Here is a 273,855-nt window from a genome sequence, read left to right as displayed (position 1 = left end):
CGAGCGACGGCGGCGGTGCGATCTGCGGGCACAGGCAGGGGTGAGAGCACGACCTGCACAGCCCGGGGGCTGCCTGCCCCCTGAAATGGGTGCTGGCCACAGAGGGAGCAGGGATATCCCTTGAGTGACTATGGAGAAGCCCTGCCAAGGACAAGGTTCTGCCAGTGCTCAGAGTCAGCGAGGGTGAGGACTTGGCAAGAACAGCCAGAGCCTGACCCACCCTTGTGCTGCAGGGCAGGGTGTGTGGCAAGGAATGGAGCCTGGACACAGTGACCTTTCTCCTTCAGCCTGGATCCCAGATTTACCACCTGCAGCACCAAGTTTATCGATGCACTTGTATTAGTGAGGCTGCTCCTGCAGCACAGCAGTGAAATGCAGATCCCAGCACCAAATCAAAGAGAGGAGCTTGTGAAAATGGTGGCAGGAGTCAAGGGTTATCTTTTTCCCATGTTCCAGGTTCATTATCCTGTTACTAAACTGCAAGAGCAGTTTCACCTCCTCAAATCCAGTGGATTCTTACAAACTTTGCTCTAAAGCCTGACCAAACCTAAGCACAGCCTGAAGTCTCCTCTGTAAAAAGGCAGCAACTCAGGGGTTGCATTTACCACACAGCCAGGCACTTACCCAGGCTCAGGTTTGGTGTCATATTCTAAAGGCAGGTTGGGGCATATTACAAGATGGTCACAAGACATGGGGATGTGTCTGCAACAGTGAGGTGGGGACAGTTCCCAAGGCTAAAGAGAGAAGGTGACTCACCACTGGAATATGGAGCTTGCTTAGGGGTTTGCCATCCAACAGGTATGAGCCCGTGTAGGTGACATACTCAGCGTAGCACTGCGGAGCTTGGGGAGTAATGTAGCACAGGATTTTCCGCTTCTCTTCAATCTTCTTCCTGATCTGGAGGTACTCAAAGTAGGGGTTGGACCTGTCGCTGTGGTAGGGTTCGATGTCGTCCAGTTTGATGGCATCGACGATAGCTGCCAGTGTCTGCTGGATCATCTCCCTCGTCTGCTGGGTGGACGTGTTGATCTGCTGCTGCAGCTGCTGGTTGGAGCGCTGGAAGCGGCGCTTCCGTGGGTGCTGGGCCTGGGAATCGTCCTCCTCCGTGATGCGGCCTTTGGCACGCGTGACGGGCGCAGAGACGGGAGGAAATTCCTTCTCGGATGCGGCGGCGTTCTGCTTGTTTTGGTTGGCGAGCATCTGAGCCCGGTTCCTGGTAATCCGCTGAGGAATCTCTTCTATTTTGGGTGGCTTGGGAGCTTCTGCTACCGGTTTTTGTACTGGTTCAACAATTTCTGCTTGAGCGTTGCCAGGAGGCGCGTCCGCCTGGGATGGCGGGGCCTGGCTCCCGGCACGGGCTGCAGCACTGTCCTGTGGAACGCTGGCCTCGGAGCTGGCCACGGGCACAGGACAGGGCTGGGAGCTGCCCTCTGCCACCCCACCAGCCGACGACAGCTCCTCGTGCACAGCCTCCACCTCTTTGCTCTCTGCCTGCGTGGGCTCGGACGGGGTCTGCTGGAAAACCTGCGTTTCTGAGTCCTCCACTGCCTTCTCCTCAGCTGTGTTCAGCGCTTCCGAGGCAGCTTCTTGTGCGGCCACTTCTGGTTTCTGCTCCTCTGCTGGTGGCTCCGTGTCCGTGGGCAGGGTGGCTGCTGCCTGGCTGGCTGGTGGCTCCTCTGGCTCACCGGGCGCTGTCGCGGACGCGCCAGCTTTGGTGATCCCAGCGCTCGGTTCTACAGCTGCTGCTGGGCTTTCCTCCGCCGCTTCCGCCTCGGTCATCTCCGTCTCTGCAACGTCCTTAGGCTGGAGTGGCAGCTCTGGGAGCGAGAAGGGGCCGAGGTCCAGTTCATCCTCGGTGTTGGTGAAGGGGTCGGGCCACGTCACCGCCTCCTCCGCGTTCGCAGGTGCTGCGTTGTTGTCTTCCAAATAGTTGTTTTCTGGTGCAGGGACAACTTCGGCCTGAGGTTCTGCTGGCACACATGGGGGCTCTGGAGGGATCTCTGGTGCTTCTTCTGGAAGAGGCTTGCAGTTGTTGAAGAAGGTGTCTAACCTAGTAGGGGACATGTACGGAGCTTGCTCTTCAGCATTTGCAATTTCTCCTGGAACTGCTTCCTCAGCATCTTCCTTGACTTCCTCCAGCCTCGGTTCAGACACTGACAGAGGGTATGAGATGGGAGAAACGGGGTAGGAAGTCTCTGCGGGAATGAAGGCTACGGGTGCAGGATGAATCGGCTCTAGGGAACAGAGCGGAGGTTTAGGGGACTCGGAAAACCTCTGGGGAGATTTCATCAGAAGCTCTGAGCCCATGGACCAGGTGACAGGGTGCTCTGCAGGGTTGCCCATCAGGCTGGGAGGAATGGTGGTGTCCGGGTTCCGGGAAGGAGGGTTATCCCAGTCTATGTTGTTTTGTTCGGGCATTGCCGAACCGAAATGGTTCTCTTCGATGGGTGGTAGGTAGGTGGATTCTGGTGGCATGATGGAGGCAGTGGCTTGCTGCTCCTCTGTGGTATCCAAGGGCATGCCGATGTCGGGGGGAAGAGCACTTTCCACTGAAGGAGCCAGCAGCTCGTCCCTGTGCGAAGGGGAGGATTTTGCTTGTAAACCAGAAAAGACACTTTCGGGAGACTGGGCGACCCCACTGACAGCTCCCGGCGTGCAGTGCAAAGCTTCCACTTTGGGTGAGGAAACTCCATAATCAGGTGAGTAATAGCCAGGAGACAAACACTGGAACTTCTCAGCAGGAACAGAGGGAAGGGGAACTTTCTCCTCCATTAAATGCTGCACTGGAGAGTCATAATTAGATGTTGCTGGGACACTTTGCTGCCTGAAAAACTTATCCCCAACACTGAATTCCTCTTCGGGCGCCCTCCTGATATCCACTGAGATGGAACGGTAGAGGTTTGAGGAGGGTATGGTGCGAGTTGGGGTCTGACTGGGGTTCTCGGGGAGCCCACTGGAAACATTGGTGTATCTGTCGAAGAAGGAAGGAGAGCAGGCGTTCATGGACATGGTGGAGATGGGCAGCGAGTGCTGGGAGTCTGCGCACTCGAACATCAGATCCGTGTAGTCCTCGTTGCTGCACGATGGAGTCCTGGGCGTCTGCATCACCTCCTCGTAGCTCGGGCAGGACACGACGGATGCCGGGGTCGGGACGCCCGTGGGCCGGTTCTGATCTGGCCTGGGAGACGCTGGGAGGATCTCCTTCAGCTGGGGACCCGTGATCCAGTCCTTGGAGTCTGTCCCCACAGCAGGCTGTGCCTTGTTTTCTGGTGACAGAATAGGAGTCAGGGGACCCAACTCTTTGAGTTTCTTGTCCTTGAGCTGTGTGTCCAGTGCTAGCGGCTTCTTGTTTGGCAGATCCAGGCTCCTCTTGCGCACATCCTCCGAGCTTTTAAGTTTGTCCTTTAACTTGGGGTCTCCCGACCTGTGCCGCATTTTCTCCATTTGCTTCATTCTCTCCTTGTGCCTTTTGTGGCGTTCCTCGATCTCCAGGTCTTTCTGGCTCAGCATCCTCTCAAAGCTGGTCATCATCAAATCACCATCTCCCAGAAGTTTCTCCCTGGGCCTGGCATCTTTCTTGCCGCTGTCTTTGGAAAGGGTTATTTTTTCATTCCCATTGCTTATTTTTATGGACTCTGATTTGTCTTTGTCTTGATTCTCCTTAAGTTTCTCCTTCAGTTTGGTTTCACCAAATTTGAGGTTGTCTTCCTTGGATTTATCTTTAAAGGTGGTAACTTGAGGCCCATCCTTATCTTTGAGTGTTGACTTTGGCTCATCTTTGTGATGTTTAAAGAAACCATCTGTGTGTTTGTCCCTATGCTTTTCCTTTTCCTCCTTCCATTTTTCCTTGTGTTTATCCCGCTTCTTTTTCTCTTTAGCTGTGCTGATGGTGCTGGAACTGTAAGTCTTTTCTTTCTCCGCCTTCTTTGACAGCTCTCTTTCAGAATCATTTTTATCCTTCTTTTCAGAAAATAAGTAATCAATGCTCTTCTCCGGTTCCTCATCAGCATCTGCCTTCATGTTGTAGGAAGAGCCAAAAGCTTCCCCATCCACAGAGAAATCCTTTTCATAATGAGTGGAATCCTTTCTGCTGCTGGAGTCCTTGAATTCTTCTGATTTTTCCTTTTTCTCTGTTTTCTCTTTCTTTGCTTTTTCCTTCTCGTGACTTTTCTTTGAGGAAGATGAGGAATGTCGGTGCCTCTCCTTCTCCTTAAGCTTGTCCTGAAGGCAGGGTAAAGGGAGAGAGTCCTTAAACTTTTCTTCAGCAGCATCAGTCAGAGAGAGGTTAGAAGACTCGAAGAGGCTGGTGAGTCCTGGCTCTTGCCCTCTGTCCGTGAAGCTGTCAGAGGAGATCTCGCTGATTTTGTCATTGGAGTCATCCCTGTAGTCATTCAGAGCCTCCTCCTCCAGTTTCTCCAGCAGGCTCTTCTCTGACTCCCCTCCTTTTGAAGACTTCTTCTCTTTGGAATGCTCCTTGTCCAGCTTCTCCTTATGTTTGCTTTTCACCTTGTCATCACTGGTGTGCTTCTTCTCAACCTTTTCTGGGAGCTTTTGTTTGTTTTTCTTCTCCTGAGTGGAATCTATGGATGTTCTTTCCTTTCTGTCCTTATACTTCTCACTGGAGTCCTTATCTTTCTTCTCTTTGTGTTTCTCAAAGGAACTCTTCTCCTTCTTCTCCTTTCCCCCTTCCGATGTTCCTTTGTCTTTTTTCTTCTCCTTGGACTCCTTATCCTTCTGCTTCTCCGAGTGCTGCCGGTCGGACGAGTACTTGCGGTGCTTATCAGGGTACAACTCCTTCTCGGCCGTGGCGCCGTCGTCCTTGTCCTGCAGACTGTCCAGGCGATGCATCTCACTGCCAGCCGAATCACCAACCTTGAACCCGCTCAGGCTGTAATCGTCCCTCTCGTCCTCGCTCTCGTCCGTGAAGATGTCAGCGATGCTGTACCAGCTCTTCTCCTTGCCTTTCTTCTCATCCTTCTTCTCGGAGAAATCGTCTCTGTCTGTGGAAAAGTTTTTCTCTTTCTTTTCCTTCACCTGGTCAAAAGAACTCTTCCTCTCCTTGTCCTTGCTGTGAAGATCCTTGTACTTCTCCTTAGTTTCTTTCTTCTCTTTGAAACTCTTCTCTAGTTCTTTGTCCTTCAGGATTTTCTCTGGAGCAGCTTTTTCATTTTTCTCCTTGTCGCCTTCTTTGGATTTTTCCTTGTATTTTTCTGGCTTCACCTTTTCTTTTTTTTCTTTATCAGGAGCATCTTTCTTCTCCTTTTCCTTCCCAGAATGATGCCTCTCCCAGCTCTCCAGGGTTTTCCCACTGAACTCAGGGTCAGACTTATCCTTGAAGAATGTTTCACAGCCATACTCCTTGAAGTCATCTCGATAGGGCTCCTCCTGCTTCGTCTTGGGATCTTTTCGCTCTTTAGAGCTGTCAGAGGAATCTTTTCTGTCTTTGTTGGTCTCACCTGTGTCTTTTTCTTTCCTCTCCTTGCCAGTCTCCACAGAATCCTTCCTTTTCTTATCCTTTTCAGGCAAATAACTGGGAGTAACTTTGTGTCTGTCTGTTTGGTCCTTTTTCTTCTCGGAGCTTTTCTCCACGTAATCCCTCTCCTTCTTCTTTAAGAAAGTGTCCTTTTCATTCCGCTTCTCGTTGTATTCCTTCTTCTCTTTAATTTTATTTTCCTTTTTCTTGTCTTTAATTTCCTCCTTCATGGGTTCTATGATTAGTTTAGCCACGGTGTCATTTTTAATCTCCCTGAAATCTGTTATTGGAGAATCCCAGCTGTCCTCACCCTTGAAATCAAAGGATGAATCAGAGGACAAATCTGAAAACCACCTCTCCTGCTGATCGTCCGAAAGGCTGAACTTCGTGTCCTCGCTTTCGGCAAACTGAGTTTTGTTATTAAACTCATCAAACCCAGACTCGTCCCTGTAAAGTTTCTCTTTTTTGCATTTTTCCTTCTCTTCCTTGAAGGATTTTTCTTTCTCTAGTTTAGAAGCCTTCTCCTCCTTCAGCTCATTCTTCTTCTCAGATTTGGACTGCTTGTCCTTTGACTTCTTCTTTCTCTCCTCCTTATGTATTCTTGGCTTCTCCTCCTTGGGAGATTTCTCCTTGACAGGTTTCTCTTTTTCTGATTTACTCAATCCTTCTCTGAAGGATTTGCTCAGGTCTTTACTGCCATCTTTAATTTTTCTTAACGATTTCTCCTCTTTTGAGGATTTTCCAGTCTCATCTTTAAACAACCACTCCTTCTCCTCTGCTTTACCTTTGGGGAGTTTTTCCTCCTTCTTACCATGTTCCCGATCGTGCTTTAACACTTTCAACTTGTTTTCGACTGGATTTTCTGTCTCTACTATCAAGCCTTTCTCAGGCTTTTGTTTAGAGTCCTCAAACTCAAAAGAAAATGTTTTGATTATTTTAATGTCTTGGCTGATGGGACACTGTCCCTTCTCCTTGTTTTTATGTTTGTGTTTTGTTTTATGCTTTTTAACAACCTTCCCCTCCTTGTCCAGCTTTGGAATTGCTCCATCCACATTGCTATGGAATGAATTCTTTTTCTCAGAAACAGTGTTGTGGGGGGCATTTTTCTTTTTGTGCTCTGGTTTCTTCCTGACTGGCTTTAGTGACTCTAAGCTCGAGTCCTCAGACGAGTAGTCTGACTCGCTCGTCAGCCTCGTCCTGGTGGAGTCCGATAGGGAACTGACGTCTGACCAAGCTGGAGAAGATATGGTTTTCCAATTGTCCGTCCTCCAGTGCTTGGAGTGCTGTTCTGTAAGACTGGGATTATGTTTCTGGGATGCTAAACTCCCATGTGAAGAGGTCGATGAGGCAGACAGAGAGTTAAACAAGGAGGATTCCTTTAGCACTAGCCTTGAGTCCTTTACACAGCTAGAGCTCTGTAGAGAGTCTCTATCATCCTCCTCACTCTCCACATTTTCACTCTCTGATTCAGAGGAACAAAACTTGTCATTTTTTTTGCCAAACCGAACCTCTTTGCTTTTTGTCTCCTTCTTCCGCTTCTTTTTCACTTTGCTTTTCTCCTTGGGGGCCTTGGTGCTGGCGGGCTCCCGAATTTTGCTGCTGGGCAATATGGAGTGGGTGGAGAGGCGCAGCTTCTCCCCCGTGCCCACGGCCACGCTGGTCTCCTCCTCGTCCGAGCTGTCCGACAGGATGCGGTGGGCAGCTTTCTTTGGTGTAATTGTGTTATTTTTAGTATAAGTTTTCACTTCCATTTTGGGTATGGAAATGAAACTGTTTGCTTTAGTCTCTTTCCTGTAATCCTTTTTCAACAAATGTTTGTCATCGACCGGTGGGACCCGGTCCTGCTCATCATCCTCATCGAATTCATACTCATCCTTCACTGGGGTGATGGTTTTGGGGGGCTCCTGGGCCTTGGGCTTGTGCTTCAAACCCTTCTCAAACTCTGAGTCTGTGTTATTGCCATCAACAGAGCTGGAGGGAGCGAAGGAAGGGGCGTCCTCCTCTTCTGAGGTCTCTGCAGAGAGAGGAGAACAGCATGTTAAAGACTGCCAAGGGTGCTGGGGAGGGAACATCACTAGTCTCCTGCACACACCAACCCCTGCAAACAGCCCTGATGCCCTCTGACCTCACCCAACCGTTGCAAGTTGGCAGCCAACAGCTCGGAACGCCAGGCTGGGTGATCTTTTCAGAAGGAAGCTCCTCCAGCTCCAGCCTGCGTGGGGTGTTCCTCAAATGACATCCTGGGTGGAGCATGAGAACTCTGGAACAGGCTTATGACTGCACACAGTGGAGCTCAAGGCTCCCCAAAAGACTGAAAATTGTTAATTTGCACTAGTTAAAACCTGCAGAGTGTCCCACAATGGTGGCACTGGTGGAAGAGGCTGTAGCAGGGACAGCCTGGAAGCAGAACCTGGAACACCAGTGCTGGGATAGCTGAAGGACAGGAACACAGGGCAGACACTCCTTTCCACTGGAATTACCACCTTCCGAAGGTAGAATGTCCATTTACCTGCAACTGGCTTCCAATCCTGCATCCCAACTGCACCAGGGAAGCAATCTCAATGCTGGCTTCCAGGACAAACAGCCCCCCAAGCTAAGGCTGGTGGTTATGTTGTCTGAATTTGGGTCATACTGTCTGAATTTGGGTTACAAGGTGGGATCCTGACCACAGCAGCATCTGATAAGAGTCTAACTTCACTGTCCTCTTAAGGTCTCTGTGATAGCTGCAGGCCACAGCTGTCCCAGCCCTGGCCACAGAAAGGCCAATCTCACCTGTGGAGCTCTCTTCACTGGAGGGGTACGTGGTCTTCCCCAGGAGCAGGTTCACCATGGTGGGAGAATTTGCTACTTTCAAAGGTGTCTCGCCCTTCCTGTTGCTTTGATGAGGATTCCCTCCATAATGCAACAACAATTTCACCACCTGAAAAAAGAAACTGAGGCTTGAAGATGCTCACAATGTTTTGATTCCAGGGGTTTCTTCACATGATTTTCATACACATTTGAAAGAGTGGTGTCTTCAAGACATGCCTTGTGGTACTAACGTAAGAGAGAAGCCCCAGCAATATTTCCAGGGAAGTGGTGGAATCCCCATCCCTGAAAGTGTTCAAGAAACATTTAGGGACAAGGTTGAGTGGTGCACTGGCAGCATCACGTTAACGGTTGGGCTCAATAATCGTGGAGGTCATTTCCAACCTTAATGATCCTGTGATTCTAAGAACCAACCTGGGCAGGAAAGAAGGGGGAAGAACAAGGCACAAAATTATGCTCCTGTCCCAGTTCCAGAAGAATGAACTACCCCCTGTGCAGATGAGCACCAATTAAAACACTCAACAGCTCTGAGACAGGGAAATTCACACAATCAGGGAACAATTTAGGCTGGAAGGGACCTTCAAGCCCATCCTATGCCATCCCCTGCCACGGGCAGGAACACCTTCCACTAACCCAAACTGCTCCAAGCCCTGTCCAGCCTGGCCTTGAATACAAACTCCTGCCCACTCCATGGGAAATGAGACAAAAATACCCAGAATCTGTGTTTGTCCCAGTGGGCTGCTCGAAGTACAAGTTTCCAGAAGAGCCATTTAAAGCAGAGCAGTGAATCCCAGCACCCCGACCTTGAAGTGGCCGTTGTTGGCCGCGTCGTGCAGGGGGGTGTCATCGTCCAGCCCCTTGGTGTTGACCTCAGCTCCTGCTGCCAGCAGCTGCTTGGCCACGTCGTAGTAGCCCCGGTTGCAGGCCTCGTGCAGCGCCGTCCAGCCTGCAAGGACAGGGACACTCAGGACATGGCACCACCTCCAAAGAGACACTGGTAAATCCTGCAGGGTCAGCATGGTCAGGGCTGTGTTGGTCTGATGGCCAAAGTTGTGCCTGGATGCACATGGCACGCAGCAGGAAGGAACCTGCAGCTCTGCCCTGCTACTCCTGCCAGGCAGTCATAGAATCAATTCCACTTTTCCCTCTGGTAATACCATGTGCTACATCAGAGCATCTGCCAGACCTGACACAGCCCCTGGAAATGGACAGTTTTATATGGGAAATAAGGAGAAATGCTGATGTCATGTGAAAGGCAGGTCTTAGATCCCTTCCCTTTTATACCATCTTTAAATGGTTTGGGTTGGAACAGATCTTAAAGCTCATCCAGTCCAACCCCCAGTCATGGGCTGGGACTCCTTTCACTATCCCAGGCTGCTCCAAGTCCCCTCCAACCTGGCCTTCAATGCTTCCAGCAATGGGGCAGACACAGCTTCTCTGAGCAACCTGTGCCAGGGCCTCACCACCCTCCCAGGGAAGAATTTCTTCCCAATATCCCATCTAACCCTGCCCTATGTCAGCTTAAGGCCATTCCCTCTTGCTCTGCCACTCCAAGGTCCTGTGAAACCTCTCCAGCCTTCTCTTAAGCTCTGTTAGGTTTGGCTTTAGGCTCCAATCCCTCTGTAAGGGAAACCCTGGTGCCCAGACCAGGCTGAGCTCAGAACTGCAGATAGAGTTCAAGACAGCCTCCACACAGATTTTCTGTGAGCTCTCCAAACACACAAACACTGGCCTGGGCACGGGGAGAAACCAAACAGCAGTGTCTCCACAGTAATGGCATCTCCAGCTCTCAAACAAATCTCTGAAGAGCACAGAACAAAACATTTTATCGTGTTCAAACAGCCTATTTTTAAGCAGAGCTTGTTTTGAAGTTTCCCAGCACGGCTGCTGCGGTGTTTTGCTGATAGCGCCGTGGGAGCACGTTCTGTTACCTTCACTTGGAGCCTTTGGAGGGGGCACCTGTGCCCAGAATTAATCACAACTGATACTTCAGTCTGGCACTGGGATTAATCATAGGGGTGGAGGAACAGCCATATCTATTTATAGCCCCAAAATCATGCGAAGAGAACAGCAAAGTCAAACTCTGGGGCGTGCTGGAGAAAGGCTGATCCAGCCCTACCAAATGGCACCTTCATCAGCCCTTCACCAGCATCCCATGGCTGCCTTCTCCCTGCAGGATTCAGGGTTGTTCCCATCTCATCCCACCACTCTAAGTAGGAGCTTGGCAGCACTGCTGAGGAGGAGGAGGAGGAGGAGGAGGAGGAAGAGGTGGAGGTGGTACTACTCCTGAGCTGAGGATCAAGATGGTCAACAACCCCTCCAACTTGGGTGCCTGGTGGGAGCCTAACCTTGCCCTTCACATTCCCTCCCCATGAGCAGCACCCCCACATTCAGTCCTCAAAAACAACTCCCAAAAATTCACAGGCATCAGGCCCCCAACTCCAGAGCGATGACTTCACAAACCCACTCTCAGTGGTATTTCTATGCCCACAATTCCTTCTATTTAATGTAAAAATAGAGCTCAACCAGCCCACCTTCCTTTGCAAATCCCCCTCCAGACTTCCAACACGGCATCCCCCTTGGAAGGGCAGAAGGAAATGGTCTGGAGTGGCCTGGCCAGTTTTGGTGACACCAGCTCCAGGGATTCTCTGGATCCTGCCCAGCCCTCAAGCAGACAGCACAGCCTGGGAATTCTGTTCCCAAACTCCAACAAGAAAACTGATGCTCTGGGGGATTTTTTTTTTAATGTGGCTTTCTGTTGTTGTCTGAGTTTTTTTTTGTTTTTTTTTTTAAAGAGCAAAACCCCACAATTTTTGGCAAATCCCCTCTTTCCAAGGCGCAACCCCCATGGTAGAAACAAACTCCTTTTTCTGCTGGGAGTCATTCTTGGAGGTGGAACATACAACCAGGTGGGAAAAAAGCTGGGATTCCTGAGCTGTTACCTGCAAAGTCCTTCACATTGACATCTGCACCCTCGATGATGAGCTCCTTGATGCGCCGGGCGTCGCCGCGGATGGCAGCGCGATGCAGCCGAGTCTCTCCTCGCTCGTTTCTCTTGTTTACTTTATCTTTGGTTTTGGAGGCAGAATTGGGAGTTCCCTTCTGACAAACTGTAGACTGAGAGGGATGCTTTGGTGTTGTGTCAACTGCAGGGAGGAGAAAACCAGCGTCAGGGACTGCCATTCCACAGAATTCCTATGCCCTTAGAGGGAGCTCGTGCATCACGTTTCGGCTCTTCCCAAAATATTCACCAAAAGGCAGCAAGAGGCAACTCAGGCTCTGGAGTGGATGTGAACAGAGCAGGCTGTTGTGTCCCACGGAGATGGGAATCACGGGCTGCCAGACCCACTGGAGAGCTGCAGTCCTGGCAAACACTGGGGGCAATCCCGTGATCTGGGAGCAGACAATGCAGCTCCTTAGCCTCAAACCTCAGTTCCCCAGGGAAGTGGCCTTTTACCAAGTACATGTGAGGTCTGACGGCCTTGGGAGGAGACTACATTTCCTGGGAGAACACTGGAACGCTCTGCAGCTTTTTCCCTTTTACCTTTCCCAAATAACAGCAACATAAGCAGGTTGGTGTTGTTTTGGCTAAAAGCTGCAGTGTTGTGTGTAGGATGAGGATGTGAGGACATGGATAGTAGAGTCTCCAAACACTGGCGGGGCGGGGGGGCACGTTTGCAACAGAACACAAAATCTGTGGTAAACACATTCCAGCTGCTGTACACCTCAAGTTACAGCTGTGGTGGTTACACATCTTATACCCTTGCAAGAAAAGAAACATAAAAAACCTACAGAGGATATTTTGTCTTTATTCACAATCCTCCTTTACTGACACAGCCTGAGAGGCCAGTGGGAAACACAGAGCTTAGGTGGAGGAGGCTCCCATGGAACCAAAGCTCCAGCTGAGCAGCCAGGGCAGGCTGGGTGGTGGCCTGGACTGGGGGACACTGGGAAAAGGAGGGACAGCCAGAGCCACGTGCAGATCCCAGTGACACCACACCTGGAGTCACCTGCAGAGCCACGTGGGAGCAGTGAGACCCCACAGAGCAGCAAACCATCCCCCCTACACCATGCCAAGGGCGGCAGCTCAACCCTGCTGCTGTACCTGAACCTCTGGTGAAGCCAGGAGCTGGGAATTCCAGAGGTCTGAGAACCTCTGGCTGCAGCTCCCACCCTGCAGAACAAACTCCCTCCCCAGTCTCACCTGGGCTGTTTGCAGACTCTTCTGCTGTCATCTGCATGAGGAGAGCGACCTGCTGGCGCTCGGAGAGCGGGTACCCTGCCCGGATCCCCGAGAGGCCCATCCCGAAGAGCAGGCCAGGCTTCCTGGTGGCGGGCTCTTTTTTAATCCTCTTCCGCTCAGGACCCTGCTTCTCTGTGGGACAAGGACACAGGGACACGAGCCATGAATGTCACTGGAGCTGAAAGCCATGTTCCTGTCTGGGTATGGGACTGAGAGTTCCAAAAAGCTTGTGCTGGGTGATGGATCCCTGTGCTGGGTGATGGATCCCTGTGTTGAGTGATGGATCCCTGGGTGATGGATCCCCGTGGTGAGTGATGGATCCCTGTGGTGAGTGATGGACCCCTGCACTGGGTGATGGATCCCTATGCTGGGTAATGGATCCCTGCACTGGGTGATGGATCCCTATGCTGGGTAATGGATCCCTGCACTGGGTGATGGATCCCTGCACTGGCTGATGGATCCCTGCAGTGGGAGCACTGGCACCTGGAGCAGCCACCCAGGCTCACAGTGCTAAGGGTGCAGCCAGGACATGCCCCACTCCTGCTCCTCCAACAGCCTCCCATTCTCCTCCACCACCAAAAAGCAGCTTAAGAAAGAGGGAACGAACCCTTTGAGGGGCCACAGCCAGTGCTGCACCTCCCATGCTGCTTTAGGAGCCTCCATCCCATGCCAGAGTGCCTGGAGGAGCCTACTCAGACTGACACCATCACAGCACAGACCCAGCTGGAAGCACTGAACAGCACCAACAAGGAGAGCTGAAAGATACAGGCTGACAGCTCAGAAATGTGGCCATCACACCCATCATCATCATCATCATCATCATCATCATCATCACCATCAAAGCAAGGAGGCTGCAGCCAAACAGGTGTGGGGAGCACCAGGCTGGTTCTCTCCTCCCAAAGTGGCTGCTCCCACCTGGCCCAGAGCACTCACGTGCCCTCAGGTCTTCTGCAACCATCTAAAAAAATCCTGAACAAACATGAGGGGAAGAGAGGAAGAAACCCCAGAAGTGTCTGTCTTGTCACCCCAAATCCCAGCCTCACACTTATCTCCTAAATCATCCAGCTGCAAAGGCAGGTCCTTCTGAGAGACCCCAAATCACAGTCACACAACCATGAAATGGGTGGGAAAGAACCTGGAGATCATCCAGTCCCACCCCACCATGTGCAGGGACACTTTCCACTAGCCCAGGTTGCTCCAAGCCCCAGTGTCCAACCTGGCCTTGGACACTTCCAGGAATGGGGCAGCCACAGTTGCTCTGGGCGACCTGAAGGTGCCTCAGTACATTCACCACAATAAAAAGAAACAATCCTGCAGCCTCCCCCCAGCTCTGCTCAGCCCTCCCTGCCACGCTCGATGTGTGGGACGGAGCCTGCGCTGCCTCCGCACAAAGTCCAGTGGGTCAGGTGGAACTGCCAAAGGACAGGGTCACACACGGCCACCAGACTGTGCACCACAGCACAGGTTTCTTCCTTCACCCACCAAACTGCAGCCCAGGAAAGGTCTCTGGCAGACGAGGGCAGCAGCATGTGGGGATGTTGCGTTCCTGCTGCTCGCAGCTCCGTGGCTGAGGCACAGCCAGCTCCACAAACCTCTGCTGGGCACAGTGCACAGAGCTGCCAACCTCTGCTGCTCAGGGCCCATCTGAAGCAGGTGATTTCCATGCACCCCTGCTCCTGAGAGGCTGCACGTTTAAGAAATAACTGTTCCAGGGAACCTCTCAACCAGAGAGCATGGCCACCCCTCTTCAAAGCCCTCTGCTCATTACCCAGAGCAGCTGTGGCTGGCCCTGGATCCCTGGAAGTGTCCAAGGTCAGGCTGGATGGGGTTTGGAGCAACCTGGGATAGTGAAGGTGTCTCTGCCCATGGCAGGGGTGGGATGAGATGAGCCTTAAGGTCCTTCCCAACTCAAACCACTCCATAATTCTAAGAAATGCAAGCCCTGGAAACATGTCTGCACTGAAGGTGAATCCCAGTGTACCCTGAAACCACATTTTGGTCATCCTGGCAGCTGTAACAGAGCTGGAAGATGAAATCAGATCCTAGCACAGTTTTTTAATGGCTTAAAATAAAATTAAGTCCAGTGCGCTTACGGGAAGACAACTTTGCCAGGATGACTCTAGGAGCCACGCTGCTGAGCTGTGTGTCCTGCCAGGGGACAAAGGGACACCTGCTCCACCTGTGCAGCACCTCCCTGCTCCTCCTGACACTCTCCAAGCTGCTTAAACCCTGCTCAGCCAGGCCTGGCTTCCCCAGCCTTGGTCACATCCAGCCATGCCCCAAAGCCAGGCATGAAGATGCTTGAGGGGTCACATCTTGGCTGGTGCCACCAAGCAGAGTCCCTGAAGTACACGATGCCCACGGCTGCTCCGCACATACAGAGCCACAATTAGAATGGGAACATTTTCATTAATATCCCTCGGCTGCTGCAGGTTGTCAGCACGAGCCTGGGATTTGCAAAAATTGATTATCAAGTTCAACCGAAACCCCCTAAACTCCTATTCATTGTGCAGTTGCAGAAATTTCCTCCTCCACAGAACATTTAACATTACAAAGCATGTGATCAACAAGATAAAAATAAATTGGAAAGCGGCTGCCGCGTTTTTTGCTTGCTATGGGGAGGCAGCCGAGGACTCGGGCTGGAGCTTCCTGCTGGGAAGGGTTCAAGCTGGATGGAACCTGGAGCAACCTGGTGTGACAAGCTACCCTAAAGGCCCAGTGGAAGGTGCACCTGCCCACGGCAGGGGGTGGAGATGAGCTTTAAGCTCCCTTCCAACCCAAACCATTCCATGATTCCGTGATTCTATAGCTCCACTGCTGGCACCCCCTGGCTCCCTGCATGGCATAATCCTCAGGCAGTGTGGAGGGACCACATAAGCAAGATCCTTAATCGGGTCTGAAACATAAACAGAGCTGCTCCCATCATCCACTCCCCATCCTGACAGCCCTGCCTGGCACTGGGCAGGCTCTCCCAGCCCTGGCCGGTCCCAGGCTCACAGAGCTGCACGTGGGTTATTTCAGCCCAGAGGGTTTTACTCAGAATCAGATTTGCAGCAGATTTAAAGGTGTTCCTGCACAGAGATCTCAACTCGCCTGCTCCTGTGCCTCCAATTAACTGCGCCTCTTAGAGCAACATGGAGTGACTGGAGAGAAACTCCCAGTGTTACCCACCTTGGCTGACAGAAAAAAAAGCTTATTTGACACTAAAACCCCTCTGGCAAGCACAAACCCCAGAGCCACGGGGGGTGTGCAGGCAGGGAGCCCTCAGTGGACTGTGCACACAGATCCCAGTGAGAGGAAGACCATGGAGCCCACGGATGCTCCATGAGCCCGGGATGAGCCACACCTCCATGCAGCTATTTTTAAAGCAGCTTGTTTGCTGCTTGCTTCAGCCCTTCTGCAAACCTCCCGAGCATCAGCCCTGGTTTAATTCGGGGATCCTGCTCGGCTCTTCCCTCACGCTGACGCCAGCAGAAACCGCGTGCGCAGGCTTAAAGGGGAAAGCAGGAGCTGAGCTGGGAACTGCTCCTGCCTTTCATCACACAGAGCCCAGGAGGCTGCAAAGGCTGAGCAGGAGCAGATTCCCAGGACAAAGGGGTTTGAGCATCAGACTGAGAGTGGTTCTCATGCCCACACAAGACTCTGGGCAGTGCTGCAATGGGGAGCACAAATCCAGGGCGGCTGGAAGCACCTTGACAGCTCCACAGGGATACCAGGGCAGATTGAGAGGGGCTCAGTACTGCTGGGTGTGCAGACACAGGTTAAACCCAGCCCCAGCTGAAACGGAGAGGAGCAAGAGGAGAGCAGGGCAGCGATGGAAAACCTCTCAGAGGTTTCTCCAAGGCACGCTGAGACGCTGGCAGGTCGTGGGGACACCGGAGCCGCATGGCTCCTCGCTCCCCACGCACACAGCACACCCTGTAATGCAGAAAGCATCTGCTCCCACTGCTCGGCATGACAACACATGCACGGAAGGTGGAACCCTGAAGAAAAAACAGCCTTTCCAAAGCAGCAGCAGCAGCAGCAGCAGCAGCAGCAGCAGCAGCAGCTCGTGCCGAACGTCTCGGCGCCACACGGCCGCACCGAGAGCCGGCTCAGCGGCGAGAGGGGCTCAGCGAGCACTGCTGTGTGAGCCAGCCCGACCAGGAGATCAATAGGAATAAATTAGAGCAGCACAGACAGCAACAGAGACTGCACTGCACCCCCGGGAGAGCACAAGGGCTGTGCTCCCCCCAGCCCAGCCTGCGTAAGAGTGACTCATTCCTGCTGCAGAACTTGGAGGGCATAAAACGTTTTGGAGCATGTCAGCTCAAAGCATAGAGCAGGTCCAGCCTGGCACCATAGCCTGAGGATGCACCCCCAGGCTCACAGGGCACCTGCCATGTTGGCCCATGACCCAAGAGGTGAAAGGCTGACAGCAGCACGGTCCCACCACATACCAAGGCTCTGGGGCACTCCAGAACTGAAGGACAAGCAGGCTGAGGGCAAGGCTGGAGGTGGCAGAAGCAGCATGGAATGGGAAGCAGCAGCATGGTACAGGTGGACAAACAAGAGAGGGCAGCAGGACAGGCCAGAGCACTCGGTGGTGAAGAGCTCAGTGAGGAAGGTGAGCAGGAAACCCCTGGAATGCAGAGGAACACAGCTCAGGCTGGGGGGACACTGGCACCAGGAGGTCATGGGCACACTGCAGAGCCAATGGACCAGCACAGCCAGGAGGGGATTTGGTTTATCACTGCAGTGCCAAAAAGGAAAACAAGAGGAAAAGCAAGGTTTGCCTTGACAGAAGGCACCCTGAGCTGCTCCCATATAGTGGGGAGCTCGTTCCCACCTGAAGGATGGAGGACCTGAGGCAGAGTGTCATCCCACACTGCTGAAAAGGATGGTGGAGACCTTGGCTGTGAACCAGGAGTGAAGACAAGGCACCAGCAGGAGGAACAAGCCCCTTTATAACCATGTCAGCCTACAGCTGAGCCCACCATCCCCAGTGCTCAGCTGGGGTCCCTGGGGATAAGGATCTGCAGGGCCAGACCCCACTGGCTGCAGTATTTTATTGTATGGTTTGTGTGACAGCCTGTGGTCCAAATCCAGGTGTTCTCCCTGCACTTGTAGGCCAGACCCCACAGCTGCGCCCTCAAGTGTAAAAGCAGCTCCTTTACAGAGTGGCCACTGGCTCCCAGCATGCTGGGAGAGGAACCCAGAGGCTTCAGCACAAACAATCTCCGTGTTAAAAGTGAATTATTCAGAGCAAGACCAATTTTCAAGTCCAGACTGTTCATTTCCCACGAAATAGAAAGGGCTGGAGGAGGGAGGATGGGGGAGGAAGGCTCTGGCCAGCCCTCCCCTCCTGGAGCTGGGGCCAGGACACTCTGCAGACAGCACTGATAAAAGCTCTTGTATTAAGGAAAAAGCCATCATTGATAGATTTTTGGTTCACAAGAGACACAGCACACTGCAACCTCTCCCTCTGCATGTTAAGGAGGTGATGAGGGGGGAGGAGGGAGATTTATGGCAGCTCCCATCATAAAACGACCTGGTTTTCTGCACAGCCCTTCCCAGATGGCTGCTGCACACGGGGAGTTTCTCAGGGTGATCTGAAGGCTGGTGTGTGCCAGGCTCTCCACACTGTACCAGCATTATGGAGCCCAGCTAGGAAGGGAGAAGCTCTGACATTCACTCTCTCCCTGGTTGCTAGGTGAGAACAGTTTCTTACTATTTTAGTAAAAGGATTGAAATGACACAAGCAAAGAAAGCCCCGCAGAAGCGCAGCCCCTCCGAGCCCCCAGCTGCACACACCGGAGCACAGCCAGGCACAGGCAATGGCACAAACACCACTGTGGCATGCAGATGCCTTTTCTAATAAGCCAGCAATTTGCTTCTCACGGATTCCCTCGCCAGCCTTGCTGGTTTGGGACTAACGAGCTCGTTCCCATGCCGTGTCACTCCAAATACTCCAGCATTAGGCAAGCAGCAGCCGGCTCAGGGAGAGGATGGTTTGGGTCAGCTGATTCATCAAGCATTTTCTAACCTACTAATTAGCATCACGTAACAACCTCGGGGGATTACAGAGAACGAGTCTGAAGCTCCAAGGCCAGCTCCTGCCAACCATATTCACGCTGGCCCTCATCTACCACAACACCTCCCTGGCTGGCCACAAGCCCCCGGAATCAGCCCTGGGCACCAGAAGGGCCCTCGGAGCCCGGAAGGGTTGATGTGCAGAGCAGCTTGGAGAGCTGGTGGGGGTTTCTCTCTCCCTTATTCCTCCAAGAGCACTCAGGGAAGGAGATGGACACACAGGGAGAGAACTGGACAAAGAAGGAGGGACTGGAACACCCAGGGAGGGAGCAGAACCCCAAGGAGAGCAGAGCCCCCAGAACTGCTGAGGACCACCAGCTTTGACCCAGCCTCACTCAGCCTTCCCAGCTCCCAGGGAGAGCTGTCAGAGGCCAAAATTATCTCAGCGTGCTCCGAGATTTGCATTGAACCCCAACTTTCCCTGCTGATGACTAAAGGCCTGAAAACCACAGCTGCCCTTCAAGCTAAGGGACTCGAGTGACAGTGTGACATCCAGCTAAGGAAAGGACCCGCGGGAGGAGCGGGCACATGGAATTCTGTGCTGCGTGCACCTCCCAGCTGCTCTCCAGCAGCGTTACCTGTCCCGGTGTGCCGAGAGGAACCTGCTGGTGCGGATCCATCCCGTCAGAGCCCGAGGCAGGTGGGGAGTGCCCGGCCCCACGCCAGTCTGGTGCCGTTGAGTCAGCCGTGACTCAGCCGTGGCTCAGCGCCGCAGCCGCGGCACCGCTGTGCCAGCCGCCCGTGCCCACCTCTCCTGCCAGGTGCCTTCCCAGCAGGACTGCTCCCTTCTCCCTGCTGCTCGCTCTCTGTGTGTTTGTTAACACCACAATTATCCAATATTGCTGGGTTTGAAGCCCCCTCCAGGCGCGGCACACGGCCGAGGAGCCTCACACGCGGCTGGAATTGCTGGGAGCAAAGCTGGCTGTGCTCGTTTGGAGGCTGCCAGGCAGCACGTAGGCTCTGGGCAGAGCCTGTGGATGTGGGGAGATGCCACATGAGGGAAGGAGAAGGAAGGAGGAGAAGTCCGAGGCGCAGAGATGCTGCTCCCACAGTGCTGGAGCTGTAACATGCACAGTCTGGAGGCTCACGGCTCGATGGCATTTTTTTTTTTCCTAAAGACAGTTTATTTAGTTAACTCTGAGGAACCCAAGAGCCAGAATTGTTGCTCTAGAAACCATTTTGAGAAAGATACTTTAAAAGATTTAGCTCTGAACCAACCGTACCCAAACCATGTGCTCAACACAGTGCCGGCCAGTAGCGCCTCTGGGAGCACACACCACAAAATCCTGGAACGGTTTAGAAGGGAAGGGACCTTAAACCTCATCTTGTCCCATCCCCTGCCATGGGGGGGACACCTTCCACTATCTCAGGGTGCTCCAGACCTTGTCCAACCTGGCCGTGGACACTTCCAGGGATCCAGGGGCAGCCACAGCTTCTCTGGGCACCCTGTGCCAGGGCCTCAGCACCCTCAGAGGAAGGAACTCCTTCCCAATATCCCATCTACACCCCCCAGCCATCCTGCACTACCAATGGCTGTTCCACACCTGGACAGGGCAGGTTGTACTGCCCTTCCACGGGAGACAAACCCACCTCTGATGTTTCTCACCCCACATATGGAGCACCTACGTCAAGGCTGAGCCAGAGCCATCCCGGAAAAAAGCAACACACACCGTGCTAAGGAAAATGAGTCATTGCAACACATCAGGATGAGGATCCACGCTATTGTTTAAACACTTGAAGAGGAGAAACACACCCCACTAGAGGCAAAGAGAGAGCTCTGCTAGCTCCCAGCTCCCACGTCCTTACAGCTGAATTCCACATGGCTGTGGAACATCCTGGCACACCCCCTCAAGCACACACAGCAGCCCATGGACGCAGCCTGGGAAGCAGGACCACGTTACATAAACCAGCCAGGGTCAGCCAGCAGCAATGGTGCAATCCCTCTGCTCTGAGGGCTGGAAGCAAAGCTGAGGAGCAGAACAAGCAGCAGCAGCCAACCCCTCCTGCAGGAGCCTGGGGTGGGCAGATGGCAGCCTTTGTTCCAGACAAAAGCCTGTCCTGCATGTCACACCTGTGTCCTCAGCCAGGTGCCACTGATGGCATTGCACAGAGTTGGGGGGACCCCTCCAGTCCCAGAATGTGCAGCTTCTGAGCACCACAAACACGTCTGTACCTGCCTCTACCTTGAGCCAGGCCAAGGACCAGACAGGCTTGAAACAGTCACAATGGGGTGGTGCAAGAGCAGAACAAGGTGCCAGGAAGTCCTTTCCCATCTCCAGCATCTGATTTCTGGAGTGAACCATGTCAGGGAAGAGAAGCAGGCTCCTGCTAAGCACCAGTGACTGTGCACGTTGATCCTGCTGGGATCTCCAAGCCAGAGTCACTTCCTCCCCAGTCCCCACCAAACAGGTTGTTGAGACTCGCCTGCACCTCCCATACACCTTCCCAGAGTTTATGAGAGCCCAGTTTGTCTTTAAATGGGTCTGTGAGTGCCATGACCCCCCCTGGGTCTCCTCTGAGAGCTGAGCTGCTGCTACCTCTCAGCTCACCCACTTCCCCAGGAAGGATGGGCTCTGCAGAGGAAGAGCTGTGCAGAGGAAGGAGAAGACGTGTCCAGAGATAAGAAAGCACAGGGGTGACGGGGGAGCCCCTGAGCAGGGGGGTCTCATGGGCTGCTGCTCCCACCCAGCAGCCACAGCCTCTCTGAGCAGCTCTCTCTGCTCTCCTCTGCATTTGGTTTCCCTCTCACTGCTGCCAGTGCAAACATTTCCAACATCTCTGCAGCCAGAGAGAGACTGGAGCCCTGGGAAAAGCAGATCCCTGTCGTGACATTCCAGCTGTCACCAGGGTCACACAGTGAGTTTGGGCTCCAACTCTCAACCCAGTATTGAATGTGGCACAAGCACCTTTTACAAAGAGCAGCTCCAGCTCTGGTTCATCAGCTTTGCCTGGCCCCAGCCACCCCTGCAAAGGTGACAGCCCAAGGGAGACACCACAGCAACCCAAAATCTTGCAAACAACCAACACGTTTAAGAGAATTAATGAATGTTTGGAAATTTTCTCTCCAGACAGGGAGTTCAGGAACACAAACACATGGAAACACACTGGGCCACCCTTAGGACATGTCATCCCCACTTGTCCTGCCCATGGAACAGCCCTCACTGCTGCAGTGGCACTCCTGGCCCTTCCAGATCTGCTCTCCCGACTCCTGAACCAGAAGACAAATCCCACATCAGGTCACCTCCCAGGTTCACCACAGAGCACCACCACACACAGCCCTTGTACCATGTTCAAGCATATTCCAAACTTCTATCCTGTTTTATCTCTTTACACAATCACTGAGCTTTACCTGGCCACAACTATTTCAAAATGCAGATTTCCTAGGAATGTGCAAGGACCAACACAAATCCCTGTCCAGAAATCCACAACTCAGCCTCTTACAACCAAACAATACCATTTTCTCCATGCCAAAGCATTGTGACAGCTCTTCCCAATTGCTAAGAAATCCAACAGCCCATCCAGGAGCCTCATGCAGCAGCCACTCTTCTGCTACAAGACTGACCTGCTTGACCAGATTCTACTTGCTGACTTTCTTTTAAAGACTACTCAGCTTTATTCCCTTCTTTTCCAAGTTCTCACAAGCAGACCCTGATTATTCTAGCCACAGTTCCTGAACTGGGATAGTTAGAAACAAGGAGAGCAGACAAGAGCTGAAGAAGGGGTTCTCCTCACACAGCCATGGCCCAATCAACCTAAACACATCACTGAGAACAGATGTGCACACGTGAAGCAGAGCAGTTATCCAGCCCCTTGTCCACATGCCTCTTCCTTCAATTTAAAAATACAGGGAATTTGACAGAACACTTCCATATGGACTGGCTGGCTGCACACTGGATCCCGTGTGCTCCCCAGCAGCCCCAACATCCAGGGTCTGAGGGTGCAATGTGGCATTTCTGTACCTGTATCCGAGTCTTTTTGATCTCCATTTGTTCCGACAGTGAAAGGCAATTTGCGTTTGGTCGCTCGCTCTTTCACCTCTTTGCCGCCATCGCTCCGATCCAACTTTGGAGTCTTGGTTAGAGAAACTTTATCTTTATCCTGGAAAGAAAGGAGACCAAGGTCAACAAAAGCCTTCTCCAGACTGTTTTCAGCTGATTCCCCAAATCCTGCACTGGCCTCATATAACATCCCTTCCCTTTCTGCTGTGAATTTCCAGCATCGGGGTTCACCAACGCAGCCTCCACCAAGATAAAAAGCTCTGCCACCAACCAGAGAAGAGCCAGGCCAATCGAGGCCTGCTGTGTGGTGCCAAATTCCAACCAATTCAAGTGAAAAATAAAACAAACACTTTATGTGAGGCTGAGGATGCACCTGGCTGTAGGCAGGGGGGAAGTAGGGATGGGAGAATCTGAGGATTTCCAAATGCAACCACACCACAAGAACGATCCATTCCTGTTTTGTATCAGTCCTGCTTGGCTGGTTTGGATTTTAATGTGAAGCAGAAATGCTGCAAACTGCTCAAAAGCAGGGAGAGATTTTGAATGAACATCCAAAGCAAAGGTTACAGATACTGCGACAGGTGAGATTTTTCACATGACCAGGGAGAGCTGGTTCCCAGCTCAAACTCCAGGAGTCCAGTGTGCTGGGAATGCACAGCGCTGTGTTTTTTGTATGTCAGGAACAGGATTATTTTAAGTGAGCAGTTCTGGGCTGACCACTGTACCCCTGCCTGAACAACAAGGGCAGCACAAGCAGCTTTGTCACAGATCTGATTTCAACAACCCAGCAAAACCCAAACTCTGTGCTTTAGAGGCAGAGTGAGATTAAACACAAGAACCTCATTACATAAAATCATGCCAGAGCGTGGCTGGAAGCTCCGACGAGCCAGCCTAGGAGCATTCCCTTGTTTAGAGAGGCACAGTCCTGCTGCCTGGCCCTGGCAGCTCCCTGGCAGGTGGCCCCAGTGGCAGCAGTCACAGGACTGCAGTGTCACTGTCACCGTGTGCGTGGCTCCTTCCTCTTTCCGTGTCTGTCTGAAGCCCACACTTCACCCACAGAAGGAAGAGGAGCCCCTGACTCGCCCCAGGGGGATGTGTTTGCACCACGGGCAGCGTGACAGCCCCGGGGCCGTGCTCTGGAGAGGATGAAGGAAATGGGTTGGGGAATCCCTTTTTTGGTAAAGCAAGAGAAACAAACCTGCCTGACAGGGCTCAGTGGTGGGAGGCAGCCAAGGCACGCTCAGAGCCCCAGCAAGGGCAGCCCAGCTCGAGAGCAGCCGCCAAGCACCGGCCCTGGAGCGACGGGACAGAGCCCCCACAGCCAAAATAAACACTCCAGCACTTCCTTTAAACCCTCCAGATTGAAAAGCTTTTAACTTATGCTTTCTGAGGTGAACAAAAATAGTTTGGACTAACGAACTACGCCACTTCTACTGCTCTGAGGTGGCAATGAGGCCAGGGCGCTTCCATCACCCGTGTTGTGAGCGGGTATCTGGTCTGTCCTGCTTCTATGATTCTATGAAATATTTTATCAAAGGAATAAAATAAAATGTGTAAGTTTCCTGATAAAAAGCCACCAAATAAATAATGCACCTTTTTCCACAGCGGTCATTCACATTCTGAACTTTTCCTTGTATCTACCTGAACAAAAGGCATCTCTGAACACTTCAGACAGGAGTCTGTGAGGCTCCTGCAGGGTGAAGCAGTCAGGGCACCAAGGCTGTCAGAGTTCAAGAAGCACCTGAGTGATGCTCTTAGACATACAGGTAGGTTTTCTGCTGGATTAATGCTGCCTGGGATCTCTGTGAACTCAGGAGTGAGGAGAAAGGGCAGGACAGGTAAAAATGCAGCTCATTCTAGAAGTTTGAATCATGGAATTGTTTGGGTTGGAAGGGACCTCAAAGCTCATTTTGTTCCAAGACCTGCCATGGGCAGGCACACCTTCCACTAGCCCAGGTTGTTCCAAGCCTTGTCCAGCCTGGCCTTGGACACTGCCAGGGATCCAGGGGCAACCACAGCTTCTCTGGGCACCCTGTGCCAGGGCTTCAGCACCATCACAGAGAAGGACTGCTTCCCAGTATCCCACCTAAACCTCCCCTCTGTCACTTTAAAGCCACAGTTATTGCCACGTCACTAAAATCTCCATGTCAGAGGAGAGACAGAGTAGAGGAATGATGAGAAAATCCTTCTGAGAGCAGAGGGTGAGCTCTGGCAGTGCCCATGTGAATCCTGGTGCTCGGCACGCTCGGGCAGAGCTTTCTTTGCATCCACCCCAACTCTGGGAGCTGCTGATCCACTCAGCTCAGCACAATTAAACACCAGGCAGCGAAGGAAGCGGTGGCAGCGCCGGCACCGCTTTGAAGATTAATTCCTCCAGCAGCACAACGATAACCTTTCCTACTAATTGGAGCAAGGAAGATCCAGACTTTGCTTCCCCCTGGAAAGCAGTGACCTGCTGGGGATGCCTGCAGCAGAGGGTGGAACCTCAAGGAAGTTGTAGAGACCAATTCCTGCAAGTTTTCGTTTTTTTATTTTAAGCTTTACTCCCCTAATTATTTCCAATTCTGTAATGAAGAATGTCGTCCTTTACTTGAATAAAAACTGGTTTCATTTTTAGGTCTTCTCATGTTTAAAGTAAGCTCAGGCTCACTGGAATCAGGTTTCACGAATGGAACAAATCCAAATTAGAATCACGAAATCCTGGAATGGTTTGGGTTGGAAGAGACCTCAAAGCTCATCTCATCCCAACCCTTTTTGCTATGGGCAGGAACACCTTCCACTAGATCAGGCTAGAGTCCCATCCAGCCTGGCCCTGACATTGCAGAGAGACTTGTATGAAAAGCCCTGTGTAAGAGCTGAGCTCTCCAAGGCCACGACAGGAGTTTGAGGATGGGGAGGAGTCGAGAGCTCAGCAGCAGCAACAAGTTCCCCTTTGCAGGTGTGAAAAAAAGCTGCTTTGGCAAAGGGGAGTCAGCAGCCGTAAGTGCAGAAAAAAAATCCCCTCCTGCCACATTACACTCGCAGCAGAGTTACTGCACGAATAACAACCCACCTTGTGCCACTCTTGCAAAAGTGAAAAGATGCATCACAGGTTGCTCTCAGCTGCTGTGGTTGGAGCACAAACCCACCAGGAACTGGCCCCAGCAGCTACCCACAGTGAGATGCTGCAGGGTGGGGATGGAAGGGCTTCTCTCATCACCACCACAGACCCTGATATCAATCTGATCAGAGCACTTGTGACACACGAACTGGCTAAAGGCCAATCCTCAGAGCAAAAAAAACCCTGTGGGGATTTTTGATGCAGATTTCTGCAAGACAGAGCCACTTAGATGGGGCTCTGAGTAACCTGACCTAGTGGAAGGGATGAGACGAGCTTTAAGGTCCTTTCCAACCCAAACCATGATTCTGTGATTTACAAAGCCATGCAAAGAAATCTGTATTTCCAGCCCCGTCACCTCACTCAGACAGAGCCTGACTCGCAGCCCAGTGCTTATGCAGAGACTTGCGCTGCCAGCCATGGAAATCCCCAAAGCCCTTTGTTCTCTAAAAATGAGCTCCAAGCATTTCAGGTTGTGATGTCAGTAAAAATTAGGCAGTACTGAACAAAACCAGCATGGGCAGGCTGGGAGGAGAAGCCCAGGAGGGCTCCAAGGCTGGTGCCCCACATCAGATTCCTGCTGTGGGCAAACAACCCACGCTGCAAAAAGCAAATGCTGCCACAGAGGGGCTTTCCCTGCACCAGTGGGTCTCTTCTGGCTCTGCCAGCAGGAAGGGAGAGGGGGCAGAAGGTTCTCACCCTGCATTACAAAAAGGAATGGATGCAGTTTAACTCAGAAAGCAACTGGATGTGGTGAAAACCAAACAATTCCCTAAATCTGGGCCCCTCGTAGCCTTCCCAAAGCCAGAGTACAACACATACACACACACAAAGTTCCAGAAAGTTTGACTTTGTGTTGTTATCAATGTTGCAATAAAACATGTGGAGCATGGAGGTGACTGGAGCTGAAGCCCTGTTCCTCTGAGCCTCAGGCACCAAAGTTTGTAAGAAATGCGACCCAGTGATGAGTACAGGCTGATTAACTTTACTGAAATGTCATCTCTTCAGTCACCCAGATACCCCTGCAGCTTTCACACCCTGGTGAGTGACTGTGCTGGACACAGAGCTCAGCACTCAGTCATCCATGGAAAGCCCTGACAACACAACAGATTTAATGAAGAACTGAAAAATGAGGACCACGTTCCCTTTTCTGAAAAGGGGAGAAGGGGAAGGAGAAAAATCTCAAGTTTTTTTAACCTCTGCCAGCTCCTACAAGCAAAAACCAGGGTAAGTGCTGTTCTGCTTGGTGCTCACTGCAGCAAAAATGCACTTTTGACTTTGCAAGAGGGAGCATTTCCCCATAAAGAGGCAAAGGCTGCGCCAAGCACACGGTGTAACCACACAGCCAGGCCAGTCCCATTAGGAAATGCTTCTGACAACTGATATAACCCTTGCCGTGGTGCTTTGCTCAGCCTAAGTCATGAGTAATCTCCTCCTGCTACAGGGATGTGTGCATCTAGACCAGAAAGGAGAATTATTCATATATGGCATACAGATTTTTACAAAAGCCTTCAGGCTGTAAAGAGCAGGAGGAGCCTGGGGGCTGCCAGTGCCCGCCCCGGGCAGGCTTGTGCAGCCTTATAAGGGCTCCAGTAACCCCAGGAGAAACAGCTCCTGATCCAACACCACGGAGCATCCAACACCCTCAGACACCACTTTAAACAATTTCACTCTCAGGGCTGCATCCCACTAACTCCCGAGTCCCTCCCGAGGAGGGGCAGGGAGCAGAGAGCAGGAGTTCCCTCCTAATAATGAGCTCTGCTCCTGCCAGGCAGCAGCTCACAGCCTCATCCTCCAAGCAGGAGCCCTCTGGAGCAGAGCAGCTCCCCTGAGAGCCTGCTACGTGACTGAGCATGGAGCTCAGGTGCGTAAGTTAGTGATCACAGAATCCTGGAATGGTCTGGGTGGGAAGGGACCTCAAAACTCATCTGGTTCCATCCCCTGTCATAGGACACTTTCCACTAGCCCAGGTTGCTCCAAGCCCCATCCAACCTGGCCCTGGACACTGCCAGAGATCCAAGGGCAGCCGCAGCCACAGCTGCTCTGGGCACCCTGTGCCAGGGCCTGCCTGCCCTCCCAGGGAAGAATTTCTTGCCAATATCCCATCTAAACCTCTCCTCCTTCAGCTCAAGGCCAGCCCCCTTGTCCCCTGTGGTACTCAGGCCACTGCAGCACCAGGACCCCCCTTCCATCCACCCGAGCTGCAGAGCCCAGCCATGGAGAGACTGTTTAACACTAAATCAACTGTTTGATATTAAGGTTCCATTAAGAGGAAAACACTTGGCTGGCACCACTTTGCCACATTCTCCCTGTGCCCATGGTGGGTCCCTGTGCACGACCTGGGCTCTGCCCTCCTTCTCCAGCCTCACAGGGAAGCTCTGCCAAGTTCCAGCTCGGGCCTTTGAACGTGTTGACAAAGGCAAGATAAATGCAAGGCAGGGGTTGCTGACAGGCAGGTACAACAGCGTCTGCAGGGAGGAGGTCGAAGTGCTTTTCCCCTGAGTCACTGCTCCAGCTCAGCTTCAGAATTAACCAGAAACAGGGCAAAAGCCACTCAGGCTGGAGCTCAGCTCAGCCCCTGCAAGACAAGAGCCTGTGAGCGTCTCCTGTGCTGAAAAAGCCAGAATTAAAGGAGCAGAGACTCTGCCCCGTCCCTTCTCAGGGTCACTCTGGGCAGGCCTGAACGGGAGGCAGGAATTGTGTCCTAGTTATTTAGCCAGCAGGAGATAACTCTGCTTCCCGGCGTGCCCCGCGCCGCTCGCCAAACCTGCTCTGTAAATAACACGCAGCCTTTAAGCTGCCGGGAGTGGATGGAATAAAATGGGAGCTGATTCATATTCCAACTGATCCTCTCCCTCCCCAAGCACCTGTGCCAGCATTAAGCTTCTTACCCAGCACAGACCCAGCCTGTATTTACATATCCTGCACTGCTGGGCACAGCCTCCTTTGCCAGGGTAAATGCTGGCATCTTCCTGGTGCTAGGGTAGCTGTTCTGCTTCCAACATCCCTAATCCGAGATTTTGCCCCCTCCTAGAAGTCCCATGCCATGCCCACAGCACTCCTGCACCGACCACAGTAAGGGGAATGTGGCAGATTCCACCAAGGTGCTCCATAACCAAATCCCGGCTGGGATTTTCCTGTTGGTTATTTTCTATTTTTCTCATTTTGCTAATAATATGAGCTCAGTCATACAAGGAGTTGCTGCCATCACTGGGGTGGGATTGCAGGGGAAGTGACGGAGCTGAGGCTCACCATGCTCAGCCTCAGCTCCCGGGGCCTGGCAGAAACCCCCAGGGGAAAGCTGAGAAACTGGAGCAAGGAGATGAAAGGGAAGTGGATGAGATTTGCTCCTTAGCAGAATTCAGCAGATGTAGGTTTTCATGTTTATTTAAAGGTAACATTTGCACAGTTTTCTGCACAGCTATTGACTGGAAATGACTGATAGTGAGAAAGGGGGGGAAAGCTGAATGAGTGCAAACTGGGCTCGTGCCTGGAGCTAAATGGGATGAAGAGGAGAAGTGTGGAGGTATTTATCCTTAAACTCAAGATTTCATCTCAGTAGTTTCACCTAAGCCACGCCAAAAACCAGACAACACCCCAAATCAACTCTCAGAAGCAGCAATTTCAGCAGAGCAGCTCCTGGGCTGAGCCTGGTCCAGCTGTGCTGCTGGGGAAAACCAGACCAGCCGTGCTGACAAGGACCTGGATCTCCATCCAGAGGAGAAGCTCCTCCCTCACCCAGCACACACTTGCACCATCACCACATCACTTAGGTCTTCCACAACGTAGTGAAGAAACCCCTAAAAGCACACAGAACTTGCCAAAGAGAATCCTCCAAAGCAGTCCCTGTCGCTGCTGAGCTGAGTCCAAGTGGGCACAGCACATCCTGGGAAGGATTGCAGCCACAGGGAAATAAACCCAACCCCACCAAGTGGCAGAGCACCAACACACCAATGTAAATCCCCCAATAATAGCCCAGGCTCCCACCATGTCAAACATTGCTTCAAGTCTCCAGGCTCAAAGAGCAGCATCCCCAAAAGAAGGCAGGCGGCCCAAACACATTACCTTTTTCCCCGTTTGTTTCTCCACCATGTCGTTGCTGAGAGAGAAATCTTCTGACTGTGGTGTTTTAGAACACCCACCCTTGGGCATCGTTCTGCCTTCCTTACTTGATCTTCATTTATGCTGCCATCGCCTCATCATCAACCGTCTGTTGGGAGAGAGGAAAAGGGAGGTCAGACATCCCACAAGGATATCTCTGTTGTGGGGGGGAAAGACAAGGCACTTCCCGTGGGGATAAACTCCTCCCAACCCCTGGATGGCAACACCAGGATGGCAGAGCACCCTCAAATGTGGAAAAAGCTGCAGCAGGTTCCTGCCACCTTCCCAGAGAGTAAGAGGTGCTGCAAGGAGTCACACATGGAATCACACAGAATCACTGAGCTTGGAAAAAGACCTCCCAGAACATCGAGTCCGACCTGTGCCAATCCCAACCTTGTCACCAGCCCAAAGTACTCAGTGCCACATCCAGGCCTGCCTTAGATACTTCCAGGGATGAGAACTCTGCCATCTCCCTGGGCAGACCCTTCCAGCTCCTGACAACCCTTTCCATGAAGAAATTCCTCCTGATTTCCAACCTGCAACTCCTCTGGCACAGCGTGAGGCTGTTTCCTCTTATCCCATCACTTGTTTCCTGGGACAAGAGGCCAACTCCAAACTGGATCCTGAAGCTGCAGCTTGTTTCATATTCAAGGAATAGCCTAGAAGGGATAAAGTCCCATCAAAGAGCAACAGCCCTCCTGCTCTTCATCCACAGCATCATCTCAAGCCCATATAAAACTTCCTGCAGCTGCAGCTCTGTTCTGAGCACAGGGACACGGGGACAGACCTGCACCCCAGTTTGCCCCACTGAATTCCCAGAAACACTTGCAGAAACAAACAAAGTACAAAACTTCCATTAAAAATGCACTTTTGGAACATGCTGTCATCGTGAGACAGGAGCAGGAGGGCTCAGTGCTCCTGGAGTGGTTTGTCACAGCTCTGCACCTTGGCCTGGGAAAACCAACCTGGAGAGGACAAAGCACTCCTGCTCCTCGTGGGTTGCCTGGTTACAGGGCTGGAAGGACAACAGCCATGTGAAATACAGCTGGAGCAGGGCTCAGGGACACCAGCTGCAGCCAAGGCCCTTTTAGGTGAACAAGAATGCCTCCTCTCCTGAGACCAGAGGCTGGAAAGCATCAGTGGAATGAGGTACCTGTGAGGAGTGAGCCCCAGCAACCCCAGCAGCAACTGGGGCTCCTCGGCCTGAGGCTGAAATGGTACAGACAGGAACTTTTCCCCATGCAATTGTCACCTGCCAGCTCTAAATTGCATCCATTTACATTTTACAGCAGCAGCTCTGCAAAGCTACGACTGCAGGAAATTATCCAGGAGGTGGGAATTCTCAGAGAGGAGAGAGAGAAGTCTTGCATATAGAAGTTCCCTGGAAATCCCTTCAAAATTTCTGTTCCATTTATGCCTCAGAGACCTTGGGACTCTTTCGGGTTTTTCTTTTTTTTTTAGGTGATTCAGAGGCCCCAGCCCAGCCCTGAAGCAGCACAAATTCCCAGACAGTGCTGGTGTTTCCAGAAGGAGACTGTGCTTCCCAAGGCACCTAATTCTCCAGACCAGCTCCTCTTCCTGGGCTGAGGGAAGCTTGCTATCTGTATTTAAGAAGAAAACTTTAGGAACTGAGAAAACACCTCCTTGTGCCCCCCCCCTTGTTTGACATGGGGACAGCTGAGCTTTGGGACAGCCCACCAGAGCCCACAGTGTCCCCTCCATGCTGCACATCCACTGGGTCCCTGCAGGAGCAGCTCCAGCCATTCCCAGCCCCAGGAATCTCTCTTTGCCAGGCATCATTAGCCAGCTGGGAAAATGTAAGAATTATTTCCCCATGGTTTCTCTTACAGGGGCTCATTAAGGTGCAGGTACAGGAGAAAGGAGTGCGTGCCTGGGAGGAGGCAGGAACAGAGGACAACATTCCCTTTAATATTCACTGCAAATCTAAGAGGTGGAAATTCAGATGAAGCGCTGGGCATGGGAAATTTATTTACACCTTGCAAGAGATATTGTATTAAACCCATGCAGCTTCACCTCTGCTGACAGTGGGACCGGGTCACTCTGCTCCCACCAGCAGCCAAAACTCAACCCTACATCACAGCCAGTGCCTCGCTCAAAGCATCCCATGACCCACACACTGCCAATACATTTCCCAAAAAAATCCTGCCCACTCCCAGGTCTTTGTGGCTGCTTGTACCAGGGTAGGCACCTATTCACGTGGAGCTTCCAAAACCTGTTTAACTGAGAAAAGGCCAGACGGATGCCAGATTAATTCTGCGCCCCTTCTGTTCTCGGAGCTGACTCATTACACTTGGAAAGCCGGCTGCCTCTCCGGGTAAACACAGCCCTGGCCTGTTCCACAGCTTGCAGGGAGTATCACATTTGCACAACAATTACCGACAACCACGCAGCCTTCCTTTCATTTTTAAGCACGTCTAATAAGTTCATTTCATTTTTAAGCACATTTAATAAGAGTCAGAGGGGAGGCACAGATTCCTGGCTGGAAGAGCCTTCTCCAGCTCGCGACAGAGCATTTGCAGAGTGACAAATCTAGGGCTGCAGAACGGTAATCTGGCTTCCATCCCTCCTAATTCAGGAACTGGACGAGTCACCCCCTTTCCACAATGCCCTCTCAAGCTCACCTCCCTACAGGAGACAACCAGCACCTTTCCTATTTCACAAACAATTAACTCAGCTCCTCGGAGGAGCTGACTACATGCGGCTGCACAATACCAAGTGGGAGACCGAGTGAGCTCAACAGAATTGTAATCCCTCGTACTTCTCCAGGAAAACAAAGGAGCTGTTTACCCCTGGCCAGGGGCCAGTCCTGGCTGTGCCCGGTGCACACCAGCCCCCAGCCTGGCCACAGCAGACCTGGCTGCTGGAGAGGCTGGATCCCACACAATCCCTTGGGAAAGTGGTGAACAGATACTGGGAGCCTGCCCTGGGATGGACTGGCCTGGGTATGGCAGCTTCTGCTGTTTCAGGATGGCTGAATCCAGCTGGGAATGCTCTGGTGGTCTCAGCCCATGGAGTATTGCCAGCTGAGAGAAAGCTGGAAGGGCAGAGATGACACCCAGCCCAGTCACTCTGCTCTGGACTGGTGACCCTCCTGATCCACCCTGCCCTGGACAGGGCTCAGAGCCCCCACAGCATCCCCGAGCACCCTCCCACAGGATGGAGGAACAGGACTCTCTGCAACACCATCAGGAGCAGGGCTGGAGCCTGTGGAATGAGTCTGGCTGGGAATGGCAGAGCCAGCCCCAGGCACACCCACCCATGGCTGCTCCCTGTCCCCTCCATGGGCCAAGGAAACAGCTGAAAATGGTTTTTATTTTGCCCAGGGCATAGCAAGTCCAAGCCACACACTGAGACCAAACACGTCTGTGAAGGACCTCAAAAGGCCACGGTCCCGAAAGGGATGGAAGGGAAGGGCCATTGGAGGGAGGAGGAAGAGGAGGATGAAAACACTGCTGGCTTCAACCCCAGGACATCTGGGCAGCAGGCAGGCAGCATGGGAGCTGTGGCACCCATTAGCCAGGACAGGCTTCCAGTGAAGGTGATGGGCAAACTGGGACAGGCACAGAAAACAAGGACAAAGCCCAGGGACAGACTCCAGCTCCTGCCAGACAACATCAACACTGAGCTAGACAGGAGAGCAGTTCCTCATTAACCAACCCTATAGATCCCCATGTACATTTAAATTTCCCATCCCTACCCCTCCTGCTTCATGGAACCAGTGAGCAGCATCCCAACACCCATATCTATGCCACGGGCAGGGACACCTTCCACTGGACCAAGTTGCTCCAAGCCCCATCCAACCTGGCCTTGGACATTTCCAGGGATGGGACAGCTTCTCTGGGGCAGCTTCTTCCCTCCCCACACTCAAAAGAAAGAATAAAGAATATTTCCAGATGTTTCTCCAAGGGGAATGACAGCCTTTCCTGATCCCAGCCCTCCTTCCCTGCCCTCCTGCAGAGCAGCCAAACTTCTGCCACTCAATCTGAAGCCACAACAAACGAGCTCATGCCCACGATCTGTGCACTGGAGCCTGCCCATACCCTGCCAGCTTGGAGTAAAAAAGATTGCAGAGCCTTCTTTAAATGCCAGAATCAGGAGGGAGTTGGCTGGAGGCTCCTGTCCGTGCAAACCCCCCGATGCAACAATTAGAGCCCCAGACATTATTTGCACAGATCCAACACGTTTGTTTGGTCTGAAAAGGTTGGAATAGGAACAAGCCTGTGAAAAATGAAAATTTTAATACTTCAGTCTCCTTTTAAGGATGCTGTCTTAAATCTCTCAAAATTGCCTTAGATTAATAACTCACACCCACAATCTGACACTTGTCCCTCAGCTCTGGAAAGCAAAAGGAAAAAACCAAGAGCTGTGTCTTTCAACACAGAGAACCACTGAATCCCAGAATGGTTTGGGTTGGAAGTGATCTCAAAGCTCATCCCATTCCACCCCCTGCCACAGGCAGGGACACCTTCCACTCGAGCAGGCTGCTCCAAGCCCTACACAACACTTCCAGGGATGAGGCAGCCGCAGCTTCTCAAAAACACCGCTGCCCCAGCCTCAACCCAGCCCTGCTGTGTGTTCAGGCTGCTCCACCAATGTGTCCCCAGCACCTGCCCTGCACCAGGTTATCCTCCACCTGTCTGGCCAACACAAGCCACAATTAGTCTCTAAAACTGCCTGTGAGCACCAGAAGGACGCGCAGTTTGGGGAACAAGGAGCAATTGTTCTTTGTGCTCCAGCTTGGCTCCGGAAGAGCAAAGTCCATGGTTTTCCACAGTGAGTACACAGGGCCGGGAGCAGCAGGAGCCCTGCAAACCTGCACAGCAAACACAGGTGGTTTCCTCAGCACCTGACAATGGGTAATCACAAAGATTAGCTATTACTGAGACAGAGCAGTGTAAGGTGCTAATTCTTACAGCCAGAAATCAAAGCAAGGAGAATGGAGAGCCTTTCCTGGAGTGCAGGTGGTGGGGAAGCACTGTCACCCAGTGTCACAGCTCCATCCCGTCCTCACCTTCAACTCCACATCCTTCCTTACCCTGGGGAACTGTTACCTGTTTCTTCCTGGCTTTTGAAAGGGATGGTGCTCCTCATCAGGAGTTCTTAGAGATGACACATCTTTCTTCACCTCTTTGCTTGGCTTCTCCTTTCCTGGAGTCAGTCATTGCCTGGACCCAAGCAACTGTCCTTTCTTCCACCCTTCCAAAATATTTATTCTGCCTTACCCCACATATCCTGACCTCCTGATACCCTGCAATGACTGACTTGGGCAAAGCTTGCTGCTCTCTCACACACCAGCCAAGTAAACTTACTAAGCTGGAATCATGGAATGCCAGACTGGGACAGAAGGGACCAGCTCTGCTCCAAAAGGGACCAGGGTGCTCCAAACCCTGCCCAACCTGGCCTTGGACACTTCCAGGGATCCATGGGCAGCCACAGCTGCTCTGGGCACCCTGTGCCAGGGCCTCCTCACCCTCACCGTAACAAAATATAATGATTCTGCAGCCTAAGTTACTTAAATTAAACTGAATTAAATAATATTACTAAATTACAACTACTGTTAGCATTTCAATCTTTTGCGGGACAGATGCCCCTTTCCAGAGCTCCTCAGAACCTGCAGAAAACAACACAGTGGAGCAGCTGAGGCTGCCCTTGGATGTGCACCCAGGACTCCAAGGGTCACCACGAAGATGATGCTCATGACCTTGCTGGGCACCATGAACATCCAGCTCCTCCATGGTTCTCCAGCATGGCTCCACCACACGAATCCATCTTGGCTAAGGGGTTCAATTCAAACTACAACCCCACACCTGTGACCTGCCAGTGTCTCCCTCTGCCCCAGCAAGAGGCCAGTGGTCTCCAATTCTGACAACTCCACATATTTCTATTGCACCAAGTGTTGCTATTTAACAGGATTATATTTGGAAATTTCTGCCCAACCACACTGTGATTCAGAATCTTCCAGCTGGGACCATTCTCAGGAGACACAAAATCCAAACTAAAAGAGCCCTGACAGTGCCCTGCACCCACAGGCAGCCACTCTGCCTGTGTGGTTTCTCCGGGAGCAATTTTTCCCACAAACCCTTCCCTCGATTATCCATACACAGCTGCCTCTGGTATTGCTCCATTTCAGGATGCTGCCAGTGATCTGGTTGCTGGCCAAGTTACAAAACTGTACTTTGAGTCAGTGCTCTGGGCTGTGGTCTGGGAGCAGGATTAGCTGTGATGTGGAAACCTCTGGAGGAGCACATGGCCCTGCTGCACCACTGTTGGCCAGGGTGGGAAGGGAAAGCTGATTATGGCACTGTTGTCCTCTCCAGGATGGCTCTGGATCACCAACCCAGATCAAAACCTGCTCTGTGCTTCTCCCATCTCCCCTCTGCTTCTGCTGGACACCCCTCAGGCTTCAGCCAGGGAAGAGCTGGAATCACATCTGCCAACACGCTCACTACCAGAATTTCTGCACGTCAGCCTCCTTAAAACAGGGATCAACTCCACATTACTATTCCCAGTGCTGCTGCACATGGGAGGAAAAATGCAGCCCAAACTACCCAGCATAAAGAGAATAAGAGAAACGTGATGCTGGTGAGCTGGGAAGTCAAAGGAGCACGAAGCCTTCACCTGCAGCTCACCAGGATCTGAGTGGGATCTTGAAGGTCCCACCAGCTGGGAAAGACAGGGATCCCCCAGGGCAGCTTTATCCTGGCAAAATTTGAACACCACAGATCTGCAGAACCAGCTCCATTCCCAGGACACTTTGGGGAGCTGGGCTTCCCCCCTGTGCCCAGCACGGAGCCATGCCTGCAGCTTCCAAGCACACCTCGAGGGGTTCAGGAGCATCAGCCAAGCCTCAGAAATGAGCCAAACTCAATTTTCAAGACAGAGAAACAAGTGAGCACAGACTATTCCTGACCATCATCGACCAAAGGGTGACAGATGAAGCAGCAGCAGCAGTTATTGGTGCCCTGGCAGAAACCTGCATCACCCACCCCGCGGGGACACCGGGGACACGGGGCTGGCAGGGGCTGCTGGCTCACCCTGCTCCCTCCTCAGCCAGGCTGAGGCTCCTCTGTGCTCCCACCTGTGCATGGTCCATCCTCCCACTGCTGGCAGCAGGGCCCTGTCCCAAGGGGAGGCTGCAGGACCAGCACTGTTCCTATGGAAAGCTCGGGGTGGCTCCATAGAGTCCCATCTGCTGCTCAGCTGCACAACAGGAAGGCTCGGGAAGGGAGCAGGATCAGGGATGCTTTGGGCTCATTTTTGGCTTTTCAAACAAGCACAGGCATCACCATTCTGTGGCCTCACCACCGACAACTCTGCGCCTGTTTGCCCCAGGCACTCAGAACTGGCTCTAACACAGCTGAACAGAGAACTGGTCCTGAAGAGTCCAGGCTGCCTGAATTCCATAAATACTCCATATTCCCAGTTTCTATGTCTGTACATACATGTGCACATGGACACACATGCATGGACACACACACATTTAATGGACACACAGCCCCCCGTTAAACCCAAGTGAGACTCACTCCAGTCCTGCCCTATTTTTGGTATCACTGTGTCCACATCTAGGACAAGAAACAGCCTTAACTACAAATAAACCACAAAACTTTAAGTGCTTAAACCTGAGAGGAGACCACAACCAAGAATGTTCATTACCTGAGAAAGAAACCAAAAATATTTTTTTGCAAAAGGTGCCATGACCATCACAGAGTCCTTCAAGTCGAGGTGACCCTCAACTGAGGGCTCTGCAACACCAGCTAGCCCCCAGTGAAATCCCTGCTTGAGCCTTGGGGGATTTGGACAAAAGCTTTTGGATGTCTGTGTTTATATCTGGTTTCAGTCCATGATGTTGCAATAGCAAAGTAACATCTTCTCCCAGCTGTGAGCAGGAAAATCCATGGTAATGGCAGCAAAACATTCCTCCTTCTCCCATTCTTGCACAATTCTTCCCAAGGACCCCTCTTTCCATCTCAGCATCCTCATGCTTCCTCCCAGTGTAGGAACCTCAGAAATATTTTGGTGGATTCAGGAGCAAGATCCAGACAGAACAAATCTCACACATGGGCCCTGAAGGCATCAGACTTCAGGGAAAATCCAGCACAGAACTTCGGTGATTTCCTCTTATCTGGAGTCTGCAAACTCTGGAATTTTGTTTTTCTCTTTCTTCTTTCTCACTGAGGCCAGTGGCTTCCACATTCCAGACTCACATTTGATCCACATACAGAACATTTTGCAGCAGCACTGGGATTTCTTTGCCATGTTACTGTCAGCTTTTAAATGACAGGGCAATAAGTGAACAGACATGGACAGAAGGGCAGGTTGAAATGGGCTTGGAGCAACCTCGTCTAGAGGAAGGTGTCCCTGACCATGGCAGGGGATGGAATGAGAGGAGCTTTAAGGTCCCTTCCCACTCAAACCATTCCATGATTATATGATGATTCATAGCTCACATTAAACTGGAATTCTGTAAGCATGGAAAGCACCTGGGGAGATGAGGAAAAGTCTGGGCTATGAGAAATTCCAGCCTTGTGCCAGGGCAGCACTCGGCAGGGAAGCCCTTGTCCCGAGCACACCACGCACCACGGAGCAGCTCGGCACAGTGCCAGGCACAGCACAGGGCAGGCACCGGCTCCAGCCACATCCACAGCTCCACATAGGCAGGAGGGAAGGGCAGGCAAGCAGAGTGGGGCCATGGAAGGGCTTCTGTGCACATTTCTGGGCTCCCTCAGAGCTGGCTCTCCTTGTCCTCAGCTGCTCGTGCTCCCTCCCAACAGCAGAACTGTAACCACACTTTTTATACCACTCCAAAAGCCACGGTGGCTCCATGACACACTGATACCAACAGTGGATTTCCTTCCTGACTGTTTCAGCTCGAGCTGGAAGCTGAGCTCAGGCTGGAGCCGTGCTGCTGACGACAGCCCATCACGACTGAACAAGCTGTGTGACAGGAAAGCTCCTGCTGTGCTTCCGTGGGGCTCTGCGTGCCACAGCCAGCACGGGAAACACAAATCCTGAACTCCTCCAAGCAAACCACACAAAAACCACCCTCTGCTGCCAGGTGTACAGGGAGAAGCACCTTGCCCACCCAGTTACTTGTGCTCATCTTGTTCCAGAAGCCAAAGCTCCCGTCCTGTTTTCCCGTTGCTGGTCCAGCCTGCGGTGACTCGGCTGTGGTGGTGCCAGGAGGCTCAGGCCTGGCTCAGCTCGGTGCCAGGAGGCTCAGGCCTGGCTCAGCTCGGTGCCAGGACCCCGGCTGGCCGCACGTCACAGCCGAAGGGAAGGGGCCATCCTGGGCCAGGGGCCGGCAGGGGAGGTTTGGGCACGGCACGAGCCTGCTGCTCCTTTGCAAACAGTCAAAGCCAGGTGAATGCTCCACAAACCTGCAGCCTTCCTTCTCCCAAATGAGCTTTTGAAGGAGCTCTATTGTATATAAAGATATAGGAATGCATTTACCAAAAAGGGAATGTTCTTGTATGGGGGAAACTCCATTTTCTCTACAGACCTCTTGCTGAAGGTGCCATTGGGAGCTGTAAGAACAAATCTGCTTTAATAGATTTTTCTCTAAGGACATGAGTCCCCAAAAACAAAAACCTGAGAGCCCCTCCTGATTTTGAGCCCAGTGAAGTGACACAAGGCCTCTGATAAAACAATTTGTTATAAAGCTATTGCTTCAATACTGGTGAAAAACTGAAAATCCCCAGAGAGGCTGTGGATCCTCCATCTCTGGAACTGTTCAAGGCCAGGCTGGACTGGGCTTGGATCAACCTGCTTTAGTGGAAGGTGTCCCTGCCCATGGCATGGGGTGGGACAAGATGAGCTTTAAAGTCCCTTCCAAACCAAACTATTCCATGATTCTGTAATTCTAGGAATACCTGGAGCAGCTGACCAGACATGTGCAGTGGTGGGACGTGTGTGGCCCTGCAGATGTCCCCAGCACAGCCCCACCACAGCTCACCCAGGAGCTCCAGCACCTTCCAAAAGGCAAAGCTCAGACAACACATATGTGTGGCAAATTGGGGAAAAAAACCCAACAGATTCTCTGCCACCTCCTTGTCTTCCTTAAAAAGCAAGGTCTGTCTCCCAGCTGCCTGCTGGATCCTCCTGCCTCCTCCAGGCTGAGGAGCTCGGGGTGAACACGTGGCATTTGGTAGCAGAATTCAGAGAAGGGAGGGATCAAAGCCAGACTTTGTGACCCTGGTGGGGGGGAGGAAATCAGCTGGCAGTGACAGGTAACCTCTACCCCAACAGCAGGCTGCAGCCACACCAAAATAACTCATCAAGGGATGCATGGAGCCAAGCCTTGGAGCAGGATCATGAGGATCCAGGTAGGAATGGTACAAGAGGAGAAGTACTATTTTCTCCTGGTCCCCCAGGTCTGTGCCAGGCTGACGTGGCACACCTGGCACACGTGGCACGTGCTCCCTGCAGGATCACAGCAAGCAAAGGGGAACCATAGCCTTGAGAGCTGAGCACAGCCAGCTTGGCTCTGTGACCTGAGGACTGAACCTTCTCACAAACCAGAGTGGAACCCTGGCAGAACCTAGCTTAGGAACACACAGCCACACTGAGCTCCCCCTGCACCAGAGGGCAGATGCTGCTGGGTGCCCATGGAGGGCTCAGCCCCAGGGGCCTCGGGAGCAGGACAGGAGTGTCAGCCTTTGGCAGAGTTTTGTGCTCTTGGCTCAATCCTTTACCTGTATGGTGAATTAGGGCACAGAAAACAACCCAACCACATCTTGTGCCAAACTGATTTTGCCCCCCGGCCAAGCATGTGCTGAGGGAGATGGGAATGTCCGAGCTGTGGTTCTCAATCACTGCACAGTGAAGCTCATCCACCTCTCCAGAGCATCCCACAGACTGGGCAGCTTCACCAGACACCTCCTGACTGAAACCTGCCCAGCAGAGCCTGGCCAGCTCCAAGGAGCATAGCCCTGTGCTCCTGGAAAACACTGAGGTTCACATACCACACACCTGGGCTGGGGGATTCAGGACGCAAAGCGACAACAAAAAATCTGAATTCACTAATGGGCTCCAGGTGATCCCACCATGAGCTCCACAACCCCCAGGAGCAACACCGCAATTTCTTCCTTGGGCTGCTGACCTAGTAAACTGGTTGGAATCAGCAGCGTCAAACAATCCATGTCGGAAAGGGGTTTAACAGGCTGGAAAGGGGTTTTACAGCCTGGAAGGGATTTTAGTGCCCACACGCTCGGTGCTGGCTCTGCAGGGAGCTTTTCTCCTGGCTGGGTACCCCCAGCTCCCTCGGAGCTCTGTTTGCCCACGCCAGCAGCCGACTGCCCCGGCTGTGCAAACACCGGCCCCGGGAGCCGCCGGCACCGCCGCAGTATCGTGGCAACGTGGCTGAAGCCGGCTTTGCAAACTCACCAAGTGTGCAAATTAATTTCATTATCCGCTCTTGCACATCATGAGGAGGGAAAACAAATAACCTGCCCGAAAGTACATTCTAGTAATTATTAACATGGAGTCAGAGGAGCCTGGGGGAGCGGGAGGAGGACGGGCCAGGAAGGGAGCCTGGCACTGCCTGGCTGCCGGAGCACTCGGCACGTCAGGACTTCGTAAATATAAAATCCAGCCTCGTGCTGCCTTTGTTCCCTGTTTAGCTCAAGGATTCTCCATGCACTTGGCTGCACCTACACGTTCTCCCAACAGTAAAACTGACCATCCTAATGTCTCACCAGCAAAGCTCTTGGCTTCCATTTGCTTTTGCTTTCATGGAATCACTGAGATTAGAAAAGAACTCCCAAGACCAGCAAGTCCAACCAGTGACTATTCCCCACCCTGCCACCAGCCCAGTGCACTGAGTGCCACATCCAGGCATCCCTTGAACACCTCCAGGGATGGGGACTCCACCAGCTCCCTGGGCGGCCCCTGCCAATGACTGACAACCTTTTCAATGAAGAAATTCTTCCCAATGTCCAACCTGAGCCTCCCTTGCACAACATCCCTCTTTCCCCCACAAACACTCTGGAACACCCTGAGCCTGTGTCAGGACTGTACACAAACCTTCTCTGGTGATGACTAAAGCCCAGGTGTGCACTGAGTGTTCCGATTCCTATTTTATTTTACAATAAAAGCCTCCTTCAGCTTGGCAGCGATGCTGCTCTGTCCCAGAAATCCCCCTCCCCTCCAAAACTGAGAGTAAACACCGAGATTTAATACCCTGTAGCACATGATAATTTAATCCAGTGCTGCATGCCAGGATTACATGACCCCTTCCCCATCCTGACAGGAACAAACCCAGGCTATGGCAAAATACATTTATGGAGCTGCAATTTTTGCTTTAGGATTCATACAATAACCTGAACTCTTAGAAATCCAAGACACTCCCATGTCCCCCATGATGATGTGGCTGTAGATGACAGTGAACCCCAGAGGCTTGACCCCACCACAAAGCACTCCTGAACGCTGCACCTCTGCCAGGAATTGAGGAGATCCCTCCCTGCCTGGCTCTGGCTGCCTCTTGGAGGGCACTTGGAAAACACCTTCTGAGGCTCACAGTTTGGGGGGGGTTTAGTTTAATCACAGAAAACTGAGAGGGTCTCAGTTTGGAGGAGAGCAGAGGGGAGCACTCTGAACCTGCCAGGCTGGACAAAGTTTGGAGGGTGTCCCTGCCCATGGCAGAGGGTGGAACAGGATGAGCTGCAAGATCCCTTCCCACCCAAACCATCCCATGATTCTGTGATCCTACAGCAGGGCTGTGGCAGAGCTCCAGCGCATCTCCAGGCATTATTAGCAAGCCATTAAGAGACACTGTCAAGACAGATAGGCTTTGAGATTGCTTTCCAAGGCAGTTGTCAGCGACTTGGGGATGCACCAGGTGCTGCAGCAGCAGCTCAATTTTCCCTGTAAGCAGCCTGTCATCTGAGCACTGCTTTGAAAGGGACCTCACAGCAAGAACCCAAGATTTTTCCAAGGTGAAGCCACATCCTAAACCCAGCCTGGCACTGCACCATGGCGATGGGACTTAGTCAGAGCCCGGTTTGGATGAGATTCCTGTACAAACCTGCTCCCACGGGAGCACTCAGCTCCCTGCAGGCACAGCCTGGGGACGGAGCACCCTGACCCAGGGGTGCTGAGTCACCAGACGGGCTCCTCCACCCCCTGTCCCAATGCCAGAGGGACACCAGAGCCCGTGGATCTGTCTGCACCCTCCTCCCTCCCTGTGCCTTGTTTTCAGCAGGGAAGATCCAGCTGCATATCCACAACACTTGAAATGGACTCCCCAGTGGTTCCTGGAGCTTTTTATCCCCCACGTTCTCAAGAACATCAATATAAACACATCTGCACAGAAATTCTTTCATCTTCTACCAGCCAAGGGCTCCTTGTGCTGCTCTGCAAGGTTGGAGAATGTGGTGACCTTCAAGGGCTTCCCCAGCCTTCCTCCTCCTCCTCCTTTTCCTCCCACTCCACCAACCAAGCTGTGGCTCCTCTTGCAACCTGCGTGCTCCACGCACATAGAATCCCAGAGTCACTGAGTTTGGAAAAGACCTCCAAGACCCCACCTTACTGCAACCTCCATGCGACCTTTGTGCTCCATTCCAGCCCACTCCCCTCCCTCACTGCCTGTCTTTGAAGGTACAGGTCCCCACTGGCCAAATCCAAAGGTATTTTCACATTCCTCTCTATTTCCAAGCAGTTTCTCTATGACTCTGTCACAACCTATTTTCCCTCAGTAAATTCAAAGTGCAGGGATTTGAAGTCAAGCATTCATTCATGTTGTAGTTTTTCCTCTTACCCTCTCTCCTCAAGACCTCCTCAGGCAGATTTTCCAAAACTGTTCTGTATATCCCTGTTCTACTGGACCTGGCCACATGGTTTTACAGGAACAGTGTTAACCAACACATTTAAACTAGCTTGATTTTTGGTTTTATGGGTTTTTCTCCTTTTACAAATCAGCAGTACAGCTTTCCATAGTTTAAGTGGAATCAAAGGTCATCCACACCACCATTTCCATTCTCTTCCATTTAAAGACACACTCAACATTTATCAGAGAGCAGAGGCCAGACCTTCACACCATGAGAGGGGTGATTTTCTGCCTTTCTTATGTTAAAAAGCACCTGTTTCTAGTTCTGGGCCATAACACACTGTCCATAAGTGCATCTGTGAACAGGGAACACTGTAGGTCCAGAGCTGGAAGTAGCTCTCCAATTCCTCATTACTCTGGATGGATGGAAACTGCTAGTTCAGGACACTTCCACCTGCTGGTTTTCTCTCCCATCCTTATTTTTTTTCATCTTTACATCCTTTTGCATCTTGAACACGTGACCAGCCTTAAGGAGCTAAGTTCTGTCCTCATTTTAGTGAGAGCTCACCACGCTGCTGCTGCTGCCATCAGCCCAAGGGTGTGAGTCACAACCCAGCCTGCACATGAAGAGATTTATTTAAAATTCCAGGGAAAATGTTAACGCCTCGGTGCCGTACGGGGAAGGTCTATCCCACCCCATGGCACCCAGCCCATCCCAGCCACCAGCCCCATCACCTGGGGTGGGTGTGCTGAGCCACCAGAGAGCAAGGCCTGAGCTGGAAACATCTCCAGCAGCTTCACTGTTCCCATTCAATCCCACTTTCTATGCAAAAGGGAACAGCTGCATCAAGTCCAAGGAAAACTCCACATATAATTATTCCCAATGTGCTCTGAGATAGCTCCTCCCCAGGCAGTCATGGAAGGCTCATGACACCTGAATGTAGCCCCCATGTAGGAATTATACCTGCCAACGATCTATAAATAATTGCATTACTTATTCATTTCAGCAAATCCTAAAATAGCCTTTCAATACTTAAAGGGGCGCATATGAAACATGGGGACACATCTTCCAGGAGGGCCTGGTGCAAAAGGACAAAGGGTGATGGTTTTAAACCAAAAGAGGAGGAAGTCAAATCAGATATAAGGAAGAAATTCTTCCCTGTGAGGGTGGAGAGGCCCTGGCACAGGGTGCCCAAGACCAGGCTGGATGAGGTTTGGGGCAACCTGGGCTAGTGGAAGGTGTCCTTGCCCAGGGCAGGGGGTGGAACAAGATGGACTTCAAGGTCCTCCCAACCCAAACCATTCCACGATCCTGTGACGATTCCATACTGATGCTCCCAAGAGTGGCAGCTCAGCATGGCGGGACTTAAGGACCAGGTCCCCAGCCCCCACTTCCAGACTAATCCATCACTTGTCAGAGGTCAAACAGCCCTTCCCACAACAGCACAAGTGACAAACTCCTTAAGGCCACACATCAGCCATGAGTGGTTAAATGCCACCAGCCAACAGGGTCGTGCTGCATTCCAGACCATTCCCAAGGCCGACCCGGGCAGCAGAGCAACCCCCTGCAGTTCCTGGCACGTGGGATCACACGGTTTGGCTACTGCAGGTCTGCATCCCTGGCAGCCACCTCCCGGTGCCGATGGTCACGATTCACGGAGGTCTCTCTAAGCCCTTTCACCTCAGAGCCTCGTGACTGGGATTGAGCCAAGAGATTAAAACCAGCTTGTGAAACACAAAGTGTGATTGTTTCCTTCGGGTATGACCAGCAGGGTATGGACACACTGGGATATGGACAAACCATGTGGTCCCGATCCAGGGAGTTTCCTGTGAAATGCAGGATGTTACAGGTGTGACACTGTGCCAGGACACAGCAGAGCTGTGCAGGTGTGACATGTGCCAGGACACAGCAGAGCTGTGCAGGACAGGCAGTGCTTCCCTGCTACACTGAGCCTGTGCACACAACACATCCTACAACACTGGGATATACAGGAAATTTTGGCATTGGAGTTATAGCAAAACATGGCTTGTTTAGTCCTCTGCTAAGGATGTACAACAGCAAATTAAACAACAGAATCCTGCAATACTCTGTGTTGAAGGGACATTAATCTCATTCCACCCCCTGCATGGGCAGGGACACCTTCCACTAGCCCAGGGTGCTTCAAGCCCTGTCCAGTCTGGCCTTGGACACTTCCAGGGATCCAGGGGCAGCCAAAGCTTTTCTCGACAACTTGTGGCAGCCCCTCACCACCCTCCCAACACCCTTATTCCATGGGAGCACCTCTTGCTGTCCCACTACAGCCAGTCCCTCCACACCACAGATGAAGGATGTGAGAATCAAGCACTATTTGTAGCAGGTTTTACTTCCAAAAAGGCCTGTCCAAACCAGCTGTGGGCACTCTCTCCCACCACCACTCTTGCAGATGCTCTGCTCTTGCTGAGATGTGAACTGGGAAATTTTTCTTCCTTGCTTTCTAAAAGGTGCCTGAGGAACACGTTTAGTTTAGTGCAGCAGAGAAGGACCAGTTCAGCACTTTGGACACCCAGCAAAGGCATCGATTAGGACCGGCTTGGCACACTAATTGCCATCAGAACTGCCCCTCCCCTTCTCTTCGCCTCCCTCGAGTCAGGCCCTGAATGGGAGCATTGTCTCAGGACAGAGCAGTTCTCCAGCCCCAGACCCTGCACATGGGACCCTGGTGCTTCGCAGGAACAACAAAATCCCAGCAGAAGTCCATTAGTATCCAAAGGGAAGAGCCTGAATGGATCACAAGGATTCTTTGGAAAATAAGAGTGAAACGAATGCAGTAAAATGAATGCTGTAAAATGCCACTTTCAAGTGATGCTCATTGTCCAAATTAAACCATCAGCAGCAAAGATCTTGACTCTCCTTAAGCCTTCAGGACATGCTGCAGAGCCTGGGATAGAGGCTGTTAGGAATCTGAAGCCCTGGACTTGTCCCAAGTATGGATTACTCCATTTCTTTGTGAGCACTTGATCACACAGAGCTATATTTGGATTCCCAGAACGAAAGCTCAAATCTCCAGGAGGGCGTATGTGGCTGTACCTCCTGCCACAGGCAGGTCCCCATGTCACCCACCCATGGGACAGGCTCTGTGGGAGCTGTGAAATGTCCCAACAAGCCAGGAGCAGGTTTGAGGGGGTGGCAGGAGAGCCCAGCACTCTCCCTCTAGCAGTGGGAAGCCCTTGTCCAAAATCCCTCTCCCTCTCCTCTTTTACAATCCCCCTTAGAGGCTCCCATCCCACTGATGAGGTTCAGGGTCTGCCTGCTTCCAGAGAGATCCCTGATGCCAAAGCATCTTCCCAGCCCTGCTCCTTACAAATCCTGGGCTGCTGCTCACCCCCAGCTGTTGGCTGTGTGTGGCTATTTTTGCACAGCCTACAGAACAAAAATATAGGGAGCTATGTTAGGTGAAGGCTTGCACTGTTCACGGTGTGATGACAGCCAAACTAGGTCAAGCCTTAGCCAGATTCCTTTAAAAAAGGAAAGGAAAAAATAATCAGTGGGAGAGCAGCAAAGTCCCAGGGAAAAAAAGAAATGCTTGTGAACATCTACAAATCATACTGTGCACTAGATGACTGGGGCAAAAATACATCTATATCTACATCTTTCTGTAGTGTAAATGATAGATTTTGAATTTTTGTTTTTTTTTAAAGGACATTAATATGCCTTGAACTGCAAAGAAGATATTCCATGTGCATTTAATATACTGACTTCAAGCAAAACAGAGTTTTCACCTACAAAATGTAACCTGGTAGATCATTTTTGGTGTAGGCTGTGGGCAATCTCATTGTATTCCATGGCTTCTCCATCATGCATAAGGGTATTCTCCTGCTGCTCTGGGAGCAGCAGCTGGGCAGGTAAGAGGATCCCAGTCCTGGTGAGAAAAGCCACTTGAAATCATTGTCTACACGGGGAGAGAAAGGTAAATGACTTTAATTTCTATTCCAGAGGACAGACTCCTCATAGAGATTGGGTCCTGCTGAGCCTGAGAGAGCTGAGGGTGTTCAGCCTGGAGAAAAGAAGAATATGGGGAGACCTTAGAGCCCCTTCCAGTGCCTAAAGGGGTTCCAAGAGAGCTGGAGAGGGACTTTGGACAATGGCCTGGAGGGACAGGACACAGGGAATGGCTTCCACTGCCAGAGGGCAGGGATAGATGGGATATTGGGAAGGAATTGTTCCCTGTGAGGGTGGTGACAGACAGGGCTTGGAGCAACCTGGGATAGTGGACGGTGTCCCTGCCCATGGGACAGACGTGTAGACATCCGGCCTAGGCCTGGATTGTCACCTCCTAGCAGAGGAAACCCTGAATGCACAACCCTGCACAGGCTCATGGAAATGAGGAATTGGATGATTTTAAAACATCTTCCCAGTGAAAAACGTTCCCAGGCTTAGTTAAACGTGCCAGATAAAGCCTCTGCTCCTGTAGAACCTGATGCACGATTATCAGTCAAGGCCAACGTATTCACCCTAAAATTGGGTAATATTGTTTTATGGCTCTTAATAGTTGAAGCCGACAAAGCTCTGAACAGACTCTGCCGAGCAGTTTCTCAGCCTTTCATCAGCGCTGCGTAGGCGTTGAATTCTGGAGCTAATCACCTTAGCAACGGCTCTAAACATATGTGCAGTGACATCAGCTGATTTCTGAAAGCTGTAAATAGAGGATAATAGCACGAAAAAATTCTGGATCCAAGCCAAGACCTAAAAAACATACTATTAAAACACCGCCTATAATTCAATGTATGCAAACTTGTTTGCATCCCAGCTCCCCAAAACCTGGGTAATTACACACCTACCAGCACAACTGGTGATTGTCCCACTGCAGGCTGCTCTCGGTTTCAGGAATTTCCCAGAAAACGAGGATTTGATAGAAATCCTTCTTTAAATTTAATTTTACAGAGCCTGGAGAAGAAGCTGCAATATGAGGCTGAAGGAACCAGCTCCAGCCTCCAAGCCCTGCGTTTCAAAGTCAATGAGTAACAGCTTCAACTTAGAGAATTATTTGTAAATAAGAAAATCAACAATGTGCTCATGGGGCTTCACCAGTGAGTCACGCAGGAATGGGAACCATGGCAAACTCTGCTCCAAGGACGTGCTGCCAGGCCTGTGCCTTTGGAAAAGAGGAGCAGGAGCGACGAACCCACTCCTGGCCGGCCGTGTGTCGAGCAGGCGGCCTGAAAAGGGGCACATTCTGAATTACCTCATGTTTGGTAGCTCATTAAGAACCTAAACTGTCCGTTCAGGGAGTCCCTCAATCAGCCGTCAGCGTAAGACACGAGGACAATATGGTTTTTGTTCCCCTCGTCTCGTTGTGACCCATATTCCCCAGGCCTGTTGTGCAGGACGTGACCCGACCGCCTAAAGAAACCTTTGCAGAGCCTCCATGGTGAGCTGGCAGCGGGGAGGGAGAGAGGGGAGATGGGAGAAACAGTCTTAATAGGATTTTCAAATGTCAAAAAATATCTTTAGCAGGCCTGTTTAGGCAGAGCCTCGGCACTTGCAGAAGTTGAAAGTGGAATTTGCTGGGAAGAGAACAGCGCTCGCATGCTAAGTGAGGGCTGGGAACTTCCTGGAAGGCTTCCTTCCCCTCTTCTCTGGAAAACCACGGCAAGGAGGAGGACACGGAGCCTTCTGCTGCTGCTGAGGCTCGGTGTGAACTCCCACCACACACAGGCACGAGGAACCTGCAGGGACACACGGGCACAGCTTTGGGGCAGCTCCTGGATCCTGGCTCCGGTCCACTGGCAAAGGGATGGCAAATCCAGCTCCTCTGATTTTGCTGCAGAGTGTCCAGAGGAAGGGCTGGAGCACCAAGAGAGGCTGAGGGAACCTGGGGGGCTTGGCCTGGAGAAAAGGAGGCTCAGGTGGGACCTTCTGGTTCTGCACACCTCCCTGACAGGATGGGACAGACAGGGGGGTAAGGCTCTGCTCCCAGGGGACAAGGAGAAATGGCCTCAGGCTGTCTCAGGGAAGGTTCAGGTTGGACATCAGGAGGAATTCTGTCATGGAAGGGATTGTCAGGCACTGGCAGGAGCTGCCCAGGGAGGTGGTGGAGTCACCATCCCTGGAGGAATGACTGGGCATGGCACTCAGTGCTCTGGTCTGGTGACAAACGGGGGGGGGATCAGTCACACTCGATAATCTTGGGGGTCTTTTGCAACCTCAATGATTTTTGTGATTCTGTGAAGTGCCATGCACTAAAAATAAAAGTAATAAGGCAGGGAAAGGGGAAATGCAAACTTGACAACTGCACCAGGAGAAGGATCCTGCTCAGAGCCAGAAGCAAGAATCCCCCTTCCTTTTCCCAGGTAGGGTCAGGGCTTTTTCTCTGTCAATTAGAGCCACAAGGAAATCCAGTGCATTGAGATCAGCAGTGTTAATCGTTATTGCATCTGAATTTAATTAGCATTATTTTTTAACTGCTGGTAATTTACAGTGCCTCACCTAAACATAGAAATCAAGCAGTGCATTCTGCTCACTAGAAAACCACCACCAAGGATAATCCTGCTATTTACTTTATGCCTTCTAATGTCTGTAATCCACAGCTCCCCATTCCAGGAGACTGCCATGGTTACTCCTGCTCCCTCCATCAAAGGTTCTTGCCTGCATCTTCTGCCAAGCTGCTAAGAATAGCACAGGCCCTTTCCCAAGCTCAGGAAGGTGAGCTGCAGGGAAGAATGGAGTTCCTGGCAGGCATAGGGGAGGAAGGGGATGGGACTAGCAGGACTGACCAGCATGGGAACCAGCTGATGGATGTGCCAGGCATGGAGGGGCAGCAGCATCTCTTGCTCTCTGCTGTGCTCCTGGCAGGAGCAGGGGCTGAGGCTACCAGCATGTCCTCAGCTCCCTGGGATGAGAGGGCAGGGTTAGATGGGACACTGGGAAGAAACTCCTCCCTGTCACAGGGGGGTGAGCCCCTGGCACAAGGCTGATCAGAGAAGCTGTGGCTGTTCCACCCCTGGAAGTGTCCCAGGCCAGGCTGGATGGGGCTTGGAACAACCTGGGATAGTGGAAGGTGTCCCTGCACATGGCAGAGGGTGGAACGGGATGAGCTTTAAGGTTCCTTCCCACCCAAACCAGTCTGGAATTCCAAGATCAATCTTTGGCATCTTTATCACCTACTCCCTAACTCTGGAAGCCCTCCTCCTCAGCTTGCATCATGGTTTGTGCACTCCAACCTTTCAGAGTCAAATCTTCACACAGACCCTCAAATTCCAGATGGGTATTTCGGTTTGAGGAACACCATTCCTCAGGGACAGCCAGTACAAGTCACCTGTCCCCATCACCTTGGAAAGAACCAATTACAACAGTCACACTGTTTACAGCACCGTGCACAGGCTGTGCTGGTTTCCTGGAAAATAATCACTTCTCCCATCAACCAGTTCTCCAAGGCTGGCCAACATCTTGCGGTGTTTTGAATGTGTTTGCTAAGCTGTACACCTGGGAGAGATGGAGGGGATGCTGATGAAACAGGGAGGATATGGCAGAGTTCCTGGGATGGGAAAAAGCAAGCTCTGCAGTGTTAGTGCTGGCATTTGTGTCCTCCCAGCACCGAAGGCTGGCAGGGACTGGCTGGAGGCACAGGCAGGTGGATAACCCAGAGCTCAACTATCAGCAAGGAGCAACTTCAGTATTTCACACATTATGCCCAATAAAAGCTTTTCTGTGTCCAGAGTATTTACAGACCGACGTCAGCAACACCCCAGAGCTGTGCAGGCTGTTCCCACTGTGCAGCTGGAGTGAACAAGCAGCACCACAGCAGCGGAAGATGCTGCTGCAGCCCTTGGAAAACACCTTCCCCTCCTACAGCCCGACCTGCCTCCTGTGAGGTCCCACCACAGGGCAGCTCGTGGATGGCAGCAGTAGGACAAGGCATGGGCTCAAGAAGAGCACACAGATGCTGGTGCCACCACCCTCATGGGACATGGCCTTGGACCAGGAGCCCAGGACCTCTTGGAAAACACAAACCAGCCCTGCAGCGTAACTCCAATTCCGTGACACACATCTGAGCTCCCCTGCTCACTGCAGGGCAAACCTGATGTTCAAGGGTAGCAAAGAAACTCCAGAAAACTGAACGGAAAACCTATTCTATTTTCCAGACCTACTCCTTTAAAAGCAGATGCTCCACCACCTATGGAAACTGGAGCACATGTGCCCGGAGATAAACAACATCACGGGACAGGTAAGCTGGTTACTCATGATTTATCACACCATCTCCCTCTCTAATTGCAGAGCTAAGCAGGCACTCATCTAATCCACCGTAAGCAGCTTACGCTTCCTTAGGCAGCTCTGCGCCATCGCTCACTTCCTGGTTTGGAAATCATCATTCCCTAAGTCCCTTTCTCTGGAAGGTGAGAAACCACCCTTTTCAGTCACCCTGCACAAGTTTTGAGACTTGCAAGATGCACTCACGGGACAGATAATTTGTGAAAGTCGCAAATATATTTCCAGGGCAGTGGTGGAGTCACCATCCCTGGAGGGATTTAAGAGCTGTGTGTGGATGTGGCACTTCAGGGACATAGGTTCGTGGTGGCCTTGGCAGTGCTGGGGGAATAGGTGTTCTCAATGATCTAAAGGTCTTTCCCAACCTAAAGGATTCTGTGACTCTACTTCATCCTCAGTGCTGAGCAAAGCATCTTTCACCTTTATGTCCTGCTGCTCTGGTCATGCACTGCAGGTCCTTGCTCTCAGTTTTCCCAGAATTTCACTCATTTTTTCCATACTAACAGCTGACTCCTCTCTGGTTTGATTCTCTATTTATGCTCCACTAATTTATTAGGAACATGGTACCACAAACCTGCCCAATTCCTACTGCTTGTGGATTCTAGCCTAGTACTCATAGGGCTTATTTCTTTAAATTATATTTTCAAAATCCCTGTAGTCCCATAAAAATGAGCTTAAAAAGCTTCAAAGGTCCACCAAAAAAGGGTCCCCCTGTGGTCAGAGTCACTGTTCCCAGAGTCTGGAAAGGCCAGGTTGGATGGGGCTTGGAGCAATTTGCTCTAGGGGAAGATGTCCCTGCCCATGGCAGGGGGTGGGACTGGGTGAGCTTTAAGGTCCCTTCCAATCCAAACGACTCCCCGATTCTGTGATCGGCTAAAGCACATCTTAGCTTTTCTCCACATATCTGTGGGTAAGCAGGAGGTTACAGACAGACTCAAGGGAAAGACCTCAGGCTTTGGGTTACATCAAGCAATTTTCAGTGCTGGGAAGCTCCAGCCCTAGGAAGCGGAAGCCGAGCCGGCGCGCGCCACTCGCTTAAGGACACGGCCCCGGCCAAGGGGGATTTCCTGATTTGCAACACCTGAGAACTTTACCCCCAAAATTAACCATGAACTTAGTCCAGCGACCCCAAGTCAAGCTCCAAAGTCATTCCAGGTAACGAGCCAGATCCAACACCAGCAAGAGCTGCCTTTGAACCCCATAACCCATCGCCCATCAGGGGCGAGCCCTCGCTGCTGAACTCCTCCCGTAAAGAATTATCTTCAGCCTGATACAAAATTTATTTTACCATCTGTAAAATTCATTTGTGTAGTTGCACACCCTGGTAGGCTTGAATGGGGCGAAGGAGTGTTTCAACTCCCAGTGCAATTTATTATTTAAAAGCAGAGAAATGACATTGCCGGTCGGAGAGCCCGGGTGATGTAATGGGGAGCGCAGTTCCGCTCGCCGCCGGAGCCGCGCAGTACATTAGCGTGCTGGCCAGGGTGGCTGCTCCTATCAATTATTTATAGTCTCCTGGCGTGCAGCCTGGAGAGGGTCACAGCACTGAAAGCCAACTTTATCTGCATTGTTCCCAGCTCCTGCCCAGCTGTCACTCTGCTCCCTAATTTAATACACCCAGCGCAGCGTAAAAGGATGCAGAGCTGCTGCCTGGAATAGGAATAGGAATGGGGAGGTGGGGTCTACAGTGAGCTGGTGGGGCCTCAGTCATCTTTGTTAAGGTGCTGACTTGGCTGGTTTAAACCTGCCTTTGAGATTCCCCCGTCACTGGACTGAGACAGGGAGAGATCCAGGGCAGGTGTGTTTGGGGGTGAGAGGTGGGACAGCAGCAGAGCCATGGGATCTCTGTCTCCACTTCCACGCCACATCAAGGGCAGGCTGCACTGCATGTCTTCCTACACATTCCAGCAAGAGCTACTCAATAACAGATGCAAATAAAGGGGGGGGGGGGGGAGGGGCACTTCAGCTCTCCAGAAAAAAAAAATATATATACAGATATATGTTGATAAGGGAAAATCTCTCATATGTTGTTACAGCTACAATTTAAAGTGCACAGACAAGGTTTGTAACGAGGTGAGCTTTAAGGTTCCTTCCAACCCAAACCATTCTGTGACCCACCTGTGTTTCACCACCAATGAAGGGAGAATTTGAAGTCCCTTTCTACTGGGCCACCATGCAGGAAAACAGCTCTCCAAGGCTTTGTCCCTACAACTTAGCAATGCACCTCCTCCACTGTTTGCCCAAAATTAAACCTACCATACCAACTCTTTAGACTCTGGAAATACATCACTCATTTGACCTGATATCAACATCAAAGCAATTAAATTTCAATGGTAGCTGCTTAAGCTAGGTTGGACAGGGCTTGGAGCATCCTGGAATAATAGAAGGTGTCACTGTCCATGGCAGGGGTTGGAACAGATGAGCTTTAAGGTCTCTTCCAACCCAAACCCAATCCCAAATTGGGCTTCTGTGACTAAGGGTCTCCATCAGTGCAGGAGATGTTTCTCCTGGATATCACTCCAACAGAAATCTGGTACAAGAAGATGAGCTGCTATTTTTGCAACTCCTGTGCTTGGTCCTGCCCCACAGATCAACAGGATCCACACAGCCCAAATATCTCATGCCATAAACTAAAGTCAATTCCAGCTTAAATAATAAGGCATTTTCTCAAGTCTTGTGAAGCCAGGAAAATAATCTGAATTTTCCTGCAATTAGGATTGGCTGCCTTACTGCAAGACAGAAGTGCCCAGGTTTGGTTTAAGTCACACAAAATGCATTCTGACAACGGTGCCTGGAAACCACACACATAGATTTCACTGAAAAACACAACATCTGCACAACAAGGAAGTTCTGGAGAAAGAAAACTCAGGCCCAGAGGAAGCAGGTTTCTTCTGCTGTGGCACCAACAGGGGCCCAGGGAGGCTCCTGCTGAGGCCCCATCCAGCACAGCCCCCAGTGCTTCAGGACTGGAGCAAGGGAAATCTCCCCAAATTTGGGAGATTTGAGAGGCCCAGGTGAGGGAAAAGCAATACCCAAACCTTTTTCTTATTAGCGTGACTCAGGCAAAGACAAGACAGAAAAACAATCAGCCTTAAAAAGCAACAGTCAGCCTTTTCTTCAACTTTTCTGTGCTATGAAAATCAGGAAGATTCTGCCCAAAACACCAAAAGGGGGAACTGGGAGGGCCATGGGAGGAACAAGCTGGTTCCCATCCCAGAGCCAGTCACAACACTGGGTTGTGTCATTGAGCCAAGCCCAGAACGTGCAGACCACACGCGGCTGCCACCACGCCGGCATCTTCAGGGCCTTCACATCCTCCTTGAATCCAGGATTATTTCCATGGCAACTATCTGGAGAACTTATTAAGTATAAAAAAAAACCCAAAAAAAACCCCAAGAACAGTTTGAACACACAGACTCTACGTTCGTAACGCACCAACTGACTAAATTAGCAGTGCTAAGATTTTTAGTAATCAAAATAGATCATGTTCCAGCAACTCAGGCTTCTCTGTGCCACAGCTAAAGAGAAAAATCTGATAGCAGTAACCATTGGGGGGAGGAATTACAGATTTTCCAAGACCACAGCCCTACATCAAGCCAAGTCTTACCCCCATTCAAGACATTATTTCAGTACCTGGCAGTTCAAATGCTGCTAAATAAGGCTGAGTTTCCATCAGATGATAAACTTAGTTGCAAGGCTCCTACTAGAGAATCAAAAAGATTACTATCGTGACACAAAGTACTACAAAAATTCATTGACTAGCCTCAAATTTGTACCAAAAAAAGCACCTTTTATAACTATTTCTCACATTTAACTTGGAAGGGCCACAAGCTTGGAGTACTTGCTTGCTCTGAGAAAGGACAAGTCGCTTATTAAAGCTGATTAGAAATAAATTACAAATCAGCAAGACTCATTAGTGCAACACTGAGAAAGAGCTGTCTTTCTCCAGACCAGCACCACTCCCAAACTTGTAGGGATTTTGTGGCTCCCTTGGAGCCAGTACAGGCTCAGCCCTGCAGTGACTCCAGTTCCCAGGCACAGGGCTGAGGGAATTACTAAGGTTTTGGCAGCACTCAGAACCAAATGTTGCCCGAGAATTTCATAACAGCAATTCAGAGTGAGAAATCAGAATCAACACAAATGATTTGGAAAGTGCTTTAAAAAAATAAAATATGGTTAAATGAACTGTTGGCTCGGTCACTCAGTTCAGCCAGGGAGATTACAGGCATTATTGATTTACCTTAGAACAACCTGGGAACTCATTTCCAATGGCTTTTAATGGAACTTGGATTTTCTGTCCTAAGCTGCCTTGTGAGGAGGTTGAGCCTCCTGCAAGGAAATGCAACTCCAGAGCATTAAACTGGCAGCTGTCAGAGGTACAACAGCCCTGTTCATCACCAGAGTGTGTGACAGGATGGGGCTTTTTCAGGCAACTCCAAAAATCACAGGATCATTTAGGCTGGAAAAGAAAATAACTCCTTGATTGAGCCCAACCTGTGACCAATCCCCACCTTGTCACCCAGCTTAGAGCACTGAGTGCCACGTTCAGGTCAGCCCTTGAACACCTCCAGGGATGGGGACTGCACCACCTCCCTGGGCAGCCCCTGCCAATGCCTGACAACCCTTTCCATGAAGAAACGGATGGAAGCTGAGAGAAGGGAATCCTCACTCCCAAGAGCCAGGGGAAAGGATTTACCAGGACAACACACCATCAATCCGTTTTACTGCTTCAGCAGCAAAAGCTTCTCCACTCGGGGGAATGTTTTCCCTCACCAGAACACACCACGGCAGGCTTGGCCTCTTGAAACCTTGGGCTGGTTTTAGCAGGTGAACAGAATATTATTCCTTTACATACCTAAAGCAAAAAGGAAAAGATTTTTCTCAACTCTTCTGGAAAAAGACTCCTGTAATACAAAACCAAGTAGGGAATGTTGTAGCCTGAAAGGCCTCCAGAAAGGTGTGAGCAGAGAAAACAGCAGCTCATAGCAGGAAGGAAATTGTAACATTAACCACGGCCTTTGAAGGCAGAGGCAGCTCCGCATCACCGAGCACCAACAGTGAGCAAAACCAAAGAACAAAACGCATCTGATCCCTGGCTACTTCCAAAATCCATCTGCAAACACATCCTGCCCCAAGACAAATGCAGACCAAGGCGTGATGGAGAGATGGCAATTAACTGTCCCCGTTGTTGTTGTTGTTGTTGTTGTTATTATTATTATCTGCAGTGCCTCTCTGCAAACAAGCTGCCCTTAGCCCGGAGCCAGCCCTTGGCCACTCGCAAAAATCACTGAGCATTAGATCCTGCCCCTTCTCCTGCTTAATGTCTTACCCTGGAGGTTCAGGAGCTCCCAGCTCTGTCCTTCCCCCTTCCCTTCCCCTCCTCCTCCAGCTCCTTCCCTTCCAGCCAGCATTCCCCCTCCCTCCCCTGCTGGCTGTGGTGCCAGATGTCAGCCTGACCCCGGAGCCGCCGTTTCGGGTCACTTACGGGGGTTATGGTTCCCCCCTCCCCGGGCTGAGCTGGGACAGCCCCACCGCGCCAGGGTTTTTTCCCTGCTAACAAACCAACTGCAGAAGTTTGGGAGCCTGTTCAGGTGCACTGCAACAGCAGCCTCGGGCTCCAAGTGCTGGGTAAGGTGACCCCACACTGTGCTCAGCATCAGTCATGGGTAGAAGCGTCACTTACTGCACGAGGAGAACGGATGACCTGAATGACTCCTGCAAGAATAATTGCACGCTGAAGGCAAGGGCTGAAGTTTCTGGAGGAGGGATGCTGGGAACGCTGTGGCACTCCAAGGAGGACCATTCACAAGACACTGGGCTAACAAAGAGAGCCATGGGGGAATTCAAGATGTATTTAAAATGAACCCAGGCCTGTATTCTTGACCACACTCCTTGAAGGATGTGCCCCTGATGAAGGAGTGGCTCCAAGGCAACGGAATGCAGTTTGCTGGAAGGGAAGGGGAGAGCTTCCAGCCTGACATAAGCCAGGGCTCGGATTCCTCCATCGCAGAGGCTGCGCCACAGATAAGGCTGCGTCAACTTTTCCACTGGAGCTCTCTCCCCTCTAAGGTTCACAGTCAGAGCAAAATGTTTCGGCCAGGTGGAAAGTGAACTGGGAAGCTGGGAGCTGCCGTGTGTATAAAACATCACCGTGTCACCTGCCCAGGCTTGGTTTCCCTGCACTGGGAACAGGAAAACTCATCTTCCTCCCCATGAATTCTTCACATTCCTGCACAAACGATAAGCCCAGCCTCTCCAAGGGGCCGCTCAGAGACACACAAAGTGCCCTGAAACACCAAACAACCCCAGGGACTGAAACCCAGGCAGGTTAAAGGTTAACCCGGGAGCTGAGCAGAGGGGACACAACCGTGGTGCCATGATCCTGCTCCAGCCCCACAACTCAGATCCAGCCCCATGCCACCAAGCCATGCCCAGACTTCCCACAAGTAGCAGGCACAGATGGAGGGAGGTTTTGGACAATCAAAGAATCACAGGGTGGTCAGGGTTGGAAAGAACCTTAAAGCTCATCTTGTTCCACCCGCTGCCATGGGCAGGGACACCTTCCACTAAACCAGGCTGCTTCAAGCCCCTTCCAGCTTGGTTTGGGACACTTCCAGGGATGGGACATCCATAAGGGCTTTTCTCTGCTGCACAGTCCATTTGCCTGTGGGAAGAGCAGCAAGGAAAGCGGGTGAAATCTGGTATCTGGTTCCCATCACTGTCCCAAAAGCATGGTGAGCACAGGCAGAACTCTCTTTTTCCCAGCCTCATCCTCCTTTACAGCAGAGCAGGAGCAGCACACCAGGCTCACAGGCTGCCTGCTCACTGTGTGGCACCTTGCTTTAAGTGTGCAGCAGACCAGGGAGATGCTCCATTTCCAAGGAAAGTGCTGGAGGAGCCTGGATCCCCCACAGCCCCCTCAGGCCAGCCCCATCCCCATGTGCTGGGGGAGTTTTGGGATGGGGAGGTTTTCCAGGAAGGTATTCCAGTCCTGGCACAGCGCTCCCCCACAGGCCTCACTGCAGTTATCCCTGAAGATAGAAAAATTTGTGCTTGTTTTTCTGCTGCTGCTGAGCAGCTATGAAATGTCTCCCACCACAGAGAGCCTGAATAAATTCCAGCTCCTAAAGCAGCATCTGATTCAGCTTCTCTCCAACCTCCATCACAATTTCAAACCTTCAATTTACTAAGGTAAAAAGCAATGTCTGTGTCTGATTTCCAGAGGTCAGAGCATTCATGGTTTATCCCTTTTACCCAATATATACCAAATATTCCAATTTATTTCATTTATGGCAATATTCTGGGGAGATTCTTGGACTGGATTCTTGGCCATGACTTATCACAAATTACTGGTCACAGATTTTTCCTCCCTGTCCCCATGGGAGCCCAGGAACTATCCCTGGGTGGCCAGGAGAGCTAACTGTACACACCACGTGTGCTTCCAGAAGCCTTTTCGGAATGCCTGGATTTCTTGAGTTCCGGGTCCAAATGAAAAATAACACAAAAAAGGCAGAAAGGAGGGAAACAGCCTGGTTTTATCCTTCCTCTGTTGAATCTGGAGTGCTGGACCAACACGTGGCAGATTTCATCTAGGGAAGCACCCTTGAAAGCTCCACGGATGGGTTCGAGGCCACGTGGAACCTGGAAAGCTCCCCCCAGCACCTCCAGTGAATTCAAGATTCGCTGCTGTGTGTCAGGGAAGCAACTCTGTTCTTTCTGGAGGGAATGGACAGATTGCAGGAGAAAACTATATCCCAGTTGCTGCCAAATTCCACAGATTTAGTTATTAGTAGGCAATTAGGAATATTATTAACACTTCCTACTACGTTAAGCTCCATTTGCAGGGCATCTCTGCGGCAGCCCGGACGTTTCTGAGGAGCCCCAGCTCCGAGGCACACGTGGCATCACGTACCCAAAACTGTGTCTTCCTGCTCACTGCCTCCCGGCCCCTTCCCCGCAGCCGCATTTAATGCGGTTGTCTTGCAAAATAAAATTGCAAGTTAAAAAAAAAAAATACAGAGATTAAAAATGAGGGTGGGGAGGGGAGGAGGTAAATAAAAGAGCGGCGGCACAAAGGAAAAACAATTTTGCTCTTGTTTTTTAACTCACAATCAACATCTGAGCTATTCAGGAAGCTGGTGCACTGCCCTCCAACCAACTTCAATTAGGGAATTCAAAAGCAGTCAGACAAAAGAATGCCTGGGAGTTACTGCACCGCACCAAGATATTTTTAGCAAGAGCTGGGAGGCTGTTTGTGGGACACTGCTTTGCTTCTCTCGCGCTTCAGCTTTTGTATTTACATTCACAGGACAGCGAGATTTACTGGGTCACAGAGAAAGAGAGGAGAAGCGGCACAACTGACGCGAATCCTTTTGCCTCTGATACTCTTGCAAGGTTTTTCAGCAAAGGCTGATGGAGGCCAGAGTGAAGCAGAACAAGATTTGCCTTCATCTGCTTCAAAAGTCTCCTTTCAGCTGCAGTGTGCAGCCGCTCCTTTGGAAGGGTGATGGAAAGGTGCACGTGGAGCCCCCGGAAAGGCCGGGCAGGGACACAGCTGCTTCACCCACACAAAGCTGGGGCCAAATCCAGCTGCTGACCTCTCCCAGCCCGGGGTCACCAGCTGGATTCACAACCAGGCTGGGGCGAGCCAGCGGCACCCGCCCCACGGACCCCCCCATCCCAAACCCCCCTTTGGAGACGCTCAGCCGAGCTCCAAGGACCCGCCGCTGGTTTTCCAGAAGCCATTTCCTAACACTGCAGCCTCCTTCCCGTCCAGGGCTCGGGAAGTGCCTGTGGAGAGCAGGGAGGTGAAGGCCCAGGCTGGAGGGGCTTGGGGCCGGTCTGGGGGCGCTGGCCCCCACTGCCTGCGCTATCGGCACCGCTCCTCCAGCGCATCCCCCTCTTCCGCTCCCTCCCACCACTGCGGCAGCGCAGATGGCAGCAGTGTGACCTCGCTGTTCCTGCCTCCTTGTTTTGATCCTGCAGTCTTGATTGTTCAGGCTAATCCCACACTCCCAGCCTTGGCTGCCTGCCAGGACTGTTATTAATGGCACAAAAGCTTCTCATTCCAGCTACTTCTACATCCGCTAATGCTGTTGTTCCCTTCTCTCGCTCCCCCTCTCGCCACATTACAAACTGGAGCTGGAATATATTTTACAAGACCGGGGGGGGGGGGGGGAACCCTTCTCTCATCATCCTCACGTGCTGAAGGCTCCACCAGAACCTTACAGAAAGGGCTCCTCAGCTCCAGCAATAAACACCAATGGAAAAGCAGGGAGACCAACCTGCTCACCCTGCTATAAAAAGCACATGGACATGGGGACTTTCCAGCAATCCCTTAGGGAAAGCCAGGAGCCCAGGCAGAGGCAGGCACAGCTGCCTGCGAGGCCTCAGGAGAGGGCTCTGCTGCCCAGGGCAGGACTGACACCACTGCTCACTGACGAGGATGGGCAGTACCTCTGGCACTGCACCTCTAGCACGTCACCTCTAGCATGTCACCTCTGGCAGGGCACCTCTGGCACTGCACCTCTAGCACGTCACCTCTAGCACTGCACCTCTGGCACTGCACCTCTGGCACTGCACCTCTAGCACATCACCTCTAGCATGTCACCTCTGGTACTGCACCTCTGGCACTGCACCTCTGGCATGGCACCCCCGGCTGCTCTTCAGGTGGCCCCTGGGGCCTGAGCTGCCTCTCCAGGGCCCCCCTGCCCTCCTGGCCTTGCTCTACACAGCAAACACCGAATTCCCATGACTGCAGCTCATTAAATCACGCACTGAGAGGCAGCTTCATCTGAGCCTCTCATATATCATTCTTACAGCAGGGCCCAAAATGCCCATGCAAGGGCAAAGCCTTTTTTGGGTACGTGCCGTGTGCCCAGGGAAGGCTGTGCCCTGCCAGCTCCCCACACTGGCTGTACCCCACCTTCCCCTGCTCTAAACCCTCTCCCCAGGGAGGGGCTGTGGGGTGAAGCCCTGGGTAGGGAGGTTGAACCAGTAACACAACACTGGGGTGCAGGTCTCATGTCAGCTCCACCTGCTTGGACATGGGCTGGTGTGGGAGGGGAAGGGATGAGGATATTCACTGGGCCCTCCTGATCTACCAGAGACCAGCCAGCCATTAGGCACAGATCACTTGGCACTGCTGCCATACACCCAAAAAAGTCTGGTGATATCAGTCGAGCAGGCACCAGCACCACACTCACCACACTGAGGGCCACCAACCACAGATTAGTGAGGTTTGGAGATGTTTAAATTGCAAACACAGCCAGAGCACGTGCCCCCGGGACCCTCCCAGGGGAGCAAGCCCACCTTCCCCTGCATGTTGTGCCACACTGGGAGCATCACGTCAGCTCAGTGTGTGAAGAAACCTGCCCAGGTTGCAGCCAAAGCTGTTGCCCTGGTGAGATGATTCACCACCCTGCCCTTGCTGCTTGTGGAAATGCAGCAAAGAGAAAAGCAGCTACAGGCACATTTCTCCTGATTAGGACAGTCAGTACATTTTTAATAAAGGGCTCTTTAAAGATAATCTCATTTCAGTATTTACACATGTTAAACAGGTTACAGAGATCAAGACATAATGAAGTCAAGAAAGAGAGGACAATAAAAGCATGGAGGGATATTGCAGGGAAGGATGTCTCCAGCCTGTTGGTTTGGAGCACGGAGGGGCTGAAACACAGAATCCCAGAAAGATTTGTGTTGGAAGAGACTTTAAAGCTCATCCAGTTTCACTCCACAGGCAGGGACACCTTCCACTAGAACAGATTGCTCCAAACCCCATCCAACCTGGTCTTGGATACTTCCAGGGAAGAGCAATGAAAGAGAAGGGCACAAACCCACAGATCCCAGTATAGGAAGGGGCTCAGACACTGGGAATAACTGGCTGTTGCTCATTCACAACAGATCAGTAGCAGATTTCTGATGCAGCCTGTATCTCTAGTTCCCATTCCCTGAACACAGCAGCTCTCTGCTCCTTCCCAGCTCAGCCAGCAAGAGCAGCCATGTCCCACCCCAACCCCACAACAGGCAGAGCCCTCATGAACAGCACACAGGCCTGGATTCCCTCTCAAATACATTCCCAGTCCATCCCTACCGCAGTCCCAGCCCATCTCCTGCTGGAGCAGCTCTGCCCCAGAGCTCTGCACCTGCTGAGCTTACACCTGACAGCAGCAAAACCTGAAATATCCACTACTAGCTCCAGTGTGAGCCATGGAGCTTCATGAAACTCTGCTCCAAGGTTCTTCACATGCCATGGATTAACCCCGAGGAATTCAAAAATTCTCCTGAAATGCACAATATTCCATTTTCTTTATCACAGTGCAATGGCTTGGGGATGGGGGATACACAAGGTCACCATGGAGGGACAATTCAGTGGTTTGGGATTATCTCCCTGTGGTGAAACAGAAAATGTTGGTGCCTGTTGAGATCTCCCATCTTTCACTGCTGAGGGTGCAGGAGACAAGAGCTTTATTTAAACTACTTGATAGGCACGAGACCAAGCAGAACAAAAGGAAAAATGTATTTGGAGGGAAATATTAGTTCTAGAGCTCAAACAGCACTTCTGGTTCCCATTAAATAACTGAGCTGAGACAGGAAGAAGGGAAGGCTGCACCAAGTGCTGGATCATGGAGTGCCTGATCACGGGGGGTAAAGCAAAGGCACCTGGAACTGCAGGTACTCAGCCCAGCTGCACAGGAACAGGTGACCTGGAGTGTGAAGCAACTGGATTTTAAGGAGGAAATAGTGGATGAGGCAAGAGAGTGGCAGACATAAGGGAGAGAGGTGAGGAACACCAAAAAAAAAAATAGAAGAATTATTCAAATTAATAAACTTTTTCAAAGCCAGAAGGACTTGCTGCAGGATCTCAGCAAACTGGTGGCAGAACTTCCCCAACTAAATTCTTGCATTTCTACAGATTCAGACCAACCACAGCAGGTATTTTCAAACCAAGACATAACTAAAGGAAAGTCTAATTATGTATTTACAGATGCAAGGGCTGCTACAGCCACAACCTGAGCTCTTCTCCCACTAGCAACCCTCCTAAGGAACCTAGCATCTTATTTTTGGTTTTAATTTCTTTAGCTGCCACTTCCAGCAGGGAGAGACATCTGTATTTGTAACCCTCCCAGAACAAGGGGAGCAGGGTGGGTGTCAGGTGAGGTCACCCCAAACCTGAGAGCAGCAGATGCTTCAGAGGCAAACACCCCCCAGACCCTGCAGTCAGCACGGCCAGCCTTCCAACTCACCAGATGCTCCCAACTTTCTCCTTGCTAAGCTCAATAGCCTGTTTCCCATTCCCAACATATGAAACGAGGCTTCTGAGCCCCATTGAAGCCCCCAGCCTCTTCTTTTCTTCTCCCAGTGAATACTCCTTTAATCCCATTAGCTCCACGAGCACAAAGACATGCAGGGAGCCCGTCCCACCCACTCCCCAGAATCCGTAACTCGGAGTGCTCTGATCCCAGGGGACTGTAAACAACAAATATTGCTGGGTTTAGGATACACCCACCCTGTTGGTGCCAAGACATAACACCAGCAGTGCCCCAGGACCCAGAGCATCCCTTCTGCTGTGTCCCAATGCCACCAAGTGCTGCTGCTGGTGGGGCCTGGCACTGCCCGTTCCCAGCCCTTGGCACTGGTAGCTTGTCCTCCTTGGCTCCAGCACACCCACACCTCAGGAATTTTCCTGCACCACACCTACACCTGCCTGCCAACACACAGCACTGGCTCGGGCACCTCCAGCCCCAGACAAACCTCCCCTGCACAGCACTGGTACCACCAGTACCAGCTGATGGCTGCTCCTGCCAAGCTCTCCTTCCCTGTAGGTACTGTAGCATTACAGGGCTGGAACAACAGAATCCTGAGGGTCTCAAGTGTGTTCTGACATCATTTGGAAACCACTGCCTCGATGCTTGCAACCTCACAAGGATTTAGGACATCTCTTGGTGAGCTTCCAAACCAGAAATCCCAATGAAGACCCGTCCTACATTCGGCTACCACTCCCGTCCTGTGACCCAAAACAAGTTCACATGGGAAAACACCGTGTGTAAAATGCAAAGGGTCACATGATGGCAACACACCCACACTGAGTGCTCCAGCCTGCACCTGGGGAAAGAATTTAATCACCAGTTTCTGCTTCCGCAGGGGAGCCAAGGCACCACCTGTGTCCAAAGCACTGGGTCACCTCTTCCCTGGCTTGTCACACGTGGCACTTGAGGCTCTGGAGACGGAGAGGCTGTGGCAGCTGCCCTGGGGAACAGCAGCAGTGCTGACCATGCTAGACCTGGTTTTAACTCCCCCTCACCTTGTCCAGATCACCAACATTAATTGTTATGAGCTTATTTGGTGTTTAGAGCTGACAAAAGGGACTGGGTGAGGACAGGTGAGATTCCTGCTTCCCAATTAAAGGCCACAGACACAACAAGGGAAAAGCTGCCACTGCCCTTCCTGAGGCAGCAGCACAGACCAGACAGGTCTTTAAGTGGCATTAAGAGGGAGACAGCTCTACTACATCCAGCCCTTTCCTCCAGGGCTAGAAACTCACTGTCCTTACAGCCAAGTGTCCACCACAGAGAACCAGCCTTTGGCGTTTTCTCTCTTTGTTCCTCCCTGCCACATCCTCCCTCGTGTTTACCTTCCAGACCTGCAATCTCCATCCGGCTCACAACTCCTCCTTCCTCGGAAAGTCTTTGAGATGCACATTATACAAGACACACAAAAATAAATTGGTTTTAATCCTCCAGATTCCAGCACTCCCAAACAAGGATCTTAAGGAGCTTTACAAACAATGGATTAAGCCTTAAGACTCCTGATGTGGTAAGGAAATGCCTCTGGCTGAGGCAGAGAGAGGTTAGTGAGGCTGAAGGCTGCACAGTCTTCAGAGTGCAGAGCTCACCTGATTCCATGCACACAAATATGAGGGAGTCTAACCCTGATCCATCATCCACCTTGAGGCACCTTTGCCATTTTGCTCCAGAACCTTCATTTTCCCAGTGCCAAATGCTCTTTCCTACCTTTGGGCATCAGTGCTACACAAAACACTCATCCCAAGGAAAATGACCCCATGGATAACAGCCCCACCGGGTCCTGACATTCACTTGAGAGTACTATGAAGATTTCCTGACAGCCAATGCTCGTTAGCAGAGGTACAGGACACTTCCAATGGGCACTCCAAGCAGCCCACTGGATGCCCACAGGCACTTCTTCTTGCTTTGGACAACATGACCACGCCTTGATAGGCACTGATCTCTGCTCTGCTGACCAGGGACAGGACCCAAGGGAGCGGCTGGAGCTCTGTCAGGGGGAGTTTAGGCTGGATATCAGGGAAAGGTGTTTCCCTCAGAGGGTGCGGGGCACTGATCAGGCTTTCCAGGGAATGGTAACGAGGCCAGAAGTCCAGGAGCCTCTGGACAATGCTCTCAGGTTCAGGGTGGGATTGTTGGGGTGTCTGTGCAGGGACAGGAACTGGACGCCACGATTCCTGTGGGCCCCTTCCAGCCCAGGATACTCCACAATTCTCTGACTTTGGGTCACAAGCTCTGCAGGCTTAACCTACATTAACACATCACTCATTCCTAGTGCACCCCAGTCTGCAAAGCCCTCAGACTTCTTCCCAACTAGATTTTGCATACATGTTGTAAACAAGCTTTACATCCTTTTGATCAGCACTACCCGGGGAGGGGGAGGAGACTTCCTGTCCCACTCTGCCACCGCTCGCTGCGCTCGGCTCTCGCCGCCCCGTGAGCGATGATGACATTTGCTATTTTGGTGGCTTTTTCTTCATGCATTTGTAGCGAGCGGCTGCGCTCAGGCCCAGCAAAGCTGTGGATCTCAGTGTGGGTTTTAACTCAGCTTAAAGTGGCAGAGCCATTTGCTGCAGCGCCTCCTCGCCATGCCCAGCCGGACGCTCCCTGTTCCCCAGCCAGACGCTGGCACGCTCCTGGCTCCTCACTTTCCCTGCCAGTCATCCCAGGCAGACTTTTTTTTTTTTTTTTTTTTTTTTTTTTTTTGCGAAAGAACTTGTTTACAGACAAACCAGGCTGCCGTGTTTTCCTGCCGGTGCTTATCTGCTGGAGATAACTCGGGTTTCTGCTTGCCCACGGGCAACCAGCCAAGAGCTCACCACCGACACCTCCCTGTGCCTCGTGGCCGCTTCACGTGGCCAAGCCCTCGCCCTGCTCCGGGAAGCGCGGCCGGGCACGGGAATGTTCCATCCTGGCTGGTTGGAAAGGCAGAAGATTGGGATCTCCCTCCCTTTGGAAAGAGCAAAGGCCCACGGGCTGCAGCGGGCACTGTGGAATGGTTCAAGCGAACGGCTCGTGCTCTCCTGTGACTCCAGCTCAGCGCTTCCACGTCCTCCCCGTGCCAGCTCAGAGGAGCTGATGAAATCCGCAGGCTGTGGGCAGCCCCGCTGCAGCGCAGGAATGTTCTGGAGTCGGTTACTAACACTGTGCTTTGCATATTGTGTTTCAAACACTACGTGCTTCTACATGCTCCGTGTCAACAAGGGGAAAGGGTTGTCAGCCCGAAATGAAGTCCTAATCGGAGCTGTTAGCAATCCAGCAGCTCCCAGGTGCGCTGCGAGGACCCCGCGGGGATATTCCTGCAGTATTCCTGCATTATTCCTGCGTTATTCCTGCATTCAGCTCAGCCCTTCCCTCCTGAGAACCATCCCAGCTCCTTCTCTAATCATCTTTTCCTGGCTGTGCTCCTCAGCTCTGCCCAGCGTGGCTTCCACAGGATCCACAGCCAGGACAGGTATCCTTGGGATGTTTATCCATGAGCCAGGCATGAGAACCCGGCAGATGTGGGACACTGAACAGGGAGGAAAAGCGAACCCAGCACAGACTCTTCTAGATGAACAAACTTTCACATTTATAGAATCCAGGAACGGTTTAGGTTGGAAGGGACCTTAAAACTCATTCCCTTCCTCCCCCTGTCACGGGCAGGGACACCTTCCACTATCCCAGCTTGCTTCAAGCCCTGTCCAACCTGGCCTTGGACACTTCCAGGGATCCAGGGGCAGCCACAGCCACAGCCAGGGTCTCCTCTCCCTCACAGGGAAGAATTTCTTTGCAATATCCCACCTAACCCTGCCCTCTGGCAGCTTAAAGCCATTAAATTCAAGGGAAAGCAATTTTTTTCCCCACAAAGAACACGCTCCATGAAGCTGGGGGTGTGCTGCTCTTACAGATGCTCTATGTGAACCAAAATTTGCTGAAATTATTACAGAAACATTCCACCACCTCCCAAAATAAGCAGCTCTGTGTATCTTTGCCTGGCTAAAGGATGAAAAAAGCCCTGCAGAGTGGAGCACAGTTTCCATTTCCTCGCACACTCCTACCAGGGCTGTGCTCACAACAAACGCTCCGACCTTTCCTCAAAGAAATCTCTGTTTGCTGCTCCTTATAAATTTGCAGAATTTTGGCCCGTTTCCATTTCACCCACTTTTGAATACGACACTCCCCACCCCCACACAACTGTTCCTTTCTCAGGGATGACAGGCTATCCAAAAAAAAAAAAAAACCCCAGGAGCACTTGAGCTCCTTGTTCCCTCCCCAGCTAGCAGACAAAGGAGCACTGGGAATTTTGGATCAACCTGTTGCAGGAAGCACTTCACCTCAGAGTTCAGTGCTCCAGTTTCTCCTGATCCCTGATAATGACATTTTTCTATCACTCCCCTCACCCACGATTTTCTATGCAATCATTTGTGACACATTTAAAATATTTCATTATTTTCCCATCAAAACCTGAACCTCAAACCCCCTTGGAAAGATGCAGAGGCTACCAGCAGGATCACCCCACAACCTCACTCTGTTTTTCCATCGCTGCTGATGTGGTGACAAAGAAGGAGATTTTTCAATTTGTTTTGTCCATGAGCCAAAAATTCCTTTTAATGGCCTGAATATGGTGCCTGTGCTGGTCTCTCCTCACTCCAGCTCAACCCTCACAACAGCCCCTGCCTACAACACAGAGCTGGCCTCCTTTTGCAGGAAAATAAGGCCAAACCAGCTTGAAAGCATGTTTGGAATCTGGAGATTAATTCCATGTAAACTAATGCATTCAAACGTCTTTGTAGGGCTGCAGCAAGAGCAGGCTGAGCCTGGAGAGAAGTAGGGCAGCGTGTAGGGACAGTGGGGAGGGAGGCAGCCCTGCTCCAGTGTGTAACCCTTGAGGAAAGCTCACAACCCCTAGTACAGCTCCGGCCAACCGGCTGCACCATGGACTGTCACGCCCGGGCTCACCCGGGGTGACAAAGAGGTGCTGGAGGTGGCAGGATGGCAGGTCAGGGGTCAGGAGGGCTCCCACGGGAGCCTCTAGCCGGGATGCAGAGCTTTTGTTCAGCAGAAAATGCCGGGAGCAACAAAGCCCAGCAGTGCTCCGGGGTGAGCCCCCATCCCTGCTCACGCTCAGCCCTCCCCTCCCCGCTTCCCTCCACTGTGTCTCTCTGTTCTCTCTCTCTCTGGGAGATAAATTATTCAGGATGAAACCATTTTAAACTCCACTGGGATGCTGAGCAAAGCTAAGATGGGTGGTGCTGCAGAGGAAGCTTCCAGGGCCATGACCAGAATCCCAGACTTCTTCATGCAAAGGTTCCAAGGGCAGCTACGGCCCATCCTGGGACCCTGTGCCAGGAAACACCCCAAAATCTCTGAGCACCCAGATCCTGCAGTACCATCACACCCATCACACCTCATCCACAGGACTGTGAGGCCCACACCTTGTCCATCCATGGCAGGCTCCCCAGAGCCACCCCATGAGCCATGTCTGAGCATTAAATGCCCTCCTTCCTGGATTCTCCTCCTGTGACAAAGTATAAAGTAGCAGGAATGAGGACAACTGGGCCGGGTGTGGTTTGCAGGGTGACCCTCAGGTGCCAGGGCAGCCTGGTGAGGAACAGCAGCCTCAAGGACATCACATTCACAGACACTCCCAACCATCACAGGTCTTTCACGCGGACCCAGGCATGGAAGATAAAAGCAGGGCTGACCCACTCCTGGGTGCCACATTCCTGCTGGGTGACCCAGCACACCTGGGCTCCCCACGCTGCTGCCATGGCTGGGGAGGATGAGATGGTTCTCCTGAGAAGAACGTGGTGCTGAGGCCATGGAGGTGACCCCACAACCCCCTACACCACCAGCAGCACTGGGCCCCCCACCAAAGGAACCAGGCAGGAGGACAGCAGCCAGCCCACTGCTCTCCTGCCATGGGATGGGTTCCTAGGGAGGTCTCCCTACCATCTGCTGGGCTTGAGACCACCACAAGATTGTTCTACAAGGACTAGAGAGTGTTGGAAAGACTATTTACAAGAGTGTGGAGAGACTGGGTAAGGGGAAATGGCTTCCCACTGCCAGAGGGAAGTGAGGGTTAGATGGGATGTTGGGAAGGAATCCTTCCCTCTGGGAGGGTGGGCAGGCCCTGGCACAGAGTGCCCAGAGCAGCTGTGGCTGCCCCTGGATCTCTGGAAGTGTCCAAGGCCAGCTTGGATGGAGCTTAAAGCAACCTGGGACAGTGCAAGGTGTCCCTGCCCATGGCAGGGGGTGGGACTGGATGGCCTTTAATGTCCCTTCCAAACCAAGCTATGCCACGATTCCCTGGATTCCATGACTACACAAGCAGCAGCACACACAGTCCCTGTACACAAACACCAGCACAGTGCTTGACTCAGGGCCCCATGGCTCAGATGAATTCAGGTCAAAGAGGAGAATGTCAACAAGAAGGTAGTTCAGAGAAGAAGGGTTTTGTGTTGTTTTGTTATTAAACGAGGAGACCAAATAATTAAATGGCCTGGAAAGGATTGTACATTAAAAGTCACTCCAGCACTAAAAATCCAGCTCTGACAGCTCTGGGTGAAGCCCTTTAGGAGTTACCATGGCAGTTGATGCAGTGATTCGCCCACTCACTCCTCAATAATGCTGGATTATTTTTTTTAATGCGCTTCCACCACAAACAAGCAAATGTTGCTGAAGGAAAAAGTCCTTTCTCCCACCATAAACCTCCATCCTTTATCCCTGCCACAAGCGCTCTGCTTGGGAGGAGACAGCAGGTAACAGGGAGCCAAGCCAAACACACCACGCTGAACTTCTCTCCCTCCCTCTCCAGGGAAAGAGGAAATTTAAGAAGCAGATTCAGGATTTCAGCATCCATTACACGCTCCCTCCCCCTCCTGAACTCCCGGGCCCCAAGCAGGAGCAGTTCAGATGCTCTGTCAGCTGAACACTGCACTGGCTTCCTCTCCCCGCCACCAGCTCAGCAACTCGCTCCACACAGACGAGGAAGCCAAGGATTTTTTGGAATACATCCTCCCTCCTTTTAATTAAGCTCCCAGGTAGAGCGTTCGCCCTGAGAAGCCGCAGCAAGCGCAGCTCAGGGAGACAAGTCAGAGCAAGAAGGGACCCAAACAAAGGAAAGCAAACACGGGCTGCAAGGGAGGAGCAGGATACAGCAGCACTGACCTGCCCAGCCATTCTTATCACAATCAAACCGAGCTCTAGAAACTCCTCTGGCCAAGGGGAAGGCACCCAACAGCCAGAGCCACCTCCCTGGCATGGCCCTCATCCCAGGATCGGGCCAGGAATGAAAACCTCCCAAAGCCCAGCTCCAAGGTTGAGGAATAGCCTCCCCAGCTGCTGGATAAACCCTGCTCCTTCCCTGGGGATCTCCCAGCTCCGGGGGCACCCCAGGACCACAGGTCAGCCCCCAGAGCTCCTAGTGGAGCGAGGCAGATGGGGAGAGGGAATAAGCGGCTTCCAGCACTAAGCCGGGCAAGGCAGGACTGAGCCTGCGTGCCCACATGCCAGGGGCACGGAATTCCCAGGACAGGGAATTGTGCCGGAGCGCAGCCGGAACGGGACCACACTGATGGCCAGGCTCCTCGCCTCAGCAACACGTACTGCCGGCTCCACAGAAATAATATTCCTCATTCTTCAGCCAGCAGAAATTATTTGTTACAATAAATACTTGCCCCGAAAGCCTGGAGGCTTTACTAACAAAGCTGGGTTTGCTCACAGGCTGCCAGGTTTGGAAGCTGGTTTAATCAGCTGGGGAAGCTCAGGGAGCACGTTGCAGCAGTGTGAGACATTCCCAGGGCAGAGAGCTGCTGGTTCCCTCAGTTCCCCCAACTCCAACTCTCAGCAACCAAAAATTCCTAACTAATAAGGGTGGTGAGTCCCTGGCACAGGCTGACCAGAGAGGTTGTGGGCTCCCAGTCCCTGCAAGTGTCCCAGGCCAGGCTGGATGGAGCTTGGAGCGAGCTGGGATAGGGGAAGGAGTCCCTGCCCATTGTAGGTCCCTCCCAACACAAAACGTTCTGGGATTTAATGATTCTACAACCCAAAATAACTCAAACTGAGACAGGTTTTGCCATAGTATGAACTGGGAAAAGCCATTCATCACTGTGGCACTTCCAAAGGGACCATCCATGGAGAGATCCATGTATCTATCCATCAGGGGACAGCCACCATGCCAGAGCGCATCCCCAGCCCATGCCCCGGCCAGCAGCAAGCCAACAACTTTCAAGATGAATTAAGGGCAAAACATGCAAGGAGTTCTGGTGGAAGGCAGCTTTGTTAAAGTGAAATGAAAGCTAAACCCGGGCTCTGCTCAGCCCATTGTTCCCAGCCTCCTCTAATAGCTGTTGTCTCTCCTCCATCCCTCCCAGGCTCCGCACGCTCAGCTGTGACTCTTTGTGCCTCCCCTTCCCTGCCTTCTGCTTCTGTTTGTCCTTTTGATCTCCAGTTCTCAGCTTGTGTTTTCTGCTTCATCCCCATCCCCCCACTCCTGATTTCCACTTTTATTAGGGTGCGAGGCAGCACGGCTCCGAGGAAGAACAATGCGCCGGGGCTGAAAAGGCTTTGAAGCTGAATTGGGTTGTTTACCCAGAGATTCCCCAATCTCCTCCTGAAATAAAATAGCATTTTACCTCCACCACAGAGCTCGCTGTTTGGTTTCAGTTGGAAGCAATTACAAGCAGCTGATGGCATGGTAAATGTGGTGCAGGAGCACACGAATGTGATCACTTAAAAAATAAATAAAAATGAAAATCAGATAACTGCACCTCCCCAAAGCCCATGGTTTCTAGGAGAAATTATTCTAGAGTCCAGTTGTAAGGATTCTGCTGTTGTAAGGGCAGGTTAAAGCCTCAACCAGCCCCTAAAAGCCCCCAGGAGCCAGTACAGCAGTCTGGGTTTGATATAACTGTGCCTTCCTTCAACACTGAGCAGGAACACCAGCCAGCTGCTTTTCCATGCAAGCTCCTCCAACTCCAAAGCATCACTTCAAATAACACAAGCTCCTTTGAGTTTAAACACTCAAATTCTTCACAGGATCGCTGAGGCTGGAAAAAAACTTCCAGGATCATCGAGCCCCACCTTGTCACCCACACCAGAGCACCGAGTGCCACATCCAGTCCTTCCTGAACACCTCCAGGATGGGGATTTCACCACTTCCTTTAAAGATGGGCCACTTGGAGCAAATGCCAAGGTCCCACCAGGCAGCTTCTGTCACATCCTGGGGTGGGCAGAGCAGGGAAGACCCCAAGCCCCACTCACACCCCAGAAGTCCCTGCCAAGCTGCAGCAGCTCCCAAAGCCAATCCCAGGGTTGGGTAACACCATCCGAAAATGAAGAGGCAGGAGGGCAGATAAAAACCCAAATACCACGAGCTATGGAGATAAGATTTGTTCGTTGGTTCGTTACCACCCAGACACACGCCCTGCCATGGCAGGACAGGCTGGTGAGGGGCCCTGGGGTGCCCAATGCCATGGGCAGGGCTGACAGAAACAGAACACCCCAAAAACGATGTGAATTTCTGAGCTGGGTTAGTCACCAGCAGCCAACTCCATCCCAAGAGTGGCCAGCACTACCTGGGCAGGAAACACGTTAAGGGGAGAGGTTGGGGCAGCCTGGGAGGTTTACACCTCAAACCAGCCACAACCATTGGACCTGAGCAGAAAAAAGCAGAATATTTCTGGGAGAAGGGTCCACAAGCATCCCAGGAAGCCAAGTGAGGATGAACAGGCCAGCAGGAGCTGTCCCCACTCCCAGCACAGACTGCCACAGGCCCAATTCCAAGCTAAAACAAATTAAAGCTCAGCAAAACATCATTAAAAGGGTGAAGTTATGTTTTTTTTTTCATTACAGACAGGTAAATTTTCAAGCTGACTGACCAGACTCTGAAAGCAAAAAAACGGCTGAGGCTGAATTATGCTGCTCCAACAACAAGCTATGAACTCTGTTGTTGAGAATTCAGGATTTGCAGGCTATGGAGCAGGTTTTGGAGCTGCTAATCAATGACTGAAATGAAATATGATGTTTTCCATGATGCACACAGGAAAGAGTAACTCTCTGCACATCAGGTTTAATTCTTTACCATCACTACATTCTAAAAAAATTAAGGTAATACTAAAGAGAATGTAATTTTATGCAAAGTGCTTTTATTTTTGTTTTTACATGGGAAATGAGGTGCCTAGAAGCTCCTGGGCAGCCCAGCCCAGGTTTGGCTACTCTGGCCTCTTTTAGCTGAGGGGCAGAGAAAAATTCAAGCAAAATTCACACTATTTAAGTGCTTTAAAAAAAAAAAAATCTCACAGCCTACCATGAAATAGTTGTGGAGTTTAGATATTTGCCCAATTTTCCCAAAAAAACCCAGTCATAAAACCCTAAAAAACCTGGCAAGACAGGGGTGGTTCTCACCCCAGCTCAGCCCCAGGATTTCAGGGCTGAAGGCCCAGCAATGACCCAACATCACAGCAATGACCTGTTCGGACTTTGCTCACACAACTGCAGTATTTGACCTAAATTCCTTTTAAAAAGGTGGAGAGTGGCCCTGAGGCTCCTCCAACACACACTGGTCTGGTGATGGAGAGGTGTGGAACCCCCCTGTACCAAACAAGTCTCAGACCCCTGGCCTCCAGCAATGTCAGCTCCACCACACGGGACACAGAGCACCAAGTTTTGTGCCTTCACAAGGACAAAAAGATGAAATTCAGAACCTGTGGGTGTCCAGGGCACATTCCTTATTCCTCCCTACTCCTCCCTTAGCCCGGCTGTGGCTCTGACTATTCCTGAGTTACACACTCCCTGGACAGTCTCATTTCTCCTCTGCTTTAAACAGGATTTTATGATAAAAATACAATGATGGCCCCAGAACAGGCAGTCTGGAGAAATAACAAGTGAGTGTTCCCAAATTCTAGCACACAAACACACAGCATGCATGTATGTTAAAAACAGGGAATTTGCCAGCAGAGCAGTAACTCCACAAAGTATGTCAACAATTGCTTTGAATTCCCCAAAAAGAAAACTAGGAGTTTCTCACGAGCTGTTTGAAAACAAAACTGTTGATAACTTGAAAATATTTGTCCAGTTACTACAACAAAAATACTTCTGTGGTTTAGCAGCAGTGAGGGAAGCTCCCAGTGAGGTTCACTGCCAGGATTCCAGGTCTGCTGGTGCCTTGGGGCTCCAGGGGTCAGGGCACAGCACAAGGAAGAGCTGAGCAGATCCTGAAGCTCCACTGAGATGTTTCTTAAGAGAAATATTAGGAATTATGGGCTGCAAACAGAAGCAACATCTGCTGGGCAGCAGCAGCCATCCGGGCTCACCCGTGTCATGGGAAGGGAAATCCTCTGCAGACCTTCCATGGTGAGCAGAGCAAGCCCCACTAAGGAGGTACTGCTGGTCACAGACTGACATCAAAGCAGAAAACACCCACAAGCAGGTTTTTTGGGGAAATTATTCTTCCTGGCACGTGTGTGACGGCAGCTGAAACCCTGATCAGCAGGCAAGGGGGTGAGTCGGGGTTTGGGGCTGGGCACAGAGCTCAGCCCATGTGGCCACACTGAGCCTGAGTATGGAACAGTTTCACAACACCCTTTGGAGCTCAAATAATTTAATTTTTTAAACAAGGATGTGAAACATTCACTGTTCTCTGTGGGTCATGCGGGTGAGCAGTTGCAAGCACACCATCGAATTTTCAAGGCAATGTGTGAGGCTGCTTTGGTCTCTTTCCGGGTCTACAAAGAGAGCATTCCTGCCTGCACTCGGTATCTCCCTGTTTTCCAGAGCTTAAACACTGAAAAAAGCAAGACTATAAAAAGAAATCACGACACTGAACCAGCCGACTTCATAAAACTGTTTCTGAACACCTACTCAGCCAAACCTGCGCAAGAGGGGAGCAAAACACGATCTGCACGCTCAGCCGGGTGTTCACCTTCCCCCTGGACGCCCAAAAGGCTCCCCACAACCCCTGGGGCTGCAGGAGATGATTTTTGGTGTTCCTCAGGGATTGATGAAGGTGAGCCAACCCTCGACTCCAGGGCTGGGTTTGCAGGGAGCCTCCAGCACAGAGGTCCTTGCCAAAGGCCGGCGAGGGCAGAGGAGCGGCGGGCGCAGCCGTCACTGCCGTGTGTCCTCCAGCAGACCCCGTCTGGAGGGAGGGAGGGGGGCTGGAGCAGCTCGATCCCCAGCTCGGGGAAGCCAGATGCGAGGCCTGGCACTGACGCCAGCAGCAGGGCTATTTTTACCGTCCAATGGATGCAGCACCGGAGCAGGAGCTGGAACTGGAGCCGCTGCTCCGCTCCCGGCGCTCAGTCGGTCTTGGAAGGAACCGGGCGGTTCTTGGGGCCCAGCACGGAATTCAGGCGCTATTCATACAACATAAGGTTTTGTGTCCACACCACCTCCAAGAGTGAGCTCCCGATCAGAATCCACAGAAAAATCCATTAAATCGCTTAGCACAGAAAAGCCTGGATGTTCCAGTCTGAATGATCAATCCTTCCTGCCATGGTGACACCCACCTGCACCCCAAGCCCTTCCCAAGGTCAGCTCCCTCCTTTTTGGACAAGTCAACAGCACGCACCAGACCCCATGTGGAAAAAACAGCAAGATAATACAAGTTTAACTCCAGTATATTCCAATTATTCCATGCCTGTCACCAGTTCTGACCAGACTTTGAAAAGCTTCTCTCATTTCTGGAAGCTGAATGCCAGGAATACCTGCTGGAATTATCAGAGCAACACCAGCCTTCCTACTGCTCTCTCCATTTTCTCAGGCTTCCTTCCTGGCTTCCTTCCAGTATTCCCATCTCTTACAGAAGATCCTGTTTTCCTTCATCGTCTGGGTTGTCTCCTCCTCTTCCTTCTCACTGCCACCCACTCGTTTTTTCATCTTTCCCAATATTGTATTTGCTACATCCTCTCTCCCCGTGCTGCCCTGCAAACCACCCTCCAGAGCTGGCTATGAGATGTGCTGCACATCCTCGTGTCTGGGATAACACCCGGGTCAGGAGCTGTTTTCCCTCGCCCACACCCTGACAGAGCACGTGGCTTCTCCCTGGAGCATCTCCAGGTCTGAGAAACTGCCCAGCCCAGCCCCACAACCACCCCACGGATCCACCACTGCCTAGACTTGGGAAATGGAGTTTGCTGAGAGAAGCAACACAAGTTTTTCCCCTTTCTCCTTCCCTTCCTCTAGCCTGGACTGAGAAAACTACACACAGCAGAGAGGTCCTGACAGCCTCCTCCACACCAATCCCACTGCAAGAACTCCAAGATCTCCAAGTCCAAGGTTTGACCAAATCCCACTCTGCCCATTAAACCATATCCAAATGTACCACACCAAGTCCTGTTTACAGAACTCTTTACGAGAGGTACAAGAGCAAACATGAATGAAAAGTCACAGTCTGGTAACTCCCTGAGCCTTCACTGGTCCAGGCTTCCAAGGCCAGATTCAGCAGTGGGATGGAGCAGGACCACAGCGTTGGTTCACCACAGAGCCATGGAATGGTTAAGGATGGAAGGCACCTTAAAATCCCAACCCTCCAACCCCTGCCACAGGCCAGGACACCTTCCATCACAACAAGGTTGCTCCAAGACTAATCCAACCCGGCCTCAAACAATTCCATCTGGAAATTCTCTGTGCAAACTCCTTCCCTACACTCTTGTAATCACCCCTTGTCTCCCCACAATCCCTCCCCTTGCTGCCCATTCCCCTGTCAGCTTCCCTGGGTGTAGCAGCCAGCTGGGACCATGGTGTGCCCTGACTCACCTCCTGCCACCAGCATGGCAGGGCTGCAGGATGGGAATGGGGCATCCTGGCATGAGGCTCCCGTGCCACGTTCCAGGGGTTGCCAGCAGGGAACGTGCCCGGCTGCTGTGCTGATGCTGCACTTGCCACTAATGAAATGTTGTAATGCAGCCCTTCAAGTGACACCGTGCTGAGCACAGTAGGATTCACTCCCATGGCCAGGATTCACTCTAGGGCCAGCAAGGAACAGGGAAATTCTCCTCTCTCCCCTCTTTCCTAACTGAACTCTGCTCCTGTCTTTACTTGAGACAAGTTAGAAATGTCAAGATCTCCCAAGTCATGAAAAGTGTTAAGCTTTACTGAAGTCTCAACTATTGGGAAACAATTTACAAGAATCCTTGTGCCTTCCAAAGGCAGAGATAACTGAGATTCAGAGCCTAGAGTTTACCTTTTCTATCACCTCCACTGAGCTTTAATCACACATTTATTTAAAGTTCTGGGCATTTCTATTTATATATGAGAATAAGAAAATTAGTGCCATACTGTTGTGTCTTCTTTAAGATGTGGGTACTCAATACAGAAAAATCATTGGCTTCTCCTACAGTAAAGCCAAAAGGCCAACATAAAGACCAGCCACACAAGGTTTTGTGATATCCCCAGGCAAAAGAACCCTACAGAGGAAGTTTTACCAGAAAAGAAACATGGAAAAAGAAACAAGTTATTCCTGCAAAAGTCACAAGGAAGTTCCTCAGCTCCACCAGGATCTTGGTGCCCCTTCTGTATGGGATCAGCTCCAGGCCATCCAAACCCACGGCCGATCCCAGGGTGGCAGCTCGCCAACAGAGCCTTCGGAGCCCTCAAAAAGCTCTTTTCTTCCCCTGTGTTCTCTTCACCCCCATGTGCCCCCTTTTATATTTAACCCAGATAAGGAAAATGTGAGTGACAAGCGGGTGCTGCCGCCGCTGGAGCGGGATCCCGCTCCCGCCTGTGTGAAACGCCGCTCTGGAAGCAATTTGTCTTCCCATCTCGTTTCACATGGGAAGCCCATCCGCCAGCAGGGCCATGCCCCTACCCAGCCCCTCCCTCCAGGAGCCCAGCACACAAGGGGACATTGTCCCCCCTGAATGACAAACAGTTTTGTGACGCCGAGGCTGGAAAGTGCATCAGACAGGTGCAGGGAAGCTTGGAAAATCGGTGCGTCCGTGGCGCCGCAGTTTGGGGACAAGTTAATTCCTAGGGAGAATACACACGGAATGCCAACAATGGGATGGGAGGAAGCGAGCTGGGCGGTGCTCCAGGCTCTGCCCCTCTTTCCCAGTTCTCCTACCACATGCACGGGCTCCAGCTCTGTCAGGATGGATCGCTTCTCCCAGCAAACCTGGGTGTGTGGAGCTGTAACCATGGCTTGGCTGAGGAACAAGGACACACAGGCACAGCTTCCAAACTCTAAGCTCATTTAAAAGAGCAACTTCACTACCCAACCAGGATAAAATACAGCAAGTATTTGTAGGGAAGGTGGGGGGGAAACCTTTACCCCAAAGGCAGAGCAGCCCTGCGCTGCTGGTATGATCACAACACAACACTGGCTCTTCTTGGTGGAGCCCAGGGACAGGACGAGGAGCAATGGCCATAAACCAAACCATGAGAAGTTCCCCCTCAACATGAGAAGAGCCTCTGCCCATGGAGGATGGCAGAGCCCTGGCACAGCTGCCCAGGGAAGGTGTGGGGTCTCCCTGTCCAGAGACATTCCAAACCCACCTGGATGTGTTCCTGTGTCACCTGCTCTGGGTGCCCCTGCCTTGGGCTGGATGATCTCCAGAGCTCCCTTCCAACCCTAAAGATTTGGTGATTCCTGTCATGGCATCTCCCAGAACTCCAACTCCATTTATTCAATTTTTCCTATATAAGGGATTTTTAAGAACAGAAGACAAAGGCCAGGTGCTGCCAGGACCCATATCCCTGCAGGAACCATTCCCATCCAGTTACAGAAAAGTGACCTCACCAAGACACACCAAAAATCAGGGCGGCCAGGTGAGCTCCGCTGACACCACACCACCAATTTATTCAATTATCTTAAAAGTTTTTAGTTGTATTTTTAAATATGCACCAAGTGGTTCATACAACAGAAAACACAGAGCCAAGACCTTGAAAACCACAGCTGGTGTATTATAACTGCACCACCTCTAAAGACCACTTTTAAGTCTTCGTCACACCCAAGGTTTCATCCAAAAGCACCACCACATCCAACAATTCCACCCTCTTCAGTGACCTGCCACACTTGCACATCAGAGCAGGGAACTAATTCAGCTGGAAACAAATACAGCCAGACAAAAAAAAAATAGTCTTTTTTTTTTTTAAATAAAATTTTCTGTCTCTAATCCAGTTCCAACAGGCCCACAAGTGGCTGGGCCAGCACAATGGATGGGAAGCATTTAAGCCTGGACTGCAGCAGAAGGAGCTGACATGAAATATCCTTTTTAATAGCTTTACAGAAAACCAAGACTAGTAACAAATTACAACACGCAGAAAAGGTCTTAATTCCCCCCACCCCAATAAATATATTTCTGTAGTCAACATTTAAGCAGGAAGCAGATCAAAACCCAGACTCAAATGAGGTGTTTTTCATGAAAGCCATATGGGAACGCTGCTGTTGGATCCCTGCAGCCACCCCCACCGGCCTCGCTGCTGCCCAGGACCACAACTTGTTGGAGCAGCTGCACTGACTCAGGCAGCAGAGCCTGCTCTGGCCACGCTGCCAGGAGGAGGGAGGGAAGGACTGGGAAGGACTGGGAAGGATCACGATCCACCCAGGCTGTTAGTCAGCCCTCAGCACCGCACGCAACGCTCCAGCGGGCAAAACTGACATTCACATCACTGTAAAGCTGCTCTGCCTTGACAAAAAAATAATTTAAAAACGCATCGCTACTGCCAGATGTGAAAAATTCCTCTGGTCTGGTTTCCTGGAGGGAGCAGGAAGGGAAAGGGAGGCTGTGACCACCTCACCACACGTGTGTCTGGGCGGCTCCTGTTACCACCGGGCAGGGAATGCAGCTCTCCAGCTCTCCCAGACAAGGTGCCCCAAACCCCTGAAGTGAAACAGCATCACATCCACACGGTGAAGGACCTGGCAGGACCCCGGGGTCGGGTTTGTGCCGTGCCGGTACGGCCGACGTGCACCGGCACCGTGCTGAGCTGGCGGCCAGCCCCGCTCATGTGCCTTTCCTGGAGCCTCTTCCAGCTCCTCCTCAGGGGAGCCTTCTGGGACAGCCTTGCAGCCAGGAGAGCTCCCACAGCCACCTCCTCTCCAGCACTGCCCACAGAGCAGCCCCGAGTCTGGGGATCCAGTGACCACCCCGTACCCGGAGGGTTCTGCTGGGACTCAGGTGCTTCAGAGACCACCAGAGCTCCCACCTTACCTGGAACTGAGGACTTCACCCAGATCCCATCCACACGACACTGTCTGAAAGATCCCGCTGCGTCAGACACGCCTGCCCCATCGTGCCTCAGTTCCCTGAAGCTAGAGGTGCCCCACTATGCTCCCCGAGGAATTTTTTCCACTACACAGGACAATATTCCCCAAGCAGCTTTTCTAAAATCCATTTCTGTATTCCCCAAGCAGTTTTTTGATGACACCTCTGCAACGTCTGGTGACCAGTTTGAATTTCTACACGATTTTCACAGCTATAATGATCTGTCATTTACAGATAGCTCCACAGAAAGTTGCCTTTACATGTTGTTTCCTTTGGAGCTGTTGGTTCCTTGTCCCTCCCAGCACTCACAGTGTGAGGAACCAAGTGTTTTGGGGAAGTTTCTTTAATAGAATCCTGGAATGGTTTGGGTCAGAAGGGACCTTAAAACTTATCCTGTCCGACCCCTGTCATGAGCAGGGATACCTCCCATTAGCCCAGGTTGCTCCAAGCCCTGTCCAGCCTGGCCTTGGACACTTCCAGGGATCCAGGGGCAGCCACAGCTTCTCTGGGCACCCTGTGCCAGGGCCTCAGCATCTCACAGGGAAGGATTCCTTCCCAATATTCAGCTTCTAAGTTTGACCCTGTTACTAAGTGAAGATGATGCCCATCAAGCTGAGCTGCTGCGATGTGCTGCACTCAGGGCTGGAAGATGCACCACAACAAGGTGAGGAAACAGAGAAGATAAAAAAATAATAAAGATAGAATTCAAAGCTAATTTTCACAGATTTTCCCTATCCCTCCTCTCAGCAGCTGGAATTTACCCCCTACAGCTGCCAGGAGGCTTCACAAAGGACAGATCTGGAACCCACCACCCAGCTTTTAGGTTTTAGAGTCCTTCACCATCCTCCAAGAAGACAGAAACTGCCTCAGAATAAAAGCACTTTCTAATAAACCACAAGCACATAACACTCCCCATCCATAAGAAAACACACAGCAACTTTTTCCTAGCATTACTCCCAAAGACCAGACAGCTCACAAAGAGCCACCAGCACAAATCACTCTTCTCAAACAAACAGTGAACTATGAGCTCTGCCCAGCTCTGCTGCCCAAGGCATGTGCAGAGTATCTCTGGGCTAAAACACTACTTTCATGTGTAAAAATTAACCACATTTACATCTTAAATACTGTCCTTAGAAGCATCCAGACCAACCAGCTCCTTAGCACTCCCTCCCAGGGAGGTGGGACTCCAGAACTGGTCGGGCTGGTTGCTATATAAATCTCAAGCATGCTGAGTTCTAGTTTTCACTAAAGATTAAGTCAGGTTCTGCCGAGGCTTAGGAAAAATACTGAAGTCACCAGTCCTAATGATTCCTCAGGCTGTCAGTAGGAACTGAGTGTTTTTCCTAGCATGGGACTAATGGACACAGGAATTCCCAGTCTGATAACCCCTATGGGACACAGTAACAACAGCATTTTGCACAGGAACACACTTACAGCTAATTTCCCAAGGATGCTCCAACAGCAAAGATGCTCCTGGGGGCAGGAACTTTGCAAAGTGCCAATGACAGTTCCAAAGGCAGCTCCCCATCCTGCCTGCAATTTCTGGAGAATTTGACAAGGAGGCTGGATGCAAGTCAGCCCGGGGAGTCATCCAAATCTTGGATCAAGCATCCATAAATGCCAGATTTGGAAGGAGCAGGGAAAGGGTGGAGCTCATGGAATCAGGCATGGTTTGGGTGGCAAGGGGATGTTAAAGCTCTTCCAGCCCCACCTGAGACGGGACCTTCCACCATCCCTGACTGACATGGTCTTGAAGTTCTGGGGTTTGGAGCTCGGCTCAGGGCACTCCAGCCTCTGTACAGAGGGGACAACTCTGAACATCCACCTTCCAGAGCTCCTTCCCACCCCTCAGCCACATCCTCTCCCACAGGACTCTGCTCTGAGATGGAACAACTTCCTTGTTTTGCAGCTCCCAGGAGGTTTCCCGGTGACACGCGGCTCCTGGTGAGACTGAGACTGAAGATTATTTTGTGCCGAACCAGCTGACATTTGGAAAAGTTTAAATATCAAAATTTCCTCCTCTGTAAAAACTGAAAATAATGCATACAGAACACATGACATATCGCTGGCATTTCACAGCTTGACTCAATCTCCAGTTTGCAGGCACACTCTTCAAACCCTCTTTAATTTAAAAAGATGCATCCAGACTCAAAAAATATGGGAAGTGCCCGTAGCATCCTCATTGGAGTTGTATTAATACCTTCTGTGCTGAGATCTAAACTCTGTCCTCCTTGGCAAATAATGCTGAGCTTAAATTTGCCTTTAACATCATTTTACAACTATTAAAATATATTAAATATATCATTTGTAGGTATCACTAATGCTACTTTTCCCGCCTGTACAAAAATACAACGGTGTTTAATTCATAAACTCATCTCAGCATCAAATATTGAGGTTCTCTAACCAGATTAAGAGTTGAAGGCCCTAAAATAACACGGCCTCTGCACTGTCCAGTTATTCACAGATCTGAAATCTCACAATCATTTTTTAAATTTGGATTTAGTATATATTGTATCGTAACTACTGAAAAAAAACACCAAAAAATGAAATCAAAACATTTGCCTTTGAAGGGAACATCCCTAATTACAATCACTGGTTTATACAGTGCAAATTTTACTATATTTCATTTATTATTTGTTGCTGTATCACTTTCTTAATATGCATCTGCTAAAAAAGAAACATTCTGCTTCTAATGCTTCTAATTACCAAGATACGTATTTTTTTAAGTATTTTTTTTTAAGTTAAAGATTTAATTTATTTGAAAAGAAATGTTTCTAGAGGTGCCTCAAGTAAAATATTGTTTAACATGTGTTTTACAGTCTTTCCAAACTCTTTTTACGGTCCTGGAACCTGGCCACATTTGTAGAAAAATGCAATGTTTCAGCTTCAATTTGTCTGTAATTTCAGTGGGATGTTGCAAAACGCTTTAGGAGAGAACACAGCCAGAGTTTCAGCCAGTTTTTCAATTAATATTTGAAAAAAAAAAGAAAAAAAAAATCACTTTTTTTAACAGCCAAGGAACTCAACCTCCCTCATGCAGATCTCCTGCCTGAGATCACTTCCCACTGACAAGATTTTCTTTCTGCACCTTTCGCTGATCCCAGTCTGGGTTCAGGTGACGGAACTGCAGATCCACGGCACAGGAGAACCTCCTCCCCCAGCAGGAGCATCCCAAAGGGATAAGGGACAGGGACCAGCAGATGGTGGCACCCTAGGTGCCCCAATTTTAGACTCTGATTCTTGCCTGAATAAGCCAAGCCTCCTGTTGATTTTTTGTTTTGTTTCTTTTTTGTTTGTTTGTGTTTGTTTTTTTTTTTAACACAGCCACGTCAACTCCAAGTAGATCCCACCACCATCCGTGAGGAAAAGTGCATCCATTAAAACAACTCTTCTCCTCGGGCTGGATGCTCTCCCACCACCAAAAAGAACACCAGCATTTGGAGGAAGGATTTGCAGAGGGCTGGTCTGAAGAGAAAGGCTGGGAAAGGGTACACGGACAGACAGCAGGAGGAACATCGGGAATGATCAAGGGCCACATTTAATGTGGGACTCGTGGATGTGAGGAGCTCAAGGACAGGCTGAGCAGAGGCTGCTCAGGACTGATGCTGTGCAGCACCTCCTCGAGCACTGCCCTGGTATTTTTAGCCTGGTTTCCTGAGGAAATGAGGCCCCGGGCTGCAGCGAGCCCCCAGCTCCAGGCAGAGCCCGGGGAGAACTCACCCATGCAGGAAGGTGAGAGCCTGGTCGCTGCCCAACCTCCCCTGCCTGGGGCTGAGCACGTCCTGCCACAGCCAGGAGGGGTTTGGGAACAGGGAAGGAGAAGCATTGCAAGGGGGACTCCATTTTACACAACAAGCTCTGTGCTTGTGCTGGAACCAAGGTACCCAAATTGCTGCGGGATGAAGTGACAGAAGGCTGGACAGGGCTTGGAGCAACCTGGGCTACTGGAAGGTGTCCCTGCTCACAGCAGGGAGTGGAAATGGAGTATCCTTGAAGTCTCTTCCCACCAAAACTTATTTCATGATTCTGCAAAGGCTCAACCAGACACATTCCCCATTGCTGAGACCATTTCTCCTGCTTCTCACTCTTCCCCATTCACAAGTTTCCATGGCCCCACACCCTGGGGACACCAGTACAGGCTCTGGCTGACAAGACGCCTGCCCTGAGGCCATGTTTGCTCAGGTGTGGTGTCACTAGACCCGCAGCAATGGGTGGCCTTGGGTTCTTGTGCCCCACCACCACCACCACTACCGGGGCCACTGCAGCTGCAGATGGTCACAAGTGATTTACTGTCACTTTAAAGCTCCCTGCAATCCCAAGTCAGCAGGCCAGGCCTAAAATGTGCTGTGTCAGTGGTTTCTGTAGAATAACGGCACATCACTTCCTCGGGGAACTGTAAAAACTGACTCGCTCTCTACACGGAACCCTAAAAGCAAGAAATCACCGCACACAGCAAGATCTCAGATAGCCTGTCACTATGGAAGAGTAAATGGGAGAAAGTCAGAAAAATTCAAGGGAAAAAACAGACAAAGAAGTGGATCAGGAGTGTCTCTGAGCCAGAGACCCAAAGGGTCACCTTTGCCAGAGCTCAGATGTGGTATTTGAGACAAAATATTTTGCAATGTGGTTACGCTCTGAAGCACTGAAATGCTATTTAAAAACAATAAAACACTGATGAGGAAGAAAATGTAAGGTGAGACTGAAGATTTTGGAAAAGGACAGCATTCTCTGGAGTCCCTGGTGGGTGAGCAGGAAGGGAGGGACAGGAGCACCCACCACCCAAAGCCCAGGCAGCTCCTCTCCAACCACTGCTGAACAGAACAGCAGCAAAACTTCTCTTGCCATACCTGAAAATGTCCTTCTGAAAACGTTTTCCTACCTGCAGATGCACCCTGTGGTATCTTCATGAATTAAATACACAGATGTGCACTCAGCTCTTAAAAGGAAGGAACTGGGACACACCAGGTGCATGTCATCCCCTTTTGGGGTAACCTCATCTACTGGCTCAGAGGAAAACGCTCTTAGAAGGTGCCCAAACTTTGGTTCTTCACCCTGAAATCTGGTTACAAACAGGTATTTTAATAATCATAGGAATGGTCTCACATTCCCAGTGCTGGCTGGTTGGTCCTGTCAGATAAACTCTGTCTCAAACTGACTGTCAGTGACATTTTTTATCTTCCCCCTTGGCCTTCCTCTCCCACCATCCACCTGAATGCCCAACCAACCCTTTCCCAGGTTTTCAAGCCCTACCACAGATGGTTTATCATCCCAGCTTCTTGCCCAAACTGAGATACAAACAGGACTTCCACTACACCCTGCAGTTCTGCAGCTCATAGAGAACATCAATTAAAACAGTAAAATTTTAAACACCAAATCAGATGCAAAATTAAGTGGACAAAGCCATGAAGAACAAACCAACCATCTAACATAGAAAACCCTGGATCACAGTTTGGAACAATACTGTACTACTTTAAAAAACTTCCAGAGCTTTCCGTGGGAAGGAGGAATCACTAATATCAGCCCAAGGAAGAAATGAGAAACTCGCTGTCCCCAGCTCGGGAGGGGAAGGGGGACAGTATCTGGATGTGACCTCAGCATGCTCCTGGCTGGGAGCTGATAGAGAACTGGCCCTGGCAAGGGGAAATTCCATTACCCAGCACAAGGGAAGGGCTGGGGAGTCCAGCTGGGTATCTGTGCTTGAATAAAACCAGTCGTTACCCCAACACAAAATCACTCAATGAAAGGACAGCACTGCCACTATCACCACACCAACACCAACCCGAGGGGCACAGCCTCAACGCCCTGAAACAGGGCTGGGTTCTCAGCAACCCCCAAAAATACTTGGAAAGTAAATCCAAAATATAAGGCAGGGCACACATCCTGTTTTTCTGGAGCTATACAGTTTCTCAAGTGCTATAAAAACGATTTGCCACTGAACGAGCCAAATGTATTGGAAAGATAGAAGCAGCGCCTGGGGTGGAAAGAAGGTGTTTTTAGCACACTCGGGCCAATTAAGATCTCAAAGGTTTCCAAGCACTCCCCATCCTCTTAAACCAACAGAAGGAAACTGAGTTTAGGAACTTATTTAGGGTTTCGTTTGCTAATTTGCAAAAACAAGGAGAAATCTTCCCCTGCTCTCCAGCATCTTGTTGGGGAAGCTCCTGCCAACACGCGAGCGTCGCTGCCAAAAGCTCAACCCAGCATGACCCGAAGTTCTCCCGGCGGTGCCGGCACACGGGGAGGGAGCAGGGCTGCACAGACAGCCCAGGAGGGTTATCAGAGCCCCGACATCACAGCTGCTGCAAAATGAACCCTGTAAGAAAACACCACGCTCTGAGCCAAGTTTAAACCAATAAGCTGGGTTTAAACCAGTCAAAGCTCAGGTAACGGAACAGTGACCCCGTGGTTCACGCTCGAAAGAAGAGAGCTGCTCTTGTGCTGCAGAGCCACAGCCAATGATGCCTTTGGGAAAGCAAAGTCGTCCTCTTTCCCCTCCTCTTTCCCCTCCACACAACTCAAAATGCTACTTTGAGATGACTGTTCTCGGTTTTACACTGATGAGAGCTAGGTTAGAGCCAGCCTTGGAAAGTTTTACTCAGCAGCAGCTTTAGAAACCATAAATTATCTTTAGACTAAGTTTACACACTCCCCCCCACAGTGTGACTGCCAGCTTCAGTTCTCAAGGCTCCTCTTCAGACACCACAAAAAACTCTCAAAGACCAGCACAACCTTCACCCAGGCACAGTAGGGCTCACAGATAATTCCGAAATTACCCCTGCTAAGACAAGCACCAGACTAAGGCTGAATTAAAGACTAAACTTTAGCACTTTCAACCCCAAGCAGGGCCAAAGCTACAAAACCTGCAGGGGAGCACAAACACCTTGAGTTTACTCACCAGGAGATTCACTTCCATTGGGATGAGGTAAAGAATCAAGCACAAATCAAGTAAAGCTGGCTATTTGTGGGCTAAGCCTTTAAAGTTTAAAACTAAGATGACTCATTTGAAAAATTTTAAACTGTTTTTGAACAAACCTAAAGCCAAAAAGGGTTAAGTGTTTTATTAGCTAAGGGGTTTCTTCCCTCTCCTTAGGTCTGTCTCAGGGACTTCGCAGAAAACTCAGTTCCCAAGAATTTTAGATACAAAACTTGGGAAGAAAAGCAGCAGCTCCATTTCCCTGGAATGACTGTGTTCACATTGGGATGTTTGTGGAACACAGAGCCCTAATCCAGGCCTGCAGCTTCACACCCTCACAGCCACAGAACAGACCAGGATGCTGGTCAAAAAGGAAAGCAACAGGGGAAACTCAACTATTTAAAATTATAAAGTCTGAGGATAAAGGAAGAACCCAAATATTTTCATGGACTGGGACACTACTTTGGATAATCCTCTCCAGCACTCGTTGACAGCAATTTTGTGCCATGGGGGCAAATTTCCCAAACCCCAAACGTTGATGGATCGGGCTGGACAGCGCGGTGTCCACACGGATCAGCTGCACAGGGAGCAGGGATGGCCCTTCCCAACACCATTCCTGTGCTCCAGGCTGCATCAGGAGCCACAGCTGCCTCTGCCCAGCAGCCATGGCAGCTGCTTCTGCTTCCAAGAGCACGGAACACAAGAGGGAACATGGGCACGGATGGCTGCAGAGAGTTTTAGGCAGCCTCTCGAGCACAGCAGCGTTAGGGGACAATTCCAGCAGCAAGGCAGATGCTGACTCAGGAGCTGTCAGTCATGGGCTAAAGTGAGAACATCTGCCACTCTCCTCTCCAAGAGAGCTATTCACAGCAAGAAAATTCTGCACAGAAACCAAAATTCTCATATAATCTCTCCAGGGCCATGGGGGAATAACACTGACACGGTGCTGAGGGCGGAGGTTTTGGGGATGGCTGGAGAAGTGAGTGGCACCTGTAAGGGGTCCAGGAACACAGGTACTTCCACTGCCCTGATATTCAACCCTGAGTCAACAGGACAGCCTGGGGTGTATTTATTTAAGCTGAACACAAACCCTCAAACGATGTCGGGATCACAAATTAATGTAAGGTAAGGGAAAATCTTCCAGACAGGGATTAGCTGAGAAACCCCTGCTGGGAACTGAAGTGAGTGCCAAATTGTGACAGGAAAGATTAATACTTCCAGAGACATTACCACTACAAAACATCTGAGGGAAGAATGTTTTCTAGAATGTTTCCTCCTTCAGAGTGAGGGTCGTTACCTGCCACTGCCTAGAAAAAACTCCTGCCCAGGTATTTTTAATGCACATTCCAGCACAGGGCAAGGGATTTCTCCTATGCTATATATCACTGCCAGGCAAAAATTAAGATATCCTAGACATAAAGTCCAGAATGTTCCAGAAGTTTCTCCAGCTGGTCTCTGCACACTGATGACACCTTTATTGCTCAACTTCCAAACTCCAACAAATCCCCTTCAGGCAGGAGTTTCAGCAAACACCAAGTAGGATCTGTAAACTTTATTATCAAAGGAAAATGTCTGAACAAAAGCCCTCAGAACATTCTTTCTGCCCACTGTCAGAAAATCCAAGCCCTCGGCCACATCCCGTGTTCTCATTTTCTTGCACACTCTTTCATATCTGGTTTTGGCACTGCCCCTACAAGGGCTTTGACTGGGGATCTGTCCACACATTCCAGCAATAAATGACACTAACTGGAATCATTCTTTAAAATATCTGTCAAATATAATTCTTTCAGTGTTTCGATTCTCACTGACTTGCCCCCACAGAGCTGGGATGAAGTCATAAATTATATGTTCTGCCACTCAATTTTCCCTGATTGTTTGGTAGAACCTCTCCACTAATACCCAGTGATCACCAGCCACCTCATGGCTTAAGTGGTTTCCAATCATGAAAGATTTATCCAGTGTGACTTCCAGTCAATCATAGAGACACTGAAATGGCAATCAGGCTCTCTCCCCGAGACCACAGTCGAGCAGACAGACTCCAGAGAGGAGGGAAGGCAGATCAAAGTGCTGACTCCAGACACCTAAATTCACAGAGAAGCTCCAACAGCTGCATATGAAAAATATCTCTGTGAGGAAGGCAAAAGTCCCAGCCCAGAAGAGCCCTGGTTCACAGCACGTGCAGGGAGCCCTCCCAAAGAGCCAGGACTTTCAGGGAAGAGCTGTTTCCTGGGAGGATACAGAATTCACAGAATCACTGAGGTTGAAAAAGACCTCCAGGTCCAATCTGTGACTGATCCCCAGTTTGACACCAGCCCAGAGCACTGAGTGCCACGTCCAGTCATCCCCTGGACACCTCCAGGGATGGCACAGCCACAGCATCCCTGGGCACCCTGTGCCAGGGCTTCACCTCCCTGACAGGGAAGGATTTCTTCCCAATATCCCACCTAAATCAATCTTCCTTCAGCATAAAACCATTCCCCCTCCTCCTGTCAGTCTTTGCACTCTCTCTCCCTTACTCAGATGCATCACCCAGATCAAAATTCCCTAAAACTCAGCAGCTACCACTCCAAGAGATGTCTGGGATGGAACGGACAACTGACAGCAAATCCCATCTGCAATCAGAGCACACAGGAGGTGACAGAGCAGGTGACACAGCAGGTGCCACCAGTGCCAACTGGGCAAGCCAGGATAGTGCCCACACACACAACTCTGCTGCTCAGAGCTGTTGAACTGCAGTGGAACACAGCAGCTTCCCAGAGCCTGTGAGTGTGGATCACGGGAGAGCTACGGGGAATTAATTGCTCCAGAACGAAAACTAAAAGAGTAAGCACAATTTATTTTGCCACATTCTTAAAATGAAATAAGAAAACATTTAAACACTACAGCTTATTTAGATGATACACACTGGAAGACATCTTTTACCACTGGCAGCTTGAAAGAAAAGAACATAATTACAATTCCAAGCATGAAATGAGCTCTCTTCCACACATGCCTGAACCAAGCCTGACTGTTTCAGCAGCTGTAGTGAATCAAAGCCGGCAGAATTCAACAGAAAGGCCTGAGAAGCAGCAGCTCTCTATGCCTTTAACCTGTAATTGAATGGCACCTGGATCCGGCAGGGCTGCTGAGGTTTCAGCAGTTGCAGATGTGCAGCTGATGTGGTGCAGGAGCATTTGATCTCCCTGGAATGTGGGACCCTGAACAATGCATCTGTGTGCTGGCCCACCACACGGCCGGGTGTGGGCCCAAGGGACACATAAAAGCCAACATTATACTGCAAAGGAAAAAGAAAAAAGCCCCAGCGTGAGCTTGACTGCTGTTTAACTAAGAGAAAAACAATAGCAGCTTTGGTGGAAGTGTGTGCCAGAATGACCAGTGGCCACTTCCAGAGACATTCTTTGTTCAAGTGCTTGCACACTCCCTCCTTCATTGGCACCCAAAATCAAAAAGGTACCAAAGGGGCTGCTAAACCCAAACCCTCGGCGACATCTGCACCTCCTGCTCCTCACATGAACTGTTCCAACAGCTCCAAACTGCAGTTCTGGGCATTATATCCACAATGAATCAAGTCTGGAGCCTGCCCATTTGGGAAGCACCAGTGTGACACACTGGCCACTTGTCACAAACCCCATCAATTCCACATCTGCTTCCCTCATAGGCTGCAAATCCTCACCCTGCACCAGGACAAACCGTGCCAGCTACGACCCCTGTCCTGCAAACCCGAGCTGAGCTTCACTCCCAGCCCTGGGAAAACCCCTGGGCTCAGGTGCTGTGTACCCTGGAGGGTCTGAGCTCCAGGAGCAGCCAGAACCTCTGGCTTGGCCACCAGACCACATGTCCACAGTGACACAGGCATCCCTCCATCCAGGGCAGTGACACCAAACAGAGCTGAACAACGGCAGAAAAACAAACAACGTGGGAGTTAACCTTGTTAGACTAACAGAACTCCAAGCTTGAGCCTGAGTTTGAACAGAGCTTTCCACAAGGACTGGAAGCTTCTGAGAGGAGGAGCTGGGAGAGCTGCTGCCAGGGTTTCTACTGGGGAAAGAGAAGCCCATCCTGGGAGGTTTATGAAGTTATCCTGACCTCCAGAATCACCTTTTGCAGGCACAAAACCATGAGCAGTGCTCTGGGAGAAGTATTCCTGGCATGACCTAGTAAAAGACACACTAAACTGTCACTCTCCAGCCAAAAGAATTGGACATTTCCCCCTCCAGTCTGCACAGGTAACTCCACAGGACACAGGCAACATCACAGGGATAGGCACAGCCTTCTGCTGGCTGCTTACAAGGTAAAAGAGAAGCAATTCAAATAAAGAAAGAGATAGGTTTAGGTGACTTTTCTATCACCTCAGCTGAATTAAAATGCAATAATGAAATTGCAGTAATTTCCATGCGCAACTTTAGCTACTCCATTAAGCTTCGTATAAAAAATTTAAAAATAGGAATGGCTACAATAAACTAAAAATCAGCAAATCTGACATAAAACCACTAAAATTACAAACATCTGTATAAAAATCACACAAATGTTAGTGCATGTTATATATATATATATATATATATATATATATATATATATATATACGTGCAAAATTACTTAGCCTGCCTGAAATCATCCCTGCTACAGCCATCTTTCCTTCCCCGTTTTTCAACCCCAAAAGGATTACCATTTCTTTCCAGACAGGAACTTCTGCCAACATTCTGGAGGGCTGAAGTCCAAACCACACATAGTTCAACAACAGCAGAGTTGAACAAAAAAGAAAACTGGAGCTTTTTTTATTTTAATTATACCTTGTGAAAGTATGGCTGAGCAGGGGGAAAAAGTAGTCCAAGTCATTGATTAATTCCAGAGTAATGAAGAAGGTTCATGGCACACTGCAATATATATTTTACTAAGTTCACTGGATTTATCACCAGCTTTTAATGGCTAAACTGGAGGTGGCTCTCCAGGAAAACTCCCACTGCTTGAATTCTCACACTGGAATGGCTGAGAGTCCCCAGATTAATAATTTTACAGGCAAGGGTTTCATAACTGGGTCAAAGCAGGAGGATGACGGTATAAATTCTTCCTCACCCAGCAGAAAAAAAAGCCAGCACCAAGCTCCTTTCCCAGGGATCCCCAAGGTTTTTAACAGGGACAGAAATTCCAACTTTGCCAAATTGCAAAATCCAGCCTCTTTCAACACCTTTTAATTGAAGTCGTGCCAGGAGCATGTCTGGAATTCTGAACCCACTTTCTCCTGAACTGGAGCACAGCTCTGTGCTGGCAGCATCAGGAACTGAAGGTTTTCAGGAACAAAAACATCTCAATCTGCATCGAGGGGTAAAGCCATGAAGAATCCCAGGAGGAAAAAAAGACTGAAAAAGAGCAGTTGGGAACTAGGGCTACTCCAAGGTACCTGATGGATCCTTAATACTGAACATTCCGATGTTAAAGCCATGAACACTTATGGTTTTAACACAAACTGTCTCACTCCTTTGCCCAGGACACTCTGTCCTCCTTGTTTATAACCAAGAGTTGTTCCAAGGAAATTTATTAAGGACTAGAAAAAAAATAGAGTCCAGGTCTTTCTCTATTCCTTGGAGCTACTGTAAATTAAATATTGATATAGAAACTATTTCTGTGAGCAAAGGAAGCTCAGCACAGGGAGATTTTTTTTTTTTAACCTCACAAAAATATTCACTTTAAAGTGACACCTGATGTTAAAGCCACCACATCCTCCAGGGCAGAGGCACCAGTGGCAGCACAGGATTCCTAAATAAGCTGTCCCTGCTCAAAACCATACAATTTGCATGGTAACAGCAGAGAAAATCACAGTATTAGAGGGTAATTTTAATACTTTAATATAATTATTTAATTCAGCATTACTAAGGGGTCAGTCTCAGCCTAGGGCAGTGTCCTGCAGGTATCCAAATTACAGACAGAAGCACCAGAAGACACCACCAAGAGGTGATCAAACCCACAGTTGATCACTTCACTGATGTGAAGCAGCTTTTAGTGTGTAAACCATCAAGGATGAGCTTTTTTGTTCATATCCTTTTGCTCCAGAGCCCAGGGGTGCTTGGGAATGAGACACTGAGAAATAACTGTGGTTGGGCCAAGAACACATCCCTGGAATTCCATGCTGTTGTTATGCCCAGCTCACAGTTATCCTTCCCGAAGATCTAATTAATCCTGTCTCATTCTGGCCTGGGCTCACACAGAACCAGCTCCAAGCCCAGAGCCATTTCACAAGGATTGAAAATAAAAAGAGATGAGGCAGCTCTGAAGGCTGCTGTGGGCAGAGAGATGCTCATCCACATTCCTGTCCTGGAGCCATGGAATGGTTTGGGAGGGAAGGGATCTTAAAGCTCATCCCATCCCACCCTGCCATGGGCAGGGACACATCCCACTAGCCCAGGTGGCTCCAAGCCCTGTCCAGCCTGGCCTTGGACACTTCCAGGGATCCAGGGGCAGCCACAGCTGCTCTGGGCACCCTGTGCCAGGGCCTGCCCACCCTCACAGCCAGGAATTCCTTCCCAATATCCCATCCAGCCCTGCCCTCTGGCAGTGGAAGCCATTCCCTGTGTCCTGTCCCCCTATCCCTTGTCCCCAGTCCCTCTCCAACTCTCCTGGAGCCCCTTCAGGCCCTGCACGGGGCTCTGAGCTCTCTCTGGATCCCTCTCCTCCCCAGGTGAGCACCCCCAGCTCTCCCAGCCCGGCTCCAGCCCTGGAGCAGCTCCTCTGCACTTGCTTCACTAGGGCAGGTCCAAAGCACCCCTTGGATGAAAACCTCCCCTGGGGTCCCACGCTCCTGCAGACCACGGGAATCAGCCCCAAGGACAGTCCTCAGCTCCAGGAAATCCAAACTGCACTTCAACTGGAACTGCAGATGACCTTCAAGTAGGGGACACTTAAAAATACATCTGCATGTGCACATAGAGCTGTGGGTGTTTTAAATGCTTTCCTACCTCAGCAAGCTTGAGGTCAAGGGAATGAGGGAAGTTTCTCTACTTTATATACTCAAGGGTTTGGCTAAATTCACATATTCAGGTTCCCCTTATAGCACTAAGTAACCAAACACTGCAAGGAGAAAGAGGAGAATTTAGAAAAGGAAGGAGAATTCAGCTGAGTGACACCCTGCCAAACGCAAAGCCCAGAGGAGCTGCTACCAGTTGGTTTAGACAGAGATTTCCTTCAGACTGTTGTAAAGCAGCACTAAAAACAAGAGGAAGAAAGGATTCAGGACTGGGCAGCTGCTACATCCAGCTGCAGCCCTGACTGGTGACAGGAAAAGAATACATGATTATTTTTCTTCATTATTTGTTTTCTTGTTTTTATTTTGCCCAATTATTTACTACCTGTTGCTATTTGATTTTGATTCCATATAACTTCCATGTAACATTAAAACTGTGTAATTATGTTAATGAACATAATTTACCAGACAATAACAAGTAGACTCTCTACCAGTCTCTAAGGTTACTCAAAATAATCAGAGAATCAGAGGAATCGTGGAATATCCTGAGTAGGAAGGGACCTACAAAGATCATCCAGTCCAGCTCCTGGCCCTGCTCACCAGAGCTGCCCCTCCAGAGGAATTCACAGAGAGGACTCAGGAGCAGAGTTGGATTATTCCTCTATTATTACCCTAAAACTCTCCTTAAACCTCTCCAAAGCAAAGCTCTCCAATGAATGAGTCTTTCCACTATCTTAAAATAAATTTCCCTGAATATTTATTTCCTACATTATCTTCAACCCAAACGTGCATTTGTCTTACAAAAGTTAATTCCAATTAAGAGAACGCTGAAAGGCTTCCTGCAAAAAACAACTACAGGATATTGGCAAGACTACAAGAATGAGGTAAAAATTACTGAAGACAACAAAATAATTTTCTTCTGACTGTGCAACATAAAAAGAAAGTATATTTCTCATATGACACCAGCAATAAGTTTAGGACCAGTGGAGAATAACCAGAGCTATTCAATGTTGACCTGTGATTCCTTGTACTGTTCAACAGCTGAAAAATTATATAAATGAATCAAAATCAGAGAACTCCTCCCATCATACCCACTCACATCCATCAATTTGACCAGCTCCTATGACTTTTTCCAATTTTTTTAAGTATTTGCTACCTCCAAGATGGAGGTGCCACATGCCTGTGAACACATCCAGCTCCCCAGCTGCCCTCCTATCTTTTACAGAACTGGGTGTCAAGACCTCCAGGAAATTCAGAACAAAGGTTAAATGTTAGGCAAGGAAACCCAGGACATTCACAGGGAATGTGCTTTGAAAACCACCTGGCTCTGCCCCATGGAGTCCAGGTGTCCCTGCAAGACACAAGACAACTTCTGAACTACAACCTTTCTTCAAACCCTCTGAAGCCTGAAAGCATTAACATTTTCTAAGGGTACACAAGGAATTGATGGCTTTATTTTCACATTACTGTATGCTAGGATGAGTCCAGACACACAAACTCCACCAAAATCCAACCTGTTTTTTCAGATTAGACAAAACCCAACTCTGCCATTGGTGTAATGTTGGGAGAATTGGACATTGGCTTGACAGAACCTTCAGGTATTTGCTCTGGAGTTTAGATAACTACCAAAATAAACACATGGAAAACTCAACTCTGCTGACACAGTAAGGAAGAGTGTAAAATCCCCAACAAACACCAGGCCTCAGGCAGGAAAGTTATGGAATTACGGAGTGCTCTGGATTGGGAGGGACCTTTTAAAGCCCATCTCCACCCTCTGCCAGGGACAGGGACACCAACCCAAGGTTTCTCTGGTGCCACCACCTGCAATGAAAACAACACCAGTCCTTGGGAGCTCCTACTAAACACTGACACAGTTATGTGATATCAGCTCATCTTGATTTTAAGATTTTTTTAAGCCTAGGAGTGAAATCTCAGACTGGGCTAATACCTGCAGTGGTCTGTCCTACAACCAGTGCTGGTTTTGGTGTTCCCATGACTGCCCCACGAGAACCATCAGCACACCCTCACCACAATCACCACCAGGGCCAGCCCACTGGGACTGTTAATTCACTGGGGCAAAAATAAATGAAAAATAGGATTCCATGACTAATTTTGCAAAAGCAAACACTGCATACATTTACAGTGGCGATTTCCCAAAATAACCTGTACACGTGGCTAGTGTCCCCACTCCTCTGCGAGAGGCTCATCCAGAAAGGAGAAGTTACACAAGCACATGCCTGGCTGATAAGGGAGCCCCATGCACCCAGCTCCCCAGAAATAGCTGTTGTGCTCCAAAGTAACCTCTAATATCGATAACTACAGGTGATTTAAATTTCAAATAAATTTAGATGAAAGATTAAGTCGGTTCCAGCACCGTGGAGATGCTTGTCTTCCATAATGAAGGAGCCCTTAAAAAATAACAAGGGAGAAGATTTACACCCTATCTCCTCAAAAAAAAAAAAAAATAAAGAAGGGAATGAATTACTGATTTTTGCAGCTACTTAGTGGTAGGAACAGATGGTTCCAGGCAATAGTATTGACAACCTCCCAAGCTCCCACCCCCAAAGGTGAGCTGCTAAGTCTGCTCCAAATTCAAGAGTTAAGAATGTCGCAGCTGAGACGCTGCTCTCGGGGGAAGCACCGAGGCTCAGCCAGAGCCACAGCTCCAGAACCCCACTTTCCTCACTCATCCAAGGGCTGTGCCTGCCCAAAACTCCCTGAGGCAGCTCCTGCAGCCATCTGCCTGCTCTGGGACGAGCCAGGGCTGTGGGAAAGGGAAGGCAGGCGAGGCATGAAACAGCTCTGATGGAAAGCAGAGCTCTCAGTGTTTGTCCAACAACCCAAAGCCACTTCTGAGGCCAAAGCCAGGCGTGTCAGCTTCCCAAAACACCCAGGCACAGGGAGCAGTTCTGGGAATTCCAGCCCCTGGGAGCCTCTGCCATGGTGGGCACAGCCCCTTGCTCCCTTCATATCCACTAGTTCCTGCAAAACACCCAAAACCTCCCCTCTCCCAGCTCCTGCACGTCTCCAGCAACTGGAAACAATCAGCCTGTCCAGTCACAACCCAAGATCAAAACATTCCTTTAAAGCACCAACTTGCTAAACACAATTCAGCTTTGGATTCCTGGAGAAGTCCAGCAAACCACCGTAAAATAGGGAAAACACCCAGCAGCAAAAAAAGACTGCTGGAACACCTGAGTGAGTCCTCAAGCATCTTGTTAAACCAGGAAGGAATCAGGCTGAGCCAGCAAAGCTCAGTCCTTGTTTTCCCGTTGTTCCAAAACCAAAGCTCTGCCAAGAACTTAGCCAAGGAAACAGAAACATTGCTAATGCCTGCTTCCTATCTCCACACTCCACATAGAAGTATGGAATGGTTTGGGTTGGGAGGGACCTTTAGGCTCATCCCATCCCACCCCTGCCACGGGCAGGGACACCTTCCACGAGACCAGGTTGCTCCAGGCTCCATCCAGTCTCGCTTTGAGCACTTCCAGGGATGGGGCAATCCAACATTTTAGACTTATTTTTCCAGAATTATTTCCTTGTTGTGTCTGAAGTCCCCTTCCAAGCAGATCCATCCCTTTTGCCTTTGCTAGCAATAACCATTTCTCACTTTTCCTAGCACAAATAGCAGAACAAGGACCAGGCTGCACCTCCCCTGTCTGTGTCAGACACTGGCTCAGCCAAATCACCCTCTCCATACAAGGTTCCCATAAATTCACACTCTGGGTCTCCTGCTACTGAAACACCTCCAAGCCACAATTCCCACCTCACAGGGTGTCCAGCAGCTGAGCTGTTCCTTGGACAAAGACTGTCCCACCTGCAGCCACTAAAGATGCCACTGCTGCCATCTCCCCCAGCATTCCCATGACAGGCATGAATTCCCTGAACAGAAAACCACTCCCCTCACTTAAAGAACTCAGGATTTGAAGGTCAGAACCTCAGGATCACCATTACCTACACAAAAGGGGAAGTAACAAGAACATCCCAAACTTCATTCCAGAATTACAGCAAGAGAGAAGGTTCTCTCTGTGAGCCTGAAGCCCATGAGCACCAGAGGTGGGAACATCTTGCACATCTCCTGCTGCCAAGAGCATCATCTGCACTTAATCATACCGTGATGGACACCTCTGGAAAACAAGGGATTGCAGCCATGCCATGTATCACACTGCCACTTCACTCCCCAGCCAGTGTCACTTCCTCAGGGTGGAGGCCACAACTTTCAAGAGCACACCTGGGTGCCCTGTGGAACACCCATAAATAAATAAAACCCTCGCTCACCACCCCACAACCTGCCCCCCAGCACTTTTACTTTCCCAAGAGGTCACACCCAGGAACACCAATGTTGCACAACAGTGGAAGCAGGAACTGGTCAAGAAACCTACAGATGCCTTCCCCAAAAACCCAGCCTCCCTGTGTCACCCGGGCTGGGTGGCTCAGGAGTGTTCTGTGGGAAATAACAGGCTGGCAGTTACTGAAATTATGATCCCTTGCACTGTCTGCTTGTTTTAATGAACTCGTTCCTAAATGCAACTGTGATTTTTAAGTGTACATTACACGTCAGTTGATATTAATCTACAAAACTGTAACCCAGAAGTGTGCATTTTTCAGCATACATTACATTAGCTGATATAAATCTACAAAATCCTAACTCAAAAGTGTATTTATCCTAAAAATGAGGATTTTTCTGGTTACAATATATCCCCTCAGAGAATAAAATTATTCAAAACCGAGTAGATTCAGAGAAAAAGCCCAACCAACCATTTTGCTTCTTCTCAAGCAGTTATTGACGTGGTTTTCTCTAGTTCTAAACACTAGAGGAAGGAGAAAAAGGTCTATATATGGTTGTGGGTTGCTCTCACCAAGAACTCCCATGTGTGCCATGGTGAATAAATGGACCAAAATTACACCCAACGAACGAGTCAAGCAAGACATCTTTCAAAGCAGCCTCTGCTCAGCTCAGGTCTGTTCATTAAGGTGCTGCATTGTGCTCCAGCTTGGCTTATTAGCAGTGGAAAGGTCAGGGAAAGTGAATTAATGGAAGTGCTGCGCTCTCCAACGTCTGACATGCAAGAGAGGAGCCTCCCTACCTACACTGCTCCTGAAAGGTACCTTCAAATTGAGGGCATGTAGGTGGCACCTGCCAAAAGTGCCACGTGAATAACGTTGGCAATTTAACAAATTCTACAAAAATATGGAGAACTGTAAAAGCAGCAATTCAACCACTCAAAGCAAATGCTTGTGCTGAGATTACAGTTGAAAAAGCAGCTTTTCCACGGGGACAGGGAAGGATTTAAAGCACTTTCCTGTAGGTCTCAGCAGGGTTTTGTGTCCAAAAACTCAAGGCTTGTTTGACCCACAAAGAACTCCAGGCTCACAGTTAAGCCACCTCTGCTTAACTTCTGCTGGCAGTGAAGATATGGGTTTAAAAGTTAAATTTAGACTGTGTCACTTCAGTGCTGTCCAGGAGACCACACAAACATTTACTGCTCCTGAGACCCACCTGACACACACACAGGGAGGACAGAGCAGGACCTGGGGTGTTCCCCACCAGCCCCACATGGCAGAACAAACCCAAACCAGCTCTGGGGAAAAGCTCTGGGCAAACCCACACCTGGAAAGCCACCCAGCTGCTTTATGGAGCTTCCAAAATCTGTTTTTCCAAGACAAAGGGCTCCAGCAGAAGTCAGCAAACCCACAAGCCACACAGCTCTGCTTCTTTAATGCTGCACTGAATCATGGAATTGTTTGGGTTGGGAGGGACCTCAAAACTCACCTCATTGTCACCCCCTGCCATGGGCAGGGACACCTTCCACTAGCCCACGTTGTTCCAAACCCCATCCAGCCTGGCCTTGGGCACTGCCAGGGATCCAGGGGCAGCCACAGCTGCTCTGGGCACCCTGTGCCAGGGCCTGCCACCCTCACAGGAAACAATTATTGCCTAAAATCCCACCCAGCCCTGCCCTTTGGCAGTGGGAAGCCATTCTCTGTGTCCTGTCCCTCCATCCCTTGTTCCAAGCCCCTCTCCAGCTCTCCTGGAGCCCCTTGAGGCATTGGAAGAAGTTCTAAACGTCCCTCCAGTGCCTTCTCCCACAGGCTGAACAATCCCAGCTTTCTCAGACTATTAATTCCCCCTTGTACACAGCTCCCCCTCCCCAGGCCCTGCTTCATAACACACCAGCTACTCAACCCAAAAGCCAACAAACACTTCTGTACCCCAGGACCTCCTGGAAAGCTCTCCTTGGCTCCACAATCCCAACACCCTAAAAAATCAATGTACACTGCACTGCCACAGGGTTATCTTCCAGCCCCTCTAATTTAGAAGGGGTAAAAATTGAAACACATGGGGGAAAGAAAAAAGGCAGTAAGCTCAGAAGAACACTTCCTGCAGAGAAGTATCTTCCTGGTGGAATACTGAGCTCCATTTCCCCCAGAGCAGTAAGACCTGAGAACCTAATGTGAGCACATTTAAGAGCATTAATAGAAAAACACCGAGCAGTTAAGTGAAGTCACGTTCCACCTAAACAACGCTCCCATTATTGCAGCATCTGACTTTCCGAGGACAATTCAATCCTGGCAGCATGTATTGTAATTGCTTTTCCACTCCAGGCCTCGGCTTTACAATCGTGCCCTTCTGGGGAGGTCAGGCTGCAGCTTGGAAAGCAATTCTGTTCCTCATTCATCCCTTTAATCCCACACCTGCATATTCATTAGGAGCTCCCTGAAACACCACTGCCACAGCCACCAGCAAAGCTACTGCTTGGAGGAAGCCTTGACCCCTCTGCTTCCCTGGGAAGGCGTTGGGGACACAGGGATGGCACCAGCTGGTGCTGTGGGGTGCAGGGGAGCCACCAAAGGCCAGGACAAGCCCAGAGTGGTGCAGCAACTCCTGCTGCCAGCAGCAAAAAGAGCAGCAAATCCCCCTGCCCACAGAAACTGTGGCTGCCCCACCCCTGGAAGTGTCCAAGTCCAGGCAGGACAGGGCTTGGAGCAACCTGGGATAGGGGAAGGTGTGCCCATGGCAGGAGGTGGAACAAGGTGTGCTTTAAGGTCCTTCCCAACCCAAACCATTCCCTGACTCTGTGATGACCTGGCTGGCTTCAAGCAAACCCTTCTAAACAGGGCTGTGCAAACACATCTGATTTTTGGGTAAGTTTTAGTTACCCTGATTTGAAAAGGACAGCTTGCACTCAAAAAGCCAAACACCACTTACTCCAAAACTCGGAAGGAAAAAACCTTTGTCCCCAGCTATGAAATAAAAGCAGGCAGCAAACAGCAGCCAGCCTGATTTATAATTGATGCTAGGGCTGAGCTGGGTTTTTCAGGGTCCTGCAGAGCTCCCAGGAAGGAGGGCAGAGCTCCTGCACACACCAGGAAAAGGGCTCACACCTGATACACTTTAATTACCTAACAGCACCGATGCCTGCTCTGCTTTGTCTTACTGTGAAATGCTTCTCCTGCTATTAATATTCACCAGGGGAAGCTGAAATAACATCTTGTCTCCATCTGAATACTTCCAAATTATTACGGCCACACTAAACACAACGATTTTTCCTTTTTTTTCCCCTCAAAATCCAGGACAAAAGACACCTATCAGCCTGCAATGGAGCAGGGCTGGACAGCACTGAGCAGCTCTCCAGCACCAGCCTTTATGGTGCTGACAACCTCATCACAAATAATCCCAGAGGTCAGCCAAGGACCCAGGGCCCCAAGGCAGGAGCCACACTCTGTATTATCCACTGGGAGCTTTCCCCATAGGATTTCTGGCTGTGCTGGGGGTGACCCTGAGTCCTGCACGTCCTCCCCAGCAGAGCCCACCCAGCTTCTGCTCAGCTCCCATCACAGCAAAAAAAAAAAAAAAAAAAAAACCCAAAAAAAAAAAAACCACACAGCCAAAACAATCCCCTGTCTCCAGCTCCAGCCACACCATCAGGATTTCCAGGACAGCACCAGCCTCTCCCACCCTCTTGCACAGACCAGAGGCAAAAATCTCTCATTTCCCCCCTAAATTCCACTCTACAACAGCCTGTTATTTCTGCATCTGTTAATGCTCCCAAAAAGTTGAATCCTAACATTGCATCCAACTGTAGTCTCAGCAGATTGGGAGGTTTCTCTGCCCAAAATGAAATGTAGGTGCCATCTGTTTCAATTAGGCTAATCACAAGGAGACGTAACACTGGGAAACTTAGAGACTTTGGGTTTTTTTCAAGACATTTGGAAAGCAAAGAGAAAGAAAGAGGACTGTGATATTATTTAATACTCAGCAGTCAGCAGCACCAACAAGCTGTACAGTCTGCTGGGCAAACTTGTGCTGGAACTGCCCACACAGGAAAGTTCACTTTTATTTCACTGAGGTCAGAGAAAAACTATATTCAAAACTATCTAAAATTAAAAAGGCATCTCAGGACTACAGACAACTCCCAAAATATTCTTGGTTAGTACCTTCTATATATTCCACAGAACTCGCAACTTTTGCTTTCAAATTTCAGAAAATAAAGAAAAACATTTGAAAAAGTCAAAACCAAACAATCCAGCAGAGACACAAGCACTTGTGAGGGAATAAACCAGACATTTTGGACAGAAGCAAAGTCAATATTTACCGATTCCATAGTTGAAAGCTGTTCTTCACAGGACATATATTAAAATCCAACAGAGGTGTGTCCCAAAAACTCTGCGTAATCTGAAAAACACGGGGATTTGTTCATTAGAAAATTAAAACAAGTGCATTTGATTCACCACACGCAAACTGAATTTGAGTACACCAAGGTTACCAAGTACAAACCCTTGCCTAATCCACAAATAAACTTCCTGATAATGACTCTGCATAAACAGAGGAATAAAGGAAAGAGTGGAAGCCGACCAAGCATCCACCCTCTTCCATAACTTTCTGATGTATTTTTTTTTTAAATCACCTGCTTCAAGGACCCTGTAATCATCTGGGTGGGCTTAGAGTTATTCTATTTACAAACGAGGGCATGACACCCCCCAAACTCTGAGCAGCTTATGAACCCAGAGACAGGCAGAGCTAGAACAAGCTCCTGTGCCAGGAATTCACCTTCCCAAACAACCCCTGTGGAATCACTCACGGCACAAGCACTCTTTTCAAGAACACCTTTGCTCTGAATAGCAGTGGATCTTTTACAAAGCTCTAACTTGATTTTTTTTTTAACAGCTCTTGTACTTTCAATGATGTTTTTCCAGCTAGAAATTCCCAAAGTGAAATTTCTGAGCTGGGCAGGAACCAGCAGGAGCTGTCAGCACCCAAGGGCAAGGGGAATTACATTCATTAACTGGCACACATGAAAGGGCTAGCATATTCCAAGGCCAAGACCTGCACTCCTCACCATTCCCAAGATGGAGGAGCTCAGTGGGATGGTGAGGGACCCATAGGTATGGAAATCAGCACCCTGATTTCCAGTGTCCTGGGAGCACTTGGCCTTCCCCAGTCCCAGGGATGTTATTCTGGTCTGCTAAAATAGGTGAAAGGCTGGACTGCCAGCTCCACATCCTGCCCATGCCCAATTCCCCAAAACCCCAAATATTCCATCCAATCTCTAAGCACTGCAAACCACACTGAGGGACACAGTGACTGACCCCTGCTCCAGTTACAGTGAAAAAAATCTGAATTTCTTGCCTTACAGAGCTCGTGACAATTTTATGTTTTACCACCACTAGTCACCTTACGAACAACTCTGATGTAGCTGGATTTGGACAGCTGCTTTCCAATGGGATGGTCCCTTCCAAGAACCATCCAGGAGAGACTCTGAAGCCAGCTGGGACTGAGACACAGTGGAGGAGATCAGGAACCCTGGGAGAGACGTGTTTGTTTTGGGAAACTTTCACTCCCCAATGAAAAAGCCAAAGGGAAGATGTCCAGATGAGCAATGCAGCTGCATCCAGGGGAGAGCTGCTTCCAGCTGGGCTGAGGAAAATCTTGGGAGCCTCAGTGAAAAGGAACAGGCCAAAATAAACCCCAAAACCCAGAGGAAGATGTGAAAGCCCAGGGTCCTGACTCAAGGAATCCTGCAGCAGGTAAATTTCTCCAGATGAGCAAAACGGAAGTTTTCTGGCATTTTATTTTGAGACAAGTAAAGGAGATACAGACACATGGCTACGTTGTGGATTTTTCCAAGGCTAAGGAGTCCTGGAGCACCGAGGGATTCCCTGATGAGAACTGCAGCCCTAAGGAGCACAGTGGTAGTACTTGCACAGCACCTTTTCCAGCAGGATTCCCCTGCTTCTTTTATCCGCTCCTCCATAGTAACAGTCACATCACTAATTAGCATTTCAACAGCAGTAAGAGATAAACTGGGGGGGAAACAGCTGAATTTCCAACTACACTGTCTGGAAATGCTTGCTGACAGAAGTGACTGTCAAGGAATGATGGAATGGCTTGAGCTGGAAGGACCCCAAAGTTCATCCCATTCCATACCCTCTCATGGGCAGGGACATCTCCCACCAGCCCAGGCTGCTCCAACCCGGCCTCGGACACTTCCAGGGATGGGGCAGCCACAGCCTCTCTGGGCAACAACTGTGATCAACTGTGAATAAAATTACCAAAAAGTCAACAAAAATCAGTCCCATGACACTGATACACCATTTTCAAGGTTTACTTACAGCTGCTTGCTGGCCTACATACAGCAAATTCATTCATTCCTTGGCTCACATATAAAGATACATAAAGTATCCTAATGCGACCACACGTGAGCCAAGTAATTTTCACAAGGAACATGGCACAATTTTTAAATGAAATTATTATCAAATCACTTAGGAATGCAGCAAACACTCCAGTGGGAGATGCCCAGCACAGCCTCACTGGCTGTACGTGCTCAGGTCACTCACACAACGTTCCTGTTGCGTGGAATCCAACATTTCAATTTAAACCCAACCTCACTTCCAAAAGCCACATTATAATTAATAAGCACATCTATCCATTCCATTTGCTTGGCTCTAGCTGATGAAAATGTATCACTTCACGAAGTATCATCACTGTCCTTGTCCCTCCTGGGAACCTGCAGGTCTGACCATGGGACAACACTGCAAATCTGCCAAGCTCGTGGTCACAGCACAGGAGCCACCGGCAAGTGCACCATGGAACAAACTGGTCCTCCTGTGCCTTGGAATGGTCATAAAAACACCAGAGAATCACATGCTCAAGGTCTGGTTTAAAACAGATTCAGTCTTTCAAGACTTGGGATACTTTATTTTCCATTAACGTGATGCAACTTGGAAACTCTGGGCAAGCACACGGTTCCACCAAAATAAACATATAAATGTTTAAATTGCTAGATTTTCCCACCAATTTCTGATCTTAACATTGACCATAGGGTCCCTCATCACCTCCCCAAGTTAGTGATTCTTGCTGCACCCACACACAAATCAGGACTTCACATTCAGAGCACAGCATGCAACTTCTGCCAGCATTCCATCAAAAAATGGGAATTACATAATTCAAACATCCTTAATAGAAGGGTATCTTGTAACCTCACAGAAATTAGTATTTGAAGATGGAAAATGCTTTACAATCCCAAGCTGTGACCTGAAAAATACTGACATTAGCTACAGACTCCTCATGCCAGAGGAGTTGGGATGTGGCAGCAACACCAACTGGTCCCAGCAGCAAGGTGGGAATTGGCTTCATGAAAGGAATAAACCAGTTCTGTGCAAATGCAGAGTCCCCTACAAGGGTCCCCACAAAAAATGTGTTGGAGATTCAATGATTTCATACACCTCAATGTTTCTAAATTTGATCAATAATGCAGAAAGGTTCTCCTTAAATCTCCATTTCACAGGGGGCAGGAAGGAAGCCACTGCTGCTGTCTCATCCCGAGAAATCCAGAGACAAATGTCCCCACAAATGTGTGCCCACCATTAGTGGTTTTTTGGGGGAGAAGTTCTATTTGGACCCCCAAGTCAGACTCACATCAATTCACATTTTATGGTGATCCAGAACTAAGCAGCATCACAGGATATCAGAGATTTAGATTCTGTTTTAGACCAACTTTTGAATGGAAAAAATCTCAAGGGAGTAAGAGAACCTTTTTTCTACAGCACTCATCTGCTTCCCTCAAAACAATTCCAGGAGTAAATTCTTATTGCAGAATTTCAATAAGGCATCTCTGAGGGCTCCAGTGAAAACATACCCGGGGAACACCTGAGACCCACAGAGCTCCTGCTCTCAAGATAAGCTCCACTACCTCTGATACAGAATCAAGGGGGAACAAGTACAAGGAAATTTGGAGGTGTTTTCCAGTGCACTCCATAGGCACAGCTCAGAGTCAGGCATAGCCTGACAGACAACAGCCAGAGCTTTCACCTGCTGAAATGGGGAAAAATGCTTAAAATCTCACTGTGATTCCAGAACCTGAGAAAATGGAGACTGGGGAGCGGGGGAAGAACCCACAAGCAGCAGCATTACAAACCCCACAGATGTCTTGCATAAATAAATCTCCATGGGTTCCTTCTGCTGGAGTTTGGGGAAGAAAACGTGCCACCTATACATAAACAGTGCAGAAATCCCCTGTGTCTGGAGCTTTGCCTATCCCATCCCAGTGAGAATCAGGACAGCTATGCCCAGCACAGCAGGAAAGCTTTCCTGGCCCCTCAAGGGATGGACAGTGAACACTGATCATCAGATTTATGGCCATTTCCCTCAGGAGCCTGGAAAAGCATCCTCAGACCACTCCATGAAGAGGAGGAAAAGGAGTTGCTCTGTAGTTCTGAAGGGGGGTGAAGAGTTATTTCCAAGAAATCCACGTAAATTAGAGATAAATAACCCCTGCAGCCTACCAGGGGCTCCCAGCACAGCCATCTCCAGGCACACACACAGAGCAAATCTTCACATTCCCATCCTTTTCAGAGAGATTCCCAGCACTGGGGTAAGCTCCAGCACCTGCCTTTCACTACAGTTTAAGATTATTCCTGCAGCAGTCACAAACCAACTATGCTCAAACAGCAGCAAGTGAAAAGCCAAAGCACACAGAGAATTCCACTAGTCCTAAAAATAAAAAAAAACACCTTTCAGCGTGTTTGATTGTGACAAAATTGTAGCATCAAGTAAAATTTAATTAGATGGCTTTCAGAATGAAAGTAGGTGATAAATTCTTGAAGTTCCTTTATTTTGCCCTGCAGATAAGATGTATGCTGATATCTACAGTTTTTAAAGCTTGTGTTGTCTGTGCCACTTGATAAAAAATATAAAATAAGCTGATACTGCCCTCAAAAACACAGACACCTGTGTGGGCTGAAGAGCCCAAGGTTTAATTTGTCCCACTGCAACAAGCACAAAGGGCAGGAAAGATGTGATTCCTGGGAAAACAAATTGTCCTGTGTTTTAATTGAAAGTCCTACGTGGACAATGCAGTCCCTAGCAAGTGGAGCTTGACAGAAGCCTAAATTCAGGAACGATGAAGCTGTTTGGAGATCTCCAGCGAATTGGTGGAGCTGAGAATTTGTGAGGATACATCACAGAATGGTTTGGGTTGGGAGGAATCTCAAATTTCTCCTTGTTCCTGCCTCCATCTCAGGCACAGACACCTTCCACTAGCCCAGGTTCCTCCAAGCCCCATCCAACCTGGCCTTGGACACTTCCAGGAATGGGGATAAAGCTCCAAGATGCTGAACTTCACTGACCCAGTGAAGGCAAGAAGGGTGAATGTTCTCTGGAATTAAAGCCATAATTTAAAGTGAGCTCACAGCTGCTGTCATAGCTCAGGCTCCTCCTCCTTTCCATTCCTCCTAAATAGGAGTGAGATGGGACAAATGCCTCCTTGAGCTCCCCAGACTGAATCCCTCCCTGTGACTTCACCACCAAGTCCCACTCAATTCCCTCAGTACCTCTTCCTAAGGGAAGCAGGAGGGTGAATGATGCCACTAGGCCACAGCGACCTCCACTTCAGTTAAAAATGAATGAAACTGCATTTCTTACTCAATACTCAGTTTTAATACATTGAGAAAATACCATTTTTCAAAAGAAAAGAGTGACAGACAGACACATTTGTCACCTTTGCAGTCCCAGACATTTGCATCCCTGTAATTCTGTGACAAACTGGATACAGGTTACTATTAATACCTGAACTATTTCCTTTCCTTTCCCAATGCTGATTGGTGAGAAGGATGCAAGCATCCCATTTTAAAGCATGCTCATTAGCCAAGGAGGAGTCAAGGAAATCACTGTTCAGCCTTCAAGAACAGACAGTCTCTCTCACAGAGGGAAAAACACAGCAAACATCCATGGAGTGGCTTCTGGTTGGATTCTGAGCAGGCTGAGTATCACCTCCCCAAGCCAAGAAAACTCTCTGTGGTGACAGGAATGTTACAACCAGACACTTCAACAACTCCAACCAGGTTTTTTAGGAATATGCAGGTGGCAGCCACACACCCAGATACGTAGGATCAGACACTGTTACCTGGCTGGACAATCCAGGAGGTCCCCAGAAAGCAACATTAAAAATGCAATTGTAGAATGTGGCTCAAGTCCACAATTCCTGAGTTACGAGTGCCTTACAACCACCTCAAATTACACAGCAAAGAAAGAGCTGAAAGGAAGCACCTCCTTGATTTCTACACAGCATCCCTCCCCTATTGTCTGGGGCCTGGCAAGTTAAGGTCAGAATAAAAAGATTCCTTAAAAATCCCACATACACTGAAAGCATCTACAGCTTCCACTGATCTTTTTTTCCCTTTCCATTCTAAGCCCTGAACAGGTTTAAGTAGCAGTTGTCATCATTAAAGAAGCTGCTCCCCTCCCACTTTCCATTCTCCTGAGAAAGGAGCATCCTGGCAGCAGCAGGCCCAGGTAAGGAAAGAGCAGCTGCCATCTCACTCGGGGTACAGAAATCCAGTCTGGAAAAGGGTGTGAGGAGGGCACAGGCCACCTCAGCAGCACAGGATCAGAGAGCACTGCTGAATAATGAAGTAAGGAAACACAGTAATAACAAATAATGCTAGAATGAGGAAGTCAAACTGCCCGTTGAGGTGCCCCAACCGCTCAGAGGGGCTTGAGGGTTGTAGGTTCTGCCCTCGCTCAGCTGCTGGCACCCAGTTTCTCTCTCAGGCCACTCCAGAGCTTGTCCATGAATCAGCTGAACCTGCCAGGCCAGCAGAAAACTCCTGATGCTCCTCAGCCCATGGCTCTCTGCTCAGAAGGGGCTGGAGGGTGGGGGAGCCTCACCCCCGCAGCATCACAATCCCACACCCCAGGAATGGCCACAACCACCCGGGGAAAGGGCTCAGCCCTCCCTTCCAACACAGAGCAATCCAAACAAACAGCACAGAAGGTGGCAAGGAAAACGCTCAGAGGACAAAAGGACAGAGTCAGGATTAAACCCAGTCCCTTGATCCCTGGCCAAATGGCCAACCCGTAAGCCCACGCAACTTCCAGAGCCAATTTAAAATCCTGAGTGTGGTATACTTTAAGTTATAAAATCATATTTAGACACACATTTTGAAGTGTTCTTTGCTCTGCTGGTGGCTAAAAACAATTCCTTTGTCATCAAATCTTGCTTCAGCAAGCTGACATGACGTTTTTAACTCAGGAAATAAGATAATTAGGGTTCAAGGTAAACAACTACAACTGTGCATCATAAACAGTTTCTAATTTTAAGCCTGAGTCCCTCTAATGCCATCCATATTTTAAAGACAGTTTCCTTACAAATGGTTTAGGCTGCCTGAGCAGCTTGTGTCTGAGCCTGTGCTAATGAGCAGCAGCAGAAGCAGTACATCCAGGGAAAACAGAGCCTGGTGAGCAGGTGAGCTCCTGTGTCAACATCATGGCATGGTTTGGGTGAGAAGGGACCTCAAAGCCCATCCAGTCCCACCCCTGCCATGGCAGGGACACCTTCCACTAGCCCAGGTTGTTCCCAGCCCTGTCCAGACTGGCCTTGGATACTTCCAGGGATCCAGGGTCAGCCACAGCTGCTCTGGGCACCCTGTGCCAGGGCTTCACCAGCCTCACAGCCAAAAATTTACTCCCGATATCTAATCTAAATCTTTCCCTCCTTCAGTTTAAAGCCAATCCTCCTTGTTCTGCCACTCCAGGCCCTTGTCCAAACTCCCTCTCCAGCTCTCTTGGAGCCCCTTTATTACTGGAAGGGGTTCTAAGGTCTGCCCGGAACCTTCTCTTCTCCAGGCTGAACAAGCCCAGCTCCCCCAGCCTGTCAAGGTAAGCCAAACATCAAAGGAGGAAAATACACTCTGAATCTTAAATAGCTGGAGAGGCAAAAGCCAGGGAGGAAACAAAGTGCTGAGAGCAGAGCTCCACACGCTTACACAATGCTCGCTGCAAGTCAGCCTGGATCCCAGACCTCAAACGCCCCACTGGCACAAACAGCAGCAATTCAAGTTGTAACTCGTAGAGAAAATCAGCTACTGAGCTGCTCAACAGCAGGCAGAAAACACAGCTCCAGTCTCTGCCCTGTGTCTAATGCGGCCCTCGTGTTACTGCTGCCCTAAAATATTCCCAAAGCTACCTGGAATAAAGGTTGGCAGGAAAGAGCAGCATCCCAGAAAGGCTGGAGCACATGGCATGAGCATGGCTGGAGCTCCAGGGAGGTGTGGAGGGCAGCAGCTGTGTCTGCCTTGGGGATGAATCACTGTGTTCAGAGGTTGCAATAACTGCAGCAGTGCTCTGAGGTGTTAGCCTGGCAGGCTCTCATTCCTCTTCAATCCCAGGAACACGTGCTGAATTACAGCCAAATGAGCTCAGCTCAATGGGGGAAGGTGGCAGAGCAACCCAGAGCTGTGCTGCAAGAGCCAGGAGTGGTCAGAAGTGTCCCAAAAACCACTGGTGGGAACGCTCCTGCAGGAGCCTGAACAGTACAGAGGAATGACGTGGTGGAGCCAGTGCAGCCTGGGGGAGCTTACTCCTCCAAAACTTTTCCTCACTAAACAATTCCAAAGCACCCCACCCCATCGCTGCTATTTTTGTCAGAAAGGGAATTCCAACCAGAACAATGATTTCCACGACATTTTTCCGTTGGAAGAAGAAAACTGGTAACGCTGCGCAGCAAAAATAAAATTTCCACAGTAGTTCATCCAGTACCACAAGTCTCCTTCCTAAAGGGAACAGATTAACGTGCCTGGAGTCTGCTGTGCAGCATGGATGTATTTTTAGCTCCAAGGATCCAAAGGCAGCAATGTGGTGGAAGCCTCCCAGGCTGGAGTTAGCCATGGGAGGTTCATCTCTCTGCACCCTGGAGAGGGCAGCTCATTAAGAGGCTGCTCAGAGCAGAAGGAAACAATTCACCCATTCCCTGAAGAAATCCCTCTTCCCACGACTGCACACAAGGCAGCTCCTTTAATCTCCACCACCATCCCCCTACACACAGTTCATACCGATTTGCACCATTTTTGGGGAATAGAAATGCATTAAAAGTGCTCTTTCCTCCCAGATCTCTGGCACAATTAACAGAGATAAATTCAAAGCTGTGCTCGTGGCACAACATGGGGTGATGAGTGGCTCAAAGTCAACCCAAATTCCCAAGAGACTGAAAGGAGCAGAACAACAGTTTGGTTTTATAATGTTTTAGCTGCAATTACCACTTTTTCTATGATTACTGGTAAAGCAGCATTAGCTGCTGTCCAAACCCATGTTAGTGAACCTGAAAAATACCTTGGAATTGTTTGGATTGGAAGGGACCTTAAAGCCCATCCAGTGCCATCCCTGACATGGGCTGGGACACCTCCCACTGTCCCAGGCTGCTCCAAGCCCCAGCCTGGCCTTGGACACTGCCAGGGATCCAGGGACAGCCCCAGCTGCTCTGGGCACCCTGTGCCAGGGCTTGCCCAGCCTCCCAGGGAAGGATTTCTCCCTGATATCCCATCTAACCCTTCCCTCTGGCAGCACAGAGCCATTTCCCCTTGTCCTGACACTCCAATTCCTGATGAAGAGTACCCTCAAAGTGGAGCTTCCAAGGGCAGCCTCAAGAAAAAAAAAAAACCAGTAGCCACCAAAGCCTCTCTGCTCTCCTGGCCACCATGAGGCCAATATTTAACCCAATTATCAGGGGCAGGAGTCCATTCCCAGGCCACAAAAGGTGACTTAGTCACATTGCCTTCTGCCTATAACAATGCCGTTCATCACCAACCCTTCAGGGACACACCTTTGGGAAAAACACCTGGCAAGTGTGCAGGGATCACTGCTTCAGATCCAGGAGTCCGAAAAATGGGATAAAATGCAAGAAACACTATGAATTGGAGAGCAATCAACAATTAGGGAGTTTATTATTTCATAAATTGCCAGGTATTCTGACTCAGAGCTCAGAGATGGCACTGCCTGGATGCAGATGGCCTCACCTACCCACCTGCAGAGGTGTATTTGGGAATCCCAAATGCGCCACTGGGGAACACAAATGCTCAATTCTGAGTATTCATGGGACAACAGGCAGAAGAGGAGAGGAAAAATAAAAATAAAGGAAAAATTCAAGAACACAAGACCCAAAAGTCATGAGTAGATCTGAGCCATTTTTCAGACTTTTATTAAAATTAGATTGGCCTTATCACATTCACCCCCTGTGAGCAGCAAAAGAGCACCAACATCACCTGGTGAAAGACACAGAAATGCAGAGGGGACCAGAGGTAACCTCCACAACCAAGGCTCCTCCACATCCACAGCACCCACTGAATTGAGCTTACACACCTCGAAAAACAGCTCATTTGTAACACTCACAGCATCCACCAAAGGCAGAGCTACTAAAATCTGGTATGTAGGTCTAGGAAAATAAAGCTTTGCTTCAGCCCTGCCTCCCCTCCTGAGCCCTTCCTCCTCCAAACGCCTGAAATAGGATGTTACACTACTTGTTTATACGCCATTACAGAAAAACATGCTGGGTTTCTTCATCCTGCATTACAGAACAAAATGTTACCCAATTCCTCCTGTAAAGTACCAAGAAATAACTGTGAGACCATATGCATGGGGAAGCATCCACGTGCTGGAGTAATCTGGCCTTACGTAACCAGCCATGGGTGTCTGACCACAAGCAGCAGCAAAGGAAGGGCCACAACAACTTCCCCGTAAAACCCACCCAAAAATTCATCTGGAGGGGTCTGATTCAGGAGACAAATGAAATTCACATCTCTAAGTTACAATTTTAGGTTACTGACATCAAAGTACCCAGAGCAAAGAGTCCTGGGCGGTTGATTTTCTCTCCTTGAGCTCATCCCCATTAACCAAAAATTAATCGTTTGTTAATTGATGAGTTCAGTTTGAACCCATGCCACCATGATTCTTATCTCAGTAGTTAGAGGGCAGCTCTTTCCAAGGACCCAACAAGCAGAGATCAGCATCCTAAAACATCAGGAATCTGAGCACTGATAATCCTGGAGATCACAGAGTAATTTAGCTTGGAAAAGCCTCTGAGGTCATCAAGCCCAGCAGTGCCAACGCCACCACTAAACCAAGTGTCACATCTACACGTTTTTTAACACCTCCAGAGTGAGAGGGTCTCCTCCCAGCCTCTTCCTCTCTGAGCTGAGCTCCCTCAGCTCCTCCTGGTGCTCCAGACCCTGCCCCACATCCCTTCCCTTCCCTGGACACATCGTGTGGGCTCAGCTCAGAACAGCAGACGTGAGACAGACATGGACAAGGCAGCCAAAAACACAAGGTGCAAAACAGACCCCAAATCCACAGGCAATAAATTTCACAAAACCCATCTGTGCCCCCTTTCTACCTGCTGGCAGCCAAAAGGAAACATAAAAGCACAGACACATTATTATGGAAAACAAGTCAACTTCTTGCACAGGGATAAGGATAACAAATGCTTCACTGCTCTGTTTCAAGCGTTTCAGATCTTAGACTAAACCCAGAAAAGAACATTACCAGTTAAGCTATTACAGCAAATGAAATGAAAATTGAAAATCAAGTCTAACTGACATTAAATTTAAATAAATAAATCTCAATTCCAGAATCATAATGCATAGTTCTCATGACAAAAAACTTCTGGAGAAGGGAAAAACACCCCTGGTAACTCTGAATATTAAGCTGCGATAGCACAGGCACCTCACAGTTTATCTAAATAAAGTGTCTCCTGCAAAGAGCCCTGGTTCCTCCAGTGCAGGCTGCAGTGTGATTAACAGAGGTCCATTAGAGAGGCAATCCATAACCTGGCTCCTGTGAGGAGTCCCTGCCACATCCGTCTGCGTTTCCATGGCAACCAGGCAGGAAAATATAAAGCAAATTACAGTTAAATGAAAATTATTCTCCATGACAATATATGTTAATGCGGGAACATTTGCAAGGCCATTCCAGATAAAATGTTTACATTCACACATGTGTCTACAAAAATAAATAAAAGGCAGCTGGAGCAGCTAATGGATCACCCAAAGACAAGGAGCAGAGTATTTTTTTGCTCCCCCTAAGTTTTAGTCTATTCATCAGAATAAAATTCTTCAAGCTGAAGAATACCCGAAGTATTTGCCCATTTCCAAACAGTAAGATTCTTTAAGGAACAGGTTTTCAGAGGATCTAAAACACACATTTCTGAATGTTGTGAACCTTCCATTTTCCTGGCTGCAAACAAAGACTACATTTATGCCTCCCCATCCCAGCAGAACAAGGTTTAAAGGAGAGGTTAAGTTTATATTTAAAGAGATCTGACTGAAACTGGTGTAGTGACTTATTTTAATCAGCTATGACTTACTGAGAACTGGAAATGTGCTTTATACCTCAGAATTTGAGGTGGGAGAATCTTATACCCCACCAGGGTTTAAAGACAGCACAGGCCACTGAAATACGTTCAGAAAAGGCCACAATTAAGGCTGTAAAAGGTGATCATACTCCCTCACCATCACCACTTTGCCTGAATAGTCCTTTTTTAGGGAATCTATCTTCTGGAGCATGAGGGAAGTTAATTGGAATGAGGCTCCTCAAAACGCAGCCACTTTGTTATTTTTTTAACTCCCTTGCCTGGTACCCCAAAGAAAAGCCCAGAGAAAGGAAGGAGGTTATGAACTGCCTCACAGTCTGTGCCACTGAAACGCCACATTTTCAGCAGGGTCTAAAATACTGCCCTGGAAAACAGCCCCCCCTCAGCCACCCTGCCAAGTTCCTTTCCCATGGAAATGCTCTGCCTGTTCCACGAGTAACACAGGTGCAGGTTTCTTATGAAGGCCCAGAAAAAGCACAAGGCACTTTTTGAAGGCGTTTGGGAGAGCTGGGAACACAGAGCAGGGCATTCAGTGTGCTGGCACATCTGAGCTCGCTCCGTGCACGCTCGCACTGACCTCTGCATCTGCCTCCTGCCTCCGCCTACGGAACAATGCTTGGATCATGAGGATCGTAACTTTTTATGACAGTGGGAAAACTGCAATCTTCTCCACGAGTTCTCTCCACCCTGCACATAAAACTGCTCATAGGTTCAACCATAAAGCAAACTCCCTCCTTTGAAGTTGCAGCCGGAGCCCCGTGCACGTTGTAAAGCCGAGCTGGGAGAACGCAGCGCGTTCAGGTTTTACATAACCACCCTCGCGGAAAGCATCGCTCCCCAGTCAGCCAGAGCCACTATTGACAAAAGCAAGTCAGGTCACAGAGTATCTGGGTAACAAAACTCCTCACAGGTGAGCTCAGGTTACCCACAAACACCCAAGTCGCACACCACCCAATATATTCCAGCCATGCTCCACTTTCTCTGAGGATCAGCTTCCTGCAGAGCCCACAGCAGCGTTCAGTTCAGTACTGCTCCATGACCCCTCCACCTTTCCCTCCATAGGATATGCAGATAGGGGAGGGTTGGAAGGAATGCTAGAGAGCATCCAGTCCCACCTCCTGCAAAGGCACAGTCACCTGGAGCAGGTGACACAGGAACAACATCCACGTGGGTTTGGGATATCTCCAGAGGGGAAGACCCTGCACCCTCCCTGGGCAGCTGTGCCAGGGCTCTGCCACCCTCCATGAAAAGTTCATCCTCATGTTGAGGTGGAACTTCTCGTGCTTTAGTTTATGTATCTCCATACAATGCACAGAATGCAACTATAAACAGTCTAAAAAACAGAACTTAACCCCTGCCAATGGAACCCCAGCAGCAGTTGCTAGGATCCTCTGCAAACCTCACTAATTGCTGGGATTGGGTTTCCAGGGAAGCTCCTTGCTGCAGCAGTGGAGGGGCTGAATGCTGTTTTCACAAAAGAACTTGTAAAACCCCAGGCTGCATGTCTGCAACAGCCAGGATTTATATTCCAGGCACAAATGAGATTATGCTGCGCAAACTGTGCTCCCAGGGCTCCGAGCAGGTGGATCCCACCAGGATGAGCAGCCATCCTGGATGCTCAGGGTCCAGGGCCAGTTTCCCTGCTCTCCCTGATGGGCTCCACACCCCTTTGAGGAGACCTGACTGTATCAGATGCCTCCCTGTTAGAAAAGTCATTTTCTCTGTAAATGTAAGCTAATGCATGCTAACATAGAGTGAGATTCCAAGGAAAACCAGGCAGCCTGCAGCTTTCCTGCAGGGAGAAAAGCAGGAGATTCAGGGACACCAGGCTGCTGGGCAGTACTACCACTACTAATAACCTCATGGTAGAGAGCAAATACAGGATAAATCTGCAAAAGGGGATTCCAAGAGCCGATCCAAGCAAGGACAGCAAGGAGATGCAGGAGAGGGAAGGAGCACACAGCACCCCAAACATCCTCACCAGCATCCCCCACACCCCAGGAGCCTTCACCTCAACACACCCACAGCTTCACTCTCCTCCTATAAAAACAAGGTTCAGCTCTCCAGAGGAAGACGAAGATGCAGGAAAAAGAGAGAAGGTGAAAGGCAGGAACAGACGAGAGGGGACCTCAAAACGCAGACAGGCTAAAATTAGAGACAAGAATCTCGGATGAGGACCAAGGCAAGAGCAGAACCTCCATCAGATGAGACTCCTGGGAGAGGTGAGGGACAGACAGGAGGGAGAAGAAACATCCCGGTGGGTAAAGCAGACAGAACACACTGCAGGAGGAAATCAGATTCAGCATTTTAAGACTACAGCCTCCAGCTCCCTAAACCAAGGAGCTCAGCACACCAGGAAAGAGCCATGAAGTTGACTTCTTGTCTGATCCCTTCCCCCCTGGACTAACTCGGAGGAATTCATCTCCCACCACAGAACCAGTTTAACACCCCAGTGCCTGTGCTGATCACAGGGGAAGGGAACTGAATTCACCACCGAGCACATGAGTAACACAGGGCACCTCTGATCTCCTGGGAGAGTCAGAAACCTTCCAGGCTGCTGGGAAAATGAGGAACAGAGAGCCCAGAGCCAGGAGAGCCACCACACAGGACCTTGGCGCGTGCCAGGACAAGCCACGGCGAGGAAGGAAACCAGAACAGCCACCAGCCAGCCAAATTCCCAAACCCAGCATATTCCCCCATACATGGGGACAAGAAACCACAAGAATAAAAAAGGTCAGCATTCAAGGAGAACAGGTTTTCCACCTTCAAACCCGCTCACTGGACCCTTAGGCTGCTGAGAAAGGTGAAGTTTCACACTCTAAATCCCCAAATTTATTCCTTTGAACCCAGCTTGAATAAATGGATCTGCCTGTGCTGAGCTGCAAGATGAAGCCAGGGAGACAGCTTGGGGTGGGCAGCAGCCAAGTGCCGTAACCAGAGCACCCGGTGGTATTTCAACCCCCCGAGCACAGCCAGGAGCAGGACGCTTGTGTCCCGTCCCCCCCCCCCACTCACACACACCCCCTTCCCTGCATTACCTACATCTCTTCCCAGCATCGCCACGGCTAATCTCATCCATCCAAAGATACATGGATGTATTTATAGACAGGCTTACATCTCCAGCACATCCAAGGCCTGACGCAACCACGGAGCGCCGGTCGGTGTTGTTACCACAATGCTGACATTTCACAATCTGCCACAGCCATCCCTCCTGTAGAACGTGGAAAACACCAGCCCTGGAGTGTAAAGTCTATTCCAAAGTGCTTTCCATGGGATACAGTCACTGCCACAGTCAGCAGGATCTCAGCCCTGCCACCTCCTCCCTCCCCACAGCAGCTATCAGGAGACCATTCCCAAAGGAGAACTTCTTGGAACTTTATCTTGGCTCCTCCTGGACCTAACCAGCCTGCAGAAACCCAGCCACTTACCAGTCATTCGGAGCTCCTGGTACAACTTGTTTACACAGCACAGGTCACAGGATCGGCTGGAAGGTGTAAGCAGGATATAGTTTTTATGGCTCTGAACTCCTGCCCAGATAAGCCGATAAGGCCCCGGCTGGGGGCGGGGAGCACTTTCATGTGTGCGTGATTTGAAAGGAAGAGGCACCATGAACTGCAGCTAAGCAGTTGGTGCTTAATAATGAAGCTTCCATTCACCTCTAAAGCTATTTAATACCTTTTTTTTTTTTTTTTTTGGAGTTCCTAATTACACATCCTTTCATTTCACATCCCAATATTGAGGGCAGCACTGTATTTCCAAGCCCAGCCTCTGGCTGCTGAGCCTTCAGGGACACGCTGCCTCTGAATTGTGGTGAATTTTTTAGAGGGCAACATCTCCCTTCCTGACTCTGATTCTTCTCCATGCCTGTGACACAGTTTTAGCAGCTTTATGCGGCCCTAAAGGTAAATTATTTGAGACCCTTTCTATCCTGCAAAGCTGTCAGTCTCTCAAAAATTAGAGGCAGCTCCCTCCAGCCTTTGCTTCCCTGAGCCTGGAACCACCCCACCGTGACACCCTCAGTGAGGACCAAAGCCCATCACCCAAACAAGGACCACCTTAATAATGCTCTCACAGCAAATCCAGCACAGCACAAGAGGACAGGAGATGCCCTCTCCCTGGAAAAACATGCATTCCCTCACACAAAGCTGAGACAAAGCTGTTTTTACACACACTGCAAAGTTTTCTACCCTTTCCGTTCTCCAAGTCCGGAAATTTCGTTACATGGCATTTCAGCCACATATGAACCCAGCACCAGGCACAGACACACTTGCACCTACCAGCAAAATAAATATTTCAGTGTTTCCACAAGACATGCAGTGTTGTAACCTTTGGTTTCCGAATCCAAATGCAACATACAATCAATACCCTGCTCCTGCCACTGCAGTAATTCACAGCCGACGGTTTATTTTAAAAACACTCATCGAATAAGTTTGGTTTTCTTCGAGACAGGGGAAGAAAGGCTGCCTCCAGATTTGGAGAGGATAAATAATTCAATGCCTGAATGCCAAGGGCAGTGTGCACATATCCATATGGCAGGGACAATGCAGACAGTAATATATGCTGCACATCACCACCCTGACAGTGCCTTCAACCCTGACCTAGAAAAAAAACACATCACTTTCTTTTGACTCCGGCAGCCAATTCCCTCCCTGGCACTGCACCCGTTCGCCGTGGGGTTACGGTGAGGAAGTGCCTCCCAATCCCTCGACCTCCCCAGGCTGCAATTCCAGCCTCTGCTCACAGCAGCCACGAGCTGCACATCTTACCCACGCGGGGAACTCCAGCAAACTGAAAGAACACGAGGAGATGGAGGCTTCAGACGACCTCTTTGGGAGCTCACGCTTTCCCAGCCAGCACTGAGAGGGGCAGGAAAAGCCAGGATGGCTTCTCAGATGTGAGGCCCGGCGGGGCCCCAAGGGAGGAGGAGCAGAGGGAGAGGGGAGGCTGCTCCTGCAAGAGCCAGCACCCACCCGAGCCCTGCGTGGGGCTGCTGAGCCATGGTGCTCCCATGCCATCCTCAAGGGACAGGGGACCACGTAGGTCATGTTGGATAGACACGTGGCCACAGAGATCCCACCGGACGTACACACAACCACCAAGACCATGTGGGATGGACACAGAACCAAACCAATCGTGTTGGATGGACACAGGACCGCAAAGATCTCACTGGATGGACACGAGATCATTTAAATCATGTTGGACCATGTAGATCCCATTGGATGGATACAGAAGACCATCTGTTTCTCCACAGAAGAGGGAAGAGGTTGCTCACCAGAGAAACCATCCCTCCTATCCTCCACAGCCCTCAACGAACATCAAGCCTGCAGCCACACTCATTTCACACTCCCAAAATTAACTATCACCCATCACCCTGCCCCACTGTCTTAGTTTGATGATTTGATAATTTCACTACATCCTACAACTTGAACAAAACATTAGAATCAACACAAAGAATTCTGGAGCCCAAAATACCCGATATAATTAACTGCACCTTCTAACACAATTATTTCCTTTCCTGACCCCAATTATTCCTTCAGTTTATTAAAGAGAACTCAAATACAGAGCAACATTAACACCCCAAAGAGTCACATAAACAGAAAAAAAGTCTGAGGGCACCATTACAAACAGACTTAATGGAACTCCAAGATTGGAAATGGATCTTGAAAGCTGTCAGATCAAAGCAAGATCTCTCGTGTAAGGACTGCATTACCCTCGGAGCCACAGAGCTAATACCATCCATAAAAATATTTTGCTCAAGAAAGTGAAGAACAGCAGCGTTTCATCTGTCAAAAGGTGCGAGGCTTTTATGGGATTAGCCATTCCACATGCAGCATAAAAATTAGAGCAGATTTTTAAAAGCCCCCAGCTCAGCTGATGGAGACTCCACAGCCCGACGTGCAACCGCTCTCTTCACATGTGCTCCACGCCGAGCAGATTTTTCACTGTTATTAGCATTTAAGCTTCTTTTTACTTTTTTTTTCTCCCCATACTCTCGTAAAAGATTACAAATTGGCATCACCCATAAGCAGCCTCAGCTGAAGCACCACTACCCAGACTCAGAGAAATTAAGACTGTTAAATACCCAACAGTTGCCTGAGAAAATACACCAGAAAACACCAGTTCTCACACAGGAAAGCTTAAAAAGTAGAGTAGAATGTGTTCAAAACCAGCCTCCAGACCATGGGCGCTGACAGCTTCCCACCCCCCTTCCCAGCAGGATTCCAAAGGCAGCATTTTGCCCAGATTTTAAGGCTGCACAAACCTGCTTAGGACACTTGTGATTTCAAATAATTGCCTACACAAGCTTTCCCTTAACACTGATGGGAGTATTTTTTATGGCCGTGCATCGGTGGCACACAAATTACGTAACACTTGGCTGAGAACCCTCCGAAAAAGCAGCTCTGTGCCGCTAATCCCTCACGCAGGAAGGAGGAAAATATTTAAAAGCTGCATACAAATCATTCCTGTGAGTGTCGTGCAGACTGGTTTAAATTAGACAGGGTAAAAATATATGTGAGCTGATCACGAAACACTGGAATCTTTGCTATGGAGACACCGGTTCCTCTCCGCAGCCTTTTACAACCCAAATACAGGGAATTCTCCCTGGCGATGGAGGGAGCACACAAGCACCTTTACTAGAGCTCATCAAGGAAATACGAGGAGAATAACAACCCCCATGTAAATATTTTCCAGTATTATTTGCTTTGCCGTACTGAAAAGCAGCAGTACCTGCCACTACTTGCTCTGGGTCTACCACTATTAAATCTTAATACCCAGGAGGAATTTCAATCCGTAAGGCAATTGCTGAGCCTGAAATTCAGGTACAGGGCAGGAAGAGGGGCAGACCTCCTCTGAAAGCAGTCACTCCATAATTTTACAAAATGCAATTAACCAGCTCCGGCCCTGTGCCTTTCCTTCCCTTGGAGAAGGATTTCTTCACCAAGTAATTAGCCTGTCCCAGTTAAGACTCAAGTCACCACACAACATATTTTCCCCAAAACAAAGCCACACGCACTATTTTAAAAAAATATTGCCATTTCCTCACAGCCACTTAAATCTCTTCCCAGCTTTTGGCTTAGTCACTGCCTGGATCTAAAACTCACTGAAACCAACCCACCACTGTGGGAGCTGCTAAAACCTTGGGTTTATTCCCACACTGGAGACACTTCACCATTCTAGAGCACTGCCTCTTTTTAATGCATAGAAAAGCTGCAGGTAAGGAAAAAAAAAAAACCTCTTAGTACTTCAAACACATGTCCAAAAGCCACAACATAAAGACAAAGAGGACAGATTAAACGCTGTAAAGACACACTCGTCGGGAACCTTCCTTTGAAGTATCTGCAGGAAACACTGTCATCACGCAGCCATGTTACAATTACACAGTTAAAATAATCAGCACCAGTTGTAAGTAGCCCATCTGGTTCCCTGGAAAGGGAACACTGCTGGTACAGTATTGATTAACACGACGAGTCTCACTGACCCCAGAGAAATGCATTTGTCTGCTCTGCTGAGCAGCGGAAGAACGCGGCACGACGCTTCGCTTTGTTCACGGGCATTTGGGGGGACTTAGCCCTACTAAAACATGAGTGGAAAATAAAATAATCTTATCAGGTTGCCTACCATACGTGAAGGAAGAAAATAAGCCCAAAGGTTTTTGTTGTGGGGTGGTTTTTTTTAAAGATTTCCTCCCCCATCCAAACCCAACCCACAAACTGGACAATCTGCAGGTTTAAGTCTGAGAAAATGCTGTTGCAACATCATAGAAACAAAAAGCTGCCCATGGAAAAAAAAATCAGCTCGTTCTGAACCACGCTCTTTTTGTGAAATGGAGACACGGACAAGAGTTCATTTCTAAAAGCAGAAGCAGAACTGAACAGCAAAACCAAGTGTAGAACACGAAACGCAACATCTCCAGTTTCCAGCACCGACGTGGCTGGGGCTCCTCGGTCAGTAATTACAACAGGAATGAGGTAAAAAAAAAGCCTTGGGAACGGAGGGCTAGCCGTGCCCCAAGCCCAGCGTGTTGTTTGCTGCACGGGCAGCTGGGTTTGCTGCGAGTTTCGCACAGCAAGCCCTAGCACTGACTCAGACAGCCCGGGGTGACTGACACAAGCCCCGGCTCGCCCGGATGGGTTCACAGCAAAGCCCTTCTCCAGGCAAGGATGTGCCCCGGCAGGTCGGGTACCTCCCGTAGGACCGGAGAGTTCTCCCGGAGCCAGGGAGACCCGGAGCGCTGCTGCTTGGAAAGCGCTGAGCTTCACAAACCCCGAGGCAGAGCAGACTCGGAGCCCTCGGACTGGCTCACACAGAGCCCCCAGAGCTCGCCCACACACAGGCACGGACCACCCCACCCCCTGCGAGCCAAACCCTGCCCTGCCGAGCGCTTCCCACGGACACCGAACAGGGAACGGAGCTCTGCAAGCAAGCGCCGTGCCCGGAGTTTGTCCCCGCCGAGGCGCAGGGCTCGCCCCACATCACGTTCCAAACCCTTCCACAGCCAGCTCAGGCTACTCCGATCTGGAATCTGCCAGAAAATCCAGCCTGTGAAAACGCCAACTTGTCCCGTTTTTAAGCTAGTCAAGCTAAATGTTGAGCTCCTGGTAGGGCGCACACAAAGAATGTATCGACGCCGTTGGGGAACATGTGAGAGTTAATCTCCTTTTGCCTCTCCGTGACTCCGTGGAGTGGTTTTCCCCGACAGAAAAAAAGGAAATTATTGGAGTCATTATATAAAAGTGTTCCATTTTATGAACAAAACAAAGAAAGGAGAAATACACTGAACTCCAAGTTCCTTAAATGTATATAAATTTTAGGAAAGCCCACAGCCACTACAAGGCAGTACAGACGTTTTCAACTAAAAATCTTCCCGTTACAGAGAGGGTAAAAATGGTGTGTACACCCCATTTCAGAAGCCATCTCAGGAGGGAATTTTGCTTCAAGAGCTGCCTGGAATTTGCTCTCTGCCTATAGAGCCGTGTCCCCAGTGGTGAGAGAGCACTTTGTGTACAAAACCAGGAGGGGGGAGGAACCCTTTCCTGCAACTGGATATCAAAACAGATCCCCAAGCCTGGAGGAGAAGCCAAGCCGTAAACACACGGCCCCTGTACCTCAATGAAGGGCCCGTTCTGAGCCGCACACCCCGGACAGCTGCTCCCTCTGGGAAAGGGCAGAGGGCACCGAGGGCTCGGCTCATCCCGGCTCCCTCCGAGGTCATTTGCCTTTCTAAACACGAATCCATCCCCGGGCTGGGGGAGGCTCGTCCTGGGCTGCAGCTGTTTGGGCTTGGGAGGCTTTTTTTTTTTTTTTTTCTCCTCTCTCTTCCTTTCTGCTAAGGGGCAAAGGTGTCAAGCAGCCCCTCCCCGGCACACAAAGGCTCCTCGGAGGACAGAAACACGGAGCGATTTAAAGATTAAACTGGGAAATAAATAAAAGCCGCGGGGCTGGGGCCGGCTGGGCTCGGTGCGGCCCCGGCCCTGCGCACACACACGCAGGGCTAACGCCTACCCGGGGATGATGAAATGGGAAACGGAAATTACCATTTCAGACAACTTTTGGTATTGTTCCTCGCAGCGCAGCGCTCACCCCAAAACGCACTTTCCCCCCCCCGCCCCCCGGCTCCCCGCACCTCTACGGAAAAAACATCCCCACCCCAAAAAACTGGAGCTGGAGGGGCGGAGGGGGAAGGCCAGGGCTGCGGGCTCCACACGGAGCTCAGAGTTCCTCCCACGGCTCCCCGCGAGCCTGCGCACCCCATAAACGGCGAGCAGCCCCCGGGCTCTCCCTGCGGCCCCTCCAAACCTGCACTCCCCAGCCATCCTCCCTCTCTCTGCAGCCCCTTCCCACCCCCTGTCCCCAAACACTCCCTTATCTCCTTCTCCGCCCCCCCAAAAACCCCCAACCTCCTCTTCCCACCCGCGCTGCGGCGCTTTCTCCCCTCGAGCCGACCCCGCACCGGGTCCCACCTCCTGCCGCCACCGGTGCCCCCGTCGATCCCTACCCCGTCCCGGTGCCCCCCCCTTCGACCTCGCCCCCCCCCCCCCACCCGCTCCGGGTGCCTCTCCCGGTGCCCCCACAGGCCGCGCGTCCCCTCTCCGGGACCCCCTCTGCCCTACGCCCCAGCGCCCCGGTACCCCCCACCCGCGTCACCGCCCGCCGCCCCCCGGCGCTTACCGGTGCTCGGCGCTCAGCGGGCCAAGGGCAGCCCCGCGGCGGAGCTAGGCCTGCAGCTCGGCCAGCCCCGCCGCATAGAGGGGGGGGGGGCTGCGGGGGGGTTTCGGGGCGGTTTTTTGGGGGTCCGGGGGTCCCGGGGTCCGGCCCTAGCGCGGGGGGCGCGCGCCGTGGCGGCTCCGGGCCGCGCGCTCCATCCCCCGCGCGCCGCTGAGACGGCGTCGCTCATTGGCCCGATGAGACGGCGCCGTTCATTGGCGGACACGGCGGTCCAGGGTGGGGGGAGGAGCCCAAACAGCCCCCCCCACCTCCACCGCGGCGCCGCGCGGGGGCTGACGGGAGCGCGGCGGTGCGCGACGTGTCCCGGCGGCGCTGCAGCCCATTGGCCGCGCGCGCCGAACGGCGCTTCCGGGGTGGGGCCAGCAGGGGACGGGAGGGGCCGGGAACCCCGCGGGCCGGACCACAACCGGGAGCGAGACCGGCCCCGCAAGGATGTGCCGTGCCGAGCTCCTGGACTGGGCTAGCATCGGGACCGGGATCGGGATCGGCCTTCCAAGGACATGCGGGCTGAGTTTAAGCCCCGGGACAGGGCCCGCCGCGCTGCCCCGGCATTGTGGGATCACCGGAAGGGGCGCTCCCCGGTTGGCAGTGGTCACTGGGCTGCCGGTGTTGGCACCTGCGTGCCCGAAAATCGGCGTTGGGACAAGGCGCCCGTTATGGGAACCGCGTCAGGGGGTTCCCGTGCTGTCCCTGCGCCACACGGGTACATCGCTCAGGTCTTGTTCTGGGCCCGGTTCCTTCGTGGCATCCTCATTACAGCTCCCGCTGCCGTGTGTGCCCTGGCGCTCCGACGTGGCGGCGCTGGAAGTTGCTGCCCAGCAGGACAGTGAAGGGTGACACAGGTCGGGGCACTGGTGCTGGGGGACACTGCTGCAGTGGCTGCTCCAGCAGCCCAGGGAGATCCCCCCGGAGAGCACAGGGACCTCACTGCTCGCTCCTTACCAGGCCGGGTTTTGGGCTTTGATCTTTTCGAGTGCTGATCGCACAACACCAGAATGCTTTTGTGCAGTTTTTATGTGCAGGGTGCCTCCTAAAAAATAACGTTTTAAACATCTAGACAGGTAATCCCTGCTGGATAATGGCAGTCATTCCTTTATTCTTCTGGAATGTTCAAGGAGCGACTGACTGGGCTGGATGTGGCACTGCTTTGGTCTGATTGACAAGGTGGTGATTGATTACAGGCTGGGATCCATTGGTCACAGATGGAGATTGGAAAGGAATTGTTCCCTGAGAGGGCGGGCAGGCCCTGGCACAAGGTGCCCAGAGAAGCTGGGGCTGCCCCTGGATCCCTGGATTGATGATTACCTGGAAGTGTCCAAAGCCAGGCTGGACAGGACTTGGTGCATAGTGGAATGTGTCCCTGCCCATGGCAGGGGTGAGAACAGATAAACTTTGAGGTTTATCCACCCCCAGTAATCCCACTGTTCTGTTGTGTGTCTGTACTTTGTACCACACACCTACTGTCCCAGCCCCTCTGTGTCACCAAGGTAGCTGAATTCCAGGGAGGAATCCAGGCCATGGAGCAGGTCCCAGCTGTGGTGCCCCGGGGGCCCTGGTGTGGGTGTTAAGAGCTGGGTCACCACGTGTTGTTTTGGTTGCTGGGGATGGGGAAGCCTGGAGGCAGCAGCTCTGCCCATGACCTCATCCGGAATATTCCTGTTTTTTAACCCCCCCCCCCTCTGCCAGGAACAGGGCTGGAACTGGGATTTCTCTTTTGGCATGTGCATGGCCACTCAGGATCACACACTTGGCAGCCTGAGGGTCAGTTCTCATGTGCTTGGGGTGCTCCAGGCCCCCAGGAAGAGAAATCCTTCTGCTGGGCTCAGGAGCATGTGTCTGGCCCTGCTGTTAAAAAATAGCAGGAGAGAGGTTTATTCTGAGCCTGTTAAGCTGGTCCTGTGTTCCATTTAGGATTAGTCTTTTTATCTCTACCCATCTTCTTCCTCTGTAAGACCTACTAAACCAGTGAAAAGAAAAGGGTTGGGTGGTTTTTTTGGCTTCCTTTGCATTAAGCTTTTCACAGCTCCCTGCAAAGGCTGCAGGTGAGTGTTGGCCTCTGAAGAGAGCAGAGGGGAAATACGTGTTTTCATTTCCTAAATACAGTTGTCTGTAACTGCTTCCTTGACAACCTTGAATGTTATCCAGGTCAGAGATCCAGTGCTGGGGAGGAAGTTAAACCCTTTCTGTGTCGCCCTGACCTTTTTCTATTTGAACACAACAGCCTGGTTCAGGGAGGAACTTTCAAGTACTTAGAGAAGGGAAGCTGACAGCAGGAATGGGAGGATTATTTCCTTGCAGGTTGTTCTGCTGGTTTGCTGGGTGAGATTTGTGTGATGGGGATGTTTATCCTGCCTGACTTTGTTATGCTGGGCTGGCTTTGCTCCTTAATTGCAATACTTAAAAAAATACAGTCAATGTTGAGCACCTTTATCCTTCGATAAAGGTTGTAAGCGCTTAAATCCTAAAATAAAACAAATACCCTGGTGCTGAGGAAGAAAGAGAACATTGTGTGAGGGCAGGGAAATTAGGCCACTTGGGGAATGTGCTTTTAGGCCTATTTCTGTCTGTCCCAGCCAGCTAAAAGGACACTGACTTTGGGGACAGAGCTCCTGACCCTCCACTCTGCTCTGGAACTGCCTCCTGGCTCACTCTGGGGATGACCCCTGTGTCAGCCCCTCACCTGCTCCAGCAACCTCTGGGTGATGAAATTCACCTCAGTCCTTCAGCAGCTGTCCTGTGAGGGAAGGAACCATCATGCCAGCCCTGAAGTAAAAAATTCCTGGGCTGTGCTACTGTGGGTGCAATTCCCTGCTGATTCAGCTCCTTGCAGGATGGAGGGATGGGAATCTATTTTTAATAGATGAAATAAGGTGTGATTTATGGCTGGTACAGGGTAAATCCAGAGTGACCAGTCAGGTGCCAACATGGCAGGCCAAGAGAATAAAACTTTAGGAGAACTTTTATTAGGAAAACCTTTACTTTAAGCTCGGCTCGTGTTTTAATTAATGTCATCTATTAACATTTTGAAGAGAAATGGGTTTGGCAAACCAAGCAGCCATTTGGGAAAGCAGTGAGTACAGCTGCTGTACTGCAGCAGGAACCTCCCTGGCTCTGTACAGACTGTTTTACTAAATAAAGCTGCTTTCAAGCTATCCTTGTATTTCTTTGCTGTTCTTGTTGTTAACTTAAACTGTGATACCATAAAGAAATAAAAGAGTGGGTTTTCACATGCTTTATAGTGTAGTGGCTGCTCAGAGCTCTACAAGATGTAATTAAGGCTAAATTCATGGAACAGCTCTCTCATATTCAAATCTGCATTGTTTTGAAGGTCTAACTCCTCAACACAGCTTGTTTGCCCCCAGCTCTGTGTGTTTTGAAGGTTTAACTCCTTGGTGCCGTCCACTGTGCACCCAGCTGAGTCCCAGTGAAGCATCAGGACTGGGATCAGGACAGGCAGAGCCCACAGCTCAGGAGCTGATGTAGCTCCTGCTGGCCTCCACAGCAGCAGAATTTTTAGATCACTCAAAGCTGAGAGCTGCTGTTGTGGTGGATAAAGTCTGTTTGCAAGGCTCCCTGCAGGATTTACTTACACCTGTGTGAAGAGTGGTCCATGGAGCTTTGTGCCTGATACATCCACAGAGGATGGATTCTGGGGGAAGTGCCCTCCTGCTGCTGGGTAAACGCCTCATATTGATGTTCCAGGTGTGAACTCATACAGCCTGGCTCTAATTACTGTTTTTATCATTCCTAATGACAGGCTTTAGGTTTCCAGACTGCTTATGGATTTCAGGGGTGTGGAGTGACAGTTGCTCACTCGGAGCTTAGTGACCTGCGGGGTTTGGAGATGACTTCAGCCACCTCCCGCACACAGATGGATTCCTGGGCCTGTCCAAGCTCTGCTTACTCCAGCAGCTCTCCAGGGAGTGCACTCCCACAGAGTCATCTGCTCTGAGTCACAAACAGCCATTTCCCTCCCCCTGCTCTGCCCCTTATCCCTGTCATTCTCGAAGTATTGCTCCCTCTTCCCCGTGTTAGCTCTTCCGGAGGTGTCTAAGCCCCGGCTGGCAGACGGAGCAGTGGCTACTGTGGGGTGGCCGAGTCCCCATGATCCCCTGCCTCCAGCCATCTGTCACCTGCCTGTCTTACACTCCCAGGGCTTTAGAGGTGACCCAGAGATAGATTTGTACCCCAGTGCTGTGTCCCAGGCTCACCCTGGGACTGGGGAGGCGCTGTGCCCCAAGGAGGAGCAGTGTCGGTGCCATGCTGTCCTCTGCCATGGAACTGGAACTCACTGTGATCCCAGGCTGTTCCTGGAGGAGTGAATAGGTGTGATGGGTTTGGACTGGCTCATGGAAAAAGGCTGAGCAGCTCTTTCCTGGTGAGGAGTTTTACTGTGCTTGAGGGAAAACCATGTGGTTTCTTAAGCACATCCTTTGTTGCTGACCCTAATGTTTTCCTGGGTTCTTGGCCGTGCTATGCTGAAGGGGAGCATCTCTCCCTTGACCTTGATTTGTCATCTGCAAAGAAGTAATCGAAAAAATCCCATCGGGTGCATGACAGAGTGCTGAGGGATGCTGGGAAATGCCAGGCCCTTGGAGCTGGGAGCAAAGTCCTGTCTTAGCAAAGTGCTGGCTTGGCTGCTGGGGGATGTTTTTCATCCTGTAAAAAGTATGAATTTACCTTCCAGCAGGTTCAGTGCTGCATGTAATCCTTTGATTCATTGATGAGAAGTCTGTGGATGATGTAATGGCCACCTGATTCCAGGTATCCATTTACCCCACTAGCAAAGTATGGAAATGAGTCAGGGATAAGCTGGGGGGGGGCTGAGGAACCTCCCGAGCCTCAGAGGGTAGGAGTGCCTCACAGGGAGCAGGTAAACAGAAGAGGTGAATTCTCAGACAGAGCAGAGCTCTTTCCTGTGGAAACAGTCTTCTCTTGGCCTGAAAAGAACAAGCTGTGGCTGCTAATGCAGCTTCCTGTTCCTAACCTGCTCAGGAGATAAACCAGGGATTTCAGCCTCCAATCCAGCACCTTTCCCCAGCAGTAAATAGACGTGGCATTACTGAGTGATGTCATGGCTGGAGCACATCCCAGCAAGGCCAAGCCTGGATCAGGTTATATCTGTCCTCTCAGAATATTGGCTTACTCCCAAAGGAGCATATTGCCAGTCCAAGGGCAAAGACTGAAGCCACCTTTCCCAAGGTCACTTGTCCCATGGCAGCCTGAGCTGCCCACGCAGGGCAGAACCTCCTGACTCTCCTTCCTGGCACCACTTTGTATTGGCACCAGCGAGGCAAAGACCCCCCAGCCCTCCTTCATGGAGTCGTGGAATGGTTTGGGTGGAAAGGGACCTTGAAGTCCATCCTGTTCCACCCCTGCCATCGCCACGGACACCTTTCACTATCCCAGGCTGCTCCAAACCCATCCAACCTGGCGCTGGGACACTTCCAGGGATCCAGGGCAGCCACAGACTCTCTGTCCAGCCTTCCTGGTGCTCTGTCATCTGGTTGCCTTTGAAGCACAGTGGGAAAAGAGGGATAGAAATTGTGTCAACTCCTGCTCTGTTGTGCATCTGTAAATAACCAGCACTCCCAGCTCAGCACAGCTTGGTCACATCCAGGTCTGGATCTTCCAGCTGGGAGTCAGTGCAGCCTCCCTAGACATTCCACGTGGGACGTGTGGGTGGAGGTGCCCCCAGCTGCCACATCCCCTCCGAGCTCTGAACAGCCCTTACGAATTAACTGGCACCGATCTGTGTCTGTAAATAGAACTCTTTGATCCAGTGACACAAAGAGATTTCCAGGAGTGAGGGGACATTAAGGTGCCAGAGATGGGGCAGCCACAGCTTCTCTGGGCAAGCTGTGCCAGGGCCCCACCACCCTCAAAGTAAATACACATTTCTATGTATTTGTTCATTCCCTTTCCCTCAGAACACAGTTCAGTCCCTCACTCCCATCGCAGACACAAAGGATGTTTTCTACCAGAGCTCGCTCCTACCTCAAGCTGTCAGAAAGGGAACCTTCCTCAGCAACATCTGCACAAGGAGGGAGCTGGTCTCTTTTCTCTCTGCTGAATCTAAGACGGCGGAGGTTGTTCCTTCTTCACCCAGACATTACAGTTACATGGGATTAAGAGGGATAAAATCCGAGAGCAAAGGTGGTTGTGTGCTCACACAACCAGACTCCAGCATCAGGCCTCCACAGCAGCGGCTGCAGCCTCTCAGCTATCCTTGCAGGGACCCTCTCGCCCCTCCCAGGCGTTTGTTCTCCTGCCTAAACAATTTGGGACCAGGCCAAGGGAGGGCCGGGCCCTGGCCACGCTGGAGAGCCCGGAGAAGGCCGGGCTGCTGAGGAATCGTGCGCCCTAGGAGCCGTGACCGGGCCGGCCCTAGCGTGGGGCTCGCCTGCAGCGCAGAGCCCGCCCGAGGAGCGGCGGGAGGGGCCGGCCCGGAGGCTCCGTGGCCAGGCCGTGCCGTCCCCTCAGACCGTGCCGTGCCCTCGTTACCGCGGTAACGGCGCGCCTCTTCCCGGCAGCCACCGCGCGCCGCCGCCGCCATCTTGAGGCCTGGCAGCGCGCCCCCGCGTCCAAGATGGCCGCCCGGCCCTCACCGGGCACTTCCGGCCGCGCTGAGGCCGCGGTGCTGGTAACGGCAGAGCGGCCGCGGCGCGGCCCGGGCCCGGCCCGCCGGAACGGCCTATAAGGCCTCCGGGGAGCGTGATAGGTGGAGATGGCGCTGCTGCTGCGGCTGGGGCTTCTCCACGGCCGCTGCGCCTTCTGGCGGCCGCCCGCCGCCGCCTGGGCCCGGCCCCGCGGCTGTGCCCTCGGCGGGGTTCGCGGCCTGCAGGTAACGGGGCGGTGGTGGGGCCTCACCTAGCACTGGGGGCACCGGGAGAGCAGAAGAACAGGAGTAGGGACGTTCGGGCTGCTCGGGAGGGACCTGTTCTTGTGCTATCCCGAAGGTCCGTCGTGTCAGCGCTGTTGGGCACGGACTTGGGAAACACCGTGGGAATAATGGAATCATTTGGGCGGGAGGGGACCTTAAAGGTAATTTTATTCTAATCCCTTGCTATGACCAGGGATGCATTCCACTATTCCAGGCTGCTCCAAGCCCCGTCTAGTTTGGCCTTGGACACTTCCAGGGATCCAGGGGCAGCCACACCTTCTCTGGGCACCCTGTGCTGGCGCCTCCCCACCCTCACAGAGAACAATTTCTTGCCAGTATCCCACCCAGCCCTGCCCTCTGGCAGTGAAAAACCATTCCCTGTGTCCTGTCACTCCATCCCTTGTCCCCAGTCCCTCTCCAGCTCTGCTGGAGCCCCTTTTGGCACTCGAAAGGTCAGTTAGGTCACCTCAAAGCCTCTCTTCTCCAGGCTGAACAATCCCAATTCTCACAGCCTTTCCTTGTATAAGAGGTTCTCCATCACTCTCATCAACTTAATGGCCTCCTCTGGATGTAGGACTTTTTCTGTGGTGTAAGTAGGAGGTGGAGGGAGAATAAGTGGGTCATTGTTTCATGCCAGGTTTTTCTGAGATCTGTTTAAATTTAAGCTGCTGTGTTCTAGAGCATCAATCCTGAAGTTGCCATCTTAGGCCATCACAAGCTGGAAAGAAGAGGAGAACTAGGAGAAATGAGTGAGAGGTTTCAGCCTGGTCAGTGTCCTTGGCTGGTTTAGAAACTGGAGCCTGTGCATTGGGGGGAAGACAGGGAATCACATTGGAGACGGGGCCAGACTTTGTTCAACGAGATAATTAATAAGTGTTAGTTTAGATGTTGTGAAATTGCACTTAAGTGTGAATATCCACTGCAGGATTCCTGCTGAGTTACCTCAGGGACAGAGCTGCATTGGCCTTGCTGCTGTGCAGGACGCTTAAAAGTCCTTAAAGTTTCATTTTAAGAAATCTTTTTTGTGAAAAAACTTCCTTTTCCTATGGTTCCTTTACATTCTAAGAATTTATTTCCAACATGCCTTTAGATCAAAAAAAAAAACAGACACAGGGAGGGAAATGATGAAATATTAATTGTTTTGAGTGTCGGTTGTCTACTAGTGCTTTTTTTTGCTCTGGTTTATAAACATTTCCAAAGTTATATGGGAAATGCCCAACTAGGAATCCCATCCAGGGCTCTAATCTGTTGTCCTGACACTCACCCACAGCATTTCCCTGTTCAGGACTCTGAGCCTCAGGGAGGCACACAAAGCTTCAGCAGCCACAGGACTTTTCCACGTGTTGTCTTGTTTTGTTTTTCTCTCCTTCCTCAGAGCCTCCTGGCACCAACACTTTCCCTGCCACGTCAAGGCCTCGGTGGAATCCTGACAAAACAGCATATAATCCAGGATCCAGTCAGACTTTGGAATCTCCTGGGTGAGTCCTGAGGAGCATGAAGGGAAAAGGTCTGATTTCATAAGAGAACTGACCTTTCCTCACCTTCCCTCTACAGTCCTGAAAATATAGCACAGGTGTTCTGTTCCTGATGTGGGAGGTGAGGGTGTTTGGGGTTCCAGGTTTGTGTTTGGTAACAGGAATGAACAGTGGCACTTTCCTATGAGGAGCTTGGGGGATGAAAGAAGTGCTGGAGGCATTGGGCTTTGTTTTTGTAGCCTTTTTTGGCTTTTATTGGAGTATCCCCCAGCATTCCTGAGAAACCTGATTTAATTCCATTACCTATATTTCCTTTAATGGGCATTTCCAATCGCAATTGTGAGGCTGTTCCTAACTGCTCACACCAGTGCTAATGACAGCTGTGCCTTGGGAATTGTGTCCATGTTTCAGTACTAAAGAAATTTCTCCGAATTATTTCCCTTGTGCCATCAAAACAATCTCTGACCTCTGCTTGCCTGCAGGTAGCACCTCCTGGTTTGCTACATCCAGCTCTTGGGGGAGTAGCCAGAAGAATGGAGGATTGAAGAAGAAATCTCCACAGGAGGAGGATGGTACGTGTGTGCCAAAAATTCTGGGATTTACTGAAACACAGGGAGGGGCATGCAGGGAGGAAGATCCATCTTCATGCTTCCGTGTACCTGACCTTCCCCTGTACAAGCCTGGGGCTAACAGCACATTTGAAGGAGTATTTTGGTTTAGATGATGGACTGGAAGATGCAAGACATCATAGAAATCCTGGAGTAGCTTGGGTTGGAAGGACATTAAAGCCTGTCCTGTCCCACCCCCTTGCCACAGCCAGCGATGCCTTCCACTGTGCCAGGCTGCTCCAAGCCCTGTCCAGCCTGGCCTGGGACACTTCAGGCATCCAGGGGCAGCCACAGCTTCTCTGGGCACCTGTGCCCGAGCCTCCCCACCCTCACAGGGAAGGATTTTCCCCTAATATGTAATCAGGGGATGAAAGATCATGAAAGTAACTCTTTCTGGGCCACTTTGCTTCTTGTGCAAATCTCTCCATTGCTCTTTGCCTTGGCATTCCCCCTTTATGAAGTGAGACAGTAATATTACCTGAGTTTTGGTTGTAGAGCACTTTGATTTAATAAACTTGCATTAACTGAACCCAGTAATTTAGGCTGGATTTGGTTTTATTTTCTTATATTTAGATGTGGATGTATCTCTACTTCTAGTGAATTCCTGGAATTTAGATATGAATTCCTTAAAGAGCTCTCAGCTGTGTTACTAATTTGTCGTGGTTTTTCTTTTTTAAATCAGTCTTTCTAGATACTGTTTTTTTTTTCCATGTCTCACTCTCCTAGCTCCAGGCATGCAAAGAATTTTTTGAAAGTTAGTTTTATCTCCCTAAAAACCTGTCAGTCATACTGTGGCTTGGGTTGGAAGGGACCATAAAATCACCCAGCCCCCTGCCATGTCTCCAGAACTTTCTAGTGCAGGTTGGGAAGCCCTTAATGTCATTACAGACTTTAATATAATTTTATAATTTATTTTCTGGGCCTTAAGTGGGTATCATCAAATGGTGAGAGCACTTGGCTTTTGCTTTGTTGTGCGTAATAATTGAATCCTATTGGACTTTCTGCTTTTGAAGTCAGAGGTCAGATGCTGCTGACAGCCTGTCTGGTGTCACTGCAGTGTCCTTAGGGCCAGACCAGTGGCTTTTCCTTGATGATATAACTGGGATGAAGTGTTCAGTGGACTGTGCAGGTATCAGAAGGAAGGGAAGGAAGTTGGAATTGGAGTTGGGGTGTGTGGTGTTCAGGGCCAGGGGATGACTGAGCACAGCACCTGGAAGTGCTGTAGTTGTTCAAATCAGTAACCAGCAGCACGCTGTGTTCCATGGCCTCTCCTCCTGTGATTAATGGACTGCTTGGCTTTGGGAGGGGGAATGCTGCCCCGTGTCTCCAGGGGAACACTTGTCTCTGCTGTAATTATTACAAAGAACTCTTCGAGCTGTCACCGCAGCCCTTGCAAAGATTTTAATCAGAGAGTTCACATTTGGGGTTAATGGCAAATCATTGCTTGGTGGAGGCTGGTGGAGACTCAAAAGCTGGAAGTATTCCCACAGCTGCTGCTTGCAAGTGTCACATGCAGTCCCTGGGACTTGTTTCCTGAGTGCTATGGGGTGCTTGTGGTACAGTGTGGATGTTGTGCTGTACCGACAGTCACACTTCACCCCAGCTGAGAAATAGATCAGTTTTGTCCTTAATTAAACACAGACTGGAAGAAAGCTTGGTATTGCCTTGCAGCTTTCTAGAAATGGACTTCTCTTCTGAAATTATTCAGCTGCAGGTTAAAAGGTCCTAGAAAGATTTAATTCCTGGAAATGGGTGAAATTGTGTTGGGATGTCTAATGGGCAGCTTTCCCTTGGGTGATGTTTTTGTGATCACACCCCTGATTGTGTGTGTTTAGAGCAGGTAATGGGCCTCCACTTGGTCTGAAATGAAATAGTGCTCTAGCAGGAGTTGAGCCTGACACCTCCAAGGAACTTGCACAGCCATAGATGGACCTTTACTGTCAGGATTCACTTTCCTTAAGTAGTTTCCTTTCTCTGTAAAATCTTTTTATTTAGAACCTGCCCAGCTTTTCAGGATGTTGTGCAGACTAAGTCTTCTATCACGTATTTTAATTTTCCCTAATAAGACTGTAGTGGATGTCATCCTGCTGCCTTCGGATGAATTCCTGAGTCCTAACAAAGCTGGATGCAGCAGATAACACTTGGTGATGGGATGGCAGCAGAGAACAAAGCGGATGGGCTGGACACAGAGCCTGAGCTTGTCACAGCCCTCTGAAATGATGACTTTGCTGCCAAGCTGCATTGTTTCTATTTAGGAACAAGCCTTTCCTGTTCAGTGTGGAGCAGAGCTGGGAAGCAGTGAAAAATGAGGCTGTGCCTCTGAAGGACAGAGGACTTATTTTAGCAGTTGCCTGGGTCATATGTATGTCCCTGGGTTTTGTTGCAGCATGCGTAGGGCCTAATTGGTGACCAGTGATAAATGCTGGTGGCAGGACATTTGTTATGAATTTGCAAATAAATCAAATCTGGGCTGCAGCAGTGCTGCATTAGAGCCCAGTGGCACAGAATTAATTTATTTCTGGGTGTAGAAGGCTATTTATGCATGCCGTGGTGCTGTTTCTGTTAAATTGTATATCAAGAGCAAGTGGTAAATTACATATTGGGAATAATCACATGTGACTGGAAAGAGGAGGAGATATGTGCTGTCATCTAAACAACTCAAACTCTGGCCAGCAGCTGACATTGAACTGTGTTGTGACAGTCCTTTACAGCCCACAGAATTGTAAATTTGTCTGTGCAGTGCAAAAAAAAAAAAAAAAAAAGGCGTTGTGAAACTGGAAAAATATTTGATGGCAAATAGTTGAAGTAAAACATCCCTTTTCCATGTGTCATTGCTTCAGTGTAGCTATAGCACAATAAAAGTGTGGGAAAGCACATCCAGCATAGGGAATCCCTCTTGGATACAAATCCTTAATGTGGGCAAGTTATCAAACCCTCTGAAACATGAGGTGAGTTGTATGGGAGAAAATCCAGGGAATTTGGTTAAGGCAGATGGATTTGCAGTGTATTTGTGTTCTGTGCCATCTCCCATTCTCTGCAAATGCAGGTATTTTACTGAGGTTGTGGAAGCATTGCTGGAGTTGTAGTGCAGGTGCCAGGAGATCAGAGCTCACCTGGAAACAATCATGTGCTGTGGGATTTACCAGGGAAACTGGGATTACTCCTAATGTATTTTCTGCTGTGGAGCCATGTTGTATAAAGTGGGTTATAGTCATTCTGCAGTTTGATTTTTGGCAGCAGGGGTCCTTTGGCTTTATTTGACCTCTGTCAATATGGGGCCAGGCAAGAGAATGTTTCATTTTAGCCTAGAATGATATTTGGAGGGATTTTAGTCGGGAAGCCCAGTCCTTCGGGGGAAACTAAACACGCAGCACAAAAAAACCCTCAGAAGTACCACTGTGTTAATCTTTGTCATTTAATTATCCCTTCTTTGGGTGAGAAAACTCCACAATTGCACACTAATCCTTTCTCTTCTGCTGTCTTATTTTTTTCTGTAGAGGAAGAGAAACGCAGGAGAAGGGAAAACCAGATGCACCTGGAACGTTTGCGGGCACTACTGGTCCTCACCTTCGTGGTGCTGATGCTTCGCTTCATGATCAGCGAGAATAGGGAGGGGACCAACATCTCCTGGAACTACTTTGTGAATGAGATGCTGTCCAAGGGGGAGGTGCAGAGGATCGAGGTGGTGCCTGAGAGTGACATCGTGGAGATTTACCTGCACCCGGGTGGAACTCCACACGGGCAAGTTGTGAGTGTCTCCCTACAGCTGTGAATGAGCTTAGATAAAACTGCTGAAGGTGGCTGAATTAATGGTCAGTAAAACTCCAGCTGGTCAATTTGCTTTAGTTATTTTCTTCCTTGCATTTGAAGTTCAGGGGGTTTCAAGCAGCTGGAAACTAAGACTTTAAGTTTGAATTATAAAAATAATTAATAATAGCCTGGGGGGGAAAAAAATATTTTGTACGTCTAAAAAGCTGGATAAACTCGGTTTTCTTCTACCAGCTCAGTCTGATGTGGAAGAAGGTGTCCAGGCGATTGTAAACTCTTACAACTGGATTTTGTTTCAAAAATTTTCTCCTGTTTGGATTTCAGTCATGAGTGTTCTGTCAAATTCCAGCAGCCTTTTTTCTTAAGACCAGAGGGTTCCTGAACTCACTCAGACCCCTGATGTCAGTCATCTGCTCCTGAATTCATTAATGCAGGCTCAAAGGGTATAGCACGAGGCTGATTTTTACCTGACCTGTCCATGCTGTGCCCCTTTGCTCCTTGCAGATATTGATATATATATATTTATAACAAATAACATTTCCATGCTGCTGTGGCTTGCCTGTCCCCAGAACGTGACCCTGCTGTACACCATGCGCGTGGCAAACATCGACAAATTCGAAGAGAAGCTCAGAGCTGTGGAGGATGAGCTGAATATTGATGAGAAAGAGAGAATCCCCATTTCCTACAAACACCCTGGCTTTTATGGAAAGTATGATGTAAATTTGTCCTTACTGTTGCTCTTGTATTCATGACAGCATCCTTTGCTTGGGAAAAAAGTGACTTTCAGCTAAATGTTACCTAAATACCGAACAGAAAAGTGGGGTTGGATTTGGACCATTGAATGAATGTTTCTGAAAGATAAGGTGCTTTAGATGCACACTAATATTTGAAAAGTGAGGGTCCTAAGAATTCTGTAATTGCAACATGCAGCAGCCCAAAATGTTTCAGGTCAGGGTCACTGAGTTCTTGCTCAACTGAGCATTTTATGTCCTCGAAATAAACTATCCAAGTGCTGAGTGTGATAGAAATCTTGGCAACAAGTGATGTTACAGCCTGGGCTGTGGAGAAGGCTGGGGATGCACTAAGCCTTCCTTCCTCATTATAATGCTTTGGTTTTGCCACTGGAGATGCCAGTGTGTGTAATTCCTCCTCCCAGACACCTTGCAAAAATGTGAAGTTGGTGTATGAATGGATACCTGGGTTGGATTTCATCTTCTCATCAACATTTTGATGTTTTTAATATATAGTTGAATATATAAAGATAAGCTTTTTTAAACTAAACATGCAGTATGAGACCTTCAGTTCAAAATCAGAACTTGCCAATTTTTTTCAGACTTGCGTGTAACAGGAAGAACAGACAATCAGCCCCCAACACAAGCTGTTTCCCCTGCTCATCAAAAGAGATTTTAAACAATTTTTTAAGAGCTGTGATGGGGTGTTAAGTTCTCTCTCTGATGCATGTCTGGAGGATTTGGTCTCAGTCTGGAGTTGGAGCCTGTGAGGTGCAGAGCCTTTAGCTTGGGCTTGGCTCGCTCCATGCTGTGGGTGCTCAGGGTGTTTCAGAATTAATCTGGTTTGCAGAGCAGACCAACTGAAGGTGACTTTCAGGTTTCAGTGTTGCCTTTGCATCTCTCACTGAGCAGAAACAAATGCAGCTGGGTATAGAGCTCCTGCTGGTCTCTTGCTTCAGTAAATCATCCCTCTGTGAGAGGTGGAACACAGATTCCTGATGTAAAGATAAGCACAGAAGTCTGGCGAGGCTGGATGGTTCCTCAGGCACGTGGAGCAGAATGGGGGCCCACCAATCTCAACCTGTCATCTGGCATAGGATCATTCTTCCTGTTCTTGGAAGCATCCTTTGTTTAGAGCTCACAGGGTGTTTGTCCTGTAACTGTGTCAGACCTGGAGTGTCATCTCGTCTCCCCATTTCCCTTCTAATGGAATGGGTGTTCCAAAGAGTCTAGAAAACTGACTGTGTTGGTGCTTGGAGCACTTTCTTCTGGCATAAAGAGTTTCTGAGAGATTTGACTAAGAAGGAGCAAGCAGTCTCTTAATGGGATACCCACACTGGAATTTCTGCCAGGATTAGGAGAGTTGGGATCCCTGTTGTTACCCGACACTGTCCTCAGCAGTGAGCTTCCTTTGGATGCACTGCCAGCCCCAGTGGATTCTGCTCCGGGTGTGATCTGAGTCCCTGGAGGTCCTGCTTGTTTTAGAAGCAGAAATGCCTCTGAAGTGGATGGTGAGGTCGAATTTCTTCCACAGCTGTAGGCAATGTTTGCCAATGTCCTCTGCTTAACTTCTTAGGTTATGTAATGGTTGGGGTTTGGGGTTTTATATATCTGTATAAAAACCTGTGAAAGTTCCATTTTCTGAATCGCATCTGCTTGTTTGTACTGTATCCTAAATGTCCTTTAAAAGTGGCCATGTTGGGTAATAATGACCAGGTTGTGGCTGAATGCTTCAGTCTGTACTTGTCTTTGTCCTTTCAGTGATGTCCTTTCCCTGATAGTGACACTGGTGGCCGTGTCCATGCTGTGGAGCATCTTCCGCCTCTTCAGGGTGGCGAGCAGGGCTGGAGGCTTCAACGCCTTTGTGAGTAGCCTGGGTTTTGAGCATGTTTTGCAGTCTGTGGGGAGCCTTGGCTTCTGCTAGGTTATCTCCTTCCCTTTTCCCAGCAAAGTCAGTGCAGGAGAAGGATGAACTGGTGCCAAGCACTCTCCAGTCTTGCCACATCTTGCATCCTGTGCTGATCATCTTCCTGGCTGGTACCCTAACTGGCCTTAGCTGAGGTCCCTTCCCTTCCCAATGGCAGGAAGGGCTGAGCTCAGGGAATTTCAGTCCAGTTTGCTGTTTTCAAAGCTTGCTAATGAGCTGCAGCTGCAGATGGTGTTTTTCACTGGGCCCTGCCAACATGCCTCCCATACAGCCAGAAGTAGGAATTGCTGCTTTCTGCAAAATGAGTTCTCAATTTATAAAATATGTTCAGATTCTGGAGTTCATTATGTGTTGGCCTGTTCTGCTCCTGCCGCATGCCTCACTTGCAACACCAGGCAAACCTCCTCCTCCCCTCTCCCACCCTGTCCTGGATCAGCTAATGAAACTGTAGGAATCAGCCTGGGGTGCTCTGTCCCTGACCGCAGGGATTGGGGATGAAAACACGGTGAATTCAGTCCCTTGTTGGATTTCCCACTCAGTCTCCTCCGCAGTTCTCTTTTGCCTTTGAGATTCTCTTTAAACAAAAGGATGCAGCTGCTCGGAGAAAAAGAATATTTTAAAGAAGTGTTGAGTAATGAGGCCTTGAGGACTGGATTGTGTCCTTGCTTAAGTGGGGACAGCCAGGCCCTGAGTTTAACTCTTCCTTTAGATGTTTCTGAGGCCTCAGAAGCCATAAACCTTCTGAAAGAAAAAAACCTCCTGAGTAACTGCTTTGAGTAGAACATACTGAGCAGTTATGAGTGGGATGTTTAACTGAATTCTTGTTTTGACTCTCGTGGCTTCACATGCATCAGGAGATGGAAACGTGGTGGCTGTTCAGTTTGAGAACCTGTAATTTTGGCCTGGGATGTTTCCAGTAGAAACCAGCAGCAGCATCAAAAACTCTGCAAAGTGTCTGTGCTTTCACGAGTATTGGCAATTATTTACCACTGGCAGTTATTTGCCATCAACACATATTCCTTGGAACTATGATTGTCCCATGTGTATTAAGGATCAGAGCATTTAGAAATCAGGGAGGAGATCCCAAATCAGTTTTGGACATCTGCATATTTTTAATAATCATCCCTTCCTGGTCTGCATGGAGCTTGAGCTGGATTGTGTTGGGACTATTACTGCAAGCTTATTCTGTCTCTTCCAACATGTGGATAAATAAAGTTTGAGTCAGCCATCCATCTGGGAACTTTCTGCAGAACAAAAATCCATGAAATACCAGTGTTTTGGTGGGGACTTCAGTGGTGTTTGGTAGGGACAAGCTGGGCTGTCTCCCTGGGCTGAGCTGGCTCCCAAAATGTAGCAAACAGCCTTTCCAGACTGTTGCCTTGTCCAAAGTTGTTTGGACCTTGTGCTGTCTTCCACAGAACCAGCTGAAGATGGCTCGTTTCACCATTGTGGATGGGAAATCTGGAAAAGGGATTGGCTTCAAGGATGTAGCAGGAATGCATGAGGCGAAAATGGAAGTCAAGGAATTTGTGGACTATTTGAAGGTATGTAAAAGTAGAACAAAACAAATGTTTGCTGCCCACCTTCTGGGATACAGGGGTGACCTGGGGAGGGGGTCGCTCTGCTCTTCATCCTTTGTGGTTCTGGGTGGCCTTCATTGAAACAAGCTCTGTATGTCCAGTTCCACAATGGGAATGCAGATGGAGCTGCTCCTGTTGGCAGCTCGGTGTTGCCCAGGCAACATTCTCCTGAAGCTCTGGGAAGCCCCACTGTGGTCCAGGTGCTTGGTGTGAGCTGTGGTTCTGACCCAGCTGTATTGTTCTTGCAGAATCCCGATCGCTACCTCCAGCTTGGGGCCAAAGTGCCCAAGGGTGCCTTGTTGCTGGGCCCACCAGGCTGTGGGAAGACTTTGCTGGCCAAGGCTGTGGCTACAGAGGCCCAGGTGCCGTTTTTGGCCATGGCAGGCTCCGAGTTTGTGGAGGTGATTGGAGGTGAGGTGCTCCAAGGAATGGGGGGAGCTCTCTTTGTCTGTTGTGGAGTTGGAGGGGCTGGCTGAGCTTCCTGCTAAGGACTTGGCATGGGGAGGATGAGTTGGATACTTAGATTGAAGATAAAAAATGGTTTTCGGTGATGCAGTTCCGTAATTATGTAGTATCTGAAGTGCATTTCTGGTTGCTGCTTTCTGACAGTGCAGCTGTGGTCCTTCACCTGCAAGCATCCTCTCTGGCTTCCCTGTACCTATTATTAAAGCCCTTGACTGAGGCTTCCTTCCTTGTATGGAAATGCAGATGGGGAAAGTAGGGCCTCTCTGTGCCTTGGGATTTCCATCCTTCTCCTTTTCTTCCTTCCTCATGGATCTCTTGAGACCTGATAAGGGTCAGTATGCAGGAAAATGCTGAATATTTTTGCTTTGAGCTGTGGGAGGAGCAGGAGGCCACATTGGGAGCTGCAGCAGCAGCTGTAGGAGTCCCTGCAGGTTCAGGAGCCCAGTTAAACCAGCTTCAGGACACACCGAACCTAAGGACAGAACACAAGTTCTGTGCCTGGAGTGTTGAGGCAGGGACCGACATGTTCAGAGGGTTTATCTGGTGTCAGGTGTCTCACTGAGGGCCGGTAATGCTGCTGTCCAGCTTTGCTAACAGCTTTAGCTACCAGGTTCACTGGTTTTTCCCTTTCCCCGCAGGTCTGGGAGCTGCTCGTGTGCGGAGCCTGTTCCGGGAAGCGCAGGCTCGCGCTCCCTGCATCGTCTACATCGACGAGATCGATGCCGTGGGCAAGAGGCGCTCCACCAACGTGTCTGGCTTTGCCAACGCCGAGGAGGAGCAGACCTTAAACCAGCTGCTGGTGGAAATGGATGGTCAGTTTTTCTCCCTGCCCTTATCTCCTCAGAGGTCCAGCTGTTGATCTGTTTGTCCTTCTTGAATTTGCCTGGCCTCTCCAGTGTTCTCTTGCTGAAGTCTGAACCAGTGTGAGCCCATGTATCCCATCCCTAGTCCCTGAATCTAGTAAACTTTAACCCCCTGGAGTTTCAGTCCAGCTGGCCATTACATGTTGTTGGATAGTTGTTGTATGCAGTCTGAGACAGGTAGTGGTTCAAAGCCTGTCAGAGTTTAGAGTTTAGCTGTCCTAAAGGGACAGAAGTCATGTAATGCATCAATTCTCCTGTCAGTTGTCTTATGTTTGTGTTATCTGCCTGACCACAGTACCTCTGAGATAAGGGAGATAAGCTTTGCAAAGGAGTCCTGGTTTGAAGCCACACTTGTGTTTGTTTTCTGGCTGTTGTGCACCTGGTTTTGGCCCTTTGCTCAGACACTTCCACACAAAGAATGGTCCTTTGGCAGTCCTTACTCCTGTCTCTGTCCAAGCCTGCAGCAGTGACCCAACTTGCAATATTTTTGTTGCTAAATCTTACTATTGCCGGGTCAGGAATAACCAACTACCGGCCCATCAGGAAGTGCTTGTTTCACTTTTCACTTCACTGTAACTGACTCATAGCTTGACTGTCATGTTGTCTCATCACACTCTTCATATGAAAAATTAAAAGCCATCATGCACCAAAAGCATCCCCAAAACCGGGTTCCAACTGCTGGCTCTGTACTGAGTGTTTCCAGTGAGGTAGATTATCTTGATGGGAAAGGCCAGTGGTAAAACAGCCCAGCAGTCCTGCTTTGGGTGGGTCCTTTTCTCCCCTGACTGTTGTAGGGTGAACTGGCCTCTGAATTAAATGGAAGCCTGCATGTCTGTTCAGGAATATGTAGTCAGTGTATTCCATGTCTCTATCAGAAAAAGGAAAATGTCTGATTTCCATCAGTTTCTAAAAATAAGGTGTGGTTTCCAGAGTGTTTTCCTGGTGAGTCTCAGTGCAGAAATGAGGGTTCAGCTCAAGTGGAAAGTGAGTTTAGAGGGTAAATATTATCCTCAGTGTGTACTTTACAGTCCCTTGTTTGCAGTGTTCTGCCTGGTTTATTTTTAAATCTATATTATCTCATTCTTTATTTGTGTCTCGCACAGATCATGTACGGAGTCCTTAATTTTGCTCAGTGTTTTATCAAACACGTTAAAAGAAACAGTCCAAGGAGTTGACTGTGTCAAACAGGAGACAGCTGGCAAGGATGTCAGCCTGGTGCTGGGAACATGGGATCAGCAGGGATCCTGGCACGTGTAACTGGAGTGTTACCTAACAGAGTGTGTGTGTCGCCTAAAACAACGCTGATGTGCCCTGTGCAGCACAGCAAAACACTTCCCAGATTGATAGTGAATAACCTGCTTAGGAGGGGCATAGTTCACCAGGGGTGGTGAGTGTTTGTAAGGGAGCCTTGAGATGGAAGGTTGAGAGCTCTGGTTGAGCTTAAGTTGAGGGCTGAAGGGAAGACAACACTATAGACTCGAGCTGGATATTAATTGGAGAAAAAAATAATGTAGAAAAGCAGATCAGTGAGTCATCACTGATTGTTGGATTTCTGTGGTTGAATGAGATTGCTTGGAGGGAAGGGAGAGAGAGGAAAGGAGGATCAGATCTGTGAAGGCTGCAGGGGGCTGAGGGCACCATGAGCTGCGTGGGGTGAATGCAGGCTGGGGCTCGGTCACATTGATGTGAACATTTTGGAGAAATCACAGGGCTCTTCCCTCAGCAGCCTCGAGTTCCTTCCCTCTGAGAATTTGCTCTGAGTTTGGGAAGCACCGGGATGTGGTGGGAGAAGGGGAGGTGCTGGCGGGAGCCTCTCTACAAAAGCTGTTTGTGAGAGCGGAGTGAGTGACGCACAAACCCCCGCTCTGTCGGAGCAGGTGCCTGCTTTGAATAGTGAATCTCCCCTCAAACCACAGACAGACGGAAGAGGAATGTGACCCAAATCTCTCCTCTGTTCTGGATGCTTTGAGAGGAGCTTTGGCAGTCCTGGGCTGAGCTGGGGGTTTGTGAATGGAAATGCAGGATGGCTTTTGGTAGCAACTCTTCACCTGGAGCCCTCAGACAAGTGCTGAGCTGTGCCATGTGCAGCACCAAGGCTTCCTTCAGGAAGGGCCCCCATTTCAGTGCCACTGCTCCCAGGAGAAGTCCAAAGGCTTTTGGACAAATGGCTTGAAGGGTGACACAGTAAATCTGCAGGTGAGATGCCCATCAAGCAGTGTGTTGCTCAATGGGGTGGAGCAGGGCACCTGCAGCTCAAGTAGACCCTTTTTCCTTTTCCCCTTTCCTTTCTGGAATGGTTTGTTTGTGACCCTTGCAGGAACTCTTTTCTTCAGGCTGTATTTTCAGAGCTGTCTCTCATTCACTGATGTGATGAAGTGTTGTTTTTGTGATCTGTTCCTTTGGCTGATCTTTGCCTGTGACATGCCAGGTGGTGTTGCATTAAGCAAGTGGGGCAGAAGCTGATGTGAGGAGGATGCTCTCAGTGCTTCTGGATTTTATTTGTTCTAATAGTCAAACCTGTTTTAAGGGAGTCTTCTCAGCTGCAAGGCAGATAATGCACTGTGCCATCTAATCCTGCCATTCCTGGAGTGCCTGCCAGTCTCTGCTTGTTTATCCCACTCCAGAGTGCAGTGTGATACATGCCTGAAGGATGCTCGGCTTCATCCTCTCCAGCAGCTTCTTTAGGCAGGAGCCTGCAGAGAGGGAGCACCAGGTCTGCTGCAGCACAGGCTGGCACAGCCGATCCCCTGCCTCACCTGGAACCTTGATCTGTGCTGAGCTGTCACATGCTGACACATTTGGCAGCTCTTCTACTGGAGCTGAGAGCTGAAACTCGCCCAGCTTATGTGCACGGAACCACCTCTCCGCAGCATGGGACTTGGCAGAGGGAAGCACATGGAACTGTAGTGTCCTTTCCCTGGGAAGGCTGCTGTGTGCCAGGGCTGGGGAATGTGCTGGAAGCAGGTGACTCACACCCAGGGCCCTGCGGGCACCTGAAGGAATGCAATAAATAACAATAAATGTGGGGCGGTGATTCAACGGGAGCTCTAGCTCCCCACTCAGGCAGCACAAAGTCTGCCCCTCTTTGCCCTCCTGCAGCTGCCAGTGCCCTGCTTTCCCTTCCCCAAATCCTGTCTTTGATGCCTCCATTGCGGCTGCTCTCAGGTACTCTGTAAATCTTCACCTTAAAGACCTGGAGAGAGAATGTGTTCTGACTGGCTTGGCCAAATTCTGTGCTGCTAATCAGTGCAAAGCTCTTGGGTTGTGTTTTGTGTCTGGTGTGGGTTCTGCAGGGCTGGTCTGTGCAGGGCCCTTGTTAGGTGCCTGTGAGGTGAGTGAGGAGGCACAGAACAGCTCGTGCTGTAACATGGCCCTTGTTAGGTGGCAAAACTGTCCTCCCTCTGCACTAACCTGAGCAGGTCAGAGGAAAGCCTGTTCCTCCCTGGTAGCCTGTCTGTGACTGAAGGCTGAAAGTAAATAAAAACTGAAAGGGCTTTCCATGGAAATTTGCGGAAAAGCAAAAAATAAACCTGGGAAATGCTGCTTGCACAATCTGGAGCTAAAGGCTCAGGAACTGACTTATCCTGGGGGTGAGAAGGCATTTGTGAACTCATCAAAACAGAGATTCTGTTCTGGGTTCTAGTTAGAGTAATTTCCAAGTGTGGCAATAGGAAGGAAAAAAAGAAGTCTTAAGCCAATATTTATCAAGTAAATGCAAGGGGATTTCAGAGTATCCACGATAACCAGGGACTGGTCTGTGTGACCTGGGAGGTCCCTTCCTGACTTTGCTCCAAGCTGCAGGGGACACTCAGCCTCAGCAGTCCCAAAGGGTGCTGTGAACACCCTGTGGCTTTGTGTCTTTTAAAGCTGTGTATTCCATCCCCTGCCTGCAGCCCACTGTGTGCCTGCAGTGCAGTCTGAGGTGAGGAAAACCTCCTCCTCTGCTCTTGTTTTTGGCAGGAATGGGGACCACAGATCACGTCATAGTGCTGGCTTCCACCAACCGTGCCGATGTCCTGGACAATGCTCTGATGAGACCTGGGAGGCTGGACAGGCACATCTTTATTGATCTCCCAACACTCCAGGTATGTTCAACGAGCTGCCTTGTCCTTCTTGTGGCTGAGGTGTCCCAGTCCCTGCTGGTCTCACTGGCCCGGCAAGGCTGAGCTTGGAGGAGATGGAGATGTTGAGCCTCTGTTTGTCCTTGTTCTTGTTTCTGTGTTCTGAGTTGAGGGTTTGTGGTGCTAATGCAGTGGCCTGTTCCTCTGCAGTGACCCGGTCTGGAGGTCTCTGCTCTGGTAGAGCCTTGGCAGTGAATTATTCTGTGAGGTTCCCTTTGCCATGCAGATGCAGAGCTGTTTGCCTTCTCTTCAGGAAATTGGGAAGCACCTAATTGGCAATTGGCTGGTGTGAGAGCTGAAATTGTCATGTGCCTTGAGCACTATTTGTTCTGTAGGTTTATTGCCCTCCCTATCCTTGTAATGCTCCTTATTTTCCTTTAGGCAGCCTGTTAAGTGACTTTCTCCTTCTGAATGCTTTTTAAATCCATTTACAAGAGTCTTCCACGTCCGCTGTGTTGACATTTGTAGCAGAGTTCTGGGAATAGCCTCAGCTGCAGTGAGGATCTGTGTGCTGTGCCAGCACAGGCTCTTCCTCTCCCATCTGTGCTTCACTGTCCTCCGCAGAGTTTTCACTGAAAATACCTTAAATGCTTGATAGAATCTGGCCCCGGAAGCGTGAACTGTGCAGCTGCCCTGAAGGAGGAAGGGGAAAAACCCTGGCAACTGAGCCCATTGTTTGAGTCAGGATCTCCTGGACCAGCTGAATGAGTCACTGGTGGCTGCTCGCCAGCGGCATCTCACCCCCACCTCCATCTGGGAAATGGGGGCAGGCTAAGGAGCTGCTGGATGGGCTTTGCAGTTTGTGGTTTGTGCAGGAGCAGGTCGAGGCAGTCAGAGCTCCTTTCTGCAAGAGCTTTTGTGGTGAGGGAGAAGTTAACACAGATCAGAGAGAGAGTGAGGAGGGGAGAGTGGCCCTGAGAGAGAAAGCCGTGACTCAGGGAGAGCCTCGTGCATCTGTTGGGAATTTGAGGGCTGGGTGTTTATCAGGGCTGCTGGAGCACTGGAACTCTGCAAGGAGAGCCCTGCCCTCTGCTGGCACTATCAGTGTCCCCAGTGCCATCACCCTGCTCCTTGCCATGGACAGCAGGGCCCCGATGTGAGCCCCAGCTGGGCTCAGGTGCTGGGTGTTCTTTACAGGAGAGAAAGGAGATCTTTGAGCACCACCTGAAGGGCCTCAAGCTGATCCAGGATGGCAGTTTCTACTCACAACACCTGGCAGAGCTGACCCCAGGATTCAGTGGTATGATGTGTCCTTGGACTGCTCCTACATTCAGGCATGGTGCTGGGGAGTTTTGGGCAAAAAGGGTGCTTTTTTTTCTCTCCATTTCTGTGGGAAACAGGGGAAAAAAAGTGGGAACCTGAGCAGGTCCTTGGTGAGCTCTGATGAGCAGTTATTCATTACTATTTTCAATCTTCTGAAATTTGTTGGGCTAACAGGGTGGGAAGGTAGGGAAAATACACTTTTACAATGCCCAGGTGCCTAATTCCTAAGAGAAGGAAGCAGTCGTGCTCCTCTCAAAGCTGTTTGAGGATGAGGTGCTGCACTTCAGAGGACAGATTGTTAAATTGATTTATCTTACCAGGAAAGCAATGGAAGGAACAAATAGAACTTATTTTGCTGAGCAGAGTAGAAATTGGACTGCTCTGCCTGGCTCCTACATCGAGCCTGCTTCCAGGGTGGGTCCCTGGGAGCTTGAAACAGTGCTGAGCAAGGGGCTCCAGAGTTCCTGTTTATGTGGAGTTCCTGGAATATCCTTTTTGGGTTTCCCCTCTCCCAGGCCCCATCACGCTGCCTCTCTGTGACTGCTCTCAGCAGCCCCCCACCACCATCACCCACCCACACAAACTGGGAACAGATGTTCCTTCTCTTCTCTCCGAGGTTGAACAGAGCAGCAGCCTGTGCCAGCCCACTGCCCACACCATCCCTGTCCCTGGGAGCCAGCCTTGGCCTCAGCCTGCTCCTGGATTGCTGAGCTCTGTGTGGTATCAGCATTCCCTGCCAAAGCCGTTGTATTATTCAAATCCAACATCAACACCATGGCCTGGGGTTGCTCTCTGTTCCCAAGGAACAAAAAGCACAGGCTGTTTGACTTCCTTGGGTCCTTTTCCAGATTTGTTTGTGCCCACCTCCTCTGAGTTCTCTGTCCCATTCAGACTCAGTGTAACTCTTGTGTACTTGTGTCTGCAGGAGCTGACATAGCAAATATCTGCAATGAAGCTGCTCTTCATGCTGCCAGGGAAGGTCACAAATCCATTGATACTTCCAATTTCGAGTATGCTGTGGAAAGAGTCATTGCAGGTGAGAGATGCAGCCATTCCATGGATTATGGACTGGCTTGGGTTGGGAGGGACCTTAAAGCTCATCCAGTTCTACCCCTGTCATGGCAGGGACATCTTTCACTAGCCCAGGTTGCTCCAAGCCCCATCCAACCTGGCCTGGGGCACTGCCAAGGATCCGGGGCAGCCACAGCTGCTCTGGGCACCCTGAAATGCAGCAGCATTTCTTGATGTTGCCTCAGGGGTCTGTTCTGCTCAGGTGAAGGTGTTACATCCCAGAAAGATGGGTTCAGACTGTGCTCTGGCTTGAAGGTCTTCAATGACAGTCACAAAAAGACCTCAAATGGCTCCCATCTTCCTGAATCTGCAGGAGTCTGAACCCCTAGGTCAAGGGAAATGGCCACTGTCAAAATAAGCAAGAGGAAAATTCGAGTCGTTGTGGCTTTTTCAGTTTAAAAGGTTGGGCTGGTGTGGGTTGTTTTGTTTTGGTTTGTTTTTAACAAGAAGAGTGACAATATCTCTGAATTTTTTTTGCTGCTCTTTACATCTGCTACATAAATATCAATAGTAAATAGCCTCTGCATCCTCACCAGCAAAAAATTGGAGATTCTTCTTTCTGCCCTCTAAGCACAGGCTTTGATGAATTGGCAGAATAAACTGCAAGACAGTAGAGCACTGTTCTCCCTCTGAGAACATCCTGTGGCCTTTCCTTGCTGCTGGTGTCTTTGCCAGGAGAGGAACCTCTGGAGATTTCCCTGTAACATTGTATTGTAGGGAGGGGAAACAAGTTCCCAGAACTCTTGAATTCACCTGAGGATTTTGAATCTGGTGGGTTTTGGGCTGAACTGCCCTGAAGCCAAGTTGTGGATGTCATAATCAGACACTGAACTGCTTCCAGGCTCCATTCCCAGTAGGAGCCTGGGCACACAGATTGGCACTTTGTGCCTTTTTAGTGGAACAGGATGTTTGTACTGGGTCAGTTACTTCCTGATCCTGGAATTAAGTCCTGAGTGTTTGCTTTATCAGAAAATGCCTAGAGAATTCCTCATTTGAAATAAGATGTTTGAGAAAATTCCTCACAGCTTCACCTGTTGCAGAAAAACAAGTGCTGAAGTGCTTTGGTTAAAAACACAAATCCCAAACTGTACTCAGGAGCTCTCGAGAGTGGACGATGAGACAGCTGTAGTTGTAGCATAAATTCTCATCAGATGCAGCAAAGATCACAAAATCTTGGACTGGTTTGGGTGGAAAGGGACTTCAGAGTCTATATTCCAACCCGTTCCCTGGACAGGGACACTTTCCACTATCCCAAGTTGCTCCAAGTCCCATCCAGCCTGGCCTGGGACACTTCCAGGGGCAGCCAAAGCTTCTCTAGGCAGCCCCTGCTAGGACCTTGCCACCCTCACAGGGAAGGTTTCTTTTTTTCCCTGATAATCCTACTAAACCTCCTCTTTTTCAGTTTGAAGCCATTCCCCCTTGTCCTGGCACCACATGCTCTTGTAAAAATGTGCTGTGCTTTCCCATCTGCAGGAACACAAGCACCAGACTTGTAGGGACTCAATTGCCTTTCTGAGCCTTGCCTTAGTTCCCCAGACTGGGAAAATAAAGCAAAGAAGGCTGGGGGGGTTGGCAGCAGAAGGAATCTCTGGGATCCATGTGGTGGGGCATTGCAGGACATGAGCTCTGGCAGTTAAAGCTGCCTGGTCTCACTCAGGCTCTGGTGTGTGTAGGAGGCCACGGAGTCTTTTTGTTGCTTAATCAGATTCTCTCATATTAGCAGGACTGGCTATTTTTTGTAGACAGATTCTAAAAGACCCCAAACAACCCCCCAGGCCCCTGTATTAAATGTACCCTTTCCATGTCATAGGAATGATTCTGGGTTTCACAATCCAGAGGGCATTTCAGTTCCTATAAAAGCTTTTCTTGAAAGGAAAAAAAAAAAAGATTACTGTGCTTTCCATTAGGAGCTTCTGGTTTTAATAAGAGTGGGGTGGAATCAAAAGGGAGCTCTGCAAGACCAGAGGCCCTGTCAGCCTTAAAGCTTTGTGTTGCTGTAAGGGAGGAGCAAGAACTACTCTCTGTGGTAGCTCCCATTGTGTTTTTAGTTTGGTAACAGAAAGCAGTCAGTCTCCTGGGAGTGAGGAAAGAAACCTGCTGAGCACACAGAGGCTTTCAGGGCTTGGCTTTAGAAGATGAAGCCAGTTTTCTTGGTGGGGTTTGTGTAAGGCCAGCAGACATGCACCAGAGTTGTTTTTCCAGGGTGGCTTGTGTCATGAATTTGATAACGACAGGCTTTCAGGGGAATTCCATGCGTGGAGATTATATAGGAAAAGAAATAATCTTGGTAGGCACACTGTGTGCTATTGTGAACTCATGTGTGCACAGTCTCTCCCTCAGGGGGCTGAGAGGATTTTTTAAGTGTCTGTGTGCATGTGTGTGTACATATATATATATATATATATGTATATATATGTATATATACACATATAGAGAATAGATGTATCTTTCTGTGGAAATAGCCATTCACATACTGCTGAGGGCAGGGTAAGGGACTGACTGATGAAAATCCAGGCAGTTGCAATTAATCTGCTGTTCCATCATGCCTGGCAGGGCACAGCAGTTTGCAGGGTCCCTGAGCAGTAATTTTACAAGATCTGCCACCCTAATTTTGTTGTTTCCTTGTTTAATGAAACCCTCGACTTTGTTAAAAAATTCATGTTAATAGAATGTTGTTTTCCAAGATGTGAAGCAAGCTTGGTGCAATATTGGTTCTGCCTGGCTGCTCTGGGCTCTGTGTGGGGACTCTGGCCTACAAGTCCTGGCACCTTTTTGCACCCAAAATTCTGAGCTGTAACAAGTGCCTGACACACTGTGTGTTCTGTTCTTATTTTTCCTGTCTGCTAGAGGTTTTATTTCCATTCACCTTTTTTTTAATTTATTTTTAATCTTTTTTGGACTTATCCTGCCAAGTTGGAAAATAGATACTTTCTAAAATCACCTTTCTGGAGGGTTAATTGGTGAGTTATGGCTTCATTTGCTGGTTCCCAGGAGACAGGGAATAAGCTCATACAGAGCATGCCATGTGTAATCAGAGACATTTGCAGGCTCTGGAGAAGGATGTCTGTATCTACTCCTGGACTTTAGCTGATTTGAACACTCTTAATGCACAGTTTTCTCAACTGAGACCTTTTATAGATGATTCAACAACTCTCTTCTCTCTTGTTCTGCCTAAGGGACTGAAAACAGCAAAATGAATGTGAGACTAGCTAGTCTCATTTTGGGTTTTGTTATTTGGGTTTTTTTTGTTGTTGTTTTCAGGTTTTTTCCACACACACAAAAAAAAAAGAGTAAGCTGCCTTGTTATAGATCCAGTCCTGGGAACAAGGCTCTTTGAGCTGTGATCAAATCAAATCTCAAACTGTTTGTCTAATGATTATGTCCGTTATAAGGAGAAGGGGGTAAAGTTTCTGCCAGAGTTTTCAAGCAATCCCAGGTATGGATTGCTTTCCACCTCAGGGCCAGGGAGTACCTTTTCCAAACATTTTAGTTAAAAGGGTTTTGCTGCCTCCCCTTCTCCCGAGTGCAGCACAGGCGGTTCATCCACAGGCTGTGCCCTGAGCTGGAGCAGGTTATGCCCCACTGCTTGCACCTGTTGTTAACTGATCAAACCCTGGTGTGGGTTCCCACAGGCACAGCCAAAAGGAGTAAGATCTTGTCACCAGAAGAGAGGAAGGTGGTGGCGTTCCACGAGTCGGGGCACGCGCTGGTTGGGTGGCTGCTGGAGCACACCGAGGCAGTCATGAAGGTACCTGCACTGCCAGGGAGGGCGGTCCTGAGGGCTTCCCTGGCCAACATTGCTTTGTGCTACTTTTGTGCACCTCTGCTCAGCTCTGAGAGCCTGGGCCTGTGCTGCTGCAGCCAAGTATAGCAAATGCAGAACGACAGAATCATTTCCCTTGGGATGGACCTTTGAGGTCATGAAGTCCAACTGCTCAGCACTGCCAAGCCCACTACTAAACCAGGAGAGGGATATTGGGAATAAATTCTTCACTAAAGGTTGCAGAGGCACTGGAACAGGCTCTCCAGGGAGGTGGTGCAGTCACCGTCCCTGGAAAGGTTCAAAAACGAGCGGAGGTGGCGTGTCACTGGATGGGTCACGTGACATAGCAGGGGTTATGTGGCATCCCGGGTGTCATGTGGTCTGTGCTGGCCACGTGATGTTGTGGGGGTGTGATCACGTGACATCTCAGCGATCACGTGGCCTTTGTGGTGTGTTCACGTGACCTCGCTGTTGTCACATGATTGTAAGGGTCACGTGGCCGTTGGCAGACCAGTGACGTCACGGCTGGTGGGATTTGGTCAAAGGTTGGACTTGATGGTCTTGGAGGACATTTCCAACCATAATGGTTCTGTGATTACATGAACCCCATCCTTAGTATACGCTCTTGGGAAATCCATTCTCAGGCTCCATTGACAATAGTGCTGGTGCAAAGCTGATTAACTAGCTGTAGGAGAGGCTTTGCAATTAAAAATTACAAGCAACTGGTTCTCCTGTTGCTGCTGCTCAGTCATGCACTTCCTGGCTGCTCCGTGTGTGCACACATCCAAATGTGATCCCTTTCCCAGCACGTTCAGCCTCTGATACTGATGGAGGGCTGTGTTTTCCAGACTGGGAGGTTGTCTGTCCCAAGGCCTTCTCTGCAGGGAAAGGCCTCTCTGGCACCCGGGAATGTGATCCGTGCACATCTCCTCCAAAAGCTGGGACTTGGTGGGGAGGTGGGGAGTGAAATGACAAGGGTGACAGCTCCTTGGCCTGTCACCAGCGCCACATTCACTCTGAATGACCCATTGTGTAAGCAGAACTGGTGTTAATTACTCTTATTTAGTGGGTGGGGAAAATGGCTGTTATTTTTCTGAAGGCCCTTGTCTTTCTGCAGGTATTCTCAGGGATTCTGGAGCAGAATCAGTGAACTCTCTGTGGCCTATATACTCCAAAGTAACTCTTAAATGTCAGGATTTCTGTGACTTAGGGTTAAGGATAATTTCCTGAACAGGAAGTGTGTTTGTGTGTGGAGGCAGAGCCCTCAGTGTTGGAATGAGGACACACAGCTGTCCTTGGCCATGGTTCTGTAGCCAACCTGTCCATGGCTATGGACAAACTTCCCTGGGAATGCAGAGGTCTCTGCAGGGAGAGAGAGCTCTGCAGTCCTGTGAGCTCAGGGAGCTGCTCTGTGTTGCAGGTGTCCATAGCCCCTCGGACAAACGCGGCGCTGGGATTTGCACAGATCCTGCCCCGGGAGCAGTACCTGTTCACCAAGGAGCAGCTGCTGGAGAGGATGTGCATGGCCCTGGGGGGGAGAGTGGCCGAGGCCATCACCTTTAACAAGGTCACTACAGGTGAGGAGCCAGAGCCTGGTGTGGGTAGGTGGAGGTCCAAGGGGATCTGAGCAAGGGACAGAGGTTTCCTGTGCTGGCAAGAGGAAATGTCACATGGTGTGCTTTGATATTTGTAAGCACTGAGATCTCCGGGGTGGCTGTCACTGTGTTGTCTCAGACTTGTCCCAAAGCCTAAGGCTACAGTTGCACTTACTGATGAGGCTCTTGAGAAGAACTAGAACTTTCTTTGCTGTTTCCAACTAGTTAAATCCAAATAGGATCACAGAATGGTTTGGATTGGAAGTGACCTTAAAGCCCATCTCGTTTCACCCCTTGCCATGGGTAGAGACACCTTCCACTAGACCAGGTGGCTCTGTGGGCAGTGGCAGGTCAGGACTCAGGTAAGCTGGCCACAGTAGGGTCACTCTGTCACTTCTGGGGCCTGCAGGAAGGTCCCTCAGTGGGTTGAGTGTTCATCCCCATGAGCTGCAGTGGGTCGTCTGCTCTCTTCACTGGTAGGACGTGTGCCAACAGTGTGTGTGTGTCTTGCCTGTCCAGGAGCGCAGGATGACCTGAAGAAGGTGACCAAGATTGCCTACTCCATGGTGAAGCAGTATGGGATGGTGCCCAGCATCGGGCAGATCTCTTTCCCAGATCCAGAGAGTGCCCCTGGAATTGGCAGGCGCCCCTTCAGCCAGGGCCTGCAGCAAATGATGGACCACGTAAGGCCACCCTGGGCTAAGGGTTTCTTTTTGTTCTTTGCTTTCTGCAGTTCACTGAAAAACGGCAAATTATTTGCACCCAAACGATTTGCATTTTGCTGTTGGCCAGTGAGTGAGCACTTACCTGCTCCATGACTGTGTCAGGGCTGTGCAGTGAGGCAGCAGGAACAGGCACAATCCCACCTGGATGTGAGTTCAGCCCAGTAGCTTGTGCTGTGCAGGGCTGACCTGGCAAGAAATGTGTGTCTTAAAGTCACAGTGTAGATGTGTGCATTTCCTAGATCAGATCTAACCAAAATGATGGCTAGATTGACTGCAAATCAGCCTGTTTTCACAGGAAATTTGCTTCAGTGCTGAAAAAAACCACACTGCTTTAGTTCAAAAGTCAAAAAGCTAGAAACAAAAAAGCTGTTTCAGAAGCACCATGGCTGTGCTTCCTTGGGATTTGTGCTGAGCTGTACCTTTAGCTCCTGGACAGCCTTAACCTGCATTTCCATTGAGCTGTGCTAGGGCAAGACTTACCACCAGCGTTCCTTGGGCTTTTTTCCAGCCAGTTTATCCATGGTTTCTATTGATGGGAACACTGTTCTGTGTGGCTCAGTTTGCAGATTCCATCCCTCAGTGCTCTCCTTGTTTAGCCACATACTGTATTTGTTGCCACCTACACCCCAACTCCCTCTTCTTGTTTCTTCAAGGAAGCCAAAATCCTGGTGGCTCAGGCTTATAGGCGCACAGAAAAGCTCTTGCTGGAGAACCGGGACAAGCTGCAAACAGTAAGTTGAATTTTGTGGGGGTTTGTTGGTTGGTTTGTGTGTTTTTTAACTGGTGGTTTTGCTGCTTTCTGTGCTCTGTAGCTCAGCTGTTGCAGTGTTGTCTCTCTCCTAGAAAGTCTTGTAGTGGGAGTGTTGGGAACCAGTGACTGTTTACTGTGTATCCCCCGGATTCAGAGCAGGCACGGGAGGAATGCGTGTGCCTTTCCCAGCAGTGAGTAGTCTGCCTCCTCACACCAGCTGGTGTTTGCAGGGTAGAGGAGGAGGAGTGCTCTGTGGAAATTATCAAAGCTGGAATTTGCGTCCTTCACCTGCACTTCTCTGCTTGCCTCTTGGCAGTGCAGTTTTCTGGAGAGCTGACAGTGACTGTTTTTGGGAAGCCAAGCCAGTAATCACGTGGACAGTGTCTGGCTTTGGTGCAGGAATATGGTGCCTGTCACCTTGGCTAATGGGGGCTGGTTCCTGCTTTCTGGTCACTCCAGGCAGTTTTCACTTCCTTAATGACTGGATACACCAAAGAATCCTTGTTGCAGTGCCTACTTCCCTTTGTGTCCTGACAGTCCTGAACCAACCACACACCCTGGCACATCTCCACCTGCACCAGGAGCTCTGTGCCCAGTGCTAAGCCAAGCTTGGGTCACGGCACCCTCTGTATCTCCTTGACTTCCCTTCAGAATTCCAGTCCACGACTTCCAAAATGACCAGGAGTCAACTTCATGTTGCCTATTTTGCAAATCAAGCAATTCTTTCCCTTAAATCCTCTTTTTTAAACAAACAAGAAAAACAACAACCCCTTGAGCCACGTAGTGTCAGGCCTCCAGTGTGTGGTAAGGAGAGAGTTGGGACACACTGCTGTCCCCAGAACAGTGCCCTGGCAGCTCTGGAGCAGGGATCCTCAGGGGTGTCTCTGCAGGCTCCTCTGTCCTGCTGCTGCCATGTTACAGCAGCCAGATGTTTGCTAGAGGCTCAGCACATAAAAACTTTAAAGTGCAGCCAAAGTATGTCCCGAGTCAGTGTTTCTGTTGCCAGGCCAGCGTGTCACATCTCATCAGCAGGATCCAGCAGTTCCTCGCTGGACAGCCACCTGCTGCTCCAGAGGGGTGGTGCTACTGCCAGTGGGGCCAGAGAATTCCACTCTTCTGGAGAGGAACTTGTGCTGACCTCCAGCCCCTGCCTGCAGGAACAGGCAGCTTTTTGTTAGCACTGTGTGTGCAGGGAAAGCTCTGACTCTGCCAGAGGTCTCCATGCTGCTGATTTGGCTCTTAGGCAGGGCCACAGGTGCAGTGACAGTGGCAGGAGGGACACTTCTCTCATTGTTCCTGAGGCTCTCATTCCAAATCATTCCCAAGAGCTTGCTTTGTTGCCTGCAGTCATATTGTGTATTCCTGGCCAAATGTGCTCTTGGGAATGATGCTGGAGCCTGGAGAATTTGGTCTTGGCACCAGTAGCTTCAGGGTCACCCTGTCTGTGTTGGCACAGCTGGGGTCTGCTCCTGGGGGGTTGCAGGTGCTGAGGCCTGAGTGGAGCTGACGGTTCAGACCAGCTCAGAGAAGCAGTTCTCAGGGGCTCCATCCTTCATTTTGCCTCCTTCCTTTTTTTCCAGCTGTCCAATGCCCTCCTGGAGAAGGAAGTGATCAATTATGATGACATTGAGGCACTGATCGGGCCCCCACCATACGGGCCCAAGAAGATGATTGCTCCTCAGAGCTGGCTGCAGGCAGAGAGGGACAAGCAGGACACCAGGGAGGAAGAAACACCTCCCCAGCCACCAAACCAGGAGGAGGAGGAGGAGCCACGCCTGAGACCAGTGTGAGCCATCTCCCATGTGGAGTGGGAGGGCTCCAGAGGCTTACTTGGACGCAGACCCTTTGCCTTCTCAGCTTCAGAATCAAAGATGCGGAGCAGGGAATTGCTGTGCTGCTGCTGCTACCCCAAAATTAAAGGATGGCTACGTTGGCTCTTTGAGCTTTATCCTGCAGGAAGGAGAACTCCTCAGGATTTCAGAATTGATTCCTAGTGGGGTGGTAGTGATTAGGAGTTGGGTAAGTCTGATCTGCTGAGGAAGTTTCTTGTACACAGGAGCAGGGAACATATTCCAGTGGGTGGAAGGTCCTATATAAGCCGGTTCTGGCTGTGCTCTGTATCATGGCAGGAGGGCAGGGCTGTGCCCTCAGCGTGGGGACACCCCTGTGGGGTTTAGCTGGGCTGCTGCAGCTCTTGTGTAACCTTTGAACACAACACACAAACAGCCCTGCCTGGAATAAACTGCCCACAACGTGCTGCTGTGTGTGTACAATGTGTCAGGCTCCAGGGGGGGTTGGCACACATGAAGCTCATTAGAGCTGTGGAGTGGTACAGGACGAGGGCCTCCTTCTCCCTGGTTAATAATTTATGTCCAGTTTTTACAGCGAATGTTTCCCAAGCAGAGGTTGAGGCAAAACTCTGCAGAGCTCAGCAGTGGGACATGGAAACCAATTGTGCAGAGGGTGACTGAGCACATGGGAAGACTGTTCTGAACTGGTGGTTGTGGACTGTAGAGGTGCCCTTGGAAATCCAGTAAAAACAGGTGTGTTTCTTGGGAATCCTCAGGAAAAGCTGCTTCATCCTCGCGGCTGTTGCAAAATGGGCCCTGCTGACAGGGTTGTTTGGTGTTCATCAGGGAAAGCATTAAAGTGGTTGTTGCTGCCTGGAGTGCTCTGGCTGGCTGCATCTTTTAGGAAGGATTATTGTCTGGAGTTACTACATCAGGACTGTCTATGACATGAAAGACCCCAGTCCAAGTCTGAGCTCTGGCAGCTCCCAGCCCTCGGGCCTTTGTCACAGTCCCAGGCTCCTGTCCCTGGTCAGGCTGGAGCTGGGAGCCTCCTGCTTCCCTGAGAATGGGAAGATGTTCTGCACTGTGTCCTCTCCCCTGTCCCAGCTCATTCCCTGAGGTCTCTCAGTGCCTAGGGAGTGATTTCTCTTGAGTTCAGGGACAAAGTAGTTTTCTACATTTTGGATGCAACTGCCTGGATGTTCCAAACTTGCTCATTTCTTCCCAGTCTCATTCTTTGAATTTACTTTTCCAGCAGCAGATGAAATTTCAAGTGTTCCTTGATGTTATTATTTTTAACTCACAAAACCTTTGTGGGGAGGGGAATTCAGGGGAGCGGTGTAGTGGGGGCACAGTGCAGGGTCCTTGGTGGCTTCTGGGGTGCTGCCAGCACTGCTGAGCCATTGCTCCCGTGGATCCCGCTGCTGGGGGACCTGCGCTCTCCCCAGAGGGGTGGAAGTCCCCAATCCCTTTGCTGCCTCGTGGGATAATGCTGCTACCCTAAAAGGTCAGGGAGCAGCAATCCTGCTCTGGGGTTGGATGGGGATTCCGCAGGGGTTTGGGACCAGTGGAACCCCTGCCCCAGTGTCCGTCCCATCGCACTGCCCAGGCTGTGCTTGGCACGGGAGAGGGCATGGAGCTGCTGCTGCCGATGGAGCCTGGACCGGTGTTCCCCTTCTCCGTGTCCCCGCCCAGCGCTCGCCGTGCGCGGCCCCTTTAAGCCGCCGCCATCTTTGCTGCGGGCCCGGGAAGCAGCCACCGCCCCTCGTTGGCACCGCCCCTCTCTGGGCCGCTCCCGCGCTGCTCATTGGGCGCCGCCGCGGCACTTCCGGCGCCACCGCGCTAGCGCTTCCTTTCCGGTCGCCATTGTCGTGGCGGGAGGTGAGTAAGGCCCGGGGATTTCATCCGCCGCCATCAGCTCCCCGGGGCCGCGCCCGCCGCCGCCGAAACCCCGTGCGGGGCTGTGGGGAGGCCCCGGGGACTCTGATGGGGCCGCACCGGGCTGGGGCCTGCGGGCTTGGGGGCTCCTCGGGTGTCCCCGCGTTAACCGTGCCCGTGTCCGCAGGCCGCAGCCATGGCGCCCAGCCGCAATGGGATGATCCTGAAGCCCCACTTCCACAAGGACTGGCAGCGCCGAGTCGCCACCTGGTTCAACCAGCCGGCCCGCAAGCTCCGCAGGTGAGTCCCGGAGCTCCGGGGGCCGCGGGAGGGGCTCTCCCGGCTTCTGCGGGACCGCTACGAGGCCAGGGCGCCGTGGATTTGTTTAGCCGTCTCGTGCTCAGGGCGAGTCTCTGCCATCCGCAGCCAAGTGATGAGACATCTCCGGAATCGCTGCATCCACAGTGATGAACGCTCTTCCCTGGGTCTCTGATGGCAGCGGCCGGCAGCCCGGTCCTGCTTTTTGTTCCGGAGGCATCGTAGGGTGGGAGATGCCTCCCTGAAAGGGGAGGTGTGGCACCTGTGATAAAGATGCCGTGTACCCCGTGGCTGTCACAGGTAGGCAAGAGGCTAGTGATATTTGATTTGGAGCAGCCACAATGTGACCAGCAGGATCGGGGCACTGTCTGTCCCCTGTACTGGTCCTGCTGGTGTCACACCTGGGTCTCTGAGGTTACATTTGGCCCCTCATTGCAAGACAGACACTGGGGAGCTAGATCATGCCTAGAGGAGGGAGCTGGGAAGGGTCAGATCACCAGGAGCGGCTGGAGGACCTCGTTCTGGAGAAAAGGAGACAGGAGGAACTTTCTAGGTCTCCACAACTTCCTGACAGGAGGGGGTCAGGCTCTGGTCCCAGTGAACAGAGACGGGAGAAGAGCCTCATTTTGTCCCAGGGGAGGTTAAGGTTGGACATCAGAAGGAATTTCTTCCTGGAAAGGGTGGTCAGGCCTCATAATGGGCTGCCCAGTAAGGTTTAGAGTCCCCATCCCAAGGAAGGGCTGGATGCAGCACTCAGTGCTCAGGGCTGGGTTGATAAGGTGAGCATCGGGCACAAGATGGAATCAGTCACCTCCGAGGTCTCTCCCAAGCTAAAGGACCCTGTGACCCTGCCATTCCAGGAGGAAGGCTCGCCAGGCCAAGGCTCGCCGCATCGCTCCCCGCCCTGTGGCCGGGCCCATCCGGCCCATCGTGAGGTGCCCTACAATCAGATACCACAAAAAAGTCCGTGCTGGCAGAGGCTTCAGTCTGGAGGAGCTTAAAGTAAGTACAGAGCATCAATTCAAAAAAATTCAAATAAAGTCTGAGCTTACCTGCTTCTCCTGTCCTGTGCAAGGTGACTTCCTCAGGTACCTGCTGGTGCTGCCACATCTAAGCAAGGCTGTGAATTTTCTGGCTCTGGGAGTAAGGAAGGACTGGTCTTAGCTGTGATGTTGGAGTTAGGTGTGTAAAGGGTGTTCTGAAAGGTAAATATCTGTTCATCTGCATTTGAAATTCCATTCAAATCAAGCTGAAATAGGAGAAATAAATTCTTCCTTGTGAGGCTGGCACAGGGTGTAACTAGAGCAGCTGTGGTTGCCCCTGGATCCCTGGAAGTATCCAAGGCCAGGTTGGATGGGGCTTGGAGCAGCCTAGGCTGGTGGAAAATGTCCCTGCTCCTGGCAGGAGGCAGAACTTAATGATCTTTAAGGTCCTTTCCAACCCAAACTATTCAGAGTTTCCATGAAATTTGAATTTGGGAAGATTCTTGAGTTTCCTAAAGTTTTTAGGGGAAGATGAAGATCACCTTCATTAAATAGTTTCTTTATGTGAAACGTTTTTCTGTTAGTTCTAAATATTTTAGCCAATGCTTCCATGTTGAGGACCGAGTAAACCCCGCTCAATTTATTTCTAAGTGTAGCAGGGGATATTGTACCAGGAGTAAGAACCATTCAGCACAGCTTCTTGGAGTAGCTGGAGTAAAGTCCAGGTAGTTGAATTACAAGTGGGAAGTGTTTCCTGTCTTCCATTCCTTGTCCCTGTGACCTCTCCAGGTGTGCAGAGCTGACAGAGCTGATTTGCAGGGTCTCCCACTGTGTATCTGTGATCAGATTCCAGCTGCCTCTTCGCCTGGTTCAGTGTCTTAATTAAAACATTTATAACTGAAATTGGTGCACTGAGGCAGGTAAATTGTTCTTCTGGGTGCTAAATACTTTATTACTTATTTTTCTTTAACTTTTGGGTAATGGTGGAACACAAAGCACAATGCAGCTGTTTGTCTTCAAAGAGAAAATTAGTTTTTTGTTTAAGACAGTCTAAAAATAGTTATTGAATGAAATTGTTATAATATTAATACTATATTATTAATAATAATAATAGTTATTGAATGGTTATCTGAAACCACTCTTTCAGGTGGTTAGAAAAAAATCCTGATTTAATGGAGCTCCGAGTATTCAGTGAACCAGAGTTGTCCATGAACTGACTCATAAATGTCCAAGCTTAAAACTGTTCCTCAGGAGTTGCACTTTGCTCCTCTAGGGAAATCCACGTGCAAAAATCAGCCCAAGCACGTTAAGCACTGAGGTACCCCAGGACACCCTCTGTTGGTGCCATAGCTGGTCCCTCAGCTGTTGCCCATCCTTTCTGCTTCCATCTTTCCCTGCTGGCTGTGCTTGGATCCTTGCCTGGCTGTTGGGAGCTGTGAGATGCTGACACCACTCTCTTCTCTCCCCTCAGCTTGCTGGCATCAACAAGAAATTTGCCCGGACGATCGGAATTTCCGTGGATCCCCGGAGACGGAACAAATCCACCGAGTCCCTGCAGGCCAATGTGCAGAGGCTGAAGGAGTACCACTCCAAGCTCATCCTCTTCCCAAGGAAGCCAGCCATGCCCAAGAAGGGAGACAGCTCTGTGAGTATCTGACTGCTGGAAATGCGTCCTGTTATAGGAGGTTTAGTGTCATGCAGAGGTCCTGAGCCTTCATCATGTGAACCTCATGATGCTGAGCCCAGCACAAGGCCAGGCCTGGCAGAGTCAAGTCTAACAGGGCACTCTGGGTTGCGGTGGCACTTCAGCCAGGCATTTGGCTGAGCAGCTGCTGGCTTGTTTTGGTGCTCATTCCTGGAGCTTCTATCCTTGCTCAGCCAGCTCAGTTTTAGTTTAGGGAGCTAAATTGTCACAATGGCTGGAAATTCCCCTTGGAGTCAGTCCTGCTGGTGGAAGGCTGAGGGACAGGCTGTGAGTGGATCCAGAGCTGTGTGCCAGGCAGGCTCCAGAAGGTAATTGTTATTGACATTCAAAAATGGTTTTCATTAAAACCTCTCCAGGATCAAAGCAGAGCTGTGTTCCCTGGCTCTGCTGCCAGTAGATCCAGGGAACACAAGGGTGAGTTCAGACTGTCCTCCCATCTTGTGGGGAGTCTGGCAGCTCCAAGATGCTTAACTCCATCTTCAGAGCAGGGAGGAAGGGCCTTGAGGTGAAACACTGATTCAGATGTGTTTGCTGAGAGTCAGCTGTGTTCAGTAAACATTCATTTTTGTCTGATGACACGCTCTTAAAAGAAGCTGGAATCAACCTGAGGAGTTGCTGAGGAACTTGTTGGGTGTTCATGAGCTGTGGAGCTCAACTTGGAGAAAAGGAGACTCAGGGAACAGCCTCAGTTTGTGCCAGGGAAGGTGGTTCAGGTTGGACATCAGAAATTTCTTCCTGAAAGGGTGGTCAGGCCTTGGAAGGGGCTGCCCAGGGAGGAGTCCCCATCCCTGGAGGTGTCCAAGGAAGGCATGGACATGGCACTGAGGGCTCTGGGCTGGGGACAAGGTGGGGATCAGGCACAGGTTGAACCTCATGATCTTGGAGGTCTTTGCCAGCCTCGATGATGCTGTGTAAGTTGAGAACAGCACAGTTGGTGTCAGAGCTGTCCCAGCTGGCAGAGCTGAGGGCTGCTGCTGCTCCGGCCAGATCCGGGCACAGCGTGGGCTGCCAGTGCAGCTCATCAGTGCCAACTGCTCTGCAGTGCTGGGTTCCTTACCCTTGGGTGTTAAAGCTCCTGTCAGGATCATTAGCACCATGTTTAAGCTGGGTACCTGCAAACAGGCTGTGCTTTAGCTGAGGTTTTAGCCAAAGAAGTTTCAGTTCTGTTCTTGAAATGTTCCCACCTTCTGTTGCAGCCAGAGGAACTCAAGATGGCCACTCAGCTCACAGGACCTGTTATGCCCATCAAGAACGTAAGTGTCGTTAAATCATGTTCTCTGTGTGATGTAATTGAGGTTGAACTTGCAGAGAGGGTTCTCTCTTTGCTGTCTCATACCTTGAGGGTGGCTATCTCCAGGCGTTGGCCATCCTGGATCAAAAAAACCCCAGGAATATGTCTTTAAGAGAACTGTGAAATTAAGGGTGCTTTGAGTTCAGCTGGGGTAGGAGTGCTCAGGCAGTCTCTGTGGTAACTGTCCCTAAATGCTCTCTGCTTCCCAGAGCTGCTGTCAGTAGTGTCACAAACCTCTAGTCATTCCCTACAACTCCCTGACAGGACGGTGGAGCTGGGAGGTGGGGTTGGGTTCTCCTCCCATGTGACAAATGACAGGATGAGAGGAAACAGCCTCATGCTGTGCCAGGGGAGTTTTAGGTTGGATATTAGGAAAATTGCTTCATGGACCAGGCTGTCCATCCCTGGCACAGCTGCCCAGGGCAGTGCTGGAGTCCCCATCCTTGGAAGTGTTCAAAAAACACGTGGATGTGGCACTTGAGGATGTGATTGGTGGTAACCGTGGCGGTGTTGGGCTGACGGTTGCGCTCACTATTAAAGGTCTTTACCAGCGTTAACAATGCTGCCATTCTGTGAAACCTGACTCAGGATTCCCGTGGTGCTTGTTTTTATTCCTGCTCCATTGTGCTCTGTGCACGACGAGGAGCCAGCGGGAGCGCAGATCCCGGCGGAGCAGGCTGAGGGCAGGGCCTGCAGATGGCACGAGCGCTCCGTTCCCGCCCTGATCCTCGCAGGGATCACTCTGGGAAGCCTCAGCTCCTGGCTCTGAGGGGCAGTCTGACTGTCTGGCGCTCTCTCCGCAGGTTTTCAAGCGGGAGAAGGCGCGTGTCATCTCGGAAGACGAGAAGAACTTCAAGGCCTTTGCCAGCCTTCGCATGGCCCGGGCCAACGCCCGCCTCTTCGGCATCCGTGCCAAGCGCGCCAAGGAAGCGGCGGAGCAGGATGTGGAGAAGAAGAAATGAACTGTTCTCCCCAGAACTGTCAATAAAAAGCCGTAGACGGCCGAGCGTGCTGTGGTTTTGGGGCACATGTACCGAGCGGAGCCACCCCGTGTGCTGGTGGCAGCGCAGGGATGCGTTCGAGCGTGGGAAGCCTCGTTTGCTGTGATTGATTGGAGGCTCCACATTTCCCTGAAATAGAGTTAAACACCTGCCATGTGCCCACTCCTCTGCCTTGTCAGGGTTGCAGCCTGGGCTGTCTTTGCTCTGATTTTGAGGGGGTTTGGGGGTTCCCCCTCTGTGCCGGGCTTTGTCTGCTGCCCCTTCCCTGCCTTCCATGCCAGTATTCCTGGTTTGATGATTTCCACACCTCTGTGTGAGGCAGAGTTGTACAAGTTGGGTATCATGGTGGGGTTCACTCAGGTGCTGCTCACATGGGGGGCTTTATCCACTTCTGGGGGGGGATACGGGGGGAGTAAGGTGTGGCCCAGCCCCTCAGATGAGGTTGCATGGAGCCAAGTCCCAGGGCTGGACTATGCTGCTCTGCCGTCCTGCACTCCCTGGCCCTTGGCTCAGCCCTTCTGCAGCTACAGGGCTGTCACAGCCGTTTCTTCATGGCTTAAAGGCCACGGTAGATGTGGCACTTGGGGACTTTGTGGTGGCCTTAGCAGTGCTGGGGATGGGATGGGATGGGATGGGATGGAGCACTGGGTGCTGGAACCCTGGCACAGCTGCATGGTTCCTGGGCAGTTCAAAGAAGCAAGGTGTGGCTGGTGTGGTGTTGCCTGTGTCCAGTTGCCACGGTGTCCCTCCAACCCCCCCGCCCAGCCCTTGTGTCCTGCTGTGGGTCGGTGCCTCCTGCCCCACCGAGCTGTGCTGGGGGCTGTGGGGGGAATGGGAAGCAGACTGGCCTATTTCTGCCAGGCAGGCTGGGGATTAGCTCCTGAAGCCTGGGCCCTGCAGTGCCCTCGTGCTCGTTAGCCCTATCTGCATTTTAATCCCTCCAAATTTAAGCTAATTACATCATCTTCCAGAAAGCTGGGTTGACAGCACCGCAGTGCTGGGGGGACAGGGGTGGGTGGGGGGTCCCAGAGTGGGGACTCAGCATCTGGGGCTCCATGTGCATGGAGTGTGAGTCTGGATGCTCCAGCAAGTGGGGAGGGCACCCGGTGGGTTTGGGGGACCCCACCCTCGTGCTTGGGTTGTTGGCTCAGTGTGGGGGGCCAGGACCGAGGTGGCCTTGGTTACCCCATGGGGAACAGCTGGGGAGGGCGGGGGGCTGTGGCTGTGCCGCGGGGGTCTCACTTGGAGCAGGAGCTCCTGTCCTGGCACAGCCAGGGTGCTGGGGACCCTGAGGACCCCGCTCAGCCCCGGTGCAGGGTGGGCTCCTCTCCGGAGCCGGCAGCGAGGCAGTTAACGGAGCTTGTCATCCATCTCCCTCTTAGGGCTCCGCTCCCGAGCTGCAGCTTGAGTCAGTTTTGTGGAGGTGGCAGCGGCAGCAGCTCCGGCGGGCACACCGGCACGGCGGGCACACCCCGAGCCAGCCCCTGCCCCGCCGTGCCCCAGCCCAGACCAGCAGCACCCAGGTGAGGGGGCGAGGGGCAGGGTGGGACCCGCTGTCCCCTCCACTGAGCCATGGATGATGCCAAGGGATGCCCGCGATCCCGGGGAGGGGGACGGTGCCCACCGGAGCTGGGGCACCAGAGCCACGTGCCGGGCACTGCATGACTTCCCCAGGAAAACTTTGGCCGGGCAGCGAGGGCACAGGTGGGCACGGGCTGCTCTGCCAGGACCTGCAGGTGGGGGGACAAGCCCCGGACTGGGGCCGGGACTGGCAGAGCCTCTCACTAAGCCCCAGCATCGCCTGGCTGAGTGCTAACGGCCTCCGGGGGAGGATGAAGGCCGTGCCCAGCACGGGGGAATGAATCCTTCACCTGGTGGCACTGACACGGAGTTGGTGTCCCCGTTCCCCTCCGGAGAGCCCTGCCCAGGCTGCGGGGTGCTGCCCGCAGGGACTGGAGGGAGTTTCTACTCCACAGCCACACATGGAGCACTCCAGGGCGGGTACCCCACCCCACTCAGGTCCCCCTTCCCCTCGGGACACATCCTGCCCCAGGGGCCGGGCTGGGACAGAGCTGGGCACAGCACTGCAGGACCATGTGAACCCCCCAGCAGAGCCCATGGTGCTGGCTGGGACTTGGGGGTACAGGTGCAGTGCCCCGAGGGTGCCCCGGCTCCTGCCACCCCACCGTGCTTTGATACCTTGCAGGACCCCGGGTGCCATCGGGACTGGAACCGGCCACCCCACCTTGGAGGGTGTCTTTGGAGTCCCTGTCCTGCCACCAGAACCGTGCCTGGCACTGCGGGGCACCGTGCCCCGGGCATGACGGGCACCTGCCCGGCTCCCTGACGGCTCCCGAGGCAGTGGCCGCCCCGCTCGCCCCCCATGCCCTTCGCCCACGGGGCCGCCGGTCCCCAAGCCCCGGCTGGCATGGGCGACGTGCCCGAGCCGTGCCCGCAGGCCCCGCTGGCCGTGCTCTCCAAGGTGGAGCTGCGGGTCAGCTGTAAACACCTCCTGGACCGTGACACCCTCAACAAGTCGGACCCCTGTGTCCTGCTGCTGATGCAGTCCCAGGGCCAGTGGATGGAGGTAGGAGAGCGGGGGGTACTGGTGGCACCCACTGGGCAGGGCAGGGTGGGGCACAGGGTGGTGGATGTAGGGGGCAGCAGGGTGGGGTGCAGGGTGCAAAGGAGGGGTCAGGGTGCAGGAGATGGTGGGGAGCAGAGTACAGGGTACAGAGCAGGGTACAGGAGACCATAGAGAATGGGGTACAGGGTGCAGAAAGGGGTGCAGGGTTCAGACCTGGGTACAGGGGGCAGAGCAGGGGTTCAGGGTGGGGTGCAGGAGATGATGCAAAGTAGGGTGCATGGTGCAAGAGAGGTTGCAGGGTTCAGAACGAAGTGCAGGGTTCAGACCAGGGTGCAGGAGATAATGAAGAATGGGGTACAGGGTTCAGAATGGGGTGCAAGGTTCAGAATGGGGTTCAAGGTGCAGACCAGGGTGCAGGGTTCAGACCAGGGGTGCAGGAGGTGATGCAGAGTAGGGTGCAGAGTGCAGAATAGGTTCCAGGGTGCAGAACAGGGTCCAGGGGGTGATGTAGGGTGGGCAGGGAACCTGTGGGGCACCCGGCAGCCTGTGGAGATGGTGCTAACCCTGGATAACATCCAGCCCAGTGGGGCTGGGGAGCTGGGGCGGGGTGTGGTGTCCACCCTGGGGTGGCTCCAGAGTGGCTCCACTGTCCCGGGACAGGGACAAGGGACACCTCAGCCCCCACCCTGGGGTGCCTCAGGGCTGGAGGGCTGATGCTGGCAATGGGGATGGCACAGCTCCTTCCATCCCTCCCCGTGCTGCGCTCTGGGCTGGCACCGGCAGCTCCGCTCTAATCGCGGCCGCTCAGCCGGCGGATTTAGCGCTAAATCCCTCGGCGTGTCATCAACTCCGCTCGAGCCAGCGCGGATCCGGGGGGGGACAAGGGCCCTGTGCCAGCTGCGGTGTGCTGTGCCATGCCAGACACTTGTACCCGGCTGTGCCACTGTGCTCTGTGCCACACTCTGTGCGCTGTGCCGTGCCACGCTCTGTGCTGTGCTGTGCCAGACACCAGCCAGCTCCAAGAGGGTCTCTCCTGAGCCACCTTTTGGAGTGACTTCTGTCCCAGCCAGCCTGTGTCCCCCAGCCTGTCAGATGGCCCCGGACCTGCTGGGTCCAGAGGGTACGAGGCACACAACACCCACATCTCTGGAATGAGGGGCTGGCAGTGCCCATGCAGGAGGGACACGAGCGGCCACGGGAGTGTGGGCTCAACAGATGATGCTGGACTGAGCAGCTGGCAGCGTGCCCTGGCCAGGATGTGTCCCCTTGAGTCAACACTGGCAGGGACGGGTGCGGGGGAGGCTCCGGAACTGCTCGGCACCCGCTGCCAGCACGGCCGGGAGATGCTGAGCACCCACTGCCCACTGGGGCCACCAGGGCCGGGGGCTGGTGACCCCCAGGCACGGCCCCTCAGGACGGGCACACGACTTGCCCTGGCAGTGACCCGTTGCTCCTGCTCCAGCAGAGCTGTGGCAAAGCATAGCCAGAGGTAGAGTATCCCCTTGGATGACCACAGGGAGCCCAGTGGGAGCAGCGTCCCAGACGCAGGGCTGGAGGTTGTGGGGGGCACAAGGGGCTCCTCCACATGCCATTGACTTGGGCACAGCTGGTCCTTGCCTGCCTCCCCTGTTCCTGCACCCCTATCCCTTCATTCCCTCATCCCTGCATCCCTCAGACCTGGCATGTCCCATCCCTTCATCCCCATCACAGCAGCCCCTATTCCCCACCCCTGGGTTCCCACACCCCTGTGTGAGCTCTGGCACCCCAAAGTCCTGTGCCAATCCCATGCAGGTGGATCGCAGCGAGGTGATCAAGAGCAACCTGAACCCTGTGTTCGCCAAGATCTTCACGGTGGATTACTACTTCGAGGAGGTGCAGAAGCTGCGGTTCGAGGTGTACGACAGCCACGGCCAGGCAGGCGTGGGCACACACGATGACGACTTCCTGGGGGGCATGGAGTGCACCGTGGGGCAGGTGAGCCTGGGGACCCCTGCCTGGGGACCCCACGATGGTGTCCCCTCCCTAACCCTGGGCTCTCGCAGATCGTGGCACAGAAACGGGTGACGAAGCCGCTGTTCCTCAAGTACGGCAAGTTTGCGGGCAAGTCCACGATCACGGTGAGCACCGAACCTGTGCTGGGGGTGACAATGGGGTGGGTGACACCAGGATGGGGTGCACAGGTGACATGGGACTGGAATGCTGGGGTGGCAGCAGACAGGACACATGGATGGCACTGAGCTGGGGTACTGGGACAGCATCAAATTGGGTGGCACTGGACTGGATCAGTAGGTTGGCACAGACTCTTGTGAGTGGGGAGGGCTCAGGGTTCCCAGTGGCCATCCTGAACATGCCTGCTGTGCTGGAGAGGCATGTCCCCTCCCAGGGCACCACAGGGAGGTGGTGGGCAGGGGGACAAAGCCACGCCAGGCACTGAGCAGCCCACGGCCACCTCTCAGATCATCTCGGAGGAGATCTCGGGGAACAATGGCTACGTGGAGCTCGCCTTCCGTGCCAAGAAACTAGATGACAAGGTGAGCCAGGTGCCAGGGGGGAAACAGGGCAGGGAGGGCAGTGCTCTCTCTCATCCTCCTCCCCCAGGACCTCTTCAGCAAGTCAGACCCCTTCCTGGAGATCTACCGCATCGACGATGACCGCAGCGAGCAGCTGGTGTACCGCACCGAGGTGAGCCCACGGCAGTGCCGGGACCTTGGCAGCCCCACGGCCACCCCGGGGGCTCCCTGGCCCTGCTGAGCCCCCCCCTCCTGCAGGTGGTGAAGAACAACCTGAGCCCCATCTGGGAGCCCTTCAAAGTCTCCCTCAACTCGCTCTGCAGCTGTGAGGAGAAGAGGAAGCTGAGGGTGAGGAAGAATGATTCCTCTGTATTACTACATTCCCTATTCCTGCCCTGGGGACATCTGTGCCCCAGCTCCACTGGGGGTGTGCTGGGGACCCCACAGTTCTGGGGAACAGGGCTGAAGACCCCCTGGTGCCGGGGCTGAGCCGTGCTCATCACAGTGTGTGGTGTGGGACTACGACTCGCGGGGCAAGCACGACTTCATCGGGGAGTTCTTCACCACCTTCGAGGAGATGCAGAAGGCAATGGGGGAGAACAAGGTGGGACATGGGGACACGGGGATGGCCTGGGGGTCACCCTGTGTGCTGCCAGCAGAGCCTGTCCTAGCAGCCACCTTCCAGCTCTTCCTGTGGGTTTGGCATCATTTTCTTCTCACTGCCTGTTTGGGAAAGGGATGGTGGGTTTGGGGTTTTCTGGGGAACCAGTTATGAATGGGGTGGCTGGGAGTGGGGGAAGGCAGCTGCACCCTGGGGCTGTGGGGGTGCAGGGTTATTGGGCCACAATGTTCTGGGGGCGTGGGGTCCCCACAGTGCAGGGTGGGACCAGGGTCGGGGTGGGGGTCCCGGGGCCGCAGGCAGCGCGGGTGCCGGTGCCACAGGTGCAGTGGGACTGCATGAACCCCAAGTACAAGATCAAAAAGCGCAACTACAAGAATTCGGGGGTCGTGGTGCTGCTGGACCTGAAGGTGAGTGCCTGGGAGCTGTGCCAAGCTGTGCCAGGCTATGCTGAGCCATGCCCAGCTCCGTGGGCTGGTGTCGGGCAGGGCTGCCTGACGCAGGTCCCTCTGGAAGATCCACAGGGTTTACTCCTTCCTGGATTACATCATGGGGGGCTGCCAGATCCATTTTACGGTGAGCAGCGTTCCCTCCCCACCCAGCAGGGACGCACAAGTGGCCCTGCTCACCCAGGGTGACCCTCACTGCCCCCCCCCCCAGGTGGCCATCGACTTCACGGCCTCCAACGGGGACCCCCGGAACAGCTGCTCCCTGCACTACATCAACCCCTACCAGCCCAATGAGTACCTCAAGGCATTGGTGGCTGTGGGTGAGATCTGCCAGGACTACGACAGGTCGGTGGCTCTGGCAGGTCCCCCGGTGCCACACACACAGTGGTGATGTCCACCTTGGGGGCAGATCTGCTGGTGACAAGCACCCAGTGATGGCACCAGAGCTCCTGACATCCCTTTCCTTGCAGCGATAAGAAATTCTCAGCTCTGGGCTTTGGTGCCAGGATCCCCCCCAAGTACGAGGTGAGGGAGTCTCAGGTTGCCCGGGCCCTGTGGGACCCCAGGGATGTGCTCATCCCTCTGGGTACCCTTGGCTGTGGCACTGGTGGGGCTTGGTAGATGCCAGGGTCTGTGGTAGGGGGTGCACCAGCTGCCCCCTCCCCGTTCCTCCCTCCCTCCAGGTCTCCCACGACTTTGCTATCAACTTCAACCCTGACAACGATGAGTGTGAGGGTGAGTCCAGCTCCAGAGGGGCCGGATCTATGGCTGGGATGCCCCTCACCCTTCACACACCCCGCAGGCATCCAGGGCGTCGTGGAGTCCTACCAGAGCTGCCTGCCCAAAATCCAGCTCTACGGCCCCACCAACGTGGCTCCCATCATCTCCAAGGTGGCTCGTGTGGCGGCCGACGAGGAGCGGACCAAGGAGGCGTCGGTGGGTCCCTCTGCCCCCTCCGGGGCCGGGCTGAGACCTTCACACTCGTAACACTCGTGGCTGCCCCGGTGTGGGGTCACGCAGCCCCCCGAGCATCCCTGTCCCCCCAGCAATACTTCATCCTGCTGATCCTGACGGACGGCGTGGTGACCGACATGGCAGACACGCGGGAGGCCATCGTCCGGGCCTCCTACCTGCCCATGTCCATCATCATCGTCGGCGTGGGCAACGCCGACTTCACGGACATGCAGATCCTGGACGGGGACGACGGTGTCCTGCGCTCCCCCAAGGGCGAGCCCGTCCTGCGCGACATCGTCCAGTTCGTCCCGTTCCGCGAGTTCAAGAATGTGAGTGGGGCAGCGACGAGGTCCTGCCTTCCCCTCCCTGCCCTCCCCTCCTTGTTGTTCTCTCCTGTCCCCTCCCTGCCCTTCCCCTCCCCGCCCGTCCCGTTCCCGATTTATCCCGCTCCCTCTTTCCCTCTCCCATCCATCTCCTCCCTTCTCCTTCCCTCTCGTTCCCTCTGTCCCCTCTGTCCCCTCCCCTCTCCACAGCCGCACACGGCGGGGGTGGGGGGGGGGGGGGGGTGGCACACGGTGCCCGCGGCTCAGCCCGGTGTCCCCGGTGTCCCGCAGGCGTCCCCCACAGCCCTGGCCAAGTGCGTGCTGGCGGAGGTGCCCAAGCAGGTGGTGGAGTACTACAGCTACAAGGCGTTCCCCCCGCGCTGCCCCCGGCCCCCCACCCCCGACCCCAGCCTCGGCTCCCCGCAGTGAGCGACCCCAGAACCCCAACCTCAGTCTTCCCGACCCCCGACTCCGGCCCCAGTTCCCCCAGTGAGAGACCCCCAGTGCCCCCATCCCCAGCCCTGGGGTGCCCCAGTGAAGGGCCCCCGACCCCAATCTCAGCGTGCCCCAGTGAGACCCCCCCCACTGTCCTGGTGTGGCGTGGGGACAGACGGTGTCCCTGCCAGGTCCTGCCCTGCCGCAACCCCCCCTGGCTGGGACATGGGGCAAGTCCTGGCCCCCCAGTGCAGGACACCCCCAGCATTGCTCGCTCCTGCAGGTCTGCGCCCTGCGGCCCGGACCCACCCCTGCTGTCCCCTCGGTCCCCTCGGTCCCCGCTTCTCTGTCACTGTGATACTTGGAGGCTGCATGATCCCCTCAATAAAGCACCACCCCTGTGCCCATCCTCCTGTTCTCTGGGTGCCGACCCCCGCCCTCCGGGTGTCACTACGGGGTGGGTAGAGAGACTGGCAGCTCCTGGATGCTGCCGTGTCCCCTCACGGTGACACCTGGTGACAAGAGCCGAGGGCAGCCCCTGCCCCCACATTTCGGGTGTCCGTGGCCGGCAGCGTGCCGGGAGCACCGGAGCAGCCGTGGCTTTGATGTGCCAGAGCAGGCGCTCGCCCTGCTGCGCCGCGGCCCTGAATCCAGGGCACAGAGTGGGGAGAGGCGGACACAGAGCGGGCCCTGCTGCCTGGCACACGGCCACTGCCACGTGCTGTGTGCCATGTGTGCCATGTGCTGTGTGCCATGGGCCATGTGCCACGTGCCATGTCCCCTGTGCTGTGTGCCATGTCCTCTGTGCTGTGTGCCATGGGCCATGTCCCCTGTGCTGTGTCCCCTGTGCTGTATGACCTGTGCCACACCCCATGCACTGTGTCCCCAGCTCTGTTCTGTGTGCCATGCATGTGCTGCTGCGTGTGCATCCTGTGCCACGTGCCATGCATAACATGCCACGTGCCATGCACTGTGTGCCATGTCCCTCGCGCCACGTGCTGTGTGGCAAACTCTGTGTATATTCCATGTGACATGTGCCTTGCCATGTGCCACGTGCTGTGTGTGCCTTGTCGTGTTCCCTGTGCCATATACCACATACCTTGTACCATATGCCGTGTGCCATGTTCTGTGTGCCATATGCCCTGTACCATGTGCCATGTTCCACGTGGCATGTGCCATATGCCATGTATCATGCTGTGCCACGTGCCATGAGCCAGGCACTGTGCCGTGCTGCTGCCACAGGCTGTGTGCTGATGGTGCCAGCAGATGCCCCTAGCAAGGTGACATCCCCAGGGGTAGGGTGTGCCCAAGGCCACCACAGGGACTGAAACTGGGGCCTGACACAGCCTCATGGGGTAGGGGCCACCTGAGAGCCACCGTGCAGGTGCCACTGAGCTGGGCTCCAGAACGCTGCCATCTCCCTGGGTGTGGGTACAGGTGCCAGGCTGTCCCCATATGGGTGTCACTCACCACTGACAGCTCTGCTGGCCCTTGGGCACTGCTAGCAGCACAAGGCACGGACAGGGGAGCAGTACCTGCACCCCCATTCAGCACCTATTTATAGCTCCTGATTCATCTCCTGTAAGGCAGGATCATGGATGTTGCCGTGGAAACCCAAACCTGCTGCCTGGCAGGCTGCAGCAGGGGCCAGTCCTGGCCAGGGGCAGGAGCGGCCCTGGCACCCCAATCCATAGAGACAGGTGCACCCCAGGGTGGGTGCAGAGGGACCCCACGGGGCTGGGAGTGTCCAAAGACACCATGCTGGGTTGTCCTTGCTGGCAGGAGGGGCTGGCAGAGGTGACAGGAATGGCAGGACACTGGTGGCATTGTCCCACAGACCCCAAGGAGGGTCTCACAACCTCCTCGCTCTCAGCCAGCCCTAGCCAGGGGTCCTGGTGGTGCCAGGGCCAAGACACCGCCCTGCTCACCCTGCAGGGGCAGAGTAAGGAAGCCAGTTAAATATTGACTGAGCCTCTGCTTGCTGGGGGCCTCCAAAGAGCAATTCCTTGGGGTGTGGCAGGAGAGGGGCTGGGGGTCTCGGGGTGCTGCCTGCATGGGCGACCCCAGGATCCTGGAGGAGTGGAACAAGCCTCTCGGTGCAAACACCCCAGGAGGGGAGATGGGCAGGGGGAGCATCCAACCGGGCTATTCGGGGCAGGGGGAACAGGAAGGGGATCCGCTGGGAGGGAGACTCCAGGGGTGGAGGGCCCTGCTGAAGGAGTCAGCTCCGTGCCACAAGCTCTGGTGGCAAGCCCTGTCTCCAAGCTGCCCGCCCCAGAGCTTGGCACCCCGCCCTGGACCGTGCTTCCCACCCGGTCATTGCCCCCGGCCGTTGATAAGGTCCCCGGGGGATGCATCTCCACCCCAAAGTGTTCCTGATAACAGCAGCTCTTCCCGCTGCCGGCGCTGCTTCCCGCCCTACACCCCCGGGAACAGCTGCCTGCCTGGGAACAACAATAAATATTTATTTCCGCAGGGCGGGATGGGCGGAAGGGGGGGTCACGGCCACACGCCCCTGGCCGGGGGGAGCGAGGTCACGGGGGGGGTGTCCACAATGCATGGCTGGAAAAGTTCCCTGTCCCCAGGGAGGTGGGATGGTGCCATGGCTCCCCACCAGACCCCCAGCCCCGTGGCAGTTCCAGGTGCTGGGGTGACACTGGGGGTGTTTTATGGGGTGGCTGAGGGGTGCCCATGCGGTGGTTTTCAGCAGGTGAGGACTCAGTGTGCCCCAAACCCCAGGGCCTTCAGGCCATGGGCCATTGTGAGGGCAGCTCTATGTCCCCCATCTCCTCCTGGTAGCGACGGTTGAAGAGGGCGTTTTGCTCAGGGGAGAAGTGGCTGCGCCAGTCCCCCACCACCCCTGTGGGACAGAGGGGACAGGGAGTCAGGGATGCTGTGCCCATGCACCCCCCCCCCCCCCCCCATCCCCCAGCCCAATTCCCCCCCACCTTTGCGCATGAAGCGGCCCTGGCTGTGGTCCATGATCTCGGCAGGGATGAGGGAGTAGTTGGCCATGGCGTTGTCCCGCATGGCAGAGAAGCTGCAGTGCTGCTCTAGGGCTGCCAGCGTCCCCGGGGCCAGCGGGCACCCCAGGAAGTTGCTGAGGCGCTGAGCTGTGCCACGCAGGTCCTGTGGCAGAAGCACGGTCAGCATTGGGCCCCAGCAGGGATGGGGACAGGGATGGGGACCCAGCGGGGCTCACCTGGTGCATCTCCTCGTAGGTGACGTAGAGGATGTCCAGGAGGTGCCGCTGGCCCAGCCAGCCCTTGACATGGTCAAACCAGGAGCCGTAGTGTACTGGGGGGAGGTGGGGGGTGATGGGGGTCCCTGAGGCTGAGTCCTGTCCCCCCCTGCCTCAGACTCCCTCAGTCCCTACCTGTGCCCTCGAGGAACTGCGTCAGGAAGGCATCGAAGGAGCTGGGGTCAGGCAGGAACTTGGCCAGGTGGTGGAAGTGGTAGAAGGAGACAGCGACATCTTTGGGGTTCCTGGCCACGTAGATCACCTGGCGGGACACAGTGTCACACTCACAGCTCAGGGCATTCCCCTCCACTCTGCTTAGAAAGCCCCCGGCGTTACCCCAGCTGGGGGAAACCCCATGGGTGTGGGATGTTCCCGCAGGGACCCCCCCAGACCCTGGGGACCCCTCACACCTTGGCCTTGCTGTGCTGCAGGGCGGGGGCCAGGACATGGGCAGGTAGGTGGGTGGTGAGGAGCCGGGGGGTCTCGGTGTCCCTCAGAGCTTCCCGGCAGTAGATCTGCTCCAGCCAGGGTGCCCGCTCCCAGTTGGGAATGGTCTTGGCTGGGCGGGCATCTCCAAGGCTGTAGAGCAGCGTCAGGATCTCCTGCATCCAGGTGGTGCCTGCAGAGGTGGGTGTGAGGGCAGGGCCACAGAGCAGCACGGGGCACGGCACTGCATGGCACTGCACTGGCACAGGTAGCACGGATTGGCACAGTGAGGCACGGCTCAGCCTGTCCCATCCCATCCCATCCCATCCCATCCCATCCCATCCCATCCCATCCCATCCCCTCCTGTACCAGCGGCTGGGCTGGCAGTGCATGTCCCCTGTCCCTGAACCCCCAGGGACACCAGGCTAGGGCTGGGGACAGTACGGCAGCAGGACAGGGGCTCAGGAGACAGGACCTCCTGGCCAGGGATCCCCATGCTGTGCCCAGCCGTGGCTGTGGGGACCAGGTCCGGGTGTCTCCAAGCCCGGCCACCTCCCAGCCCCTCCGGCGGCTCCACAAGAGTCCCCCCGCTCCAGCCCGGGATCCCAGACCCGTCCCGCGTCCTCTCGTTGTCCCCGTGTCCCCCCATCCCCTCACCCGATTTGGGGTAGGTGGCGATGAGCACATCGGTGGGGCGGAAGGTGAAGGCGGCGGCGAAGCCGAGGGACTCCTGCGTGTGGAGGTGGCCGGGCAGGGCGATGCCCTCAAAGGTCTCCGTCACCTTCATGCGCTCCATGGCCCGGCCGGGCGGGACGCGCCGGGAGCCGCTTAAATAGCGCCGAAAGAGGAAGCGGCCCCGGCGGGCGGGGGGCCGGAACCCCCCGGCACATTCCTGCCGGGGAGCCGGGAATCCGGCCGCGCTGGGGCCATCGCCGGGAGAGCGCTGCTGGCAAGGGCTGGAGACACCCGGGATGGGATGGGATGGGATGAGAGGGGAGAGGATGGGATGGGTGGGATGGGAGTCATCCCATCCCGGACCCGCCGCCGCAGCCGGGAGAAAGGTGGGGGGCCGCATCACCTCGGGAAGGGGACCAGGAAAGCCGAGGGATGCCGGCCCCACGTCGTCCGCACCCTGAGCTCCCCGTGGCTGGCACTGGAGGAGGGGGTTCCCATCCTAGCACACCCCAGGATGAGGTGTCCAGTTGGAGCGGCCATCTCCGCGTGGCTCCGTGCCATTCCCAGAAGCTCCACCAAGGCCTCTTGCTGGGAAGGACACCACAGCTGGAGCCAGCAGGGATGCGCAGCATCCGCAGGAGAGCGGTGCCTCAGTTTCCCCTCGGGACTCTGCAGCGGGACCGGAGTGTGGGGGATCCAAGCACACATGGAGGACCAGCAGCAGCCCCACACCACGGCCGCTCCACCCCGGCTGCTTCCCCCCGGGCATGAGGCTGCTCCGGCGCCATGGCGGGGGATGGCTCTGGGGTGGCTGGAGCCCATCCCAGAACCGTCACCACACGCAAGCCGGAAAACTTAATTCACAGCCGTCGCAGGCAGGGACTGCCCAAAGTGTCCCCCGGCCTGGGTGAGCGGGGCCAGGGGTGTTGAGGGTGCCGGGGATGCTGGGGGTGCCGGTGTTGAACTGGGGGTGACAATGGATGCTGGTGCTGGGGAGGCTCAGGCGCGGATGGGGCTGGCACTTTCCCAACCGAAAAAAATCTGGGCTTCATTAGATGGATTGGGAGCGTCACCACGGCTCGGAGAGGCCCTGGCACGGCACAGCCACCAGGGCTGGGCTGGGGGAGGCTGTGGCTGTGGAGCCCTGGCACTGCCAAGCGTACACAGGGCACGCGGGGAGGGGTAACTCTGCACTCCTGGTTATTCATTGACGGCGGGAGGGGACTGAGGAGCGCGGGGCAGCCATCCCCAGTGCATGTGCTCACGCGGTGGTGGCAGGTTCCCCCTTGTCCCCAGCAGCACCCAGCAGGAGAAGATGCCAGGTAGGAGCATGTGGGAGCTGGTGCTGGTGCTGGCGCTGGCACTGCCCAGCACTGGACAGCAGCACCTGGAGGAGGCCAAGCGCATCATGAACAGCACTCCGGTCATCGACGGGTGAGCAAAGGTCACCTGGCCCCGCAGTGACCAGCGCCCAGCTGCTCTGTCCCTATGGGAAAACCCCAGCTGGGAAACCCTCCTGGGACAGCCCGGTGGGGGATCCCCCCGGCCGGGCATTCCAGGGCTGTTCGGGAAGAGGGAACAACTTGTCCAGGGGATCCCCGTGCCAGGCACCCCAGGGCTGTGTGGGGACAGGGGACAGCTTTCCTGGGGATCCCATGGGACCGTCCGAGCAGCTGAGGGGATCCCCGGTGCCACAGCCCAGCGGGATTGGGCAGGGTACCGGGAAGCTGGGGTTAGGCTGCCCTAGGGGGAAGTTTCTGCTCAGTCCTGAATGATGTCCCCTGTCCCTTCTTGGGACTCTCAGGAGGCTCCAGTCTGCTGCAACATACCCCTGTGGATCAGTGCTGTGCCACTGGGACAGGGAGCAGGGCAGGGGGAGCAGGGGGACGTGGGACTGTAACAGGAGCAGGAAGTGGCACCCAACCCAGACTCTGCCACTTCCCCAGTGGCACTGCTGGGTGTGGGATGTGCGTGCCAGGATGGCCCTGCAGTGACGTCTCTGCCAAAGGGATATTGGGCTGGCTCCCCTGGGTGTGAGGGCTAATGATGGGTTGGAAAGGTGCACGGGAGGGTCCTCCAGGTGGTCCCACATGGCACTGTCCCCTGGGAGTGGGCTGTCTCCAATTCCTGGCTGGAACTGCTTGGGTGGCTGTTGGCTGAAAGGACAGGTGGGTGGACAGATGGACTGGGGGGTGGGAGGTGTGGAGGAATGGATGATGGATAATAAATGGATGGATGGATGGATGGATGGATGGATGGATGGATGGATGGATGGATGGACGGAAGGAATGACAGCCAGTCTGCGTGTGTGGCCAGCCAGGGCGGTGGGCAGCCTGAGGGCAAGTGGGCACAGGGTCAGGTCACTCCTCAGTGCCATCCTGTCCCTGCCCAGGCACAACGACCTGCCCTGGCAGCTCCTCCAAAAGTTCAACAACCAGCTAGGACTGCCAGCAGCCAACCTGACAGTGCTGAACGACACCCACACCAACATCCCCAAACTGCGCCAGGGGCACGTGGGCGGGCAGGTGGGAGCACCAAGGCGGGCATTGGAGTGGGCTCTGGGGAGAGCAGGGGCATCAGGGTGGGCAGGGGTACCAGTGAGGATACCAGGGAGGGTGAGGGGCACTAGGGTGGGTAGGGACACCCGTGAGGGCAGCAGGGTTAGTACTGGGGCTCTTGGGACAGCACCAGGATTGGCAGAGACATAGGGGTGGGGAGTGAGGTGGATACGGGGTGGGCAGTGGGGTGGACAGTGGACAGTGGGGTGGGCAGCAGGGTGGGCAGTGCCCATGCTGCCATGCTGACAGAGTGCCCGTGGCAGTTCTGGTCCGTGTACGTGCCCTGTGAGACACAGAACAAGGACGCGGTGAAGCGAACGCTGGAGCAGATGGACGTGGTGCAGCGCATGTGTGACCTGTACCCCGAGACCTTCTCCTGCGTCACCGACGCCGATGGTGAGTGGGGACAAGGCACCACGGGGGTGCTGATGGGCCATGCCCACCCCAGCTGATGTCCCCACCCTTCTGCAGGAGTCCAGAAGGCAATCCAGAGTGGGAAGGTGGCCAGCCTCATGGGGGTGGAGGGTGGCCACTCCATCGACAGCAGCCTGGGCGTCCTGCGCACCCTCTACCGCCTGGGTGCCCGCTACATGACCCTCACCCACAGCTGCAACACACCCTGGTAGGACCCCCAGGAGGGGACACAGAGGATGGCATGGCTGGCACGGGGGGATGTGGTCAGAGGTGTGGCCACTCTGATGCTGTCCCTGCTCTGTAGGGCTGACAACTGGCTGGTGGACACCAAGGATGGAAAACCTGTACACCATGGCCTCTCAGCCTTTGGGAAGGTGAGGAATAGCATCAGCAGTGTCCAGGAGGAATTGGAGGAATGTGGTACTGGAATCCATTGGCCCCATGTTGGGTGCAGTGTTCCATCCATCCATCCATCCATCCATCCATCCATCCATCCATCCCTCTGTCCCATCAGCCAAAGTCACCCAACAGCCCCCATGGGTGACCCCTCCCTTGCACCCCTCAGTCCCCGAGCCCCATCCCTGTCCCTGTAGATCGTGGTCCAGGAGATGAACCGCCTGGGCATGATCGTGGACCTGGCCCACGTCTCAGTGGACACGATGAAGGCTGTGCTGAACATCTCCAAAGCCCCTGTCATCTTCAGCCACTCATCTGCCTACGGCATCTGCCAGCACCGCCGCAACGTGCCCGACGATGTGCTGAAGCTGGTGGTGAGTGTGCATGGGGGTATGGCAGGGGCAGGGCAGGGACTATGAGGGTGCTGGGGGCTCTGGGGGGCTCAGGGATGTTCCCCCCCAGGCCTCCACGGGCAGCTTAGTGATGGTCAACTTCTACAACTCCTACGTGACCTGCAGTAACAAAGCCAACCTGTCCAACGTTGCAGGTGAGGAGGTGCCCAGGTGGGTGGGGTGTGGCAGTGAACCTCCCTTGCCCTGCTCACCCCGGTCCCCCTCCCCACAGACCACCTGGACTATGTGAAGAAGGTGGCTGGTGCCCAGGCTGTCGGCTTTGGTGGGGACTACGACGGGGTCACAGGGTAAAGGGGGTGATGGTGCAGGACGTGTCCCCACCATGGGGACTTCCTGAGGGGTGGGGGTGTCCCCGTTTCACCCTGTGTGGGCAGCTGGGGGTGTTGGGAATGGCCCAGCTGTGAGCTGTGGGGTGGCACAGGGTCCCCACTGGCCTAGAGGACGTTTCCAAGTATCCTGCATTGGTGGCCGAGCTGCTGGCGAGGAACTGGACGGAGCAGGAGGTGAAGGGGGCCCTGGCTGAGAACCTGCTCCGGGTCTTCCGTGAAGTGGAGGAGGTGAGCGGGGCATGGGAAGCATGGGGCACAGGCATGCACAGGGCAAGGGGACACTCAGACCATGGGGACACAAGTGGCACTGGGAGCATCAGGAGTGGGGATGTGTGGGACACGGGGACACTTGGGGCAGCAGACACAGGTGGAACATCAGGGCATGTGGCACTCAGAAATTTATGGGGACACAGGGAGGCACAGGGACACATGGGGCACCAGAACGTGTATGGGATGGTGTGGGTGGCACAGGGAAGCACAGGGTGGCAGGTGCTCTGTGTGGATGGGCACTGCCCATCACAGCGGCAGCCCACCCTGTCCCCACTGCAGGTGAAGTTGAGCCTGAATGGCACAGCTCCCCACGAGACCCCCATCGCCTTCGAGGAGCTGGAGGGGTCATGCAGAACCAGCTACGGGTACCTCAGCGGTGCTGGCACTGCCCAGCGCCCGCTGGCAGCCCTGGCACTGCTGCTGGTGCTCCTCTCCGTGCTCTTCTAGCACCCGGCTGCCACTGTGACCCTGGGCGGGGCACAATCCTACGCCCTTTTCTGCCGGACCTGCTGGCAAAATAAAACCGTGGCTCGAGCAGTGCCGGCAGCGAGTGTCCGTGTGGGACCCCTGGGCTCCTGGCTGGGGATGCTGGGCCACCTTGGCATGCTAATGGCCACCCCTGCATGTCACCGGGTACCTTGACATGTCACCAGCGGGGCAGAGCAGCAGGGTCCCGGCGGCGCTCACACCGGGAAGCGGCAACCGCAGCGGGAGTGACACATCCCGGCAACACCTGGCCAGGGCGCTGCCTCCGCAGGATGCTTCCATTAATCATTAGTTAATTAATTGGCTACTTAATTATCTCCTTAGCAATTTCCTCTCGCATTCAGGAACAGCCTGTCTTGGGAGCGGAGGCGGGAGAACAGGCAGGAGAAGGAGAGCCATCTTCCTGTGGCATTCGGGGTTTGGCTGAGGCACAGTGCCCGTCTGCCAGCCGGGCACGGGGAAAGGAGCGGCGACAGGGAAAGTATCCCTGGGTACAGGGAAAAAATGGGGGAAGGGAAGGCTGCACCCTCACCCCCACAGCCCCACCCCTGGCAGTGAGGCTGCCGTGGGCAGGTGCTGATGGCAGGATGGGTGCGGTGCCACCTCGGTGCTGTGCCAAGCCCGGGGTCTCCTCCCAGGGGACCCAGTTTGTCCTCACGAGGGCTGTGGAAAGGTGCAGGTAGCTGGGCTGGCCCAACCCCAATGGGGAAGGGAGCTGGGCTCCAGCTGCTCCGAGCTCCTGCTCACTCTGGTCCCCCCGGTTTGGCCACATGAAAGGGACAGGTCCCTGCAGGAGTGGTGACAGTGGGGGAAGGGGGTTGTCCTCGCCCCCCAGAATCCCCAGAGTGGGTACCCCGAGCCACTTCCCAGCTCCTGGATGGCCAGAGGTTCTGGGAACAAGAGCAGTCCCTTCCTCCTCCTCAGGTCCAGGGTGGCCCCTTGGCACCAGGCCCTGTCACAGGGCAGGGGACACGATGAGACAATGGGGACCACAGACCCAACAGGCACCCACACCCCAAACACGCACGGGGCTGTTCAGAGATTGTTTATTTAAATCCACAGAAGGGCATGGACACATTTTAGGGGGAAAGAAGGCAAATAAAACGATTTAAAAAAAAACAACCCACCAATGAAACCACACAGAGACAGCCCAGGGAGAGGGACGGGGGCAGGTCTGGAGCCCCCAGTGCCACGGGACACCGTGCAGGGAGCCAGGAGCCAGGCACAAATCTGCAGGGTTCCCCAGGTTCCCGCCCAGCCCATCGGGAAGTGGCACAAGATCCAACGCTCGGCTGTAGCCCAAAGCCACTGCTTCCTCCTCCTCGGTGGTGAGGAAGGCTCTGTGTCACCAGCCACACGCTCCAAGGCCACTGAACTCAGGAAAAATAAACAACGCAGCGGAAAGTGTTTGCGCCGGGGATATGGCCCCTGTGACATCCCCCAGAGGTGAAAGTTCCTCCTGGGAGACCCAAAGGAAACGGCGTTTCCTTCCTGGAGAGCTTCCAGCAATCCAGCAGTTCCAAGATGCCGGGGATCGCACGGGAGGGGCACAAACAGCTCCAGGGGAAGGTGACAAGGGACAGGGACGCACAGTGGGAGAGGACACATAGAACAGCCCCCAGCCCGGTGCCAGCAGCGAGGGGAACAGAGGACATCAAGGGACGAGCCACAGGGATCGAGACAGAGCTGCTCCCGGAATGGTTTTGCATTCCCTGCCACACCCACCCAGCAGCGAGACATTTGGGGAAGTGTCTGCAGCTACCACAGCTGCTGCAATCTGCTCCCAGTGCTAGACATGGGTCCTCACTGGTCCAAACTGGCAGTCAGGGCTGGGATAACTAACCATTTCCAGCTGGCAGTGTCTGGGGAATGTGTGGATTGACACGCACGGGGCTGGGCAGGGGGTGTGTTCCAAAGGGCACTTAGTGGTACAGGGCTGGGGGTGTTGGCCCGACGGGAAAGGAGCAGCAAAGCACACAGGGACAGTGACAGCGAGGGAGGGGACACCCCGGTCACCACCCCTTCCTGCAAGGCACCGACCTCCCCAGATCCACAGCCGGGCACAGGGCCCTTCCCACAGCTCTGCCGGAGATTGGGAACCCTGCGGGTTCTCCTGCTCCTCCCAAACAGCTCCTGAGGAACTCGGCCCACAGCTCAGCTCTGGGCAGGGACAGGGAACAACAGAGGAGTTGGAGAGCAGCATCCTGAGACCAGGAAAATCCTCTTAGTGTTCCATCAGCAGCGGGATGTGGGTCTCTGCCAGGCAGCACCAGCAGCACCCCAAAACTAAGACCCCCCACAATCCAGCACAGCATTCCTCGGCCACGGGAGAGGCCACATTCCCACCGGGATCGCTGCCTGCTCAGGGAAGGGCCCTCACCCCCCCAGGATGAGTTCTGAGGCGGGGGGGGGTGAGGAGGTGCTGGGGGGCTGCGGGAGGGGGTCCCGGCTCCTCCACCGTGGCCGCTCCAGCGGTGCCGTGCACAGAGGGAGCTCAGTTCCGCAGGGCAGCCAGCCTGGAGAGCGGAGCAGGAGAGGGGAGCAGGTCAGGGCAGCAGGAACAGCCTCAGCTCGGGAGCAGCTGCAGCCAGTGTGTGTGCAGGAAACTCCTCTGAGCCTCCCCAGGAAGGGCCAACCCTTCCCATCCTGGGAAGCACTGAACTACGCAGGAATTGGGAGAGAACCAACCTCCGGGACAGCTGGTCCTCCTGGGAGCGGACAGAGCTCTCCCCCACGGCCGAGGCCCCCTCGGGCAGCTGGCTGAGCTGGTCCATGATCTCTAGCCCGTTCTCCTCGGCAATCTGGACGATCAGGCTGTCCACCTGCTCCTGCGGCGTGCTCAGTGTGGTGGCTGAGCTCATGGAGTCCTCCATGACCTGGGACAGACACAGCCCTGTCACCCTGCCCACCCAGAGACCTAGCAGGGATCCCCCTGGCATCCCACCCTCTCTCTCCTGGATGCCTGGTACTCACTGATGTGTGAACATCCAAATTCTGCACTTGCTGCTCGAATTTATCCATCACTGCTGACACCTTCTGCAGGTCCATGGAGCTCAGGGCCTTGTCCAGAGCCTTGGTCACCTGCGCCATGTTTTTCGTCACCTGTAAGAGGAGATTCCTTCAGGAACACTCTGAGGGTTACAGGCAAATCCAAGCACTGTCCTGACACCATCCCAGGTAGGATGAACATGTCTGAGGGGTCTGAGACCACCAGGAGCCCTGGTGGCATAACTTTGGTGGATGGGGGGAGCCTGTGGTGGTTGGAGGCAGTGAGAGGCGAAGCTCCATGTGGGGATGGAGCTCCCAAATCCCTGCTGGAGGCTCTTACCCCTTTCATGGTGACAGCTGTCTGCACCTTGGAGGCCACAGCATCCACGCGGGACGCCATCCGCAGCCAGTTGAGTCCCTCGTTCTTCTTGCGAATGGCATTCTCGGCATAAACGCGGGCACACTCCACGTTCTTCTGCTGCAGGGCCTGCCACACGGAGAGCTCACGCTCAGAGAACCCCCCCATGCATTCAGGCTGGCCCAGGCTGGTGCTGCTGGATGGGCTTCCAGCAGGAAACAACTCTGCTGTGCCCCCAGGGCTAGGAATGCCCCAGAGCTGGAATATAATGCCCCTTGTGTCACTGGGTGGGCTACATTCCCCTGGCAGAGCCAGGGGCGGAGAGTGGGAAGGGGATCGAGCCCCCTCCCGCTCCCACACGGTAGGAGGAGGGAATTCCAGCTGCCCCACAGTGCTGAGCACCGGCAGGATAAGCCCCACACACCTTTTTGACTTTGGCTTGCTCGGCCTTGGAGTCTTTCTCAGCTTTCTTGGAGAGTTTCTCCAGCTGCTTTGCTGTGAACTGTGGATAGGAGTAGGATAGCACCGGGATCCAGCAGGGCAGGACCAGGAACAGAGTCATGGGATGGTTTGGGCTGGAAGGAACCTCACAGCCCATCTCATCCCATCCCCTGCCATAGGCAGGGACACTTTCCACTATCCCCAGGTGGCTCCAAGCACCATCTAACCTTGCCTTGGACACTTCCAGGGATCCAGGAGCAGCCACAGCTTCTCTGGGCACCCTGTGCCAGCCCTCCCCACCCTCCCAGGAAGGAATTCCTTCCCAATATCCCACCTAACCCTGCCCTCTGGCATTGAGACGCTCCTCCCCTTAGTGCCACCGTACGAGTGCCCACCTGTCCCACCCCAGCCACCTCTCCTGCCCGACCCTCTGCCCACGCCACCTCCGGTCACCCCCGCAGGCCGGGGCCTCCTCCTGCCACGGTCCCACCGCAGAAGCCCCGACGAGGCCGAACCAGAGGGTGGAACCGGCCCCAGGACCCGCCCAGGACCGGCGATACGGGCCGGAAAGGAGGCAGAAGGGCCTCCGCTGATCTCACCTTCAGCTGGAAGAGCGTGTCTGGAAAGGAAGGAGAGCACAGTCTCAGTAGCACGATCGGGTACGGGGGACCTCGCCCACACATCCCAACCACCAGTCCCGGCTCCGACCCTCACCCCCAGACCTACCCCTTAAGTCCCACCCCAGCCCCACCAGGAGGCTCCGGTACTGCCCAACCCCCCCGGTACCGTCCATCCTGCCCGCCGCCGCTTCCGGGTGCCGCCGCCGCTTCCGGGGGCCGCGCGCTGAGTCTCGCGAGAGTGACGCCGCGCCCGGGGGAGGGGGGAAGGTCATGTGGGCAGCGGAAAAGCCTTGGGGCGTCGCACACAAAGGGGCGGGGCCAAAACCCGTGGCGGGGGCGGGGTCATGCTGGGACAGGGTTGCTATTGGTCTCTCTCTAGCAACGGTTGCCAGAGTCTTAATGCGTATGGGTAGGGCCTGGGTGTGGGCGGGGCCGGGGGCAGGATCATATTGCGCGTGCGCAGAGTGGACCTCACATCCGCGGACATGGCAGCCGCCGAGGCGGGAGAGACCCAAGCGGAATTGGGACCGGGAGGATCCGAACCAGAGCTGGAACCTCTGCGGCTGCGGCGACTGCGGGGTGACGGCTTCTTCGAGGTTCCGGCAGCCGATCGGGTGAGTGTAAGCGGGTCCCCGGGGATGTGACAGGGCTTGGGGCTGGCGGGGGTTCCCCGGTGAGGAACCCTCGAGACGGCACCGCCCGGACGCGGCTCTTTGGTTCCAGCTGGGCCGGTGTCGCAGTGTGAAGGAATTTGAGAAGCTGAATCGGATCGGAGAGGGCACGTACGGCATCGTGTGTGAGTGCAGGCGGTGCCTCCTGGGTGGGCGCGGCTCTCGGGGCCATGCGGGACCGGGAGAAGAATTCAGAGTTAATTCTGTTCCCCTGCCTGCCATGGGGAGCGACGCCTTCCCTTGGATCACCTTGTTCCGTCCAGCCTGGCCTTGGACACTTCCAGGCGTGGGGAAGCCACAGTTTCTCTGAGAATCTGTGCTCACAGGGAAGAATTCCTTATGGATATCCCATCTAACCCTGCCCTCTGCTAGTGGAAAGCCAATCTCCCGTGTAGAATCCCAGCATGGTTTGTCTCAGGAGGGACCTGAAGCTCACCCAGTTTCCCCCCTGCGGCTGAGCTGTGTTGCTGAGCAAGGCTGGGACTAACCCAGATGTGCGACCTTTTGGTCTGTGCTGCCCCCAGACCGTGCCCGGGACACACTGACCGATGAGACAGTGGCACTGAAGAAGGTGCGGATGGACAACGAGAAAGATGGTAATGGAGGGGTGGGGGGGAACAGGGACTCCTCTGTCCTGGCTCTGGCTCCAGGCTGTTCCTGCAGCACGGCTATTCCTCCCTCCCCCAGGAATGCCCATCAGCAGCCTGCGGGAGATCACCCTCCTCCTGCAGCTCCAGCACCCCAACATTGTGGAACTGAAGGATGTAGTTGTGGGAAACCACTTGGAGAGGTGAGAGTCCCCTGTCTGTTCTCCCTCTGCCTTCCAAACCTTCCTTGGAGTCTTCAGCCACCTCAGCAGACAAACCTGTCCTGGGGGAGGCTCTGACCTTACTTTGCCTCCATCAGCATTTTCCTGGTGATGGGCTACTGTGAGCAGGACCTGGCCAGTCTCCTGGAGAATATGCAAACGCCCTTCTCAGAGGCTCAGGTACAGGGCAGGGCAGAATTTTGGCCCAGCACCCCTGAGAGGGTGCTGCCATTCTTGCCAGAACATGTGGGCACTGTCAAGGGCTCCCTAGACCTTGAGCTGTGGGATTCCAGGGATTCTGATGGAACCTGGGCTTTGCCGACTCTCAGTGAACCCCTCGGGGACTTTCTAGACTGGGTTTGGAGCTGGAACAAACTGTCAAGGAAACATCTGGAGAAAATGCCCACCCAGAACCCGCAGGGAGGACAGAGGAATGGAGGGACTGCAGGACACGCCAGTGGGTTTGTGCTGCTCCTGCAGAGGTGACAGCTTGTGTCCTCTGTCCCCAGGTGAAATGCATCATCCTTCAGGTGCTCAAGGGTCTGCAGTACCTCCATGAGAACTATATCATCCACAGGTAGGAGTGGCAGGATGGAGCTGGGGGGACAAAGGGGACACCTCCTACCTCCTGGGAGCAAGCAGCCACCGTCAGGAGCAGCTCTGGGTGGGACTTTGGTGCCCATCAGTGTGGGAGCACCAGCAGGGCTGGGAGGCCATGGAATAATGGGATTGGATTTTCCTTGTAGTCTCTCACCTCCAGCTGTTCCATTTCCCACAGGGACCTGAAGGTTTCCAACCTGCTGATGACTGACAAAGGCTGTGTGAAGATTGGTGAGTCCTGGCCCCTGCACCCGGCTGTGGCTGCTCTGTGCCATGACCGCAGCTCAGAGCTGGGCTCCCTCCTCACTGTGCCTCTGTTGCAGCTGATTTTGGCCTGGCACGCACCTATGGGATGCCTCCTAAGCCCATGACCCCCAAAGTAGTGACTCTATGGTAAGTGTCTGGTGCCAGGGTGGGTCCTCCCAGCAGGATGGGCTTGTGTCAGCTCTGCCACTGAGTGTCCCCTGTGCAGGTACCGTGCACCAGAGCTGCTGCTGGGGATGACGACCCAGACCACCAGCATTGACATGTGGTAAGGAGGGGCTGAGGCTGCCTGGATGGGGCTGGGGGGGGCTGCAAACTGCAGGGGTATCACTGGATAGGCTCCTGTGCTCCCCAGGGCTGCTGGCTGCATCCTGGCCGAGCTGCTGGCACACAAACCACTGCTGCCTGGCACCTCTGAGATCCACCAGATCGACCTCATCGTGCAGCTCTTGGGGACACCCAACGAGAACATCTGGCCGGTGAGAGCTTCTTGCCCATTTTCCCTGTCCTTTCTCCCTGACTGCTCCCCTGGGCCTTCCTCACACTGTGTTTCTCCCAGGGGTTCTCCAAGCTGCCCCTGGCTACCCAGTACACCCTGCGCAAACAGCCCTACAACAACCTGAAGCACAGGTTTCCCTGGCTCTCGGAGGCTGGACTGCGACTCCTCAACTTCCTCTTCATGTATGACCCCAAGAAAAGGTAAGAGCCAGGCACAATGTGGGGTGGGTAAGGCAGGGAACCTGCCCCACACTGTCCCCCAGGCTGGAGTAGTCCCTGCCACTTGCCCTTCTCCCCACAGGGCCACGGCCAAGGACTGCCTGGAAAGTTCCTACTTCAAGGAGAAGCCCTTGCGTAAGTACTCCCCATCCTGGGGCAGGGCAGGATTTAGGAAGCTTTGGGCCCTGCTGACCCTCCTCTGTGCCCCACAGCCTGTGAGCCAGAGCTGATGCCCACCTTCCCACACCACCGGAACAAGCGGGCAGCCAGCACAGCAATGGAGAGCCAGGCCAAGCGCAGTAAGCCCTGAGCTGTCCCATGGGAACAGGTGTGATGTGTCCTGGCTGAGGTGGATTCCCTCAGCCTAACAGTCCCAGCACCATGGATCCATTCGTTTCCAGGACGGCTCCCGAATCCATCTCCCTGTGCAGGACAGGGCAGGCTCCAGTCTGGGGCCGGATGAGTGTGGTGCCAGGGCCAGGAGAGAGGAACGAGGGGGCCTGGGAATGCCCAGGCTGGGCAGGGTCAGTCCTGTCCCATGGGGATCCTGGCTTATGCTGTCGGTGGTGGGGGAAGCCCCAGCTCTGCCATCAATAAAAGCATCTGGCAGTGGCAACATTGGCAAAGAGTGACCTTACTCTTTAGTGCCAGCAGGATTGGGAGCAGCTGTGCCTCTGCTCTCCTTTGCCTGTGTCACCCAGGAGACAAAGATACCTCTCTTACACCCCACATTCTTCCCCCCTTTTAAGTGGAGCCTCTCAGGGAGGCAGGAGCTGCTTCTGCAGGGTGAGGTATCACTGCAGCCTCTGTCCCTGGACCAGGCATCTTAGTCCCCCTTACCAAGACAGAACCCCCCATGTCAAGGCAGCCACTTTACTGATGCACTGAATAATTTACAGCAGCACTGTCCGGGCTGGAGCAGGGCCTGGGCACCGCTGTCTGGGGCGCTGATGTATCTGGGTCCTTGTGCGAAGAAGGGGCTGTGCCCATCCCTTCCCAGCGGCAGCAGCAACAGCAGCCGTGTCAGGAGCGGGGTGCAGAGCCCTCAGCCAGCAGCATGTCCAGCTCTGTGCGCTGCAGCCACAGCCGCTGCTGCCGCTCCCCGTGCAGCTCCTGCCCGCGGTGCCGGCTGCGGCAGGCGTGTCCCATGGCACAGCTGCCTGCGTGCAGCTGCCGGCAGGTGCTGCAGCAGTACGAGGGCAGCATGCCCCGGCGCAGGCATGAGTGCAGCTGATAGCAGGGCAGCTCTGGCGTGTCCTGGGGGGAGTCCCGGGACTCCCCCAGCACCTGGAGGCTTCTGCTGGTCCCCACCGGCTCCTGCTCCGTGAAGAGGTGAGAGGAGGTGTCCAGATCAGCGCTGCCCCCAGGCTCTGGCCTAAGTGTGCTATCACAACGTCCCCAGCTCCTCAGGGGCACATCCTGAGGGTCCCTTCTCAGCGCTGGGAGGGCTGGGTCCTTGCCCCCTGTGTCCTCAGGGTTGTCTGGCATCTCCTGGTACAGATCCACGCCATCACCGCAGTCAGCAGCCACCCTGTGCTGCATCCCCAGGTCCTGCAGCATCTCCAGGCAGCCCTTGGCACCCCTGGCCCCATGCCGTGCCTCCAGCAGCTCCTCGGCACGGGGCCACCCCAGCTGCGGCACCAGCTCTGCCAGGATCTCGCACTCCAGGCGGCAGGCGAGGAAACCCACGGCGGTGGAGATCAACGTGGGCCCCGGGGGCAGCCGGCCCACAGCCAGGTGGTGCCGGTCCTGCCGCTCGTAGCCCAGTTGGCTCAAACTCCGCACCAGGTCGGCTTCGGGGAGCGCTGGGCGCAGCAGGTGCATGTAGGCACCAGAGAAGGTCTGCAAGCAAAGCGGGGAGCATGGCTGGAGGTGTTTGGATACCCCCAGAACATCCCTTTACCACCTCAGGGCCTCACCTGGATGGTGCTGAATTCCCGGCGCCAGGGGAAGAGGTAGAGGTTGACAGCCGCCAGCTCCAGCAGCTGGAAGGCGCCAGCCAGGCCTTGCAGCGCCCGCCCGGGGTCGGGATGGACCCGCAGCCCCCGGGCCAGCAATGCCAGGGCATCCTCCTGCAGGGCCCCCAGCAGCGCCGGCTCCTGCTGCAGCCGCTGCCGCAGCCGTTCCGCCACGGCGGGGCCGGGGCAGGTCCCGGCAGCGCCGAATTCCCGCTCCAGTGAGCGGCGGTACTCCTGGTGCAATTCCTGCCGGAATTCCTGCCCGTAGTCCTGCCGGTGCTCCTGCCGCTGCGCTGAGCCTGCACACATCCTGCGGATACAGCAGCGTGAGACCCCACACCGGTGCCCCGGGATCCGTATGACACCCCCCAACCCCGGCACCTTCCTCCCAAACCTTTCAAGATTCCCCCCGCCAAAGCCTCAGCTCCGGAACTCCGGGTCCCCGAGGCCTCCCCGGCACCTCCCTGGTTCCAGCCCCCGGTGTCAGTCCCGGTTCCCCCTGTTGCCCCGCTCCCCCGAGGTCTCCCATCCGACCTTGGTTCGGTCCCGGTTCCCGCCCCACCTGCCGGTCCCGGCCGCGCGCGCTCCCTTCCCGCTCCCCTTCCGCGCGCACCGGGCCGGAACGCACGTGCCGCCCGTAGCTCCGCCCCCGGGGCGGGGCCGAGCCCGGGCCACAGCGCCCCCTACAGGGCGGGAGGACCCGCGGAGGGGGCGTCAGCACCTGCCCGGGGTGTGGGGGTCCCGCGCCGCCCCCTCCTCACTGCAGGGACTCCACGTAGGACAGGGCGCTCTGCAGGGATGTCAGGCAGTACCCCTCCTCCCCGATCAGGTACCTGTCACATCGCACTGTCACCAGCGCGACACCACTATGGGCACCACGCTAGCAGCGCTCCATCAGGGTTGGGACACTGCCACGACCAGGACACCATCACATCCACCACCCCTCAGCCCTGCTGCTGTTCGGACCCACCTCCCGCCCTGACAGCCCTGTCCCACGGAGGTGACGGTGTCCTGAGCCCAGGGGTGCCCGCATAGCCCAGCACCCTGGCACATACCCCTCATGGATGAACTCCTCTAGGGCAGCACACTCGGAGAGCAGCTGGGGCAGCCCTGTCTGCAGCACCACATAGGACAGGATGGGCAGCAGATCGTCTGCCCCACTGTGACAAGAAGGGCCATCAGCTATGGTGGCCACAGGGAATGGTGCCCCAATAGCATACCAGCCACACGAGTCCCCAGCCACACACTCCTCACACTCCCTGTCCTGCTCGGTGTGGCCAAGGAACGTTGTTCCTGTACTCACATGGCGGCCGTGGCGAGGCTCCGGGCATCCCGGGTGCCGCAGTATTCCTCAGCACACTCGCAGATGCCACGCAGGGCTCGCACTGTGGCACAGGGTGGGCGTCAGGGTCACGGCCATCCCTGGGCCCCCAGTCCCGTGTCCCCACCACCGCTCACCGATGCACTCCAGCTTCCGGCGGGGACACGTCTCCAGTGGGATGAGGCGCAGGTCCTGCACGGCCGAGGCGTACGCGGGGCGGCTGGGACCGGGTGGGAAGAGGCGTGAAGCCAGCCCCATGTCGGCGGGGCTGGCGTGCCGGTGCTGTTCCATGCTGCGTGCCAGGGCTGCCTCGCGGGGCTGCTGCACGGTCCTGCAGGCACAGAGGTGATGGGGGGTGCCAGGAAGGGGTCAGTGGGTCTCAAGCCCTCCAAAGTGGGTCATGGTACCTGTAGAGGGCCAGGAGTGGGGCCCAGAGTGGGGGGAAGAAAGCCTCCTCCAGGCAGGCCAGGCACTGGTCCTTGCCAGCAGCGGTGCCAAGCCCCTCGAAGGCCAGCAGAGTCAGAGCCAGCAGCCTGTCTGGGAAGGGCAAGTCACACAGCACGCTGGGACCCCCTGTCCTGTCCACCTTGTGCCCCGAGTCAAAAAGGGGCGCAGGAGAGCCCCCCCCCCCCGACCGCCCTCCATTCCCTCAGCTGTCCCTCACCGATGGCATTGTGGATATCCCTCACGACACCCTTCAGCAGCTCCGGCAGCGTCGTGTCCTGCCTGGAGCTGCCCGGGGGATCTGTGGGGGCCCAGCCCTCGGGGGAGGCCAGGAACCGTTCCAGGTCCTCGAAAGAGCTTTCCCGGGGGGTCTCGGGGGGCTCAGCGGGCCCCAGGGCGCCGCTGTCGGCAAGGGGCATGCTGGACTGGCTGTGCCGCAGCGCGGCCGGGCCGTGCTCGGGCACTGAGAACATGCAGTGCAGGCTGCGGGATGCTCGGAGGCGGCGACCCCCCGGCTCAGTGGGCAGCGAGGAGCCCCCCATGTCCAGAGACAGGAAGGACAGAGCCGAGGGGGAGGCGGGGGAGGCGTCGGCGGGGCCGCGGCTGACGGCGGGGTAGAGCCGGGCGTACACCGCACACTGCAGCCGCCGCAGCAGCTGTGTGATGGGGTGCTCGGGGCAGCTGTGGGTAGAGGGATGGCGTGGGTGGGGGGCACAGGCAGCAGCTGCAGCCCCCTTGCTCTGGCAGAGCTGTGCCCACCCCAGCAGTACCTCAGGAGGCAGGAGAAGAGCCCTGACACCACCGAGAGATCCGCCGGGCTCCGCTTCAGCTGCGTCTTCCATTGCCTTGGCCAATCCTGAGGAGTGTCCAGGGCTGGTCATAGGGATGGTGCAGCACTCTGCCCCATGGCACAGCCTCCTGTACCATGGCACAGCCTCCTGTCCCGTCAGCAGCCCCTAGCACACACTCACATGGTCCTGCTCGTACTCAAGGATGGCAGCATAGAGCGCTCGCTGCTCCTGCTCCTCAGGGGTGAGTGCCACACTGCTGGAGAACCTCCTGGGGACACCCCAGGTCGTTGAGGGCTCTGCTGGGTGTCCCCACATCTTGGGGTCCCTGCAGTGACATCCCCACTCACCGGTTGGCTGCCTCCTGCAGCCGCAGCCGCCTCTCTTCCATCTTGCGCTGCAGCTGGGCCAGGCACAGTTAAGGGTCCAGAGCCAGCACCATGCTCACCCACTGCCCTTTGCCCTCCTCCATCCCCCAGCTGGGACTCCAAAGGCCTGTGTGGGGTTGGTGACACCCAGTACAGGGAGAGGCTCTTGGAGAAACCCCACTGGGAAGGATACAGTCTCCTCTCGGGCCTTGGCGATCACCAGGTTCTCCATCATCTGCCGCTGCAAGGACAGTGTCTGTGGAGCAGGAGGTGAGTTGGGAATATTCACCACACCCCATGGCCACCAGTGGGGAGTGAGGGTCCCCCAGAGACCCTCTCCCTGCCTGGCTGCTGGTTCCATCTGGAGACCAGCTCTTCCCCAGCTCCCCACTTGCCAGGGATGTCTTCTGCACAGCCTGACTTGGGTTCAGCCGTGCCACCCGTGCCTCGTAGGCCGCCTTCAGCTTCTGGTTCTGCAGGGAGGCCTCCTCCAGTGGGGTCAGCTCCCTGTAGGAACAGCCTCAGCATTTGCTGCGGGGCAGGGGACACGTGCCAGGACCACATCCTGCTCCTTGACCCCCAGGCGGGCATGAGGCCACCACCAGTCCTTGTTGCAGTTCTTGCCAGATCCCGTGTCCCAAACCCCTCATGTTTGAAACACCCCCCGCCATGTCCTACCCGCTGTGTTTCAGCTTCCCATGTCCCAGACCCTGTATCCCAGTCCACACCAGCCCTCCATGCTCCACCACTCCCTGCCTCAGCCCCGTGTCCCAGTCCCCATGTCCCAGCTCCCACAGCCAAGCCCCCCATACTTCCGTGCACTCTGTGACTCAGCAATCTGCAGCTTCTGGAAGATCTCCGGGGGCAAAAATGGCGAGAGCTTCCCCCCCTCATCCGAGCAGACCCGGCGGTGCCTGAGGAGGGGCGCAGGGCCCCCATCCCGCTCCTGTGCAGCTGGTTTCACCTGGGCTTTCCCTGGGGAGAGGGGCAGGACAGGTTGGCTGTGCCTCACCACCAGCCTGGCCCTGCGGGAGCACCCAGCTCCCCAAAACGGGACCCCCACCTCTCACTCACCCAGTGCTGCTGCAATGGATTTGACCCTCTCCAGGCACTGCTCTGCCAGCTTCAGCAGTTTGGGGGTGTCAGGGGTGACCCCCTCGCTGTTCTCTGTGGGGAGGGTGTGTTGAGGTCACTGCAGGACTTCCACAGACGGTCTTGGTTTCACGGGGTGGGGGGGAGGACAAGGGGCCCTGCCTTACCTGTCGCTGCCGCCTCCTCCTGCAGGGCCTGGGCGATGAGGGTGATGCTCTTCAGGTACTCCACGTAGGCATCCTGCAAAAGTGGGGGTTGAGCAGGGACCCCCGCGGGTGCGGGGAGCTCGGGAACACCCCCGGCCTGGGGGGATCGCAGCTCCAGCACCCAACAGGAGACGTGGAGAACCCGGGGATGCGGGGGGTAGCCCAGGGGTGCTGGGTCAGACCGGGGATGAGCTCCGGCATGCGGATGAGCACCCGGATGCAGGATGAGACCGGGGATGCAGGATGAGACCGGGGATGCTGCCCCACGGCTGGGGGGAGGCCGGGAGACGAAGCCGGGGATGCGGTGGGAGTCCAGGGATACAGGAGGAGGCCGGGGATGCAGCCCCGGGGATGGGGATGCAGCCCAGAGATGCGGGGGGAGCCCCGGGGGTACAATCCCGGGCATGCGGCTGAGCCCGGGGGTCCCTCCCGGGCCGTCCCCTCGCTCACCCTGGTCCGCCCGGCGCTGTCCATGCCCAGGGCACCGCTCGCCGCCCTCATGGCTCCTTGCAGCCCGCGGTTCCCCCGGCCCGCCGCGGGCCCCTCGCCGCCCCCCGGCGCGGCCATGGCCGCGGGGCCGCCCGGAACGGCGCGCTGGGGCCGCGGGCCCGGCCGGAGCGCGGCGGGACGGACCGGGCGCGGCGGGTCCCCCCGGCCGGCGGGGGGCGCTGCGGGCGGGCGGAGCCGCCGGGCCCGGCGGGGACGATGAAGCGCGATCGGCGCGGGCGGTTCCTGGCGGCTCCGGGCGGCCCCCGGGCCCCCCCCGCGCCCCGCCGGACCCCCGGCACGGCCGCCCGCGGTACCGAGCCCGCCGAGCCCCCCGCGGCCACCGCCTGCGCACCGGAGGCAGGTGAGGCCCGAGCGCGGGGACCGGGGCGGGGAGACCGGAGGCACGGCCGGAGCCACTTTCCCGGGGCTGGAGCCGCTGCGGGGTCCCAGGCGGGACCGGCCGCCACCGGGACGGGCTGCGAGGACCGGGCACGGGCGAGCCCTCGGTATGGCGGGGCTCCCTCCGCGCCGCCCGGGTCAGAATCTTCGTCCCGGGGCTCGGTGCCGAGCGGGCTGCAGGGCAGAATTTGCCCGTTTGTATGGAGTTTCTTACCCCCTGAAACACCGAACATGCCGGTGTCGGTAACGGCGAGGTAGGAGGAACTGGGGAGGGAGAGCGGGGAAGCCTCCCGCTATCTCGGGGTGCTCGGGCACTGCGTGCTCCGGTTTGGGGGTGCCCGGGACCCTCCCTCTATCATGGTTTGAGTGTGGTCGGGACACTCCCACCATCCTGTTTGGGGTTTGGGAGTGTCCGGGACCCTCCCGCCATCCCGGTTTGGGGTGGCTGATATTCGGGTGTGTTGCAGCTGGGGCGGGAGATAAGCGGGATCTCCAGCGGCTCCGTTGGGTGCTGTGACAGCGGCGCTGCTCCGGGACACCGGGTGGCACGCGGGGCACTCACAAACAGGGCGTTCAGCCCCCCCAGGACACTCCTCAAAGAGGTGCTGCCCTGTCCCCACCACTGTCACCGTCCCCGCGGGGTGTGGTGAGACCCCCATTGCTCCCCAAGGGCACACAGGTGGTCCCGGCAGGGGAGCCCACTCCCCCCACAGGGTTTGGAGCACGGCCGGGTTGGATCGGGGCTGGTCTCAGGGCTCCCTTCGCACTGTTGGGAGGAATGGAGATTATGCTACAGAGTGGGAATGCTGCAGGTCAGTGAGCTGGGTGACTCTTTGTATCCTGCCCTGCTATTCTGGGTCAGGAACTGCCTCGCTCCAGGGGGCTGAGGAGTGGGACAGCCAGCACTGGGGCAGCCAAGGGTCACAATGCCAGCTGTAAATACTTGGGAGATAAAAGAACTCCTGAAACTAAAGTATGGCATTGGCAGAGTCCTGGGAGCACCACAGCAGAGGAGGCTCTGCCAGTGTGGCCAGAAGGGCTGATTTTGGGTCAGCGGCTGTCAGAAGGGTCTTTTCCTGCCTGGATTTTCCGTGCTTTGCTGAAGGCATGGCTAAGGAGGCAGCTGGAATGAAGGGCAGGGGAACACCTTTGGGTGCATCATTGCCATCCCTCAGCAGCCGCGTTTGCTCCTCCTCGGCAGGAATCAGCAGAGCCCTGAGCACCGGTTACTGCCGCCTGTGCCACGGCAAGTTCTCCTCGCGGAGCCTGCGCAATGCCTTCGGGAAGGTGCCCGTGCTGGGGGAGAACTCGGAGAAGCAGCGGCGGGTGGACCAGGTGTTCTTCGCCGACTTCCAGCGGCTGGTGGGCGTGGCGGTGCGGCAGGACCCCGCGCTGCCACAGTTCGTCTGCAAGAAATGCCATGCCCAGTTCTACAAGTGCCGCAGCGTCCTCCGCACCTTCATCCAGAGGGTGAATGCCTCGCCCACGGGCCACGCCAAGTCCAAAGGAAAGTATGTGGCCTTTCTTGCCTCCCGGGAGCAGCGCCATGGCGGGTTGCTGCGTGGTCCCTCCGTGACCCCCAAATCCTAGTGTGCCGCTCTGGTTTTTGCAGGAGCAGTGGGGTCCAGGCGCAGCCGGGTATGGATGGAGGTGCCTCCTGCCTGGGTGAGTGCCCACTTCCCTTTTCCTTCTGCCACACCACCAGCAGAAGGCTGGGGTTAGTGGGTGGTGAGAAATGACCATATCCAGGGGGGCTCTGATGTCTTTCAACACAGCTGGTTGTGGTTCTCCTTCCTTCCTCCCTCTGACTTCCCAGGAGAATCTTCACCTTCCTGAGCTGGGCCAAACAGGCAGAGGCTTACCTGGGGGCGGGAAGAGCAGGCAGAGCAGATTTAGGTGCCAGTGCTGTTGCACACTGGGGACAACTGGAAATACCCTTTTAGCTGTGAATGGTGGAGTGAAGTGGTGGAGCCACTGTCCCTGGAGGTGTTTTAGGAAAGACTGGACCTGATACTCAGTGCTCTGGTCTGGCCAACAGGGTGGTGTTTGGTCATGAGTTGGAATCAGTGACCTCAGAGGTTGTTTCCAACCTCAATGGTTCTGTGATCCTGGCAGGTGCTGGCACTGCCCCGCTCCGGCCCTCTGGGTGCAGCCCTTTGGGGTGGCTCCCACATCCCCTCTCTGGGACAGCCCTGGGGGAAGCAAATCCACATCCCTGTCCCCTCCGTGCCCAGGCCTGACTGTGCTGCCTCTCCCCTGGCCAGTTGACCTGATCACGTCCAGCCCTCAGTGCCTGCACAGCCTGGTGACGTGGACGCACGCGCACGCCGGGAGCTGCGCCTCGGTGCCGGGGCTGCGCAGCGTGCTCTCCTCCGAGTACTGCGGCATCATCCGCGCCGTCTGGGGCTGCGGGGACGGCCACGACTACGTCATGGACACGGACTCGGACTGCAGCTCTGTGCTGCTCGACAACGCCTTGTCCGTCAAACGGGAGTGGAGCAAGGGCACGGCACAGCAGCGCTTGACTGACAACGGGGCCGGGGCGGACAATGCTGAGGCTGTTCCTGCTCCCAAAGCCCAGCATGCTCCAGTAAGGACAGCTCCTTGCCAGCAGCCTGCCAGCAGAGGGACCACGGCGGTGCCACTGAACGTGGAGAACGAGCCTCCACAGGACAAGGATGCGTCTCCCTCGCAGCTGGACGGCGCGGTCTCCGTCCGGGAACAGGCCCTGCCACAGCCCGTCTCACCGCTGAGTACTGCCACAGGTAAGGGATTTGCTTCCTGATCTCCCTCCCAGCCTCAGGGGATGGACAGGGAGCTAGAGAGGTGGCCCAGGAAGCAACAAGGGACTGGGCCCTCTCCTTGGAGACTGCTGTTCCTCAAGTAGGGTGCAGATCCTTCTGGGAAGTGCTCAGAGATTGGCCTCTGATGGGGAGGAGGACGCTGAGCCGTGCAGAAGGGACAGGGGAACACAGGGTCATACTCCTGGCCCTGTGTGCTGTTCCCCCAATGCCAGAGGGAAGACCCTGCTGCTAGGCTCTTCCTGGGGATATGGAATGGTCACTGGTTCCTCAGCACCATATTTGCCATATTTACCATATTTCTTTTGGCTCGACCCTGAAGTTGGGTTTCCTTGCTGTGCAGCAGCTGATGCTGAATCCCAAGAGGCCCTTCTGTCCCTAAAGGAAAAGTGCTGAGTGGGTTTGGGCTGGGTGCAGTGCCCCAAACACCACTTCCAGAAGCGTGGAATTAACACCTATTTTGAGTTCCAGAAGCGGGGCTGTGTTTAGCTCCAGTACCCACAGGAGATGTCTGCTGCTGGACACAAGAATGGCGGCTGGGAGTTGCCTGGGGACAAGTCTTTCAGTTAGAGGTGTCACAGGAGGAGCCAAAAGCTGCTCCTGGGATCTGCAGGGTCAGGGTAGAGCACAGGGAAAGGCGGTTTTGGGCAGAGAGGACAGTTCGGTTTAAACAATCATCGATTGCCACGGAGCACGTATTCCCCCAGAGCCATGGGTCTGCTGCTTTTCCTTGTAACGCACCGTGTTCTCCTTCATTCCCTAGGACAGTTGAGTGGGAAGCAGGTTCTGTCTGCAACGTCGGATGAGCGGGTAAAAGACGAGTTCAGTGACCTTTCTGAGGGGTGAGAGAAGAGTGGGTTTAAAATAGCCTAAATGTCTTCTTTGCCAGTGGGAACTCCCCAGCCCTGAGAGCTCTTTCTCCACCAGCGCCAGGGGCTCGGAGCGGTGGTTCTGCCGCAGCCGTCACGTAGCTCATGGCACTGAGGCTCTGAGCTCCCTCCTCTGCTCTGGGGGGTTTGCACACACCTGTGCTCCATGTCTGTGGGGTGCTTCCAGCAATCCTGGCCCTGTTTTGTCCCCTCTCTGCACTGGGGAAGGAGCTGTGCTGGGAGCTGCTGCTCCAGTTCCCTCTGTGGCTGGGCCTGCAGGAGAGCAGTGGGAGCAGGGATGCAGGCACAGGGTGGCCCGTGGAGAAACCACCCCTTCTGCTCCCAGAGAGAGCCATTAACTGGGAAAGGGGAGCGGGAGGGACCTGGCAGATCCACAGTCTGTTCTGAGCAAGGATTTGGTTCAGTCCAGCACAAGTGTTTGGAATGGGGCTGTAAATGCACAAATGCAAGCATTCCGAGTCTAAAGGGCCAAGTGCAGAGTGACTCGTGTCAGCTGTCACATTCAAAGGGCTGCAGCAATTTACTGCTTATTTCCTGTCTTCAGGAATGAATTGCTTCTTGTGTGGCTTAAGGCCTAAAAGGAGGAAAAAGAAAAATCCAAATGTGGCTGTTACATTTGAGGGAATACAGAATGACCCGCAGCTTCATTAACCTGCACCAGACAATTATGTGACATTCTTGCTCCACAAAATTCATTTTCCCAGTAGAAGAAGCAGCAGCTACATCCCTCACCCATGAATAGATCCTTTCAGTAACAGCCGTTTTTTTGTTCTCCTGACAGTGGTTTGATTATTCTTGCAGAGATTTAGCCCTAAAAGGATCTGATTTGGGTCTTTGCTGTGTTCACCGGCGCTGTGTTTGTGGGGAGGAGAACACGTGGAGCTGTGCTGTGCTGTGGGGGAAATGGATGTGCTGGGAATGGGGAACTGCTGGTGTTGAGGGTCAGCACAAAGTCACATTGGTAAAGGATGACTTCTCTCTCTCAGGGACTTCTTGAGTGACGATGAAAGTGAGAAGAGAAACGTGCAATCTTCAGATGACTCCTTTGAGCCTTACCCCGAGAAGAAGTAAGGGGCTCTCAGGGTGGGTGGGGGCTGGTGCCCATCCCCATGGAGCCAACATGTCTTTCCTTATGGCTCTGTTCCCTGCACATTCCTGCCTGGGGTGTTGCAGAGATGCCCTCAAGCTCCGTACTGGGTTAAATTGGCTGGGCCCTCATGCCCAGCCTGTCACAGCCACAGCCCAGCTCCTGTACCTGGGCTGTGTGTGCTCCTGCTCTGCCAGGTCACAGTCGGGTGTAACAGCTGGGGACACTTTGGTAAGTCTAAAACCAAGATCAAGTCTTAAACCACTGTCCTGGTTCTTTCTTGGAGGGTTTCTGGCAAGAAAAGTGACAGTAAAGAAGCAAAGAAGGCGGAAGAGCCCAAAATAAGGAAGAAGCCAGGCCCTAAGCCAGGCTGGAAAAAAAAGATCAAGTGTGAACGGTAAGGAGGGTCTGTCAGGGCTGGGCTGGGCTGCAGCCCCACACCCACAGCACCTCACACATCTCTGCTTGCAGGGAGGAGCTGCCCACCATCTACAAGTGTCCTTACCAGGGCTGCACTGCTGTCTACAGAGGGGCTGATGGCATGAAGGTGAGCTTGGGCTCTGCTCCTGTCCCACACTTGTGGCAACCAGTGCTCCGGAGCCACTTCCATGTGAGCAGAGGATCCTGGTGGGTTTAATTCCCCATCCCATGCTGCAGGAGGCAGTGAGTCACTAAAAGCAGGCTGATGGAAGACCTGGCCTTTTCCAATCTGCTCTGGCTTTCCCTGTTTCTATTGTCCTGGAAGCCTCTCGCTGGCTCACAGCATCCATTGAAACAGGCTCTGTGGTGTCTGGCTAAAGCCCCTGCTGCCAGGGGTAGCTTGGGATGCAAATCCTGGTTTTCCACGTGGTGGTCTCAGTGTTTGGGGATCCAAGTTGTTCCCTGTCAGAAGCTCTGTCCTTGCTTTGCAGAAACACATCAAAGAGCACCACGAGGAGGTGCGGGAGAGACCCTGCCCTCACCCTGGTTGCAACAAGGTGTTCATGATCGACCGGTACCTACAGAGGCATGTCAAGCTCATCCACACAGGTGTGTCCCAGCAGCTGGCAGGTCACACACACCCAGTGCCCCATTTGGAAGTGCTGAGGCTCCATCAGTACCCTGTTTGGAGGTGCTGAGGCTCTGGGGGCAGGGGGACAGGATGCCCTGTGTGCCTGTGAACATGGAACAAGCTGTTGTGCAGGGAACATGAGGCAGGGGAGGGGTTCAGACTCCTGCAGTGCGTGTGGGCAGGACACATTGCAGGAACTGGGCAGAATCTGTGACGCTCTCCTGTTTCCTATGGCAGAGGTACGGAACTATATCTGTGATGAGTGTGGGCAGACCTTCAAGCAACGCAAACACCTCTCGGTCCATCAGATGCGGCACTCGGGAGCAAAGCCCCTGCAGTAAGTGATTCCAACGGGGGTCAGAGGCATCAGTCACTGACCCTGGCACAGTAATTCTGGGATACAAACCCTGCCTGGAGCTGGCGGCATCCTGGCTGGATCACTTTAAACTGAATGAATGAGGAGAGGGTCACAGGGCACCTCTGCTATGGGGAAAGGCGCAGAGTGCTGGGTGTGTTCAGCCTGGAGAAGATTCCAGAGAGACCTTAGAGCCCCTTGCAGTGCCTAAAGGGGCTCCAGGAGAGCTGGAGAGGGACTTGGAACAAGGTCCTGGAGTAACAGGACAAGGGGGAATAGCTTCCCACTGCCAAGGGGCAGGGTTGAATGGGATATTGGAAAGATACTCTTTCCTTTGAGGATGGTGGGGCCCTGGCACAGGTTGTGGACTCCATCCCTGGAAGTGTTCAAGGCCAAGTTGGATGGGACTTGGAGCAACCTGGGATAGTGGAAGGTGTCTCTGGCCTTGGCAGGGTGTGGGATGTGCTTTAAGGTCCCTTCCAACCCAAAGCACTCCAGGATTCTCTGATTCGATGAAATGTCCATTCCCAACACCTGCTCCAGCCGCAGCGCTGTCCCTGGCTGAGTGAGGCAGCAGCAGGCTGGTGCTGAGCCCCCTTTGCCCTTGGCAGGTGTGAGATCTGTGGGTTCCAGTGCCGCCAGCGCGCGTCCCTCAAGTACCACATGACCAAACACAAAGCTGAGGCCGAGCTGGAGTTCGCCTGTGACCAGTGTGGGAAACGCTTTGAGAAGGCCCATAACCTCAACGTCCACATGTCCATGGTGCACCCTCTGACCCAGACTCAGGACAAAGCCAAGCCGCTGGAGCCAGAGCCCATCCTCCTCCTCACTACTTCAGGGACTGCAGAAGGCCAGGCAGTGAAGCCAGAAGTGACTGCAGAGCCTGAGCCCACCTGAGGGGACGGGGATGAGGTCCCAGCCCAGCCCCGTAGAAGCCGTACGGCAGTGGAGATTTTTAATCTACATTTTAGTCTCCCAAAGAACTCTGTGGAATTAGCTTCAGCTTGCTCAGAAAAGGCTTGTTCTCATGCAGTGATTTCCATGCTCACGTCTGATTCAGCAGTGTTGTACTAAGAGTGTCTAATCCCAGGGGAAGGGACGTTGGTAGCATCCCTTCGTGTCCCCAGCCCCACGCACACGTTGTAGAAACCAAGTTGGCCACAACTGTTCCCTGCCTGCACAGAGGTGCCCCCCGGGGCTCAAGGGGGACAGAGGACAGTGGGACAACTTTAAGGAGACATTTTGGAAAAGAAGAAAAAAGAAAAGGAAAAAAAAAAAACCCAACAGAATTACGAGTCCCAAAGCAAGTCCAAACTGAAAATTTGTAACCTACTTTTTATTGTAACAAGAGCTTCATGGTTATGCTTGTAATAAATTATTTACGAAGTAATTTGAAAAAATATGGCACGGGTGAGAAAGGTGGCTCCTTGTGTGTTAGGTGTAAGTGAGGTGTGGGGCTGAGTCCATTCCTCAGAACAGTTCCAGCTCTTCTTCCAGCTCCATGTCCACAGAAGGGTGTGAGAAATGCAGAAGGGTGGCTCCCAGCTCCAAGTCGAGTTCTTCACAGGTGCTCAGGAGCTGGGGAGAGGGCAGGAAGTCAGTTTAGATCTGCTCGTGCTTCATCAAAACCCATTCCAGCAACACCGGGGCGTTCTGCTGCCTTCTCAGCCAAGCACAAGCAGAGGAGGGGGAAACTTCTACTCATGCGCCCCTCTGGCTGTGCCTGACAGTTCCCTCAGACCGGGCGGGAACGGCCACACGAGGGCAGGGTCGGATGTGCTGGGAATGGTGGAGGATGAGCATGGCACCGGCTGAGCACCAGGTGTCCCCCTGCTCCCAGGTGAGTTATGGAAGCACAGAGCATCCCCAGGTGAGTTATGGAAGCACGGGGCACGGCACAGGTACACGATCAGTGCCCGAGGGAGCTGCAGCAGCACTCCCAGCCCTCACACGGAGAGAAGGGAGAACACCTGCACGTACCGGCTCTATGTCCCCAAAGCTCTGGGCAGGGCAGTGGGGGATGGCTCCCAGCAGGAACTGCCGGGCTGCAGAGATCAGCTCCAGGGGATGCTGCACGACAGGGAGAGACACGGCCATGGAGGCAAAACATCACCCTCAGCCCAGTCCCTGCTTCAGAAGAGAAGCAGGAGCAACACCCCACACCTGAGGCAGGGGGGTGTAGGGGGTTTGGGAGCAGCCCTGGCCTCAGGGGATGAGAAAAAGCTCCCTGCACGGCCAGGTGGGAACAAGAGAGATGCTACGAGTGCTGCTGCAGAGGAAGAGCTAAAGAATAGGATCAGTTACAAGAGGTTTTAAGCTGGAGAGGGGTAGATTTAGACTGGATATTAGGAAGAATTTTTTCACTGTGAAGGCAGTGAGGCCCTGGCACAGGTTGCCCAGAGAAGCTGTGGCTGCCCCATGCCTGGAAGTGTCCAAGGCCAGGTTGGATGGGGCTTGGAGCAAGCTAGGATAATGGGAGGGGGTGGAACAGAATGAGGTTTAAGGTCATTTCCAACCCAAACCATTCTGGGAGCCTATGATAGGAGAAAAAAACGTCCAGGCTTTGCTTACCTGCTCTGTGGGGTCTTGATCAGACTGTGGCAGGACTTCCCCTTCCACAAAGAGCTGGAGCAGCTGGATGTACATCTGGAGTGCCACTCTGAGGAAGGTGGGCTCCCGCTGGAGCAGCTCCCGGTGGAAGCAGGGGATGAGGCTGGAGGGGGGTCACACGTGGGCTCTGTTAGCTCTGGGTTGATGGGACACACAGGCACAAGGCAAACACAGCTGCTGCTCTGATTGGAGTCCCATTGTGTGCAGGGCCACCCCAGGAAGCAAAGCCCCAAACGCGTGTGTTTGGAGCACAAGGCTGAAGGGACATTTCTGGCAAAGTTCTTCAGCGAAAGGCACAGGGCTCCTCAAACAGCATCGTGCCCTGATGAGGTTTTCTGTCCTGCACAGCTCAGGCAAGAGGTGCTCACTAACAGACCAGCAGTGCTGTTACCTACATGCCAGCTGCTGTGGATGCCAACCATCACCCACATCCCCCCTCAGTCCCCTGCCCAGCCCAGCAGGATGGTACCTGTAGAATGCCAGGGGCAGGAGCCGAGTGTGCCGGTCCGAGGCTGCGCTGCGCAGGACATGGCACTTCCCAGGATCTGCAAGGACAGGGAGCAGCACTGAGCACCTGCAGAGGGCCTCAGGTCACCTTTCATACTCCTGGAGCAGCACAGGGGCTTTAGTTTCCTTCCAGGTCACAATAAATATGGGTGCTTGGGGGTGGAGACCAACAAGAGAAGGAAGTTGTCCCCTCAGGCTTTCTCTACCAGCAGGAACAACATGAGCTCAGTCATTCCTGATCATCACTTGGTCTGCCATACTCTAGGATAGAAGCAGGATGTTCTCAGCTTTCACACAAGTGGTTTTTGTGCTGTTTCCCAAAGGCCCAGCAGCCCCTTCTCACAGGGACACTCCAACCCAAGGGATGGGTCACCTGTCCTTCCACCCTTTGGGGACAGGACTCACCTCTCTCTGCTGAATGGAAGAGAAGTGGCCAGGATGTGCCCCTCTCTTCCAGGCACTGGAGGATCTTCAGGGACCATTCCAGAGATGTCTGAAAATCCACTCCTTCCTGGGTGTCACAAAGGAGAGGTCTCATTTTTCTTGGACTGCAGTTGCATTAAAGCAGAAAGGAACCCCCACAAGAGACTGCACATGAAGTGCTCTGCTAAAGGACCTTACGAATTTATCTCAAGTCTTTCCCCTCACCTGGCAGCCTGGATTTCCCCAAGGAAGTCAGGCACCAGAGCCAGGCAGTGTCTTCCTCACCAAACCAGACCAGCACTGAGAGAGGAGAAAGCTGCATCATGGAATGGCTGGGGTTGGAAGGGACCTTAAATATCATCCAATTCCAACCCTCTGTCATGAGCAAGGACACCTTCCACTAGAACAGGCGGCTCCAAGCCCCATCCAACCTGGATTAACCTACAGACCACTGCATATCCTGCACCCACCCCATTGGAGCAGCTTCTGTCCTCTCTAACCTTTCTAGTGACAATATGTCTTGGGATTATTGTGGGGTTTCTTTTTTCATTACTCATTTCACATGGATTAAGCTCCCAGCTCTGTGTGCTCAAGATGTTTCTCTCCTCCCTGGCTCTTCCCCCAGAATCTCCCACAGGCAGACTGAGACCAAATGGTTATTTTTGCCTTGAATCTGATCTCTGATCCTGTCTGTGAGGTGACTCCCCATATGGCTGAACTTCAAAGCTGAGGTGACAGCAAAGGGACAGAAACAAGCCTTCACAGGCAGCAGGATGCTCAGGGCAGGCAGCTGCTGGAAGCAGCCTGTCATCTTTGCTCCTTCACTAAGTAGCATTAAACCATTTGGAAACTAATGTTCCTTCTTCCAGGACAGCCCTTCTCCTGTGGAGTCCCACATTCCAGCCCCAGGAAAAACATCTGACAGATGTGAGAAGCTACACAAGAGCTGAGTGAGATATGAGGTTCCTGCACTACCTGTGAGGTGTGAAGTCTGAACAGGAAATTGAAAATAGTAAATCATCCAGGAGGAGAAATAAAAGTAGTGAAAGGGGAGATAATGTCAGTGAGAGGAAAACACAGGTTTAATCTGATGGGAACAGAAGGGCTTTCAGCAGGCTTGTCTGGGGTGTTGCTGATCCCTTCCTCCTGGCAGAACAAGCTCTCAGCCTTCCTAGTGCTGCTACAAAGCATTTTTGGGCAGCAAACCAAGCTGATCAGACACATTCAATGTCATGAGAATTCCCCCAGGGCTGAACTCACCTTTGGTGCTATTCTGGCTGAGATGACATCCAGGAGTGAGAAGAACAGCAGAGCAACAAGGAGCTGCAAGGAAAAGAGGCTGCCTGTTAGTTGTGCCTGTAGTGGTGACTTGGAACTTGGCCTTTCCAGTCAGGGAATATAAACATTTCACCAGGTACATTCCCAGACTGGACCTCGATGAACCACAGAGTTTCACCTGCTGGGACCCCAGTTATCCCCAGCCCTCCCACAGTTCCCACTCCCCCTGGCACTCTCCAGGAATTTTGAGGTGAAAGCTGCAGTTGTGCCAAGTGTACTCAGTGACACCAGGTTATGACTGGCAGCTTCTGGCTCCAGACCAGTACAAACAGTGGAGGAGTCAATCCCAGAGGAAGAGGAGCTGCAATAAAACCTCCAGAATAAACATGAGGCCCAGGGTCTACTTCAGCACTGTCACCTGTGAGCCTCTGGCACAGGGACACTCCCCATGCTGAACTCTGACCCTGGCTTTTCCCTGGAAAATCAACAGCCAGAACTGCTGGGCAGCAGCCCAGCTTCCTCAGCAGAGCCCTCCAGAGAATTCCCCTTGCACTGAGGTGACAGGCAGAGCCATTTCCTGGACCAGACTTCAGAAAACCCTCAGGAAATCTGTCTCTGGGAATCCCAGCACAACTTCCCAGAGCCCTTAAAATGCCTGTACTGCTGTCTCACAAACTTCCTGCATCTCCTTAACTTTCCAGCCAAGTTGCCCAAGCTAAAATCCACAAGGACTGCTGCTGTTGGAGGGAGAGGGAATCTTGGCACGTCACAGATCGAGCTCTCTGTCTCTGCAGGGCTCTCTCCAGCTTCAGTTTATAAAGCAGCTGTTGAACAGCCCTCCCAGACTTCACAGAAGCCAGAGTCTGAGGTAAAAGTTTAAGCTTGAAACAACTTTACCTTCAGGATAAGAATTCAGCAACTGGCAATTTACAGCCATCTTTTATCAACTATCCATCAGCAAGATTTCCCAACAGGGATCACCAGGGATGCAGTACTATCTCAGGACAATTTCTCTCAGTTAAAGACCTCCTATTTCTGGTTTTCAAGTGTAGGGAAGAGCAGACACACAAAATGCAGCCAGCCTTGCCTGCTCTGCATCAGTCCCCAGCCTCTCAAGTGCCTCTCTCTCTCGTCCTCGTGGTGACTGCTGCAGGATGGCACCATGGAGGAAGGCAGCTAAGAGCCAAGGGGGGTCACAGAGAGGGAAAACTTCTCCTGGACAAAGGAACCTGGGAAACAGAACAAACATGTCATGGGTTTGGACATAAAAAAGGGGAGAAAGTACTGCTGCGAATGAGGAGGAAACTGGGACTTGGGCAAAGGTGCAAGTTTGTGACTGGGACAAGAAAATAAATCATTCTCTCCATTTTGTTTTCTCTGTAGTTGGATGCTACATGGAGACAGCTGTAAAAAAAGCCAAAGTCTAGAAGCAGACAGAAGCATTCTCAAATGTCTTTTATCAGCAGTTGGACAGGCAGCAACTCTGTACTACAGAAGCATGTGATTATCACCTGCCATAACCAGCAAGGAGATTCTTACATAAATTCCCAGCTTCTGGAGAATTTAATCAGCAGGGCACTGACAGACAGTGTAAGGAGAGGTAAATAAGGAAGCAAGCAGCCAGTGAGCAGCTTCAGGAGCCCAGATTCCCCAAATCCAGGGAGCAAAGGGTGTGGCAGCTCCCAGTAATGACTGAACATCGTGCTAAGGCTTTGTCTAACCAGGACTCTGCCTTCCAGCCTCCTCTGCAGAGATTCCCTTTTCCTTATGGGGAAGCACTCTGACCCATATTACACACAGGGCCAGACTAAATTATTATCATGACCCATTTTGAGTTTAAGCCCTACAGAGGAGTCTGTCTAGAGCTGTCCTGCAAGCCTCAGCAGACGTGAGCATTCCATCCTCCAGGACAGCAGCTCCCCACTCCATCCCTCACACACACCTGGTACTTGAGCCATGCCAGCCCCTCAGTCTGTCCAGTTCTTCTGCAAGTGGAGCCCCAAAGAGTCTCTTCCACTGACAGCAAAGTACTGGCTCCAGCCTTGGCCACCAAAGCTGGGGACAAAGGTGGAGAGGAGCAGCATTAGTGGTGGGGTGCTTGGTGGCTGGTTGCAGTCTCCAAGCCAGGTACTTGGAGAAAGGGGTTTTTCCCCTCTCCTGAGTGAAAAAGCCCAATTTGTACATGCACACATCAGAAATGCAAGAAATTTCACATCCTGGAAATGCAGAGAGTCACTTGTGACCATGCTCTCACACCAGGGTGCCCTGGGACTCCTCTGACAGGACCAGTCAGAATGAAAGAACTGTTCCACAGAGGTGATGGCCACGCTCAACACGTGCACCAAAACATGTGCCTGTGTAAAAAAACTCATGTGTAAAACTGCACACAAGGAGTTACACATAGGAGAGAGAATAAAACCTAGGATTTCTGGGCATTTTGGTTGCCTGTGATGTAACAGCCAGCCCTCATACTGCATCAGAGACCAGGACAAACCTCCCAGCTCCCCATTCTGACACAGCCCCTGTGGCAACACCCCAAGGAGCCCAGAGCTGGGATCAGTGATACCAAGAGCTCAAAAACACCCTGCACATTTCCCAAAGCTTTAAGAGTTTCTGTTGAATGTTAAAACTCAGATAGTTTTTAACACAAGCTCTCTGAGCTGATGCTGGATTTCTCCCAAAATCAGAGAACCAAAATGAGATCAGTCACCGCTGCAGAGAGGAGCACCACGGGGCACTTGGTTTGACACGTGGTCAGAGCCTCGTTGACCCCTTCTGCTGCATCCTCACAGCCCAGGCTGGCACTCAGCAGCCCCTGGAAAAGGACAAATGACAGGATGGCTCCACACATCCATTTCTGCTGCTCCAAGTCCCTCGCTGAGCATGTGTAAACTAATTGGAGATAACTGTAGGGGTCAGCACAGCTCAGCAAAAGAAACATCTACCAACAGCTCCTTCCCCCATCAGGTTTGCTGCATTGTATTAAAATTCAGCTCCCCCACTACTTCTTCCTACTGCTGCCCCTCATTTTTCTGGTTACTGCTCTTCGTGGAATTACATCAAGAGTTCTCAAAAGGAGAGTACAAAGGGGACACCTCGTGTGGCAGGAGGAGAGCTCTGAGAAGGCCAGTGAGGCAGAAGGACAAAAGCAGCATTACCCTGAAGAAGTGAGCTGTGATGTCATAGGAGAGTGCATACCCTCTGGAACAGACGTTCTTCTGCAGGAAGACATGGAGAGGGAAACAAAATCATCATTTCTTCCCTTTGGAAAACGATTTCCTAAGAGCATTTTGGGTGTCTGGCACAATGACAGCACAGAACCATCCTGTGAATGCTCAACATCAGCTCAGATGCAGCAATGTGGTTTCTACATAAGGCACTCCCACGGACCTGAGCTGCACAGCCCCAGCACCCACGAGTCCAGGATGGCAGCAGCAGATGGATTAACAGCCTTGAGGTAAACAGAGGTTTCTGGCTGTGCCTAATATGACACACAGAAGGGCATGGGAAGGCCAGTCAGGATGGATGAATAAATAGGAATCAGCTCTCCATGGAACACAAAGCAGTGTCCTGTGGGACCTACAAGTCAAATAACCTTCTCCCAGAAAGCTGCAGGGATGTCCCTGGATGTTTCTCAGGAGGATGAGGAAGATCTCACTCTACAGAAAAACAGTTCAAGGCCCTGCATGGCAGAGGGACTGGAGAAGGGCTCATGTTCAGCCCCTGCCAGGCCTCCATGGAAATGCTGGAGGTTTGTCTGGAACTCACTTCACCAAAGCGACTCACAAGGATTTACTCTTAATAGTGCCAAATGCCACCACAATTCCAAATGAATGAACACAAAAGCCACAGAATCATGGAATGATTTGGGTTGGAAGGGACCATGGGCAGGAACACCTTCCATAAACCAGGTTGTTCCAACCTGGCCTTGAACACTTCCAGGGATGGGGCAGCCACAGATTTTCTGGGTAGTTTGGATGCAACCTCCTTCCCTAAATTCAAATTTAAGGTCTTTACCTAGAGCTTTTACCAATGAGAAATCACCATTTGGCTTACAACACCTACCAGCTCAGAGTTCACAAAACAAAAGAAGTTGTCACAGTCCAAGACTGTTCTGTTCCCTTTCCAACACGTGGTGATCAGGGTGGATGCAGGGAGCCCGACCAGAATCCTTAGGCAGGGGAGAATGAAAATAGAGATTACTGTCAGGGAGAGAACCAGCCTCAACATGAAGATGTGTGACATCCAGCCTGGCAGGGGTGACTGGTAGCCCAAGAGGGCACATGGAAACACAGCTAATTCCAGTGGGTGCCAGGAAATAAGTATCCCTTGCACAGCTGTCCCCATGACATGCAGTGTCACTTGCTGAGGAATCAGAGGGGAGGACACTGCACACACCAGCCTGCCCTGAGCAGCAGTGCTGCTGGAAGCATTCCCAGCTGCTCAGGCCTGCACTTACCTTCTGTGCAACAGCAGCTCCTGCTGCCTCCACAGCTGCTCTCCTAGAGCAGATCCATGCTGGCTGCCTGTCAGTCTTCCCTGGAGAATCTCAAACAGGAAATGTCTCGGGGCAGCTGAGCAGCCAGGAAGCAGCTTTGGCCTGCACCTCAGCTCCAGCACCAGCTCCTGAACACAGTGATGAGGAAACAAGTGAGGGTCACACACCAGCCTGCTCTCAAACCCTCTTTGTTTCTCTGAAGCAACCAGAGCTCAACAAGAGAAACCTCTCTCAATCCCCACAGCTCAGCTCACACGTGAGATCTGAATGGAGCCTCACCAACAGTGAAGAATGAGGGAATACTTTGGTCAAGTTCAAGGACTAAACATCCACCCCACAGTCTGAAATCACCTGCAGCCTGCAGAGAATCTCAGGGCTGACCGACATCTTCGAGTGGCCACAGCCACCCAGGTCCAGCCTGAAATTAGGGGACACAAGAGGTAACTCACCCTGCTAGCCCAGGGGAAAGCACAGTTCAAACACAGTCAGATGCTCCAGATGAACACAGAGCTCAAACATTGTGCTTTAAATAAGCTGTAGCTGAGATGAAGCTCTCCTCTAACTTCCTTCCTCATTTTCCAGCTCCAGCCACTCCCCCGGGGCATTGGTGTTTGTCTGGCCACACAAAGCTGAGTACAAAGTCAACTTTAACAAGACAGCCAGACGAGGGCCTCTCAGTGGCTGCAGCCCCAGACCTCTGCCACCTAAAGCAAGATGCTTATGCACAGACTGGTGAGTCACACAGGGCCACCTCCCAGCTCCCCCTTCCAGCCAGACCAGAAGGGAATGGCTTCCCCAGCCCTACAGAGGGGACAAGCTCCGAGTACACAGCCTCAGGGCCACCAGAAAAGGAAGTCATGGCACAGAATACCTCTGTGAGGAATCCAGGATGGCATTGATGATGACTCCACAGGCCTTCTCCACGTCTCCATCACAGCCACCAGCAGCAGAAGGTGCAGGAAGGTACCTCTGATGGATGGCCCAGTAATGGAAATCCTGTCTGCAGTATGGAAAAGGGGGAAGATGGGAAATCTGTTGGAATGGTGCCTTCCCTTGATGTAAATGGAAGGTCACACATCGAGACTGATGAGTGATGTGTGCTCAGATAAAAGCACCATGTAAGTACAGACATGAGAAGTCCTCCAGCAGACCCCACCCAGCTCTAGCTTCCAGAAACAGGGAGGGTTTGTGACAAGTGCTTTGGGAGGGCTGCACGTGCAGGGTGAGCCTCACAGAATCATGGGATGGTTTGGGTTGGAAATGACCTTGAAGCCCATCCAGTCCCACACCCTGCCATGGACAGGGACTTCCACCAGGCCAGGTTGCTCCCATCCAGTCTGGCCTTCCTCAAATAAAAACACACACACACACACACACCTCATTCCAGCAGTGCTTGAACTTAGGACAAACCACAGCAGGCAACAGGCATTTGTATCCTGCAGCCACTGTTTATTTACTTCCTGATCTCCAGTGCTTTTCTCTAATTTTGATGGGAGACTCTTGGACTATTCCCTTTCCAACAGAGCCCCTTGGGCCTTACCTCTCTGAAGCAGAGAGAATGTCCTTTTCAGGGCACAATTCCAGCTCCATCAGCAGCCACTCTCTGAAAGATAGCTGGGAAAGCCAGGATTTAGGAGCAGGGAAGAACAGCAATTTGTGAAGAACAGCCACCTGCTGCCCAGCATAAAACCCCTTTCCTTTCATCTCCAGACACAATCCCATGTGGATTAAGAGACATGAAACAAGAGACATCAACTCAAGGAAGTTCCTGTGCTGTTTCTCTTCTAAAAAAAATAAAGCTAAAACCCCAGTGGCTTTCAAAAATTCATGGAGATCCCATAAAGCCTGTCTCACACACACCCACCCCTTTGACATTTCCAAACACACTCATCACCTCCAAGCACAGATACCAGGATGAACGTGTGTTATTAGAAATAAAGATAAAATGAGCCAAGCATCTCTGTCAGACAGGCTGTGTGAGCATCAAAGACAGGTTATAACACTGGGCTCTCCCAGCCCTGGACACTGAGCCAGCCAAGCACAAGGAGTCATTCTAGGAACACCACAAACTCTCTGCACAAAGCCAAACTGGTTTTAGAGGAAGTAGGTTAAAGAAAAAAAGAGAGTCTTTCAAATCAGAGACTTTGCAAGGGTGGTACAAAGGGAATAGCTGAGATGGTTTGAGCGAGGCTGAGCCAGGAAACCCAAGGTGCACAGGTGGCTCAGGGAAACACTGGCATTTAGACAAAGCACCAGAAAAGCAAGGATTTCCAGTTATTTGCCTCTCCATCACTTCACAGAGAGCACAGCAGGGAGCCAGGGTGATTGCTCTGCAGTTCTTGAGCTTCTATAGCTTGTCAAGCTTCCTGCTTTTCCAAGAAGTAGGACATTGAAGTTTTACCTCTGGTTTTCTCTTTTTACCTAATCATCCCCATCAAATAACACCAGCACCCATCCCAGCCCACATGACCCAGCTTCCAGACAACTTTTCAGGTATTTAGCTCTTCCTTTCAGGCATTTCAGTTCTTACCTGAAACTTTTGATCACCAATAAGGAAATTGCAAAGGGCAGATCTAAAAAAAGTGAGAATTAGAGGGTGAATTTGGGTGATGGAAAAGATTTATACCTGGAATGCCTTTTCCTTCAGAAGCTCTTGGAAGCCTGCTTGTTTCCACAAGCATAGGCTGGCTCTCCTGTAGTTCAGAGAGGGGCAGGACAGGGAGCTCCAGCTCAGGGCAGTTTTGGCCTCCTCACACAGGACTCCCCGAGCTTCCAAGCTCAGCCGTGGCACGAGGTACTGCAGCTGGAATAAAAACACCACATCCTACAAGGTACTGCAGCTGGAATAAAAACACCACATCCTACAAGGTACTGCAGCTGGAATAAAAACACCACATCCTACAAGGTACTGCAGCTGGAATAAAAACACCACATCCTACAAGGTACTGCAGCTGGAATAAAAACACCACATCCTACAAGGTACTGCAGCTGGAATAAAAACACCACATCCTACAAGGTACTGCAGCTGGAATAAAAACACCACATCCTACAAGGTACTGCAGCTGGAATAAAAACACCACATCCTGTCACAGAAGCAGCCCCAGAGCCACCTCTGCTCGTGTGGAACTGCTCAACAAGCACAGGCACCAAGAGCTAAGAGGGGAGGGCACACAGATGTATTTCTACACTGTTTTCTTGGTGTTAAGTGGTATTTGCACAGGGACCTGCAGCAGAGAATTGGGCTGAGACTGAACTTTCTCATAAGTTACAGCAAAACTTTTTACCTTTTTAATCAGGCCAGGAGGAATCAAGGCACAAAAATCTTCATGTGAACAGGATGAAAACTTGCACATCAGATAAGCTGCTGCTGCAGTGCAAAACCTGAGAGAGAAAAGGAAAGAACTCCATTGTCTGGTTGCTTCAACCACTTCCACAAACTCTGGAAATCTTCCACAGGAGCCTTCCCAGCATCCCAAAAATCTGGGGGAGCAGGGAGGGGGTGGAAGCCCCATCTCACCTCAAGCAGAAGGCAAATGACTCTTCTGTCCTACACACAAGCAAGGAGCTCCAGTACTCTGAAACAGAAAGGGCCTTTCCAGGAATAGCCTGAGAACCCCCAAAATTGGCTTCCACTCCAGGAATTAAAGCTCTGCATTCACTTAAGTGGATCACAAAGGCTCCCAGTCCTAAAATATGAGCAGCACTGAGGGAAGGACCCTGGGAGGTAAAATAAGTAAAGAGCAGGAAAGATATTTTTGGTAATTGTGCAACATTTTATTTGTAATGTTATTACATTCTTTCTAACATTTTAATATTTTATTTTGATACTGTAATAATTTGTATTATTATAACATTTTGTACCAAAACACCTTTCTGAGGGAAAAAGCTCAGACGTGGTGACGGAGCAGAACACTGTTTCTGGTCACCAGTACTGCAGCAAAATTGAGCAGATGAGAGACAACCCACAGCAGAACTGAAGGTTTCTGTAATACAGCAACTTGAAATAATTCACTGTAAATTCAGATTTTGGGATTCTCAAGGCTTCTTAGCTTCTCTGACAGCTAATTTAGTCTATCAGCCTCTTATTTTCACCCTTACAGTATCACAAGGTAGAGGAAATAAACCCATCAGTTCATTAATAACAAAACCATGCACTGCTGCAGCCCAGATAGGAGCACCTTAATTTTATTTTAAATTTTTTACTACTGAATTATTCAACATGGAAGCTTAGGAATGAAGCATTCTACCATTTTTCTTTTGTCTCTTTCCTAAACTTGCCTATTTTAGCTTCTGATAAAAAGTCTCAGAATGCATTAACCTTCCACAAGTTGCATTTCTGTGGGGAAAAACTCTCCTCACATTACTGAGGGCAACTTCATAGCCTTTGACCAAAGCAGGGTATTTTTTGGGAAGCCTGGAGGGCAGTGAAGTCCCTGCACAGTGCAGCCCAGACAGGCCCATGGCCCCCAGCTCAGGAAATGGATGAGGATGGCCTTTAGCACCACGGGATTCCTGGCTGGAAAACTGACCTGATGATAAATAAGCTGGCAGAGCCTGCCCAGGAGTGCAGGCAGGAGATTCCTGTGTCCACACATCATCTTCACCACCAAGGAGAGGCACGGGCCCTGCCTGCAGAAGGTGAAACCACAGGCTCATTACATTTATCCCCAGCACAGGAGTATGTAATTAAAAAATGCTTAAACACCCTGGAGCTGCTCCATGCTTGTCTGTAAACACAGCACAATTATCATTCCATTCACAGGCTCAAAGGAAGGGGCAATTCTGGGGTACCTGAGCAGAGAACCCTACAGACATGGATGGCATCTCAAATACTTGTCATCTCAGAAGGCCAAAGTGACCTCTGAGGTGACAATAAGGATGGGAGGAGCTGCCTGGGGCACAGGGCAAACAGAGGCAGAGCAATAAATGGGATCAAAAAACAAAGCAAGGAGGAATTGCTGTAACAAGGCCCTGCTGTAAAGCAGGGGCAGGGAGGGATATTCCCACCCAGATAACAGAAAAAGTCATTCTCAGAGGAGATCAAGTGGGAGTTGTGTTTAGACACCATCACCTGGGACTCTTGTTTGCCACAGGGACTTTTCAGTCGGGTTTTTAACAGTGATTCATCAGCTGCAGGGCAGAGAGGGAAGGATGCCCTGGCTGCCAAGGCACCAGGGCAGCTGGGATCCCAGCCAGCTCCTCAGCACGGCGTTGTTGCCCAACAAAGTGATTTTCCACTGACACGTTCCCCATAATGTTTACAGGCTCTGCTACATCAAGGAGTGCTCCCAGGGGCAGGGCAGTGCTGCCTCTGCTCCCCAGCCGGGCCAGAACCGACCCCAGTCCTTGCCAGGGGGAAGGAATTCCAGGACAAAAGGGACTGGCTTCACTGGCATCCCCCACTGCTGGGCTGGAACACCCGGGCACTGTTTGTGAGGGGTGTTCAATCCCTGCCACAGAGCACAAAGCAGAGCCGAGGGCCACCTTGCTGAAGGGATCTGTAACAACAGAGGAGAAACATGTTTTATCTACTCGTGTAGCTCAGAGTGCATTAATTCTTGGAGTGCAGACACTTCACCTGCAGCTGCCAGTCTGGCATTGGGGTATGAACACCCAAATTTCCTCCTCAGCCCTGCAAAAGTGCTGGAATTCTGGTTATCATCCAGTTTTGGTTCTCCTACTCTTTGACTCCCATCTTACCTGTCAGGAGGGTTAAAAGAGGAAGCAGCTAGTAGGGTTTGGCAGAATGATGTCAGCAGAAGATCAACAACCTGAAATAAAAAGCACCAGGAAAAAACCTGGAATAAAACCCACACTGCTAACTTCTGCTTGTTAGCTGGATATCTAAACCTAGTTTTCAGCTTTGTAGATATTACATTTCCTGACATTAAAACAAGGAAACAAATTGGTTAATGAGGTTTACTACAAATTGTACAGATCCACTGCCACGAAAGATGGAAAATTAAGTCCAGGAATGATCCCAACACACAACAAACACCCAGACGAGGCTGTTGAGGAAAGCCTTGCTCATCACATGAGTGCTCTGCTAGAAAATATCTCCACATCCTCCACATCCAGCAACTTCCAGGTGGTTAAAACACAGGAACAGTGTGTGCAGGGCAGGATAAGGGAGACAAAAGGAGAAGTGTATTTGCTGCTCTCAGCAGACAAAGCAGCCTTTCTCACCTTCTGTGCAGATGCATTTTTGCCTGCCCATCCCCACCCGGTGGTACTCACGCTCTGGTGGCAGGGTGCCAGCCTGGGGGCAGGGACAGCCACTTGGATTGGGGAATTCAAAGCAGCAGCTTCATTTTCCTCACTGCTGTCACCCAGGACACCTCGGAGTTTGTCTGAAACCAGGGCAGTCTGAGCTGCCACATCTGCGGGGAGGGGACAGAAGGACAGGGGAACCAGGACATGAAACATTTACGGCCCCCCACAGCAGCAAGAACAAGCAAAATACAAACTTTAATCAGTCAGAGTCAAAAGTATGTTAGGAAAAGCTTTAATAAGCAAAAAAATGTTGGCTGGGACACAGTGGATCAGCATCAGCAGCACTGTTTTTTCCCAGTATTATTACCAACACACCTCAGGAAGAGTTTTCACACCAGGGAGGAAAAAGTTTTCCAAAGGGGGCCAAGGAACCAGGTGAACCCCAGGAGTGAGGCAGCAGGGATTGGGGTGATTATCACAAAGCCCCAAATAAAGCACAGGAACACATCAGACATTAAAATGTACATATTCATAGCTGGAAGGATTATCAGCTTTGATGGATTACCAGCTCCAGGTACCAGTGGCAATAACTCCTGCTGTGCCTTTTGGCCAGCAGCCACACTTTATTCAGGCAGCTTTTGGGACAGTAAATGAGAATTAGCTCCCTCCTACCTTCCCACTGAGCCTGGTCCACAATCAGGGTCCTGAGCTCAGCTAGTTCAGCCTTCAGCTGCTCAAAAGGCTCTTTGGAATGGCTGGGCTCTGTTTTGGAGTCATCTAGACAAGAAGGAGAGGAAATGCATTCAACAGTCTCTGTGAGCACTTTCTGTAGAGCAGAATTTACTCTGAAGCTCTAACAAAACCCCAAACTGTCAGTCTGCCACACAGAGAGTTTTGTTTTCACATTCAGAATGTGCTATTGAATTAATAATTTATGGTTTATGCCTAGTTGCAAAAAAGGAATTGAGTTTTTAAAGATGAGAGGCAAAAAACTTCAGTTTTCAGAGTTTTCTTCCCACTTCCTTTAGCTCTGTCCCTCACAGAAACATTTGCTGTCCTCAAGACTGGAGTCAGGCTCAGAATTCAGAGACAGACATTACAGCACGGATACATCATCAGCTTCTCCAGATGTCCCAAGTTACTCTGGCTTTTCGTTTAAGAGAAGGAATAAAAGGAAATTCCTTTTACCACTAGAAAGAGAAGCCATCAGTGACTGCTACAGCCCCAAAACCCCTCAGAGTTTGTTAGACAGGAACAGCTTCTTGTACAGGGACCAGGAATAAACCACCCAGGAGCAAAAACAGCAAATAACAAAGGTTGAAATTAATACTGGTTGTAAACACGCTGTAAAATAAGTTGTTGGAAGCCCACTGAGTCACCTGTGTGTGTGCCAGAGCGAGCACTGACAATGGGGTTTGGGGCTGCCCTAAATCCTGGATGTGTGCAGAGCCTGGGGATGGGGCAGGGAACAGGATTAGAGTGCAGGGGACAGGAGGGGACATGGCTGAGGCTGCTCAGGAGGGTGACACAGGGCCCGGGCAGTGCCACTAGAGGTCAGTGGCAGCGCAGGGAGCCCCACGGAGCTGCTGGGATCCTGGGGCTCCATCCCATCCCATCCCATCCCATCCCATCCCATCCCATCCCATCCCATCCCATCCCATCCCATCCCATCCCATCCCATCCCATCCCATCCCGCTGCACATCTGCGGTGCCCGGGGATGGCTCTGCCACTCCTCTTCAGCCACAGCATCTCCAGAAAGCTCCAAAAGGCCCGAGCAGGGCTTGGCTACTTGGCTAGATTTATCTCCATGGAGCCAGAGCATGGATCAGTAACTTATCCCCAGCATGCTCTGGGAACCATCTCTGCTCCCCAGCCTGACCTTTTCATTGTGTGTAAACCATTGGAAGGTGTGTTTGAAACACACACTTGCTGACAGAGACAGCAGAACTCATTAAATACCCTCATTAAATATCCATAACCCTGCCCCAGTAAAGCTGCAGTGATGGGACCCGAAATCACCTCCCACTCCAACCCCTATAAATCAGGAGCTGCAATCCCTTTCCCAGCCCCTCCTGCTCTCCCAGATCTCCCTAATCCCCTCTTTAAAGAGGATGCCAGCAGTTCAGACAGCACAAGTGTCATTGCACAAGGGATCAGCACAGCAGGCTCCCAGCACAGCAGATTCCCAGCCCGGGCTGAGCAGCTCAGGCTGCAAACGCTGATTCATGGAAAGGTCTTGGAGGTGGAATTCAGCCAGCTCAGGCATCATCTGCAGCCTCAGCACAGCACAGGGCTCCCAGGGACTGCAAAAATCCCACCCAAGCAGGGCTGGCAGAAAAAGTCATTGCAGGAGTAAGAATTTGACACCTCAATACAACACAAAGGACACAACACTCACTCACGTGGATTAAACACCTATTCAGCCATAAATCTTTGAAAATTTTCAATTCACGAGGGCAGCAGTAGAAAATTAACATTTCATATTGATCCATAAGTAAATGCTGTATTTTTTACCTTGTAACACCTTCTCTTTCATAGCATGACAGGCTTGCAGGTATGTGGAGTACAGGTTTGAAGGTATTTTATCAGCTCTGTGAAAAAGAAGAGATTTATTATCCTGCATAACCACAAACTGCAGCTTTATTAAATAAGCACAAACAACAGCCCTTCCATGAAATGTAATTAGAGGGACTCTGAAGCATAAAGAGCATCTGAAGCATTTTTTAATCATCTGACATGAGGGGCAGAGTTTTCTACCCAAGGCTTTCTCAGCAAGCATTGCACACATGTAGCACACACAAACCCAACACTGTATATGTTATTAATTAATGTTTTAATGCCCATTTCATATCTAGTTGATGTCCAAGATCCCAAAAGAGTGCGAGCTGTGAGATGCAGCATTCACAGCTATAAAACGTGAACGTGCTGAGCCCAAGGTGTGACCTCCTCTCTGCAGGGCAGGCACTCACTGCTTCATCCCACAGGGCTCCCCAGAACTCAGCTGCTTCTCTTACAACTTCAATTTCACTAAATGATACAGCCTTTAATTTTAGACCCAGACTGGAATGACAAGGCAGGGCCAAGCACCTCATTTGCAGGCAGTGTTGTAAACATTCTTCCTTCATGAGAGGTTACAGAGGAACTACTGGATGTAAACTAAAGCTGTTCCTACAGTGCAGAAAAGCACTTTTAAACATGCATGCAGGGCAAGCTTGAGAGGAGCTCTGTCCTCCTGGGGCATCAACCTGGTGCCCCCTGAGCATTAACAGACATTTAAGCCTCATATTTTACTCCCCCCCTTATCCCCTCCCAAAAGGGAGCTCATATTCCTTGAGAAATTTTATATTCAGCTGTATCCTTCAAGATTTGCATAAAAATGTACCTGGCCTGGAGCCAGAGGGACTCCTAAATAATGATTTCACAGTGGTCAGAGGATTAATTACAGAGCTGAGGACTACACAGATAAGCTCCTCCACAAACAACCTGCAAGCCACAGACCTGGGCCACCAAGCCCTGCCAAGAGGTTGGTTGTAACCAAGGTGTCAAAGCCTCTGATAATCTGATAACAAATGTCCCAAAAATAAAGCCCAGCAGCACAGAAAACAACACTGGGATGACTGAATACCTCTTTAAGGAGTCTATAAAAGCCATGCGTCCATCTGGGGTTTTAGGGAGCTGCAAGAGAGGAAAAGGCAGGTGAGGGACAAATTATCTGTGTACAAACACACAGCTAATGGGAGGGGCAGAGAAAAAGCCAAATACTGACCACACGGGGCCTGAGCAAAGCTGGAAGGAACCAGGAAGTGTAATATGGTCGTCTGAAAATGCTGAGAAAATAAACAGAGCAAAGTATTAACAATGCCAAAGGTCCAAAGTACCATCTCCACACCTCAGGAGTTAATTTGGTTCCTGCAAATGCAAAATGTTCATGGTAACAAGAATAACCACAGACAAACCAGGTTCAGATGAGCCAGTGGTTTTAAATTTCTTTTGTTTTGACTTCTTTTGCACAGGGCAATGTGCCTTTTCACTCTCCCCACAAATGTCCTCTGTTAAGATGATTTTTCAGGAAGTGGGAAGAACTTCCCCAAATCTCCCTTGCTCACATCCTCACTTTTTCTCATTTCCTTATTTTGATTCAGACCTGGCTTTTACAATTATCATTGTTGTTGTTGTTATTATTACTATTATTATTATTATTATTATTATTATTATTATTATTATTATTAATGCTAAACCCAGAAGGAACTGAAAAGCACACAGTACCTGGCTTCTATCACAGAGGTTGGGATCTTCCTTGTGTTTTCAAATATCTGAAGGGCCTTTTCAACATCACGGAGTGCCTGGGCTTGGGGCTGCCTCACACCAGGAATGAGACAAAGATGTGAGAAATTGACAGTGATGATAAACTTACCTTTTCTGTTCCGAATTTGCTTTATGGTGATTCTATTTTAATTGTACATGTGGAATTAAGACACATCATCTCCACTTCCAGCCTGTGCCTGCAGGCAGAGGCATTGACACCCCAGGTTTCTCTTGCTTGAGTTGTAAGATACCTCAAGCTACAACAAGTTTCTCAACTGAAAACCAGATCAGACTTGGAAAAATTAAATTAAATCTTTGCTTACGTCTATGAGTTCATCACAGGATTTGGTTTCTTGTATTATATTCAGATACCCTGCCTCCAGCCTGTATTTCATGCAATCATGTGAGGACTCTTCCTCTGATCAAAATATAGGAAGGAATAATAAAGCCAAACACTTCCTTATCAATTACTGTTGTTACCCAAAAAATGTATCATGAACCACAGTGTGAAGCTGCAGAGTGTAGATTCCATCCCCAAGCTTCCTTTGAATATCCACACTTTAGCCCCACACCACAGAGATGGAGTGCTCCAAGATACCTATAAAATGTGACTCCCATTTTTATGAAAACTGGGGAGATCCTGTATTTATGGCCACTAAATCCCTCTGGCTTGAAGCTGGAGACTTGGCAGCACATTCAGCTTTGGAATGGCAGGGAGGTTGATAACCTCAGAGCTTTTCCAGAGAAAAGCTGATGAGAAAACTGGGAGACAGGGCAGCAGTACCTGCACAGCCTCATCGGTGGCAGAAAGGTCTTCGTAGAGCCCCATGTCTTCTATGGCCACCTGTGTGAGGTCAGAGGTGCAGGTGGTCACACACAGCAGGGCTTGACAGATCCACCAAGAATTCTACTCAAAAGAGACAATCTTTCCTGACCTTGAGGTCGGCCAGACGGGTTTTAGCCAGAGTGATGTACTCCAAGAGCAGGGACCGGTGTCTGGTGGGCACAAAAGGTGGGTACATGATGTGCACCTGAAACGTGAAAATCACAACAAGATCTGCCATTGTTACAGGAAATCCAGGTAAAATTCTAACTAATTATTTCTGACTAATGCTCACCTCAAATATTCCCCAAAGAAGGCATTATTGCTTGGTTAAGGATCAATCATTTTCATGGCTACTGACATAATTTTTACCAACAACTAAGAAACAAATTCAGTGAAGTGCTTAAACTTAATTCCATTAAAGAAATTCTTCCCATCAATAAAATAATATTGTCCTTCCTTATTTCAGGAAGAAAAGGGCTTGAATAATGAACCAGAAAAAATGCAATTACTATAACAACATTCAAAGGCACAAGGACAGTCACTCTGGGGCAGTTCTGGACCTGAAAATCTTCTCTGCCAGGACCTTCTCACCTTCAGGTATGGTGCAGTTTCAAAGGGCACCAGCTCTGACAGGAACTCGAACAGGAAGACCAGGGATTTCTTACTGCTCCCATGCTGGCCACCAGCATTCCCAAAGGAAGCCTGAAACAGGTGAAAATGGCAAGACAGACTTTCAGTGTGGAGAGAATCCTCATCCAAGCCATGCCACAACTGAGCACACCAACCCCAAACATCCCATTTCTGCCAGGAGAATCCTCCTGGAGAAAAGTCTCCAGAGAGAGTTTATAGAATTATGGAATGGTTTGGGTGGGTGGGACCTTAAAGACTACCTAGATCCAGTCCCCTGCCACACATTCCACTGGCTCCAAGCCCTATCCAACCTGACCTTGGACATCTCCAGGGATCCAGGGCAGCCACAGCTGCTCTGGGAATTCCATCCCAGCCCCTCCTCACTCTCTCAGGGAACAATTATTTCCCAATATCCCATCTATCCCTGCCCTCTGGCAGTGGGAAGCCATCCCCTGTGTCCTGTCCCTCCATCCCTTGTCCCCAGTCCCTCTCCAGCTCTCCTTGAGCCCCTTTAGGCACTGGAAGAGGCTTTAAGATCCCCCTGGAGCCTTCTCTTCTCCAGTGAACACCCCCAGCTCTTCCAGCCTGGCTCCAGAGCAGAGGGGCTCCCTTGGATCATGCTGACTTACACAAGTCTCTGTGGAAGTTTGATGTCATCAGAACACTTAAACAAGGCAACTTTGAGATGCACCAAAAGATTGAGATTCATGAGGGAACCACAAATCTGCAGGTTTCTACACAGGTTTATCTGGGCATTCTAAGGAAAATAACCAGTCTGAGACTACAGAGAACACAACCAGTTTACCTTCTGATACCTCCTGAACACTCTATCAGCCAAAGCTGAGCTCAGATTTGCAAACTCATACAAAGGAATTTCCAGGTTGAATTTACATGGAGATTTGCATCCCTAAAATACCCACCTGTTTAGAGTTAAAAGGAACAACCAATTACCTGTAAGGTCAAACACAGTAATTACAGCTGCATGCAAACCTCCAGGAAACAGGAATGCTTCCTCTGCCATAACCCCCAACTTATGCAATAACAACAGTGTTGCTTATCAAGATACTGAAATCCATCCAAGATGATGATAATAACAGGAATTACATGTCTGCATTCCTAGCAAATAACTACAACAGGAGAGGTGGACTTAAAAGATTAAAGGAGGGAAAACCAGGGAAAACCAAATAAATTCATTCTTTGCAGACACAAAGGCAGTAATAAATATGCAATCATTCCTAATATCAGTACAATCACTTGTAGGTTTATTTTTTTTCTTCCCCTTTCTCATTCCTGGTTAGCCTTGTTGCAGACAGGATTTCTCCATGCAGCAGAACATTCCTTATGCACACGTTGCCTCACACAATTAAAACAAAGCTCACCAGTCAGGCCTCACTTAGTCCCACCTTAAACCACTCAGAGTAAGGCATGAAGACAGCAGGGCCCTCCAGAGCAGCCTGACGAGCGATCAGGAACACAGTGATCATATTTTCCATGTCATAATTCCCAAAGGCCTTTAGCAGGAGATGGCTCAGTAGATCTAGGAACATAAAACAGTAACCTCACACTTTGCTCCTGACAACAGTGCTGTACTTTCTGCAGTAAATGAAGACAAATATCTGTGATAAAACATAAGGCAGGACATGTATTCCAGCCTGGAGAACCTCTGGGGTCTGATTTTACTTTTTTATGCACTTTCAACAGTCCAACACACTTGAATTCCCTGCAGGGAGTCCAGCTGTGGGATAATTAGTAAGGAATTCTCACAAACAAGCTCTGCTAGCAAAGGTGAGCTAGAACTAAGGTTGAGTAACCATTACGCCAATTAATAATGAAGGTAATTATCAAACAACCACCCTGGGCTGTACACAAAGCTTGAGAAGTGGCAGGCACGAGGCCTGGCATTCACATTATCTTGGACATGGAAAGCCTGAGTGCAAAAGCAGATGTGCTGCTGCTCTTTTCCATGTAGGAACTCCAGACAGCCCCTGTGGATGAATCCCCTGCTCCCCAGCCCAACAGCACGGGCACATTCCAGGCTGGCTGTGCCCACCTACCCTTGAAGAGCTGCTCAGCCTCAGCCTGGCACACCACCAGTGTGGACACACAGGACAGGACGTGCTGCCAGTTCACCTCGTGGGTCTCCAGGACTTGCTGCAGCTGGCAGATGGATTCCTTCACACCGAATGCCACCAGCAGCTGGAGGAGTGATTGCAATTCCTGTCAGCTAGGACATACAGCCACAAAGAAAGGGGCATACAGGCAAGATTGACAGGCTTTTCTGTGACTTTTTCAAGCTATCCTGCAGCTTTTGGATCAGCTTCCAAGGCCCAAATATCAGCCTGGACTAGAACCAGCACCAGCTACAGCAAACAAAAAAACTCCAACTCTTTCAGAACCCATGTCATATTCTGTACCAGTGAACATTCATATCTCCAATCAGCATCTTTGCTCTCATTCAGAGCTTTGCACTAGCAAAAAACACTGTAGTTCTTTTCCTTCATGCTTCCTCCTCCCTGAGTTTCTGGCGATTGGTTTGGACTCTGAACCGGGATAATGTTGCACTGATTTCCAATAATCTGATTTCAGGTATTTCAGTGGATATAAACCCAACAAAATGAAGTTCTCTAAGTGACACCAGGCAGACGTACCTTGCGGTACAGAGCCGTGAGCAGGGGACAAGTCCTGGTAAAGCTCCACTCCTTCTGCATCTGTATGGCATCAGACACTGCACCCACAAAAACAAAACTTCAGCAGAAGGTTTTAAAATACACCCAAAACACCTAAGTTTCCCTTGTGCAGCCATTAAAAACTGCCCAGTGGAATTCTGTCTCCCATTTGGCTTTGGAACATGGGCTGAGGCACAGGGACTGGGCCATTCCATTATGGCACTGTCACCCCAGTGCTGGTTTTATGATCACACGTGCGTAGGTTGATGTGGCACATACACAGAGAATCAGCAAGGAATCAGCTTTTCCCTCATTAACCTCTTTCATGAGGGAGCCAGCAATGACACAGCTCTCCCACACAACAGACAAGCAGCTCCAGATCACAGCTCATGGGGATTTTATCAGAGATTTCATAGCTCAAACATATTTCTTCCTAAAAACATCAAGCTTCGCAATTACTGACCTAGGATTAGAAACTTCCTACCCAAAATTTTGTCCTGAACTATGACCCTCAGATGACGTTTTTTTGCCTGATTTGGCACCCTGCTTATACAGACCCCAAAGAGCTGAGAAGCCTGGAGGTTGCTCCTGCTCTGGGTCCTCCAGACTAGGCCCCATTCAGTGTGGGACAGAGCTCTGGACACCCCTGGAGACACCTGGAGACCTGTCCCTGCCCATTCCCACCTTTCAGCACAGGGTTGTAGGTGAGAACCTCAGTCAGGGTGTGCCTGAAAAACTGCTTCAAGGAATCCGGATGAACCACACTTCCATAAAGTGACATGTTGAAGACATTCAGCCTGCAGAGGAAAAGGAAATACCAGAAACAATGTCAGCCAGGTGATCAGCCAGGTACTGATTAAATATGATTAGCCAGCTGCTGATGAAATAGGAACAACCAGGTGCAGCTTAGGGTGAATAACTGATTTTTATTCTACATCAATCTTCTCAAATTGCCACAAATATATATACTTTTCGGTATATATTTAAAAAAACCAAACAACTAACGATAACTCAACACTATGTAGCCACCAGATTTGTGAGTCTAAGATGTATCCCTGCACGGGGCTGAAGGTGATATGCACAAAGCAGTTAAATAAAACAAATTTGGAACCAGGAATTGGAAATTACTTCACCTTCCAGGTGTTTCTGCTCAGAAGCAGTGAGAAAACTTAATGGAGAATTTTTGGTATGACAAGAGGGAAGTCCAGGGTTGGCTCCAGCACTTCCAGAACCCACTTTCCTACCTGGCCCTTACCTTTTTTACAAGCACTTTTGTCAGCACATATTTTATTAGAGGAGAATACCAAGCACAAGCAGCACTGGGAGGGGTGGGAGGAGTGTAAATAAGTAAAAAACACCCCACAACATTCCTCCTATTTCAGTAAGAAGTGCAACAGTGGATAAAAACCTCCTCCTGTAAGTTTGAAATGTTTCTTACCAGAAATTCACAGCTCGCACCATGGAAACATCTTCCTGCTTCTCTTTACCAACAGCATCAAGTACCCCTGGACCCCAAAACACACAAAAACCCAGTGAGAAAAGAACCATCACACCAAACCCCACAAGGGAACTAACAGGAATGAGCAATTTGTGGCCCTTTACAAAGGTGACCCTGCTGGAGAAATGTGAGAAGCCATTCAGAAGCACTAAATTCTTACCAGATTTTCTCCAAAGTGACACAGAGACTCAGAAACTATTACCACTGACCTTGAACCAATTTAAAAGCATTCCCAAGAACATGCTAGTAATGAAGCCGTCTAAAAATGCATATAAATCAGTATTTCATTTCCAAACCCTACCCTGATGCATCTGTGAGCGTGAGCATCTTGAAGCCTGTCTGGAGGCAGGGATTTGCACAAGCTGAATTAACCACCCTGCAAACCACAAAGAGCAGGGCTGAGTTTGTAATGTTCCATTTGCATAGCAGGAATTCCTTTAAAAAAGCTCATTTTGCCCCAGAACGACCGGGTAGAGATCAAACAGGTTGGCAGCTTGCTCAGCGCCGTTGTCTTGACGATCAGCCCACACCACTCTGAGCCCACAGACTGGGAAACCCTTTGCTTTGCAGTCTGCTGCAGCAGCACTTCTGCTTTGTGCCACCCTGCCTTGAAAACCCTCCTCTTTCAACTGATAAAGGAGCTTGGTTTGTGTATTTAAATCATTTCACCAAGAAAAAAACCCTGAAAGAAAATTTACTGAGCAGGGGCAGTGAACCAGAGAACCAGAGTCCCTCACACGCCACCACAGCTTTAGCAACACTCTCTTCTCCTGCTGAGGAATACTTTAAGGTTAAGTAGGGGAGAATAAAGCAAAGAAGATAAACTCAGCTTATCTTCAGGAACAGCAGTTCAACACTGCCAGATCATTACATTGCTCCCATGCTACTCCCAGCCTGTCCTTCTCCTCCTGTGAAGGTCTTCAGTAACAGGGAACTCTTTTACATTGAAAATCCTAATGTTCTCCAAAGATCAATGAAGTGAGACCCCCTCAAAGGTGACCCAAAAGTATGGACTAATAAAATATCTTCTATAAATAAACCTCATGTAATGCATTTTGCAGGCACACAGACTGCAAGTGTGGCAGTGCAGGCTGCGCAAACGGGAAGGGCAAATGAAGAGCAGGATGCAGACTCCTGTCTGCCTGCCAACAGCCTGCTCCTCCTCCTCTAAAATCCCTACTCCTCTGCTGAGAAGGGCTGGTTTTCAACTGCTAAAGGGCCACCTGAGATGGGATTCATACATATTAAATAATAAAGCACTTCTCTAGCAGCTTTCCCTTTTTAGGAGGACTCACAAGGTCCGTGAGGCATTTCTGTGTACAGACAGTGCTCCCTGTGAGACCTGGGAGGGATGGGGCTGGCAGTGCCCACAGGGATGGAGGGAAATTGCCATGGCCTGGGATGGGGTCATCTTACAGCACAAAAAGCAGCAGCCTCTGCAGCAGGAAATGTGCAGCAAGGAAAGCAGGGAAAGCAGTCACTAAGGAGACAGGAGTGACAGGAGCTGCACAGTCAGGTGACACCAGCCAGGGGTGTGGGACACAGAACGTGACAACAGCAGGCACAGCATCTCCCCGTGAGGATCAGCTGTGCCAGAGGACAAAAATAACCCCCGTGTGAATGTGTTTAGTCTTTGTGCGTCAGGATTTCCTGGTAAATCAGGCACTGCTGCGTTGAGCCCTCAGCAGAGGCACCAGGGCAGCTCAGGCCAGGGCAGGCACATTGCAGTTCATGAACACTGGTGTTTAAAGACTACACACCTACACTAGATGTCTTTGCTCAGCACAAAAATAGAGGTTTCAGAAAACATTAGCCAGCAAATCCAAACGGTGAGTCAGCAAAATCGCTCAACACTGTCAATTCAAAGTTTCATTTACTAGGCAGAAAAAATAAATCTAAGCAGCAAAGCTGATCCTGGCCTAACCTCTGTGCTCCACCTGCTTCCAAGCAAACCTGTTAAAAAATCAGGAAACGGGGTGAGGTATCTACAGGATATTACAGCTGGGAGCAAAGAAAAAAGTAGCAAGAAAGGCAAGAAATTATCTGCAGTGTCTGGAGTTAGTTTAGAACAACAGAGAAAGCAGAGGCAAATAAAATCAGTGACATAAATATTATACACAACAGCACAGACAAAGCAGCCAGGCAAAGGATTTCTCCTTAGGGATTCAGCAGTGAACAAGGAATAGAAGTCTTGGAAACAGCAGTGGCTGCACAAAGCTGAGATGACAGCAATACTTACATGCCAGCATTCTCTGCAAGACAGCACGGCAGATCTGTTCAAAATTGACAAATTAAGGGATTTAGAGTTTTTAAGAGCTGCAGTTCAATGCAGAAAAAGTAAATTGACTCAAAGAGTTTTTGTCCCTCTTAAAACTTCAGTTTGACCTTAGGCTCTTCAATAGAACAGATAAAATGGACAGAAGGGCAGCATTTTTCAACCTTACAGCATTACATGACTCATATTCAAATGGAACACCCAAGCAATCCAGGTGAAAGGAAGTTTAAAAACCCCATGATGTGCCCCCTTGGAGCAATTCTCAATTCTGGTTTCACCATGTCCTCCACTCCAGCACCTGTAGCACCACCCTCTCCTTGCAGCTCCAAGCTCTGAATTATTTGTAACCAGCGAGAGTCAGAGATTAATGGAATTGCTTTATTAATGTACCACTTGAAACCAGGTTAATTTTGTCCTTACGTGGGCAGCCTTCTGGAATTCCACCTTCCTTCCCAGCTCTGAAGCCTGCTCAAAGCCATTCTGAAGAAACACGATGGCAAAGTCTGCAAATCAAGAAAGAATTGGTGTTCCAGCATCCCCTTTGCACACAGGTCACCTGCTCCTTCCCCTCCCACCTGTCCCAAGAGTCTCTGAAAAGCCTGCACTCAGCAGGAATCATTTGTTTCCTTGGAGTAAAAATTATTTCCAGGAAAAAGAATCCAAAACTTCAAGGATTATAAAGTCTACAGAACTTGCAGTTATGCTCCACCACCTCTGCAGAATTCAGAGGGGCTGTACTTGATCAGCTGCACTGGTCCACACTCAGATACTGGAGGGATTCTTTCCTAAATAAACTAAGAAAATAAATAACAGAAATTGCCAGGGGGGAAATGGAGCTCTGAAACATTTCTGGCCCAAAATCTCCCTGAGACTTTGCAGAGTGTCACAGTGCCAGTGTATCATCCCTGAACCATGCCCCTCACAACTACATTTGAGTTACCATACCTCCAAGGGATGGAAAAATTCAAACCATTTATTTTTTAGAGGGAGAAAATTTGCAAAAACTGCCAAACATATAAAAAATATATCCCCCAGAGAAATGAGGTGAGGAAACACAGAGTGAGCCTTGCCTGAGAGAAGGTGATGTGCCAGCTCTGTGTCCTCACAGGGGACATCCCCAACCTGCTCACAGAGGCCACAGAGGCTGCTGCAGAGCCACTCCACTGCTGCTGGTCCTGCTGGGCTCCTGCAATACACAAAAGCACCTTCAGTTCAATCCCTCCTGCTTTCTGTAAGGCTTGGCTTTCTCCACCACCATTCTCTGGGCCCGGGAGAGAGCCACCTGTGCACTCTGCCCTAAGTATGTCACTTCATTTATTTAATTTGGGCCAGTTCATTTGCTTTACAAACAGTTGCTTTTTATATTATTTGCTTTATAATAAGATCCTGCAGCACACACACAAAGGAAAAGTGTGTGAAAATGTGCATCCAAATACTTCCTCTTGTCTGACACGGAAGTGTTTCTGTTAGAAGAATTTCAGTTCAAATTTCTAAAGCACTTGGATTAAAATGCTACAAAAAAAAGAAATTAAATTCTTAATCTATGCCTTTGGTTCCCTCAAACTGCTTTCATTGTGAACAGACAAGTAAACCAATATCAGAAGCCTAAAAGATCACTGGGACATTCCTTTGACACAATAAGGAGACGACCTGAACTTCACAAATGGGGGAGTTGCTAGCTCAGTATCATGGAATAATGGAATGGGTTGGGTTCAAAAGGACCTTAATGTTCATCTTGTTTCACACCCTGTTTGGGCAGGGACACCTTCCACTAGATCAGGTTGCTCCAAGCCCTACCTAGCTTGGTCTTAGACACTTGTTGGGGGCAAAACCAAAAATTCGTAGACTAACAATTCTCTGGAGATTAATTCTGACAGACCAAAAAAAGTGTAAGATTTTGTGAAGATGGAGGCACCCACCTTCTGCAGAGCAAGACTTCCTGCAATCCAGCTGGTGGACACCACAGAGGAGCTACCACACCTAAACTGGGCTAATTACCCCAGAATAACCAACCCCCAAACCCACAGCACCTCCTAAATCCTGCTAATCTGATCCCTTGACAGCACCTGACTATATCCTCAGTCCAGAATACTCATGACTAATCCCTGATTATGTTTCAATAGGCTTTAGGAGATCAGCTACATCTGCAAAGCCCCAGAGCCCACTCACCTCTCCAGCAGCTCTGACAGGCCAGTGATGTCCCTGCTGTGCAGGTGCCACACGACTTCCAGCACCGGGGGCTCCTAAGGAGATGTCACCATCAGGTCACAGTCTGCACTGTGCATTTAACATTTGGCTATTGCAAATGAAAAAATTTGGCTATTGCACATGAAAAATAAAGCTGGATTCTGTTTATTCCAACTCTCCAGAAGTGGTTAACATTTCAAATTGACAACACAGGAAATACCTGGTGATGAAAGATTATATTCCCTGGAAATTTTGGCTGGTTTAGGGTTGTAGACGAGTAATGAATATATTAATCTTTTCCCTCTGGAATAATGTTGGTTCCACACACTTAAAGGAGCAGGGATATCCCAGGAAACAGGTAACACAACTGAGTTTCAGGTCTTGTCAGTGCAGATCCAGATCCAGATCAGAGAATTGTCTTTTAGTCTATTAACTATTTATTAGTCTCTGAGGAACAAGGTTGCCACTCTCAAGTCCATATCCCAATAGAGATGGGATTGCAGGAGACTACAGGGAGAGACTCTGCAATCATCCAGGCAGAAAGTCTGATGGACACAAAGGAAACGTGAACAAAATTCTGCACCAGCATCACTCCTGTGTGGATCAACTTGCTGCCCTGTAACATCCCTTCCAGCTCCTGCCCAGAACAGCACACCCAGGAGAGTCCTGAGCCAGCAAAACAGCACTGTAGGATGCACCTGGCAGGGAAAAGGTGCAGTAGCAGCAGCTTCTGATCATTACAGGCAGAACCAACAACTTCACAAAACCTTCCCACCTTGAGAAGGAAGAGGCATTTGGGGGCCTTGGGCACAGGGAAAAGCCAAAGCCCCAGCAGCTTTCTGCAATGGCCAGCAGCTGCCTCACAGCCTGACCCCAAACTCGCCCACATACTTTGTCTTTGCAACCTAATTCTTACTGTAACACCTTCAGTTACAGAGTTATCTCTCACTTATCCCTAAGTCTGCCCCAGGACCAGGAGATCTTAATCAGCCTGTGAAACAGACAGGTTCTATTTTCAGCTCAGGAATGGGTATTTGAGACCAGGGCACAGCCCTTTATCTGGGCAGATCAACCTTTTCCTCCTTTCCCATGAGAGCAGTGAGGAATCAGAACTGTCCCACTCATAAAAAGCCCTCAACTCCACTCACAGCACCACCTGTCTCCACAAAATACACCCAAATGAAATGAAGACATCCCATTTGTGAGGCAGCACAAGCTGTTATCTGCTATCTGGTTTCTTTCTCTGTGACCTCACTTTGTCTTATCACCATTCCCAGGTAAATAAAGTGGACAACCAGGATGCCAAAGACACTTGGAATATTGCTGGCAAAACACATGAAGAGCTCTGGGACTGTGTCAAGAGCAAATCTCACTACTGAGACAAGGAAGTTCCCACTGAACTTGCTCTAAAATTAACAAAACAACCAAAAAAAACCCCCACCATCTGTAATTCAGCTCATGCTTTTGGAAGGTCAGGAAAACCAGTCATTCTCAGGAATTCAGAGATGCCACATCCCATGGATGAAACCTCATGGCCTGTAAGACCACAATGTTTCTCCATGAGTTCTCACCTTCATTTTCCACATTTCCTGGCAGAAGAGGGAGCGACAGAACATGTTGTTTGCCAGCAAATCCTTCACAGTCTCAAGCAAGCAGGACAATCTCTTCTGGCATCACCCCAGAAATGAAGCAGAAATAATTCCCTTTGTGAATAACACATTCTCAGAAAAACAATTTGTTGCTTTGCCCTGTTTGTTGCTTTTTAAAGTTTCAAATTATGGAGAGAATTCAAGGCAAAGACCTAAACTTCTCTTCTTATATATCTTGTACTTCTGCAAGTAAATCCAACAGCTCAGTGAACAACTGTCCACTTGCATTTGGGGCTTAATCAGAGCAGATAAACTGGGCTTAAAGCCAAACCTAACAGTGCTGTTTTGTTGAGAAATTAAAGACAAAGCTTTCCCCTTACTCTCTGGTCAGAGTTCAGCAGTGGGACTCCTGAGGGGCTGCCAGAATCCTGGCAGATCCGCTCCACGTTGGCAATGGCATTTTTGGCTGCCAAGGTCGCTGTGGGCACACCCAGTTTTGAGGCCTGTTCCTGCAGCACAGAGACTAAACAAAACAGCAAAGCAGAAGACTGTCATCACCAGGCAAGGAATAAGACCAGAACAATGAAAAGAAAGTAAAACTGGGGTTGCACATAAAGGCAAAAATTCAGTATTGAGGAAGAGTTCTTCCCCACATCTGGCCTGGTAGATGCTCACCTATAAATGACTCTGGTGACACTCCCTGGTGCTCTGCCCCACTCTGCACACCTGGCTTGGCTAAATCTCCCACCTGCAAGTCAAAAAATACCATAAAACTCTTAGACATCTGTCACACATGTTTACAAACCTATCCCTGCACTGCTGGAGCAAATTAAGTAAAATTAACATGGAGCTCCCACACGGGAATGGAAAAGCACAGATTTCACCTTACCAGAAACATGTGTTTCATTATTGTCAGTTTATGCAGAAAAAATTAGATACGGGTCAAAGTTTCTCATCCCCGGGGACCAAATAACTCAGCAGCAGCACCAGGAGCAGAATTTCTATAATCCTTGTCTTTCAAGTCCTTTCTGTGAAGTCATGAGGCCATGAATATTTGATGAAACATGTCCAAGTGTTGGATTATTTTCAAGTTAAATTCCCCTTTTTCTTTTTATAAAGGGAAATATTCTCTAGAGAAAGACAGATACTGAACTATGGGAGATATTTGCATTGATCCTGAGCTATGGGAGATATTTGCACTATCTGTTACAGCTGTGAAATCAGTGCATCAGGAGGGGGAGAATGTGGCCAAATCGCAGCAGTGGCTCAAGATAAGGCTGTCATGAAGTCACATCAGTCAGAGATGGTTGGTAATTCAGAGAAAAGCCAAGTCTCTCCTGAACTGTCTTCCCTAGATTCACAAGAAGTCAGATCTGACTCGAAGGAAAATGTACTGGATTTCCCTTTGTTGCAAATCCAAATCATGCCTAACCATTTTTAACCTGTAAAACATTGATGGAAAAGGAATAACCATCTCATTTCTGCAACAGAGAGCTTTTAAATTCATCTTACTGCTGTTGGTTTTCCTTTCCACGCATCATGGAAATCTGCATTCCTGGGACATTGACTCCACGGCCAGGGGCACCCACCTCCAGATGGGATCTCCCAACCAAGCCAGGACACCCTGAAATGTCCCGTTCCTACCTCCAGGAGGAGGTCAGCCAGGTTCTGGTGGTGATCCAGCAGCCGCAGAGCCGCTTCCTGGAGCTCCGCTTCGCTCCTAAAGGGGCTTTTCCGCGTCCTGGCTCTCCCTGCTGAGAAGTTTGGGTTTATTGACCAGGGTGTTCCCAGAGCACCCCGACATCACCTCCCGCTCCTGCTGCTGGTGTATGAGGGCAGAGCGGGGCTGTGAGGAAAATATACGGGACGTGCGGGCAGATGTTGTGTACCGGGGCACGGAGGCTTTTAGGAAGGCCAAGGAGAAACGGGACACGGGGGCAGAGAGGGGGGTGTGTGCAGGTTAGAGAAGGGTTTTACGAAGGCAGAAGGCGGGACATTCATGCCCCCGTCCCCTCCGCTGTCCCCGCGGGGAGCGCCCAGCGCGGTGCTCGCCCCAGGGCCGCCTCAGCCCACACGTACCGAGCAGGTCCCGCCAGCTCCTCCCGCCCGCGCCCGCCATCGCGGCCGCCGCTTCCCGCCACGCGAGCCCGCGCCGCCATTGGCTGGAAGGGAAGAGGGGCGGGGTCTCGCCCACCGCGCCGCCTCTGCCCATTGGTTGGAAGCGCGGTGTGGTCCCGCCCCCGCTGCCCTCTCGGTAGTGGCGAGGCTGGGAGCTGCCATGTTGGGAAGGGCGGCGGGAGCGGGACACGGAGGGATGTGGGGACAGACGGGGCGTCGGGCACGCTGAGGGGAGCCGCTCCGCACTGCTTGTGAGCTCGGAGTGTGTGGGACACAGCGCTTTGATCCTGAGAGTTCTGAGCGGTGAGGATGCTGCTGACCCTGGAAGCGAAAGGTTTGTGCTGAAAGGGAGGGACCTTAAAGCTCATCTCGTTCCACCCCCTGCCATGGGCAGGGACATTTTCCACTATTCCAGGTTGCTCCAAGCCCCAGTGTCCAACCAGGCCTTGGACACTTCCAGGGATCCAGGGGCAACCACAGCTGCTCTGGGCACCCTGTGCCAGGGCCTGCCCACCCTCACAGCCAGGAATTCCCTCTCAATATCCCATCTAACCTGCCCTCTGGCAGTGGGAAGCCATTCCCCCTTGTCCTGGCGCTCCAGGCCCTTGTCCAAAACCCCTCTCCCTCTTTTTCCTCAGATCTCTTTAGGTCCAGAATGTCTGTAAAGTCTCACAGGGTGGAGAGCAGAATTCCCAGAGGCATTTTCCCCTCTGGTCTGATCCTTCCTGATGATGGACCGCTGTTGTTGGGCATCATGGCTTGGAGCAGCAGTGGTGGTTCTTTATGGAAAGATGAAGTCCCCAGGGTGTGTCCAGCATCAGGAAGCAGCTCCTGCTGGGATTGGCTGTGGATGGGTTATTGCAGTGCTGGCCCGGCAGGGTGTGAGTCAGCAGGACATGATGCCAGGAGCCTGCAGATCGCATGGACAGTACCATGGGATCCCACTGAGTCTGGAAATTCTCGCCACAGTCACTTTCCTGAGTTGTTGTAACCCCCAGTGCCATCTGCAAGTTTGGATCAGCCCTAGATTTTGGGGGGTGTGTGAGGGGGGGTCTGAGCAGCCACAGATTTTGGGATCCCCCGTCATGACTGACCCCAGCAGGCATCCAGCTGGGAGCTTGGCATTTCAAAGTGCTCCTGGAATTTATCCCCAGGGTCCTTGCAATGCCTTCAAGGTCTTCAGCGAGTTTCCAAGGGTGACCTTAAGGTTCTCGTGGTGTCCACAAGGTCCCCAGGGTGTCCCTGAGTGAGGTTCCCCAAGGGTGTTTCAAACGTATTTACAGTGGTCACACATGTCTCCAGGGTGTCTCTCAGAATGTCCCCCCTCAAACTCTGGTCATATCCGAGGCCAGCATACAGCAGGAGCAAACTGCCCAGTAAAATGCTCCCTCCTTCTATATTCCCAGTTTATTGCAGCTTATTGGAGCTTATGTTCCCAGTTTATTGGAGGGAAAGCAGGAGAGGCACATCCAGCCCACAGGTGCTCCTCTAAGGCTTTGTAAGGATTTCTTTTTTTGCATGTGAGAGCTGAAACCCGTGGGAATGGATTAGCCACGAGGAAACAGGGGCATAACCCTGCTGCAGGTGGCTGGGGAAGGGCTCTGTGTGCCCTCCATCCCAGCAACCTGCTTCCACACTGCAGGACCCAGGAATTCCAACCCTCCCATGGTGCTCTGACACCATTTCCCAAACGCTCCATCTTTCTTTTCCCCCTATTTCATTCGACTTTAATTCAGTTTCTCTAATCCACACACACGCTTGGCTTCTGTTTGAGTTTTCCATGCCGGTAGCTTTTAATTACACCATGATTCTGTATTAATTACAGATTTACCCAAAGCAAAGGGCTCCGTGCTTTATCATGCAAATGCCTTCCCATGAATCCTGCAGGGTGGGTTTTCCTTCAAACGCCGCACGTCCTCCCTCTCCCATCCCCGACGGTGCCGCCCCGGCTGTGTCCAGAGGCGCTGGAAAGCTGGCAGGCGGCGCGGCACTGCACGGCACGGCACGGCCCTGCTCCGGTGGGCAGCATGGGCGGCTTTCCTCCCGGCTCCAAAGGGTCTGATTCCAGGGTAAACGGGTCATTCAGACCTCTCAGTTCAGACTCACATGTTGTGTTCCGGGGCTGCAGCTGTGCAGGATCCCGTGTGGATCCAGCTGCACATGAAGCTGGCACCGTGCTCCTAACTCCCCATGACATGGTCCCACCCACCCATGGTGCATTTCAGCATTCCTGGAGGTGCACGGACACCTTGAATCACCTCTATCCCTTCTCCCCTTTCCCAAACCCCAGGGCACCATGCAGGGCTGTGTTTCTCAGTATCCTAGCTCCCTTATCCCAGTTTCTTCTCCAAAAATGATGCTGATACTGTTCAGGTTCTCTGGGATGGATGCTGAAGGGTTTGTCTGCTCCATCCCAGGCTCTTTGACAGATGTGTCCAGCCCTGGAGCAGTTCTTTGGCCACGTGGGACAGATGAGCAGCCATGTGTCAGCTCTGTCCCTGTCCCAGCATTTCTCTGGGATCGATCCCAGTTTATGCTCATTGGTTAATGGAGCTGAGACAGGGTTTTATTCTCCTTCCATCATGGAAATGGGAAGCTCATAATGACAAAGAGTTTTCATTTGTTCCCTCTGACCTTTTCTATGCACTGGTTGTCCTTTCTGCTCTGTCAGGACAATCCTGCCCTCCCCGTGTGTCTGAAGGGACCAGCTGGTGTCCAAAGGTGATCCAGCTCTCATGTCAGTCTTTCCCAGGGGCTGCGGGATGCCAACCCCACACACAATATTCCCGTGGGATATTGTCTCCCTAGAGACTCTAGCTCATCCTGGCACCTTCACCCAGCTCCTGCTGCTCCCAGCCATGCCCAAACCACACTCTGGCATCTGGAATTCTTGTCCTTCCCTCCAGGAAGTTTTCCTGTCCCAGCCTGGCCCCTTCCCTGTGCCAGCTCCTCATCCCAGCCAAGTGCCCCAGGGCTCTCCCAGCACCCCACAAGGCAGGTGCCGCGTGGCTGGAGTCGCCGTGGGCGCTGGCATCCTGTGCTCCTGCCCTGATTCCTGCTCAAGTGTCCCCAGGTGACCCTGCTGCCAAAGCCAGCGTGTCCCTGCCTATGCTGCCCCACATGTGGCATGTGGGCTCAGTGGGGCAAGAGCCCGGGCTGGGCCTGAGCCATGCACCATGGCCACCCTGCTGCTCTTGGGGCACAGGGGGTGTCTTGTGTCCCTCAGGGGTGTCACCCAGTGCTGCTCCGCACCCATGCTGGGCACTGCCCCCCATCACACGCCCCACAGTCCATATCCTGTGCCCTGTGCCTGGCTGTGTGCCCTGAACCTTGCACTCTGCACCCACTTACCCCAGTGCAACCACTCCCTGCTGCCAGCCCTGCAGCCTGGGTGGGCCGGAGCAGGCCGAGGTGTGCTGTGCCACACTGTGCTGTACCGTGTCATGTACATGCCAAGCCATGCCATCGGTACTGAGCTGTTATGTATTGTGCCGAGTTGTGCCATGCTACTGAGCTCTGATGTGCCCTGCTGAGCCATGCGAAGCTGAGCTGTGCCATGCCATGCCAAGCCAAGCTATGCCATTCTGAGCCCTACCATACTGTACCGAGCCGAGTTATGCCATGCCACACTCTACTGGCCCATCCCATTCTGTCCCAAGCTGTGCCAAACAATACCGAGCCGTGCTGTAACGTGCCGTGTCACACCGCGCCATGCCCGACTGTACCGAGCTCACCGCGGTGTGCAGTGCCGTGCCGTACCGTTACTGTACTGTACCGTACCGTACCGTACCGTACCGTACCGTACCGTCCCGAGCTGCCCGGTGCCCCCGGGCGCGGCCGTGGCCCCTCCCGGCCGGTGCCGGTGCCGGGGCGGGGTCTATCCCACCGCCCCTCCCCTCCCCTTCGTGGCCCCGCCCCCGGCGCGCGCCCAGCGCTGCGGGATGGGCAGACGGGAGTGGGCGTGGTTTTTTGGGGCGTGGTCCCGCGCGGCCTCGCCCCGTCTCCCCCGCCCTGCGCGCCCCGCCCGCGCTCGGCGGTGCGGGATGGGGCGATGGCGCGGGCGGGCGCGGGGCCGCCGCGGGAGCTGTCCCTGGAGGAGGTGCTGAAGTGCTACGAGCAGCCGCTGAACGAGGAGCAGGCCTGGGCGCTCTGCTTCCAAGGCTGCCGCGCCGCCGCCGCCGCCCCCGTCGCCCCCGCGCCGCTCCGCACCGCCGACATCCGCCTCCGCGCCGACGGCTCCCTCCGCCTGCCCGCCCCGCCGCACGGTGAGGGCCGCCGCCGCCGGGGGGGCGGGAGCGGGCGGCGCCCGCGCGGGGTGGGGGGGGACGGGACGGCACCGCCAAGCGAGGCTTACCGGGGTTTACCGGAGTTTGCGGGCACCAGGACTTGCTGAGGCTTATCGGGGGGCACCGGGGCTTGCAGGCACCGGGAGCGGGGCACCAGGGTTTGCCGGCACTGGGAATTATCGGCACCGCGGGAGCGGAGCCCCTGGGTTTACCAAGGTTTAGCGGCGCTTACCGGCACCGACACCCGGGACACCGGGACCTACTGCTACTGAGGCTTATCGTAGCTTACCGACACTGGAGCGGGGCACCGGGGCTTACCGGCACCGAAAGCGAGGCACCGGGAGCGGGGCACCGGAGCTTACGGGCACTGGGACCTGGCACCGGAGCTTTCTTGCTCCGGAGCTTAGCAGCACAAGGAACAGGGAACTGGGTCTTACCGGCATGGGGGCACCAGAGCTTACCGGCACCAGGGTTAACTAGCACCGGGATCCGGGATATCGGGACTTACCGGCACCGGGGCTTGCTGGCACCAGGAGTGAGGCGCTGGGATTTACCCGCACCGGTGCTTGCTGGCACCGGGAACAGCACACGGTGCTTGCTGGCACCGGGACTTCTCGGCACCGGCACCCGGGGCATCGGAACTTACCAGCACAAAGAGCGGGGGCCTGGGACTTACCGGCACTGGGATTTACCGGCACCGGCAGGGGGTGCTGCACCAGCGTCGGGGACGCGGAGGGTATCGGCAGCGGGGAGGGGGCACCCGCAGAGGCCCCGACGGGAAGAACCGGTACCGGAGCGGCAGATGGGCAGGAGAAGTGGCACCGGAGATGGGGGCAGGCACCGAGGCCCCGGCAGCAGGGGAGCAGTGCGGGGGGTCACCAGAGAGTCTGAGGACAGGAAAAGGGGCCGAACCCAGCACCGGGGAGCAGGAAGGTGGCACCGGAGGGATGAGGGTGAGCCCCAAGGACTCGCCCTGGCAAGGGGGACTGACACCAGCATGGTATCGGTGGAAGGGGTGGCCTGAGGCCTGGGGGAAGGGGTAGGCTGGTGACTTGGGGGTCTGGGACTGGTCTGGCACTGGTACTGGCACCAACAAGGTCACCAGCACTGGGTGTCCCAGGTGACCCGGTGAGGCTGGAGCCAGGTGTGGGTGTTTGCATGGTCCTGGCACCCACTATGGGGCTGCAGGACACACAGCAAGATGGATGGACGCATGAACACCCACATGGCACATCCACGGGCACCCGTCACCCACATCTGCACTGCAAGGGACCTTGTCCCCCACTCCAAGCCCTGGGAGTGGCACACGGGACAGCCCCATCCCTGACCTTTGGCCTCCCAGCCATCCATCCTTCCATAGGTGGCTTGCACTGCCAGGTATGGCTGTGACGGTTCCAGAGTGGCACCAGGCTGGCTGCCAGCAGTGACACCGGTGGCTCAATGCCATGAGGAGCACTTGGAGCACAGCCAACACCTCCACCTGTCTCGCCCCACAGTGAGGCCACCAGGGATGGCACCTGGTGTTGTGGGGTCACTGCATGGCCTTGCTCACAGGGGGCAGGAACACTGTTGGTCACTGTGTGTCCTCAGTGCAGGTGGCTTCATGCCCAGGGCAGGGACACACACAGGCATGGCACGTGCCCGTGGCAGCTGGGCAAGGCGTGGTCACACCGGCTCCACCGGTCCTGCATGGGAATGGCCCCACACCCTTCCTTGAGCCACACAGGGCTGGAGCTGGTGTCACCTGCCAGTGCCACCTCCCGTTCCCAGGTTGTTTCTGTGCCAACCTGAGCCATCTCCCCAGGGATGAAACAGTGAAGCCTTCACAGTGAAGCCTGAGGCTGGGAGTGCTCTGCGCGCCTCTGGGTGCCACTGCAGGTGGTAGCACCAGCCTAGCACGTGCCTTTGCAGCTCTGCCAGGGCACAGGACTGGATCTGGGCTGGGTGAGCCAGCAGCACCCTCTAGAACTGCTCCTGGCCCCCATCCTATGGGAATTCCCCCCTCAGCTGTGCCCCAGTGGCTGGTAGGAGCTGCTGGAACCCACCAGGTGGCATTCTAGGGGCTGGCACTGCAGTGGGAGCCAGGCACAGTCCAGGACATGGTTTGTTGATGGGCTTGTGTGTGGTACCGTGGCAGGGCCACCACTCCTGCTGGCTTTCCTGTCCACTCCTGGCTTGCACACGGCTGGCACATGGCTGGCAGACAACTGGCACATCCTGGTGGCTGCCGCATTGATCAGTTCAATGCGGATCTAATGATGAGGGAAGCTGAGCAGGGAGCCCTGGGGACACTGCAGAAGCCACTCTTACTCCTTTTCCTGCAGCTGCCAGGAAGGTTCAAGCTGCCCACAAGCATGTCCTGTGCTCCCCGTATGCTCCAGCCGTGGCTGCCAGTCCACACACTGCTGGTGCCCACACTGCCAGTGCCCACATCCCGGAGGGGTGTAGGGGGCATCTCCACATGGATGCAGAGCTCTCAGCTCCCTCCAGCCCTGGAGGTGAGGGGTACACGGATGCTTTTGCCCCCTCAATGTGCCCTTTGGGAGGCTGTGCCAGCACTGCACGATAGCAGGGTTCCCACTGTCCCTTGGAGCCATGCCATGGGACCAGGACAGCACAGGATGAGCCAGGGAAGGGATCCCAGCTTGGGGAGGAGCAGCTGGGGATGTGAGCAGCTCAGAGTGGGGGCCTCATGGCTGGAGTGGGTGGGTACCACATGTCTAGGTGATGCGGGGTCACGGGTACCAGTGCTGACTCTGCCCTCCTCCCCCAGACCTGCCCGTGCTGCTGACACCTTCCACCGAAGCCCAGGTACGTGGGGGCCACTGACCTGCCCCGTCTGCCATCACAGACCGGTGTGGGCTGGGCACGGCCTCCTGTCCCCTCGCCCGGGGGTCACAGGTCCTGGGACGGGACCTAGCACCAAGGAGGGAGCGGGAACAGCTGGTGTCACGGTGCATGCGGTCCCCAGCCGGTGCTGTCCCCCGCAGATGGTGCAGTCGCTGGGCTTTGCCGTGTACCGGGCGCTGGACTGGGGACTGGACGAGAACGAGGAGCGGGAGCTGAGCCCGCGCCTGGAGCAGCTCATCGACCTGATGACCAACAGCGACTCCGAGGACAGCGGCTGCGCCACGGCCGATGAGGGCTATGGAGGGCAGGATGAGGAGGAGGAGGGGGGCGAGGGGCCGCCTCGCTCCGTGCGCACCTTCGGGCAGGCCATGCGCTGCTGTGCCGCCCGCCTGGCCGATCCCGCCGGCGCCCCCGCGCACTACCAGGCTGTCTGCCGCGCCCTCTTCGCAGAAACAGTGGAGCTCATGGCCTTCCTTGCCAAAATCCGCGATGCCAAGGAGGTGAGCATGGGCGCATGCTGGCACCACGGCCCTGCTGGGGAAACCACCTGCAGTGACAAGGGACTGGGGGGGAGGCTGCTGTGCCTCCTCTGCCCATCCCCACCACAGCTGCTGGTGCCGGTGTACAGCCTCTCCCAGACTGCTATGCAGGCTGGGAATCAGGAATTGGGGTACACCTCAGTGCTGCAGCCCCATGGCACAGTGCTGGTTGGACCTTCAGTATCACCAGAACAGGGTGACAGCATCTTGTGCCTCAACAGCTACTGCAGAAGCTGAAGGAAGATGATGAAGAGGAGGAGCGGCCAGCAGCAGAGCTGGGCAACCTGCGCAACACAGACTGGGTACAGCAGCATGGCCGGGCAGGGGGGCTGTGCTGGGGTCGGGTGGGTGCTGATGCTGTGACTGTGTGTCCCCCCCCAGGCCCGGCTGTGGGTGCAGCTGATGCGGGAGCTGCGGCACGGTGTGAAGCTGAAGAAGGTGCAGGAGAAGCAGTTCAACCCTCTGCCCACTGAGTACCAGCTCACACCCTTCGAGATGCTCATGCAGGACATCCGTGCCCGCAACTACAAGCTCCGCAAGGTCATGGTGAGTGTGGCCACCATGCCAGCCCCTCACCCTACATCGTGCCACCCTCCAGCAGGAAGCACTGACCCCCTTCCCTCCCCAGGTGGATGGAGACATCCCCCCCCGGGTGAAGAAAGATGCCCACGAGCTCATACTTGACTTCATCCGCTCCCGGCCCCCCCTGAAGCAGGTGAGTGCCAGCACTGGGCCACTTACCTGGCATGACAGTGTTGGTGGGTCACATGGGTGCCATCCCTGAGCCACAGCGACAGCTGAGGTCCCATGTGTGCATCCCACAGGCATCAGAGCGGCGGCTGCGGCCGCTGCCCCAGAAGCAGAGGACACTCCATGAGAAGATCCTGGAGGAGATCAGGCAGGAGCGGAAGCTCCGGCCCGTGGAGCAGAAAGGTATGAGTGTCCCCTCCCTGCTGCGCTGTCACCTGTGTGTCCATGTCACGGCACTGAGCCCATCCCTCTACAGGATACAGCTCCTTGCCCTGCATACCACATGCCTGTGCCGGCCGCCTGGGCTCCAGCTCCTGCCTCGACCTGTCCCGGTGCCCAGCCAGCACCGTGCCTGCACGCCCACGGCCACGCGTCCTGCTCAAGGCTCCCACCCTTGCCGAGATGGAGGAGATGAACTTCTCTGAGGCAAGGGAGAACCTGCAGATGTGGGGAGACATGGGGGTGTGCCAGGGTGCCCTTGGTGACATGGTGCCCATGGCCTTGCAGGACGAAGACTCTCCGGCCACAGAGGTGCCACTGAAGCGGGATCGCTCCTTCTCAGAGCAGGACCTGGCACAGCTGCAGAGCCAGCTGGGGGGTGACCAGGCTGTGCCCCAGGACCCAGAGCCGTTGCAGCCCGAGCCCCGACCCCGTTCAGGTGCTGCCAGGGATCCCCATGTCCCTTTCCCCAGTGGGTCTGTGCCATGCCTTTCAGCCATGGTGGCACAGGGTGACATGGCGTTGCCATGGCCTCCCTGTCCCTCCCTGCAGGCTCCGTCCCCGCCAGCTGCCACCCGCTGCCAGATGGCCCAGCAGTGCCCCGGGCTGCCCTCGGTGCTGTGGAGGAGAGGCCAGAGGATGGATCCAGCACTACCCCTGCCAGCAGCTCCAAGCACCTCTGGCTGGTGGGTTCTGGGGACACCAGCTGGGAACACTGGGGCTGGGGAAACCAGGCAAGCATCATGGGCACGTGGCAGCCTGGCATGAGGACACATGGTGGCTGGAGGATCCTCATGCCAGAGAGACTCTGCCCATGCCAGGGATGCTCTGCCCATGTTTGAAGGCTCTGCCCTGGCACAGGAGTGCTCTGGATCATACCCTGTGCCACAGTCTAGTGTGATATCCCACCTGTCCCACAGGAGTTCAGCCACCCTGTGGAGAGCCTGGCCCTGACCGTGGAGGAGATGATCAATGTGCGCAGGGTGCTGGTCAAGGCTGAGATGGAGAAGTTCCTGCAGAGCAAGGAGCTGTACAGCAGCCTGCGGAGGGGGAAGGTGGGAATGGGGACAGAGGGCTGGAGGAACTGGGGGCCATGTGTCCCCACCTACCCACCCCCAGCTCACCCTGCTCTGCCTACAGGTCTGCTGCTGCTGCAGGGCCAAGTTTCCTCTCTTCTCCTGGCCCACGTCGTGTTTCTTCTGCAAGCGGTGAGCGCTGTGCCACACTGTGCTGTGTCACTGGGCTGGGTGGGCAGCAGCAGGGTCCCCACAATGACCCCTCTCACCGACCTCTCTCTGTGTCCCCAGGTCTGTCTGTAGCTCCTGCAGCCTAAAGGTAAGGGACTGGCTCTGGGAAGCACATGTGTGTTCCTGTCCCATCCCACTCCACTGCTGTCCTGCCTTGTCACTGCACCTATTTCTGACCCATCCCCATCCCAGTGTGCCCTATCCCTATCCCAACCCTGTCCTATCCCATCCCTGTCCCTGCTCCATCCCGCCCTGACTCCTGCATTCCGGCAGATGAAGATGCCTTCCAAGAAGCTGGCTCACATCCCCGTCTACGCGCTGGGCTTCGAGAGCCTGCCAGGCTCGCTGCTGCCCAAGGCCCCGCCGCTGCGCCGGAGGGAGCCCTTCCAGTGAGTCCCTGAGCCTTCCCCCCCCCGCGCCCTCTTCCTCCTCCCCCGGCAGGGGCTGACGGGGTGCCCTGTGCCACAGCTCGCTCTCGGGGCCGTGCTGGCGCCGGGTGGAGGAGGAATTCCCGCACATCTACGCCCAGGGCTCGGTCCTGCGCGACGTCTGCTCTGACTGCGCCGGCTTCGTCACCGACGTGGTCAGCTCCAGCCGCCGCAGCGTGGCCGTCCTCAACGCCAGCGCCGCGTCCCGGCGCCACGCCAAGGCTCGCTCCCTCTACAGCGACGCGTGGCTCAAGTGAAGGGCCGGGAGCCCCGGTGATGGTCGCCACGGGGGTGCCGGTCACCCCGGCACAGCCCCCCGATGTACATATATACATAGGATGGATACACACAGCTTCTATATTTATATACATTATGGACCAGGAGTCAAAAGGACCCGTTCCCGCTGTCCCTGCCATCCCCTTCTGTCCCTGCCACCAGCTCCCGAGGGGATGGATCCTGCCGTGGGAGACATGCAGCCCCCGGGAAGACGGATCCCGCTGCGGGGCAGCTCTTCAGGAAAGGATCCTGCTGTGGGACACCCACAGCCCCTGCGTTCGCCCCCCGGCCCCGCTTCTGTGCCAAGCCCTGGCTGTGCCGGGGTGCCCGGTGCCTGGGGCTGGCATGGCTGTTCTGTATGTCCCCTCCATAATAAACCCGCTGGGCTGCCCTGGGGCCGCGTGGTTGCTCCTGAGTGCCTGAGTGGATGGGGGAGCGGGGTGAAGGGTGCTGCGGGGTGTAAGAGGATCGGGGATGGGGGCACTCCATTTCATAGCGCACATCTTCCACCGCCATCCCTCTCCTCCCCAGGGCTGTGCTCACCCGTGACCCCACACACCACCGTGGGAACACCCCTGTCGCCATTCCCAAGCCCCCCTCCCCACTCCGTGCGCGCCCAGCCCAGCCCTCGGTCGCCACCCGTGTCCCGGGGCCGTTCCCGTTCCCACGCTCCCGGTTCCGGGATGTTTCTCACGCGCGGAGCGGGACGGAGCTCGCCGGACGCAGGGGGCGTGACCTCATCAGCATCAGCCAATGGATGCGCGCGGTGGTGATGGGCGGGACCAGCACGAGGCGGGTGCGCATGCGCAGTTTGGGCGCAGGCGCGGAGCGGGCGGGGGCGATGTCGCGCCGGGCCCTGAGGCGGCTGCGGGGGGAGCAGCGGGGCCAGGAGGGGCCGGGACTGGGCGAGCTGGGCCTCGACCCCGGCCCGGAGCGCGCCCGTGAGGGGGGGCCTCCACCAGCCTCCGGGAAGGGGCCCCGCGGGCCACGTCGCGCTGGCGTCAGCAACCGCTTCGAGCTGGTGAGTGGGGTCAAAGCCGGGGGGCCTCGGGATGCAGCGGTTCGGGGGCGGTTGCTGGGGGCAGCTGGGGTGGCAGGGACTCGTGAGGGACAGCTACTGGGGGGATAACTGAGGGGGCAGCGACTGGGGGTGACAGCTGGTGAGTAGACGAGTACATTGCTGGGGGAGACTTCCTTGGGGGACAGCTGAGGTGACAGTCACTGGGGGTGGCTGGAGTGACAGTAACCTGGGGGCAGAGGCTGACGGGGTTTGAGGGTGACTGGAAGGAACAGGGGAGCAGTGAGTGAGAGGGGCTCGCAGTGGGGGTGGCAGAGGTGACACTGTGTGTGGTTGTGATTTGGGGTCAGTGAGTGAGGTGGGAGTGATCGGTTTGGGTGGTGGGTGAGTGGGAAAGGTGGGGGCAGCAACTGGGGCTGAACTGGAAGGAAATGGGAGAGGGGCCTGGGGTGCTGGGTTTGGATGCTATCAGAGCTGGACTGGTGAAAATGTTTTTAGGAACATCCCTGCCACCTTCCCAGCACTGCAGGATCCTGGTGCTGGGTGTCACATGGGCCCTGGTGGCACTGCTGGGTCCTTGGGGTGACGGATCCTGGTCCTGCTCTCCAGACACCTCATCCAGCCCCAGCCATTCCCTGTCCTTCCCCGAGGCCTGGCTGTGGGGCATAGGCAAGCCTGGGTTTGGAAGCTCTTCCAAGGGAAGAGTGGGGTCCGTGGTGTGAGGGGACACATCATGGTGGTCCTGTGCCCTCTTCCATTGTGCATGAGACTGTCTGGGCAGACACTGGATGACATGCTAGACACAAGGGATGTCCAAATCTCCATCTGTTTGCAGGTGAAGTGTTGGATCAGATCCGTGGGGAATTCCATCCCTGGGCTGTCCCTGCAGCTTGTCCCTCTGTTTGCAGATCCCAGCTGAGGAGTCAGAGGATGAGCTGGTAGCTGGAGAGGAGCGACCGGACACGCGGCTCAGCGAGCAGGACACGGCAGGAGGGAACCAGGAGGGGAGCAAGGACAGGAGCAAGGAAAGGGCTGTGACCGAGGAGACAGATGGTGATGGACAGAGAGAGGGGCAGGAGGCCGAGCAGCCGGACCAAACGGTGACTGCTCCCAGGGATCCAGGGGAGGGACACACACTCAGACCTGGGAACTCACATCTGGGGGAGCAGGAGCAGTTTGGTGCTGAGGGCTGGGCTTGTGTGTAGCATCCGGAGGGATTTTCCAGCTGCAGAGAGGAAGCACCCAAGGAAGGCATTGTGCTTCCTTGAGTCCACATGAGCACTAAGGGAGGAGTGGTCTCAGGGAGGCATTTGTTTTGGAACAGAGAATGTGAAGACTTCCAGCATTGTCAGCTGAACACTGAACCTCTTCTTCCCTGTAGTGGTTTGTTGTTATTGAGTTTCAAGATTCCTCCTGTGGTCTGTATCAGCCCAGAAGTGTCTCCTTGCAGGATTTCGTAAGGAGAGGGACATTTAGGTAACAATTTTCCATGGCAAGTGCAGCCCAGATCTCACTGGAGAAGAGGGTCGTGGTAACAAAGGGGGTTGGCCCCTGATCTCACTTGTTTGCTGTGCATTTGGGGTTTGTCCCTGTTTTGGGTGTCAGAGGAGCAAAGTCTACTGTTTGTATGCATTCCAGCTGTGCCAGTGGCCTCTGCCAGCCCAGGGGTTGTGAGTGCTCTGGATAGTAGGTCACTCTGTAAGCAGTGGCTCCAGGGCTCCTGACCTGGTGACTTTTCTGTGCCAGCACTGCAGGACACCTGTGGCTGCTCCCAGAGCTCCAGGTAGGATATGGCAGGCAGGTGCTCTTGGGTAGAGCCAGGACAAGGCTTGAAGCAACCTGGTCTATGGAAAGTGTCCCTGCCTAGACAAGGAGTAGGAACTGGAAAAACTTTGAGGTCACTTCTACCCCAAACCATTCCATGGTGCTGTGATCCCTTGCTGAGTTACCTGCTAGATCCTGGAGATGTGCTCCTCGCTGTGCCAGCCAGGTTAGGGAATCCCCCCAGCATCCTGAGCTGAAGCAGTTGCATCTGCAGGGAGAGGCACTCTGGCTCTGGGACCTTTGTCAGGTGTTGGTTTCTGTGGAAATGGGAGTGAAACTGGGAACTGTCGTGCTCTCCCCAAAAGCAGAAATGCTGCTTATCCTGGGGACTGAAAGATGCTGAAGCATTTCCTCCACACATGGCACAGCTAAACTTGTTTCTCTCCTGATTTCGTGGCCTCAGACATGGATGTAAAAGTCAGCTGAGGTTTAACCCTTTTGTGATTATTTAGTGCTTTCTTCCATTTTCTCCTTGTGTCTTTATTTCCACCCACTAACAAACACTATATGGTGAATTTTGGTTTCATTTAAGGACCCTCAGTGTTCTGATCCCTGTGGGAAATGCTCTTCCCATGGAGCTGGCACCCTTGCAGTTCACAGGAATGTTGACAGCTCTTCCCTTTGTCTTTACAGCTGGCAACGAGTAACAAGCCACGGAAGAAAAAAAAGAAAAGGAAAACCAAGAAAAATTCATCAGGAGAGACTGTGGTATGTCTGTGTGTGTTCTGAGTCAGGGACCAGGCTGGTTCCTCCAGTGGGGTTGGCAAAATTGGAGTTCTGAGGTGGTTGTAGGAGAGATTCAAGGCAAAAAAGCCATTTCATATTTTTAAAGAAGCCTCTTTAGAATTGTGGAATTCTCAAATGGTTTAAATTGGAAAGGACCTTAAAGCTCATCTCATTCCATCCCCTGCCATGGGCAGGGAGACTTTCTATCAGACCAGGTTGCTTCAAGCCCTGTCCAGCCTGTTCTATCACTCTATCCTCTGTCCAGAGTCCCTCTCCAGCTCTCTTGGAGCCAGTTTAGGCACTGAAAGGGGCTCTAAAGTATCTGCAGAGCAGAGGGTCTCCAGCCCTTGCAGCATCTCCGTGGCCTTCTCTGGACCCATTCCAGCAGCTCCACATCCTTCCAGTGCTGGGGACTCCAGAGCTGGAAGCAGCAGATGGATTAAAGTCATTGATCTTAATTCAGTAGGAGTGAGGTTCAGGTGGGAGCTGGTTTTCTGGTGAGGTTTGAGTCTGAACTGTCCAGAGAAGTACAGAATCCTTGAGGTTGAAAAATACTTCCCAGATCGTGGAGTCCAACCTCCCTGTTCACTCCAGGGTGATTCTTTGCTCAGCATCCCAAGCCACTGGATTCTGGAGTGAGTAGCTAAGCTGTGACAGCTGTTCCAGTGCCCAGCTGACCACCGTCTCCATGGGAATGCCACTCAGGAGTGAGTTTCTGAGGTGGAGAATCCTCTTGGAGAACCTGTTTCCTTTCCCAAACCAAGAATATTGAGCAGCAGGGGAACATGTGCCAGCGGAAGGCTAGGGGGACACCCAGACCCAGGCAGTTTGGTTTGCCAACGAGGGATAATACAACCTCTGTTCCAGCACTGCCATGCAGAGCACATTCTCCCTTTCCTGTGTATACTCCATGCGCAAGGCCTAAATTTAGCTTGAAAAGGCAGGCTGGCAGTGCTGCTTGGGTGTCCTGAATGGAATTCTGTGTTCCACCCATGGATATCATGAGGAGGATGTGAAACAGGCACGTAAGAAATGTGTCACTTGGTGTTTGTTGGGGGGAAATAGAAGGAAATCAGGGTTAAATTGTTATATAACAGTTGGATGTGAGCAGCTGGATGGATTCCTGGGGTGGTTGGAAAATGGGGAATGGGAGAGTTGGATTGAAGTCATGTGAGTGTTTGAGACTTTGTCATGAGGCTCACAGCAGTAACTTGTTTCTGTGAAAAGTAGAGGGTAAAGGCTGGTAATTTAAATATTTTAAATGTCTTTGGACAAGGGCCTGGAGTGCCAGGACATGGATAAATGTCTTCCCACTATTAGAGGGCAGGATTAGATGGGATATTGGGAGGAAATCCTTCCTGTGATGGTGCTGAGGCCCTGGCACAGGTGCCCAGAGAAGCTGTAGCTGTCCCTGGATCCCTGGAAGTGTCCAAGGCTGGGTTGGTTGGGGTTTGGAGCAGTCTGGGATAATGGAAGGTGTCCCTGGCCATGGCAGGGGGTGGAACATGATGAGCTTTAAGGTGCCTTCCAACCCAAACCATTCAGGGTTTTCTGAAGAGCCACAGCCCGTCACCCAGGGACCAGGATGAGCTGGAGGCAGCTCTGTGTGATCTGTGCTGGGTGACCCGCAGGCTGCTGTGACTCAGCCTGTAATAAATGCCTTGGCTTTGCCTTTCTTAAGGAAGACAATGACCTGGAAGACATCGACAGCCTTTTGGAGAGGATCGAGGACCCCAGGCTGGCACCGCAGAGCCAGGGTGGCATCACCACTGACAGCCGACCTCTGCTCTATGTGGAGCACAGGTACTGCTGGCTCCCACCTGCCTTTGGCCTTGGTGTCACAGGGTACCTGCTCCCTGAGGAGCTTCCCAGTGTGCTCTGGCCAGGAACTCAACACCTTGACTGAAAAGGTTGGGATAGTTGTGCACATCCCTGCTCCTATTCACTCCTCTGGAAGCTGCGTTTGGTTCTGATGGGGATTCTCTGCTGCCAGGCCTGTTTGCAGTGGTGACAGGACCAGATTAGTGTCCACAGTGACCTTCCAGCCTCAGATCCTCTGTGGGAGAACCTCTGCAGAGGTGCCACTAGCCCTGGTGTATAAAGCTTGACATGGGATCCACTTGTGCTCCCGAGCCTAGGCTTCTCCCGGGAACATCCCAGCTAAGGCTGCAGCCGCCCTGGAGAGGGCAGCAGCAGTATTCCCCAGCTCTGGAGCAGAGCAGGAAGAAAGCCTGTCTGATGGAGCAGGGCTTTCCCTTCCAGTTCTGGCAGTTTCAGTCTCCTTTCTCCATGCCGTGTCTGATCAGTGGGGAGTGTGTGACAGTTGGGGTGTTTTCCAGAGGCACTTTGGGGTGCTGCGTGTCTATGGAGAGACTTGAGTATGGCACTGTTTAACTGATGGAGCTTTTCTTTCCTCTTTCCTCTTTCTCAGAAACTTGAATCCAGAGAATGAGTTGAAGAGATACTTTGGGGCTCGTGCTGTGCTTGGGGACCAGAGGTGGGTCCAGAATTTGATATTAAACCCTTTCCAAATCAGAGGAGGTGAGTCTGTCCTGCCCTTGGCAAGTCTCATGGAGTCCCCAGTGCCACACCCAGGCTGCTAATCCCGGGCTCAGGGTGTGTTACTCATTTAGCAGTTGCTTATTGGGACAGAGGAATATTTTTTGCTATATGTACAAGGGAAGAGACTTCTTCAGGCTTTTGCTTTTTCTTTTGCTCCTTTCCCTTCTCATTTATTTCCAAACCACCCTTCAAAGTCCTTTCACTCAAGTTCGTAGAGTGCAGACACATAGATTTTGTTTGTTTCTCCACCATTCATCCCTTGTTGCCATTCCAGACCCTCTGGACAGAAAGTGAACTCTGAATACTTTCAGTGTGTCTCCTGCACTTGCTTCTGGGGGCCCAGGGAACCTGTTGCTCCCTGGGGGTGATGTCTCTGCATTTATCCACTGCACTGTGCTCACTGTCATCCACAAAATCCCCATTTCCAAGAATTTCCATTCTTGGAAAACCAATGGTCTGAGCTTGGAAGGAGGGAGAGAATCTGTGGAAGAGCATTTGGTGCTTGAGGAAGAAACTGCAGTCCCTTGGGATTGTCCTGTGCGGGGCCAAGAGTTGGACTTAATAATCCCTGTGGGTCTTTTCCAGCTCAGGATAGTCTGTGATCCCTTTCTGAGGAGATGTGACTCCCTCAGAGTAGCCTTGATCCTGAATTGCTCCTGAACCAATAAATTGTGCATTTTTGAGTACAGCTTAAACTAATCCAGTTGACATTTGAAGGCCCTGCTGGGAAGAGGGATGAATCAGAGGGATGGGGGGGCTCTCCTAATTTGACTTGGGAAGCTGCTAGAAGCACAGAGGCAGCTGAGAGTTTGGCAGGGATAAAAACAGGGAGAGAAGTTCTGGAAGTGGAGATGCTGGAGGCACTGGCTGGCCTAGATGATGCACACAAGGCAAAGCCTGAGCACAAGTGTGTTGAGTCTTGAAGGCAAACATAGAGCTTTGGGCACAGCTCTGTGTAGCTCTCTGTGGGGAAGAAATTGAATCTCATTTTTCCCTTTAACATGGTTTCATCCCTCCTCCTTGTGTCAGTGCAGAGAAGTTGTGACCTGTGTGTTCCCCTCCCCAGGCCAAGGCAAAGGCAGCGGCAGTATGTGCGCAGCATGTGGCTGACAGCTCCCAAGAACACCTGGCCACGCTACAGCAAGACAGGTGAGGCTTTTGGGGCTGCCTCCTGCCCTCTTGGCCCGTGAGACATGGAATCTAAGAGGGAACTGCTCCTCAGCTGGTGGAAATACACCTCCTGCCTCAACAGAGAGCTCTGTGCAGTTGTACCTTTTGATTTGGGTTTGTTTTCCCCTCTTTTGAAGGTAGCAGGGCATAGGTGCTTCCCATCTTAGCAGCAGAATTGCTGGATAATGAGAATCCCTGGGGAGAATGAGTTGGCTTTTTGGGTGGGCTTGGGACTTGGATTCATGAGAGGGGGAAAAACAGTGAAATTCTCTGGGAGTTTACAAAAACATATATGTCTGTGGACCCAGAGTGAGCTCTTGATGGTGTGAGAGAGCAGAGGAAATTCTCATGGGGTACCCAGGTCTGCCCTGCACACTGCAGGTATCACCATGCAGCTGCTGGACACCCGGAGGGGGGTGCAGCACTTCACCTTCGAGCACCACCGTGAGTACCAGCAGGTCCAGTTCAAGTTCCTGGATGCTGTGGAGTCCATGGACCCCAACAACATAGTGGTACGTTGAGTTGGTCATGCTGTTCCCTCCTGTGGTCCTGCAGCCCCTTTCCCTGGGAATCTGGGCTGGTGCATTCCAGTGGAATTGTTTGGGTTGGAAAAGCCTCTAAGCTAACTGTTCCCCAACACTGCCAAGGCCATCCCTAACCCATGTCCCCAGGTGCCACATCTGCATGGCTTTTAAATCCCTCCAAGGATGGGGAATTCAGCCCTGCTCTGGGCAGACTGGGGCCAGGGCTGGACAACACTTCTGGGGAAGGAATTGTTCCAAATATTCAACCTGAATCTCCTCTGTCACAGCTTGAAGCTTTAATCTCTTGTCCTGTGTCAGTTCCCTGGGAGCAGAGCCCTCCCCCTGCCCTCCTGGCTGTCCCCTCCTGTCAGGGAGTTGTGCAGGGCCAGAAGGGACCCCCTCAGCCTCCTTTTTTCCAGGCTGAGCACCCCCCCCTCAAGCTCCCTCAGCTGTTTCTGCTGCTCCAGACCCTTTTCCAGCTCTGTTGCCCTTCCCTGGTCACGCTCCAGCCCCCTGATGTTCATGTTGGGGTGGGGGGCCCAGAACTGACCCCAGGATTGGAAGTGCCCCAGTAATGCCAGCACAGGGATTGGGCACTGCCCTGGTTCTGTGGCCACACCATTGCTGACACAGGCCAGGTGCCAGTGGCTTTCCTGCCCATCTGAGCTTGTGTCTCCTGCACCTCCAGGTCCTTTTCCAGCCACTTTTCCAAGCCTGTAGCATTTGTGGGGTTGGTGTGACCCACAAGCCAGACCCACCATGTCACCATGTTGACCTTCATCCCACTGGCCTCATCCCCTTGATCCATCCTGTCCAGATCCCTCTGCTGAGCCTTGGATTATTTATTTCCAGTATTGTTTGGACTGTTAGGACTTGCTTGGAACCTGTGTCCCCCTGTGTGGGGTGAGGCAGTGTTGAGTGCTGTCACCTTGTTGATGAGTGACCTCCTTGGTGCAGAGGAGGTCTGGTGGCTGGTGGCTGAGCCTTGGTGGCTCTGCCAAGCACGTGCCAGGTCACCTTCTGAGAGAGGAACCCACAGGAACTGTCTGTTTGGCTGCAAGGGTGGGAACAAAGCTTCCTTGTCTCAGCTCTTAGCTGGGAAACGAGGAATATTGTATAAACCCACAGTGAACTGGGAATCCAAACTAACAGCTGTTCTATTTATAAACTTCTGCAAGGATGAAAAATGTGTCTTTTCTTGGTATTTCAGCAAAACAGGCTTTTGTGTTGGGAGTCCTTCATGCGTGTCCGAGCTCATTAAGCTGTATGGTAACATTTATAGTTTGGAGTGATAAGCAACAGCAAAATTGCTCTGCACCCAACTAAACCATAACTGAGGGATGTTTCTCTGAAAGGTCTGGCCACATGAGCTGGGATACATGCCCTGGAGATGTTCTTTAAAGAGCCCATTGTCTCCTAAATAAAATTTACTTCCTTCTACTTTCCCACCCTCGGCTCAGGGCCGCGGGGCTCTCTCCAGCTCAGCAGTTCTGCCTCGACTGAGGGATTTGGATTAAGTGAGCCAAGGTAATTCCTGTGCAGCAGTGAGTGTCCCAAGGACAGCTCAAACTCAGTCCCTCACACAGGAAAGGCTTCCCATGGTGTTTTAATCTGGATGTTCTGACCCTCTTAGGGAGTCTGGCTAAATCTGAGGATATTTGTACAGCTTGAAGTCTTCCCCTTTTCCATCAAGGGTAAGATCTAACAGATGGATTTGGCAATTCCAGACAGTTTGTCCATGGTCATCACAATCCTGGCAGAGGTGGAGCCCAGCTCTGCCTTGTTGCTGTGGTTTCAGCACATAAAACATTACTTTGGGGAGCCTCTAGTTCAGTAAGTGTTTTTTCTGCACTTACTGGTAGGTTAAAAGGACCTTGGTGATCTTTTATTGTTTTTCACAGTGATCCTGAGTGCTCCTTGTCCACCCCCAAAAATGGACTAGAAATTAAAAAAAAAAAAAAAAAAAAAAAAAAAGAGTTTTACCCCTTAAGGAAGAGGTTAAGCAGCAGGCAAGTTGGCTCCAGGCTGGGCTGGGCCAGTCGGGAACATCCAGTCTTTGTGCTGTAGGTGGTCCCACGGGTCCTCACCCTGCAGATGGAAACTTCTGGAATTTTGGAAGTTTTATTTTTTCAGTTTTAGGAGAAAAAAAAAATCCCCAAACTAACCTGTGAGAAGAATTGTAGTAGCTTCAGTATTTTTTACTGAAATGAGGTTTTAGGTACTTGAGAAATTAGCCTATTTATAATATAATTAGTGAATTGAGAAAGCTTTTAGATTAAACCTCTCTTCTGAAACGGGAAGTAAATATTTATTTATTTATTTATTTATTTATTTATTTATTTATTTATTTTATTTTACATTGCCATTGCTCATTCCTGGATTTGTAATAGATGTGTCCAAATGTCCTCTCAGTATCCAGAGGATGCAAAACCTTGATGAAATGCTCAGAACTGTTGAGGGATAGATAAAAAACCCAAACTGTGACAGTGCTTGCACCTCATTCTCTTCTTTCCAAGGAAATGGAGGAGCTGGAAGAGATTTGGAGGAGGACAGTGAAGATGAGCAAAGGCCTGGCATGGCCTCTGCTGGAAAAGCTGGGAGGGAGCTGCCCTAGGGAGGCTGCCATGGAGGTCTCCCATCCTGCACATGGTGGGGACAGAGCTCCCTGTGCCCTTCCAGCTTGGGGATGGATCTGGCAGGGCAGGATTAAGGAAGCTCTTGGCATTGTGTGTCACAGAGCTGGGTGCTGGAAAGTACCTGGGTCAGTGACCAAATTCCTGAGACACTGGTAATGACACAGAATCTCTGCAATGCTCTTGTGCAGCTGCTGCTCCAGATGAGCCCCTACCACGTGGACTCCCTCCTGCAGCTCAGTGATGTGTGCCGGATGCAGGAGGACCAGGAGATGGCCCGGGATCTCATAGGTAAGTGTGAAGTGAGGAGCAGATGTGTTAGTGTGAAATCCTTCCCAGTCGAGGGCAGTGGATGGCAGGAGCTTGGCTTTTCCTGGACCGACCTCAATCCCAGAAAAGTTCCTTTTGCCACCCAGAGTGTGGTCTAATGTGGAAGTGCTCACTGCCCTGGTACCTGTTATCGCCACATTGCATGAAGTACCTTTATGTCTCTCTGGGCTGGGAATGAGCTGGTTTCTTGTCTTTTGGGCTGAACCAAGTGCAGGGCAGTGCTGTGCTGGGGTGGTGTCCCTGTCCTGTCCCTGACACTGCCCTTGCTGTCCCCAGAGCGGGCACTGTACAGCCTGGAATGCGCCTTCCACCCTGTGTTCAGCCTCACCAGTGGGACCTGCAGGCTGGACTACCGGAGGCCAGAGAACAGGTGAGCAGGGCTGGGGAGCAGGAGGAGGCTCACCTGGAGCTCCTGGCCCCAACTTTGGCCACGGCCACCCAGATTCACCACTGCTGCTCATTCAGGGAGACCCCCTGAGTGTCCCTTTCTGTTGGGGACTCCTGGGATGGTGCTGGAGCACAGGCAGCTCGTGCACAGAAGTTTCTGCACAAAACATCCCTTTTCCCAAGGGATAGCTTCTTGCAGTAAGATCTGTCCCTCCCTGTCATATCCTTCTCATGCCATTAGTACACCTTAGCCCAAAAAATGGTCACAAAAATCCTTGCTGTGTGTTTCTAGCCATCACCCCCAGCACTCACACTCCTCGCAGCCTGGGTCTTTATGTAACTCCAGCTCTGCAGCTGCTGGGAAAGGTGACTTTATTCTGGGAATTTTCCAGTCAGCTGACCGAAGCCATCTCTCCCAAACTGCTGTACCTGGAGGGTGCTCACATTTCAGTCCCTCTGGCTGACAAGTTCGGTGCCATCAGTGACCTGTATCACCAGTTCAGGTGCTGGGCCTCCCCACTTTGTGTCACCATCCCCACACCACTGGGACAAGGTGGGATGTGGACTTCGGGGATTTCCTTGTCTTGGTCGCAGTCCCCAGAGCAGGTTGTGAGTTTTCTGTCCCTGTTCTGGCACAAAAAGATAAAAAAACAAGATGGGGGGGGGGAGGGGGGGTGGTCTGTGGTGCCACATGGCACACCAGGATGTGATGCTTAGGGGTGTGGAGCTCTTGATAACTGTGTCCCCTTTTTTGAGTGGCACAAAATGCTTCTTGCCACATCCAGTCCTGCTCCTGTTTCCAATGCAGGGCTTTCTTCCTGGCTCTCTTCAAGCACCTGATGTTCCTGGAGAAGAGGGGATGTCCCCGCACAGCCCTGGAGTTCTGCAAGCTCATCCTGAGGTAGGTGCCTGCACCTAGGCTGTGGGGGGACAGTCACCCCAGAGGGGTCCTGCCTGCTCCTGGGCTTAGAATGGACTCATTGCCACCCCTTGGAGCTGCACAGCTCTGTGCTGGGGTTGTGCTGGTGCCCTTGGAGAGGTGAGGGGTGAGGAGGGGCCCTGGATGGCCCATGACTGCCAAACTGTGGCCTGGGCTTGGAGTCTCAGCAGAGCAAAGTATGGCAGTGGCTTCAGCCCACTCAGTTTGTGGCCACTGATCCTTCTCCTGGGTGGTGGCAGGGGACTGTCCCCTCTGTGGGGACACAGAGCACCACTCTGTTATCCCCCTGGCCATGTGGGAGTGACGGTGTTCCTGTTCTCTCCACTTTCTGAGTCACTGGATGTCACTGGGAGAGGCTGTTTGACTCAGAAATCAGGGCAGCTCTCTCAGGTGTTGTGACACTGAGTTTGTTCTCTCCCCCTGCTCCCAAGCCTTGATCCTGAGAATGACCCTCTCTGTGTGCTGCTGCTGATTGACTTCCTGTCCCTCCGGGCCAGGGAATACACCTTCCTGACCCGCCTCTTCCAGGAGTGGGAGGTGAGTGGCCAGCAGGTGAGGGGATGGGTGCCTGGGGCTCTCCCCACCAGGTGAGCCCTTTGGAGGGGATCTCACAGCCCAGCTGGCATCCCAGTGGCATTGGAATGATCCATCACGGCTGGGCTGTAGGTTCCTGTAATCCTTGGCTCCTGCAAATAGTTGTAAGAACTCAAAACTGCTCACTCAGCTGTGGGGGCAGTGAGCCAGTGGCTGGGAACTCACTTAACCCCAGCAAGCAGAGCCCCAGCCCCACACAGCCCAGCTCTGCTGCACAGCATCATTTCTCAGTAACTCTCAGATGCACAGCATCATTTCTCAGTAACTCTGTCTGATCCTGCAGAGTCACCGGAATCTGTCCCAGCTGCCCAATTTTGCCTTCTCAGTGCCACTGGCCTATTTCTTCCTGAGCCAGCAGGAAGAGCGCCCGGAGCTGGAGCGGAGCCAGGCCAGGGAGCGAGCGGCCCGGCTCATCCAGCTCGCACTCATCATGTTCCCAAGTGGTGAGTCTGTCCCCACCCTGTGGGGACTGTGAGGCCACCCTCCAGGGCTTTGTCACTGCCCTCCTCTGGGACAGCCTGGACTGGATTCCCAGCAGGGGGATGCAGAGGCAGGAATTTTCCAAGGGCCTTTGAGGAGGAAGCCCTGAGTCAGAGTGGAAGCAGAGCAGGCGGTGCCTGTGCCCAACGTGGTGGGGGGAGGCAGTTCTGGGCTCCTTACCCCAGCACAGACACTGAGGGGCTGGAGCAGCTAAGGGCAGCTGGAGGCTCGGCCTGGAGAAAAGGAAGCTCAGGGGGCACCTTTTGGCTCTACACAACTCCCTGACAGGAGGGGAAGCCGTGGGGGTCAGGCTCTGCTCCCAGGGATAGAGAAAATGGCCTCAGAGTTTGATATTGGGAGTAATTCCTTCTGCATAAATGTTGTCCAGCCCTCGCCCAGTCTGCCCAGGGCAGTGTTGAAGTCCCCAGCCCTGGAGGGACTTAAAAGCTGTGTGGACATGGCACCTGAGGACATGGGTTGGGATGGCCTTGGCAGTGCTGTGGGAAAGGTTGGCCTCAGTGGTCTTAGAGGCTTTTCCAACCTCACAGTTCTGTGATTCCATGGTTCTGTCCTCCCTCCCCAGAGCAGCTGATGCTCCTCCACCAGCAATGGTCGGGGTGAGCAGGCTGGGGGAGGGTGAGAGCTGAAATCTCAGAGCAGGGAGATGTCTCACCTCCTCAGGGCTGCCCAGAGCAAGGACAAGCCAGTCTTCCTGGCTCTCCCTCCAAGGCACAGCTCTGTTTTGGATGTGCTCTCCCCATGGGTGCCCATCACTCTCTCTTTCATCCTGTGGGTGCTGCTGTCCATAAAAGGAGCACACAGCCCTCAGGCCCAGGGGAGGGTGTGTGCAGCAGGAAGAACCAGCTCTCCAACAGAGATTCAGTTTGTGGGAGCTGGAAACATCTCCTAGGCTGCTTGTCGGGGTGACTGAAATAACGCCCATGTGAGCACTGGGACCAACAGTGTCCTCACCCCCTCCTTGTGTCCTTGTTGGTGCCCCAGGGGATTCTGGCCCTGAGCAGGGGAATGACTCTGTAGGGGTGACCCCACCCCACACTGCCCCTCACCAGCAGATTCAGATGGGTTCTCTGCCTTTGTCTTGCAGTTCTGATGCCCCTGTTGGATCACTGCAGTGTGCAGCCTGATGCCAGGGTTGCCTCCCATCCCTTCTTTGGGCTGAATGCCCAGATCAGGTAAGGCCTGGAGATGTTCTCAGCAAAGGGAAGGGATCGATTTTGCCGGCGGCGTGGATCTTGCATGCTCAGACAGCTAATGGAGGAGCTTGTTTGGGTTCCCTGAGAAGGCTGATTTGATAATGCCTTATTTGATAATTCTTTTGATAATGGATTTCCATAATGGTCTCTGGATCAGGCTGACAGACCCACTTCACCTTAAGGTGGACGGGTCAGAAGTTCACCCCAGATCCTGTTGGTGTGTGCAGGGAGGGAGAGCGACGTGTGTATCCTCCCAGGGCAGGCTGTCTCCAACCAGTCTGCGTTCCCTTGACACGTGGTCTTCCTCAGTGTGCAAAGGCTCTCCCTCAGGACAGGGCAGTGTTCCCTCATTTCATGGCTCTGCTTAGCCTAAAAATAGATGGAGGAAGAAGTTCTGGTGAAGGTGGATGGCAACATCCAGGCAGGAGCCTGCAAGTCCTCTCGTGTTCCCACGGCAGAGGCCAGCACAGAGCTGAGCCCTCACCATCCCATGAGGAGGAGGAAGAGGGTGCCGTAAGTAACAGCCATCTCCCACAGCCAGTCACCTGCCCTGAACCAGCTGACATCCCTGTACGTGGGCAGGACACATGCCCTGTGGAAGGACCCAGCTGTCATGGCCTGGCTGGAGCCCCATGTCCACGAGGTTCTGCGCATGGTGGAGGCCCAGGACGTGCTGGTGCAGGAGGCTGAGCACAAGTGAGCGCAGGGGGTGGAGGGCATGGTTCCTCTGCCAGGGATGTGGGACAGAGGGTCTGTCCTGGGCAGCAGCAGTTCCAGTGTCTGGGACAGGGCTCAGAGCCCCAGAGCTGCTGGTCTGATACCAAAGGTCACAGCATGGGGCCAGGAAGGCAGTGGCTCTTCCATGCTTTTCATAAATGGGAATGTAGAGCTGAACCTACACTGCCTTCCCCAGGCTTGGTTGTCACCTGTATCTTGGAAATGTTCTGGAGAGGGTGGAGGGGTGGCCTGGAAGGTCAGGGATGGCCACACAGGACAGGTGAGAGCTTAGAAACACTTTGCAGTGGTGAGAAACAGGAGGGAGCTGTCAGGTGTCCTAAACCAAGGTCAGTCTGCTCATTCGTGAGCTCTCGAGCTCTCTGCTGTTTCTCCAGAGCTCAGCAGCTGCTACCCCCTTGGGCTCACTCTCAGCCAGCTCCACCCAATATGGCCTTGTCCCCCAGAGCCAGGGAAGCTGCTGACAGTGCACCTGGAGCAGCAGAAATGGGAATGTTCCTGCTCAGGGCTCACTGGTCTGTCCCCTCCCTGCCTCAGGAGGAAGATCCGGTACCAGAGCGCTCCCAGGAACATCTACCGGCACATCATCCTCTCAGAGATGAAGGAGGCAACAGCAGCCCTGCCTCTGGTGAGGGGCCTGATGGGACACAGGGACTGTGGCTGCACATGTTGTGGTGGCACTTGTGTCCCTGCTGGGCCCATGCTAGCCCCTGTCACTCACAACTTCTGTGGGCACCCCTGTTTGCTGCTGCTGGATGCACAGATTTCATCCCTTCTTTTCTCCTTCCTTCCTTCCTTCCTTTCTCCTTCAATCCCTTCTTTCTCCTCCCCCTGCAGGAGGTGACTTCACAGCCAGTGATGGGGTTTGACCCCCTCCCTCCTCTGGATTCCATTGTTTCCTACACCCGACCAGAAAGGTACCACCTGCACTACTGGCGCCTGTACTGGCACAGCCAGCCGTGTTCCTGGCATGCCCTCAGCCCCAGGCCAGGCTGCACACAGGCACTCGGTGCTGACCTCCTCCTCCTCCATGGCAGAGGAAGATCTTCAGGCAGGCAGAGATACAGGCTGGACTGGTCCTGCTGGTTCCCATAATGGTCACCACTGGCCATTCCCAGCCATAGGGCACAAGCCAGGCAAGGCCCAGGCCATGGCTGACTGGGACGGTTTGGGGTAAATGGAAATTTAAATACATCCAGTCCTGGTGTTGGGGTGATGCCATGTGTGTGTTCCACATCAACCCCCTCAGAGCAGAGCTGGTAGAATCATGGAGTCATGGAGTGGTTCAGGTTGGAAGGACCTTAAAGCTCATCTCATTCTACCCCCTGCCGTGGGCAGGGACACCTTCTACTGGACCAGGTTGCTCCAAGCTCCTTCCAACCTGGCCTTGGTTATGCTTTTAGTGACTGGTTTGCTCGGAGTTGCTGCCCAGAATTTCCTGAATCCAGAATCCCATTGGAACCCCCCAGTTCTGTCCCTCAGGGGTGGTTCCAGCAGCACCATCATTCTTCCAGCACTGCCACGTCCTATTAAGGAGTCATAAACTGAGCTGTACCTTCACCATGGTGCCACTTGTGTCTTCCAGGACAAGCCTTCCCTCCAATGAAAGCACTTTATCCCTTTTCTTCCGCTCGCTGTTGCCAAATTTTAACTTGCAGGTGAGTGCACGCTGGCATTTGGGTGCAGCGTTCCCCCATGGTGTTCCTGCTCCATGACCCGCTGCCCCAACAGCCTGGTGCTGATTTGGCACCAGTGTTGTCCCCTCCTGTGCCACCACAGTGCTGCTGTCTCATAGGGGGACATCCGGCATGACGGGGACGACGAGGCCGGGGCAGCACAGGACCTCAACCAGGGGGTGAACAGGCTGATGGCGGCCATGCGGGACATGCTGGCCAACATCCAGTTCCAGGAGCCCCCCCGTGATGACAATCCTGAGGGTGATGGTGACTGGGATTGAGCCTGGGGTCTCAATCCGATCTTTGGGTCTCCCCAAACCCTCTGGCATCCTCCCTCCCCTCCCCCCCCGTTTTGTGTTGCACTCCAATAAAGTCACACAAATGGACTCGCTGTGGGAATGGGCTGTTCTGAGGAGGGTGCTGCACCCACGGCATGGTCTCCATCCAGGGAGGGGGAGCTGGATCCTCAGCGATGGGCCTTGCCCAGGGCCCCTCTCAGATCAGGGGACAAGGGCTGACTGAGCATGTCTGAGCTAATCAACAGCAGCTGTCCCTTGTCCCCATGGCAGCTTAGTCCCCTTCTGGCCTCCTCTACACACAATTTCCATCCTATTCCCCTCCCTGTTCTCCTGCCTCCTTAATTCCCAGAGGGGTTTTACTGCCCTCTTCTTCAGATCCTTTGTGCTTCCCCTAGCCTGGAGTTTCCTTCCCTAAATACTCTGTACCTTCACTACACTGAACCTTCCAAAAATCTCAGAATTGTGCATGGAGCAGTTTTTTCAGCCTTTTAATTATCTTTGGAGAAGAAGTCTCTCCCCACCCCCCCCCACAATTGTTTATCTATTGTTTGTTCCCTCACCTTCTAGAGCCAGGATCAAGGTATGCCACAGTCACACTTATCCTTGTTCCCATAAAGTTTTTTTCCCCTTTTTTGCTCAATAATGGTGAATACACGGGATAAACCCCTGTTTCTGCTTTATTGCTTCCCTGGGGGATATAGCTGGCGTGGTTTGGCTGGGTGTGCAGACCCTGAGGCTCAAGCCAGCCCCCCCTAGCCCCATTCCCCACTGGTATGTATAAATGCCATGGGATCCCATCCCTGTAATTTGGCAGCCTGGGACCCCATGCCCAGTGTGTGTGCCCAAAGCTGAGCTATTTTCATCCATGCCAAAGGGAAGGGCTTCCCAACGGAAGTGGATAACCGTGGGATCAGCCTTTTTGTGGAGCTGTGAATGGCTCTTTGGCAGCCGTGCGGCTCCAGGCATCAACACGGACCTAAGGCACATGATGGTCAGATGGGTCCTGTCCCCACCCCGCCTGCTTGGGATCCCTCCGGCGCTGGGCTCTGCAGCATCCCATTTAATTGTGCCTTTGACGATTCCTATCGCATCCCATGCCTGCCCCATTGTACAACATCTTCCCTGGGGCCACGGGAATGGGACCCCTCCCAGTCCCAATGTATGGGACAGCTGGGATCATGCAGTGCAGAGGGTTCTATGGGGGTCTCCAAGGTGCTCAGATAGCTCAGGGTGCGTGGATGACCCCCACAGCAGATGGGACACCCCAAGACATGAGTCCCACGGGGCACATTGACCCCCATAGGACAGAGCCCCGCAGGGCACAGGGTATGTAGATATATGCAGGACCTCAGGACACGTGGGGACCCTCAGGTGCACAGAGAACCCCAAGGGGCATGAACCCAGGGGTGCATGGTCCACCTCCATGGTCCAGGCATTTGAGACCCCTGGATACATGGTGATCCCAAGCAATCAGGTTCCCCAGGGCCATCCTGGGGGTCTCAGCCTGGCCTCAGCAGCGGCCCCCCTCACTGACAGGGTGCCTCCCTCAAGCAGGTGCCCACCCTCCTCGGAGGAGGAGCTGTGGGAGCCGGCTTTAAAGTAGGGCAGAGAAAGGGCCCTTTCTTCCCCAGCACCCTGGGCCGGCGGGCGTGGGACGCCGGGCAGCGCTGGCACAGAGCGGCCCCACACGGGAGGGTCCCCACGGGCACACGGCACCCCCAGCACGTCCCACGGCTCCCGTCCCCGATTCCTCGGCATCCCCTCGGCCTCGCCGCCGGGTGCCACAGGAGAACTGGCGGGGCACAACGGGGGCTCGGGGGCTGTGCGGGTGCCCCGGGTGGCCCCGGGGCTGAGGAGGGGGCCATGTCGACGCTGGCCCCCCTGCGTCTGCTGCGCGAGCCCTCGAATGCCAGCGAGGGCAACCAGAGCAATGCCACGGTCGGGGCCGGTGGTGGTTGGTGCCAGGGGCTGGATATTCCCAACGAGCTGTTCCTGGCGCTGGGGCTAGTGAGCCTGGTGGAGAACCTGCTGGTGGTGGCCGCCATCCTGAAGAACAGGAACCTGCACTCACCCACCTACTACTTCATCTGCTGCCTGGCGGTGTCGGACATGCTGGTGAGCATCAGCAACCTGGCGGAGATGCTCTTCATGCTGCTGCTGGAACACGGGGTGCTGGTGATGCGCCCCAGCATCGTCCGCCATATGGACAGTGTCATCGACATGCTCATCTGCAGCTCCGTCGTGTCTTCCCTCTCCTTCCTGGGGGTCATCGCTGTTGACCGCTACATCACCATCTTCTACGCCCTGCGCTACCACAGCATCATGACGCTGCAGCGGGCTGTGGTCACCATGGCCAGCGTCTGGCTGGCCAGCACCGTCTCCAGCACTGTCTTGATCACCTACTTCCGCAGCAACACCATCCTCCTCTGCCTCATCGGCTTCTTCCTCTTCATGCTGGTCCTCATGCTGGTGCTGTACATCCACATGTTCGCCCTGGCCCGCCACCACCTCCACAGCATCTCCAGCCAGCAGAAGCCACCCACTGCCCACCGTGGTGGCAGCCTGAAGGGTGCCGTCACCCTCACCATCCTCCTGGGCGTCTTCTTTATCTGCTGGGGGCCCTTCTTCTTCCACCTCATCCTCATCGTCACCTGTCCCACCAACCCCTTCTGCACCTGCTTCTTCAGCTACTTCAACCTCTTCCTCATCCTCATCATCTGTAACTCGGTGATTGACCCCCTCATCTATGCCTTCCGGAGCCAGGAGCTCCGGCGGACGCTGCGGGAGGTGGTGACGTGCTCCTGCTAGGCAGGGGGACACGGTACCCGCACGGCCACCCCCATCCCGAGATGGACAGACGGATGGACCGACAGATGGACAGGACGAGCCGCGGGGTCCCTCTCCGGGCGAGGGACTCACGGTTCCCAATAAAGGCTGTTTGCAGTGACGCTGTGGCTGGCATCGGGCAGCCCCGGGGAGCCCCGGGAGGAGAGGTCCCTCCCGGTCCCACCGGTCAGTCAAGGGTCACCTGCTCCCGGCGAGAACCGGGAAGGACCGGCAGGGCGGCGGGAGGCTGGACCCCACGCGGGGGTTGGCCCCGGCCGCCCCCGGACAAAGGGCCCATCACCATCGCCTTTGTTCTCGGGCCGCGCCCGCCGCCGCCCACCTCGTCACTGACACCGGCACTGTCCCCGGTCCCGCGGGGGCAACCGGCGACGGGGACCCCCAAGGTGGCCCTCCCGTACCGTTGTCCCTACCCCTCCCCGTTCCGGGACGCGGTCGGGAGGGGTGTCCCGAGTGTGTCCCCCCGCCCGCCAACGCCGCCGTTGCCCCGGGATGCTCCCGCCGACACCGGGTAGTCCCAGGGTCCCCGCACGGGTCCCGGGGTGTCCCCGCTCCCCGTGGGTGCCGGTGGGGGTCCCCCCCGGCCGTGTCCCCCGCGGGTGGCGGGGTCCCCGCTCCGCCGCGGCGGGGCGTGGCCGCGGGCGGGGCCGGGCGGGGCGTGGCGGGCGGTGCCGGTGCCGCAGGGCTGTTGCGGCGCTGCGGCGGCGGCCGCTGATTGGCTACGGGCGGCGGTGACGTCAGCGGCCGGCCCGGTGCGGCGGCGGGAGCCTATAAAGGATGCGGCGGAGGCCGCGCCGCCCCCCGCGCTCCCGGTGCCGCTCCGCTCCGGTGCCGCTCCGCTCCCGGCCCCGACCCGCTCCCGTCCCGCTCCGCTCCGGCCCGGCCGCACCATGAGGGAGATCGTCCACATCCAGGCGGGGCAATGCGGCAACCAGATCGGCGCCAAGGTAACGGCGGCACCGCCTCGCTCCGCTCCGCCCGCCGCGGCGGAGCAGGGCGGCGGACAAAGACAGACCCGCTCCCCTCCCCCCCGCCGCCGCACCGGGAGGACAAAGCGCCCCGCCCCAACCCCCCCCCGCCCCCCGCCTTTGTCCGTCAGCACCGCGGACAGCGCCCGCGCCCCGCCCCGCCTGCCGTTCGGGGCTCCCGGTATCCCCCGCCCTGCTGAGCCCCGCTCGGGTTTGGGGGTACCCCCGCCCTGCTCGGGATTTTGGGTGTTTGGCGGATCCCGGTGCCCGCCGCGCTGCTGAGACCTGCCCGGCGGTTTGGGGAGTCCCGGTGCCCCCCCGCCCCTCCCTGCCTGGGGATTTCAGTGTTTGGGGTGTCCCGGTGCCTCTTGCCCCACCCAGCCCTGCCTAGGGATGGGAGGATCCTGGTCCCCCCGTGCCTCGCCCGGGGGCCTGGGGGTGTTCCAGTGCCTCCCGTCCTGCTGAGCTCCCCGTCCTCCCCAGTTCTGGGAGGTGATCAGCGACGAGCACGGCATCGACCCCAGCGGCAACTACGTGGGGGACTCGGACCTGCAGCTTGAACGCATCAGTGTCTACTACAATGAGGCCTCTTGTAAGCGACCCCTCCTCGGATCCTCCCCTGGTGGGGTAGCCGGGCAGCTGGGCTGGGGGGTGGGGCCCCAGTCTGACCCCCCAGGTCAAGAGGAGCTGGATCTGCTGGGATGGGGAGGGGGAGCAGATAGACACACCCACCCCATGGAGGTGTGGGGTGGACAGGCACTTGCACCCACCCCGTGAGATCATTTAGTTTGCAGCAGTGGGAAATCGTGTACACCCAGTTCCATGGGACCTGCAATTTGGGAGGGGTCACACACAACACCTGCACCCCAGCATTGTTGGACCCCGGGAGGGCAGACATGTGCACCCACCCCTCAGACCCTGCAGTTTGGGGGAGCAGGGGGCACATTTGCCTCCAAGTTCACGGGACACTGTAGTTTGGGTGTGGGCATGACACCTGCATCCACCCCATGGGACACTGTGGTGTGGAGAGAGAGGGACACCTGCTCTGCAGGATCCTGTGGTGTGGGAGGAACAAAACACAAACATCCACCCAGCCCACGGGGCCCGGAGGGGGAATGGGGACGGACATGTGCACCCACACCATGTGACCCCCATTGTTTGGGGGGGCATGAGACGTTCACCCACGCTCCTGGGATTTTGAGGGGGCACAATCTGTGCACCCAGCCCTGCAGAACTCTGCAGGGTGCTGGGAAACACCTCTGGCGGTGGGATGGTCCCCTCCCATGATGGGGTCTCTCTCAGCTCACAAGTACGTGCCTCGCGCCATCCTGGTGGACCTGGAGCCGGGGACGATGGACAGCGTGCGCTCGGGTGCCTTCGGCCACCTCTTCCGCCCCGACAACTTCATCTTTGGTAGGTCCCCAGGGAGGGAGGGGTGCACCGTCCCCCGATGTTCCCCTCAGTCCCTGCATCCTCGGACCCGCCCGGCCAGTCGCCATCCCCGGGGCGCTCGGCGAGCGCAGCCCTCCCGCGCCGCGGGGCCCGGCACTGCCGGCACACGGCCAAACCTCTGCGGTTCCTGCTTCCCACCCCGCCCCGGCGTCAGATCTCGCTGGTGCTGCCGGCGGCAGCGGCTGGTCCCAGCCCTGATCCTCTCCCCGGTGCCCTCGGGCAGTGGGCGTGGGGAGCCAGCGGCCATCGGCCATCGGAGCCTCTTTTTTTTTTCTCAGGGCAGAGCGGTGCCGGGAACAACTGGGCAAAGGGGCACTACACAGAGGGGGCCGAGCTGGTGGACTCGGTGCTGGATGTGGTGCGGAAGGAATGTGAGAACTGCGACTGTCTGCAGGGCTTCCAGCTGACCCACTCGCTGGGCGGGGGCACCGGCTCGGGCATGGGCACCCTGCTCATCAGCAAGGTGCGGGAGGAGTACCCCGACCGCATCATGAACACCTTCAGCGTGGTGCCTTCCCCCAAGGTGTCGGACACGGTGGTGGAGCCCTACAATGCCACGCTGTCCATCCATCAGCTAGTGGAGAACACGGATGAAACGTACTGCATCGACAACGAGGCGCTCTATGACATCTGCTTCCGCACCCTCAAACTGGCCACCCCCACCTATGGCGACCTCAACCACCTTGTCTCGGCCACCATGAGCGGTGTCACCACCTCCCTGCGCTTCCCTGGCCAGCTCAATGCTGACCTCCGCAAGCTGGCTGTCAACATGGTGCCCTTCCCGCGGCTGCACTTCTTCATGCCCGGCTTTGCCCCGCTGACGGCGCGTGGCAGCCAGCAGTACCGTGCCCTCACCGTGCCCGAGCTCACCCAGCAGATGTTTGATGCCAAGAACATGATGGCCGCCTGTGACCCCCGCCATGGCCGCTACCTCACCGTGGCCACCGTCTTCCGTGGCCGCATGTCCATGAAGGAGGTGGATGAACAGATGTTGGCCATCCAGAGCAAGAACAGCTCCTACTTTGTGGAGTGGATCCCCAACAATGTCAAGGTGGCCGTGTGTGACATCCCACCACGGGGGCTGAAGATGTCCTCCACCTTCATCGGCAACAGCACGGCCATCCAGGAGCTCTTCAAGCGCATCTCGGAGCAGTTCACAGCCATGTTCCGCCGCAAAGCCTTCCTGCACTGGTACACGGGCGAGGGGATGGACGAGATGGAGTTCACCGAGGCCGAGAGCAACATGAATGACCTGGTGTCCGAGTACCAACAGTACCAGGATGCCACGGCCGAGGAGGAGGGTGAGATGTACGAGGACGACGAGGAGGAGTCGGAGGCGCAGGGCGCCAAGTGACGCCCGACGCCGCCCCCCAACACTGCCCGCAGCCCCCCGGCTTAGCGCTGCTGCAGCCCCCAGGTGCTGCTCCCCCTGCCATCCCCTCAGTGTCTCCTGACCCCATTCCCCCCTGAGCCGGCTCGGCCTCTCGCCCCTCTTCCTACCTCCCCCTTTTTCGTTTTTTACTGGTTTGTGTCTTATTTTTTTTTTTTGAATACTTAATAAATTTATTGCTGTCCAGGTACTACCTGTCTTTGGCTGCTGGGTGGGGGGGGGAGACAGGGGACACCCACACAGTTTGCCCCCCACCCCAGGCTTTCCCAGCCAGGGGAAGCATTTCAGAAGCCCTCATGCACTGCTCCCCAGCCTTCTGCCCCTGAGATCCAGTTGCCCCAGTCAGGCTATGCCTTTGTCCCCACTGTCACCCTTCTCCATGCTGGGGGGGTGTGGCAGCCACCTCCCTGTGCCAGGACACAGCTGGTTCTTTGTTCCGCAAGCTGAGGTGGTAGCACAGACGCCAGGGACCCCAGGGTGTTACCCCAGGGCTGGGTGTGTGCCCAGCTGTGGAGGACCCAGGACAATCCTGAATTTGAGCCCTTCCTGCCTTTGGAAGCCATTGGCCAGTAGGGCTGTGGGCTATAGGAACAAGGGGCTAAAGGAATGGGGACAGTGGGACTGGGGGCTGTGGGCATGGGAACACTGTGGATGAAGGCTGTAGGGGTGGGGTCTGTAGGGCAGGAGACAGTGGGGATGGAGGCTGTGGGTTATGGGGATGGGGGCTGTAGGGACAAGCTATGGTAGGGCTGGGAGTTCTGGCGATGGGGGCTGCAGCCGTGGGTACAATGCGGATGGCAGCAGTGGGGCCGGGGTCCGTAGGGTGGGGACAGTGCGGATGGCAGCAGTGGGGCCGGGGTCCGTAGGGTGGGGACAGTGCGGATGTCGCGGAGCGGCCCCGCCCGGCGCAGTGCGGTCTGCCGGCCGGCAGGGGGCAGCAGCACGCAGGGCGGGAGGGGCGGGGCCTCTCGAGGGGCGGGGCGGGCGCGGCGGCGCGCGGCGGTGAGCGGGGAGGGGGCGCTGCCCCCTGGCGGGCACGCGGGAGGGGCTCGGCGGGGACAGCGGGAACGGAGGGGACGGCGGGGACAGCGGGGACGGCGGGATGGGTGCACGGTGCCGGTACGTGGTGACCGTGGGCCGAAGCGGGCCGTGGCGGCGGGGCAGGGCGGGGGCACGGGCGTGGGAGGCGGAGAGACGCGTTTGGCCTCGGGGTCGGAGACGGGGACAGGCACGGGAACGGAGACGGGGTATGGTGGACCGGGATGCCGGGGACGGTGCTGGGGTGTTGGTGCTTGTGACAGAATGCCGGTGCCGGTGTGTCGGTGGCAGTGCCGGTGCCGGTGTGTCGGTGTTTGTGTCGGTGTGTCGGTGTTTGTGTCGGTGTGTCGGCGGCAGTGCCAGCGCTGGGGTTTCTGTGGGTGTACTGGGGTGTCAGTGACAGTGAGGAGGTGTCGGTGTAGGGGTGTCAG

At 52.9% G+C, this 273,855-nt stretch overlaps 15 protein-coding genes across 34 annotated transcripts in view; 9 read left to right on the top strand and 6 right to left on the bottom strand.

Annotated features, from left to right (window-relative positions):
• Window positions 1-119,974, bottom strand: part of ANKRD11 (ankyrin repeat domain containing 11) — a 123,032-nt gene extending 3,058 nt beyond the window's left edge. The window contains exons 1-10 of the mRNA XM_062500174.1: window positions 119,247-119,974; window positions 103,777-103,856; window positions 29,757-29,901; window positions 22,556-22,694; window positions 12,486-12,656; window positions 11,224-11,427; window positions 9,085-9,227; window positions 8,246-8,393; window positions 757-7,487; window positions 1-22 (exon numbers count right to left, since the gene is read on the bottom strand). The exon at window positions 1-22 is cut by the window's left edge and continues 77 nt beyond it. Of these exons, the coding sequence (XP_062356158.1) occupies window positions 1-22; window positions 757-7,487; window positions 8,246-8,393; window positions 9,085-9,227; window positions 11,224-11,427; window positions 12,486-12,656; window positions 22,556-22,694; window positions 29,757-29,843 (7,645 nt within the window). The 5' untranslated portion in view covers window positions 29,844-29,901; window positions 103,777-103,856; window positions 119,247-119,974. The remainder of the gene's footprint in view (window positions 23-756; window positions 7,488-8,245; window positions 8,394-9,084; window positions 9,228-11,223; window positions 11,428-12,485; window positions 12,657-22,555; window positions 22,695-29,756; window positions 29,902-103,776; window positions 103,857-119,246) is intronic.
• A 12,781-nt stretch (window positions 119,975-132,755) lies between these two features.
• On the top strand, window positions 132,756-160,302 carry SPG7 (SPG7 matrix AAA peptidase subunit, paraplegin). 2 transcript variants are annotated; one of them, XM_062499721.1, is made up of 17 exons: window positions 132,756-132,889; window positions 134,304-134,406; window positions 134,886-134,975; window positions 138,509-138,759; window positions 139,349-139,488; window positions 141,272-141,374; window positions 142,856-142,981; window positions 143,266-143,428; window positions 144,121-144,294; window positions 148,306-148,430; window positions 149,604-149,706; window positions 150,655-150,765; window positions 154,433-154,548; window positions 155,984-156,140; window positions 156,678-156,841; window positions 157,537-157,614; window positions 159,215-160,302. In XM_062499721.1, exons 1-17 carry the CDS (start codon window positions 132,773-132,775, stop codon window positions 159,422-159,424), a joined length of 2,331 nt encoding a protein of 776 aa, XP_062355705.1. In that variant the 5' UTR covers window positions 132,756-132,772; the 3' UTR covers window positions 159,425-160,302. The 2 variants fall into 2 exon arrangements, with proteins under 2 accessions (XP_062355705.1, XP_062355704.1); XM_062499720.1 differs by lacking the exon at window positions 132,756-132,889 and having other exon boundaries at window positions 132,988-134,406.
• Window positions 160,303-161,159: 857 nt separating this feature from the next.
• Window positions 161,160-166,603, top strand: RPL13 (ribosomal protein L13). Its single transcript, XM_062499722.1, has 6 exons — window positions 161,160-161,305; window positions 161,490-161,602; window positions 162,481-162,622; window positions 164,075-164,248; window positions 165,505-165,561; window positions 166,403-166,603. Exons 2-6 carry the CDS (start codon window positions 161,499-161,501, stop codon window positions 166,559-166,561), a joined length of 636 nt encoding a protein of 211 aa, XP_062355706.1. The 5' UTR covers window positions 161,160-161,305; window positions 161,490-161,498; the 3' UTR covers window positions 166,562-166,603.
• Window positions 166,604-168,983: 2,380 nt separating this feature from the next.
• On the top strand, window positions 168,984-174,617 carry CPNE7 (copine 7). 3 transcript variants are annotated; one of them, XM_062500321.1, is made up of 15 exons: window positions 168,984-169,187; window positions 170,979-171,161; window positions 171,230-171,304; window positions 171,644-171,718; window positions 171,786-171,869; window positions 171,956-172,045; window positions 172,203-172,301; window positions 172,640-172,726; window positions 172,833-172,892; window positions 172,977-173,110; window positions 173,236-173,290; window positions 173,449-173,500; window positions 173,568-173,701; window positions 173,812-174,048; window positions 174,334-174,617. In XM_062500321.1, exons 1-15 carry the CDS (start codon window positions 168,984-168,986, stop codon window positions 174,469-174,471), a joined length of 1,707 nt encoding a protein of 568 aa, XP_062356305.1. In that variant the 3' UTR covers window positions 174,472-174,617. The 3 variants fall into 3 exon arrangements, with proteins under 3 accessions (XP_062356305.1, XP_062356304.1, XP_062356306.1); XM_062500320.1 differs by having other exon boundaries at window positions 171,626-171,718; XM_062500322.1 differs by having other exon boundaries at window positions 169,146-169,187; window positions 172,640-172,713; window positions 172,820-172,892.
• Window positions 174,618-177,221: 2,604 nt separating this feature from the next.
• On the bottom strand, window positions 177,222-179,034 carry LOC134048520 (sulfotransferase 2B1-like). The gene is given in 7 exon segments (XM_062500323.1): window positions 177,222-177,337; window positions 177,426-177,606; window positions 177,680-177,774; window positions 177,854-177,980; window positions 178,129-178,337; window positions 178,802-179,015; window positions 179,017-179,034. Coding segments are annotated over 7 exon segments (960 nt in total).
• Window positions 179,035-180,134: 1,100 nt separating this feature from the next.
• On the top strand, window positions 180,135-183,646 carry DPEP1 (dipeptidase 1). Its single transcript, XM_062500262.1, has 10 exons — window positions 180,135-180,253; window positions 181,212-181,344; window positions 181,641-181,773; window positions 181,849-181,999; window positions 182,096-182,165; window positions 182,385-182,561; window positions 182,650-182,734; window positions 182,812-182,887; window positions 183,022-183,157; window positions 183,479-183,646. Exons 1-10 carry the CDS (start codon window positions 180,135-180,137, stop codon window positions 183,644-183,646), a joined length of 1,248 nt encoding a protein of 415 aa, XP_062356246.1.
• Window positions 183,647-184,715: 1,069 nt separating this feature from the next.
• On the bottom strand, window positions 184,716-188,291 carry CHMP1A (charged multivesicular body protein 1A). 4 transcript variants are annotated; one of them, XM_062499731.1, is made up of 7 exons: window positions 188,259-188,286; window positions 188,072-188,091; window positions 187,456-187,533; window positions 187,014-187,160; window positions 186,659-186,787; window positions 186,374-186,561; window positions 184,716-186,201 (listed from the first exon to the last, which is right to left on the bottom strand). In XM_062499731.1, exons 1-7 carry the CDS (start codon window positions 188,263-188,265, stop codon window positions 186,180-186,182), a joined length of 591 nt encoding a protein of 196 aa, XP_062355715.1. In that variant the 5' UTR covers window positions 188,266-188,286; the 3' UTR covers window positions 184,716-186,179. The 4 variants fall into 4 exon arrangements, with proteins under 4 accessions (XP_062355715.1, XP_062355714.1, XP_062355716.1 ...); XM_062499730.1 differs by lacking the exon at window positions 184,716-186,201 and having other exon boundaries at window positions 186,208-186,561; window positions 188,259-188,291; XM_062499732.1 differs by lacking the exon at window positions 184,716-186,201 and having other exon boundaries at window positions 186,208-186,561; window positions 187,916-188,091; window positions 188,259-188,284.
• Window positions 188,292-188,568: 277 nt separating this feature from the next.
• On the top strand, window positions 188,569-191,761 carry CDK10 (cyclin dependent kinase 10). Of its 2 annotated transcripts, XM_062499845.1 has the most exons (13): window positions 188,569-188,706; window positions 188,816-188,888; window positions 189,288-189,359; window positions 189,451-189,553; window positions 189,670-189,751; window positions 190,081-190,148; window positions 190,350-190,402; window positions 190,495-190,564; window positions 190,644-190,703; window positions 190,791-190,914; window positions 190,995-191,134; window positions 191,235-191,287; window positions 191,365-191,761. In XM_062499845.1, exons 1-13 carry the CDS (start codon window positions 188,578-188,580, stop codon window positions 191,460-191,462), a joined length of 1,125 nt encoding a protein of 374 aa, XP_062355829.1. In that variant the 5' UTR covers window positions 188,569-188,577; the 3' UTR covers window positions 191,463-191,761. The 2 variants fall into 2 exon arrangements, with proteins under 2 accessions (XP_062355829.1, XP_062355830.1); XM_062499846.1 differs by lacking the exon at window positions 188,816-188,888 and having other exon boundaries at window positions 188,665-188,706.
• A 250-nt stretch (window positions 191,762-192,011) lies between these two features.
• SPATA2L (spermatogenesis associated 2 like) lies at window positions 192,012-193,215 on the bottom strand. Its single transcript, XM_062500259.1, has one exon. The coding sequence runs from the start codon at window positions 192,974-192,976 to the stop codon at window positions 192,176-192,178; it is 801 nt and encodes a 266-aa protein (XP_062356243.1). The 5' UTR covers window positions 192,977-193,215; the 3' UTR covers window positions 192,012-192,175.
• Window positions 193,216-193,284: 69 nt separating this feature from the next.
• On the bottom strand, window positions 193,285-197,900 carry VPS9D1 (VPS9 domain containing 1). 7 transcript variants are annotated; one of them, XM_062500256.1, is made up of 16 exons: window positions 197,780-197,896; window positions 197,291-197,363; window positions 197,106-197,198; window positions 196,844-197,006; window positions 196,427-196,538; window positions 196,225-196,287; window positions 196,014-196,066; window positions 195,847-195,934; window positions 195,646-195,731; window positions 195,096-195,556; window positions 194,839-194,968; window positions 194,569-194,762; window positions 194,414-194,495; window positions 194,166-194,270; window positions 193,832-193,943; window positions 193,285-193,420 (listed from the first exon to the last, which is right to left on the bottom strand). In XM_062500256.1, exons 1-15 carry the CDS (start codon window positions 197,894-197,896, stop codon window positions 193,868-193,870), a joined length of 1,896 nt encoding a protein of 631 aa, XP_062356240.1. In that variant the 3' UTR covers window positions 193,285-193,420; window positions 193,832-193,867. The 7 variants fall into 7 exon arrangements, 6 of the variants coding, with proteins under 6 accessions (XP_062356240.1, XP_062356234.1, XP_062356235.1 ...); XM_062500250.1 differs by having other exon boundaries at window positions 197,291-197,900; XM_062500251.1 differs by having other exon boundaries at window positions 195,847-195,922; window positions 197,291-197,900.
• Window positions 197,901-197,959: 59 nt separating this feature from the next.
• Window positions 197,960-205,803, top strand: ZNF276 (zinc finger protein 276). Of its 2 annotated transcripts, none has more exons than XM_062500258.1 (11): window positions 197,960-198,179; window positions 199,419-199,728; window positions 199,830-199,882; window positions 200,482-200,982; window positions 201,782-201,860; window positions 202,895-202,975; window positions 203,282-203,392; window positions 203,467-203,542; window positions 203,907-204,024; window positions 204,284-204,383; window positions 205,013-205,803. In XM_062500258.1, the coding sequence occupies exons 1-11, from the start codon at window positions 198,035-198,037 to the stop codon at window positions 205,296-205,298; spliced, it is 1,860 nt and encodes a 619-aa protein (XP_062356242.1). In that variant the 5' UTR covers window positions 197,960-198,034; the 3' UTR covers window positions 205,299-205,803. The 2 variants fall into 2 exon arrangements, with proteins under 2 accessions (XP_062356242.1, XP_062356241.1); XM_062500257.1 differs by lacking the exon at window positions 197,960-198,179 and adding an exon at window positions 198,758-199,029.
• Window positions 205,804-205,842: 39 nt separating this feature from the next.
• Window positions 205,843-238,026, bottom strand: FANCA (FA complementation group A). 2 transcript variants are annotated; one of them, XM_062500248.1, is made up of 43 exons: window positions 237,987-238,026; window positions 237,552-237,661; window positions 236,583-236,655; window positions 236,288-236,430; window positions 235,890-235,985; window positions 234,301-234,374; window positions 233,202-233,314; window positions 232,552-232,634; window positions 232,096-232,129; window positions 229,797-229,863; window positions 229,043-229,155; window positions 228,341-228,417; window positions 227,747-227,888; window positions 227,096-227,229; window positions 225,654-225,764; window positions 225,172-225,267; window positions 225,021-225,080; window positions 224,198-224,286; window positions 223,698-223,758; window positions 223,557-223,606; window positions 222,446-222,522; window positions 220,603-220,707; window positions 219,955-220,097; window positions 219,418-219,488; window positions 218,247-218,346; window positions 217,235-217,434; window positions 217,002-217,098; window positions 216,344-216,520; window positions 215,258-215,331; window positions 214,589-214,717; window positions 214,069-214,135; window positions 213,679-213,845; window positions 213,285-213,390; window positions 212,378-212,437; window positions 211,930-212,034; window positions 211,162-211,274; window positions 210,307-210,448; window positions 209,202-209,264; window positions 207,924-208,029; window positions 207,481-207,556; window positions 206,973-207,114; window positions 206,382-206,471; window positions 205,843-205,979 (listed from the first exon to the last, which is right to left on the bottom strand). In XM_062500248.1, the coding sequence occupies exons 1-43, from the start codon at window positions 238,024-238,026 to the stop codon at window positions 205,872-205,874; spliced, it is 4,284 nt and encodes a 1,427-aa protein (XP_062356232.1). In that variant the 3' UTR covers window positions 205,843-205,871. The 2 variants fall into 2 exon arrangements, with proteins under 2 accessions (XP_062356232.1, XP_062356233.1); XM_062500249.1 differs by having other exon boundaries at window positions 237,552-237,658.
• A 4,050-nt stretch (window positions 238,027-242,076) lies between these two features.
• On the top strand, window positions 242,077-248,601 carry SPIRE2 (spire type actin nucleation factor 2). The gene is made up of 15 exons (XM_062500101.1): window positions 242,077-242,290; window positions 245,085-245,122; window positions 245,302-245,661; window positions 245,922-246,002; window positions 246,082-246,246; window positions 246,329-246,415; window positions 246,525-246,633; window positions 246,707-246,876; window positions 246,958-247,108; window positions 247,222-247,355; window positions 247,590-247,724; window positions 247,810-247,877; window positions 247,977-248,004; window positions 248,190-248,305; window positions 248,385-248,601. Exons 1-15 carry the CDS (start codon window positions 242,077-242,079, stop codon window positions 248,599-248,601), a joined length of 2,073 nt encoding a protein of 690 aa, XP_062356085.1.
• An 853-nt stretch (window positions 248,602-249,454) lies between these two features.
• TCF25 (transcription factor 25) lies at window positions 249,455-265,819 on the top strand. 5 transcript variants are annotated; one of them, XM_062499939.1, is made up of 19 exons: window positions 249,455-249,641; window positions 250,547-250,738; window positions 252,096-252,170; window positions 253,870-253,991; window positions 254,620-254,685; window positions 255,817-255,899; window positions 256,302-256,432; window positions 259,269-259,368; window positions 259,684-259,777; window positions 260,187-260,297; window positions 260,603-260,695; window positions 261,166-261,271; window positions 261,612-261,771; window positions 262,914-263,001; window positions 263,560-263,718; window positions 264,295-264,385; window positions 264,595-264,674; window positions 265,343-265,415; window positions 265,553-265,819. In XM_062499939.1, the coding sequence occupies exons 1-19, from the start codon at window positions 249,462-249,464 to the stop codon at window positions 265,712-265,714; spliced, it is 2,166 nt and encodes a 721-aa protein (XP_062355923.1). In that variant the 5' UTR covers window positions 249,455-249,461; the 3' UTR covers window positions 265,715-265,819. The 5 variants fall into 5 exon arrangements, 4 of the variants coding, with proteins under 4 accessions (XP_062355923.1, XP_062355926.1, XP_062355925.1 ...); XR_009933534.1 differs by lacking the exon at window positions 265,553-265,819 and having other exon boundaries at window positions 264,595-264,930; window positions 265,343-265,358; XM_062499942.1 differs by lacking the exon at window positions 250,547-250,738.
• A 1,776-nt stretch (window positions 265,820-267,595) lies between these two features.
• On the top strand, window positions 267,596-272,840 carry TUBB3 (tubulin beta 3 class III). The gene is made up of 6 exons (XM_062500261.1): window positions 267,596-268,535; window positions 268,702-268,973; window positions 269,098-269,523; window positions 270,028-270,136; window positions 270,847-270,957; window positions 271,275-272,840. The coding sequence occupies exons 1-6, from the start codon at window positions 267,596-267,598 to the stop codon at window positions 272,348-272,350; spliced, it is 2,934 nt and encodes a 977-aa protein (XP_062356245.1). The 3' UTR covers window positions 272,351-272,840.
• The last annotated feature ends 1,015 nt before the right edge of the window (window positions 272,841-273,855 follow it).

Source organism: Cinclus cinclus, chromosome 11 (assembly GCF_963662255.1).
Source record: "Cinclus cinclus chromosome 11, bCinCin1.1, whole genome shotgun sequence".
NCBI lineage: Eukaryota > Metazoa > Chordata > Aves > Passeriformes > Cinclidae > Cinclus > Cinclus cinclus.
Note: the sequence above shows the minus strand (reverse complement) of the source record. Positions and strands in the feature narration are given on the sequence as shown.

Bases quoted from the DNA above. Each gene is read 5' to 3' on its own strand.
- FANCA (XM_062500248.1), bottom strand. From the start codon at position 238,026: ATGGCGGGCGCGGGCGGGAGGAGCTGGCGGGACCTGCTCG. The intron at 232,635-233,201 runs GCAAGGCTCACT...CTTGATTTGCAG, and splicing joins GGCACATCACCTTCTCTCAG to ACTTTGCCATCGTGTTTCTT. The intron at 225,268-225,653 runs GTGAGAAGGTCC...TTCACGTTTCAG, and splicing joins AAACTGCACCATACCTGAAG to GTGCACATCATGTACCCACC.
- TCF25 (XM_062499939.1), top strand. From the start codon at position 249,462: ATGTCGCGCCGGGCCCTGAGGCGGCTGCGGGGGGAGCAGCGGGGCCAG. The intron at 263,719-264,294 runs GTGAGCGCAGGG...TCCCTGCCTCAG, and splicing joins GTGCAGGAGGCTGAGCACAA to GAGGAAGATCCGGTACCAGA. The intron at 264,386-264,594 runs GTGAGGGGCCTG...CTCCCCCTGCAG, and splicing joins CAACAGCAGCCCTGCCTCTG to GAGGTGACTTCACAGCCAGT.
- CPNE7 (XM_062500320.1), top strand. From the start codon at position 168,984: ATGCCCTTCGCCCACGGGGCCGCCGGTCCCCAAGCCCCGGCTGGCATG. The intron at 172,302-172,639 runs GTGGGACATGGG...CCGGTGCCACAG, and splicing joins AGGCAATGGGGGAGAACAAG to GTGCAGTGGGACTGCATGAA. The intron at 173,702-173,811 runs GTGGGTCCCTCT...CTGTCCCCCCAG, and splicing joins AGCGGACCAAGGAGGCGTCG to CAATACTTCATCCTGCTGAT.
- CDK10 (XM_062499845.1), top strand. From the start codon at position 188,578: ATGGCAGCCGCCGAGGCGGGAGAGACCCAAGCGGAATTGGGACCGGGA. The intron at 188,707-188,815 runs GTGAGTGTAAGC...CTTTGGTTCCAG, and splicing joins AGGTTCCGGCAGCCGATCGG to CTGGGCCGGTGTCGCAGTGT. The intron at 190,704-190,790 runs GTAAGGAGGGGC...TGTGCTCCCCAG, and splicing joins ACCACCAGCATTGACATGTG to GGCTGCTGGCTGCATCCTGG.
- CHMP1A (XM_062499729.1), bottom strand. From the start codon at position 187,629: ATGGGCTGTGAGGTTCCTTCCAGCCCAAACCATCCCATGACTCTGTTC. The intron at 187,161-187,455 runs GTGTGTGGGGCT...TCCGTGTGGCAG, and splicing joins AGCAAGCCAAAGTCAAAAAG to GCCCTGCAGCAGAAGAACGT. The intron at 186,562-186,658 runs GTGAGTACCAGG...TGTCTGTCCCAG, and splicing joins ATTTGGATGTTCACACATCA to GTCATGGAGGACTCCATGAG.
- SPATA2L (XM_062500259.1), bottom strand. From the start codon at position 192,976: ATGCACCTGCTGCGCCCAGCGCTCCCCGAAGCCGACCTGGTGCGGAGT.
- TUBB3 (XM_062500261.1), top strand. From the start codon at position 267,596: ATGTCGACGCTGGCCCCCCTGCGTCTGCTGCGCGAGCCCTCGAATGCC. The intron at 268,974-269,097 runs GTACCGTTGTCC...GGGTAGTCCCAG, and splicing joins ACCCCCAAGGTGGCCCTCCC to GGTCCCCGCACGGGTCCCGG. The intron at 270,958-271,274 runs GTAGGTCCCCAG...TTTTTTTCTCAG, and splicing joins CCCCGACAACTTCATCTTTG to GGCAGAGCGGTGCCGGGAAC.
- SPG7 (XM_062499720.1), top strand. From the start codon at position 134,133: ATGGGAAATGCCCAACTAGGAATCCCATCCAGGGCTCTAATCTGTTGT. The intron at 143,429-144,120 runs GTGAGGTGCTCC...CTTTCCCCGCAG, and splicing joins GTTTGTGGAGGTGATTGGAG to GTCTGGGAGCTGCTCGTGTG. The intron at 157,615-159,214 runs GTAAGTTGAATT...CTTTTTTTCCAG, and splicing joins ACCGGGACAAGCTGCAAACA to CTGTCCAATGCCCTCCTGGA.
- VPS9D1 (XM_062500250.1), bottom strand. From the start codon at position 197,735: ATGCCCGGGATTGTACCCCCGGGGCTCCCCCCGCATCTCTGGGCTGCA. The intron at 194,763-194,838 runs GTACCATGACCC...CTGTGCCTGCAG, and splicing joins CCACTCCTGGCCCTCTACAG to GACCGTGCAGCAGCCCCGCG. The intron at 194,496-194,568 runs GTGAGCGGTGGT...CCTGTGCCACAG, and splicing joins CCGGAAGCTGGAGTGCATCG to TGCGAGCCCTGCGTGGCATC.
- ZNF276 (XM_062500258.1), top strand. From the start codon at position 198,035: ATGAAGCGCGATCGGCGCGGGCGGTTCCTGGCGGCTCCGGGCGGCCCC. The intron at 198,180-199,418 runs GTGAGGCCCGAG...CCTCCTCGGCAG, and splicing joins CGCCTGCGCACCGGAGGCAG to GAATCAGCAGAGCCCTGAGC. The intron at 199,729-199,829 runs GTATGTGGCCTT...TGGTTTTTGCAG, and splicing joins CACGCCAAGTCCAAAGGAAA to GAGCAGTGGGGTCCAGGCGC.
- RPL13 (XM_062499722.1), top strand. From the start codon at position 161,499: ATGGCGCCCAGCCGCAATGGGATGATCCTGAAGCCCCACTTCCACAAG. The intron at 162,623-164,074 runs GTAAGTACAGAG...CTCTCCCCTCAG, and splicing joins TCAGTCTGGAGGAGCTTAAA to CTTGCTGGCATCAACAAGAA. The intron at 164,249-165,504 runs GTGAGTATCTGA...CTTCTGTTGCAG, and splicing joins CCAAGAAGGGAGACAGCTCT to CCAGAGGAACTCAAGATGGC.
- SPIRE2 (XM_062500101.1), top strand. From the start codon at position 242,077: ATGGCGCGGGCGGGCGCGGGGCCGCCGCGGGAGCTGTCCCTGGAGGAG. The intron at 242,291-245,084 runs GTGAGGGCCGCC...CTCCTCCCCCAG, and splicing joins CCTGCCCGCCCCGCCGCACG to ACCTGCCCGTGCTGCTGACA. The intron at 246,247-246,328 runs GTGAGTGTGGCC...TTCCCTCCCCAG, and splicing joins ACAAGCTCCGCAAGGTCATG to GTGGATGGAGACATCCCCCC.
- DPEP1 (XM_062500262.1), top strand. From the start codon at position 180,135: ATGCCAGGTAGGAGCATGTGGGAGCTGGTGCTGGTGCTGGCGCTGGCA. The intron at 182,000-182,095 runs GTAGGACCCCCA...CCTGCTCTGTAG, and splicing joins CACAGCTGCAACACACCCTG to GGCTGACAACTGGCTGGTGG. The intron at 182,562-182,649 runs GTGAGTGTGCAT...GTTCCCCCCCAG, and splicing joins ACGATGTGCTGAAGCTGGTG to GCCTCCACGGGCAGCTTAGT.